The sequence below is a fragment of the Rhinoderma darwinii genome, chromosome 1, assembly GCF_050947455.1.
Source record: "Rhinoderma darwinii isolate aRhiDar2 chromosome 1, aRhiDar2.hap1, whole genome shotgun sequence".
Classification (NCBI taxonomy): Eukaryota; Metazoa; Chordata; class Amphibia; order Anura; family Rhinodermatidae; genus Rhinoderma; species Rhinoderma darwinii.
In genome coordinates, this window is record NC_134687.1 from 37493931 (window position 1) to 37782288 (window position 288358).

Genomic DNA, 288358 nt, shown 5'->3' on the forward strand with positions numbered 1-288358 from the left:
CGGGTGAGGGCAGGTAGTGTGAGGCGCAGCGGGTAAGGGGCAGGTAGTGTGAGGCGAGCGGGTAAAGGCAGGTAGTGTGAGGTGCAGTGGGTGAGGGCAAGTAGTGTGAGGCGCAGCGGGTGAGGGCAGGTAGTGTGAGGTGCAGCGGGTGAGGGCAGGCAGTTTGAGGTGCAGCGGGTGAGGGGCAGGTAGTGTGAGGCGCAGCGGGTGAGGGGCAGGTAGTGTGAGGCGAGCGGGTGAGGGCAGGTAGTGTGAGGTGCAGTGGGTGAGGGCAGGTAGTGTGAGGTGCAGGGGGTGAGGGCAGGTAGTGTGAGGCGAGCGGGTGAGGGCAGGTAGTGTGAGGTGCAGTGGGTGAGGGGCAGGTAGTGTGAGGTGCAGCGGGTGAAGGGAGGTAGTGTGAGGCGCAGCGGGTGAGGGCAGGTAGTGTGAGGCGAGCGGGTGAGGGGCAGGTAGTGTGAGGCGCAGCCGGTGAGGGCAGGTAGTGTGAGGCGCAGCGGGTGAGGGAAGGTAGTGTGAGGTGCAGCGGGTGAGGGGCAGGTAGTGTGAGGCGCAGCGGGTGAGGGCAGGTAGTGTGAGGCGCAGCGGGTGAGGGCAGGTAGTGTGAGGCGAGCGGGTGAGGGCAGGTAGTGTGAGGCGAGCGGGTGAGGGCAGGTAGTGTGAAGTGCAGCGGGTATGGGGCAGGTAGTATGAGGCGAGCAGATGAGGGCAGGTAGTGTGAGGCGAGCGGGTGAGGGCAGGTAGTGTGAGGCGAGCGGGTGAGGGCAGGTAGTGTGAGGCGCAGCGGGTGAGGGCAGGATGTGTGAAGTGCAGCGGGTGAGGGGCAGGTAGTATGAGGCGAGCAGATGAGGGCAGGTAGTGTGAGGCGAGCGGGTGAGGGCAGGTAGTGTGAGGTGCAGCGGGTGAGGGCAGGTAGTGTGAGGTGCAGCGGGTGAGGGCAGGTAGTGTGAGGCGCAGCGGGTGAGGGCAGGTAGTGTGAGGCGCAGCGGGTGAGGGGCAGGTAGTGTGAGGCGAGCGGGTGAGGGCAGGTAGTGTGAGGTGCAGTGGGTGAGGGCAGGTACTGTGAGGCGCAGCGGGTGAGGGCAGGTAGTGTGAGGTGCAGCGGGTGAGGGCAGGCAGTGTGAGGTGCAGCGGGTGAGGGGCAGGTAGTGTGAGGCGAGCGGGTGAGGGCAGGTAGTGTGAGGTGCAGCGGGTGAGGGCAGGTAGTGTGAGGTGCAGCGGGTGAGGGCAGGTAGTGTGAGGCGAGCGGGTGAGGGGCAGGTAGTGTGAGGTGCAGCGGGTGAGGGCAGGTAGTGTGAGGCGAGCGGGTGAGGGGCAGGTAGTGTGAGGTGCAGCGGGTGAGGGCAGGTAGTGTGAGGTGCAGTGGGTGATGGGTGGCAGTGTGAGGTGCAGCGGGTGAAGGGCAGGCAGTGTGAGGTGCAGCGGGTGAGGGCAGGTAGTGTGAGGTGCAGCGGGTGAGGGGCAGGTAGGGTGAGGGGCAGGCAGTGTGAGGTGCAGCGGGTGAGGGCAGGTAGTGTGAAGTGCAGCGGGTGAGGGCAGGTAGTGTGAGGTGCAGCGGGTGAGGGGCAGGTAGTGTGAGGTGCAGCGGGTGAGGGGCAGGTAGTGTGAGGTGCAGCGGGTGAGGGCAGGTAGTGTGAGGCGCAGCGGGTGAGGGCAGGTAGTGTGAGGTGCAGCGGGTGAGGGCAGGTAGTGTGAGGTGCAGCGGGTGAGGGGCAGGTAGTGTGAGGTGCAGCGGGTGAGGGCAGGTAGTGTGAGGCGCAGCGGGTGAGGGGCAGGTAGTGTGAGGTGCAGCGGGTGAGGGGCAGGTAGTGTGAGGTGCAGCGGGTGAGGGGCAGGTAGTGTGAGGTGCAGCGGGTGAGGGGCAGGTAGTGTGAGGTGCAGCGGGTGAGGGCAGGTAGTGTGAGGCGCAGCGGGTGAGGGCAGGTAGTGTGAGGTGCAGCGGGTGAGGGCAGGTAGTGTGAGGTGCAGCGGGTGAGGGGCAGGTAGTGTGAGGTGCAGCGGGTGAGGGCAGGTAGTGTGAGGCGCAGCGGGTGAGGGGCAGGTAGTGTGAGGTGCAGCGGGTGAGGGGCAGGTAGTGTGAGGTGCAGCGGGTGAGGGCAGGTAGTGTGAGGCGCAGCGGGTGAGGGCAGGTAGTGTGAGGCGCAGCGGGTGAGGGCAGGTAGTGTGAGGTGCAGCGGGTGAGGGCAGGTAGTGTGAGGTGCAGCGGGTGAGGGGCAGGTAGTGTGAGGTGCAGCGGGTGAGGGCAGGTAGTGTGAGGCGCAGCGGGTGAGGGCAGGTAGTGTGAGGCGCAGCGGGTGAGGGGCAGGTAGTGTGAGGCGAGCGGGTGAGGACAGGTAGTGTGAGGTGCAGTGGGTGAGGGCAGGTAGTGTGAGGCGCAGCGGGTGAGGGCAGGTAGTGTGAGGTGCAGCGGGTGAAGGGCAGGTAGGGTGAGGGGCAGCGGGTGAGGGACAGGTAGGGTTAGGTGCAGCGGGTGAGACGTGGCAGTGTGAGGTGCAGCGGGTGAGGGGCAGGTAGGGTGAGGGGTGGCAGTGTGAGGTGCAGCGGGTGAGGGGCAGGTAGGGTGAGGGGTGGCAGTGTGAGGCGCAGTGGGTGAGGGGCAGGTAGGGTGAGGGCAGGTAGTGTGAGGTGCAGCGGGTGAGGGGCAGGTAGGGTGAGGGGCAGGCAGTGTGAGGTGCAGTGGGTGAGGGCAGGCAGTGTGAGGTGCAGCGGGTGAGGGCAGGTAGTGTGAGGTGCAGCGGGTGAGGGGCAGGTAGTGTGAGGTGCAGCGGGTGAGGGGCAGGTAGTGTGAGGTGCAGCGGGTGAGGGGTGGCAGTGTGAGGGGCAGCGGGTGAGGGCAGGTAGTGTGAGGTGCAGCGGGTGAGGGGCAGGTAGTGTGAGGTGCAGCGGGTGAGGGCAGGTAGTGTGAGGTGCAGCGGGTGAGGGGCAGGTAGTGTGAGGTGCAGCGGGTGAGGGGCAGGTAGTGTGAGGTGCAGCGGGTGAGGGGTGGCAGTGTGAGGGGCAGCGGGTGAGGGCAGGTAGTGTGAGGTGCAGCGGGTGAGGGGCAGGTAGTGTGAGGTGCAGCGGGTGAGGGCAGGTAGTGTGAGGTGCAGCGGGTGAGGGGCAGGTAGTGTGAGGTGCAGAGGGTGAGGGGCAGGTAGTGTGAGGTGCAGCGGGTGAGGGGTGGCAGTGTGAGGGGCAGCGGGTGAGGGCAGGTAGTGTGAGGTGCAGCGGGTGAGGGGCAGGTAGTGTGAGGTGCAGCGGGTGAGGGCAGGTAGTGTGAGGTGCAGCGGGTGAGGGGCAGGTAGTGTGAGGTGCAGCGGGTGAGGGCAGGTAGTGTGAGGTGCAGCGGGTGAGGGGCAGGTAGTGTGAGGCGAGCGGGTGAGGGCAGGTAGTGTGAGGTGCAGTGGGTGAGGGCAGGTAGTGTGAGGCGCAGCGGGTGAGGGCAGGTAGTGTGAGGTGCAGCGGGTGAGGGCAGGCAGTGTGAGGTGCAGCGGGTGAGGGGCAGGTAGTGTGAGGCGAGCGGGTGAGGGCAGGTAGTGTGAGGTGCAGCGGGTGAGGGCAGGTAGTGTGAGGTGCAGCGGGTGAGGGCAGGTAGTGTGAGGCGAGCGGGTGAGGGGCAGGTAGTGTGAGGTGCAGCGGGTGAGGGCAGGTAGTGTGAGGCGAGCGGGTGAGGGGCAGGTAGTGTGAGGTGCAGCGGGTGAGGGCAGGTAGTGTGAGGTGCAGTGGGTGAGGGGTGGCAGTGTGAGGTGCAGCGGGTGAAGGGCAGGCAGTGTGAGGTGCAGCGGGTGAGGGCAGGTAGTGTGAGGTGCAGCGGGTGAGGGGCAGGTAGGGTGAGGGGCAGGCAGTGTGAGGTGCAGCGGGTGAGGGCAGGTAGTGTGAAGTGCAGCGGGTGAGGGCAGGTAGTGTGAGGTGCAGCGGGTGAGGGGCAGGTAGTGTGAGGTGCAGCGGGTGAGGGGCAGGTAGTGTGAGGTGCAGCGGGTGAGGGCAGGTAGTGTGAGGCGCAGCGGGTGAGGGCAGGTAGTGTGAGGTGCAGCGGGTGAGGGCAGGTAGTGTGAGGTGCAGCGGGTGAGGGGCAGGTAGTGTGAGGTGCAGCGGGTGAGGGCAGGTAGTGTGAGGCGCAGCGGGTGAGGGCAGGTAGTGTGAGGTGCAGCGGGTGAGGGGCAGGTAGTGTGAGGTGCAGCGGGTGAGGGGCAGGTAGTGTGAGGTGCAGCGGGTGAGGGGCAGGTAGTGTGAGGTGCAGCGGGTGAGGGCAGGTAGTGTGAGGCGCAGCGGGTGAGGGCAGGTAGTGTGAGGCGCAGCGGGTGAGGGCAGGTAGTGTGAGGTGCAGCGGGTGAGGGGCAGGTAGTGTGAGGTGCAGCGGGTGAGGGCAGGTAGTGTGAGGCGCAGCGGGTGAGGGGCAGGTAGTGTGAGGTGCAGCGGGTGAGGGGCAGGTAGTGTGAGGTGCAGCGGGTGAGGGGCAGGTAGTGTGAGGTGCAGCGGGTGAGGGCAGGTAGTGTGAGGCGCAGCGGGTGAGGGCAGGTAGTGTGAGGTGCAGCGGGTGAGGGCAGGTAGTGTGAGGTGCAGCGGGTGAGGGGCAGGTAGTGTGAGGTGCAGCGGGTGAGGGCAGGTAGTGTGAGGCGCAGCGGGTGAGGGCAGGTAGTGTGAGGCGCAGCGGGTGAGGGGCAGGTAGTGTGAGGCGAGCGGGTGAGGACAGGTAGTGTGAGGTGCAGCGGGTGAGGGGCAGGTAGGGTGAGGGGTGGCAGTGTGAGGTGCAGCGGGTGAGGGGCAGGTAGGGTGAGGGCAGGTAGTGTGAGGTGCAGCGGGTGAGGGGCAGGTAGGGTGAGGGGCAGGCAGTGTGAGGTGCAGTGGGTGAGGGCAGGTAGTGTGAGGTGCAGCGGGTGAGGGCAGGTAGTGTGAGGTGCAGCGGGTGAGGGGCAGGTAGTGTGAGGTGCAGCGGGTGAGGGGCAGGTAGTGTGAGGTGCAGCGGGTGAGGGGTGGCAGTGTGAGGGGCAGCGGGTGAGGGTAGGTAGTGTGAGGTGCAGCGGGTGAGGGGCAGGTAGTGTGAGGTGCAGCGGGTGAGGGCAGGTAGTGTGAGGTGCAGCGGGTGAGGGGCAGGTAGTGTGAGGTGCAGCGGGTGAGGGGCAGGTAGTGTGAGGTGCAGCGGGTGAGGGGTGGCAGTGTGAGGGGCAGCGGGTGAGGGCAGGTAGTGTGAGGTGCAGCGGGTGAGGGGCAGGTAGTGTGAGGTGCAGCGGGTGAGGGCAGGTAGTGTGAGGTGCAGCGGGTGAGGGGCAGGTAGTGTGAGGTGCAGAGGGTGAGGGGCAGGTAGTGTGAGGTGCAGCGGGTGAGGGGTGGCAGTGTGAGGGGCAGCGGGTGAGGGCAGGTAGTGTGAGGTGCAGCGGGTGAGGGCAGGTAGTGTGAGGTGCAGCGGGTGAGGGGCAGGTAGTGTGAGGTGCAGCGGGTGAGGGCAGGTAGTGTGAGGTGCAGCGGGTGAGGGGCAGGTAGTGTGAGGTGCAGCGGGTGAGGGCAGGTAGTGTGAGGTGCAGCGGGTGAGGGGCAGGTAGTGTGAGGTGCAGCGGGTGAGGGCAGGTAGTGTGAGGTGCAGCGGGTGAGGGGCAGGTAGTGTGAGGTGCAGCGGGTGGGGGGCAGGTAGTGTGAGGTGCAGCGGGTGAGGGGCAGGTAGTGTGAGGTGCAGCGGGTGAGGGCAGGTAGTGTGAGGTGCAGCGGGTGAGGGGCAGGTAGTGTGAGGTGCAGCGGGTGAGGGGCAGGTAGTGTTAGGTGCAGCGGGTGAGGGCAGGTAGTGTGAGGTGCAGCGGGTGAGGGGCAGGTAGTGTGAGGTGCAGCGGGTGGGGGGCAGGTAGTGTGAGGTGCAGCGGGTGAGGGGCAGGTAGTGTGAGGTGCAGCGGGTGAGGGCAGGTAGTGTGAGGTGCAGCGGGTGAGGGCAGGTAGTGTGAGGTGCAGCGGGTGAGGGGCAGGTAGTGTGAGGTGCAGCGGGTGAGGGCAGGTAGTGTGAGGTGCAGCGGGTGAGGGCAGGTAGTGTGAGGTGCAGCGGGTGAGGGCAGGTAGTGTGAGGTGCAGCGGGTGAGGGCAGGTAGTGTGAGGCGCAGCGGGTGAGGGGCAGCGGGTGAGGGGCAGCGGGTGAGGGGCAGGTAGTGTGAGGTGCAGCGGGTGAGGGGTGGCAGTGTGAGGGGCAGCGGGTGAGGGCAGGTAGTGTGAGGTGCAGCGGGTGAGGGGTGGCAGTGTGAGGGGCAGCGGGTGAGGGCAGGTAGTGTGAGGTGCAGCGGGTGAGGGGCAGGTAGTGTGAGGTGCAGCGGGTGAGGGGCAGGTAGTGTGAGGTGCAGCGGGTGAGGGGCAGCGGGTGAGGGGCAGCGGGTGAGGAGTGCGGAGCCTTTGTTTGTACACAGTGGTAGTCACTGACTGTCAGCCTCTCTTCTTTGTTCCACAGGCCCCGCCCCCCGACTGTAGCGCCCTCCCATTGGCTGTAGGTGACGAGGAGGACATGCTGGCCGAGTAGTCAGGCTGTGGGCTGCAGCTCCGGTGTTCCGCCGCATGCCATTGTCACCAGCTCCGGTGTCCCGTCCTCATGCCTGGGAAAGCCGCGTGTACCGGGGCCGCCATGCAGAAGTCCTGCAGAGGTAAGACGAGACCGGAAACTAAGCGAAGCCCGGCTCATGTGCCGCAGCCTCCCCAGACAATCTATGTACTGTATGGGTATTACATGGCAGTGTGGGCACTACAGGGGGTTATGGGCACTATATGGATATTATATGTTTATGCATTGAATTGTGGGCACTGTATGTATTGTATGACTAGTATATATACATTATATTGCAGTTTGTGCCTTATATATTGGGTTATATACGGTATACATTATATGGTTATTATTATATGCATTTTATATATTGGCATTATATGTTGCATTATTGGCACTGTATATATTATATAGGTGTATGAGGGTATATACCTCGCCCGGGATCAGATTGCTGTGGCAGCTCGGGGCTCATTGGGATTCGGATCAGGTCCTCACTTGCTCTCATTGTATAATGTGGATACAGACACTCACATCTGCTGCAGAACATCCATCTGCACTTGCAACAATGTATCAGAAAGTATAACCATGTTTATAGGAATGAGGTCTGTGTTTGCGTTTTGGGATCCGTGCCTGCAGTAAATGCTTCCTCCTAACGCCCACCATGCCACCCTGTCCCTGCATACTTGGCACTGGCATAGACCGTGTATTACATTTCTGGGCTGTGAGCGGTTCCCCGTCTCCTGACAGTCTTGTTTCCTGTGCGGCTGTGATTGGTGGACACTCACTAAGACGTATTTCAATTTCTTCCATTGGGAATTTTCGTCTTCCTTTGCAGAGAGGGAAAGTAACCGAATGACTTCTCTCCCTGCCAGGCGGAGGCCTGCAGATGTGTCTGGCAGTGAAGTGGTTAAAGTGATGTCCCCGTTATGATATCATTAGCGGTTTTTGCTTCGACCTATCGTTTCATTTATTCCGTCACGTGTGTCCTCGCCGGTGTATCGCACTGTGGAGGGAATCTCGTTGGGGTTTAATGAAGTGCTTCATCCTCTTATCCTCATCTCCTTGAATATGCGGCTTGGAGTGAATTATTATCCGGGTTACTGTTTCCAGCTTAGGGTATGTTCACACACACTAATTACGGACGTAAATCGGGCGTTTTTGCGCCAAATTACGTCCGAAAAATGCGCCTCAATAGCGTTGACAAACATGAAAGCAATGGGCTGACGTTTGTCTGTTCACACGAGGAGTATATTTACGCGCCGCTGTCAAATGATGGCGCGTAAATAGACGCCCGCGTCAAAGAAGTGACCTGTCACTTCTTGGGGCGTAATTGGAGCCGTTATTCATTGACTCCAATGAAAAGCAGCGCCAATTACGTCCGTAATGGACGCGGCGTTCAAGCGCCTGCACATGCCGTTACGGCTGAAAATACGGGGATGTTTTCTCCTGAAAACATCCCCGTAATTTCAGCCGTTACGGACGCTGTCGTGTGAACATACCCTTAACGTGACGGGAGCCACCTTGATTTTTCGCGCGTTAACAGCATGTCGACTGGCGATTTAAATGGGGCAATGATCGGAATGTATCGGGACGAACGATTGTTAATACATTCTCTCATGCCCAAACATTTCGCATCTTGTCGGCCTAAGTCCTGGGTGCCAAGGGAGGGGGGCAGAAGCAAGACACCGTGCCTTGTCCAAGGTATTCTGATACATTGCTATTGCAGCAAAGGAAGGAAAACCTGGCTATGACACCGGCCAGCCAGAGCGGTATGTGACCGGTCACAGGAGACCACCGGCTCTGATGTCCTCCGCACTCAGAACTTGCACCCCTGATCCCATAACCACATATGGTGCAGCTTCATAGTTTATTCATTGGGAATCGTTATTTGGGCACTACTGTAAATGATTGTATTTTGGCACTGTATGATTGTATTTAAGCGCTGTATGATTGTATTTGGGCACTGTATGATTGTATTTCGGCGCTGTATGATTGTATTTGGGCGCTGTATGATTGTATTTTGGCGCGGTATGATTGTATTTGGGCACTGTATGACTATTTGGGCACTGTATGACTGTATTTGGGCACTGTATGATTGTATTTGGGCGCTGTATGATTGTATTTGGGCGCTGTATGATTGTATTTGGGCGCTGTATGATTGTATTTGGGCGCTGTATGACTGTATTTGGGCGCTGTATGATTGTATTTGGGCGCTGTATGACTGTATTTGGGTGCTGTATGACTGTATTTGGGCACTGTATGACTGTATTTGGGCGTTGTATGACTGTATTTGGGCACTGTATGACTGTATTTGGGCACTGTATGACTGTATTTGAGCGTTGTATGACTGTATTTGGGCTCTGTATGACTGTATTTGGGCACTGTATGACTGTATTTGGGCACTGGACACTGTGATTGTATTTGGGCGCTGTATGATTGTGTTTGGGCACTGTATGATTGTGTTTGTGCACTGTATGATTGTATGTAGGCATTGTATGAGTATATTTAAGCACTGTATGCTTTTTTGGGCACTGTATGACTATTTTGGCACTGTATGATTGTATTTTGGCACTGTATGATTGTATTTAAGCGCTGTATGACTGTATTTGACATTGTATGACTGTATTTTGGCACTGTATGATTGTATTTGGGCACTGTATGATTGATTGTATTTGAGCATTGTATGCTTGTATTTGGGCGCTGTATGATTGTATTTGAGCATTGTATGATTGTATTTGGGCGCTGTATGACTGTATTTGGGGATTTTATGTAGGCACTACATGATACACTATAAGAGGAGGGCATGCATAGACGGTACTGGACAGAGCACTAGTCTGGCCCTGGGTACAGAATATCATTTTGGATAGTTTAAAAACATATTTTTATGGAAATATTGTAATTGGATGCGGTGGTTGATTGTGGGTTATTGTAGGACTTGTAATGAGGTGGTGACAGAAGTTTCCCTTACATTTCCTGACTGTTGTGACAGATTTAGATTGGCCAGAGACAGTCGCTGCCCCCCCCCCCGTAGTTACGCTGATTATCGCCCTTTTTTTCGGTCCTACAGAAGAATTATTGCGGCATTTATGGTCCCCTTTACTTTTCAGTCTTTGACCAATGAGAAAGCAAAATAACATCAGTACGACGTGTATGTTAAGTGGAAATAATTAATTCATGGGCTCAACATACAGCAATTTAGGAAAAGTCATTATTCACACAGAAACATATGTCATCCCAAGGACTCGGAGAGGAGAGGAGATTGTTCTGTAGGACAATAAACACTGGACTGTAAGACGGGGCGGGGGCTATGCTGAGTCAGGGGGATGGGGGCTACCTTGTATATGAAATATTTAGTGTTTTTTCTTGTGTAAATAAGCCAATTAGAGTGTGTGTGTGTATATGTATGTATGTATGTATGTATGTATATATATATATATATATATATATATATATATATATATATATAATTACACACGCTTTTATTCTAAGACAAAGCTGTGTGACAACCAACATGGCCACCATTTCAGCTCTCCTGCGTTGTCACACAGCTTCCTCGGACACCTTTCTAAAACAAACCTACATCGATTTTTATGACTATTGTTGCTGTTCAGGGATCTGGGAAAGCTAGGTGGTGATCCCTATTTGTGCTGTAATAGCGGCGTAGTTGGTTGTTACCGAAAATGTTAACAAGAAATAAAAAGCGAATGTTACTAATGACCTCCCGTGTGACAGAAGATTGTGCTGTGACCCGTACTACACCCCCTACCGTAGTCACACTTTTGGGAGTATTCCTAAGCTGTGTAATGATTAGGCTGGATTCACACGAGCATGTTCGGTCTGTAATGGACGGAACGTATTTCGGCCGCAAGTACCGGACCGAACACACTGCAGGGAGCCGGGCTCCTAGGATCATACTTATGTACGACGCTAGGAGTCCCTGCCTCGCTGCAGGACAACTGTCCCATACTGTAATCATGTTTTCAGTACGGGACAGTAGTTCCACGGAGAGGCAGGGACTCCTAGCGTCGTACATAACTATGATGCTAGGAGCCCGGCCCCCTGCACTGTGTTCGGTCCGGGACTTGCGGCCGAAATACGTCCGTCCATTACAGACTGAACATGCGCGTGTGAATCCAGCCTAAGGCTATGTTCACACGGAGTATTTTGGGGGAGGAATATCTGCCTCAAAATTCCGTTTGGAACTTTGAGGCAGATATTCCTCTCCCTGCACGCCGATTTTCGCGGCGATTATCGCGCCGTTTTTCGCCCGCGGCCATTGAGCGCCGCGGGCATAAAACAGCGAGAAATACGCTTTCTCCTGCCTCCCATTGAAGTCAATGGGAGGTCAGAGGCGGAAGCGCCCGAAGATAGGGCATGTCGCTTCTTTAAGACGCCGACGCCTCCCATTGAAATTAATGGGAGGCGTTCTCGGGCCGTTTTTGCCGAGTTTTGCGACGCGGTTTCCGCGTCAAAAAACTCGGCAAAATACCCCGTGTGAACATAGCCTTAGAGTATATGTTGTATTAAAAGTGTTGTGTACTGTGGACCCCCACCCTTATTCATAGTAGGTAGTCCCTACAAAAAGCGGCACAATCACTAGCTAACCCCGACATGGACGCCCATCGATAATAATGCACGTGCCTATAAAGCTCCGTTCACACGTGTCTGATTTTTACATTGCAAATGCAACACGAATTCCTACATACAGTAGAAATCCGTGATATTTCTGCCACGGATGTGCTCGTGGTATGCAGCAGATCGATGTGAGGAAAATGGCAATGGGGTTAATGCTCCGATTTTTCCATTCGGAATCTGAGGAAATAATTAGTAGTGTCGTTTTTTTAATTTACCAAGGTGCTGAGAAAAATCTGGGTGGGAATTTTCCGTAGCATGTGAACAGGGTTGCGGAGACCCCCATGCATGGGATGCAGACTGTTGTCGGATATGACACGGATTTTGACGCAGAATACTTTGTCAAATCCGACACGTGTGAACGGTGCCTAATAGTTCATATGTGCCAAAAACAGCTGTTTTGCTCTGGATTCCTACAGCAGGACCCCTTCCGATCAGCTCATTTTTAGGGTAAGTGGGCACAGAATAGCGGTTTTCCAAAATGGACAACCCCTCGACTCCTATGATTATCAATACAATCTTATATATGTAAGGCCAAATAATGGGATGTGAGTAGAAATGCATGTAGATGGAAAAAAGTGTTCACCCCATGTCCATCGGAGTATGAGGATATCGGGGATCTGGTTTCTGTAATTTGATGATACAAAACGAATTTGTGCCGTACAGAGAGCTAAGAGGATTTAACCTTCAACCCAGAGGAGAAATCACCTGCCCGCAGGCAAGAGCGGGGCTGGGGGACAATGCAGAGAGTTATTACTGCTGTCGGCAAGGCATGATAAACATCTTAATCCAAAAATGTGCATGCCCCCGACACAGCCCAGGATCCCGCTCGCTGCATGGTGTCCATACAATGAGACGTGTCTGAGAGTCTAGCGTTACAGGAGCAGAATCCACATCCAGACCAGCCTCAAGTGTATAGTGGATTTTGTTGGGTTGGACCTATGGTACCCATGCAACTTGAGAACGCTTGAACATTTTTGCAAAGGACAAAAGGAAAAATTGCAGTGTGCAAAGCTGGAGACGTGTCCGTACAGATTTATGGCTGCAATTGCTGTCTACTAAACACTGACGAGAGGGGGGTGAATAATTATGCCTTCTACTATTTCTTGTGCTCAGTCATTGTAATGAATGTAGATCAGTTTTCTTGACATTTCAGTGTTTTTCGGTTGTTCAGGGATAAAAAAAACCTTAATCCATTCAATGTTCCAAGATCAAACATGAAAACGAATAAGGGATGAATATTTTGTTTATAGGCACTGCAACGCTGCTCATAAGCTAAAGAATTTAGACCATTTTCTACCGACTTTCAGTGCCTTTTTGTGGCATAAACGAGAGTGACAGACGCCGATGAAGGGCAAATACCTGTGACGGTTGATCTGCTATGTTGGAATTTTTCAGTCGTTGTCTGGTGTAGTTATTGGAAAGTCATTCTTGACAGACGCCCAGACCAGGCAGCAAATCAAGGTAGAAGTTGATCAGCGATTTGTCGTTTTAACTTATGGTGTCATTCAAAATGACAACCTTCACAGACCAACCGTGAAGGAGCAGTCGTCCATGTATGGCCAACTCAAGTAGGCATAAGGGTAGGATTCTCAGATCACCCTACTATGACCCTACTGCCTTACTTACGGCCCTAGGTTCATGTATGCATGGTGTCCATGTTCTTGGTGGACTCATTTTAGCCCAATTTACTCAATTATCCGAAATGTTATCATTTTACAAGACCCGTCAATCAGCTTTATCTAATTTGTGATATTGTCTAGATGAATTGGGTATTTTTTATTGTGGGTCATAATTATGCACGTATATAAATATTTCAGCTGTGACAACCATTTTATGGACGCAAGTCATTAGATAACTAGGCCAACAGTTGTTATTTTTGCTCAATGCTTTATGCATAGAATAGGAGTCTGTGATCTTGAGGAAAGCTTCATCTCCCAGGAATCTCTAGTCAATAAGACACAATACAGATCTCTCCATAAGAAAAGGAAGAGTGACAACAAACACTGATGTAAGAAGCTGATCGTTCGTTGCCATTCATTGAACACAAAAGACAGACCTAATCTTGTAAAACTCCCGTCATTAAAGGAAACTTTTCTTTCCGCTGTCACTCATCCCGACACTCGTGTCACAAATCTTTATTCATTCCCTTTGTTAGACAAAAGACGGGGAACGTGGGCCTTCTCTGCATATTATGTATTCCTCCCAGTTCCAAAATCAGCCTATTTTATTGTGCGATATGTAACATGAAACAATTATAATAATCACATTTATTGTGAAAAGATCTGTAGGCGTTCACATTTACAAAACATACGAAAGAAAGACGTTTCTGTGTTAATATACATAGAAGAGAGCGGGCTCCATAGCAAAGATCAAACTGGCCCTCCCATTATGGTGTCGGGTTTTGCCGGAAGAGCTTAGGGTCCTTTTACACGGCTCGATATGGACCATGAAAACGAGTGGCGATCAACAAGACAGCTCGTTGATCGGCACTCGTTTGCTCCTTTCACAAGGAGCAATGGTCAGCTATGTATGGGGACGAGCGCTCATTACTACGATCGTTCATCCCTGTACATTTGCGCTATGTCAGCAGCACATCTTGCTGTTTACACATGGAGATGTGCTGCCAACTAGCGACCATTTTATTGGCCGCTTAAACGAGCAGATCAGCCGATGAACGAGCGCTTGTTAATTTATCGACTGATCGTTGCCCTATTTACAACGATGATTGGGAACAAGCGTTTATAGATCATTGGCCGGTTTAAAAGGTCCTTTAGTGTTATCTTTCCCTTCCGCACCCTTTCCATGACTCTTGAAACAATTCCCTACCCCCTTGCTTCCTAACGACGCAGTTCCTGCTTTAAAGGGGTTGTCTGGACACGGGGCGGTTTTTCATACTGATGATCTATCCACAGGAATAGGTCATCAGTATATGATCAGTGGGGGTCTGACATCTGGACCCGCTCCGATCAGCTGTTCCATTGCCTCTAGGCAGACAGTTGTTATGTAGTGGCAGGTGTCGGAAGCAGATGGCTCCGTACACTGTATAGCGGCCGTACTGCAACTCTGCTCCTCTTCAATTGAATAGAAGCAGAGATGCAGTACTGCAGCACGGCCGCTATACTGCGAATGGAGCCATCTGTTTCAGGCACAGACATTGGTGCCTGGAGACAGCCAAAACAGCTGATCGGTGCGGGGTCCAGGTGTCAGACCCCTACCGATCATATACTGATGACCTATCCTGTGGATAGGTCATTAGTATGAAAAACCGCACCGTGCCTGGACAAACCCTTTTAAGTCCCTCATACACTTTGTGTGCCGAACCTGCTGATTTTGGCTGGACGGGCCTTCCGACTCTCCCCCGAAAGACAATGTTGGGGGAGAAAAGGATTGGGCATGTTGAACTTCAATGCCTGATCCTTTTCTTCACAGGGGGGAGATAATCCGGGGTCAGAAGCCTGGAAGCGGCTTCCTCCCCTCTCCCCATTGAAAACACACGCATGCTCGGCTGTACCGACCATACATATGAACGGGGAGTTCAATAGGAATCGTGCGTTTGGCCGACAGCTATTAAAAGTATATGGCCACCTATAGAAAGGAGTTTCGTACAGTTGCTTGCCATTAAATAGAAAAACAGAGATGGGGCCAACAGGGCTGGGCCCCATTGTAGCTGCATGGTCTTCCTCTATGATAAGTATGCTTTTGGGAGCAACAAAGGGCCAGTCGTCTTTCATATATATGACACTAAGAACATGTAAGCTGTAGTGAGGCATATAGAGTGTTATTTTTGCTCACGAGTGATATCCCGGGGAATGTTGACTTCATAACTATATATGACTTGCACATGGGGATAATGACCCTTTATGATAACGTGTTTTCTAAAAATACATTCACATAGTAATAACACAGGAAACGTATATCATACAGTATATAGCGAAGAAGTTGTTATAGGATTTACAATTGTAGTGAATTGTTGGGCAGTATTGACAATGAAATATGTTGTAATAAAATGTAGAGGATTTAAAGGGAAGGGACAAGTGGAGGTTTTATTCTTATTTGATGCCATTAACCCCTTACCCAGAAAGAAGAAATCTCACAAAAGTCAGTCACTCACTCTAGAAGAAGTCTTAGCTGGGGCTACACACAAACTTTTTGTTGTGACAGCAGAGACATTGTGACATGTGAAAAAATATCAAGAATGACCGGGAGTAAAAAAGTTACAGCCTCAATCTTGTTTTTCAATTTTTTCGAGACTCCTTCTGGAACAAGACATTACTTAGCTGTGTAAACGGAACTTTACTCTTCGGAGGAACTCGATTTGCAGTCTAAATATATTTGTTTAGTTTCTTCAACCCGGTAACCTCAAGAAGGCCACTTTGCCCAGATGCCCTGGGAAAGCCTTGTCGAAAACCAAGATATGGAAAGTCTTCCCAAGCTTTTGGTTGGGGACAGGAGGCGAGTACTGGTCACTCACCCTTGCAGAACCTTTTGGCTCTCGGGGTTGGGTCTTTCTTGTGGAGACTGCTTGTGACCGCATCCTTTTTCACTTTTTTTAATGCATTTTCACGAGAAAAAGCACAGTCTTTGCTGTGTACCAGTAGCCATAAAAGGGAACTTCTAGGGTCCCGTCTGCTTTCTTGTTTGTATTCTCACAGCATGACACTGCCCTCTGCTCTATGCTAACTAACAGGATCACGACAGGTCACGTCTACCAGGGTTCTCTAAATCAGTGGCTTGGGAACCACATGTGGCTCTCTGGTCCCCTGCATGTGGCGCTCTAGCTGTTGGCAACTGCAGACACTATACTACCCTAGTTGCACCAGCGATGCCATAGTTATACTAGAATTTGGTACGATGGTCAAAATATTACTTACAGTTCACACCAGGGTAAGAGCCATATCACTCAATCACATATTTAATAGGCCTTTTCCTTTTTAATACTTAAGATCCTTCATCATGGCCAATGTGGTAATGTTCGACGAAAATAACTAGTCAAACGGCGCTCATTTGCTCCATTTACATGGAGCGATGATCGTGAGTATGGGGACAAAGGATCGTTAATCTGATCGTTCATCCCCATAGAGTTTGCATCTTGTCGGCAGCCGACAATCGATGATTCTTTTTGGCCGCATAAAAGATCCGATCAGCCGTCAAACGAGCGGTTTGTTTTTTTGTCCGCTGATCGCTGGACATGTTACACGGGCCAATGATCGGAAATGAGGGTTCAAAGGTGCGCTGGTACGACCGATCATCGTTTCGTATAAAAGGGCCTTTGGTATGGCTCAACACTATTGTATTTGATAGTGGTCTGTGACCTACAAAAGGTTGGGAACTTCTGCCATATTAAGCTTCAGGAACCCAATAAAATAACAATTTCGCGTTTTGAACAGGTTAAATTCTAGATGACGGCAGACAGCCTGTTCTTAGTTGAGAGAAGACCGGTTTGTATTACATCCCCTCACTCTGGTGAGTCAAGAAACCAAGACTGGCTTTGTTTTTCTATTTTATTAATAGAAGGGAGGTCAGAGGACCACCCAGAACACCACAATGTCCTGTTTTTGGATTGTTATACTTGACATCACAATTTAAAGGGCAGAGCTGGCATTCTGAGGAGTTGGTAGTGCCACCACACAGGTCTGTCTGGAGATTCTGCTCCGTCTTCATTTCTCATACCGGCAAAGACAACCAGAAACCTGTATGGTTTACCACGCCGCTCAGAATCACTTCCTTAGGTAGTTTTTAGGTTGATTTTCTTTTTCAAGGGATACCTGTCCACATAAAAGCGAGGCAGAAAGCTGAGGAAAGCAGATACACTTGGGGCAGATACGCTTACTTTCTTCTCCGACCCATGATTTTGGTCCTTCTAATTGTAGGTGCTCTAAAACCAGATGCAACCTTTCATTACGATGTCCTTTGAAGGAAATCTGTTGAGTTTACTTTTATGTAACCTTTATTTCTTTTAAATCTGTTTTAAGTGTGTTCTTAAATTTCTCCTTTTTGGCATTGTAATCAGATATCGAGAAATTAGACCCATATTGGAACACTGGTCAGATTGGAGGTAAATGGGCATGTGGCCAGCTTTTTTTGATTATACTGGGTTATTAAATTGTAAAATGTAAATTTTTGGAACATTTTTAGGGTCTTTACAGAAAAGTTGTTCGCCGCGTGCTCAGACGCTGTAAAGCAGCGCACAGGTCCGTATTGCAAACCCATTGATACGTTATGAGGCATCGTATGCTTCCAGGGAAGAATAGTTTAGTAATTTGGCACACAGAGGTACGATATGGACCCATATAATTCTATAGACGCAGTATTACAGATCCAGAATATGACCTGGTACATGAGTCCTTAGTCTTATATGTTAGTAGAGTTCACTTATTCTCCAAGAATTGCCACTGAGGCTTGAGAAAGAAAATCTCGGCATGGAATAAATGAGGAATATAAACACACTACTCTTTTGTACTTCATGTTGGTGCATATTCAGCTTCTGTGCTGCAGGATCAGATTACAGGTGGAATCCATGAGCATAAAGCTTCTTTATTCCAAGTTCCAAGATCTATTGGAAATATGATCAGAAAACTAGCAGACCTACAACTGGGACTAGATTATATGGTGTGGGCATATAATGTATCAGAAAGCTGTTTCATGGGTCCTCACCCAATATAGACCAATGTCCGCTAACTCCAACAGTGCGGTACATTGTTTTTCTCTATTGCTAAAGTAAGGACCTATGAATACGGCCAAGAACACTGACTCTGTATGGTGGCATATGGAGTCCCTAAGGGTCCTTTTTACAGAGCCGTAGGCATTCTATGTGCCACCACAGGACGGTAACTGGGGTTTGCTTCCCGCATCCAGCGGCTGGGTCCTTCCACTTGTTGTTGGAGATGGGAGTGCTTACTGTAACTATTGGGGAAATGGGGTACTTTCTGTGGCTATTGTGGAAGTAGGAATGGGGTACTTTCTGTGGCTATTGTGGAAGTAGGAATGGGGTACTTTCTGTGGCTATTGTGGAAGTAGGAATGGGGTACTTTCTGTGGCTATTGTGGAAGTAGGAATGGGGTACTTTCTGTGGCTATTGTGGAAGTAGGGGAGATGCCTGCTGTGGCAACTAAGAAATGTTTGGGTGAGGAGACTTCTGTGCCCACTGAGGAAGTTGGGGCCGTACGCTGATGACTAGGTGGAGGTCATCCACATGCGGTGCTAAGGGTACGGCATGGCGCTGCACCATGTCAAAACGTCAGCAAAAAGCATGTATTTACAGCGATGTTGCTAGACCCGACTAAGGGTGTGTTCACGTCAGCGTCACCCTTCTGTTCATAGGTTCCGCTAGACCTTTTCGTCGGAGGAACCCATGAATGGAAAGGCAAACGGAAACCATAGCTTCCGTTTGCATTACCATTATCGTTTGCAAATTGTTTCCATTTGTCTCCGATCCATAAGGTTTACGTTTTTTTGCGGAAACAATAGCCTAGTTGACTGCGCTATTATTTCTGTGAAAAAAACGGAAACCTTACGGAACGGAAACCATTTGCAACGGAAGCATTACCATTGAAATCAATGGTAAAACAAACAGAAGCTATGGTTTCCGTTTGCCTTTCCGTTTATGGGTTCCTCCGACGGAAAGGTCTTACGGAACCCATCAATGGACACCAAACGCTGATGTGAACAGGCCCTAAGACCATAATCCTGGCAAAGATTTGTCTAGACCTGTGCCACCTAAATATGCCTCTATGAGGCACCAATTTTTTTCCCCTAGAACCTTTTTTACTCTTGCAAATTGGGTATCCTTTTATATATGAAAACCTATGTTTCTCTCCATACAAAAGTGGTGGCACACGGAGGTAAGTATGGTCCATAGCAGTCTATGAGCAGCGTATTACGGGTCCTTAGAATACAGATCTGTATTATGTCCGTATTCAGAAGACCTACGGTAATCCTTTGCTTTTTACGCCCTTATTTTTTCTTTAGATCCTAAGATGATTTTTTTAATTTGGTGATTTTTATGCGTATAAAACACATTCCTTGTGTCCAATGTCAAAGAGGATTGGAAGAGTTTGTTCAGAAGTACGGTAAGCAATTCTGCTGAGCTGGGAATTCCACAAGGAATTCGTGCCGGGTTACGTCACTGCTCACACATTTAGAAAAGGATCATCTTTCGCGATGCTTGACAGTTTCTTGCCCATATCATCAGCCGTGCTACATTGCACAGTGACAATACATTCAAAATCATGATATCCGCTAGTCAATATTCCAAAAATCCTGATTTATTTATATTTCACAAAGCTGAATGCAGATTGTAATTTGTCACATTAGTCTCTTTACAATCTATTTATTCTATCTCAAGAATACATAAAGGGGTTGTCTGGTTTAGAAAATTCATTTTCATGTAACCCATTAAGGACTTCTCAGATAATATCGTGGGATCCCCCATTCAGGACCCTTAACTATAGCCAGACTGGAGAGCGTCTCCAGATATCGTACCACACAGCCAGCTCATTCATTTAATTTAACAGCATAATAATCCGCTTCCGCTGCGGTGACGCTGATGGGTTCCCCCACAGTTTACAGTTAGTTGCTAAAGGACCTAGTAGCGGGACACCCTGTGATCATCTCCTCAACAGGAGAACCTTGTTGGCTGGATCTAAAGTGGACAACCCCTTTAAGGGCCTTTCATAAGAAATCAATCTACCTGGGCATCTGTTTGCTTTGAGGAAGGATATCGGTCTACATGGAGGAAACCCACATGATCACTGGGAGTAGATACAAATGGCACAAGGTGGCACAGTTTCTTGCGTCTGCCAAATAAATTCTTGATTCCTACTAGGGAATATGGATGTCATAGAGGGGAGGTCCAGCTATAGAAGTCAGAACAGAGAGCCGATCTGTAAGAGTGGCTTTCGCTCTGGCAAATCCAGCCTCTGTCCATGCATTACATGGTCAGCCATTTATTTGAATGGCCGTCATGTAATGCTACATTTTCCTTACAGCGGCCGCCACCAGACTGATTTCCCGGTGGTTAGAGAAGCAGGACCCGTGGTGATCAGTTGATTGTTGGACTGGCATTTATTTAAAAAGGGTTTTCTACAACTCCTTTCAAGGCGCACATTGTTTATTGAACGTCTTAAATCTCAAAATCCCAAAAACTAACCTGGGTACACACAGCAGAAATGTTGGAAATTGCTGTCCTGTCTTCTGAAAACCGTGACCGGCGTATAGGGAAGTTTTCTTTGTGGCTTCTGATGTCTACGTTATTTTATGCATTAGTTTCCCTAATTCCTTACTTGGTCCTTTTTACCATGAATAAAATGACCCGTGGTTGGCCCTACCACATCTGCAGAAGGTTCCGAACCTCAGGAAGTTATCTGAACAAGGCTCTCGCAAAAGGAACCTGTGATTATGATGTATAAATAGTAAGAACTGCAGATCAACAGTGAAGAGAAGTATTTATACTGGGGAGACGAGAACACAATGAGACAGAAACTTCTAGAATTGTATCGTAGAGCTTGTATAAAAGAATCAAAATGTGAACATTCCGTTAACCTGGCACCCAATAGTTTGGAAGTTCTGCTGGTCTACAAGCAATCAAAATCATTCCAAACTTTGTTTTAATGTAAAATCCTCCAATGTTTTTTAATTTTTAGTGTCCGGTCAGTGGCAAAAAGCATTATGGGGCGTTAACAGTCCCTTAAGTTGGTCATACACATGAGTTGCAGACGTAGTAAGCGCCAAACTAACTCAGTAGTAGAACAGCCGCACTACGTCAATAGCGTAGAGCGCCAGCCACTCGTTTGCGCTTGCTACATCTGTAGCGGTCAGCTAGATGCTGATTCGGCTGACCGCTAATCCTCTCGACCCCACCATAATCATGCGCGCTAGGATCGGCCAAGCATACATGTTTTTTTTTAATGGGCAGAGGAAAATAATATGCTGCCAGATTGCTCTGGCAACGGCTGATCTCTTGGGGGAACATCTGTTGTCTGGGCGAGTCGGGGCAATACCGTAGATCTTGAGAGCTTGTTAGACCAGTCCAAGTGTCAATTTGGTTCTTTTAGTTGCTGGTAATAAGAACTTATCTAATGGGTATGGGCCAGCTTTAGTTACGCTGGAGATGACCAATGGAGGACTTATGGGGTGGTAGCAAACCCCAGAAGTCATGTAGTCCTGCATTGTGAATCGACGTTAAAAACATTCAATAGTCCGGAAAGCAAAAGGAATGTAATGTCTCAAGATCACCTGTTTGTTCCTGGGGAGCCACAGTGTTTGTCTCCATTTCCCACGGCAGCGCCGGCTGCAAAACTTTGAGCTCCTGACTAAATACCCAGATGCCACTTGAAAAAGGTCCGAGATAGACCGAAACGTCGTCATTCACAGTCCACGTCATCAAGCGAATAACAGATTTCTGGAGATCATAAAACTGAATTGAAGTTTTATTTACATTTATAAAAAAACTTCCTTTCTGATCATGATTTTCTGTGGTGACAGATACAGTTTCCTTTCATTTGTCCTTGCAATTGAGAAGTGCCGTGGATTAATTATTTCTGCAATGTCAAATGCAAAACCTAGAAGAGGGCTCCCACCCATTATGTGCAATTTATAGTACTCCTGTCTTCTTAAGTGGCAGAGGGGTTTTTGGACCCTCTCAGGCCTCAGGGCCCAGGGGTGACTGCTATTTCTGCACCCCCTTCATCTATGCCCCTGGTGTTTATGTTCAAAGTATAACAAGGGCGTCCATTGTTACTGATGGACATCCATTGCTTCAATAGCACATTTATCCAGTACGGAGGCTTGTCCTGGACATGGATTTTAATATTAGCTGAAATGGGGAGCCAATTACTAAAAGGGCAATTCAAAAATAATTGTTAAGCAATCCCTTAACCCTTTCCCGACCGCCGATTGTCTTGACTGTGGGCGGTGCAGGCCCGGAATCTACATCGATGCCAAAAAGACGCTCCAGTAAAAAATAAAGTTACTAAAAAGTTATCTCTGAATGAAAAAATGTTGCCAAAAAAATTATTTAGTATAAAATTTATTTTATTGCCCATACATTGCATAAAAACAAAAAAACCTACACAAATTAGGTACCTTCATGACCGTAATAACCTGAAGAATTCATTTAACTGGGTATTTAGCGTGAAATGTGAACGGTACACAAAATAAACCAAAAAAACAACAATGTGAAAAACACTATTTTCTATACTAACGCCGCAAAAAATAAATTACACATTAATTCATTTGTACCCTCCAAACTGCTGAGGAAAACAAAATACGTTTTCTCACGCTTAAAACAAGGCCTTATATAGCCACGTCAATGAAAAAAAAAAGTTTGGGCTGCTGAAAGGCAGAGAGGCAAAAGCGCAAAATTGTAGCTGGTCATTAAGGGGTTAAAGAATCCACATGCTGTTATCATACATTTATAATGTTGTTATTATAGGGCAGCAGCCTTCACGTTGTCTATAATTGTGTTATAAGGATCATGTGCACACAGAAGTTATGCATGTGATTGCCGAATCCGTATCAAATCATTGTTCTGTGTACACAATCCGGGGTGACAAGAAGAGCAGCAGAGGGAACAGCTGCCCTGGGGCAGTGCTGAGATGAGAGTCATGGGTTAGCGGGGAGGCAGCTGCATACACAACACGGTATAGGAGGAGCTGGGGGGGATTTATCTTGGAACGTCAGTTCTCTCTTTGTGATGTTTTTGGATGGTAGTTCTGCCTTTTGTACGGGCCAAATCAGATGATCTCATATTCCGACTATGAAGATTATACTATCTCAGTTCTGTATTGTTACAATCTGAAGACGCTCTAGTTGTGGCATGCAGTAGAAGATTCCGGTTTTTTTGTTTTTACTTATTTTTTGTCTTTAGCTGTATTCGTTTTTTGGATGTTTTTAATTTGTTGCCTGATACATTGCACATGGTTTTTAAGGCTCTGTTCACACAGCGTTTTTTGCAGGCAGAAAAAATCTGCCTCAGAATTCCTTAAGAAATTTTGAGGCAGATTTTGAATTGCTTGCGGCGTTTGTCCACCTTCGCAAATATTTTTTTTTACTGTTTCAAAGACACTAAAATTAAAAATTGAGTAACTTTGCAATAGGTCTTAATTAAAAATGTGCTATTGTTTTGTGTTTACAGCGTCTATGCGGACTATGCATCTCCATGGTAACAGACAACAAACAAACTGTGTAGTCTAATTCCATTTGTCTCCTACTTAATGCTAATATACGGTCGGTAGGTTAGCAAGATGTAAAGGAAAGATAGAAAGAGTATGACTGCATGATTATACTATACAGGGTTTGTTTGACGTCTGTTACCATAAGGCTGGGTTCACACTGAGTTTTTTGCAGGCAGAAAATCTGCCTCAAAATTCAGTTTTCAATTTTGAGGCAGATTTTGCTCTGCCTGCACGCCGAATGAGCGCCGCGGGCAAAAACGCAGCGAAATACGCTTTCTCTGCCTCCCATTGATGTCAATGGGAGGTCAGAGACGTAAACGCCTGAAGATAGGGCATGTCGCTTCTTTTCCCAGCGAGACTGTTTTTCCGCTCGTGGGAAAAAAAAGCCTCCGCCTCCCATTAAAATCAATAAGAGGCATGTTCAGCCGTTTTTGGGCGGTTTCCGCATCAAAAAACATGTAAAAAAACTGTGTGAATTGACCCTAAAGATGCATAGTCTGCATAGAGCCTGTAGACGCAAAAGGTAGACTTTTTATTAAAACCTATTTTTACTTCATTTTTCATTTTAGAGGCATTGGGAAAATAAAAGAAATTTGGTTATGAAGGTGGACATGGCCTTTAAAGAGGCTCTGTCACCAGATTATAAGTGCTCTATCTCCTACATAATCTGATCGGCGCTGGAATGTAGATAACAACAGTGGTATTTATTTTGAAAAACTATCATTTTTGAGCAAGTTATGAGCTAGTTTAGATTTATGCTAATTAGTTTCTTAATAGACAACTGGGCGTGTTTTACTTTTTACCAACTGGGCGTTGTACAGAAAAGTGTATGACGCTGACCAATCAGTGACCAATCAGTGACCAATCAGCGTCCTGCACTTCTCATTGTTCCAGCCCAGCTTCTTTCACTGCACAATCACACTGTAACAATGGGCTGGAACAATGAGAAGTGCATGACGCTGATTGGTCGCTGATTGTTCACCGATTGGTCAGCGTCAGACACTCCTCTGTACAACGCCCAGTTGGTAAAAAGTAAAAACACACCCAGTTGTCTATTAAGAAACTAATTATCATAAATTTAAAATTGTTCATAACTTGCTCAAAAATTATCGTTTTTCAAAATAAAAACCACTGCTGTTATCTACATTACAGCGCCGATCAGATTATGTAGGAGACCGGGCACTTATAATCTGGTGACAGAGCCTCTTTAAAGAGGTCCTGTAAGCTCCCCTATCATCAGTTTTAGTAAATACTCACATTTCCAATAAAATACCAATTCTGGAGCATATTTTCTTAGACCTCTATATTGTTTCAGTGTTATTCCTCCTGGAAATGTATGAATAAATTGACTGCTGGGGCGTCACCATTCCCTGTGTCAATGGGCTTTGTCCCTACATAGTCTTACCCTGTCCAATCAATGCTGATTGTGTCAAAATGTGTAGGGACACGCCCTATTGATAAAGGAAATGGTAAGACCCAGTTTTCAATTTATTCATACATTTCCAGGAGGAAATACGGAGGATGGACACACTGTAGAGTTCCAAGAAAAGATGATCCAGAATTGGTATTTCATGGACGGTATAACTATTGGCTGAAAATTAAAGTTTTGGGAAAGCACGGGTCCTCTTCAAAGTCTGAGGACTTGGACCTCTGCCGATCCTGAGAACGGGTTACCGCACATGGGCAGTGGGATGTACGGAAACAGCCGAACCACTCAGATTGCCTGAGATGCTTATATTGGTTGGAGAGCCACCGGTGTTTGGGGTCACATGTTTCTTGTGAGGAACACAATTAATTGAGATATCGGCCAAACATTTTTTTAACCTCCCCCCCCCCCCCCCTCCCCAATCTCTTAGTGCTCCTCAACCTTTTATTAGTTTGGCCAGAAATAAGTAGGTCATGTGTGGCCAGATTTCTGCTCCTTTTTGTGTCAAACATTTGACATATAAAGTTGTACTTCTTTTTGCTCAGCCTGTATGTTTTCTACTATTTCCTTACAGATGGTTATCTTCACCTTTTTCTGTCCTTAGTGGTGGGTGATATGGTCAAGATGTGCTTTATATTTCCTTTCTCCCCAATGGGATTAAATGATTAATAGATACGACTTCCATCATCTCTCAGATTTATGTGCTTCTATCCCATGATGCACCTGGCAAATCTGACTTCAATTAGCTTTCCGCTCCTCGGATAGAATATACAGAAAACACAATGGAAGCTGCGTTCTTATCTCAGACTCTTGTGTTGCATCTGTGTCGGGGGTTCCTGATCTGTTTCAGGCCAGGCCTTCACGACGGCAATGACAATATGAGATAATATGAGACGGCAATATGAGCTCTCAACAGCGAAAATCTGCTGGAAAACATTTATCAGGGTGTTGGAAAGTTTTCTGATGTCTGAGAGCCTCAGGGGACTGAAGTTGTGCATGTCCAGGGCATTCAGCCAAGTTGCTGGAATGAGCGAGAGCTGCATAGACGCAAATGTTGTGAAAGTATGGATAAGATCTAAGCCTGGAAAACCATATGATAAATAGATACAGTAGTTGAGCTGAAAGGGAAAGATTTCTATGAGAATCCCATGGAAAATAGACAATCTTATGTTGGTATGGATGAATTATCAATTTGTGTGCTTAGTCAGCGGGCTATAAGCCAGAGACTTTTTGTAAAAAATATTAGTTCGGCCAATTTTACCATTTCAGGAGTCAGACTGATTTTAGCAGCCAAGGAAATAGGAACATATATAGAAATTTTTAGACACATTGGCTATATGACGCCTGGGATTCTCCAACCCTGGGTACATGATCGACACAGCTCTATCAACTTTCCAATGGACTAACCAATTGACCAATAGAGCTTCAAATACTGAAGATCATGTTAGAGCTTACATAAGCGGTGGGAAATTGTCCCATATATTTTTACACATGGTGACATAGCCAAAGAACCAAAATAAAAGCCTTTTGAGGGGTGGGGGACTTTCTGTAAACTCCCGAAACTATGAAGAAAAAGTCGGGCAGAGAAGAAAGAACTTCATATTCTCCTGATCCACCTAGAAAACCATAGTCATGCGGAAACATACCATGTATATACCACTGTATACCTCCTGTCAACTCTGATTATGTTTCAGATTATAAGTTGTAATTGTCAATTTTTTTTTATCAACTTAATGGGTTTTCTAGGGTTCAAGAAATGACCTTTTTAGATCAAGGTCGGCCAAACATGCTGGTTTCGGCGGGACCGGCCAACTAATATGGGGGGTCTTTCAACCCCTCTGACGACAGATGTTTTGAGAAAGAAGGATCGGGCATGTTGGATTTCAACTTGCCCGATCCTTCGTTCCCGCCGGAGAAAAACCTGTGTGAAGCTGTCTAGCAGCGGCTTACTTCCCTCTCCCCATTGAAATAAGCATCAACATTATGGAGTCAGTAGGAATAGCTGTCGGCCGAACGAGCGTTCAACTGACCGCTATCTAAACTGAATAGACACCTTTGTGATGGGTCAGCAATGGGTGATTGACACCCACCAATAACCAGAACAAATGGGCAGTGATGCTGGAGCGGTGCAGCCGATTTACTGCAGTATCGCTACACACTCCGCTCAATTTACGTGAACGTGGAGTATCAGACTCCGCTGCGCGCTCATGAACGTCGCTGTGCCGGATACTGTAGTGATGGAGCCACTATTGCCGGTCTCGCATTAATGGTCTATTTTAAAGATAGGTCATTATTGTAAAATCCTGTAAAAAGCCTTAAAGGTGACTCGATGAGAAATTTTGAATACTTCATTACACAAAAGTGATTTTTCTAACGCATTGGGAAATCAATAACAAAATTATTTTTGTGCCACATAGATATTTCAGAGTCACAGCCATTGTTGGGAAATCTGCTCCATGCAGAAAGAGTTATCATATATGTGAAACCTCTGTGGCCAGCTTCATCTCAGTGCGTTTTTTAAGATTTTTTAATTTTTTTTAAATGTGGACTTTTTTTTTAAAGAAAATGGTAGCGAACACTGTGAAAAACACATATGCCCATGTTTTGTAAATTTTTTAACTAATCTTTTATTTAGAATGTTATATTAAATATTGAGAAGAACGTCTGGCTGTGGAGCTTCTTATGCGTTATTCCCAACTCAGACGTTTATGGCGTATCCACCGGATATGCTGTAAATGTCTGATAGATGTAGGTTTCAGCTCTGGGACCTGCACCTATATCAAGAACATGAGTCCCACGACCCCCTTTTTGCCTGGTAAGGCGGCTGCAGGTGTGGACTAAGTAGAGGTGTGGCAACGCCAATGTACGGCTCTCTCCATTACGTTCTATGAGAGTTCCGGACACAGCCGAGCAAGCGTTGCGATTCGAGCTGGGACCTGCATCTATCAGACATTTGTGCATATGCCCCAAGTGTCTGAGTTTAGAATAACCCTTTAAGGCCACTTGCACACGACAGTATTTTGGTCAGCATTTTGCATCCGTAGTTGTAAGCCAAAACCAGGAGTGGAACCTAAACAGAGAAAAAGTATGATGGACCCACTCCTAGTTTTGGCGTCCAAATACTGATGCAAAATACTGCCTCGTGAAAGAGACCTTATAGACAGAAATGTAGCACTAGGGATGATCTGTGGCGTCGAGAGTGAAGAGTAAACATTCCCACCTCTTGGATGGGATAATAAACTTGTTGCTGCATTTTCAGACATGCTTGAAGAGATAAGAGGGGGAATGTTGAGGTCCTTAAAATCTGCTTGTTCCAGTTCTTTGAACTTGTTCTAGTTAGCAGAGACGTGCGCTTGCGCCATTGGATTGTAAACTCAAGAGGGTAAGTAAAAGTCGATTAACACGGAGCAAACTATCCTCAAATAATCACTTTTTCGTGGTCCTGCAAGTCTGTGTTCACCAGGCAACAGCAATGACGTGCCATGCTCGACATGGGAACGGGGAAGCCACTGGCCAAATCAGCAATGTGAGTATGAATATCCTCTCTATGACCAGTAGTTGGCTGCCGAGTACAACACGTCATCATTGTGGCCTAGTGAACAAAAACCAGCGGAGGACTACGCAACCGCGGGTTTGGGACATGCGGATGACTTGAACGGTATGTCCCCTCTTCTTTCTAACCTACTCTCTATGGGTCTTGGAGTCCTGGGGATAAAGAGATCCCCTCATATTAGAGCATATGGACATCATGGAAGGAGGTCCCCACTTGGATAACAAAATCCCTTTATGGGGCATGGCATAGGTTTATTTTGCTATAGTAGAAGCAGTTTTTTCTGTAAATATCTTCCATATCTTGTATATAAATGGCCATCATCTCAGACGATAGTCTCAGGATTTTCAGAGCTATCCTTATGGGGTGGGATAAAGCTTATTTATTTCTTTTCTTCTTCTTCCTCACATCTACTTTAACCCCAGCACATTCTTTTCTAGACCACCTCATAGATGAACCACTGCCAGGACATGATTTTCCTTAATCAGCATTCTCTATGTCTGCGACCTCTTTAATATCGAATCAAGCAGAATGTCTTGTGCATCATCGTTGTGTAAGACGAAAACCACATTTGCTGCTTTATTTCAGAGGTCACAATGTGAACGTTTCTACAAAATCCTGTTTAATGGAAGTTCATTGAGTTTAATCAGAGGTTTATTCTCCATTGTTGCGATGATCAGCGGGATTTGTGTCGCACGTGGACAATTACATTGTAATGTTCCTATTCATTATCTACCATGGGTTTTCAGTGTGCGCTTCATTTCACATAACGAGCAGGCAAACAATAAAATTTGGAGGGTTTGGACTGGCGTATGGATTTTAGTCGTTTATTTTTCATGCTGTTTTGCGGAGAGACCACCTAGTCTTATGTCTACTGTGTTGTTATAGACATGTCTGAATCAGAGTTTATTTGAATTTATTGCAAAATTATTTTATTTGGTTATAACATTGGAATCGACTTGATAAGAGCTATGTAAACAAAGTCCTGTTTATGTTACAGTCAAGTTCTTATATCTCCGCGACCACTTCATGGGTGGACATCTTCTAGGAAGGCCAACGTAATCAACATTCCTCCAATTATTTTTCGTTCCCTTGACTCCTTCCTGGCATTCAGCTGTCCGTACACCGTATCTTGTTCCTTTCTTGACACTTGGACTTCTGTCTTATCTGCAAATCTCCTCTGGAGCATTAAATGTCTCTAATGACTCACACTTAGGCCTGATTTACACGAGCGTGTGCGTTTTGCGCACGCAAAAAACACGGCGTTTTGCGTGCGCAAAAGGCACTTAACAGCTGCGTGTGTCATCAGTGTATGATGAGTGGCTGCGAGATTTTCTGGCAGCCGCCATAATTTTGACACTCCGTTTGGATGTTTGTAAACAGAAAAGCACGTGTTGCTTTTCTGTTTACATTCAGAGAATGACAGCTGTTGCGCGAACCACGCAGGTCGCACGGAAGTGCTTCCGTGCGACCTGCGTGGTTTTCACGCACCCATTGACTTCAATGGGTGCGTGATGCACGAAAAACGGGGACACGCGCTGCGCAAAACTCACGGACTGTCTGCACTGGCCCATAGACTTGTATAGGTCCGTGCGACCCGCGTGAAAAGCACGCGCGTGTCACGGACGTATATCACGGTCATGTAAATGATGCCTTAAGCAAAAAGAACAAAAGATTGAGCTTGTGGAAATGATCCTTACTTCAACTGTGAGACTTTTGGACTGCCCCATACTCGTTTGCCAAAAACTCCAAAATCGGTTGGTTGACGTTAATCTTAATGTGTTTGATCAGCCTAAGTTGATCAGTTAATCTAAATTTATGATGCTTATTTTTAATTATCTTTGCATATACCTTATGATGTACCTTTTACCTGGAATATACAACAAGAAAAGTTATCATGGAGCCCAAGGAATGCAGGGGGTGGTGTGAACTATCCATGTCACCAAGAGATTTGATTTGGGGCTGGTCCAGGGGAGCGGAGTCTAAGGGAATCCCTGGTCTTCACCCTTTAACCGCTGTACAGAAATGTGGACTTTGCTGCAATTGGAACCCCAGGTCGCTACCCCCAGAGTTGTCTCCCTTGGTAACAGCTGATGTAACAAGTTCAGAGTAGTCTGAAGGGCTAAAGGTCAGGGCAGGCTGCAGATGTTCGTCGCGATTATCGTAGCAAATGATAAGGGCATGCGGCAGAGGTTTGTCACTGTAAAAGTAGCAGAAGGTCAGACGGCAGGCATGGATGGTCAAAAACAGGCAAGGTCGGCACACAGGAAAATGCTAGAGTGGCTGCCAGACGCTGAACGAGCATCAAGAAGGCGGCGAGGACGCCAGGTGGAGGTACAAGGAGCACTGCAGATTCATTGCTGCCACATACCAACATCCCGACAATACCTGTAACCTTAATTAAGTAATACAGTTAGGTCCAGAATTATTTGGACAGTGACACAAGTTTTGGCCTTTTAGTTGTTTACTAAAACATATTGAATATACAGTTATATAATCAATATGGGTGTAAAGTGCAGACTCACAGCTTTAATTTGAGGCTATTCACATCCTAATTTGAGGAGGGGTTTAGAAATTACAGCTCTTTATAATATGCAGCTGCCTCTTTTTCAAGGGACCAAAGGTAATTGGACAATTATCTCATAAGCTATTTAATGGGCTGCATGGGCTAGTCACTCATTAATCCATCATCAATTAAGCAGGTAAAAGGTCTGGAGTTGATTCCAGGTGTGGCATTTGCATTTGGAAGCTGTTGCTGTGAACCCACAACATGAGGTCAAAGGAGCTCTCAATGCAAGTGAAACAGACCATCGTTAGGCTGAAAAAAATTAAGAAATTCATCAGAGAGATAGCACAAATGTTAGGAGTGGCCAAATCAACAGTTTGGTACATTCTTGAAAAAAAAAAGAGCGCACTGGTGATCTTGTGAACTCCAAAAAGCGTGGACGTCCACGGAACACGGAAGACAACAGTGGTGGATGATCACAGAATCCTTTCCATAGTGAAGAAAAACCCCTTCACAACATCTATCCAAGTGAAGAACACTCTCCTGGAAGTAGGTGTATCAGTATCTAAAGCTCCATGCACACGAACGTGCTTTTGCGGCCGCAATTCCCCCGAAAATCCACGGGAGAATTGCAGCCCCATTCATTTCTACGGGGCCATGCACACGACCGTAGTTTTTACGGTCCATGCATGGCCCGGGAGCCCGCACCGCAGAAAGAATGGACATGCCTTATTACGGCCGTCTTCTGCGGTCCGGGCTCATTGATAATAATGGCCGCGGCCATGTGCATGGCCCGCGATTTGCGGGCGGCTCACGTCTGACAATCCACAGCCGGCCGACCCGAAAATCATGACCGTGCACATGGCTACGGTCGTGTGCATGATGCCTTAGTCTACCATAAAAAGAAGACTTCATGAAAGCAAATACAGAGGGTTCACCACAAGGTGCAAACCATTAATCAGCCTCAAAAATAGAAAGGCCAGATTAGACTTTACCAAACAACATGTAAAGGATCCGCCCATTCTTGGAACAGCATGAAACTGAGATCAACCTGTACCAGAATGATGGGAGGAAGAAAGTATGGAGAAGGCTTGGAACGGCTTATGATCCAAAGCACACCACATCCTCTGTAAAACATGGCGGAGGCAGTGTGGTGGCATGGTGGAGGCAGTGTGATGGCATTGGCATGTATGGCTGCCAAAGGCACTGGGTCACTAGTGTTTATTGATGATGTGACTGAAGACAGAAGCAGCCGGATGATTTCTGAAGTGTTCAAGGATTTACTTTCTGCTCAGATTCAACCAAATGCAGCAAGGTGGATTGGACGTCGCTTCACAGGACAGATGGACAATGACCCAAAACATACTGCGAAAGAAACCCAGGAGTTTATAAGGCAAAGAAGTGGAATATTCTGCAGTGGCCAAGTCAATCACCAGATCTCAACCCGATCGAGCATACATTTTGTCATGACGCGAGGTATATGCAATGTCTATAGTTCTGAAAGGGTACCGGAGGCAACGTAGACAGTAGCGGTGGTTTCAGGCTAAGATGAGGCTCCGGCAGTAGACAGACACCCGGCGAGGTGCGACACGGTAGATACAGCAGAGAGCACAACACGACTCCAACTCTTCGGGGCACGGGATTCAGGGTACAGGCAGCAGGAACGGGAAACACTGGGAACTGGAAAACACTCCGGAGACCATTTGCAAAGACAAACTAAGGTAACACAACAACGCTCAAGCAATGATGGGGAGGGCAGAGTCCTTTTTATAGTCCAGAGGCATTCTGGGCTAATTTGTAGCTATTCTGCATGTGCGCGTACTGGCCCTTTAAGGCCAGGCACGCGCGTGCACCCTGTGACAGCCAGTTTCCGAATGCGGAAGTGAATGCCGGCATCTCCTAGGAGGGAGATGCCGCCCGGAACTCACTCGTCCATGGCCGCGGCAGTCAGGACGACGGTCCGCGGCCATAGACATTACACATTTCACTTAATGACCAGGCCATTTTGCACGTTAATGACCAAGGATAATTTTTTGCTTTTTCACGGTCGCATTCCAAGAGTCGTAACTTTTTTTTTTATTCCATCGACATAGCCGTAGAAGGGCTTGTTTTTTGCGGGACGAGTTGTATTTTGTAATTGTATCATTTTTAGATGCTTATAATATATCGATTAACTTTTATTAATTTTATTTTAGGAGAGAATTGAAAATAAGCAGCTATTCCAGCATTGATTTTCACATTATAAATTTACGACGTTTACTATGCAGCGTAAATAACATGTTAACTTTATTCTATGGGTCGGCACGATTACGGGGATACCAAATATGTCAAGGTTTTATATGTTTTCCTAGGTTTGCGCAATAAAAACCCTTCTAGAAAACAATTACTTGTTTTTGCATCGCCGCATTCTAAGAGACGTAATTTTTTTATTTTTCCGTCTATGTGGCTGTATGGGGGCTTGATTTTTGCGGGCCAATGTGTAGTTTTCATTAGTACTATTTTGGGGTACATAGGACTTATAGATTAATTTTTATTTTATTTTTTATGGGGGGAATGGGAGAAAAGAGAGAATTTTGCCGTAGTTTTTTTGCGTTTTTTTTGGACGCCGTTCATCCGGCGGTTTAATTAATGTGTTCATTTTATTGGTAAAGTTGTTACGATCGCTGGGATACCATATATGTGTATGTGTGATTTGTTTTGACACTTTTACTAAATAAAACCACTTTTTGGGTTTATTTTTTTAAACAAACTTTATTTAACTGACATTTTTTTTTAAAGTCCCACCAGGGGACTTCACTATGGGATCTGTTGATCGCATATATAATGCTTTGATATACTTAGTATACCAAAGCATTATTGCCTGTCAGTGTAAAACTGACAGGCAACCTGTTAGGCGATGCCGGAGGCATGACCTAACAGGCATTTGCTGAAGACAGACCTGGGGGTCTTTGTTAGGCCCCCGGCTGTCATGGAAACCCGACGGCGACCCGCGATTTGTTTGCGGGGGCGCCAATCGGGTGACAGGGAGCTCCCTCCTTCTGTCAAACACGTTAGATGCCGCTGTCGCTATTGACAGCGGCATTTAATGGGTTAAACTGCCGGAATCGGAGCGCGCTTCGATTCCGGCAGTTGCAGCAGGAGCCAGGCTGTGTTTAACAGCCGTGCTCCTGCCGCTGATCGTGTGGGTACAGTGTCAGTACCCGTGCGATCACAGAACGGATATATCCGTCCTCCTGCGCGAACTAGCAGCTGCTGAGGACGGATATATCCGTCCTTCAGCGTTAAGGAGTTAAGACAAAACTTAAGACAGAAAGACCCATAAAACAAGCAACAAGTGAAGACGCTGCAGTAAAGACCGGGCAAAGCATCACAGAGGAGGAAACCCAGCGTGTGGTGATGTCCATGGGTTCCAGACTTCAGGCCGTCATTGCCTGCAAAGGATTCTCTACAAAGTTTTAAAAAACAACATTTTATTTCTGGTAATGTTAATTTGTCCAATTACCTTTGAGCCCCTGAAATGAGGCGGCCGTGTAGAAAAATGGTTGCAATTCCTAAATGTTTCACAGGATATTATTGATCACCCTGAAAGTCTACACTTCAATTGCATCTCAGTTGTTTCATTTCAAATCCAATGTGGTGGCAGCGGAGCCCAAATCATGAAGATTGTGTCACTGTCCAAATAATTCTGGCCATAACTGCACACTGATCTGTTAACTGGGGTAGCGCAATATAGCCATCAACAAGTTGCAGCATGCCCATAACTGCCAGGACAACCCTATTACACAAAATTTTTGTAAAATTGTCTGTCAATTTTTTGTTATTATAATACTGTAATGTTCTCTTATGTCGTCTACTTTCCAACTTCTCAGTACTCTTCAATACTAGACAAGTGTGAGGGATCCTTTACAACATCATGCACCTAGACTCAAGTGCAAGTAACCAGGCCAAGATAGTGGTGTCCATTGAATGGGTTAGGGTTCTCCTTAATGAGACGACGCCTTGAAGTTAGTGGGAGACATTTGTAATGGACCAAGAGAAAAGTCTTGTAGGTCATAGTCTATCCTTTCCAAGTGCTAAATAGTCATTTTCGAGGTCATTGCTCAGTAGAACCGGTTATCTTGGAGGAACTGGTTACTATTTTTGATTTTTGGTATCACACCTCGGGAATGTACAAAATTCGGAGTCTTCAAAGATTTGGGGCTTGGTGGTTAATTTCCCATGAACAAATCCTTCTAAGTATAGGGTTTTCTTTCACCTAATTCATAAAATGTGTATAAAAAGAACGAGACTACTTTGGCTGCATCTTGATAACATGTTGCAAGATTTATACAAACCACATGAATCTAACATGATGATTGAAGACAAGTAACTACCGAACATGAGACGTGTGTTTAATCGGAAAAGATCCAGTGTCATTGACCTTGATATTATTTCAGTAACTAAGGCATACAGTAAGGTAGGGATGCACGATGCATCGAAACTTCGATACTGTTTCGATACCGTGCACCCCCAAATGGTTCGATATCGTTATTTCATGTATTTCGATACTAAGCTGTGCGGCCGCGCAGCTCAGTATAGTAACACATGAATGTATGAGAGCGGGGCTGCGGCTGTGTAATACAGCCATTACCCCGCACCTGAGTCCTGACAAGTCTGCGCGCCGTCAGGATGATGTGATGCGGCCAGCACTGCACTAATGAGCGGCGGCACTGAAGACCGAACATGATGGGCGCACTGGAATACACCCCCATGTTCTGTCTTCAGTGCCTGAACCGCCGCTCATTAGTGCAGAGCCGGTCGCATCACCTCATGCTGACCGCGCGCACACTTATTGTCAGGAGCGGGGCAATGACTGTATTACACAGCCGCAGCCCCGATCTATAACGGCGGAGATCAGAGAAACCTCTTATCTCTGCCGTTATTCCCCTGAATGCTGCGATCAAAGCTGACTGCAGCATTCACGAGGAAAGTGAGAAGGGGGGGATGCCCCTTGGATCGCATCACAGGAATCCCTGTGAGGCGATTGAGGGACATACCATATATGGGCAGACAGCCCAGGGTCAATTGAAGGACCCCAGGGATGTCTTACCATATTTCCTGTTGTTTGGGCATACTTAGTACACAGGCAGTTGTTAGGACATACCTATCAGTACACAGGCTAATGTACTGTAATATAGATATATACCGTACATTACTATCAGTATATAGATATATGCCAGTACATTAAAGTTTGAAAATAAAGTAAAAACATAAAGTAATGTTAAATTAAAAAAAATACACATACACCTCTTTTTACAATAAACAAAATATGTCTCAATATATAATATACACATATTCGGTATTGGCGCGGCCGTAATAACCTGCACAACAATTTTTTTGCATCATTTATGATGTGTACGCTGTAAAAAAATAAAAAAGTCTTTATCACTTATTGTGGGGCACGAGTGGTGATGAATTTAACCTCCATGTGCCTCACATTAATAGTAATTAACCCTATGATGTACCTTACACATTAACCCAATGTTGTCCATTATGACTGAGAAACATGATGGGGTTAATTACTATTAGGGTATGTGCACATGACCTATTTTCAGACGTAATTCAGGCGTCTTACACCTGAAAAGACGGCTCCATTACGTCTGCAAACATCTGCCCATTGCTTGCAATGGGTTTTACGATGTTCTGTTCAGACGAGGTGTAATTTTACGCGTCGCTGTCAAAAGACGGCGCGTAAAAATACGCCTGCGTCAAAGAAGTGCAGAACACTTCTTGGGGCGTTTTTGGAGCCGTTTTTCATTGACTCCATTGAAAAACCGCTCCAATTACGTCTGTAATGGACGCCGCAAAAAACGAGAGTACTTGCAAAAACGTCTGAAATTCAGGAGCTGTTTTCGCCTGAAAACAGCTCCGTAATTTCAGACGTATTTTACGTTTGCATGTGAACATACCCTTAATGTGAGGCACATTCAAAATTCATCACACCTCGCGCCTCACATCAGAAAATGGAAGAACTTTTTTTTTTTTTTAATTACTGTTGGCAAAGTATAGTTTTGGTATCGAAATCGCAATAGTACACAAAGTATCGGTATCGAAGTCCAAATTCTGGTATCGTGACATCCCTACAGTAAGGCGTACCTATATTAAGAGATCAAATATAAGCATTATAGGTAACAAGGTGGTTGCAGAGGAAGTGAGTCAGTATTGGATGTGCAATTGGAATCATATTATAGGATGTTTGAAGATTTGGGTTTGTACAAAAAAAAAAAAACTAAACTTTTCTTATTAAAAAATAAATAAAAAATAAAAAAATTGATAGGGACACAACTTAACGTATTTTTAGGGTTATAAGAAGGCTAGTAAGAAAAATGTTTGCTAAAGTTTCCCTGTCTCTTTTTTATAGTCAGCAGACAAGTGGCGCCAGATCCCCCTCACTTCTTCCTTCATGATCAGGTAGAGAACTCACAAGGAGTTCATCTCGATCATAGGCAGTACTGTGCGGCTGTTTATAGCCTCACCGCCCTCTCCCTGCCCCGCACTGATCTGTACAATCCCTATTTACACTAAGTGCCCAGGGAAAAATATAATAAACCCTAATGTACCCTAGAGCACCAGGTATGAACCTGTACTTTTACCTTCCACCACTAGGGAATAAAATATTAACTCCTCTTCTATTCTACACCACCAATTTGAACCCCCTCAATTACCCTAGACCGCCACGAAAGGAGGCACTACCTTAGACTACCAAAGTTAGTGACATTAACTCCTCCACTTCCTTAGGCTATGTTCAAACAGCGGATTTCCCTATCGGAAAATTTGTTGCGGATTGGCCAGAGTATCCGCGCCCGAAATCAGAAGCTGACCCGTGGATATCTGCTGCGGATTTGCAGTTGCCTCTGCTTTGGATTCACGTGTGGCTAGTTCATGGGGTTTCTGCGCAGCAACTGCATTAAAGAGGCTCTGTCACCAGTTTATAAGTGCCCTATCTCCTAAATAATGTGATCGTCGCTGTAATGTAGATAACAGTGGTTTTTATTTTGAAAAACAATCATGTTTGAGCAAGTTATGAACAATTTTAGATTTATGCTAATTCGTTTCTTAATGCCCAACTGGGCGTTTTTTAACGTTTGACCAAGTGGGTGTTGTAAAGAGGAGTGTATGACACTGACCAATCAGTGACCAATCAGTGACCAATCAGCATCATATACTTCTCTCCATTCATACTCAGCACAGCGTGATCTCACGAGATCACGCTCTGCTGTCACATACACCCACATTAACTTTACTGAAGTGTCTTGAGAGTGAATAGTCATCACCTCCAGCCAGGATGCGATGTCTATTCACACTCCCAACACTTCGGTAAAGTTTCTGTGGGACTTAATCACAGCACAGCGTGATCCCGCGGGATTACGCTGTGAATGACCGCACAGTGCTGTGCCGTGAGTAAGTCCCACAGTAACTTTACCGAAGTGTGAATAGACGTTGCGTCCTTGCTGGCAATGTCTATTCACTCTCAAGAAACTTCAGTAAAGTTAATGTGGGTGTATGTGACAGCAGAGCGTGATCTCGCGAGATCACGCTGTACTGAGTACAAATGGACATGAATGGAGAGAAGTGCATGATGCTGATTGGTCAGCGTCATACACTTCTCTTCACAATGCCCAGTTGGTAAAAAGTAAAAACACGCCCAATTGTCTATTAAGAAAGTAATCTGGTGACAGAGCCTCTTTAAGAAGTAACATGCCCCTTTTTTTTCTCCAACACTTTTTATATTTGCGGGTAAAAAATCTGCGCTGTATGAGGATTTTCCTTTGAAATCAATGGAATGCAGTTTGTGGGTGGAATTTAGTGCCAAAATCCATCATGTGAACATGGCCTAAGACCATCAGGGAAGTTTGATTTAGTATGAAATATTTTTATTTTTATTTTTTGTTTTCTAAACCTGGGTGCGTCTTATTATCAGGTGCGTTGTAAGTTAAAAAATTGCCTGAAAAATATAATAAATTGTTACAGAGGTATTCTCCTTCCAGGGATTTGGGGGCTTCTGGTCCTGCTATGGATATCATCTCTTGGTCTGGAGGCCCATATTGGCAAATGGTTAACACTTCCCTAGACAGACAAATCTGTTGATCATATGTAGAGACTTCAAGTCCCAAAAACAAAATGTGGAGCTCTCAATCTCTTTACCAGGGCGGGTATCCTTGGTGGAACCCGGATTCTCCATGCCACATGGGGGGACATTCTTCATCAATAAAAGAAATTTGTTCACCTAAATATTTTCCCAATGGCATTCCACCCAAGAAGTTTTACATCCTCAACGTGATGTTACTAGGACAGAATGTCGCCATGTCCATATTGTCTATAATGTGGCTAACTCAAGAAAATCTCCTGTTCTGTGACGTTATGTTGGTCTTTTTATTTCTTAATTTCTCTCTTTTGTTCCATTCAAAGCGCAATGAATTCTGAGCGGCAGACTTTTGGGAATCGTGAAACGTTTTGGTTAATAAGACACCATATTACTGCAATTTTTTCTCTTACTAATTCTGCTCCTTTATTTGTATTGCTGCCATCCTAATTCTACGTGATTATGAGCTTCCAGGCCAAAAGTCTACTTTCCAGCCTATAAAAAGAACAGTGAGATGATGCCAAATTGCAGCAATATTTAAGCTAGAATAACACCACTTGGCTCGGAGGTAGACATTTCTCTGTTAGGGGATTGGCAATGGGACTTGTGATCTTCAGACCTTGAAAGAATCATGTCTGTGGGCTGATGGAAGAACACTTGATGGATGAGGCTTTGGAGCGTTTAATGCATAATTAAAGGGGAATATAAAAGTAAAGATTGTTTAGCTGCAATGACCTTGTGGTGTATTAAGTTGGCCGGTTTCCCCCCCTTGTTTTTCCTTTTGCCTCATTTCTAGCTGACAGAATTCAGAGAGCAAATCAACTCCTAGATGAATAGATATGGCTACTCGGCTTGTCTGTGGATGAACCTCAGCTGTGCCTATGTGCCCCATCTATAAGGAATAAATGGACCCCACAATGTGCCCCTCAACATGGAATCATAACTTCTGAGTTCAAAAAAAGTTCAGCCTTGGGACAGTAGTAAATGTGCATGACCTGCACCTGATGGAGTGTGTCCAGTGTGGTCTACTTCATTTGTTGTAGTTTTGCTTTAGAAAATTTTTCTTTGGTGGGGGTGGGGGGGGGGGGTATGGGTTGCGGATCTTCATAACCGATGGTCCTATGTATGGGTGATCATCACCTTTCTCACTTAATAATCCAGATGAGATGTGCTGTGAGTGACATATATGAAGTTTTTGAACTCGGCTGAACTGCTGTATTGGTAATTTTTGCTGATTTTGTTTTGTGGAGCACCAAGTCACTGGTAGATTACAACATCCACATGTTGATACAGAGAAGTCTTGGGTTGCGAGATCTTTAGTAGGCAGGAGAAAAATCTATAAACTACGTTGCATTAGACAGTGTGATTATATGGCTTCTCCGATATTATGTGTTATTGTAGGAGTCCCTTATCTCACCCTACAATTAAAATGCATGGTCCATAGAGCCAACCATGCTTAACCACTTAATGACCAAGCATTCCTTTTTCATTTTTTTCATCGTCCCATTCCAGAAGTCCGAACTTTTTTATTTTTCAATCGACTTTGCGAGAGTTGTTTTTCTTTATTTTCACTATTTTTGGGTACGTATATATTGACTAACTTTTTATTCACTTTTGTTTTGGCGGGGGGGGGGGGGGATTGAAAAAAACATCTATAGAAGCATTATTTTCTTTTTTTCTTTTTAATTTTACGCCATTTACAAGTTTTACTACTTTTTGTTTTTTAGTGTTTTACTACCTTTGCACAATAAAAACATCTTTTAACAAAAATAATGTCATTCTTTTTTGGGGGAATCGAAATAAAAGCAATTCTGCCTTTGCCTTTTTATGTTTTTTATGTTTTTTTTTTACGGCGTTCATTATCCAGTTGAAATAACATGTTGACGTCATTGTTCGGGTCGTAACGTTCTTGGCTAGTTAATGGGGTTAAGCATCCAGAATGTAAGGTTTCTCCAATTCCGTCTGTTTAAGCGGGAGCCCGGCTATCAGTCACAGCCGGGTTTCTCTTGGTGATTTCGCAGACGCAGCTTCTGTGCCTGTGCGATCACCATCTCGTGCATGCACATCGTGATTTTGAAAAGGGGACACTTCCCGGGACGTACAGGTCCGTGCTAATGCGGGAAGTGGTTAATGGGAGTGTGGAACATTTTAGTTGTTGGTTGGCCTGTAGCTGATGACTATTATATCTCTATAGTTGGTTGGCTTTATGCTGATGACTACCTTTTTTCCATATGCCCTGTTATAGTATATGGACATCATAGATTAGGGGTCCCTTTATTTTAATGGTGAGCATGTAATACTACATTTCCCCTGCAGCACCCAGAAATGTATGGCCAGCCAGAGCTTTCCTTGGTGATGATATCTGATCATTGAGGGTATCGGCCACATCCTTTTCACAGCTTACAGGCACAGAGCCTTACACTTCTGTAGTGGCTGTGCCTGGGATTGCAGTTCCGGTCCCATTCAAGTTAATGGGACTCCGGGACTGCAATCCCAGGCATAGCCGCTACCAGTGTGCCTGATAAACACTGAAGAGGCCGTGGCAATGAACGCTCTGCGTCCTCTTTGGTCAGCTGATCGGTGGGGGTTCGGAAAGTCGGACCACCACCGATCTGATATTGATGACCTATCCTATGGATAGCCCTTCAATAAAAAAATGTCCAGATAATCCCTTTAAGCCTTATTTATGTAAGACTGGGCAACCCCTTGATAGGTTCCTGTCCTTATCGGAGGTGTGCATTTGGGCGTATTCATACTACCAGTGTCTTATGATCATGTATAGTGTAGATTTATTGGTCCTTACTTGCCCAGACCTGATTGGTATGTACGTTCTTCTCCCACATGTTCTCCGGTCATGCTCGGGTTACATGATACTACTTTGGAATGGTAACTTGTAGTAGACCGACTTTAGGCCAGGACTACACTGAGACTTTTTGTAGCGCTACTGATTGCTTTTTAACTCTTGAGTGACAGCTGCAGTCCACAAGATTGTATACAACTCAATGTATTTATTTGGACTGCAGCTGTAGCTCAAGAGTTAAAATCTGTTACTTGCACTACAAAAAGTCGAGGTGCCGCCCTGGCCTTACCTGAGTGTTTCTATGAGATGTGTCTCTCCAATGTAGTAATGCTTCCTCTTCTTATCGAGGTTGACATCTCCACTCTGTGAGTTGTGAAAGGGAGGTGAAGAACGCGCACCAATAGTTATCCATTCAAGTGCTTAACCCCACCAAATGTGACTAGTCCATACAAGCCATAATACTCCATCAAAACCTAGGTCATATTACTATTTTAAATGAAGAGCTCTTCTCGGCTGAGGTTCAGTTGTGACTATTAAAAATATGTTTATTTAAAGGAGGTGTGGGCACGGTTTGTGCCGCCATGTAGTGCCACCGTACGGCACCATATTACCGAGATATTCCCCCCCTAGAAGCAATAGCATGTTTTTTATTATTTTTTTCTGGCGGATCTCGTAAGAAATGGGAAGCATTTAGCAGTACAGTAAGGCGTCATGCACTTCTACGTGTGTCATATTATGGTATATATATATTTTTTTACTATAGTATGAGAGCCACCAATTTCAAGTGGTCAAAAATCTGGATCTGCAGTTATGCTCTCAGGCCAGCAGCTATTCAAGCCAGCCATTTATGATGGGGGCTCTTGGGAGCGCCAAATTCAAGGGTATGAGAAGTTTAGCAGCGAGGTTAGTCAAATAAAATAGACCGATCATATTCACTAGGCCTAAAGTGGGGTGTGGGGGTCTTCAGAAGGACCAGCTCTGGAGAAAGCTGAATGTCAGACTCGCGTATGTCTCCCATATTCTGCTGAACCTGGGACCAAAGAACGAGATATGAGACAAAGAACCCAGAGTCCCATAGGCCAGTATGTTTATAAAAACGTATACCGCACGGTATAGATATTTTTTGGTGGGGATTCCATGGGATGGAAAAGCGTAGAGTACTACCCTATTGCAGCCTTAAAAAAAATAATGTATGCTGACGTATACTATCCTAGCGGCGGCTAAAAGGACACTTGTTTAGTCTAAGTTGGGGTAATAGAGCCCTATGGACAAGTTTAGTGTACACACACTAATCGTAGAAACAAAATGCCATCTAGGCCTAATGTTTAAGGGGTGTCTCTGGTGACAAACTTGTTGACGGTTTCCAATCTCAGTCAGCAGAATTCTGATTGCAGCTCTGGCCTATAACTATTGTAAGCTAAGTTACAAACATAGGCCCCATGCACACGACCGTAATTTTCATCCATAATTACGGATGAAATTGTAGACCCGTTCATTTCTATTGGCCACAGACACCTTTCCGTATATTTACGGATGTGTGTCTGGGCCATAGAAATAACCTGCAAAATATAGAACATGTCCTATTCTTGTTTGCAATTGAGGCACGGACGTCTATGGGCGCTCCTGCAATTGCGGACGGCTACGAATGCGCCCGGAATGTCCGCTGTGGAAAACTGCAGTATTTAACCAGTCTGCTAGAAGGCCGGCCTCCTGGGATGACGTTTCATCCCAGGGGACCGCTGCAGCCTGTGATTGGCTGCAGCGGTGGTCAAATGGGATGATGCGTCATCCCAGGAGGCCGGCCTTCTGACTTTATCCAGGCCGGCCTCCTGGGATGACATTTCATCCCATGTGACCGCCGCTACAGCTTGTGATTGGCTGCCACGGTCACATGGGATGAAACATCATCCCAGGAGTCCGGCAGGGAGGAAGAAACACAGAATTCTGGGTAAGTAGAAGATTTTTTTATTTTCTGAGTTTCTATTTGTTGCAGCTTAAACCTCCCTATTGAATTCAATGGGGAAAACCCGCAACAAATAAGCAGCGTTTGCGCAAATACAATTGACGTGCTGCGGAATAAAATTCTGCAGCACATGTCAGTTTCTGGGTGTTTTTTCTGCTCGGTATTTACGCAGCGTGTGGATGAGATTTGTTCTATCTCATCTACTTTGCTGCTACTGTAATATGCTGCGGATTTGCGCAAAGTGTGAACTGACCCTAACGCTCCTGTACATGAGGTCTTACTCGACTTTTATTTAGGTTTCATCTATAAGTAAATTGTAACATGGTAAATGGTGGGGACATGACATTAGGCGGCTGTTTGTATCTTTGATCTGTCTTTAGATGCATCACACACAGATACGAAGGCTTTTAATATAATGAGTTGTTTTGCTGTGACGGTCCATACATATCCTGTGCGATCTACATTCCGATTGATGGAAGAGATGACCTTCCTGAGTGTACGTGCCCGGAAATCAATTACTTGGCGCCACTTTGAAGAATATATTAAGGAATTACATATAAGAAACATTCTTGTTAGCATTCTAATATTAAAGGGGTTCTCCGGGACTTATACATTGATGTCCTATTCTTAAGCCATCAATACTTGATTGGTGCGGAACCTGCCCCTGAGACCCCGACCGATTAGCAGAATGAAGGTTGTGAGTGCCGCGGCCCCTTTGTTGTGTACACGGGCACAGCGCCGTACATACGAGTGTGGCTGTGCCAGGTACTGCAGCTCAGTCCTTTTTGAGTGGGATTGAGTTACAGTACCTGGCACAGCCGCCCATATAGATGAGTCGTCTTGGTAAACTATGAAGGGGCCATCAATACTCAAGTCCCGTTAAAACCCCTTAAGCTGTGTAGGGAGCAGTGTTATTTATGGCTTGCATTAGGCTACTCTAAGGATAGGAATTTACATAGGTCTTGATGGATGTAAAGTGACTCCTGCCATTTCTGTGCCAGGAGATTAGCATTTTGGGACTATGTTATGTATTGGGCAGTTCTGTTATTTTATATGGAATTTATGGGTTCTTGTTAAAGGGGTTTTCCGTTGAACAATTGCTGGGACCACTACGGTTGGGACCTCCCCGATCACTACTGCGGTGGGCAGAAGTTGGAATGAAGCAGCAGTCGAGTGAATTAAGAGAGCGCATCGCAGTCGTGCATATGCAGCCATGAGTATTGTAAAACGTCATGATCAGACACATACGCATGTGTGGAGTCAAAGGGTTTATGCTTCTGGATAGCATTGCTGTGTGAACGGAGCCCTGACAGCGACACCTGGAGTCCTGGCAGGTTTGTGTCATGGACTTGTGGTCTCTCCGCTTGCGGCTGTATGGTTTCCAATAGCAGCCAGCAGAATTATGAATGAGGCTCTGGCCTACAAGTATTGTAAGCTTTGCCGTATTCTTCCATTGAAGCATTGAATGCCTCCGTAATGCTCCGTTCACTCTCCGTATTTTAACTACATTTGGCGTATGTGCCAGAAAAGTTCCCGGCGCATACGCCAAACTAATCCATAAGGCCCCATAAACATACGCCATGGTCGGTATGCGTCGGAATTAATTTTTGAACATACGCCATGGTCGGTCTGCTGGTCTTTCCTATAAAGAGGCATACAGTAAAAGAACGATTTTATTTTTTGCAATGGGACTCTATTGGCTATGTATTCCACTGTATGCCCCTACATTGACATAAGTTGCAGCCCCCGTTAGAGGTGTCCTTTTGGGAAATCCTGCCAACGTATACCTCAGAGCAGAAAGCAAATACGACATATGAATGGAGCCTAATAAGACATGTAATGTAGCATCCCATCATTTTTCTTGCAGATAGTCTTAGAATCTATGAAACAAACTCCATACGCCTCCGTGTAAAGTGTCAGGCACACGTAGGTACAGCATAGGGCGACCGCCTCATGGTTATAAAGTCCTATAAGACTGTGCAGGGTAAATCCGCTCTGCCAGATGCTGAAAACGGCAGAATTGTGGGATCACGTCAGCTGTGGGAGAAATAATGACCTCAACGTGCCGCAGACTGATGTAATGACCTGAAATGCTGAATTCCCACGTGTGCTGTCAGCAGTAACCCCACCAATAAGAGAGCGGAGGAGCATGACATCACCCGGGCACGGCACATTCACATCCACAACATCTTACTGCTCGGTGGCCAAAAACATTTTTCAAGGCTTTTAAGTTTTCGTATCTGCTGTCGAGATGTAAAAAAAAATAATGTAATCTGTTTCCCAGAGAAGCTGAGTTATGACCAGTCGGGTGGCAGCTCCCATAGTGATTGTCATCTGCCTGTCCCGGCCACCTGAAAGACAACTCTAAAGTAGTTATGTGTCCTGCGCTCCCTTATCCTCTCATAACTAGACACATTTATTGCTTAGGTATCTAGAGAAGTTATGTAGGAACCTCCGTAAGGGTCCGTTCACATGTCGAAAAACCGCATGTGTTTTTACTGTAATTTTTTTTTTTTGTTTTTTTTTTGATGCGGTTGCGTTTGTTACAGCAACCACATTGAAAAGCGTCAAATAGCGCTAAAAATACTTGCAGTTTTCGGATGCGGTTCTGACCGCACGTTAATTGCAACGCATGAATGGACCCTTACTAATGGCTTTAGTACAGCTGCTGGGATCTATCGCCTCCAGAAAATGAGCAGTCAGTCTGTAGTTCTGAATATTATGATATTAGGACATGAAATCTAAGGCTAGGTTCACATGCTGCGTATTTAGCATGCGGTTTTTTGTTTTGGTTGATGAACGCCCATTGAGAGACACGCTAAAAATGCACCAAAAACGAAACACGTGAACCCAGCCTAATGATTAGAAGCCTCCTAGTTAGCGGGTGAGCCTGTCCGTATGGTGAAGATCATTTTATAATGTACTCAGACAGCAAAAGGCCAATCTGCAGAGCAACACAGAATGACATTTTGTTATACCAAATACTATTTTGTCACACAGAATACACAATTAAAGGGGTTTTCCAGGCACGGACAACTGATGACCTATCCATAGGATAGGTCATCAGTATATGATCGGTGGGGGTCCAACAACCGGACCCCGCACCGATTAACTGCTCCGGCTGCCTCCGGGCACTGGACATATATGCCGGATGTAGTTGGCTCCGGTCACGGAAAGCGGCCAACCTCCAGTACTGCATCTCTGCTTCTATTCAAGGGAATAGGAGCAAAACCGCAGCTCTGCAGCACGGCCGCTCCGTAGTAGTCGGAGCCATCTCCTTCCGGCTCTGAATACTGCATACCCTGCATAACATCATTGTCTACTTTATATTACAAAATGTAATGTCAAAAATATATCGCCCCACAATACTTACTCCTTACATTGTTTAACAGATTGTGAGCCCCAATGTAGGTAAGGGCCTCTGTACAGCACTACGGAATATGTTGGCGCTATAGAAGTAACAAATAAATAAATAAATAATGCAGGCAAGGTGCACTTCTCTAGTCACATGATGCATCTTTTTTATTTTTGTCTTCCCATTGAAATCAATGGTCAGTAACATTTGGGGCAGGCCCTGACGCCACTTCCAGGTGGAGGATGAATGGAGAGTTACAAGCTGAGCGTATACTTGTTTGGCGTTTTCAATAACTCTATTAGACTTAAATATAGAGAGACGCACAAATTTGTATCTGGATCTGGCGGCCAGCTAACGTAGCGGAGCATGTGTCAGGGAACCCCAATAGTTTTGGGGCTCCCACCCATCATACATTTGTGCCGTAACCTTTGTATATGCCATAGATGATGGGCAGACCCCTTTATCCAACTTTTGCCGTGACTTCGGGCTGCACATATTTGCAATTGCAACTATCACGTGATTTTGAATATTTCTATTCAGCCTACGGCCCAGGAGAAAGAATTTACGAAAGCAGATCTCTAGTTGTGTTCTCAAAAAGTCACTACTTCCTAATTGGGATTTGTTTCCGACTTGTTGGCTTAATTTACGCTCCGAGGTTTGAAATCTACCTATGGTCTCATCAGACTAATGCACTCCGCACCTCCATTCTTTACACTGCAGCTCTGCTTGTTCAGATTAGCTGCTATTTATAAGCACTGATCTATCACAAGCTCATATTGCTGCCAATTTTTTTTCCAATTATAGCATGGAGAGAATAATTATAAATTTCACGTAACTAAACGACCAGCGAGAAAGGCTATGCAGGTAACTGGAGACGTCAGTTTGCTGAGAAAATCCACAATTGGGGTATTTTCAGGAAGGATAAACCTAAAACAAGCCTAAAATGTAATAAATAGTATTTAAATGACAATTGAGGGGGAGAAGCCTGAGAATCTCTGAAAATGGGATGAATTGGGCGCACATAGAGCAGCCGCCACCACGTCTAATGCATCACTTGTCAGTTTACTGCACTTATCCATGGAGTCCTTTCTTTTTTTCCTTTGGTGCAATTAAAATATAAGATCTTAAAGCCTCTAAGACGACGGCCCGGATCCCAGCTGGCTGCAGCCCATCGTGAAATCAGCCTCCCACTGACTCCGCCATCACAGATCCAGATTTATTTCACAAAGGTTAGAAGATATCAATGGCCTGGCATAGAGATCGCATCCCCCTCCTCACCATCTGCTCACCCCTTGAGAATTGATAGGGTGGCTCTTGGATGCAGCAGCTAATTCTGCATCTGTTTTCTTTAAGCTGCAGATAATTGTGATACACATAGTCGTTCAGGGCCAAAGAAGAATCTTTTATTCGTCTCTGAATCAGGAAAAAATTATAATATTTTTTGAAAATACAATGTCAGCCAAGTCGTTCATTTTCTGGTATTGAAGTAGGGATATATAGGCGCCAATTTCAGACCTTCGTAATATTACCGAGACTTCGGGTTTACATTACGTCTGGAAAAGCTGGACCCTGTGCGGTTTTATGGTGATCCAAGTATGGGATCCGGGTTTTGCAACCGTAATATAGACCCAAATGACTTCATTATGGCTGAGTGACATTGGCCTTAGGCCCCATGCACACGAGCGTAGAATTCGTCCGTAATTGCAGACCGCAATTACGGTCTGCAATTACGGACCCATTAATTTCTATTAACCACGGACACCTTCCCGTATATATTTACGGGAAGGTGTCCTGGCCATATAAAGCCTCCTCAAGAGATAGGACATGCCCTATCTTTTGTTTTTTACGGTCCGTGCTCCCATACTTTGTATAGGAGCGTGGGCTGAAAATGCGGGTGGCTCTCTGCTGCCACCGGTGGCCGGCCGTGCCTGCAATCATGGGTAGTGATTACGGGCACGGCCGTGTGCATGACTGTGTTCACACTGGTGTCAATGTTTCCTTTTAGAACGGAAGCCATAATGTTGTGCCGCATCCGTAGTACGAGTGATCCCAAAATCGCCGGAATGACCCAGTCAACTAATGGTTTTCATCGAAATTTAAGTAGTTTTAAAGGCAAGAATAGTTTTCTGTCAAAAGTGAGAGTAACCGCCGAGGAGGCTCGCCACGCAGAAGTGAACAGAGCTTTAGTGTATGTGTATTAAAGAGCACCCCCTTTAAACACAACAAAATCCTCAGTGTCCTCCAACTTTACCGGACCCCTGCAACCTGGCTGGTTGTATCGGTCGCCCTTACTGATGGAGGTGCCATAGGTGACCTGTATCGTATAGCAGTTGTGTTTTGACTTTGTATGGCTGTAACACTGCGCTCTCCATGCACAATAATTTCTCCCCGAGCTGCAGCTATTTTCAGCAGACATATGCAGGTCAACCGCAGTTCTCGGCCACTTAAAGGGCCAGTGCTCGTTAACTGCACCTGTCTTCAGCCTTTGCACTTGTGCCTCTTGAGGACCCATCCCCTATCTCTCCTTGCCTGAGAATTTTGGTTCATTCGCTTCTTGAGCTCTGTGAAGGTGTGCTATTTCTGTTTGGTCTGTCACTGACCCGGTTTGTTTCTGACCACGTCTCTGGTTTGCTACCTGCTCTGACCACTGCCTGACCGACTACGATTACTGTCTACTACCTTGGCACTGTGAATTGGTGTCTCCCGTTCATCCAGACGTCAGCCGTTGCTAACGAAGGCTACTCCGCGGGGAGCGACCTGGAGATTCCCTGTTGGACAGACCATAACTCCTTGTGGGGGTTAAGGGTAAAGAACTTACAATCCCTTATACTCCGCTCCCCGGTTTAGCCCGAAGTTAAATCCGTTCGCGACCCAGTGGGTCCACATCGCCTCTCTGTTGGCCTCGTGGCAATAGGTTACGTTATGTAGTCGCTATATGTGAGCACTGTATGGTGGTTTTTACATTGTATAGGACTGCTCAGTATAGTGTTTTTTGCAGTGTGTGGTTGGGGCACCACTATATAGCATTGTTATTTAGGCTACTGTATGGTGCTACTTGGACAACATATGGCACTTTTATTTTTCTATATGTATAGTGTTTATAATTATATATAAGCACTGCATGGTATGATTATTTGTACGGCCATACACCATATAGGTCCCGCACATGTGCACTGCCCAGCTTAAGGCCGGTCCTGATTGTGTCAAGGTGGACGGCCGTGTTAATAATATAAACGCATGAATTAAAGTTTATTACGTTGGCTTCAGTGCGATTCGTATCGTCATTTTTATTCTGCCCCTTATGCTATAACGTGTGCCACTCCTTGCTATATACAGTATGTGCTACAAATATCATAAAGACTTTGGAACATTCTTGTGGTCAGAATAATTTTGGCATCTCAGGGCTGAGATCTGTGCACAGTATATATATGTACATGCGGAGCAGAGTATATACAACGTGTCATTAGTTTATATAGCCGGGTGCTGTCTGTTTCTGTCGGGTGTCAGGTTTACATTAGGACACCCCGGTCCTGCAGACGTTACCCAGCAGCACATTTCTATTATTATTTTCAGTTAGATTTATTATATACTGTATGTGGTATACACTGTGTTCTTTATATACAGCACATACCTGGTGACTGCCTGCCTGAGTCTAGTGGAGCGTGTCTGCCTCAGACTCCAGCTGTATATGTGCTTATTATTCGTGATTTATATAGCACCGCCATATTCCTCAGCGCTGTACAGATTGTATTCATTCACATGGGATTCTGTCTGCAGAAGAGCTCACACCTAGTTTTCCAATTTCAGTAACGAAAGCTGTCGGGCTTGGTATGCTTATCAAAAATATATATTTTTTGCGGGTAGTTTAAGAGACCGATACTACAAAAAATATTAACCAATAGGAATGATTTTCCAACCAGAATGTATTAAAAAAAAAAATTACCAATTTTACTATCCCTATGTAAAGCTGACCATATACAAGTCCACCGAACTCACCCAATTTTGGCAGAACCTTAGGTACCCCGACTCTTGGACATTCATATTGCCAGGACATTAAAGGGGTTATCCAATATGTGAATTTTTTTTAATAGGGGCATGATGAGTAAATTAAATAAATAAAAAAAGCTGTAATTACGTACCCTTGCCCCGGCAATCCAGCGCTGTTGCTCTAGCGACACTCCCGATGGTTGTTTACATGCACGTAGCATGTGACTGCTGCAGCCAATCGGAGGTCTCAGCGGTTATATTTTGTATTAATGGCATTATGCCAAAAATACAATTAGTCCCCGCTGAGCCCTGATTGGTTGCAGCGGTCACACGCTACGTGCATGTAAAAAACCATCGGGAGTGTTGCTAGAGCAACAGCGCTGGATCGCCGGGGTCAAAGATATGTAAGTATTTCTGTTTTTTGTTTTTTTTCCGGCCCCTACTAAAAAAAAAATGTAAATCCCGGATAACCCCTTTAAACGTTTTATGTGAACAAGGATAAATCTTCCGTTTGTGGATAAATTTGCTCTACTTCAACCATACCTCATAAGGAAACCATTGGCAATCCCTCACTTCCAATCAATCCTCCACAAAAACAATAGGCAAAATCTAAAAGAAAATATTACTGAGACTTTCTTCAAAGTATCCCGTACTTCAAGTTTGTCCATTTTATCTTCATTTCCTTTGTGGGTAAGAATAGGAAATAATATTGACTAAGAATTTACAACTTATCCGCATTCCATGTATTGTGATGTCACCAAGCCAAATATTCACTGTTCAGTTTGATTGGTTGATGATCAATGACATCATAGTGCATGAAATACTGGGCATGTTTCAGCTTTGACTGTTCTTCACGGTATATAATGGGGCAGATTTACTAATACTTACGTTTTAGACAGCTAAAATGTGCAAAGTGGTGCACGCTGTGTGATTAAATTTGGCGCAAATAACTACAGATTCTAGACACTATTTTCTTTATACCACCTATTAGTTGGCTTAGTTTACACCAGTTTTTTGCGCCCCCTTTCCGCCCGGACTTGCCCTATTCTCGATATATTGCATCTGGTCGAGGGCATAAGATCATTCTCTCTTAGAATAACTCTCATATGTTGCGGTTTCTTGCGGGGCTACAGAGAATTTCAAGTTCTCCAATTTTGACCTACATCTCTAAGTGGACATTGGGCATTTATAGGTGTCCTATGACTTGTATGGTCTGTATACACTCATTATAACCAGCTGCATTAATATTGTGGTAAAGCCTGTGCCGATCCCAATTCCATATGAGGAGAAAGCACTCACTATAGGGTTGTAGAGCTCCAAATTTGCCTCTATACATTAGAAGACATTGCCCGGCATGCAGCGTAGTGTTATCTTTTGCTCCATGGTCGGTTTCCTGGGGGTTTGTCATTGCAGTAATTCATCTGAAAAACTTTCCTGGAATCCCGCAGATGTGTCTGGCAAGTCCTCATGGCACAGTGAAAAGCTGAGAAAACTCCAAGAAAGGGTCAAGCTTGGATTGGCACAGATTGCTCTTGATTAAAAATGACAGCTAAGACACCCAGCTAAAGTAAGACACAGGGCGCACATCCGTAAATCAGCGCAGGGTGTGTTTGTCCAGGGTTTGCTAAAGTCGTGTTTGTGGGCTGTGTAGGTGTCTACGGACATTTTAATCCAATTTTGAAAATCTGTTCCTGGAAATATCCCTGCACTACATGCATAAAATCTCACTCTGTGTATGTGCAGCCCTATCCGCGGGCAGCATGTTATAGGGCAGGAGGAGCTGAGCAGATTGATATATAGTTGTCTGGGAAAAGATTCAGTACAAGGCCTTATTCACACGAGTGTTGAATACGTCCGCGTGACGGCCGTTTTGTTCCGTTTTCACGGATCCCTCCATAGGCTCAAATCTATGGGGATCCGTGAAAACGGGACCCGCACGGGGGCACCTCGGACGTGTGAATTTAGCCTAACTTGCCATTTATTCATTCAAGTCTCTTCCTGTTGTTAGCTCCGGAGTCCACTGGGCGGTCCTACTAAGTGATTGGCTGCTATCGCTGCATCCGCACTCATACAGGGAAGGCTGTCACTGGGAAGGACCACCCACTGGACTCCTACGTTTAGAAAGAGCATATGTTTAGCTCCATAAATAACCAGTTATACTAAATCTTTTCTCACCAATCTATATATCAATCTGCTCAGCTCCTGTATTTTCTACGTGACAGGTGCTCTTTAATGCAGAGTGATCGGTAGTAAAAGAAAAACTAGAGATCGCAAATCAGAACCGATGCGGACTCTTCGGCATCATACATTTGCCTTGGGAACACCGCCCAGAATGCTCTCCCCACACCTGACGTAAAATATGGTGGCAGAACGCAAATTACTTTGTCTTTATCTCAAATGCAGTAACACGTTTTAGAGTGCTAGTGCATACCTTCTTCAGGCTGAGAGACAATCGTGGTTGATCATAGATTTCTTACCAATCTTAGAGGCCAGGAAACCTATTGTGACTCTTAAAGATCTAATGCTGTCATAAATGTCTGATCTGTATTTTATTTATTTTTTTCACAATCCTCTGATGTGTCATGGATACATATGAGAAAATCACTTTGAAGTCTCCAATCAATTTAATTGTCATCGAATTAGGGTGTTGTGCTAGAATACCAGAAGCAGAAATCTCTGTGCAGTGCCAAAGGGGTTTGAGCTTTCATCATGGAAATCGGTTATAGTCCAAGATCATAGACTTATACAATGTGATCGTCTCGTGTATCTATGATCTGTGAGAAGATCATTTTGATTGGAATTTGCCCTTTAAATCTATCCCCATAAACATGCTCTCCAGGTTTTTTTCCGAGCTAGGAAGTATTTTTTTTTAATGTGGTTTTGTCTAATTCTATTATGGTCTGAATCAACCAGCCCACACCGCCCCCTTTTTTAATCGCCTTTAATTCTGTGTATATATATATAAAAGTTTTCTCCTTAAGCTCAAATTTGCTGGACTCGAGGCCGCACTTTAGGGTTAATAGTTGTCCCCCACAATAGAACAAGCACCCACAGCGATGGCTTTTTAATGTCATTCGTTTCAGCGAAAGAAAACAGGAAAAGTTACACGTTCTCAGCCGCTAAGAATTTCTTGCGCTTTTTCCACTCATCTCATTCATTCAATGTGCATTTCCATGTCTAAACATGACAAAAATAGCACCTCTGCCGCCCCTGTTCCTTGTCATTGACTCTCACAACCGAGGCATTGTGTGCCACAAAGTCAAACAATTGAACTGCAAAAAGACCATTCCTAGAGCGTGTTCATAATGCTGGATGTGTGCGCTAATTGACCGAAACGAACATTGACTCCACGTCCCCGGGGACCGGCCCTATAGCCGGCTGCCATCTGCTGCCAGAGATTTGAGGCCTGAGGTCTATTACAGAGGACGCTCTGTCTGCCCCCGGCATGTGCGGCTCCTTCTGCGCCTCCGTGCTCTGCACACAGCCAGACCCCATGTCGTTTCCAAGGGGATATTGCTTGAGGACACAGGACATTTGACTTCAGTCGGTGCCTAGGACTTGATGCCAGGCTCTCTGGAGGATGAAGGCTGAAAAACGAAGAGGACGCTAATGATTATTCGCCAATCAGGAGCAATTGTTGAATTTATGGAGGTTCCGCAATAGTAGAATTAAATGGAAGCGGAATTTATATAATCCGGAGCTTGGATTCGCAGTTGTTTTTTCTTGGGGGGGGGGGGGGGGGTGTCAAGATACACCAGAACAGAAGATACATTTATCTGGCCTTTCATTGGGTAAGTTATTGTTGAGGAAAGAGTCTTTTACTCAAGAATAGTTTGTATATAATAGCGCTGCTCATCTTACTCACTTATTTTCAAATATACAGATGTAGCAGAGCTGAATTTGTCATTTTACATAAGGGTTGCATTGTGGGTACATGGTGATACTTCTTTAAGTTGAGATAATAAAGTAGGTTTGCCTGCAGTCCTATGTAGAAGAATAGGAAGCAAGTTAACACGTGACAAACTCCGCTCCCCTAGATCTGCGTGCGCTCGATTTTGAGGAAAATAAATATTTTTGTTGTCCCTTTGTCTTGTTAGCGCCGTTTCTTGTGTCCGTTTTACATTTCTTTTCTAGTTATAGTCTGGAAAAAAATTATGTTTAGCTATTTGGATTTATTTTTATATCTGATAAGTACAGTAAAAAAAATAGTGTAGTACCGTGTTAGCCAGAGACATCATGAAATGTTAAATACTTTTGTGTCAAATTATCATACCGACTATACTTTTGTCTTTTTTGACACAAAAGTATTTAACATTTCATAATATCTGATAAGAAAATTCAACCCAGATTATTGCATTTGGGGAAACAAGGGTTAAAAGCAGTTTCGGATAAGCAAGACCTAAGATAACAGCTTTAAATAAACCATACAAGATTTTTGACCAGCTACAAATAAAACCAAATGTGCCATTAAAGGGTTACCAGGGACGCCACCATGCACATTAGTCGGCCGGTTGCGCCATAATTAGATTGTCCACCTTTATGGAACTGGTGCACGTCCCATCTATTTGCATTACATCTCTTATGTAGCCCATTTGTGTTTGGGGCCCATTATCATATCCAGTCCTGGGTCCACCGGAGGATCCTGTTATTTTGGTGGACCTGTCAAATCCTGATTGTAGCAAATATTAGCTGTAAGAAGTCTTAGGCCCTGTTCACACAGAGTTTTTTGCAGGAGGAAAATTCCTCCTGTAAAAACTGACCCTGGAGGTTTTCATGTTTGATGTGGTTTTTGATGTGGTTTTTGACGTGGTTTTTGAGGCGGTTTTTCAGGCTGTTTTTTGCCGAGGTTTTCACACGCATGAGGCTGGGTTCACACAACCATGTTACGTACATAATGTACGGAACGTATTTCGGCCGGAAGACCCGGACCGAAGACAGTGCAGGGAGCCGGGCTCCTAGCATCATAGTGATGTACGACGCTAGGAGTCCCTGCCTCTGCGTGGAACTACTGTCCCGTACTGTAATCATGATTACAGTACGGGACAGTTGTCCTGCAGCGAGGCAGGGACTCCTAGCGTCGTACAGAACTATGATGCTAGGAGCCCGGCTCCCTGCACTGTCTTCGGTCCGGGTCTTCCGGCTGAAATACGTTCCGTACATTACGGACGTAACATGGTCGTGTGAACCCAGCCTGACATCCTTCTGTCAACGGATCTGTCACCATTGAAATGAATGGTGATGCAAACGGAACTTACTTCACACTTGCCTTTCCGTTGAGGGGTTCCCCTGACTGAAAGCACCGACGGAACCCCTCAGCAGAAACCACGCTGATGTGAACAGGCCCACATTAAAAAAAACATTGTTTTCTGTTTGCATCATCATTGACTTCAATGCTGATGGATCCGTTGCTAATGGGATTCCCTACACTGCGGTATTGGTTCAGTCGAAACGACAGAACCCTTTGCACAACGGGGGACAAACAGAAACCATTAGCAACGGATCTGTCACCACTTCACACTTGCCTTTCCGTTGAGGGGTTCCCCTGACTGAAAGCACCGACGGAACCCCTCAGCGGAAACCACGCTGATGTGAACAGGCCCACATTAAAAAAAAAAAGTATACTTACTTCTTGAATCAATTTCCCAACATCAATGTCCATTCGGTGGTACACCTCTGCTGTCGTCATTTCTGTTCCTGAAATGTTAAAAAAAAATAAAAAAGAGATGACATACATGAACAACTGCATAACAAAATTAAAAAATTAAAAATAAAAAAATCGAAAAAAAAAATCTAAAAAAAAAATCTAAAAAAAAAATTAAAAAAAAAAATCGAAAAAAAAAAATGCACAGCTCCATTCATGTATAGCATGTATGGAACATAGGAGCAATTGCACTTACTTGTATTCGATTTGGATGCAGGACTTCGGTTTTCTGTATCCCTGAGTTCTGTCCACGATGTTTTTCAGGCTCCACGAGCAGACAGGAAATGACAGCCCCTTGCTGGGCTGGACTAGCAGCAGGAGACGACTCCTGCAAAACACTCGGCAATATACTCGTCAGAAAACACCTCACTAGTTCGAGGTGTTTTTTGACGTGTCCCCATTGCTTTCAATGCGGTTTTGGACGCGGAAACCGCATCAAGAAGGGTCATGTCCCTTCTTTTTGCCGCGACGCGTTTTTTTTACTCGCGGTAAAAAAACGCCTCCGTCTCCCATTGAAATCAATGGGAGTCATTTTGGGTCGTTTTTGGCGCGTTTTCCGACGCGTTTTCCGCGTCAAAAAACGTGTCAAAAAACTCCGTGTGAACAGGGCCTTACAGTAGGTCTGTCTGTGCTTCTCATTGACGGCAAACAGAGATCTTTAACATGGTGAGGAATTAGCCATTACCAAGCCTATAAACTTGGTCCCCTTTTGGAGGACAAGAGGTGGGCTGTTTCTTCGGATCCATTGCACCCACCAAAGTCACTTATTCGCATTGCACTCAAAAAACATTGTTTAGCTGGACACCACTAAAGACGCCATTAGTCAAGATGGGGGAAGGGCTATATAACGAGAGGTTGTAGTGTATGATATTTAGCTGTAATTTGCATTCATGGTTCATTAGTCATGTTTATCGTTACTGTATCTGCAGAGCAGAGATGAGAGACATATATATGAGAATTAAAGGGCTCGGCCGTAGCACATGGAGACAAGTTGACTTTAGCCAGGTCGGGTCAAGGCCTTGAATGCTGCCAGACACCATCTGCACGGAGAGTTTATGTTCCCTCTTGTCTTTTTATAGGTTTTCTCCTGGCACTTTTGCATTGTGCATCAGGCCAAGAGCAATCCTGTTCTGTTAATGGTGGACTCCCCATTTTTTTATTTGACCCTGGTGTGTATGTGATTGTTTAGTGCAGAGTTTCCCAACCTTTTCAGGCTTGATGCACCCCGGGGAAAAAAAAATTTCCTCAGGTCACCGCTACCAAAAATTGTTTACAAAAAGACAAAAAACAAGCACTACACTGTTCACACAGCGTTTTTTGTAAGGCAGAAAAAATCTGCCTCAAAATTCTTTCAGGAGTTTGACGCTTTTTTTTCTCGTTTTTTTGCTTGCCTTTTTTTAAGCCTTTGAAAGTAATGCAAAAAAGCAGGTTTTTTCTGCCTCCAATTAAATTCAATGGGAGATCAGAGGCGGAAACCACTCGAAGACCATCAGCCCCCACTCACAGCAAAATGACCATCAGCCCCCACTCACCGCAAAATGACCATCAGCCCCCACCCGCAGCAAAATGACCATCAGCCCCCACTCACAGCAAAATGACCATCAGCCCCCACTCGCAGCAAAATGACCATCAGCCCCCACTCGCAGCAAAATGACCATCAGCCCCCACTCACAGCAAAATGGCCATCAGCCCTCAACTCGCAGTAAAATTACCACTAGCCCCCCAGTCACAGTAAAATGGCCATCATCCCCCACTCACAGCAAAATGACCATCAACCCCCCCCCCCCGAAAAAGTGACCATCACAGACATGAATGGCAGAATGAATACTTATGCTTCCCAGGACCGCAGTGTTGATCGACCAATAAGCTTATATGTATGAGTGCTGGCAGACAGTCCCCCAATATCCTATGTCAAGAATTCGACAGGTTGTATTTTAACCTATTTGATCCCCTTTAATATGAGCAGTGCCAGAGTTGCCTGACAGCCGCCTATCCCACTATTGTGAGCAGAAAATATTAAGACAAATGCTCATTATTGGCCGTATCATGCAAAATATCAAATATCTGTTGCTAGATTTAAAGGAATTGTCTCTTGAAGACAACCCGTGTCCATATGTCCTATTAGGGCATATGGACGTCCATGTGCGGACCCCTGCTCGGGACTTCCATCTACGAGCTAGTATGAGTTCTTCATTTCAAAACCGCCTTGTTATACAGCCACTCATGGGTCTAGGAAACTGGGTGACACCACTGTTGGAATTTTAATAGAGGCCATATCAGGTATATCTTAGGGGGACCATACACATTAGACTAATGTCAGCCCAACCGGTTCATTTGGCATATGGGGGGGGGGGGGGTGAACATGCCCGGTCCTCTGTTCTCAAGGGAGATAGGTCGTCACCAGAGGTATCTGGCAGTGGCTTATTACCCTGATCATGCCTGGCTATGAGTAGGTTGAAAGGTATGGCTGTTGGAGGAACAAGCGTTTGGCCGACATCTGTTGAAGGTGTATGGCCGACATCTATTGAAGGCGTATGGCCGACATCTATTGAAGGCGTATGGCCGACATCTATTGAAGGGGTATGGCCGACATCTATTGAAGGGGTATGGCCGACATCTATTGAAGGCGTATGGCCGACATCTATTGAAGGCGTATGGCCGACATCTATTGAAGGCGTATGGCCGACATCTATTGAAGGCGTATGGCCGACATCTATTGAAGGCGTATGGCCGACATCTATTGAAGGCGTATGGCCGACATCTATTGAAGGCGTATGGCCGACATCTATTGAAGGCGTATGGCCGACATCTATTGAAGGCGTATGGCCGACATCTATTGAAGGCGTATGGCCGACATCTATTGAAGGCGTATGGCCGACATCTATTGAAGGCGTATGGCCGACATCTATTGAAGGCGTATGGCCGACATCTATTGAAGGCGTATGGCCGACATCTATTGAAGGCGTATGGCCGACATCTATTGAAGGCGTATGGCCGACATCTATTGAAGGCGTATGGCCGACATCTATTGAAGGCGTATGGCCGACATCTATTGAAGGCGTATGGCCGACATCTATTGAAGGCGTATGGCCGACATCTATTGAAGGCGTATGGCCGACATCTATTGAAGGCGTATGGCCGACATCTATTGAAGGCGTATGGCCGACATCTATTGAAGGCGTATGGCCGACATCTATTGAAGGCGTATGGCCGACATCTATTGAAGGCGTATGGCCGACATCTATTGAAGGCGTATGGCCGACATCTATTGAAGGCGTATGGCCGACATCTATTGAAGGCGTATGGCCGACATCTATTGAAGGCGTATGGCCGACATCTATTGAAGGCGTATGGCCGACATCTATTGAAGGCGTATGGCCGACATCTATTGAAGGCGTATGGCCGACATCTATTGAAGGCGTATGGCCGACATCTATTGAAGGCGTATGGCCGACATCTATTGAAGGCGTATGGCCGACATCTATTGAAGGCGCATGGCCGACATCTATTGAAGGCGTATGGCCGACATCTATTGAAGGCGCATGGCCGACATCTATTGAAGGCGCATGGCCGACATCTATTGAAGGTGTATGGCCACCTGAAGAAGACGACTTATATCTACTGGTTATTACATTGTCATATATTCTCTTGAGCTGTAGCCAACAGGGACCAAATCGCAGCTTGAGCTTCTTATATTCTCCTTCAGCTGCTAACTCCTTGTGACATAAGTCTCTGTCATTTTTTTTTTATGTGTCGGCGTATCTAGAGGAACATGTAAAGCCTCCGCAGTCCTTGTCCGGGTGGGTTTTTATCAGGGCTGACACGCTGCATTACATTTAGCAGGTCAGCTTAAATGATGTGTTACTGTACAGTAAAGGGATTTGGCTACGGAGGATATAGAGGAAATCGGTCATACCATATAATTAATCTCTACAGAGAAGCAGACGGCAGAGAATGCTCAGATCTTGATTAACATGACATCAAAGCAGTAAAGAGAGATGATTACATTGATTTATGACTCGCTGCAAAATAAGAGATCTCTTTAAAACACTGTGTAGAAAGTAGGTTTGCTACTGGAAAGCATAAGAATTAAAGGGAACCCACCATCTATGGATGTACACGGAGAATGTAGGGCTGGTGTAGGTGCAAAATGGTGGTCCAGACCATCCTACATACTATCCTCAATAGCATTGGCATGGTATAAAATCTTGTATGTGCTGCCACCACCTACTCATGCTTGGGGGTAGCCATATTTGAGCTGTCCAGTTTATCTGCTGATGAATGAATTGGGCACTGTTGGTATCTGTGGGCATAAGGCATCTTTGTTTTAATGCCTCAGTGACGTTAATAGATTCTGTGAACTTCATGAATATTTATTATACAGTCATGATTTGCATATGTATGCATTGAAATAAGTCATTCTGCACTCATAAGCTGTATCTGGGCTATACATTATTGGTTCTGGAGGCACAGTTGGCCACAGGGGCGTAGAGGAATAATTTATATCACTCTGTTTAAAGGGAATGTGTAGCCAGCAAAACATGTTTTTTTTGTTTTTTTTTTTAGTTAAACAATTAGTGTGTAGGTGATTAAACATTGTTCTAATTTTTAATTTTTTTTTCACGAGTCAGGAAATATTATAAATTGGATTCAATTTATAATATTTCCCAGCACTGGTCACTAGATGGAGCCATTCCCAAAATTGCAGCATTGCATGTGGTAAAGCAACCACATTGCTTTATGCTGCAAAATTGGGTAAAAATCCCTCGCTCTAGTGAGCTCTGAGAATCCCCCCCTCCTTTATCCTGGCTAGTGCCGGGAGAAACGAGGGGTTTGAACGGTCTAACCTCCTACACTGTGTGTCGCCATTTTTTGAGCTAACACACAGTGTAGAAGGTTTACATACAGTAGTAAACACACACTGAAACACGAACATACATAGAAATAACTTACCTGCTCCAGTCGCCGCCGCTCCCTCCGGTCCATCCGCTCCGTCTGCTGCCGCTGCTCCATGTGCACAAGTCCGGAAGCCGCGACCGGAAGTAGTAATCTTACTGTCCGGCCGCGACTTCCGATCCACAGGAAAATGGCGCCGGACGGCGCGCATTTCAAATTGAACTGTGTGGGAGCGGCACATGCGCTGTTCCCACACAGCGGCGTACACGATAGTGGATGGAACGGGCCCCGTTCGCAGTCCCTATGGGACTGGAGCTGCCGTATTCCATGTCTGTATGTGTCGTTAATCGACACATACAGAAATGGAAAAAAAAATGGCAGCTCCCATAGAGAAGAAAAAGTGTAAAAATAAAAAAAAGTAACACACAAACACACAAATAAATCCAAACGTTTTTAATAAAGCACTAACATCTTTAACATATTAAAAAAAAAATTTTGGTGACACTGTTCCTTTAAGGGGTTTGTCTTTTTTTTTGTTAGAGAGGTCTCATGATAAGCTGATTGCTGAGATCCACAATGATCAGCTGCAAGCTGTGGGGGAAACCAGCAGCAAGTGTTCAATTCCCCTGCAGTGCCGCCGCAGGATAAGTGAAGCATTACACAGTTCCCATTGAAATCCTTATAAATGAAATGTGCCATAGTTCTAGAAATTTCAGACGATTATATGTTCTTCTTACTGTGAAGGCAAAAAATAAATCTAATAATAGAAGGCCGTGATATCATTGGGGGACAAATTCTTACTGCGCCGCTGATCTTTGCTTTTAGGCCTGAGGTCTGTCTGTGGGCTTGTGAGGGTTAAATTTGCACAGGGTCCATGTCTAGCCTGACATCATGAAGAGAAATGTTTCTTGTTCATGCTGTGTATTTATTCTACCATGTGTAGTTACTAATCCATTAATACTCTGGCTGATCCTCCTTATATAAAACATATGGGCGGTGTAATTTGCTTGCATGATTTTCTGACACCTGGATAACATTATTACATCTGTATTATACGGAAAATTGGATGCAGTTGTCTAATAACGAAGCTGAGGAGCTCCAATATTTTAGCACGTTATGGCTGTAATGTTCAGATCTTGAGACGGTAGAGTATATATTAAAGGGGGTGTCATATCCTGTCAAGTTTTGCTTTCCTGGCAGCAGATTGAACATTTACATTATGGCTACCTTGCCAATAATTGCTGGCGGTGGGGGCTCTTAGTACTGATACCACCCATGATCAATTGCTGGCTGGAGTACTCACAGTATAAACCAGGGATGCCCCATGGGCTATCCATAGACAAATGCCAAGTGTACCAAGCCAAACATTTGTACAAAACCTTTCTTTCCATTAAGTTATATCTTAGGCTTTCGGCTATATTCATTTCTATTGAAGTCTAAGTTGGAGGAGAAGCAAGCTACTTCCTCTCTCACAGATGTTACCAATGGACTATCCTTCCAAGCATTACTTGTTTTGAGCAAAACTTTGTAACCCTATAGGTTAGTGTTCCCCAACCTGTGGCTCTCTGGCTGTTGCAGAACTACAACTCCAAAGGCTGTCAGATGATGAGAGTCGTAGTTTTGCAACAACTGGAGAACCACCGGTTCGGGAACACTGTTATAGGCTAGAAATCAAAGTGATGGACGGGAGGGTTCTCTCATGATCATTGACTGCCAGGAAGAGCTGAGCGTGGGTGTTGGTGTACTCCATGTGGATATACCCTTAGTTATGTATCACAATTTTAGTTTTGTATAAGATAACATACCACTACTACTACCCGCAGGCTGAGGTGTATATTACACTGCAGTCATAATGTGCCTTTAAAAAAGTTCCAGACACGGCCTACTATATGGTGCCAACCACAGTGCTCCCCAAACAGCAAGCCATAGTGGTAATCATATAATTCCCCAAACTGCCAGCCATAGAGGTGTAACCTAAAGCTCCTGGGCCCCAATGCAAAATGTGTAATAGGGCCCTCCGCCTACCATGTGCCATGTATAATACTGGTGTCTTTTTATGTGGCAGAGGGGCCGTAGGTCCTTGGTACGATTGCTATCTCTGCAACCCAAAAAGCCACACTTAGTGCCAGCCTTATAGCATTCATCCCAATCTCTTCACAACCTCCTCATTGCAGGGTATATATTGGCACACACACAAGTGTATTACCATAGTGGCACCGTAGATGCATCTCAGTTGCTTAAGACTGGGTTCACACTGTGCGTTTTTGTTGCGTTTTTAGCAGTGTTTTTTGTTTTGGTAGATAAAACCCATTTCTCTTAATGGGAATTCATCAACCAAAATTCATGCTAAAAACTCAGTGTGAACCCAGCCCTTTTGAGGAGACTTATCTACTAAGACCATGTGCACACAGCTGTTCTAATTCGTCTTCTATTTTGGGTTTTGACAGGAGAGGAGCAGGAAAGACTGATCTTTCTGGGGGTCATTGATTTTTAGATCTTGATCAAGGGCAAAGTGTCAAGGGGCGGCAGGGAAGCAACTTTTTTCTTCTCCCCATTCTTTGTGGCAACATCTGTTGCACCATGTGTATGGGTCAATGTATTACTTCATAGATGATATTGATCTCTGTAGAGAATAGTCTGCTTGTACAGACTAGGGAATCTTTTTTTTAATTTTTTTTACTACCAGCATTTTCCATTAAATTGAATCAATATAATATATCAGTAGGATATGCCATGGAATTCACTGATCGCTGGGGGTCCAACCATTGTGATCTCTTCTGATCCCTAGAATATGGAATCACTAGTGATCGTTGAGGGTCCCACAAGTGAGACAAATCAAAAAGTTGTTGCATATCTTTAACTATAATCTTTATTGATCGGAGACCTCATTCAACCAACATCACATTTTTAGGTCTAATACTTCCTCTTCAAGGACCCATTTCTGTCTATAGACCTGTTTTTCCAAATTTTGGTTCCCATGCTGTGACCTTCAAAGAGAAATTTCCGTCACAATTGATATTAGCATCAAGAACGTTTCAAAATTTTATGTTGAAGTTATTGTAAAAAATACGTTTTACCAAATACTTAAATTTTTATTATGAATTTAACTCCCATCGTGCCTCGGGATGGACAACAGATATCTCACTCTGTGTTCCATGGGAGAAGCTCTATCTTATATCCCCATCTCATTGTCGCCCCCTGTTGGCTAAAACAAATTGTATGACCTGCCAAATACAAGCGCTTACTATTCTAATACTGCGCTCTATGAGATATGGATCTGTGAGGGTAGCAGAATGGTCATATCGGAGTGCTCTTTAATGGGGTTGGCTCCAACTTTCAATTTTTGGCCCATCCTTAAGTTTGATCCCAATCGATCAGCAGAAGGAAGAAACTGTGGCACTGTACATATGAATGTGGCTGTGTCTCGTACTGCAGCTCAGATGTGTTTGAACGGGCTGAGATGCAGTACCAGATGCAGCCACACTCATATGTATGGCACTGTGCTTAGATAAACCATGAAGCAGCGGCAGCACTTTCTTAGGCCACCAGATCTTACATTAATGGCTTATCCTGAGGTTAGGCCAACAATGAAATATCCTAGACAATATCTTTATATAGAACCTGTCACCTCTCTTGACATGTCTGTTTTAGAAAATGCTTGTATTGCCCATGAAATAAAAATTCTGGAACATATTCTCTTAGAATTCTTCATTGTGCCGTTCCTCTGTAAGTCCTCCTAGAAATTGTATGAATAAATTGGCAACTGGGTGTTATCATGCTGTGTCAAAGGGGCGTGTCCTTACAGTCTCACTCTGTCAGCACTGATTGAACAGTGTCACTGTGTAGGGACACACCCCCAACTAGTAACACCTAGTTGTCAATCTTTTCATATATTTCTAGGAGGAATAACAGAGGAACGGCACAAGGTAGAGTTCTAAGAAAAGATGCTACAGAATTATTTCATGGGCATACATTTACTAAAACAGACATGTCAGGAGAGAGAACTATTTAACTTTTAACAATGTTGTTCACTTCGTAATCAAATGTCATTAGAACTTTCTTACATTTTCTTCTAGACATGGAGGAGCTGATCGTGGAGCTGCGCTTGTTTCTGAAACTGCTGGATCATGAATATCTTACGACAATGGTTAAAGAGAAAAAGACTGTCATAAGCAACATTTTGCAAAGGATACAGTCATCCAAAGGTCAGTAAGACGCTGTCCAAGTCAAGCTGTCTCTGTGGTTAACCCCGCACGTCTTAATGCCTCGGGCCCTGCAGAGGATGCGAATGTCACATTGATTCACTTATGTTTCTATATAGTTTGTGTTACCAGCCTGATGCATGATCTCTCATTTATTACACATTGAAATGTTTTATTAAGTACAATGATATATTTGCGGGCGGCTCGCGGGTGACACTCTGCTGCCGGCCGATCCGAAAATCACGGGCATGCACATGGCTACGGTCGTGTGCATGAGGCCTAAAACGTAACTTTTACTTCATATTAATAAAAATAGGAGGTAGTCCTTTAAAAAAGGGTGGAGGGTCTAAAAATGCTATAGTGAACGCAAACTGACCCTGTCAAACCCTACCAGGTCATCCTGCCTAATCAGAGCAACGCCCCTACTCAAGGGACGGCCCCGACCTCCAACCTATACTGTAGATGCCCTGTTAATGGCCTATCCGATTAATAGTCTAGAGAATGGGTGGGGTGCAAATGCTCAGTGAGATTTGGTGTGATACCAATAAGTTAAAAAAAAAAAAGGAAGAGCAGCAGCCTAAATATATTTGGGTTACTGGCTAAGGTATTCTTCTTTACTGAGGCGATGGGGGTCACAAGTAAATTATTAAAATGGGAAATTTTATTTGAAAAAATTCCCTTTTATAAAAACGTGTATTTTTTTATTTTTAACTAAACTTTTGGAAATCTTTTGACATGCCATAAGTTCGGATCAGCTTTCCTCGGAGCGGTGTGCGGACGCAATGGAAAGTCTAAGTCCTGCACACCATTCGCTCGGCTTTCTGAGGAAAGTCGATCAGAAACACAGTGGTACAGGGCTCTCCTGAGCGATCTGCCGATCAAAACTTCTGACATGTCAAAAGTTTTTCAAAAGTTCAGTTACATTTTAAAACTAGTTTGTCCCCTGAGACGGTTGCAAAGTGAGATTAAACAAGTTATGAAAATAAATATCCCCCTCAAATAGACCAGAACTGTAAAGGAAAAAATTAAATAAAAAATCAGAAATCACAAGGACGCAGTGACCGGTCCAAAATTTATCGCTGTCATTTAATTTCTGATGTGCGACATCACGGAGGCCTTGTGTATACACATACCCGTTGGGTGCCGGAACCATAGCAGAATTCTGATGAAAAAAAGTGCAGTTAAATAGCGTAGATACATCTGCCTCGTACATGTAGTATTTGCTGTCTAGTATTTTCTGCTATGTAGTGTCCAGGATGGCGGGGCTAGACATTGGAGGGCTGCCAGTGGCACGGAGCTCATTTATATAATGATACAGAAGAGCACTATTGTATAAATATTTTCAACTTTTTGCCTTTTTTTTTTCCGCAGCTGTTTTCAGAGCTACTGGCTTATGATAACTACACACCCAAGGTTATAATGAGGTTTCTCCAATGTCTTCCGAGAAAAAGCGTTAGCTCTGAGTGATCCTCGCCTGTGTAGAGCTGCAGTATCACTGGTGGACATCCAGGCAGGGTTTAGGGGCACAAGCACCCAAATGCGGCTAATAGATGAAGACACAGAACACCTCGTCCCGGGCCAACCTAGTATATAAAACCAACATAAACATAACGAATAGTGTGAACACAAAAACAAAATTCCCAAAACACTGCGCTCTTCTTATTAGGCTATGTTCACACGGAGTATTCTGCCGAGTTTTTTGACGCGGCAACCGTGTCGCAAAACTCGGCAAAAACGGCCCGAAAACGCCTCCCATTGATTTCAATGGGAGGCGTCGGCGTCTTTTTCCCGCCAGCAGTAAAACTGCCTCGCGGGAAAAAGAAGCGACATGCCCTATCTTCGGGCGTTTCCGCCTCTGACCTCCCATTGACTTCAATGGGAGGCAGAGAAAGCGTATTTCGTGGGGTTTTATGCCCGCGGCGCTCAAAGGCCGCGGGCGAAAAACGGCGCGAAAATCGGCGTGCAGGGAGAGGAAAATCTGCCTCAAACTTCCAAACGGAATTTTGAGGCAGATATTCCTCCTGCAAAATACTCCGTGTAAACATTTCGTGGGACTATAAAGCACCGATTTCTGGCTGATGTATTTTACCTACACTGATACATTGTAACAACGTTTTAGGAGAGGGATTTGTGTTGTATTTAGGTCAAAGAAGATTTCTTAGAATGGATACAATTGTAGCAAATACTCAGCTGTGGGAAGTATTAGGGTATGTTTAGGGCCAATTCACACAGACTTTTTTGACGCGGAAACCGCGCCGCAAAACGTGACAAAAAATTGCCGAAAATGCCTCCCATTGATTTCAATAGGATGCAGAGAAAGCGTATTTCGCGGCGTTTCATGCCCGCGGCGCTCAATGGCCGCGGGCGAAATTCGGCAAGCAAGGCAGAGGAAAATCTGCCTCAAAATTACAAACGGAATTTTGAAGCAGATTTTCCTCCTGCAAAAAACTCCATGTGAACCCAGCCTTACACAGAGTTTTTTGCAGGCAGAAAGATCTTGACCTGCCTGCACTCTTTGCAGCGTTTCTCGCTGCATTTTTCGGCCGTGGCCATTGAGCACCACGGGCAAAAAATGCAGCGAGAACTGCATTCTCTGTCTCCCACGTCAATTGGAGATGAGAGACGGAACCGCTTGAAGAGCGAGCATGGCGCTTCTTTTTCTCGCAGGAAAAAAAACACTGGCGATTTCAGCCATTTTTTAGAGCGGTCTCCGAGTCAAAATCAACACCAAAAAACTCTGTGTGAACTAGGCCTTAGGTCTACAGGTTTTCTACCTGACAAACAAGAATGTTCCCAGTCACTGACAGCAAATAGATAGTGAAAGTGGTGAGCAATTGATAAGAAAGTTGCAAACCTTTTTTTAGATTACCGTGTACCTATTTATTTATTTTTTAAATAAATGTTAATGAGCCCACAGTTCTGTGTTGTCTGACTTCATAATATATCTTTGTAGGGGTCAGAGTTTTTTTTTCATACAGAGCTTGAAATCTCCTGCATAGACAAATAAAGCATTATATTATGGCTACCTGCAGCTGCCACTAGGGGGAGCTTACTGTAGACAAATGTATTATAGAGTTCAATAGAAGCTGTATTTATTTCAGCAAGCCACCCCTAGTGGCAGCTGCGTGTAGTCAAAATGTTATGACTTGGCAAAGGAAAAAAAGGGGATTTGGAACTCTAATAGAAAAACGGAGCTCCGACCCCTTCGAAGATATATTATAAAATTGATCAGCACAAAAAAAAAACAACCCAGACATAATGATTAGCGTTACTTGTGTTCAGATCTGCATCAGTTATCTTCTCATCTATGGCCAGATTTATATTAAAAGCAGACTATATGGATTAGACATATGTGAACAAACTTGCTCCCCACAAGTAGTTGTGATTAACCCTTTTTTTTTACAGAAATCATAGAAGCAATTTAATAAGTTCTTATGGCAGAAGAACGGGTTGAATTTCTAAGGCACTGTTCACATCTGCGTTGTGGCTTCCATTTATAACAGTCGCACAACAGACCCCGTTGCCTGACGGATTGCCTTTTAATGGAGTCTGTCTGGTTCTGACGGAGTTTGTGACAGCGAAGCCTCCGACACAGATGTGAACATAGCCTACATATAATTTATGGACAACAAGATAAGCGGCTATTTATATGTACATATTATAGGATCAGCGGTGAAGCAGTCACATCCTTCTATCTTCCTAACATTGTCCACTGTGAAGTTTCCACATCTCACTTTGTTTTTAAAGGAACATTCTGCGCAAAAAAGACATATTTTGCTATGCCTAGTGCAGGCCTGAGGGGGCGGTGCATGACACAGGGTTCCCTTTTTTGGTGTTTTTTTGATTTCCTGTGTCATACACTGCCCTCTCAGGCCGTGCACTAGCATTACACCACTGCATTCATATTTCCCATTAAAAGGGTTATCCAGAATTGTGGCTAAAGTCCCCTTTATACATGACCATTTTGCAAACCACAGACGAACGATTGGTGGTTTGTAGAATCGTGGCCAGACATTTGATGCACATTTCCATTGGTGCATGTAATATACCACGGATCCCCCCCCTCCCCTCCCCCCCCCCCGGGATACGACCTATTTCTATACCTTCATAGCTGCATCAGAAATGGAGCAGCATCTAAGCCATTGGAAACGGGGGCAGTTCCTGTTACATTGCATCACCCCCCTCCCTCTGCCACATGATCGCGGGGTGCCGATGGTTGGCTTGGCAGCCTGGAGGCTTAATGAATGCCGCCAGGTCTGCTATTGATGTACTTATATGAAGCCTTCATAGGTGACTGTCCGTATCATGATATACTGCAATACGTTATCATGCAAGTGATCCAACGGCTCAAGCCTCCTAGAGTGACTAATATAAGAAAAAGTTAAATACAGTTAAATAAAATTTTCAAAAAACCTCCCTTTTCCCATTTTTCACCCAAACGCAATGTATCATTTTTTTTTTAACGTAACTGGTATCGCAGCATCAGCAAAATTACGATCTATTACAATATAACATTATTTAACCCGCACAGTGTAAAAAAAAAAATGACGCAACGGTCCCCTCATTTCCCACCAAAAATGGAATAAAAAAATGATCTCATGTACCACAGGATGATACCAATAGAAACTACAGCTCGCCCCGCAAAAAATAAGCCATCATACCGCTCAATCGACGGAAAAATGTTACGGCTCTCAGAATATGCTGACACAAAACAAATTGTATTTTTAACAATCAGATTTTTCCTTGCAAAAGTGGTAAAACATAAAAAAAAAAAATCAAATCTGGTATCGTCGGAATCGTATTGACCAGTAGAATAGTAAAGATGTTGTTTTTACCGCACGGTGAACACCATCAAATCGAAACCCTCAAAAATTGAGGAATCCCTTTTCACCCCACAAATAAATTTTTCCCAGTTCCCCGATACATTATATGGTACAATAAATGATGGGGTGAAAATCTGCAACTCGTCTCGCAAACACCAAGCCCTCGTACGGCTATATCGATGAAAAGATAAAAAAAAGTTATGGCTTTTAGAAGGTGGGGAGGAAAAACGAAAGTGAAAATCTGAAAAATAGCTGCGCCGGGAAGGGGTTAAAACCGGAGGTGAAGTGGGGGAATAAATGGCTACCAAATAAAAATCCAGCCTGTATTATCCTTGTCCCCCTCATCCTCTTCCTGTCGTCTGCCAGGTTCCATAGTCCCTGCCAGTCCGCCCTGGGATCTGCTTATTAATGTCTATGCTCCGTGTTGCTGCTGTGGGCGGCCGTAAGCCACGATATTAGAGAACCCCTTTAACTATGTATCCGGGTATAATCGATCACAGTAACACATTGTTCTCATGCCAATAATTATATTGTTGTCCGCAGAATTTGAGCTGAAGAATCACGTGCACAAAGCCGAGACGTCGAGCAACATACCCGTCCCTCCTCAAATGCCTCTCCCAGAAATCCCCCAACAGTGGCTGGTAAGACGTCTTTTGATTTGCCATACTTTACTCCTGCGCGTTGAGCAAATAATCACGGTACGTGGAGCAGTAACCCAAGTCATACAAAACCTGCAGGAGATATCGGGTGGAGACTGTAACCCAGCAGACGTAATCACGTCAGTGCTATCACAATACACATCTCTGTCCTGTTCCTTTATCTTGGAAAGTAGCGCAGCCAGAATGCCGTCCAATATTCGCTGAATGCTGAGCCGTTCAGAGGTGTCTGATGTTTGTAGAAAATACCAAGACGGCGCAATGTTTTAATAGTTCATTTAATCTTTGGTAGACATATAGACTTTGGTTTCCAGCTGTTGTCGCGGTGCTCAGCATGGACGTATTATGTCCTTGAGGTCAAGAGCGACGTTTTCCAACACCTAAATTCTTAGGTTGGTTATATCCATGCCAATATTCGACCAGATATGACAATTGAGTCAATAACTGGGCAATGGAAGGCTATCACACTTTGGGAACATTTAATATTGCGTAAGGAGATCTTGCTACAAAACCATTTACATACCCTTATTCTTTGCGTTCTCCTAATTCCCGCGTTTTTTAAAAAATTGTCCCGCTACAACCGGTGCTCCGTTTTGGTGCCCAATATGAAAATTACTAGCATCGGTACAGAGAGGAGGAGACCTAAGCTCTCCTCAGTAGGCGTTGTTTTCTCACTCGCTGTGACACAGTCCAATCATTGCGGACCGCTTCACAGCAATTCATAAGACATGCTGATCTCGCGAGATTTACCTAATCTTGCGAGACAAGCCTCTGTAACCCGGTCATTCCGGAGCCACCGCCAGTCAGAAGGGTAGTGCAGAGACCATGGGTAGAAGATAAGAAGATTATTGGAACAGCAGCTGCAGCACCAAGCATCCTGTTGATTATTGTAACCCCCTATAGCAACGAGCGATCGTGACCGCAGGTAAATGGGAAATGTAGTTCTATGTTAATTTTATTGAAGGGGAAGGTACTGGCGGGACTGTACCTAAATATTATTATTTCTATCAGCAAGAACTTCGGTCAGATGGTCTCCTAGAATTTCCGTTGTCTTCATTCATTGGTCATCCTTCAGCGGTGACTGCAGGGGAAATGTAGTATTACATGGCAGGCATTTAGATGTAGATGATTAGTCAGCCGTTTAACACACGGACGGCCTGAGTCTACCAGAGCAATTACCGCTGCTTGTTAGCAGCTCTCCGGTCTGGCTCATAGAGGTAGGACAGTACCGAGCGGGGCATTTGGACAGCAGTTTCTCAATGAGACAACTCCTTTCAATAACCAGAATTGTCCAAAATATACCTCCTCTGCTGTCCTTGTAAAATCACCGTTTTTCTGTGGGGATCGGCTTCCATTTATTCCTGTCCTTACAAGGTTTAGTCATCAAATGGAAGCAAATGCACTCAAGGCCCTTTCAACATCTAGTTGTGTGAGTTCTCTGTAGACAAATTATGCTGTCTTCATTAATATTGCAGCCAGGAGAAGGAAGTGCGATCCAGGATTTTTACACAAGCCAAATGGGCTTTAGTTTTTGGATGAAAGGTGAAGAAAGTAGGATGGCGACTGCTGAGAACAGAGAAGGGATTTCACCTGACCTTTAAATGCTTGGAGGGGGAATCCTGATAAATTATTTTTGGAATAGCCTGAATCTTATGATGAAAACTTACATACTTGAGCCAGTTGGAGAGTGTATAATATTTCCGACATTGCCAATGTGTAGCAGTGCCCCCACCTATCATGTGCCATTTATAATATGGGTGTCTTCTTATGTGGCAGAGGGGCCTTTCAGCCCTCTCAGACAGCAGGAAGACCCAAATGCAAATGCTGCCTCTGTATCCTGCATAGCTACTCCCCTGTTTTTACCTATTTCTGTGAACTATGGAGTGCATGTAGGCACTATGCTCCATCTTTTTATTACATACAGGCTATAATATAAAGCCCCTGTCCATCTGGTGTAGCATGGCAGTGGGAGGTCATTGGATGGGAAGAATGAGTAGCCGGATAGATGCCAAATTGATCAAATACTTTAACAGCCAAAGTTGACTAGATCGGTCGGCTCCGTGCGAAGCGGTATGCTACAGTGCATTTGCAGCCGCATATACATACTCATACATTTGCGGCCGCACACTATCCACAATTGCGGATAGTTTAGAACACATTCTATACTATAGGCCAATTCACACAACCGTGGTTTCCACGGTCCATGCATTGCCCGGAGCCCGGACCTCAAAAAAATAGGACGTCATTTTATGGACTTCAATTTCAGACCGAGCTCCTTGAAGTCAATACACATCTTGTGTGTGCACGGTCCATGATTGCGGACGGCTCGCGGATGATACTCAGTGGGCCGTCCGTGCATTAATCACAGACCGTGCACACAGCTACTGTCGTGTGCATGAGGCCTAAATGGAGCCAAAGTGGTAAAGTGCTTACCCAGTGCTACTGCCTCTGTGTTCTAACAATCAGCTGGGGTCGCAGCAATCGGACCCATACCAATCGGATATTGATGGCATATCCTAGCAAAATGCCATCCGTATCAAAATGCTATAACTCATTTAAAGCATAAGTTCCATGACAAAACAAGATTTGACATATGTATCATAAAACATGCCATGTAACACAAATTATAGTAATTTTCCTGAGTGTCGCCCCCTTCTGCTCCAAATGATGTCCTTTTGTCTGTATCTGACAATCAAATGACATCACTTCCTGTCTCAGTGACCACAGAGTCTTGTTTCCTAACAGGACTGACTGTTGTAGTCACAGACAAGATTTCATATAGAGGCCTGGGAGAGCGCAGGAAAGGGAGACTCCACCTACGAAGCCAGAAGTAGATATTGAAGATTTCTCCCAATCCTGAGCTAAGTTGTAAGCACTTGAGCTTGAACCAAGGTTAGAACACAGATAAGTAGGAAAAAAAATCTGGTAATATGCATAGCGCAATGGGATTGATAAAGAGTAGTTTTTTAGGGGGTTTTAGGCTTTCAAAAAGGGTCCCTAGTTCAGGATCTCATCTGTTATATAAAGCTTCCGCACAGGTTTCCATGCCTATAACAGCTGATAGTGGGAGCTACCGGCAATTGGACATCAACATCTCCAAATAGGGTTGTCAAAAGCAGACAATCCCTTTAAGTCAAGAGATTTTGTATTCTCTAGAAGTGCAAAAACTGCAGAACAGTAGCAATACCAATAGTAGCAGCAATACCAATGAAGATCTTTACCTCATTCTTGTCCCCCCTTCTGCCTTCTAGTACTTTGCCTGCAGCCATCTCTGCATTTTAAATCTCATATTTGATAATATATTCTATCATTGAATGGGAGAATCCTTTAGTTCTGCACTGATTTGTCATAGATGCTAGAGGACAGTCTGCCGACTCACGGGCGACAAGTTGATCAGCTGGCTCCTTGTGCGTTGGCATTGGCCATCGGTGCTCTATATGAACCCCCATTTGTTAATGTGAGCATGGACTATTTTTCACCCTGAAATGCATAAAGGTTTAGCAAGCCCAAAAACCCAACCTGTCCGATACGGTATCCACTATATTAAAGTTACAAGCCAAAAATAAGAGTGAATTAAATCTTTAAAGGGGTTGTCCAGCTTAGAAACCTATTTCCATATACCCCTTTTAGGGAATTCTGAGTTAATAATAGAGGGTGGTACTCTGTTCAGGAACCTCATGTGTTGGCCAGAGTGGAGAGCGGCTACAAAGAGTTTCTATCGCTCTGGAGGACCTGTCCTGCATTACACAGACAACCCATTGATTAAAATGGGCACTGTGTAGTGCTTAATTTCCCCTGTGGTGGCGCTGCAGGGAAGTCAAACACTTCTTGTCAGGTTTCCCCACAGATTACAGCTGATCACTATGTGATCATCTTATTGGATAGGGAACCCTATAAGAAGTAGAGATTGTTTAAAGCGGTTGTCTCATGGAGACATCCCCTTTCTATATGCCCTTTTAGGCCACTCGGTACCGCCTTCTATGAGCCAGAATAGAGAGTCACTTTGTAGGAGCGGCTCTGTACAGGCGGACTAGAATTGTTCATGTATTACATGGACGTCCATTCATTTGAATGGCCTTCCCTGGCAAAATCGGCCCTGGTGGCTCTTTTCTATAAGGGGTTGTATCTGAGGAGACAACCACTTTAATTCTTGTCATAGCTGACATAACTGAGCTGCAATGTAGGAGTCTTATCACTACGGGGTATTTATTTTGGTCTTCCTTCCTGCATCTAAGGTTCGTTATATTTCAATAATAACAGAATTATGTTTGTTATATGGACTTTTCCATGACAGACCTCTAGGCAGAGAAAGATTGCTAGACAGCTTGAAAGAGCAACTAGTACAACCGTAAATTGATTCCATCTGTGTTGACATTGGCGAAACAGTACGACTCGGCCCAGCCCTGTAGTAACCATCGGTGTAAAGGTATCTGACTCAGACATGAACCATTTGTGTTTCATTTCCTTCATTGCGAGGGCTCTGTATGACTTCCACGTAGAAGAAAACATGGGGAGATTTACTTAAAATATTGACTTACAAATTAATGATGAAATGGATTTCCTGGTCCGGGAGTCAGCGCTGTGTCTTAGTTTTCTTTGAAAGAATTTGTGTTATGTAAAGTAAAACCTTATCACAAGTTGGAGGCCTTTTACCATAAGAACGCGTTTGTGGTCAGGACCTGCCACGCTAATGTTTCCCTTTTCTATATGTTAATTCCAGAAAAACAGTGCAAAGTGTCAAGTTAAAATACGGCATGGTGGTTCTACCTAGGGTATACCTATCCGAGAGAAGAATACAATGTATTTGTGATGCCTCAATATTTTTAAAACTAGACGCGTCAATGAGGCATTAATGGTCTGAGACTCTCATATTTTAGTGTCTCCGGATATCACTGAGGTGTAAGACCCTAATAATCAGTAAGGTTGCATTAACATCGCGTTTTGTGAACATATTCGGCGTAGGAAGCTTATGGGCGACATATTCCCCTGTATGCATATTTAGCGGTTTATGTCAGGAATATCTCCTGATGTATAGCTCCAAGCTATACATATATATATATGGCCCTGTCACACATATATATATATTATTTTTTTTATTTCTTTTTTACAGACACGGCCATTTGCGTCCAGGTGCGGTGTCTACTTTTTCAGCGCTGCCATATTCACTATTATGAGAATGATCGTAGTTTTACTAGACACAGCGCCGTTCTCATCCAAAGGCTGTGTCACCGCTCGCCTCATTCACTCGGCTGGGCTGCAATACCAGAAACAGCCCTTGGATGAGAGTGGCGCTGTGTCTTTATAAAACTACAAATGCTTTAAAAACATGGTCAGGCCCGCCACCGATCACGCATTGATGGTATAATTTAGGGAAAACCCCTTTCAGTGCTCCAGTAATCCTGCTATTCAGATAGAAATTAATAATCCCTACAGAGTCCAATTATTTTGGCTTTTCGGTGGGTATTAATCCTGCCATACCGTGCTCAATTATTACTGCCTTTCAGTGATCGGTACGACTGTTTAGTGCCAGAAGTGTTATAAAAATGCTGACTGGGTGGGACCAGATAAGGGGGCACTCTCCTCACAATGCTCCTTTTCAGCGAGATGCCCGGCACAGTATAGGATGTGTTGCAGCAAGTCAGAGTCTTTGTTTCTTTGCTTATCTATATATCTTCTGTCAATTACTGCAATCATTGAGATTTTTTTATTGTTTTATTTCTTTTTTCGTAATAGCCTCCAGACAATGGACCCCCGCCTTTGCCAACATCGTCGCTTCCAGAAGGGTATTATGAAGAAGCTGTGCCTCTAAGCCCTGGTAAAGCCCCTGAGTACATAACTTCCAGTGAGTTATTAATTTATGTTAGTACACAGCCATAGGTATTCATGTACTAGTATGCTTTAAAGCGGTGGTGGGCCCGTGACACGCCCGTGGCCCCTTTTTAATCTAGCACTACTAAAGAGGCTTTTCTACTATACACATTGATGGTATAGCACAGAGCTCTTCAACCAATGGCTCTACAGCGGTTGTGAAACTACAACTCCTAGCATGCCCTGGCAGCCCCAGGAGTCGCCATACATATATATGTAATACATGTTTGTCCTGTGGGGGTCAGACTGCTTGAACTCCCACCAGTCTGGAGAATTGGGGTCCCCGAGTCCACCGTTTGCAGCAGAGGGGTGGCTGCATATGCATGGTCAATCTCGATATAGAGAAACGGAAACAACTGCGCACGCTCGCTTCTCTACCTGCTTACCGCAAATGCGGCAACTTTGGTGCAAATAGAGGACACGGGACCTTTAAAAGTAATGGATGGATCCAAGGGGCGCATATGAGCCCCCCGTAATGTGGTAGAATGACCACCACTGCTTTAAAGAATATTACACATGAGATCTACAGTTTACTACATTTCCCAGTTGAAATCTGCATAAATTGTTGAGTAACTTTGTGAATATTTTGCTTTACTGATTTTTTTATTATTTCTCAATTCCGAAAAACTGCTGGTTTCCTGATACAATTGTGAGAGCTGTTCGGTCCCATGTCTGACAGCATGGTGAAGGTAAACCGATGTCTGTTTCCAAGAGCAACCAGCAGAATTATGAAAACAGCTACAAATATAAAAAGTGAAGCAAAGTATTACAACTTTTTGAAATTTTACTCAACTTTTTCTCTAGATTTCAACGACGAAGTACGTTTGGGAGCTGAGTTATGCTTTAGACTGGCTGTAGATGTTACACATGTTACTGGGAAAAGAAAAATATCCCAGAAATGTAATAATTAAAAGGGTTATCCGGGTTCTAGAATGTTTTGCTAATGTCTGAAAATGACATGAATTAACAAAAGAAGCAGCGCTCACCTATTATTTCCACCAGCGATCCAGCGCTGACGCTCCAGCGGCACTCCCGGTGATTCTGTACATGCAGGTAGCATGGGGCCGCTGCAGCCAATCAGAGAGCACAGTGGTTATGTGTTGAATTTTTTGCATTATACAATTAGTCACCGCTGAACCCTCTGATTGGCTGCATCGGTTACATGCTACCTGCATGTAAACAATCACCGGGAGTGCCGCTGGAGCGTGAGCGCTGGATCGCTGGTGAAAAGGATAGATAAGTGATTAGGCAAAAAACGGAACCTGGATAACCCCTTTAAAAAATGTTACAAAATTATACAAACCTTTTCATACATGATGTTTTATGAACTAGAAATCCACCACCATTCGGTTCAAGATTTACAGCGTGGGTTCTTCTTTGGTGAAACTATACTGATATATGAGGGAGTCACATAGTAAGCAGCTTCGTAATCTATTTCTGTTACTGTACTCCTGTTATCATTGGGCACAATTTGATTGTAGAGTAGCGCGGTGTGAAACTTTTTGAAAGTTCAATCGATTATATTTAATTGTTTTGATAACATGGCTTGTCATGATTCATACCGGTCAAAAAAATGGGTTGCTGAGAATACATTGCCTAACAATTATAGTGTTTTTGGTGGGGTTGTCATGCAGTACATCCATAGCAACCAGTCTGTATCAGATCATTTAGATCTTCAGCTCATGGCTGATACTGATGGTATCAGCTTTCCTGACATGTCTGTTTAGTAAATACTTGTACTTCCCATAAAATAACGATTCTGGAGCATCTTTTCTTAGAACTCAGCGCTATACCGTCCCTCTGTTATTCCTCCTATAAGTTTATGAATAAACTGAAAACTGGGTGTTACCAGTTGGGGGTGTGTCCTTACACAGACACTCAGTCCAATCAGTGTTTACAGTCTCAGGCTGTGTAGGGACACACCCCTTTGACAAGGTAAATGGTAACACCCAGTTGTCAATGTATTCAGAATTTTCTAGGAGGAATAACAGAGGAATGAGAAAAAAGTTAGATTTGTGCTTTGACTACTGGGACTCACACCAATAACTAGAACGGGGGACCACTGTACCCTCCAAACTGCACAGCTGCGTTCAGAAGCATGTACACTGCTGCTCCGTACAAGTAACGGCGTCACTGCTGCTCCATACAAGTGACAGGGCGTCACTGCTGCTCCGTACAAGTGACAGGGCGTCACTGCTGCTCCGTACAAGTGACAGGGCACCACTGCTGCTCCGAACAAGTGACAGGGCGCCTCTGCTGCTCCATACAAGTGAAAGGGCGCCACTGCTGCTCCGTACAAGTGACAGCGCGTCACTGCTGCTCCGTACAAGTGACAGCGCGTCACTGCTGCTCCGTACAAGTGACAGCGCGTCACTGCTGCTCCGTACAAGTGACAGCGCGTCACTGCTGCTCCGTACAAGTGACAGCGCGTCACTGCTGCTCCGTACAAGTGACAGCGCGTCACTGCTGCTCCGTACAAGTGACAGCGCGTCACTGCTGCTCCGAACAAGTGACAGGGCACCACTGCTGCTCCGAACAAGTGACAGGGCGCCTCTGCTGCTCCATACAAGTGAAAGGGCGCCACTGCTGCTCCGTACAAGTGACAGCGCGTCACTGCTGCTCCGTACAAGTGACAGCGCGTCACTGCTGCTCCGTACAAGTGACAGCGCGCCACTGCTGCTCCGTACAAGTGACAGCGCGCCACTGCTGCTCCGTACAAGTGACAGGGCGCCTCTGCTGCTCCATACAAGTGAAAGGGCGCCACTGCTGCTCCGTACAAGTGACAGCGCGTCACTGCTGCTCCGTACAAGTGACAGCGCGTCACTGCTGCTCCGTACAAGTGACAGCGCGTCACTGCTGCTCCGTACAAGTGACAGCGCGTCACTGCTGCTCCGAACAAGTGACAGGGCACCACTGCTGCTCCGAACAAGTGACAGGGCGCCTCTGCTGCTCCATACAAGTGAAAGGGCGCCACTGCTGCTCCGTACAAGTGACAGCGCGTCACTGCTGCTCCGTACAAGTGACAGCGCGTCACTGCTGCTCCGTACAAGTGACAGCGCGCCACTGCTGCTCCGTACAAGTGACAGCGCGCCACTGCTGCTCCGTACAAGTGACAGCGCGCCACTGCTGCTCCGTACAAGTGACAGCGCGCCACTGCTGCTCCGTACAAGTGACAGCGCGCCACTGCTGCTCCGTACAAGTGACAGCGCGCCACTGCTGCTCCGTACAAGTGACAGCGCGCCACTGCGGCTCCGTACAATTGACAGCGCGTGACTGCGGCTCCATACAAGTGACAGCGCGTCACTGCTGTTCCGTACAAACTCCTCTACACCGTGGTCCTCTATTTGGGGAAGGTCCCCTATTCCTCAATATGTCATTACTGTCTTAACCATCTATAGCAGGTAGATTTGGCCGAATTTAAACTACGGCTTTCCCATATTGCAGTGTTAACCATTTATTTGTAAAATTACTTTTAGGCGGAGAACCACTTTAAATGTACCATTCACTTCCATTACAAAAGGAAGTATGTGTCTCTTGTTTTTGGTAATAACTGCGGCTCACAACTGTAATCTGTAGCATTACTCATGAAGAGATATACTAGGTTGATGCTGGCAGCTATCGCCATCCTTTTGACCTCTGTTCCTGACAGCGTTAATGCAGTCCAGGCTTTGGAAAGGCTATTCCCTCCTTACTGTGATTTTCTTTGGCGGCCTTCCTAAGAATCCCTCGGGGTCTAAGAGGAGGAACGTACACACAGCTTGTTCTACCAGAGCAGGGACTGTCACGTCCGTGGCTAAAATCCCCCGCTGATATAAATGGAGGCCGTTCTGTGTTGCTGTTGACGCAGTTACAGAACCAGGTATCCGCAAATATAAGAAAAACGTATAGGAAGACAAAGTGATTCGATTTTGTGGTTTGAGGTTCGACATGAGCCAAACGATTGGGTCGTTGCCGAACACAAACCAGGAAATAGGATTGTTTCTTCTCTGCGGGGATAGAACATCATTCACAGTTTGGTACCAGCGAGGATTTTATGTTTGATCTGTAGTGTTTTTTTATAGGATGGAGCTGGAGGATTTCCATGTTGTGTATTGCTTGTTAGATCAACATGAAAATGATTTATTTACACAAGAAGCCAAGACTATCATCAGCTGAAGACTTGGCTCGCTGCTTCGGCCTCATTTGACTGTTTTCGAACATTGAAAAAAATAATAATAATGAGTTCCCATCTGAACATCAACACACTCGGGGGTCTGCATGTAATGCAACGTTGGATAAATATTGTACAATATCTAGACCCCCAACGTCTTATCGCTGGCTTTCACACGCAGGGGCGGGACAAGTTTTCTTGGAGCGCAATGCAGGGTTATCAGAATGTCCTCCCCGGTCAGCATGATGGCGTTAGGGCAATTATTTATGAAATAGTATAATGAATAGCTGAGCACGGAGCGCCTAGTCTCTCTAACAACCCACTTGTAATTAATTGTGCGCTAGAAACTCAATCGCTCAATCCCTCACATGACACAGAAAATATGTGAACAAGGCCTAAGAGTGTTTGTCACTCTGAAGACCTCATTGCAACTATTTAAAGGGAATGTGTCGCAAATTAAACCTTTTTTTTTAAGTGTCGTTACTTATTTCTATTATATTTTTTAAGTTTTTTGCTGTATTTTTTTTTTTTTTCCCGTGTGGTGGAAAGTATGAAAAATTAAATAATAATTTAACATGTTTTCCAATGTTGGCCACCAGGGGGAGCACTTCCCAGAATTACAGCAAGGTGAATAAGGCAAAGCAACCTGACTCACAGCTGCTGTAAATGTGGGAGGGAACCTCACCCCCCCTCTCACAAGCCAGGTAAAGGTGTCTTCAAATTGCTAAGCAGTGTCCGTCAGCCATTTTGGGTGTGTTCTAGGACACACCAAAAGGCTAAGTGTATGTTCACACGCTTACTAAACAAAGGGAAAACCAGCTCCTGATTTTCAGCCATTTTATAATCAAACTCGCGTTTTTTAACGGTCGTTTTTGGAGCTTTTTTCTATAAAGTCAATGAAAAACGGCTCCAAAAACATCCCAAGAAGTGATGTGCACTTCATTTTGGTCGGGCGTCTTTTTACGTGCTGTTTTTGAAACAATACCACGTAAAAAACGCCCTGCCGGAACAGAACGCCCTATTTCCCATTGAAACCAATTGGCAGATGCTTGTAGGCGTTCTGCTTCCGATTTTTCAGCTGAAAACATTGTGTGTGAACATACCCTTAGGGTATGTATACACGCTAACTGCATTTACGTCTGAAATGACGGAGCTGTTTTCAGGAGAAAATAGCTCCGTCATTTCAGACGTAATTGGTCGTACTCGCGTTTTGCGAGGCGTCAATTACGGCCGTAATTTGGAGCTGTTCTTCATTGAATTCAATGAAAAACGGCTCAAATTACGTCCCAAGAAGTGTCCTGCACTTCTTTGCCGAGGCTGTCATTTTACGCGCCGTCTTTTGACAGCGACGCGTAAAATTACAGGTCGTCGGCACAGTACGTCGGCAAACCCATTCAAATGAATGGGCAGATGTTTGCCGACGTATTGGAGCCATCTTTTAAGGCGTAAATCGAGGTGTAACATGGCGCCGCACCTGTCCTCAGGTCGTGTGTGGTATGACAACTCTGTCCTATTCACTTCAATGGAGGTGAACTGCAATACCAGACACGACCTGAGGACAGGTGCGGCGCTGTGTCTCCAGTCCAGACACCCCTTCTGTCCTGAGATGACCCAACGGGGGAGGCGGGTGTCAGAGCCACCCACCGCCATCACCGCAGACAGAACCACAACTACGGCATGAGGGCAGGGCTTGTCCTGAGTGCACTGTCTCTTGTTATGAACAGAGTTATAGTCACATGAACCCCGTCTGATGAACCGGTATCCTAGGTCCGATCACATGACAGAGGGGGATCACCAAAAACCCTGTGCACCCTCAGCCCGTCCATCCAGCCCTTTCCTGGTTATATCTGCGTCTGGGAAAGCTGGGTGACCACCATTACCCCTCCTACTGGAGTGTGAGAGGTTCATTAGTCACATCCCCAAACACACTCCACTAGGAGGGGTAATGGTGGTCACCCAGCTTTCCCAGACCCCTGAACGGTAAATCTCTCTAGTTGTGCTGAGTCTGTTTGGGAATGTGACTAATGAACATCTCAGTCTCAGCACTAGAGAGATTTATTGTTCAGGGGTCTGGGAAAGCTGGGTGACCACCATTACCCCTCCTAGTGGAGTGTGTTTGGGGATGTGACTAATGAACCTCTCACACTCCAGTAGGAGGGGTAATGGTGGTCACCCAGCTTTCCCAGACCCCTGAATGATAAATCTCTCTAGTTGTGCTGAGACTGAGAGGTTCATTAGTCACATCCCCAAACAGTCTCAGCACAGCTAGAGATTTATCGTTCAGTGCTTTCCCAGAACAGTTTCTTCATGTGTCCTTCACACAAGGGGTTCGGGGGGGGGGGGGGGTTCGGGGGGGGCGGGTCGTTCGGGGGGGGGCGTTCAGGGGGGGGCCGTCGGGGGTCTGTGAGAGAGAGAGTGGGACATGCAGAGACGCACATCTTACCTGCAGTGCAGCTGGTCTTCAAGATGGCGCCTGCTCTCTCCCTGCAAACAGCTGCTCTGCTCTGCGCAGGACAGAGCCATAGTGCAAAGTCAATGGGACGGGTCCCGTTCATTGACTCCTATGGACTGTAGCTGCCGTATTCCATGTCTGTATGTGTCGTTAATCGACACATACAGAGATGAAAAACAACATGGCAGCCCCCATAGAGAAGTAAAAGTTAGAAAAAAGTAAAACACAAACACACACATAAATAAAAGATTTTATAATAAAACACTAAATGCAAATTGATATCAACATTTTTTTTTCGTGACACTGTTCCTTTAAATGGAGGCCATGCAATACCACTTTTTTCCTGTAGTGGCCACTGCAAATTGAAGGCCTCCCGCTACTTCCTCTGGTTCTCCGGGACTAGAATTTCATTCCTTTATATTTTTATAGGTATATTGGTGTATGTCGTTTCTGTCAGGATTTCTCTTTGCCGAGTTTTCATAAACTACTGTTCTATTCTATGTTGTAGGTTGGCAAAAGAAGTCTAATATGAGTGAATGTTACTTTATGCACCGAATGAGAACATACATTTTACAATTATGTAATAAATAGTAAAACTCTGGGTAAAACGGAAAGGGACTAGGGCATATTTGTGGATCGTAAACTTAAAGGGTAACTAAACGTTCAACAAACTTCTGACAGGTCATAGTGACATGTCCGAAGTTTTGATGTTATAATATAACATAACTGTGTGCAATAATTTTATTTCAGAACCTTGTAATGACCACCGTTTCTAATACATATATTAATACTGGGAAGGTTATAATAAAACCTCCACTATTCGAACTCATGTTGAACACATGTAGGAAGATTGTGAAGATAAAACCCTTATTTATCAAAATGGGTGCAAAGGAAAACTGGAGTAGTTGCCCATAGCAACCAATCAGGTTCAAGCTCTCATTTATCAGAGACCTGTTTGAAAAAGAGAGAAGCAATCTGATTGGTTGTAATAGGGGCAAATGCTCAACTTTTCCTTGGCACCAGTTTTGATAAATCTCCCCTGGTGTGTTAACAAAGTTCATACATCCATTTTATCTTATTTAACGTCTTTTTTTGTTTTTTTTTAAGATTATGACTCCGATGCAATGAGCAGTTCATATGAATCTTATGATGAAGAAGAGGAAGATGGAAAAGGACAGAAAAAAAGACTTCAGTGGCCCTCTGAAGAAGCCTCTATGCACCTTGTAAAAGATGCCAAGATCTGTGCGTTCCTCCTGCGGAAGAAAAGATTTGGGCAATGGACCAAACTTTTATGTGTCATTAAAGAAAACAAATTAATGGTAATATTTTCTAATATATCAAATTATTATATAAAATAAAGACGTAAATTTACCTTTGAACACCACTTTATAGCTATGAAAATAATTGACATAAAAGGATGTGTAACTTTATTAATACATTGTATTTCTTATCTTGTACTGATCCTGAGTTAAGGGGGTTTTACAATGGGCGATTATCGGGCAGACAAACGTTCATATAACACTCGTTGCTGATAATTGCCCTGTGTAAACAGGGCAGCGATCAGCAGATGAACGAGCAAACGCTCAATCATCTGCTGGTCGTATCATTTTAAAAAAGTAAAATATTATCGTTGTCGGCAGCACATCTCCCTGTGTAAACATGGAGACGCGCTGCCGACATGATGATAATGGATGGGGACGAGCGATCGGAGTAACGACCGCTCGTCCCCATCCATAGCTCCTTGTGACAGGAGCAAAAGAGCGCCGATCAACGATGGCCTGTTTTTTGGTTGTTATTAGAAACAGTCAACAAACTTGTCGACAGACACGCCCCTGACAGCTCAGCTATGATACCTGCATTCTAAAAGGGTTAAGGCGTCCTGAGGCTCTTTTCACACTGGTGTTATGGCTTCCGTCTTTACAGGATCCACGATGAAATCGTCTTGATCCATTGTGATCTGTTTGACCCATTATGATCCCTTTTTTTCTTAAACCCATATTGACTTAGAATGGATAATTGAGGTTTCCGTCAGGTATCCTCTGACTCTACTTCTGAAGCTATGTACCGACACACCGGAAAGCAATAAGATATTTGAGCTCAGACCCCAAAAATTGATGTAAACCTTAAAACAGTGCTCAAAGCTTAAACCTACAAAGTTTGAGGCCTGAAATTTGACTTCTATTAAGGAAAGTGTCAGAGAGTTCATCTCACTAGAGTGACTGAAAATTGGATCTTCTGTCTTAATCAGTGCTACAAATCCTCCAAGGATCAGCAACCTCAGATGGAGTTACCCCTGAACGGCTGCTCAGTCTCCTACGTACCGAAGGATGGGAAGAAGAAAAAGCATGAACTGAAGATTACTCATCAGGGAACAGATGCTCTGGTCCTCGCCGTCCAAAGTGAGGAACAGGCCGAGCAATGGCTGAAGGTAACGTGATCCGTTCTGTGGTCGTCTGTTCGTTACTGGTCTAGTTTATATTCTATGTTACCGCTGCTGATGTGTAATATTCAGATTTTTTTCTAACATTACTATCATTAAACTTTAGATGATCTAGATCTACTCTATTTGTAATGTACATTAAACTCCACTGTGTGCTGTACATCATTCAAATTTCATTAGGTCCATGGGTCAATGGGTGTGGGCACTGATGTAGTTAGTCATTTCTATAGTATAATGAAGTAGTGCCCAGAAGGTTTATTAATCAGGGGTATAACTAAGGGGTTGGGCTACCAGGGCATTTGTCCCAAGCACAGGATGTATAGGGGGCGCAGCAGGAGCCATTATCTATTGCACTAAATAGCCAATGGCTTGTATACTTACCCTCCTCGGTCTTGGCTCCTCTTTATCTCCGGGTGTTGCTGCACTGTAACCTGGCGCTATTTAGCATCAGGACGCAGAGCGGTGGCTCCTGGAACTGAATAGGAGTGAGGAGGGTAAGTAAATGGGCTTATCCGGGGTCTGTTTTTTTTTTTTTTCTTGTCTGGTCTAGAGTCAAAATAATTTAGGGGTCTAATCTGGGGTTTTATTAATTTAGGGGTCTGGTCTGAGGTCTGGATTCATTTTAGGGTCTGATTTAGAGTCTCAATTTAAATTGGGTCTGGTATAGCAGTTCTATTCATGTGTACAGTATACTATACTATACTATGTATGTGATACTGTCAACCTGTGGTTCGGCCCCTGTAAATGGAAATCCATTTTAATACTTTATTATAGTTTAACTTGGAATTACCACTTCTAAAATGTATGTGTGTGCGTGTATAGAGGGAGGACAAATTTCTCTAGGTGTCCAGAAATCCAATTGCTACAAGTGGACTGTATATAAGATCCTTTGTTATATAATACACATTCGTGCACATAGGAGAATACCATCCCCTACTGCAGTGATCCCCGGCCACGGACCAATACCGGGCCGTGGATCATTTGGTACCGGGCCGCGGTATCTGGTATTCCCCCTTTTGGTCCCGCAGGGAAATCCTGTCGAAAAGCTGCACCCCAATTTGGTGTAATCTACTGTTCCTTCAAGTCACCATGCCATCCTGGTAACAATACAATCTGAGAATTGTTGATCCTCCTACCCAATTCTTGCAAAGCAAAAGGGACGGGTGGCCCTTGGGCTGCTTTTCCCTTCCTACATTTTCTAATGCGGAGGTCCCTGTGGAGGGGGACCCTTGTGCAGGTTGTCACTACCCAAGGAGAAGACGAATGGGGCAACCTGATTTGAGCCCCTTTTCTTCATGGGCCACATAGCTGCCATCTTGGCTGCTTCTTTGGCATTCACTCCCCTGCTTATCATTTTTGTAAGACCTTTCCAAGGAATGCTGGGAATTGTATTTACATACCATCTGCCATGATAATCTTTCCCCATTCAGCTGTTCTATAATTCCTAATCCGCCATGCTACATGATGGTAGAGACAGCAGCACTACAGCTGTTGCTGAATCCCACTTCTCCATATGTGTCTCGAAAGATTACGTTTTCCTATCACCGTCTTGTCTAGAATTCCACATTTTTTTTAGCCTTTTCATATGTTTTCTAACATCTGACTATTTTCTCCATTTGGAGCACCAGATCTGTTTCATGTAAAAGTAACGTTTCCAACTACAACACATTAATGCGTGAAATCTCCATCTGAGCTCCCTTTGGAAGACGCTGAACTTTTTATGAAAAGTTATTACTTCATAAACTGCCGTTCACTGAAGGGGGAGTGTAATGTTTTGTAGTCTCTGGCGTGCAAAGCCAAAGGAAGTTGTAGCGCAACTAACACCAGATTTCTTCTCTGTTGGAGGAAGCGTCTGCACACAGGGACAACTATCAGCTTTCTCCATGACGAGGCGCAAAATCTTAAATTGCTTCCTTCTGCCTGTAAAGTTCACCATCAAGAATGTAAAAGTCACCTGTAATTTAGTCATTGTTTTTACATGAGTTCGTGAATGTTCCTCTAATCTTAGTTTTCACAGCGTTTCACTTGTTAGAGCAGCGGTTTATTCTCCGGAGCTGCTCTTCTTACTGTAATGGAAAGTAGGAAATTTCAACCATAGTCAACCATTTTTGTGTTGAGTGGAGCCGCCCCTATAGGCAGACATTCTCCATTTCAGTCTCTGTCTGTCAATCTTTTATGTATATTACTCATAGCCACACCATGTGCTTTCTGTGCCAACTTGGTTTAGTGAATGGATTACCATTTTATATGTGGTCATGCCAAGTCCTCCAGAGCTAAGCCACTCTTTCCAGCATCTCTCTGCTTTGGTAACGGATGGGGTCGTTGGCACGGGGACTCCTTCCCACCTTTTGATGTCCATATGACATAATAGGGTATATGGAAAGGAATTATCTACATAGGACAACCCCTTTAAATATGAACATCTAAAAGGTTAAAGGGATCCTGTCATCAACATCTTACCTGTCAAACTCGCCTGACCCCTCAATGGCCACAGCTGTCCAGAGTTCGTTCCTGTTCTCATCTTTCCTGAAGTCCTCCTCTGTCAGTAAATGTAGTCGTTTAAACTTTTCCCACCTTTTATGGTAATTAGTTTTCCCTCTGGGACTCAGCTTCTTAACCCCGCCCACCACCGGCACCTGTCCGGCCCTGACTGGCTAAGGAGCTGTCAATCAAAAAGGAGGTGGTGGAGTCCACTCTGAGATGCTGGAGGAATGAAAACCTGACTCTTTTCAGATGAAGATTTGACTCTTTTCTGCTTATTTGCATACGGCGTGTGACCACTGAAAAACGGAATGCTAAAGCTACAGAGCTTACTTAGAACATATTTATAGCTTAGATGACAATGATTTTTCACCCACTTTCACCAGGTATTGCTGGCTTTATAGCTAAAATGCTGGTGACAGGTTCCCTTTAAGTGCATGCGCACAGGGCCAGCCTCATCACAGGGAAAAGCTAGGTAGATGCCAGTGGCCATTGCCCTTGGTGTGAGGGGGCATTGCATTGTGGGTGAAAACTATAGCAGTGTGTACTACATAGACCCCAATGTGCACCACCTGGTCCCAGTTAAATAAAGAAACAATGAGCAGAGGAGGAAGCACTAGATTTCAGCAACAGAGAGGTCTACCTAGCTCTACAATTGCTTTCTCCATGTCAAACCCACAAGCAGGTTTCTTAGTGCGCCCATACACAGTTCAATTGCACTTTTTAAAGTATATAGTCATTTGTAGGTCTCAGAGGTATTTGGAAACCCCGTCAGCCAAGGGCCCACAGGATCTTAGAGCCGGCTCTGCATCACTATACTGCCCTTTAAAGTTCAGGATACACACTACTGCCACCTGTGCACTGAATTAGCCAGTGGGTGGTACATTGTACGGAAATCCTTGCCGATCATATTGTTCACAGCCAATTAGGATTGATTTGAGGCCTTTTGGTAATGCTGATTGGCTGGGAGCCTGTAGATGGATTCTCTCACATTATTCCGCCTTCTCAACCTTTAAGGAAGAATCGCTTTAAGAAACTGTACTGTAGATTGAATTATTATTGATATAATTCTGACATATTTTGAGTATTTATTTCCTTGCGTCATTACTGTGCATCCCTCAATTTCACATACACCATTGCTACTACTTGATACTTTGTTTTTTATTACGTCTCATCTATGATTTCTGCTATTAATTGTCAGACAATACGAGGAGCTTCTTCACATTCCTTATACATGAGACACACTTGAGGCATTTTAATCCCTCAGAGTATTTAGGAAACATTCATAGAAGCAGATAATATTATGAATGACAATGTTGGATGCACTACTTGTACATAAATACCCTGAAAAATCTCTATTACGTTACAGAGCATACCCCCTTAATATAAAAAATGACCAGTAGCTATTTGTTTTTGAGTCGTCTTCTGGTTGAAAATCCTTCAAGGAACTTAAAACTGTATTGGAACATCATAAAATATATAATTATTTCATATAATATGTGTTGTACAGCTCGTTTCGGCATGTTATCAATGGCATGACCGCAAGGGGCTGTCACATTGCCTATTGCTGGAGTCCCCGAGCAGAGAATCAGCTAGCGCCTTGCTCAGGACTCCAGCTCTGCTCCCAATATTTGGTCAGTGACCAGGGGTTTCCAATCGCTGGAGTTCCAGAGCAGAACATCAGCTGATGCTCTGCCTGGGGACTCCAGCATTGCGGCCAACGTCCCTGTCACTGTCCATATATGGACAATGATGTCAGCAGCGATAGGAAACCCCTGAAGTCACTGACCAAATGTCAGGAGCAGTGCTGGAGTCCTGAGCAAGGCGCTAGCTGATTCTCTGCTCGGGGACTTCAGCATTAGGCAATGTGACAGCCCCTTGCGGTCATGCCATTGATAACACGCCGACACGAACAGCACAGGAAGCAAGCCCTCAGTCACGTGGGGTCACGTTGGCGCGTCATCAATATTAGAAAAGCTACAGGACTTGCGGGAACAATTCACCGGGTTTGAACTGCACCATTTAGTACCGAATTTTAAATTAAAGTACATTAGTAAGAGGCTTCTTTTTATATAAAAATATTAATGCAATTGTTGACATTTTTGGTCCCCGGAAAACCCCTTTAAAATGCCAGTGAGTGATAGAAGCACAGAATATTAAATGCAGCTGATGAAGACGCCATATTTAGTAACATAGCAAAGGCCACATCTGAGGTAAACTTTTGTCTAGACGGCAAAACCACATTAATGGCCTGAAGGCTTCTCATAAGGAAATGGTCCGGTAAAATCACGGTAAAGCCCTTCCTTAAGAAACAAACACAATAACTATTAATTAGAATAAAGTTCTTTGACCATGGAAAGGGTCACGACACTGGATGAATACAGACTGTCTGAGCTCTGAGGCCATTCTTATGTGTTCTTTGATTGTCTTGGGCACAAATACCACCCAGTTTTCCTAGAGTACTGAATAGAAAATCCGCCCAGTTATGCAGTAAATGTCCACCTTTCACCCCTAGGCCGTTTTAAGGTTTAGCATTATTTGCTATTCAATATCATAATATATCTTACTAGGGGTTGTTGCTTTATGTTTCTGATACAGAATTCCAGATACTAAAGAATTACCAGTTTACTGTATACTGTATATATTGAACTCAATAATAACAGTGTGTGGTCAGTGCCTAAGCTCCCTCTAGTGGTGACTGCAGACAAAAAGACTTTAAATCGACACAAATGTTTCGAACAACTTAGAGAGTCTATAGAGAGGGGAGCAGAAGGGGATAGCAGAGAGAGAAAGAGACACAGACATGCTGCCATACAAGTGTATGGAGAGGGGAGGGGGAGCAGAGTGGGAAAGAAACAGATGTTCTGCAACTTCCTGGTAAGTTATATCTCACCCCAGTGCTAGATTCTCAGCTACTTTACTCATTACTGCTGTATAATGTCCTCCATGCTACTGCAGCTTCTACACATATGTGATAGATAGAGATAGAAGAGGAGAATCCTGCTCTCCTATGTGTGCAGTGTATAGAAGATATGATAGGCATTAGGATCCACTCACCAATTCAGAGACAAGTAAGAACTAGAGATCGAGCCTGCAGAGGGGAAAACTGCTAAAACAAAACGCAGAATACATGTCATATAATGGCCAGAAATAGTGTTATTCCTCATGTACACACATATGACAGCTTATTCTGAAAAAGTCACCTGAAAAGTTAGGAACGCTTTAAACAATGTTTGTCTATGCAAGGGAATTTGAGCTCTGTGTCAGAAAATGCAAGCGATGATCCCTGTAAAGATTTTTTGACAAAGTAAAAAAAATAATTGAGAGTTCACATCTGCGTATTCCTGTTTTTCTGTTCCGTTCACTTTAATGAAGTCCATCTGGTTTCTGTCACGGTGTCCATCGTGTCCTTAAGGGCTTGTCCACAATTCCGTAACGGAACTGCTGCAGAAAATTTCTGCAGCAATTCCGCAAAAACTAGCAGGATTTTCGCTGCGGAAAAACCGCACCGTTTCCTGCGTTTTTTTAACTGTAGAAAATGGTGCGGATTTTGCTGCGGTTTTTTCAATGATGGAGATGGTGACATCGCCTCTGAATAACGCAGCAATTCAGTCCACTTTCCGCAGCAGGAATTGACATGCTGCAGTACGAAAAATATGCACCGCAGGTCAATTTCTGCTTGGAAATTTTATGAAGCGTGTGGATGACATTTGTTAAATCTCACCCACTTTGCTGCTACTGTATTCTGCTGCGTATTTTCCATCCGCAATTCCGGATGGAAAATACGCAGCAATTCCACTACGTGTGGACAAGCCCTTAGAGTGCATGCATACAACCGTGCCCCCAATCACGGCCCGCGATTGCGGGCACGGCCGTCCAACGACTGACAGCGGCGTTTTCGGGCCGTGTTTCCATTCAAAGTATCCGTGATGTGACCACGGACCATGCACACATCTACGGTCGTGTGCATGAGGCATTAGGCCGGGTCCACACATAGCAGAAATTCAGCAGATTACAGTATCAGCCATACGGATGACATCTGACCGAATTTCATTCACGTGCCGTAGAATTTTTCTGCGCAAAAATAATCCCGTGGTGCAGATTTTAAAATCGTACATCTTGCTGCGAAATCACCACGAATTGGCGGTGGATTTTTTTTTGCCTCGTGTGGACCCGGCCTTGGATAGAAGTTCGCAGCACAATATATGATTTCACAAGCTGTAAGAAGCAGTAGCATTTGGACAGAATAATTTTCACGGGTGGGAGTACAGGACTGATTTAATCAGACAAAAGCCTTTTAACACGAGTCTTTTCCTGCTGAGACGTCCCGTATAGCCGGTCAGGGCAGAATGTGGTGAACGCAGCAGTTTTTAGGCAGATATCGACATTTAACATAAACATGTGTTTAAAATGAGTCCACACCTTTATGTGCATGAGGTGTGACAGGAGGACGACTTGATGGAGAGCATGAATTCTTCAACGCTACTTTGTGCACTTGCCAAAGCGCTTCCCAGTGTTTTGTCTGCAGCTTGCGTTACACAAAGCTCTTGCCAAAATAACTTAATCAGCGCTACGAGCCAAAGAAAGTCTACAGAGAGTTCAAATGTCAAACAAGAGGTAAAAATAAAGTTCCAGGATGCTGAGTAATTGGATTCCTTTGTGCGAGGGAAGAGTTTGTGTTGTACTTGGTTTAAATAGGTCAGATTTAGATACTTTGTGATTCTTTAGATCGTGTAACTACAAGGCCCATGCAGTCCATGGCTATATGGGATCATGTATTATATAGATTTGGAATCTAAACATGTAAAGGGGTTGCTCCCCCGATGATGAGGTTCTCCTACGCTGGAAACCTTCGCAAGCTACAATGATCTGAACGATAACTCATCAGCAAGTGGTTAATTCCCCTACAGCATCACCGCAGGGCAAATGAAGCATTGCACCGTGTCCATTGAAATCGGTCAACTGTAATGCATGGACATGTCGGGTCCTCCAGAGCGAGATATGTTCTTTGTAGCCGCTCTCCACTCTGGCTGGTAGATGTGTCGTGACTGAAAGACCTCTGTTAGCCAGAATTCACTAATACAGTTCATAAAATGTTTTCTAAACCAGACACCCCCCATAGAGGGGTGACAGCTGGGTGTTACCAGTCTTCTTGTCAAGGAGGCGTGTCCCGACACACTCACTCTGTCAACGCTGATTGGGCGGTGTCACACTTTGTAGGGACACACCCCCAACTAGTAACACCCAGCTGTCAATTTATTCATACATATCTAGGAGGAGTAACAGAGGAACGGTACAACATAGATTTCTAAGAAAAGATGCTCCAGAATTGTGATTTTAGGGGAATGAAATTATTTGCTAAAACAGACATGTCACGACTTGTGACAGGTCCTCTTTAATGGAAGTTAATTTTCCTCAGTATCTGTGTGTCTGTTACCCTATTATTCCCTTTATCTCACTGGTTATTAATAGTCTGCACATTATAATCATTCTGTCCCTGCTGTAACGGAAATAAACTTTTTATGCACTGACTTCCTGGTTAGCTTGTGCTCATAAACTTTACTGCAGTGTAAAGCATGGTGGAGGGACAGAACAACAGCCTGTGCCTCTAATGAGCCAAATGTTAGATTTTAGAGTCCCACCAAGCAATGCAGCTAAGCAGGAGTCACTGTTCATAGCATTGCCATAACGGAGCAGCAAACACCAGCGACTGTAAATAACAGAATCATTATGGCCGACACGAGATCTATTTTAAAGGGGTTGTCCAGTTTTTACAACTTTTTTTTACATTTTTGTAGAATAGGAAATCATACAGTTTTGTAATATACATGTATTAGAAATTCTGCTCGCATACAATTATTATCGTGCATGACGCATACCATTTTTTTCGGTTTAGACAACGGCACTGATATAAGAAAGGTATTTGAGCAGAATTCTAAACACACGTATATTACAAATCTGTATGATTTCCTATTCTATAAATAAATTAATAGAAAAAAAAAAAGTGGACAACCCCTTTAAATGTCCTTCCAGTTTATGTTTAGTCATTTCCTGCTGGATGTTTTAAATCCATTAATCTAAATCTTCACGGAAGCTAATGTGTTTGTTTCAAAAAGTAACATGGAAAGGACGGCGGTTCGGCAGGATATTCATGGCCTGCGGCCGCCGTGATGATATCAGGACCAGCTCGTGTGTTTTTCTTTGCAAACTTGAACTACAGAGGGACCGAGAAAAGCTGTTTATTTTGGGCTCCGGCCATGTAACGGCGTTTGATGATGGTTCCAAAGCTTGGTATAATCCACGACAATGATGTGGACTTCACACCTGCAGGTTCCCTCATGATGCAAAGAGAAACCGCAAATGACAAGATGATTGCAGATGTCCTACATAAGGACACATGTATTTATAAGGCCAGAGGTCAGTGCATACATAGTACCAGCATTTGGATAGTATAAGGACTGCGCGGAGAACTCCTTTATTGTTTACAGAGCTGCTATAGGGTTTCCAGTGAATAACTTTTGACATGTCATAAAACTGTGAATGGCGGGGACCCTCACCAATCCCGAGAACGAGGGCTATCCCAATGTCTCTTCAGTGACAGCACAGCAGGGTACGTTTTGGACCTTAAGCATACACAGCATGTGCAATTTTTTTCTTTTCTGCAGATTTCGCATGAAGACAAAATACGTGATTCGGATGGCCCTATTGAAATGCATTATCATTCTTTTCGGAATCCATTCAATACGGACATAATATGTTTGTGTGCATTAGGCCTTATTGGAAGATGGAGAAATCACGCAGTAGTCCATTCCAGAGGTCCTATCAGTGATGCTCCATAGAGACGGACCAGGCACCTGCTATGGAGCCTGTAGTAAGGGGGGGCCCAGCCGCGAACTGCTTCTTCCTTCTGACACATAGTAGTTTGGTATTTCTGCAGCCACCACTAGGGGGAGCTCACTGCATAGAGATTTTTATAGGGGATTTTGAGCCCTATGGGACAGATTAATCAATGGATTTACGTCAAGTTATAATTGTGCCATTTGCTGTAATACATAGGTTTAAGTAGATCATCTAATATGACTGGTCTCCTTTTTTTCCCTTTGTTGCAGGTGATAAAAGAAGTATGTAGTAGTTTCGGTGGAACTGTGGATTCAGATGGACCCTCTTCAAGTTCTCCTGTGCCAATAGAAAAGGTATAATCCTTGTGACATTTTTTTTATTTTTTAGTTTTTTGCAAAGGCATGAGTTCATAATTAATAATATATATTTTTTTACTTAAAGTGAATGTCCATCGCCTTGTTTTTTTAAATCTGTTTAGGTGAACAATTCTGTGCTGATCAATTTATTAATATAGCTTCATGGCGGTCAGAGCTCCATTTAGGATCGATTAGTTTATGATATATTTGGCACTTTTTTTTGGTGTCTTTTTGCTATTTTCCAGTAGTTTTCACTTTGATGCGAATGAGTCTAAAGGGTCGGGCTTGTGTCTGAATGAGTCTGAAAGGCTGGCGCTGCAGTAAGGGTTCTGACCACTTAGATTTAGCGGAGTATGTCCGGTGACAAAATCGAATATCGTTAGAGGGGTGGATAAGAATGGAACCCCTCATGAATATTCATTAGCAGCTGTTTTGTTAGGATACATAGAAAAATTCAGCATAACTACAGTGTAAGTTGCTGGAAGAAAATCAGTCACATAGAAATTATTTATTATAGGATTTTACAATGATTGTTCCAATGATTACTGTTTCCGTAACTACCATTCAGTTCTACGTGACCTGTGAAAACTGTGTAGGTCAGCGAGTTACGCTGTTTTCGTAACTCACGACCATGTGACCTTTTTCATGGTCGGAATTCACCTGATTCACAGAGCGGCTGAACAGGGTTTAGGGGGCCCCGTTCTAGCAATTGTTCCTGTGGATTTGTGTCTCATGGGAAAAGCCCTTTAACCCTTTCCAGTCTCAGACATTTTTTGGATGTTCGTTTTCATTTTTTCCTCCCTACGTTGCGGTACGAGTCGTAGTTTTTTACAGCACCACTTATTGTACCATTTAATGTATTGGGAAACTGGGAAACCTATTTGTGAGGTGGAATAGGAAAAATACAGCGATGTCTCAAACTTTTGAGGGGTTTTGTTTTTACGGCTTTCACTGTACGGTAAAAATAACTTGTTACCATTATTTTACCGGTCAATGCGATTACGGCGATACATCATTGATATAGTTTTTTAATGTTTTACTGCGGTTACAAGGAAGAAACGAATTGTTAAAGATAAAATTTGTTTTATCGCCATATTGTATAAGCCATAACGTTTTAATTTTACCGTCGATTGAGCGGTATGAGGGCTTATTTTTTGTGGGGCGAGTTGTAGTTTCTGTTGGTACCATGTCGGGCTGCATGAGACTTTTTGATCACTTTTTATTTCATTTAATTTTTTGTGGGATATAAGGGGACCAAAAAACAGCGATTCTGGCGTTTTAACATTTAACTTTTTACAGCATTCACCGTGCGGGTGAAATGATGATATCAATCAGACTTTTACAGAGGCTGCGATACCAATTCCGTATATATATATATATATATATACACTACTAAAAACTTTATTAAACTTTTTTTTTACACCGTTTATTGGTCCCCCTAGGGGACTTGAGCCAGCGATCGTCATATATTGTCATTTTTACAGGCTACTGTTAAGCCTTGCCAGAGGCAGTGTTTAACAGGAGCTGAAAAAGGCCCCTGGGTTGCCATGACAACCATCGGCACATCGCGATTGCGTAGCGGGGGAGCCGATGAGCTGTCTTTCTAATGTTTTAGATGCTGCGATCGTGATTGATCGCAGCATTTAAGGGGTTATACGGCAAGGAACAGAGCGATAGTTAGTCCCGGGTGTCAGCTGTAACACACAGCTGACACCCGCTGCGTACAGAGTGGGCTCAGCAGGTGAACCCGCTCCAAACATCACCCCCTACACCATGACGTGCTATTACATCGTGGTGCGGGAACAAGTTAATTCACATGATGTACGGTACACATTGAACTCTGTTATAACACAGTATGCAGTAAGCGCCCTCTAGTGGCAGCTGCAGGCAGCTAGAATTGTATTATTTAATTCTAGGTCTTCACTTTACATATTACATTGTCTTCTTTATTTTAATCAGAAATCATCAGAGAGGCCGAGCTCAGACGGAGAGTGTAATGTGGAGAATGGCACAGTGATTGTCAATGGCAAGGAGCCCGGTATGTACATATTGTGATCACCAAGGACAGATTGCTGCACATTAGACCATGCTGCTTAAAACTGGGACAAGCATGCAAAGTATTTAGTGCACATTGAGGTCATATTTTGATTAGATTTACCCATGCAATTCATTTTTTTCAATGTCTCCTGGCTTTGCACACATTTGGGGTAAGCAGTTGCACCAGTTCGAGCTTACAGAGAGTCACATCCCAATAGGGTTCCAGTCCTGCTCTGAAATGGATGCAAAATTCCATGGCGGTCATGGCACAAGACCATTGGTATTCAGCGCAGCTAATCAGGGCATGGAAACCTCTATAGGAGTCGGTGTATGTGTCCTGTCCATATCTATAGTTATGACATTTAAAGGGGTTGTCCCATCAACATAACCCTTCTCTAAAAGCAGCTGCCACACTGATCAGCTGAACATCTCAGGTCTGATCCTTGAAGAACACTATCGCCAGCCTCGTTTCAGGTGGAAATGGCTCATAACAAGGAACACACTAGATAAACGTGTAAAAAAAAATGATATTTGTTTAGCGACCCAGAAGCTTCTCCCAGTCTCATCCAGCCGGAAAGAATGGACTTAGCGGTGTGCATATTATAGTGACTTACATGGGAGGGTTCCCGGCACCTTCTGTGTGTTTAAGATTGAATGACTTCCTCTTATCTCCTCTGGGTAGACCACCCTGCTTCCTTACAGCTGGGGACTTTGTTCCAGTGTTTATGGAGCATCGACTTCCTCGCGGTAGCTCATGTATAACCCTGTGGTTCCTGTATGTCTGGCCTCTGCCTCCCAGCCAGTCCTGAAGGGGAGGCTTCATAATGCAATGGTCCGACACCTCCATCCTACTAGTCTGACACCATCGGCCTTGTCGGGTATCACGTAAATGTCATTGTCATAGAGTACATGTCATAAATTGTAATACAACGAGCTAAGGACAGTGAAGGAGAGTGTACGCAGTAAGGACTTTTCCTCACAGTCTTATAATATCGCTGGCTGTCAGCTCAAGCGTAACATTATGTACCAACGTCCATTACATAACTGAGTCTTGAAACTTTTTGGGGCAATTTCTTGTATGTGACAACATATAAGGCCTCTTCCAAACGAGCGTTTTTGTACGGACGTATTTCGAATGATTTTGCATCAGTATTATAGATCCGTATTACTGATGGGCTGTCTTCAAGCAAGAGAATTGAATGACATAAGACAGCGCCTTTGCAAACCGGATGCAATACGAACCAAATATGGATGCATTTGTATTTTCATCACTCTCCATAGACTTCAATGGGCGTTTTTCATCTGCAAAAGGGAGGAAAGTAATGCATACCTCGTTTTTAAAACACGCACACATTTTTTAAGCCCAAGTGAATGGCCTCATTTATTAACATTGGCTCCGTATTATGGTCCACAAAAAACGGATGGAATACGGATGTAAAATACGCTAAAAGAGGCCTAAGGATGCACGTGCCATCTGATACTTCAAAATAAACCGAAAACTGGCAAATAATCTGGACGTTCTAGAAGACTGAGCGGAGAAGACCCATTAGGCCATGAATATAAACCATTTTATTCCATTTAAGAATCCACTTATAGGGCGAAAATAGTGAAAGGGAAAAAAATAACGATATTTGGTATCGCTGCCTATGTAACAACAACCCTCATAATAAAGTTAAACTTGTATTATTACCGCACGGTGAACGACATAAAAAAGAAAAAGTCCCTAAACAATATGGTGGAATCGCTGCTTCACCCCATTACCCCATCCTAAAAAATGAATGAAAGTTAATCAATGATTATATGTTTGCCAAACGGCTACCATAAAAAAACACAACTTGTCCCGCGAGGAATAAACCCTGAACAGCTACGTCGACTGAAAAATAAAAATGTTATGGCTCTCGAATTTCGATGATGAGAAACACAAAAAAGGTATGCGTCCCGAAGGGTTTGATGAGTGATTAGCGGATTCTCTGTTCGACCCAATGGATATTACACCGTATTAGTCACGGGGTCGTCAGAGTTACGTGGGCTTCGCTTTCGCCTGTACAGAACTCTTGGCTTGTTTTCGGGTTTGCAGGGCACAGAGCAGAGATCAGATTCAATCTTTTCCGGTAGGTTAAATCTATCATTGAATTTGTCATCTCTCTAAAGCTCTTACTGGATCTCGGCGGGTTCACTATTGATTTCCTGCTGTAATTTATCCCATCGCTGTCAGGGCGGCAAACACACATATTATATCAGAGGCAGAAGTATGACCTCGGGAACAGACTGCGGAATGGTTACAGGCTCTTCTGAAATGAATGTTGAACCGTCCGGCGCTGCGGGAAACCGTAAATCTCAGAGACCGCCGACTTCATTTATATTTCAGACTCCGGTGATACATTAATGGAAGAGCCGCAGATTAAAGACATGGGTCACCAGACATCAAGGCGGACCATGGGTGATGTTAATGTAGCAGTCGCAGCACATCCATTACATTGCAAATTCATTAAGGATGCAAAGTAATAGGCTGCTTGAGTTTAAAGAGCACCTGTCATTGCGGAGATGAGATTATATTAGCCATGGTCTGGCACCTTAGACTCCGGCCATGAATAAGGCAACACCTGTTTGCATAATACAGCAGAACATCTAGCGCCCCCTACAGCCTTCCCCCGGATGTCCTCCTCTCATTCCCCCAGCACTGTGATGACGTCATTAACATGTACACACTAGTCCTTCTCAATGAATTAGAAGATCATCTAAAAGTTAATTTATTTCAGTAATTCAATTCAAAAAGTGTCTCTCCTATATTCTATAGATCCATTACACACAGAGTGATCTATTTCCAGCATTTTTTTCTTGCAATGTTGATGATTATGGGAACCGGTAATGAAAACCCCAAATTTAGTGTCTCAGAAAATGTGAATATTATATAAGCTTAAATGATTTTTAATACCGAAAATAATTTTCTGAGAGACTAAATTTTCGGTTTTCATTAACTGTTCCCATAATCATCAACATTTCAAGAAAAAAAATGCTGGAAATAGATCCCTCTGTGTGTAATGAATCTATAGAATATATGAGAGACACTTTTTGAATTGAATTACTAAAATAAATGAACTGTTTGATGATCTTCTAATTCATTGAGAAGGACTAGTGTACATCATATACGTGTTAATATATCCTGTTCAGTCTATTCTTATGTAAGTGTTTCCTTTAGCGGACTTCCTTCACCCAGCACCGCATAAGGCACTGGTAAATCTAACCCTGATATTAGCCCCAGCCCGTGTCTCCTTTATACGCCCCATATAGGCACATAGCAAGTGGGTGTCCCAGAATATTAAACATCTCTCTCCTTGTGTTATACTGTAGATATAACTGCCCATGATCATGTCCGTACATGTCACCAAGACAGGACGTCAGGTGTTTGCTGGACAACCTAAAAGTTTTTTGCGTTTTTTTTGCCGAACAGAAACGAAGTGGCTCAGCGCTCACACTAACGCTTCTGCCGCTTAGTTTTAGGGATTTGTGGGGTCCCAGTGCTCGGACCCCACAATCAAAACTTCTGACATGTCAGAAGTTTGTTGAACGTTAAAGAGAACCTTTCACCTCCCCATACATGTGCAGCTGAGTGCAGCATGTAATGGTCAGGGCTGCACAAACCCTGGGGCACTTTACATCTTTTTCCTACCCTCCTCCGTTATTTAGATATTGGTGCCGTTATATTTGGCGCCTGATATTTAAATAACCCCCTAAACTGTCAATGGGGCATGTAATGGAAAGGGGGCGTGTTACTATGGCTGTGACACTGTCCAATCAGCTATGGACAGTACCACAGCAAGGGCTGGAGAGAGGGGAGCGTGTGCGTGCACACGCGCACGCTCTCCTCAGCTCTCGGTAGACAAGAACAAGACTGCGATCTCTCGCGAGAAGTGATTGCAGAGGAGAAACATAAATGAGAAACACGGATGACACGCGGAAACCACATTGACGCAACACAGTCATATGAATGGAAAACGGCGCAATTTTGCAGAAACAAATCGGACTGGCTCCTGTGAATAAGGCCTAAATCAATACCGTAGTCGACCGCGCTAATTGTTCCGTCAAAACAACGGAACCCTTACACCACGGTGACAAACTGAAACTTTGCACTGGATCCTTCGCCATTGAAATCAGTTTCCGTTTGGATTCCGTTCATGGGTTCCCCTGACGGAAAGCTCAGACGGAACCCAAAAACGGAGCCCCGACGCAGATGTGAACGAAGCCTTATATAGTTTGTTATATACAGCACATGTAAAAATAAAGATGTCCCCTTAGTATGTAATGTTTTTACCTATAGGTCATGTCTGGTTCGTGTTCATTGTCGTCACCCTCGTGGCCTCCTTTATTCAGAGTGTGACTCAGCGTTTGTCTCTCATGACATTGCTCTTTCATGGTAATACAGCGAGAAACCAAGAGGTGCCGGTCACCGACATTCCTTGTTATTGCGGCATTACTGGAATTGGTCATTGGCACGCGCTGTTGGCATGTCACCACGTTAAGGATGTAGGCTAAATATTATCACTATGGGAAAAGTCACCAGCAGCAATGCCAGTGTCTAGTTGTATCAAGTATCTCATCGTGTATATGGATAATGCAGTGAGTTGCTGTTGTATTGTTTTTGTGACTGTTTTTTGCCTTAGGAACACTTTGTGGCATGTTCATGTATGTATGAAATTTGATATCCTATCAATAAATGGGCCATCTCTCATGACATGTCCCTTTTACATGACTGCATTTATGCATAATATAACTATTCTGGAGAATCTTTCCTTAGGACTCTGTGTTGTGCTGTTTCTCTGTTATTCCTCCTGGAAATGTAAAAATAAATTGACTACTGCATGTTACTATTTCACTTGACAATGTGGTGTGTCCCTACACAGTATAATGCTGCCAGCAGTGATTGGGCAGTATCAGGGTATGTTCACACGCTTAACCAAAAACGTCTGAAAATACGGAGCTGTTTTCAAGGGAAAGCAGCTCCTGATTTTCAGACGTTTTTTAAGCCACTCACGTTTTTTTATACGCCCATTTTTGGAGCCGTTTTCAATAGAGTCAAAAACGGCCCGTCGGAACAGAACGCCGTTTTCCCATTAAAATCAATGGGCAGATGTTTGGAGGCGTTCTGCTGCCGATTTTTCGGCCGTTTACAGCCCGACAAACGGCCAAAAATAGGCCGTGTGAACATACCCGAAGAGTGTGCATGGACACGCCTTTTTTACAAGAAAATGGTGAAAACCAGTTGTCAATTTATTCAGACATTTCCAGGAGGCATAAGAGGAACAGCACATTGCAGAATTCTCAGTAAGATGCTCCATGGCTGTGTTATACATGTAGATAGAAGACAAATTCAACAAAATATTCCTTTCTTCCTCATCAGTGAAAAGAAAGAAAAGTGGCACAAAAGCCGAGCCAAAAGGTACAGTGTCCAAAGTAACGGGGAAGAAAATAACAAAAATAATTGGCCTGGGGAAGAAGAAACCAAGTACAGATGAGCAGACGTCATCGGCAGAGGAGGATCTTCCAACATGTGGTAAGAAATATAGAGTGTAGGTCAAAAATAATGCAAAAAAATGAATTAATCATGCAAAAGATGGCAATCTATATATATATATATACTAGTCCATCTCAATGAATGAGAACATCAACAAAAAGTTAATTTATTTCAGTAATTCAATTCAAAAAGTGAAACTCCTATATTATATACATTCATTACACACAGTGTGATCTATTTCCAGCATTTTCTTTCTTTTAATGTTGATGATTATGGTAACCGTTAATGAAAACCCAAAATTTAGTCTCTCAGAAAATTCGAATATTATATAAGCCTAATTTCAAAAATGATTTTTAATACTGAAATGTTGTCCTACTGAAAAGTATGTCCAGTATCTGCCCTCAATACTTGGTCGGGGCTCCTTTTGCATGAATTACTGCATCAATGCGGCGTGGCATGGAGGCGATCAGCCTGTGAGACTGCTGAGGTGTTATCAATGCGGCGTGGCATGGAGGCGATCAGCCTGTGGCACTGCTGAGGTGTTATCAATGTGGCGTGGCATGGAGGCGATCAGCCTGTGGCACTGCTGAGGTGTTATCAATGCGGCGTGGCATGGAGGCGATCAGCCTGTGGCACTGCTGAGGTGTTATCAATGCGGCGTGGCATGGAGGCGATCAGCCTGTGAGACTGCTGAGGTGTTATCAATGCGGCGTGGCATGGAGGCGATCAGCCTGTGAGACTGCTGAGGTGTTATCAATGCCGCGTGGCATGGAGGCGATCAGCCTGTGGCACTGCTGAGGTGTTATCAATGCGGCGTGGCATGGTGGCGATCAGCCTGTGGCACTGCTGAGGTGTTATCAATGCGGCGTGGCATGGAGGCGATTAGCCTGTGGCACTGCTGAGGTGTTATCAATGCGGCGTGGCATGGAGGCGATCAGCCTGTGGCACTGCTGAGGTGTTATCAATGCGGCGTGGCATGGAGGTGATCAGCCTTTGGCACTGCTGAGGTGTTATCAATGCGGCGTGGCATAGAGGCGATCAGCCTGTGGCACTGCTGAGGTGTTATCAATGCGGCGTGGCATGGAGGTGATCAGCCTGTGGCACTGCTGAGGTGTTATCAATGCGGCGTGGCATGGAGGTGATCAGCCTGTGGCACTGCTGAGGTGTTATCAATGCGGCATGGCATGGAGGTGATCAGCCTGTGGCACTGCTCAGGTGTTATCAATGCCGCGTGGCATGGAGGCGATCAGCCTGTGGCACTGCTGAGGTGTTATCAATGCGGCGTGGCATGGAGGTGATCAGCCTGTGGCACTGCTGAGGTGTTATCAATGCGGCATGGCATGGAGGTGATCAGCCTGTGGCACTGCTCAGGTGTTATCAATGCCGCGTGGCATGGAGGCGATCAGCCTGTGGCACTGCTGAGGTGTTATGGAAGCCCAGGTTGTATGATAGTGGCCTTCATCTCGTCTGCATTCTTGGGTCTGGTATCTCTCATCTTCCTCTTGACAATACCCGGTAGATTCTCTATGGGATTTAGGTCAGGCGAGTTTGCTGGCCAATCAGGCGCACTGATACTGTGGTTATTACACCAGGTATTGGTACTTTTGGCAGTGTGGGCAGGTGCCGAGTCCTGCTGGAAAATGAAATCGGCATCTCCATAAAGCTTGTCAGCAGAGGGAAGCCTGAAGTGCTGGGAAATGTCCTGCTAGACACTGCGCTGACTCTGGACTTGATATAACACAGTGGAGCAACACCAGCAGATGACATGGCCCCCAAACCATCACTGACTGTGGAAACTTCACACTGGACCGCAAGCAACTTGGATGGAGTGCCTCCCCACTCTAAATGAACTTTTTGATGATATTCTAATTCATTGAGAAGAACTAGTGTGTATGTGTGTGTGTGTGTGTGTGTGTGTGTGTGTATATATATATATATATATCTAACATAAAGTAGTGATATGAACGTGTAACTGTTATACGGTAAAACTTTCTTGCTTCATTTAAGGTTACCTAAATGTCCTTAGCAACAACCGGTGGAGGGAACGATGGTGCCGGGTCAAAGACCATAAACTCCTCTTTCATAAAGACAGGACCGATCTTAAGATGCACATAGTCTCCATACCTCTGAGGGGATGTGAAGTCATCCCAGGTCTGGACTCCAAGCATCCCCTGACCTTCCGTCTTCTCCGTAATGGGCAGGAGGTGGCCGTGCTAGAGGTATGTCTGTCTATCCATTCCAGAAAATATGATGTTCGGCCCATACTATGCTGATTTTCACAGTTGCGACAAATTTTTCATAAGAAAAATGTTGAAAAACAACACCAAAGGAAGGCCGGTGGTGTTTAGAAGTGTGACCCGTAATCTCCAACATGGGTGCGCCATGTTCAGGAATATGTTACACGTTTCATTACTTTGACAGACTGGTACACCATCCGCATGGTGCACCAGTCTTAGTAAAAGTTCCCCGATTTCTTTTGTACCACACGCTAAAATATTTTTCTTATGACTGAACATCTTTATTTAGAATGAAATGTGAAATATTACAGTAACACTTTGATAAGCTGGCAGCATGAGCAAGTAAATTGCAGATGAAACTTAATGATTAATAAATGTAAAGTATCAAGGCTGCAATAATAATATAGCTGAGTATAAATTAAATGGGGGGAAAAAAAACAGGATAAAAGAGTTACCATAACCAAGCCGCATCACTCAATGCCAAGCAGCTGCTGCTAAAGCTAATTAAAATTTTGGGTGCATAAAAAGGGAGATAAATAATAGTGATCCAAATATAATATTGCATCTATAAATCCCTTGTTAGGCCTTATCTTAATCATTGGGTTCATTTTTGGTCTTCATGCCTTCAGCAGCATATAGGGGAGCTGGAGAGTGGGCGACACGAATAATAATTGGGATTAAAGACACATAGGGATCTTTACAGTTGGAGTAGTCAAACTTTGGAATGCCCAACCGCAAGATGTAGTAGTGGTAGATGCAATGTCCGCATTTTACCCCTCGATGTCTTATGATGAGCATACTTCTTACACTGTTGGTGTGCCTGTGCGAACAGGAGTGAGGCGACGGTTGTAATACACAACTGCCGCTCTAAAGGCGTGGATCGAAGGAACCTCTGATCTCCGCTATTTAACCCTTGAATTCAGCAATCAATACTGATTGCGGCATTCAAATGGAGAGACTGGAATTCCTCTACCGCGATCGGACCCCATACCTTCTATGGACAGACAGCCGTGTATTGCCATACACGTACATTATAGTTAAAAAAATCTAAATGATATATTTCCCTATAGGATAGAAAAAAAAAAAGTTAAATAAATGGAACAAAAATGTTAAAAGAAAATCTCTAAAATAAACAACACAAACATGTTTTTTTTTTTGGGGGGGGGGGGGGGGTTATTTTACAATAAATAAACGTTATTACATATAAGTCCCAAAACCTAAAACAAAACAAGCGCAATTGGAAACATCACGTCCGTTCGAAACTACAATACATTGATCAAATCATTTAGGATTCGTGTATGCTTTAATAAAAATAACAACGGCAGCCGAAAAAATGTATATAAATGAAACAATGTATGAAAAAATGACACCTACGTAAAATACATCTCGTTTCGGGAAAAAGCAAAGCTTCCTATGGCTACATCGAAGAGAAAAAAAATAAAAATGATGATCGCTGGAATGCAAAGAGGAAAGATGAAAAAATGGCCCGGTCCTCAAGGGGTTATAAGAGGGTTAGACATGATCACAATACTAACGACTTCCCTTCTCTCTTCCTGGTTAGGCTTCATCTTCAGAAAGCATGGGCAGGTGGATCGGGATCTTACTGGCAGAAACAGGTTCTTCTACGGACCCCGGAGCTCTGCACTACGACTACATAGATGTGGACACCACGGCCAATGTAATTCAGACAGCCAAGCAGTCCTTCTGGTAAGAGGATAGATAATACCAATGGCCCAGCACACCTGAGGGACTGAGCTGCTTCTTCATGAAGAATGTCTCACCAGGAGAGCTAGTGGGTGCACTTATAACCATTAAACATCTGCTTATATTACATTAGAAAAGCTTAATCGCCCTGTAATTAAAAAGCTCAGCGATTTTTATTTTTTTAAAATCTTTTGTGTTTCAAATCCTTGGCATTTTCAAGATCTCTGCTTGCTGTTAGGGGACTAGAGGCTGGGATTAGACCCCGCCTTACCTAGTCCTCCACACCAAGCAGGAGTTTGCTATATACATAGTTGTTTTTTTGGGGGGGGGGGGGGTTTGCATTCACTGACAGCAAGCAGAGATCTAGAAACAGAAATTGATTCAACTTTACTAACATATGACTGGAGAACGCAATGTGTCTTGGCTGAAAAATTCAGTAAGTAAAGAGTTAAAGGGCAGACCATTGAAGATTGTTCCCTACAGGCCAGGCAAGCTTTAACACTTTGCTTTCCAGATTGCCGATGTCATATTTGATATATAGATCACACTGTGTCTTACGCCTGTGAATCTCATTTCATTGCTAAGCCAGAATCTTTTTCACCTGAAATGCACTTCCATATATTCAAGTCAAAAGTAAACTTTACGTCTTTATTATGTGGGACGTTGCCAAGTACGACCTTAATTATCCATTTAGGAACTCCGTATGTCCATTCACATTACTTTGGAGATGATATGTTTACATAAAACCCCCCCTTTCTGTCTGGTCAAATTAACCGTGCTTCAGTCGACCAGGTCAAAACCACATTTTGGCTTCTTTTCAGTGTCCACTCCCAATATTTTTATTAAAAAAACAAAAATAAATGAAGACAAATGTCATCTTTCCATGTGTTCACTCCTGCACACCGCCACCTAGTGATCCTCAGAGGAACTGCCACTCCAGCAATAAATTCTCTGCTTGATCTTGACTTGGAAGCTGTAGCCCACCCAAAGTTATGATCTAAGATATTTTGACTTCAAATATTTATAAGATAACACCTTTAATTTCCTTTAACACAGAGATGTTTTTTTTTCTTAATAAAATTTTTATGGGATCATAAGACTTTATCTGAAAAATTAAACGTTTCTCTGCTTTACTTAATAGCAGCGTCTTAAATTAAAAGTTTATCAGTGATTCCAAAGATGTGGGATGACTAGTTGTGACCTTGGATGAACTTACACATTGGCCTCGTCCTCCCATTATAAGCTCCCATTGGGTCCTCTCCATATGTCCGCCCTTTATAATAGCAGCAGGGAATGTCCTGAGAATAAGGGAATCTCTGGTGAATTCGAAACTTATTTTTGACATCATTCTTTTTGGTATCATCCAACCCGATTTAATAAAAACTCCAAGAAATTCCTCTTCTGAGTGTAAGCAAATCTATACTACTACTTCACTTCGATATCCCGGTGAGAGGGGCCGGGGGGCTTGTTACATTCACTGTGGGCAGTACCATGCATAGCTCTTGAATAGAAATGATTTTCCTGCCCCCTAGACCAGTAGTGGTTGACCCACCACCTTATAGGGAACTCAAATGTGATCCTGGCCTTCATCCGAGGGGTTCACATTGTGTGTAATTGTCCGGAGAGGTGGTCACACATGTGCCGTCACTGTCCATTATAGGAAATAGAGATCTGGAAATGGTGGAATGCAATCCTTCTCCACGCTGCCGAAATTGTTCTTGTCCTGGCTTTCGAGGTGCTTTTGCCTCGTCCTTCGGCCCTGTTCACTCTGAGTTTTTTTGCAGGCGGAGAAATCTGCCTCAAATTCTTCTTTTTCCTGCAAGCGTTTTTTTCTGCTTGCGGGAAAAAATGCCTCCGTCTCCCATTGAAATCATTGGAAGGAGATTTCAGCCATTTTTTGGCGCGGTTTCTGCGTCGAAAACCACGCCAACAAAAACTATGTGTGAACAGGGCCTAAGAGTGCCAGCTACAGAATAAAGATGGTCACATCCCCTCATACAGTGATAGTTACATGTGCCCGTATTCAGTGTAAGAACACATATCCTAAATACAGTGCCAGCCACATGTGCCCCCAAGTTCTGCCATATGTCTCCATATTATGTCCAACCATATAATTCCTATATAGAGTGCAGGCACATGTCCCCTATAAGCTACAAGCCTCTCATACACAGTACAGCATATTGCCATATATATACAGTGAAGGAAATAAGTATTTGACCCCTTGCTGATTTTGTAAGTTTGCCCACTGTCAAAGTCATGAACAGTCTAGAATTTTTAGGCTAGGTTAATTTTACCAGTGAGAGATAGATTATATTAAAAAAAACAGAAAATCACATTGTCAAAATTCAATATATTTATTTGCATGGTGCACAGAGAAATAAGTATTTGATCCCCTACCAACCATTAAGAGTTCAGCCTCCTCCAGACCAGTTACACGCTCCAAATCAACTTGGTGCCTGCATTAAAGACAGCCGTGTTACATGGTCACCTGTATAAAAGACTCCTGTCCTCAGACTCAATTAATCAGTCTGACTCTAACCTCTACAACATGGGCAAGACCAAAGAGCTTTCTAAGGATGTCAGGGACAAGATCATAGACCTGCACAAGGCTGGAATGGGCTACAAAACCATAAGTAAGACGCTGGGTGGGAAGGAGACAACTGTTGGTGCAATAGTAAGAAAATGGAAGACATACAAAATGACTGTCAATCGACATCGATCTGGGGCTCCATGCAAAATCTCACCTCGTGGGGTATCCTTGATCCTGAGGAAGGTGAGAGCTCAGCCGAAAACTACACGGGGGGAACTTGTTAATGATCTCAAGGCAGCTGGGACCACAGTCACCAAGAAAACCATTGGTAACACATTACGCCGTAATGGATTAAAATCCTGCAGTGCCCGCAAGGTCCCCCTGCTCAAGAAGGCACATGTACAGGCCCGTCTGAAGTTTGCAAATGAACATCTGGATGATTCTGAGAGTGATTGGGAGAAGGTGCTGTGGTCAGATGAGACTAAAATTGAGCTCTTTGGCATTAACTCAACTCGCCGTGTTTGGAGGAAGAGAAATGCTGCCTATGACCGAAAGAACACCGTCCCCACTGTCAAGCATGGAGGTGGAAACATTATGTTTTGGGGGTGTTTCTCTGCTAAGGGCACAGGACTACTTCACCGCATCAATGGGAGAATGGATGGAGCCATGTACAGTCAAATCCTGAGTGACAACCTCCTTCCCTCCACCAGGACATTAAAAATGGCTCGTGGCTGGGTCTTCCAGCACGACAATGACCCGAAACATACAGCCAAGGCAACAAAGGAGTGGCTAAAAAAAAAGCACATTAAGGTCAAGGAGTGGCCTAGCCAGTCTCCAGACCTTAATCCCATCGAAAACTTATGGAGGGAGCTGAAGATCCGAGTTGCCAAGCGACAGCCTCAAAATCTTAATGATTTATAGATGATCTGCAAAGAGGAGTGGGACAAAATTCCATCTAACATGTGTGCAAACCTCATCATCAACTACTAAAAATGTGTGACTGCTGTGCTTGCCAACAAGGGTTTTGCCACCAAGTATTAAGTCTTGTTTGACAAAAGGGATCAAATACTTATTTCTCTGGGCACAATGCAAATAAATATATATAATTGTGACAATGTGATTTTCTGTTTTTTTTTCTATATAATCTATCTCTCACTGGTAAAATTAACCTAGCCTAAAAATTCTAGACTGCTCATGTCTTTGACAGTGGGCAAACTTGCAAAATCAGCAAGGGATCAAATACTTATTTCCTTCACTGTGTGTATATATATATATATATATATATATATATATGTATAGTGCGGCCATATACCATATATACAGTGCAGACACTTGCCTCTCTGCACTGTGCAGGCAAAATGACTAATGTTTTCTCTGCTGAGTCTAGTATTTGGCAGGGGAGTCGGAGTAAGAGGGTGGCACCTGTGAGAACTGGACTATAAAGTCATCTTCTATAATAAGCTTTTCTTCCCCTCTGTATTTTTTCATTTCAGTTTCATGAACAGGAGAGTAATATCCACTAACCCCTATCGTGAAGCCCCCACAAACGGCTATTCATGTCCCAGCAGTGTCGCTCTTCACTACGATGACGTCCCATGTATTAATGGATTGGTAAGGAAGACTTCCAACATGTGACATTTGTGGCTTTTCTGCTGGAGTTTAGGAAATGAATGTAAATAGTTTGCTGGGATTCTAGCTTGTTGTCTGTAGGTAACATAATAGTTGTATAAATGTATGCAGTATATAATAATGTGCTATATATTTATGTTTCCTCATTTCTGAAAATATATACATAGATTTACTAATTCCACCTTAAATAGGTAAGAAGAGACAGGATAGTCCTGGTAGCCTCTCATCTGCTTGAGGCTCTGTTCACACAAGGATAGCGCAGTCTGCAGCACTATTGCTCTCAAAAATACCGGAAACCTAGCGGACCCCCATTTTAAGTGAATGGGGGTTCAACAAGATCCATTTGGGTTTGTGAAATAAACACAAAATAGTTTGTCTTCCCATGGGTCAGAGCTTGTGCTGTGGAGTCCGCCTTCCTTCTCCCTGCCGCAGGTACTTCTGGTCTCAGCCGGCGCCGTCATGTCTCCCGACACATGGAGGGACGGGCTAGCCGGGAGCACAGACCAGCATTATGTTTCTAGGTTTCCCTGGACAAAGAGTAGAATTTCCTTTTGACTGGATTCACACACCGCGTTTTGCTGCGTTTTTCGTGGCGTTTTAAATGATGTTTTGTGGTGCTTTTTTTAGTTCATTGTTACATTAAAGTCTATAGTAAAATATAAAATGCATGACAAACAACTGGGTTTTGGTTTGTGGCATTTTTGAGACAATTCTGTGGGGAGTGGCGTTTTTTTTTTTCAACCTCCGTATGCCCTGGGTATGACGTTTTTCCCAGGCATTTTTCCCATTATCTTTACTATGGGACTTCAAAAACATCATAAAAAGTGCAAAGTACAAAGTGCCATTTTAAGACCCCTGCACTGGACCCTCCCTTTATTAGAGCTGCTGCAGGTAGAGTACTTGGTGTCACCACGTATTACATGTATTCACTTTGCTGGTGTCCAGGAGATCTCTTGGGAGCCACACTGATCTCCACGGTTTTCAGCCACTAGATCCCCTGGTGATCATCTCTCCGCCGACCACTTTAGCCATCGGAAGAGACATGCCAATAAGGAGACATTTGTCACTTTTGCCTTTTCTTCACTATGATATCACCGTCCTTTCTTATTATCTTTAGTAAATGCGCTTCTTCTTTTCAGGGATGTGGTTATTGCTCAGCGGCAGACAATATGACTTCTTCACTTTTTGTCCATCCCGTTTTCCCCCCTTTTTCCCCCTTTGTCTTCGTTCTTTCCATGTTCCTCTACCTAATAGTGAAGCTATGTGTATTTACAGTGGATGCCGGACGAAGATTATTCTTACAGGCAAAAGGCAGAAGAGGTGCACTATGATGATGCAGATGTGTACGATAACTTACCATCTCCAAAAATCTTTGCACCCAACCCGTCGACTGACAAAAAGCCCAATAGGTTTTCCTCTGAGAAACTTTCTCTTAACCACTACAAATCTCCTGTCTCGTCCAGTCTGTCCTCTCCGTCTGTCACTAACATCTCCGCTACTCTGGGGAGGGCGTCTGCCGGCTCCTCTTCTCAGGTACAACTTATTTCTCGTATCTTCTGTCTTTGCTGTCAAGTGTAGCTGCCGACCACATACGGTGTAGGCCACCATTTTTGGCTCAATGGTGATCTTTCTGGTCGCCCTAGATAACATCCTATGTGGTCGTGTCTGTATCTATATCTGTATAAGATTTAGATGGTTCTTGATCATGCTTGTGTACTTTTTATTTTTATTACTTCATGGTTGAAGCATCGGGCATTGGTTTGCCAGAGGAGGGACAAGCATGAGGGATTGGTACTTGCTTTTACAATATATCGTAAACAGGGTTCATTTATACAGAATTATCTTAAATTGCCCTAAAGAGATTTGCGCAGTTCACATTTTTACCTGTAGAGGGCACTGTTGCTCAAAATACTGCTGCGAATAAGTTCGTTTGGCCAGGCCTTGGTCGGTCTCACAATAGTTTTTGTCATTTAAAGATCCTGACATGTCTGTTTTACTCGTATTCCCCATGAAATAACAATTCGGGAACATATTTTCTTAGATCTTTACTTTGTGCCGTTCCTCTGTTATTCTTCCTAGAAATTTATGAATAAATTGACCACTGGGCGTTACTATTTCTCTTTTTTAAAGGGGCATGTTACTTACACAGTCTCACTCTGTCAGCACTGCTTGGTCAGTGTGAGTCTGTGTAATGACAAACCCCCAACTGGTAACACCCAGTTGTGAATTTATTCAATTTATTCATAATTTTCTAGGAAGAATAACAGAGGAACGGTACAACACAGAGTTCTACGACATAATGCTCCAGAATTGTTATTTCATGGAGAATACAAGTATTTCTTAAAACACACATCAGGAGAAAAAACAGCTCCCCTTTAACCCCTTGCCGACATTTGACATTGGATTATGTCATAGCCGGCAAATGGAAGTATGGAACCGGCTCATGGGCGGAGTCTGCTCCACACTCAGCGGGTCTCGACTGTATGTTACAGCCAACACTTCACTGCAATGGCCAGGTTCAGAGATGACCCTGATCCCCAATGGTTGTCATGGCAGCCTGGGGGCATAATGAAGGCCCCCAGGTCTGCCATCTTGCTCCTCCTACTGAGTCCTACCAGAGGCGGTTAATGACCGTGCTGCAATTAGTATATTTATGGCATTCATCGACTGGGCTGAGTAGAAATTAATGGTCTATGTTCCTTTAATGAGCAGCTTCCCAATAGTGGAAAAAATAATAATTCTGGTCAGATTGCGGGCAAATTTTTATCGCTACGGACTACTTTACAAAAAAAACATTAAAACAGGCGTGTTCAGTATTTGTGTCTCCACGGTGTACACACCCAGTGTAGTCACAGCCAAATGGAATTGTTCATCAGCCAAAATAATAAGAAAGCCGAACTGTGGCCTCTGAATATCCCATCGCTTAGTGATGTCTGATTAGATCCTCATGAAAGAAATGTCATTTGCTCCCCATCCCTTAATAACTTCCAATTCATTACTTCTTACATAAATGCATTAAAAGTCTCCTAATTGGATGTCTTTTCTGTTCTCAACCTCAAATCTAGCGCAGAATGATATTTTCCTGTTTAACTTCATTATCCTCCACTGATGGTTATTAAATGATGTCCTGATATTCTTATTCAGCTAATAGAATAAAACCAGACGGCCCATCTGTCTATCATTCCTCATGCAATCGAGTTCCGTCCATATTGCAATCCAAATGGAGAAAAATATTTAACCTGCAGCAGAAAGCCTACCCCACTGCACTGTCCAATTGGAGACCAAACAACCTAAATTGTAGCCTTTATGTTAAAGGGGTTGCCGAGGATTAGAAAAACATGCATTTTTCTAAAAACAGCGCCACACTCATTCACAGGTTGTGAGCGGTATTGCAGCTCAGCACTATTCGTTTAGATGGAGCCAAGATTCAATACCAGATACAACCCGTGAACAGGTATGGTGCTGTTTATTGAAAAAAGTAGGTATGTATTTCTAATCCTGGACAACCCCTTTAAACCACGCCCATAATTATGTCTCCCTTAATTATGGAGGATATTAGGTAGGGCAGTAAGACCCCCATGCACACGGCCGTGCCCGTAATCAAGGCCCAAAAGAACGGACTTGTTCCATAATCTTCTGAATATTTCTATGGCACGGTCACCCATCCGTAGCGATACGGAAAGGTGTCCGCGGCCAATAGAACTGCATGGGTCCGTAATTGCGGACCGTTTTACGGGCCACAATTACGGAGCATTTTTACGGTCGTGTGCACGGGGCCTTAGTCAGTGACTTTTGTCATGGAGATATCAGAGCAGTGGAGCTGCAGGTTTCAGGCCTTCAACTTTAGTGACGGATATATTTACACACAATTTATTTTTTTACTCTGCTAGCATGCAATAAAGGGGATATTATATAATGCTTTTAGTAGGACTCTTTTAATTATTATGTGCGGCAATGATTAGGGGAGTTCATGAACCTCTATTGGTCCCAGGGTGGAGAAATAACTCTCTTGCATGCTCTATGTAAATTGGGAGGGTCTGTAAAGGTTCTGATCTTTTCCTTCACTCCACTTGAGATTTCCACTGGTTGCCCTTGGAAACAGACGGCAGTGTAGCTCCACCTTGCTGTCAGTCATATGACCCAACAGCTATGCTCTGACTGTGTTGTGCTCCCACGATGCACTGCTGTCTAAGAACAGAAAAGCAGCCGAATTCTGTATTTAGCTTTGGGCAGGAATGGAGGAGAATACATCTTGTAGCCCAAAATCAGTGTTTGAAGATTTTCCCAGCAATTATTTTTTCTTTTTTTTAACATGAAATGTTGTCAATGATTGAAAAGTGGCGTTTTCTTCATTAATAATGTATGTTCTTCTCTTGTTTCTGCTTTGTAGCTTAAGAGCAAGAAGCCTCCTACAGCATCTAATGGGATTGCATTAAAATCCAGAATAGCCACCAACCAGCAAAGGAAGCCCAGTCCAACCAGCACTGTGAAGCGCAATAACTCCAGTAAGCACTCGTTGTGTCTAAGTACAGACATCCGCTGCGGTTTAACCTCGCACATTGGCGTTCTCACCACCCGGCACCTTGTTTGTCACTGTGAATAATGCTCCGATACAGTTTATATATAGGTATTATGTAGATAAAAGTTCAGCAACTTTGAAAATACATTACAATACTGATCCTTAGTTACAGCCTGTATTATTCTCAAGAGCTGCATGCACATTTCTGATGGTTGTCATTGGAAACCGTCGACAAGCTTGTCGTCAGACTCCCCTCTAACCGCTTAGCTGGACTTCTGTAATGCAGTAAGACAGTTTTTCTTACATCAGATTACTGTACAGTGCCTGTTGTAAAGACTGCACTACCCAGAATGGAAATCACCAAACCCAGCTCGAGTCAACAATGAATGCTGGGAGATTCCAGCTCTGAAGCCTCTAAATATGTACATATATCAATAGCCTTGGTGTATACAACTGAAGTTAAAGGGTTTATCTGGTCATATGTAGCCTAATCACCATGTAGTAAAAGTTTGGCAACATTCTAATTTAATTCCTTCACATTTTCAAGATCTCTACTTGCTGTCAGTGAATAGTGTATATAATTGAAGATTCTATCCTTGGTCTATCCAACTTAAGTTAAATGACTTTTCTAGTGAAGTCAGAAGTTGTCGTTACTATCTCAAGGGCTGGGTTGAGCTCATAGAGTATTGCCTAGATTGACACATTGTAACAAACCCTCAGCTGTGTGTACAGGACTAGGTAAAGATGGATTTTCAACAGGTTTCTGTTTTTCTTGAAAGTGGTGATGAAATGAAACACAAAGAATATTAGAAATTTGTATAGTCATCGTGTTCATTGCTCGAGCCCTAAATATCACTCCTTTATGTACTGTCAGGGTTACGGCGCTGCGCTGCGGTCCAGTAGTGATGTCACTTTCTTTGTTGCACAGATGCTGAGCAGTATAAATACGGAAAGAACCGAGTGGAGGCCGATGCTAAGAAACTACAGCAGAAAGAGGAGGAACTTCTGAAAAAGAAAGAAGCTCTGAGGAACCGACTGGCCCAGCTCCGGAAAGAGAAGCGGGACACTAAAGCGGCAATTGAGGCCAATGCAGGTACAGCCCCATAACCCACAATGGACTGTGATTCCCAGGACATTGTAACGCAACCCGCCGTCTTACATGTCTCTTACCCTCCTGCTCTTTGTCCTAATATTTGTTACCTGCAGAGTCCGGTGCATTTCTCTAACATAACCTTACGTCCGTAAATAGGGCGTGTGAACATACCCTTAGGCTGGATTCACACGAGCACATTAACGTCCGTAATGGACGGACGTATTTCGGCCGGAAGTCCCGGACCGAACACAGTGCAGGGAGCCGGGCTCCTAGCATCATAGTTATGTACGACGCTAGGAGTCCCTACCTCTCTGCAGGACAACTGTCCCGTACTGTAATCATGTTTTCAGTACGGGACAGTTGTCCTGCAGAGAGGCAGGGACTCCTAGCGTCGTACATAAGTATGATGATAGGAGCCCGGCTCCCTGCACTGAGTTCGGTCCGGGACTTCCGGCCGAAATACGTCCGTCAATTACGGACGTTAATGTGCTCGTGTGAATCCAGCCTAAGGGTATGTTCACACGCCCTATTTACGGACGTAATTCAGGCGTTTTACGCCCGAAAAAACGTCTCCAAACCGGCTGCAAACATCTGCCCATTGAATTTAATTGGTCTTACGGTGTTTTTTTACACGCCGCTGTCAAAAGACGGCGCGTAAAAAGACGGCCGCCTCCAAGAAGTGCCTGTCACTTCTTGGGACGTAATTGGAGCCGTTTTTCATTGACTCCATAGAAAAACCGCTCCAATTACGTCCGTAATGGACTCCCCGAAAAACGCCTGCACTCGCCATTACGTCTGAAATTCAGGAATTGCCGTGTGAACATACCCTTATAAAGCTACATGTGTATGCAGTATAATAAGACTATATGCACCAAAACCGCAGCAATACGCAGGAAATTCGCAGGTAAAAATCGCACCTAATCGTGTGTTTTTCAGTGCGGTTTATTACGCTTTGATGCGTTTTTCAGCCTGCGGATTTTGGTAAGATTTTTCCACAGCATTAGGCAGATACAAGTCGCAAGCAGAAACACAAGATAAACTGACATGCTGCAGATTCTAAAAAACACGCCACAGGTCAATTTCCATCCCGAAAAATACTGCAGCGTGTACATGAGATTTTCTGGAATCTGATTGACTATGCCGGTACTGTATTACTGCAAATCTGCACGGCTAAGCCGCACGTAATACGCATCGTGTGCATTGATCCTAAAGTAGGCTTGTATAAAGCTGATAGATAGCCAAGCGCGTCTCCCTGTGTAGCTGTATCAAGTCGTAATGCTTAGCCAGTGGCGGACCCCCCATAGAGGCAGAACAAGGGAATGCTGGGGAACCCGTGGTGAGAGGAGACCCGGCACTGAACTGCTTCCCGACACACAGTAAAAGCATTTGCCTGCAGATACCACTAGGAGGAGATTGCTGTGCTGTATAAATCGCTGTATAAATCCATATGCAATGAGCTCCCCCTAGTGGCGGCACAAAGAATTTTAAAGATGGCTTCTCTTAAATGGTAACTAAACGTTTGACAAACTTCTGACATGTCATAGTGACATGTCAGAAGTTTTGATTGGTGGGGGCACTTAGACCCCCACCATTCGCTAAAACAAAGCAGCAGAAGCGCTCGTGTTAGCGCTCAGCCGCTTAGTTTCCGTTCTGCTTTTTTCGGAAAGTATCGGAGTACGGGCTCATACACTTTCTACTGAGTCCGTACTCCAATACATCGATTTCCGGAAAAAGCCGAACAGAAACGAATCGGCTGAGCGCTAACACGAGCACTTCTTCTCCTTCGTTTTAGTGATTGGTGGGGGTCTCAGTACTCGGACCCCCACCAATCAAATCTTCTGACATGTCACTATGACATGTCAGAAGTTTGTCAAACGTTTAGTTACCCTCTAAACAGCTCATGGGGCTTACAGGTACTAAGTGATCCCCTGGTTTTTGCACCTTATTCGGATCCCGGTGAAGAACATTGTGTTGGGGATTTCCAATGAATGTAATCTGCACGGTTCCCTTCAGAGCAGCGCTTGTTTTCGGCTAATTTTTATTACATTCAAGTGAACGGGGCTGAACTGCAATACCAGTCGCAGCCCATGGAAACAAGTGGCGCTGTTGACCATTAAGGATGCAACAAATTTTCGACCTTTGGGACACAGTGATTATTTCGTTTTTGTTTTTTTTAATCCTCGCATTCCAAGATCCATGTCTTATTTTATTTTCCCGTTAATAAAGCCATAGGAGGGCTTGTTTTTTTGTCGGACAAGTTGTGTTTTTTAGCGTCACTGTTTTGGGGTACATATCATTGATTGTCTGACTTTTTATGTATATCTTTTTGTTGGGGGGGGAGAGGAAAACAAAAAAACATCAATTTCACCTTTTTTGTGCGGTTGTTTTTATTTTTTTATGTTGACTTTATTCTACGGGTCGGTACAATTACGGTGATACCAAAAATGTATTATTATTTTTTATTTTTCAGTTTTAGTACGTTTGCACATTAGAAGAATGTCTTATGGCAGAAAACAAATGTTTTGCTTTTTCCGTTGACGTCTCCGTATAAGGGCTCGTCTTTTGTAAAACGAGTTCTAGTTTTTATTGCTACCATTTTGGTTCACATAGAACTTATTGAATTACTTTTATAAACAATTATTTTAGGGTGGTGGAGAAGAAACGGAATCTACGGCGTTCGGTATAAATGATACGATGTTAATTATCATTGCGGTCATAAAACTAGTTTTTAATGTTAAGAAAGGGGAATATTTTTTTATTTTTATTTTCGACAACTGTTTTTTTTTTTTTTGTTTTTTTTTATTACACTTTATTTAAGTTGTTTTTTTTTTTATTACACTTTATTTAAGTTGTTTTTTTTATTCGTTTCACTAGGGGACTTGAAGCTGAAGGTTGTTGGTTCTCCAGTAGATTATGTAAGTTCTTCATTGTTTGATTTCCAGGGAGAAAATCTCAGGCAATGCTGGAGGACAAGTTTAAGAAGCTGGAGGAAGAGTGTAAACTGAAGGAGACCGAGCGGGTCATTCTGGAGCTGGAGCTGACGGAGGTGAAAGAAAATCTGAAGAAAGCCATGGCAGGTGGAATCACTCTGGGTCTCGCTATAGAACCCAAGTCTGGGACATCAAGGCCACAGGTAAGACAACTTGGGCCAAGACCGGTTTTAGAAACTGTGCAATTTTTAAGGATGGGAACCCCATCAACTATACAGCTATAACCTCCCAGTATTGTACAGCGGTGTCTGGTGGTAATATATACAAACTGTATCAATGTGTTAAATACACCGTTCAGACATAACATTAAAACCACTGACAGGTTGACATAGCATTGATAATATAGTTATAATGGCGCCTGACCATGGGGGGGATATATAAGGAAGCAGGTGAACAGTCAGTTCTTATATGTGATTAATTGATGTGTGGAAGCCGGAAAAATGGGCACGTGTAAGAATCTGAGCGACTGTGACAAGGGCCAAATAGTGATGTCTAGACCACTGGGTCAGAGCTGCTCCAAAACGCCAGGTCTTGTGGGGTGTTCCCGGTATGCAGTGGTTAGTATCTACCAAAAGTGGTGCAAAGAAGGACAACTGGTGAACCGCCATCAGGGTCATGGGCACCCAAGCTTGCTGCGTTTGGGGCTGCACAGTTACAAACCGGTCAAAATGCCCATGTTGACCCCTGTCCACCACCGATAGTCTGTACAATGGGCACGTGAGCATCAGAACTGGACCATGGAGTAATAGAAGGTGACCTGGTCTGATGAATCACGTTTTATTTCACATCATGTGGACGGCCGGGTGCGTGTGCGTCGCTTATGTGAGGAAGAGATGGCACCAGGATGGACTATGGGAAGAAGACGAGCCGGCGGAGGCAGAGTGATGCTCTGGGCAATGTTCTGCTGGGAAACCTTACGTCCTGGCATTCGTTACTTTGACACGGACCACCTACCTACACGTTGCTGCAGACAAGTACCCCCTTCATGGATACGATATTCTCTAGTGGCGGTGGCTTCTCTCTCAGGATAATGCTCCTGTTATTAGGGATGTCGCGATACCAGAATTTGGACTTCGATACCGATACTTCGTGTAATATTGCGATTTCTATACCAAAACGATACTTTGCCAACAGTAATAAAAAATAAAAAAAAGTTCTTCCATTTTCTGATGTGAGGCGCGAGGTGTGATGCTGAATTTAACCTCCATTTGCCTCACATTAATAGTAATTAACCCCATCATGTTTCTCAGTCATAATGGGTTAATGTGTGAGGTACATGATGGGGTTAATTACTATTAATGTGAGGAACATGGCGGTTAAATTCATCGCACCTCGCGCCTCACAATAATAAGTGAAAGAAGCTTTTTGTTTTTTTTACAGCGTACACGTCATAAATGATGCAAAAAAATTGTTGTGCAGGTTATTACGGCCGTGCCAATATGTGAATATTTTATATATTGAGACTTATTTTAATGTTTATTGTAAGAAAGGTGAAGGTGTATTTTTTTAAATTTAATATTACTTTGTTTTTACTTTATTTTTAAACTTTAATGTACTGGCATATATCTATATCTATACCTCAGTATGCACTAACAGGAAATATGGTAAGACAGCTCTGGGGTCCTTCAATGGACCCTGGGCTGTCTGCCCATATATGGTATGGCCCTCAATCGCATCACAGGAATTCCCGGTGACGCGATCCAGGGGCATCCCCCCTTTACACTTCTTCTTGAACGCTGCAGTCAACTTTGATCGCAGCATTCACGGGAATAACGGCGGAGATGAGAGGTTTCTCTGATCTCCGCCGTTATAGAGCGGGGCTGCGGCTGTGTAATACAGTCATTGCCCGACTCCTGACAGGAAGTGCGTGCGCGGTCAGTATGAGGAGATGCGGTCGGCTCTGCACTAATGAGCGGCAGTTCAGGCACTGAAGACAGAACATGGGGGTGTTTTGCAGTGCGCCTAACCATGTTCTGTCTTCAGTGCCGCAGATCATTAGTGCAGCGCCGGCCGCATCGCATCATCCTGATGGCGCGCACTTGTCAGGACTCAGGAGCGGGGCAATGGCTGTATTACACAGCTGCAGCCCCGCTCTCATACATTCATGTGTTACTATACTGAGCTGTGCGGCCGCACAGCTTAGTATCGAAATACATTAAACAACGGTATCGAACCGTTTGGGGGTGCACGGTATTGAAACCGTATCGAAGTTTCGATGTATCGTGCATCCCTACCTGCCACACTGCAAACATTGTTCAGGAATGGTATTCCCCAATGGCAGCGGTCTCTTTCAGCAGGATAATGTGCCCACCACACTATGTAGGAATGGTTTGAGGAACATGACAAAGACATCAAGGTGTTGACTTGGCCTCCAAATTCTTCTGATCTCAATCCGATCGAGATCTGTGGGATGTGCTGGAAAAACAAGTCTGATCCATGGAGGTCCAACCTCGCAACTTACAGGACTTAAAGGATCTGCTGCTAATGTCTTGGTGGCAGATACCACAGGAGCCTTCAGAGATCTTGTGAAGTCCATGCCTCGATGGGTCAGTGCAGATTTGGCAACACGAGGGACCTCCACAATATTAGGCAGGTGGTTTAAATGTTCTGGCTGATCGGTGTATATGTTATAGGGACGGTTATTTAAATACTGCATATTATTTGGACACCATAAAATCTTTCTGAAAATGTCAAGCAGGGGGCCCTATTTTTCTTGTTGCCTAGAGCCCCATATCCTAAAAAATCAGACCCTATCATGGACAACAACATAGACAATTCTGTTTTAGCCATTGTAACATAATGTGCAGCCCCCATGGTGTGTTCTGATATCAAATAATAAGGATTTTCCTGTCCAGTCTCCAGTTCTCCGGCATCGGACGGTGGAGAACTCTCCCATCTCCAGTTGTGACACCAGTGATGCAGAATGTCCCATACCAGTGAATAGCGCTGCCGCATTAAAGAGACAGGCGACTGCAAAAAACTCCCCAGTACGGGGCCATGTACTAAGGAAGGCGAAGGTAAGAGTAACTATAGTGGTGTCTATAAGGCTAGAACTACACAACTATCTTAAAGGAGTTTTTTGGGAATAAGAAATCCCTCCAAACCCTCCGGTGTTTCATTTCCGATGTGATGATCTGCTGATATCATGTGACTGCTGTAACCAATGGCTAGAGGATATTACACCACCACTACGTGTGTCCCTAACCTCAGCGATTCACTGTCTGTGTCCCCAGATATTGGATTGATCTAATTTGGTTCAGTGAATGGACAAGAAGTAACCCCTTCCCGACATATGACATACAGTTACGTCCTAGTCGGGTAGGGGAAGAATGGAGCGGGCTCACGGAGTGACCCCGTTCCATACGATGCGGGTGTCGGCTGTTTGTTACAGCCGACACTTCAGAGTAACGAGCGGCATCGCGCTCGAGCGCGATCCCACTAATTTAACTCGTTAAATGCTGCGGCCCCCCCCTAACAGCTCTACGGCCCCCCGCCATGCAATCGCGGGGGGGGGGGGGGCGATGGTTGCTACGGCTGCCCGGGGGCCTAATGAAGGCCCCCAGGTCCGCCATCTTTGTACTCCTATTAAACGCTGCCTCCGGCCTGTCAGAATCACGATATATTGCAATACATTAGTATTGCAGTATATCGTGCAAGCGATCTAACGATCGCTGGTTAAAGTCCCCTAGGGGGACTAATAAAAGAAGTAAAAATTAGTTAAATAAAGTTTTGTGTTTTTGTTTTTTTTTGTGTAAAAAAAAATTTAAATATTAAAAGTTAAAAAAAAGCCTTTTCCCATTTCCCCCTAGAGCATAGTAAAAAAAAATAAAAAATAAACATAATTGGTATCGCCGCGTCCGTAAAAGTCTGAACTATTACAATATATTATTATTTAACCCGTACGGTGAACGCTGTAAAAAAAAAATTGTAAACTCCAGAATCAATTTTTTTTGGTCACCTCATCTCCCACAAAAAATCAAATAGTGATCAAAGCGTCGCATGTACACCAAAATTGTATCATTAAAAACTACAGCTTATCCCGCAAAAAATAAGCCATCATACAACTTAATTGACGGAAAAATAAAAAAGTTATGGCTCTCGGAATTTGGCGACACAAAATAAATTTTCTTTTTTACACTTAGGTTTTTACTTGTAAAAGTAGTAAAATATAGAAAAAACAAAATATATTTGGTATCGGCGTAATCGTATTGACCCGCAGAATAAAGTTAACACGTTGTTTTAATTGCACAGTGAATTCCGTAAAAACGGCGCGCAAAAAAACATGGAGGAATCGTTGTTTTTTTTCATTTTCTACCCCACAAATAATTTTTTGCCCGTTTTCTAGTACATTATACGGCAAAATAAATGGTGCTACGAAAAACTACAACTCGTCCCGCAAAAATGAAGCCCTCATAGGACTATATCGACTGAAAAATAAAGACGTTATGGCTTTTGGAAGGTGGGGAGGGAAAAACGAAAATTAAAATCTGAAAGTGGTTTACGACGGGAAGGGGTTAAAATAAAATGTATATTTCACCAATATGATGGAATCGATGCACGCACCTTATATTCATATGACTACTATAGGATTGCTGCCTCAGAGGAAGCGGGAGATATTTGGAGAAAACACATTTGGCTATAATCTGGTCATCTTGAAATAGTTTTTTGTGTAACGGTTGTTCTAAATTTAGCGGTCACATGTGCAAGTCTGCGGCTGATGCAACAAGGAAGTCATCCGATGTTTAATGGGTAAATGATGGGAGTAGTATGTGCATGACAGTCAGATGAGAGAAACATTGCTCCCTCTGGTGGTCGATTTTGGTAAATGCTTTTAAATTCTGCAATTGCATTTTATTTTAATTTTGTGGGCAATTAATATTTTAACGCAATAATTGGACTTTTGAGGTAATTATTTGGATTGCTCCATATTCATTACATTTTTTATATTTTTTTTTGCAGGAATGGGAGCAGAAAAACGGCACATAAGCTGCAATACTTCATCCTGTCGCCTGTATTTCAGCCTTAAATAGCACGGACCAAGAGACAGAACGGCACAGTATTTTTATACATCGCTTGTTGTATAACGTTCTCCTAACATTGCAGAACAGCTGTGAAGAGCTTTGTCTCAGAGGACCAATTACTCTGTCATGTGGTGAGCCATTGAACGGCCTCATTTTTCTTTACTGGCCAGCTGACCGCTCCTAATAGACCAGGGTTAGCCGGCCGTGTCTCCAGCATCTTATTTTATATGCACATATGCGAACACGCCTTCAATTACATTTCAATGTTTTCATTGCTCTTGCCTGCCCCCTGCTGTCTGATGGGAGGAATTGCATGTTGAGTTCTTAGTGACGTCCTGGCAATTTTTGGTCAAAAATCAGGGATCATCATACGTGGTCCAGCACCTTCCACTCTTTATTGCACAAGATCGAAATTGATGGCACACAATATGTTACTGTTCCTTTATACATAATGGATCACTTCATCACTGAGTTTGAAAATGGCCCCCCCAATATGTACAAGATGACAGCCCAGGTCTGAATGAATTGTAAGAAGTCATGAAACCATTATAGGAAAGTCTGCCGGCTCTTCCAAGACACCCAGGAGTATTCAGAATTGGGCTGTTTGTTGTCGGTCTGTGGTACCCGCTCAGTTGTACAACAATTGTTCATCATCGACTGGCAGGCCCCATAGTCACGGTCAAACTGCTGAAAAAATGTACCCTTTCTCTGCACTTTTTACCCCCCCCCCCTCTCTTTACGATGATCCTTCTGTTTAATATTGGAGAAGGTGTTGCGAGGTTTGTTCCCGTTGATGTTCTCTATACCCTGTGTACATTATGTCTTATATAAAGAAGATGGTGCTTATCACATACACTCACTCCAGGCAGCTCATTTGAGGATTTGTCCAGGATTAGAAATATATGGCTTCTTCCAAAAACCATGCCTTGGGTTGTGTCTGGTATTGTGGACAGGTGTGGCCCTGTTTTTGGAAGAAACCAGCCGTTTTTTTCTAAGACTCCACGCACACGACCATATATTTCATTCGTAATTACGGTCCCATTCATTTCTATTGGCCACGGGCACCTTTCCGTATTTTTACGGATGGGTGTCCGTGCTAAAAAAATATGATAGAACCTGTCCTATGCTTGTCCATAGTTACGACGCGGAGTCTCCCATAGGAGCCTATAGGAGCATCTGTAAACCGTCCGTATTTACGGAAGCGTTGCTATGCAACATGTTGGTGACATAATTTGCAGCCTCCCAATTTTTTTTAACGGATCCGTATATACGGATCAAATATGAATCGTATATATGGTTGAATTGCTGATGACTACGGATCCGTATTTACGGACAGTATTTCGGGATAGATGAAAATACGGTCATGTGCATGGGGCCTTAAGGCCTCATGCACACAAACGTGCTTTTGCGGCCGCAATTCCCCCGAAAATCCACGGGAGAATTGCGGCCCCATTCATTTCTATGGGGCCATGCACACGACCGTAGTTTTTACGGTTCTTGCATGGCCCGGGTGCCCGCATCGCAGAAAGAACGGACAAGTCTTATTACGGCCGTGTTCTGTGGTCCGGGTTCATTGAAAATAGTGGCCACGTCATAATGGCCATATGCATGGCCCGCGATTTGCGGGCGGCTCGCAGCTGACAGTTCGCTACTGGCCGGCCCGAAAATCACGGCCGTGCACATGGCTACGGTCGTGTGCATGAGGCTTAACTCTGTACAACCCCTGAAGGTCAGTGATAGATGATGATCTGGTGGATGCAGGGGCCAGTAGTCCGACAGGAATCACATTGTTAAGTTAGTGAATGGGAAAAGCCACCCAACAGTCTATTGGCCATTGCGGGACTGTCGCAAGCCGTGCCGAAGCTGCTGACAGCACCACCTCTCAGAGCAGCTCAGTATTGCAGTTGCCTTAAGTTGCACAAATGGCATTTTTATGGTTAAAACTGCAGCAGTCTGCATCTAATGTCGCCGTAGTCCACCCATTCAGATGTAGAGTTTGATGTTTGCCTGAAGATTGGTGGAGGGGGATGATTCTTTGTGATCGTTATGATACCTCGGATCATAAGATCATTTGGGACCTTGGTCTTTCATCCATTATAATGGTAACACATCTACCTCCATGTACAGTAAATAGTTCATACATAAAGTGACGTGTGTAAACTTTTGCAGCTATTATTTTTATTGCTCCAGTGCATCTAAAATAAAAAATAAAGCAAATTTGCAAAGTCTTGATTAAAATAATCCTATCATTTTGTGTCTAGCGCTCCTGCAGAGACATATCGGTTTCCATGGTTACAGACTACAAACAAACCCTGCGTGTAGTCGGATCCTACAGATCGTAGAAAAGGGGGCAGATGGAGCGGAGCAACACGACTGCAGGATAGGAGGTTTTGTTTGCAATCCGTAACCGTAGAGACACATAGATCCGCATCAGAGCTGATCTTTTTAATCAAGACTGTTTGCACGTTGCTTTATTGTTTATCTCCGTTGCATTGGAACAATAAAAGCAAATAAAAAATGTGCCACTTTACGTCATGAAAGACAATTTCTGCACCTAGGGTAAACTTGTCTTTTCTACTTAAATCAGCCACTCAGATATTAGGATATTTTTTTTATCTGATATTCATTCAATTCTTTTTGTCACATATGACAGTGATATTGTATTTACCCTGATCTCACCAATTTACTACATTTAAAGGGAACCTGTCCCGTTGTAAATGCCGTCTGATCTGCGGGCAGCATGTTATAGAGCAGGAGGAGCTGAGCACATCGTTATATCGTTTTGCAGGAAAAAATTCAGTAGAACTTGTCATTTATTGATGTGAACCTCTGTGTATTCTGGGCTTAGGAGTCTGGTAGGCGGTCCTACTCCGTGATGGACACCTATCAATCCACATCCATGTTGGAAAGGCTTTGATACCGCCCACTGGACTCCTAAGCCCAGATAAGGTTTACGTCAATAAATTAAAGGGGTATTCCTATCTTGGACATCTATGGCATTTCCACATAATACAGTGTGCCATTAATGTCCGATAGATGCATGTCCCACCTCTGTTTAGAAAGGTGGGCTCCGGCCACTGGGTCACGAGGCGGCCGGGTATTTCGGAAATAGCCAAGCAGGATTTACTATGCGGTTTTCCCGGAATGAAAGATACGGAAACCGTGTGCCACAGCGAGCTGCACGGTTTCTGGAACGCGGGAAAATCCGTTCACGGCTCAGTGATGAAAAAATGGAATATTTCTTTAGCACACAAAATGATAACAAAAATCGACATAAAAGATTGAGCGGAGAATAATTCATCATATAATTAAAAATCACTAAGTCAAGCAAAGTATTTATGAAGATATTCAACATTTTATGTAGATTTAAATCGAAGATTGTTGTAAATATGGTGCAAAGTGGAGTTTTCCTTCCAAATTGAAGGACAGGACAGGCGAACCGTCCGTGTCTTGCGAGTAGAAGATATGAATTTCTGCTTTCCATTTGGCTCTAGACGCATCATATTCATCAAATCATCATCATCATCTTCATGAATACACTTCAGCCTGACGTTTTACCAAAACTTTTACAGATTATTTTTTTTTTTAAATAATTTTGTAACTACAAATTTTATTATTTATTAGTAGATTTCAACTTGTATTATTATTATTGATTTAATTTATATCTGTAAATAATTTGGGGGTGGGGGGGGGGGGGGGCTGTTAACATTATGTTTTTTTGGAATATTTTTCCCATGAGTCATATCTATCATTTTTCTCCACCAGAATCGTATTGCATGTGATATGAGAACAGGACTTTTTAACGGCTCTGGTCAGGAAGGGAAGACATCGTAATAGTAGACCATAGAGAAGACCTATAATGATCGATAGGTAAAGTGATATCTGGACTTGTAAATCTCAGATTCTCTGAAAATAGTAAAACACTTTAAGATGGCATGTCTTACAATATTTTTGTAGCTGCTTTCTCTAGAACTGTAGCTGACTGCCCCTTCTATTGAAATAAAGGAAACCCCAAGAGGGGGTATGTGCATTCTTAGTACATGTGACCTGTGTACTAATCCAGATAAGCACAGAAACCACATGAATGTAACCATGAGAGTAACAACCACACGGCTAACAGAACCAGTAGGAAAGAGTAGAGAGCAGGGAACAGTCTTTGTATTTTTGTAGGCAACTCCTGTGACTGGGTGACTAAAGACAGCTCTCCATTGCCTCAATAATGGCCGAGTTTGTTGGCAGCTTCCTGTTCGCAGTGAAATATTTAACAGACTGTGAAGAACAGGAAATTCATGAACACATGTAAGTTGTATTATTTGGGCAGCCATTTAATAGTCAACAAAAATGTAACATATAAGTAATGTATATACCATAGTACAACAGTCTTATTACATCTGTATGCTGAAATATACATTTAGTGCATATAGCTTTAATTCAATTGAAAGTGTTTTAATTACATTTTTGTTTACACCATAATTGAAGTGTTTTTTTTCATTCTTTGGGGTCGTTTGTAATATCCACATATTCTTTTTTTGTAAGGATTACTTTTTCTAATCAACTTACAACATGAGCTTTTGTACCTTTTTAGATTGTATCTTTTGACCTCTTTTTTTCATCCATTATTGAATTTGGTCACTCATACACTGTCACTTATATCTGTATCGGCGGCCATTGTGAAGGCTGATTTCGCGTACAACAGGGACTAGTGAGACATAAGGCACCGAATGGCTCTTGTCTTAGTGCTATCAGTAGTTCAAAAGGGTTATCCTATGAATCATTTTCCTACCATAAGTCCAGAAATGCTTTAATAGCTGTTGTAAACTCATTTGCCGTGTTTTTAGCATAAATTACTTTTCTCATCTTTTTTTCTTCCCTGTGTCCCCCTTTGGTCTGCTGCTAATCTGTGGTGCTGGGGGAGGGGCTCTGAGAACCAGGCTCCTTTCCCCTCTGGCAGCTGCCTATATAGTCCCCTCTTACTTTCCCATAGGTAACATGGGATCCAGAATACTGAAGATTTGTACTGTGTGACCTCCACAATATGCACTCTCTTAGAAACCAATGAAAATATAATTGAATAAAACAATAAAGACTGAGTGGGCATGTGCAGGGTTTAGATCAGCTGTCAGGATGCAGAGTTATACAATTCTAACAAGCTGAGAAGGTCTCCTCAGCTATACCGCCACGCTACTACGTAGGCTCTGCTCCTTCCCTGACAAGCATGACAGAAAGCCATTTCTATTGGCTGCTTCAGTGAACAGAGGTTCACTAGGCAGAAACCTATCTGTGGGGACCGTGACTGATTATACGTATCCACCAGTACTCCACTCATTGGGCAGAAGTGCACATTGCTATACACTTTAAACACCAGATGGCACCATACTATGTAAGTAATTGTCATAACTCTCCTCTGGATTGTTTTTTTTTTTTTTTTTTAAAGCATATAAATGGGGCAAACATTGTTAATTTTTTGGGATCAATACGTTGAAAATGATATTTTAATGGTGCGACAACCCCTTTAATTAATATTACTAAGCCTGTCAAATGCTGCCTGTTATGAAGGTTGAGAAGGTTTTAATGACTTCAATTATCGCAGATTATACAGCATTTACTGTAATGTGTGCATTAAAAGTCGCCTGTATCGCCATATTTACAGAGCTGTCAAATGAAATGCTGATATTGGGGACATTGTCTGATATTAAACTGGCCATACGATTCCCATCCTGATCCTATGTGCTGTTGGTGTCTGTATGGCTTTCTTTTGTCTATTGCCCCTAGTGGTGTTAAAGGGTTTGTGTATTTTTGTTATTTAATAAGGACCACATTTATAGACCCTTAGGCCCCATCCCATGCACACGATTGTATTTTCATCCATAATCACGGACCCATTCATTTCTATGGGCTATGGACACCTTTCTGTATTTTTACGGATGGGTGTCCGTGCTGTAGAAATGATAGAACATGTCCTTTTTTTGTGCATCCGTAGCTGTCCGTAATTACGGAAGTGTTGCTATGCGACGCCAGGGGATTACCCAAGACTCCTCCCTGTTTTTTGTTTTTTTTGCGGATCCGAAAATACGGATGCACCATGGACCGTGTTTACGGACATCGTTCCGTATAGGCGGATGATATACGGATGACTATAAATGGCCACGGATACAGTGTTTACAGATTGATGAAATCTACAGAGGTGTGCATGGGGCCTTAGGAACTCTGGGTTTCATTGTATGGAGCCTCCATAAGGCACTGTATCTTCTCCTATGAGCAATGCTTCTAGAGGAGAACACCCCCATAATACAGCATGCAATGAAACATACTGAGTGCCTCCAGAGGTACATGGTGGTAGACTATGGGCCTATATCACATAATACGGTATTTTGTGCATGAGCCCTAAATATAAATTAGTTGCTGTCATCCCTGATCTCATAGCATTAAGAAAAATTGATTGATTGAGAATCGACCCCATATATATTTCAATGGGAAAATCCTGAATCTGACCTCTAAACCACATATCCTAAGATACATTTTTATTGAGACACTTGACTACAACAGTTTCGGGGTTTTTTTGTTTTGTTTTTAGACTATACATTTTTTTTTTTTTTTTAGTAATTTTTATGTTTTATAGGCTTTTTTTTTTTTTTTTAAGAGGTCTAAAAGAACAAAACCCTTAACTTCACATCTTACAGGGTCATTAAACCTAAAACACGAGTTCCTGATACATAGCAAACATACATAAATATATCTAAAATCAAAAACTTCAATAGCTGGACATGAAGTTGGGACATTCACGCTGAATTATACCTCATTTTTCTATGTTTTTGAAATATTTATCTGTCAAACATTCACCAACTAGTATTTTACGTTTTGTGGCCCTTTAATACAATGACTAAGGTTTCCAGGTACAGCGGCACTTTTTCGCAGTTGTTACACATCAGTGTTCCATATATTAATATATCTGTAATATTACAGAACTGTGTGTCATTATATGCAGTTCCTGCCATGAATGTATTATATTTTGTTACATTTTTTTTTTTTTTTATCTTCTCGGCCTTATTGCAATAGCACAGACAGGTGCTGCCTATCCCGGTCCAACATTTATGTAGTGTCTGTAAATAGATTCATTTTATGGGACATATTTAATTTTTCAAATGCATATTTTATTTAAATATTGCGACACGTCTACTTGTTATTAAAGTGGATTCAACGGATTATTGTATTTTAGTCTATTCTCTAAACATTTCTGTACACTGTATTGATATGGACTTGCACTTGCATTTTGAGTGCATAAACAGTTCTGTGCACTATTAATAAAGTTAATTTACCAGAATCTCATGTCTTGAGTGGTTTTCTTTATAATGTATTAGGGCCTGTTCACAGCAGCGTCGGGGTTCCCTACATGGGTTCCGTCAGAACATTCCGTCAGTGGAACCCATCAACAGAAAAGTAAACCTAAACCGTAGCTTTCCGTTAGCATTACCATTTATTTCAATGGTAATTCTTCCATTGTTAATGGTTTCCGTTTGTCTCCGTTCCGTAAGGTTTTAGTTTTTTTTGCGCTATTGATTCCGTCAAATAAATGGAAATCTAAAGGAACGGAGACAAACGGAAGCCATTAGCAACGGAAGCATTACCATTGAAATCAATAGTAATGCTAACGGAAAGCTATGGTTTACGTTTGCCTTTCCGTTGAGGGGTAGATTCGTACTTCTGGTGGGAATTAATTCTTCCTTATGAGGCGGATGCCGTGGCTCAGCTTCAGATAGGATGAAAAGCGTAGGACCTGTCATTTTAAAAACACAAACGCATTCCTCCGCCGGTAACTTCCAGCGCTATATATTTTTTTTTTATTGCCCCACCGTGTCCCACTACGATGCCCGCTCCTAATATGCTAATTTTGAGTACAGGTACCGAGAGGAGGAGACATCATCTCTCTTCAGTAGGCGTTGTCTCGTTCTTCGATGTGAGGCTGTCAAGTCAGAGAGGACAGACTTAGGCTGGGTTCACACGAGCACATTAACGTCCGTAATGGACGGACGTATTTCGGCCGGAAGTCCCGGACCGAACACACTGCAGGGAGCCGGGCTCCTAGCATCATAGTTATGTACGACGCTAGGAGTCCCTGCCTCTCTGCAGGACAACTGTCCCGTACTGTAATCATGTTTTCAGTACAGGACAGTAGTTCCACGGAGAGGCAGGGACTCCTAGCATCGTACATAACTATGATGCTAGGAGCCCGGCTCCCTGCACTGTGTTCGGTCCGGGACTTCCGGCCGAAATACGTCCGTCCATTACGGACGTTAATGTGCTCGTGTGAACCCAGCCTTAGAGTGATGCAGAAGACTCACTGATTTAGTGACATTCGGGGGGACCTCTAGGACCTTATAATTCTTTTCCTCCAGGCTTTACTTGGAATCCTATTATCCATCTCATATGGTAGAAGTCACATTTTAAGGCTGCTATATTAGCCAGTTCTTCTTTTTTTTTTTTTTTTTTTTTCCCACAAAATTTTGGTGGTCCTGTTGGTTGGTAAAGGGACCACAAACATTATTGCTCTGGGGCTAAGACCCCTCAGTCCACTCCTGGCTAGTGATAATTGCAGGGCATGGTTTTGCTCTTCTTTTATTACAGCACTTAAATTAAAGACCAATTAACAGTTAGACTAGACGTCGAGTTTGAATATTTAATTAGTCTTTCTAGACCGTATAGAAAGTTATTATGGGTAAGTGATAAGAATATGAAATATGACATGAAGCAGATAGGTAGATAATATCGATTTGTGAATTTACACCGTTCAGACATAACATCAAAACCACCTGCCTAATATTGCATAGGTTCCCCTCGTGCCACCAAAACAGAAAGGAGCCAGAACACACAGAGCATCGCAGCTTGCTGTGTTTGGAGCTGCAGACTGGTCAGACTGCCCATGCTCATTCTGTCCACTGATGAAAGAACCTACAGTAGGCACGTGAGCACCAGAACTTGACCATGGAGTAATGGAAGAAGGTGCCTGGTCTGATGAATCCCGTTTTCTTTTACATCATGTTACGTCTATGGCCGGGGGTCGTCGTTCAGACTTACCACTTGACGGCCCCGGCCATGGACATCTCTCTTCACGGCGTCTGCTACCTCCAGGGAGACGCCGGCACTCGCTTCCGGGTCCTCGTACTGATTCCTGCAGGGCGCGGGCGCCCGAACGGCCTTAAAGGGCCAGTACGCGTCCAGCTGTCACCCATCAATTATTAGCCCAAATGGCTGCTGGACTATAAAAAGGGGCTCTGCCCACTGGTACCTTGCCTGAGCGTTGTTGTAGACCTAAGTTTGTCTTGCAAATGGTCTCCCAGTGTTTTCCAGTTCCCAGTGTTACCCGTTCCTGCTGCCTTTACCCTGTATCCCGTGCTATCGTATCTACAAGTGAAAGTCAAGTCGTGCCTTCCACTGCACCCACGGTCCCACCTGCTGATACAGTCAAGTCGTGTCTTCCGCTGCATCCACGGTGTCACCTGCTGCGAAAGTCAAGTCGTGCCCCCGCTACTGTCTACATTGCCTCAGGTACCCGTTCTGAACTATAGACATTGTTTTGTACCTTGTTGACCAGCTGCTACTCCGCTACGCGGTACGGCCCAGTGGGTCCACACCCCGCGCCGTGACACATGTGGACGGCTGGGTGCGTGTGTGTCACTTACTTGGGGAAGAACTGGCACCAGGATGTACTATGGGAAGAAGACAAGCCGGCGGAGGCAGTGTGATGCTCTGACCGATGTTCTGCTAGGAAACCTTAGGTCCCGGCATTTGTGTGGATGTTACTTTGACACGTTCCACCTACCTACACATTGCTGCAGACCGAGTACACCCCTACATGGCACTAGTATTCGCTAATGGCAATGGCCTCTTTCAGCAGAATAATGCGCCCTGCCACACAGCAAAAATTATTCAGGAATGGTTTGAGGAACATGACAAAGAGTTCAAGGTGGTGACGGCCTCCAAATCCCCAGTTCTCAATCCGATCCGGATTGTGCTGGAAAAACCAGATTGATCCATGGAGGCCGCACCTCGCAACTTAGAGGACTTAAATCATTTCGTGCTAAATTCTTGGTGCCAGATACAGGACATCTTCAGAGGTCTTGTGGGGTCCATACCTCAACGGGTGAGAGCGATTTTGAATATTATGAAGCTGGTTTCAATGTTATGGCTGATTGATGTATATGTCATAAAACACATCTTGTTGATCCATGTTATTATTGTTATTATGCCCACAGTACAGGGAGGGGAAAAACAAAACCAAAAAAACAAAAATTCTGTATAGTTCAAACTTTAGCTTACAGTATGTCATGTCGTTTTTTGGAGGAGGTAACATTTGTAAGATGACTCTCCCATTCTGGATCAGTCACTCTTAAAGGGAATATCTCACATCAGTCCCTGTCCCCAACGGGGCTTACAATCTATTTTCCTATCTTACACATCCATATACACATTAGGGCAAATTTCATAAAAGCCACTTAACCTCTAGTTATGATTTTCTGGGAGGAAAACAGCGAAATATGCAAATAAACGGAAAAGATACAAACGCCATGCAACTCCTTTGTGAGTTTGCATATTAAAATTGTATATTTTGGCATTGATGACCCCTTATAGGATGCCAATAAGGCCAGAGCTTGAAAATTGCAGAATGGGAAAGTATAAATAACTTATTTCATATAAGTAAGGCTTCATTCACATCTGCGCTAGGGCTCCATTCCGACGTTCCGTCTGAGATTTCCGTCAGAACGGAGCCCTGACAGACACAAACCATTGATTTCAATGGTGACCGATCCATTGCCAATGGTTTCCGCCTGTCTCCGTTGTGCAAGGGTTCCATTTGACTACAGTATTGATTCCGTCAAAACGACGGAAACCTTGCACAACGGAGACAAACGGAAACCATTGGCACCGGATCCGTCACCATTGAAATCACGGAAAGCACCTTCGGAACAAAGCCCTAGCGCAGATGTGAACTAAGCCTTTCTTCACCATTACGTATTGTTTCCAACTACCATTTTTAAAGCGGTTGTCTGCTTAAGAGAATCTCTGTTTCTAAGAAGGGCTCCCAATGATATGATCTCAGTGTAGCCTCCTACTGAAACCCTCAGCGATCAGGTTTAATCTGTGGTGGAACCCAGCATTCAGTTCCCTGCAGCGTCACCACAGGAGAAATGAAGCATTACACAGTTGTGATTTAAAGAGGATCTGTCACTATGTTGGTAATGCCAAATCTTCTGAAAATTGTGTCCCAGAACGTTCATTATTTTAAAAGTTATGAGCTTTTTTTCTAAATATGCAAATGTGGCTATACTAGACAAGTGGGTGTCAACACCAGCAATTCTCCTGAGGTGCTGCTACCTCACAGCCTCTGACACTGTCCTATCAGCATGAAGCTGCTTCACACAGTGTGAGAGACTGAGGCTGGAGGCAAGGGTGAACACTTAAAACAGCTAAATCTCGGGCTGTGGACCACTTAGAACAGCGGTTCTGGTGGCATATGAAAGATGAGATTCTAATCCTTCATATGGCACCAGGATCTAACTGTGAAACAACCAGAGGCATCACCAGTTGAAAACACAGTCGGGAATGGAAGCCGTATACTATACGATCACGCTGCATTGCAGGGCTGGGAAAAGTAGAACTGTACGACGCTGATTAGGCCGTGTCATACAGGAAATATTACACTGCCCAGAGTGAAAAGAAAAAGAGTAACCTCCCATTTGGCAAGTATAGCCGAATTAGAATATTTAGAAAAAAAAGCACATAACTTTGCATAAATGTTTTTGAAAATAATTACACTGTAGTTATCCGCATCATAGCGTCTATTAGATTAGTTAGGAGAAAGGTAATTAATAAACTAGTGACAGATCTTCTTTAAATCAATAGGTTGCCCTCGTAACGTACAATTGTGTTGGGTCAGTTAGAACAAGAAACTTTCTTTATCGCTGCTCTTTACACTGATTCTGGGTCCTGGACACTTCCCACCTCTCCGGGGGTGGGATTCAAATTTTTACCAACAGGTTCTCTGTTTTGCCGACAAAGACATACGCGCCTGAGGAGGGAGTTGCGGTGTATCGCGCTATGGAAAATGATTCCAATAATCAAATAATCAATAATAATCAACTAAAACAATTACAATATTCCAAATACGCCCTATATAAAAGTGGACTCTAAATAAAGAAATTCTCTGTCCAGAATGTTTAACTGTATTTCCACACAATGTACTGTATATAATTACATAAGCCCACATACCTACCCACACATTATATTAAACTCACCCATTACATATAGACTATATGCGCACATTCAATATCCTAAGCGTGCTCAGCTCATTTAGTTGGGCTGTGCACTTTGAGAATGGTGGAGTACAGTGTGGCGTGTGTAGCAAGCCGGCTAATGCACAGATATGGTGCAAGAACCAAGCTCAGTACATATATACAACACCAGAACCAAGCTCAGTAGTTATATACAACACCAGAACCAAGCTCAGTGTAACGGCTGCAGTTGCAGACCGCCTCCTCCTCTCATCTCCCGATGGCCGTGACCGCATACCTCTGACTTCCTGCCAGCGTCTCCCTTCCAGAGATGCCAGCACATGAGGCCGTACTGCTCTGCAGTGTCCTTTAGGGTGCGCGCTCTTCCTCGGCCTGAAAGGGCCAGCACACACACATGTAAAAAGTTACCTAATCAATCCCCAGATCATCCTGGACTATAAAAAGGGCTCTGCCCTTCCACTCCTTTCCTAAGCATTGTTTTTGTCTACTTATGTTCGTATTGCAAATTGCCTCTTAGTTGTATCTTGTTTCCAGTGTTCCCGTATCCTGCTTCCCATATCCTGTAACTGTATTTGTTGCTGAGCTGAAGTCTAGTTTTGGAGTCGTGTTGTCATCTGCCACGTCCAGTGTCTTCTGCCACACCAAGCATCATCTGTGCCACAAACCATTTGTGCCAAAGCGGCTGCTACACCTTGTGTCTGTCCAGGCTCTTACAGGTACTCTTGTGCTAAAGACTTTTGCATAGACTGTTGTTTCCTGCCACTCCACTACGGTAGAGCGGCCTAGTGGGTCCACATAACCCAGGACCGTGACACTCAGTACATAAGTACAGCACTAGAACCAAGCTCAGTATGTAAATACAGTACTAGAACCAAGATCAGTACATTGATATAGTACCAGAACCAAGCTCAGTACATAAATAAAGCACCAGAACCAAGCTCAGTCCATAAATACAGCACAAGAACCAAGCTCAATATATATACACACACACAACACCAGAACCTAGGTCAGTACATAAATACAGCGCCAGAACAAAGCTCAGTACATATATACAGTACCAGAACAAAGATCAGTACATAAATACTGCAGCAAAACCAAGCTCAGTACATAAATACAACACCAGAACCAAGCTCAGTACATAAATACTGCACCAAAACCAAGCTCTGTACATATAAACAACATCAGAACCAAGCTCAGTACATAAATACTGCACCAGAACTAAGCTCAGTACATATAAACAACATCAGAACCAAGCTCAGTTCATATACACAATACCAGAACCAAGCTCGGTACATAAATACAGCACCAGAACCAAGCTCAGTTCATATATACAACACCAGAACTAAGCTCGGTACATAAATACAGCACCAGAACAAAGCTCAGTATATATACACAATACCAGAACAAAGCTCAGTACATAAATAGAATGCTAGAAACAAGCTCAGTACATATATACAACACCAGAACAAAGCTCAGTACATAAATTCAGCACCGGAACCAAGCTCAGTACATATATACAACACCAGAACTGAGCTCAGTACATAAACAGTACCAGAACCAAGCTCAGCACATAAATACAACACCAGAACCAAGCGCAGTACATAAATACTGCACCAACACCAAGCTCAGTGCATATAAACAACATCAGAACCAAGCTCCGTGTATATACACAACACCAGAACCTAGCTTAGTACGTATATACAACACCAGAAATAAGCTCAGTACATAAATACAGTGCCAGAACCAAGCTCAGTACATAAATACAGTGTCAGAACCAAGCTCAGTACATATAAACAACATCAGAACCAAGCTCAGTACAAATACACAACACCAGAAACAGTTTTGGGAATATTGTTAGGCAAAGATACACTCTCAGCGCAGTATTCTTGTTAAACAGGACTTAGAAGCTTTATTTCTCTTTCAAGCAGGAAAATCCAATAAACCCAACAGTAGCTTGTTTCATCAGCATACACAAAGTTTAGAACAGAAGGAAACATTTCAAGTAAAAAAGTCCAAGTATAAATCACACAGTCCAGCCCTTTGCAGGGGTTAGCTCTCACCCCTCTGTAAATATCAGGTCTGTTCAGTAGCAGACCAGTCTTCACAGTCTTGCTTTCCTCTCTGACCCTCCTGCTGTTCTTTTCTTACTTAATCACCCTGCACCTGTGTGGAGGGAAGACCCTACGTTAACCTCTTAATAGGCATCTAGGAATATATCTCCCTTGGCAGATTAACCCCCTCAACCTGTTACAGGCCACAGTTCTGGAGACTTACTCCTAATAGGCAGTGTATCCTTGAGAGGGCATCCGCATTCTGATGTTCTCTCCCAGCCCTGTGCTCTACTTTAAATTTATACTCTTGCAGAGCTAGGAACCACCTTGTTACTCGGGGATTGCAGTCCTTATTTTGAGCTATCCAAGTGAGGGAGGAATGGTCTGAGACCAGCCTAAATGGCCTACCTACAAAATAGTTCCTAAGGGCTTCTAATGCCCACTTTACGGATAGGCACTCCTTCTCCACAACCGAGTAGTTTCTCTCTGCTGGTGACAGCTTTCTACTCAAGTAAATTACCGGATGTTCTTCTATGTTCACCACCTGTGACAACACTGCACCCAGTCCCATCTCTGAAGCATCGGTCTGAACAATAAACTCTATCTTAAAATCGGTAGCTATCAGAACCAATTGTTGACACAATGATGATTTTAATACTGTAAGGCTGGGTTCACACGACCTATTTTCAGACGTAATGGAGGCGGTTTACGCCTCGAATTACGTCTGAAAAAATGCCTCCAATACGTCGGCAAACATCTGCCCATTACTTTCAATGGGTCTTACGATGTACTGTGCCGACGACCTGTCATTTTACACGTTGCTGTCAAAATACGGCGCGTAAAATTACAGCCTCGTCAAAGAAGTGCAGGACACTTCTTGGGACGTAATTGGAGCCGTTTTTCATTGACTTCAATGAAGAACAGCTCCAAATTACGTCCGTAAAAGACGTGGCGAAAAACGCCAGTACATGCAATTACGTCTGAAATTCAGGAGCTGTAATCTCCTGAAAACAGCTCCGTAATTTCAGACGTAAATGCAGACTTTTTGTTAGGTCAGTAAGTGGTGCTGCAAGGGTATCAAAATTTTGTACAAACCGCCGATAGTATCCCACAATGCCCAAAAATGTTCTTACCTGTTTGTTTTTTTAAAGAGGCTCTGTCACCACATTATAAGTGCCCTATCTCCTATATAAGGAGATGGGCGCTGTAATGTAGGTGACAGTAATGCTTTTTACTTAAAAAAACGATCTTTTTTCACAACGTTAGGAGCGATTTTGGTTTATGCTAATGAGCTTTCTTAATGCCCAAGTGGGCGTACTTTTACTTTCGACCAAGTGGGCGTTGTACAGAGGAGTGCATGACGCTGACCAATCAGCATCATGCACTCCTCTCCATTCATTTACACTGCACTAGCGATATAGATATATCACTATGTGCAGCTACATACACAAGCCCTAACATTACTACAGTGTCCTGATAATGAATACACATGACCATCCAGCCTGGACGTCATGTGTACTCAGAATCCTGACACTTCTGAGTCTTTTTTGTGAGATTCCAGCAACGGATACGAAATCTCGCGAGATCTCGGAGCTAAACGAGATTTGGTTTCACTTGCCGGAATCTCACAAAAAAAGATTCAGAAGTGTCAGGATTCTGAGTACACATGACGTCCAGGCTGGATGGTCATGTGTATTCATTATCAGGACACTGTAGTAATGTTAGGGCTTGTGTATGAGGCTGCACATAGCGATATAACTATATCGCTAGTGCAGTGTAAATGAATGGAGAGGAGTGCATGATGCCGATTGGTTAGCGTCATGCACTCCTCTGTACAACGCCCACTTGGTCGAAAGTAATAGTACGCCCACTTGGGCATTAAGAAAGCTCATTAGCATAAACCAAAATCGCTCCTAACGTTGTGAAAAAAGATCGTTTTTTAAAATAAAAAGCATTACTGTCACCTACATTACAGCGCCCATCTCCTTATGTAGGAGATAGGACACTTATAATGTGGTGACAGAGTCTCTTTAAGTGGATGTGGCCACTTTTGAAATGCCCCAACCTTCTTTAATCACTCCTCTACCCACAATATATCCAAGATACTTGGCCTGCTCTAAGCCTATGGCACATTTTTCAGGATTAGCTGTGAATCCAGCCTTTCTGAGGGAGTTGATCACATTCTGAACCTTTCTTAAGTGACTGTCCCAGTCTGTACTACAAACCACAATGTCATCTATATACGCAGCCATGTATTCTCTATGAGGCCTCAGGACCCTGTCCATAGCTCGTTGAAATGTGGCCGGGGCTCCCTGTAGACCAAATGGCATGTTGACATAATGAAATGAGACATCTGGGGTAGAGAAGGCCGTCTTCTCTTTGGACTCCTTAGACAAAGGAATTTGCCAATAACCTTTCGTGAGATCTAGGGTTATAATATACCGTGCTGGATCAATTCTTTCAATTAATTAATCAACCCTAGGCATGGGGTATGCATCAAATTTAGAGACCTCATTTAGTTTCCTGAAGTCATTGCAGAACATCCAAGTACCGTTGGGTTTTGGAACCAGGACTATAGGACTGGACCACCTGCTGGAGATTTCCTCAATGACCCCAAGCTTAACCATTGTCCTTATTTCAGTTGCGACAGCCTGTAGAGGGCTTCTGGGATTCGATAAGGATACATTAAATCTGACATGGGGATCTGTAAGAATCTCATGTTGTATTACATTAGTTTTACCTGGTACCTCAGTAAAGAAATCCCTATTTCCTTGGAAAAATTCCTTTAACACTTGTTTTTGGGGTTGGGACAATGTAGCTGCCACTTTCACTTTGTTTATCTCATTGTCACCACCTTTTTTGGGAACTATCCCTGTGGACAATGACTCCCTCTCCTTTCAGGGCTTAATCAGGTTGACATGATAAATTTGATATTGTTTTCTTTTAGATGGCTGAAACATTTTATAATTCACTGGGCCGATTTTCTCTATAATTTCAAAGGATCTCGGTCACTTAGCTAAAAACTTGCTCTTTACCGTTGGGATGAGCAGTAAGACGCGGTCACCAGGGCTGAACTCACGGATTTTAGCAGGTTGATTGTATACTTAGCACTGAGCTTCCTGTGCTGGGAGCAAGTGCTGTCTGACTACAGGCATTATGGCCTGCATTCTGTCCTGCATCTGGGACACATGTTCCACCACAGTTTTATACGGACTGAACTCTTGTTCCCAGGCTTCCTTAACCACATCAAGCAGTCCACGTGGATGCTGACCGTAGACCAATTTAAACGGTGAGAACCCAGTGGAGGCCTGGGGTACTTCATGGATAGCAAAAAGTAAATAAGGCAACAGCATGTCCCAATCTGGCCCATCTTTCCCCACCACCTTTTTTAACATGCCTTTGAGGGTCTTGTTAAACCTCTAGACCAGGCCGTCTGTTTGAGGGTGGTAGACAGAAGTGCGCAACTGTCTAACCTTAAACAATTTACACAATTCTTTCATTATTTTTGACATAAATGGGGTACCTTGGTCAGTCAGAAGTTAGTTTGGTCAGCCTGTTCTAGTAAATACCTGAAAAAACTCTCTTGCAATTACTTCTGGAGAGGAGTTTCTCAATGGTATAGCCTCGGGGTACCGAGTTGCATAATCCAGGATCACCAGGATATACAGGTGCCCTCTGGCCGATTTGACCAGGGGACCCACGTCATCCATCGCTATGCGCTCAAAGGGGGTCTCAATGATTGGGAGTAGGACTAACGGGCTGCGTAAATGAGGCATTGGGGCGCTCAGCTGGCAGGTAGAACAGGAACCACAGAAGCCTTTCACTTCTCTGTATACTCCGGGCCAGAAGAACCGCTGCAAGATGCGCTCCTGTGTTTTTTCCACCCCTAAATGTCCTCCTAAAACATATTTCAATCCAGGTACTTGTGACGGGCACTATGAATACCTAGTGATGCCCTTCGGCCTGTGTAACGACCCCCGCGGTGTTTCAAGAATTTGTCAATTACATTTTTCGTGATCTCCTCTATATCTGTGTTGTGGTGTATCTTGATGACATTTAGATTTTTTTCCCCAGATCCAGTAACTCATCAGAGTCATGTCCGCCAGGTGTTGCTTCGTTTAAGGGAGAATCATCTTTTTCGCCAAGCTAGAGAAGTGCATGTTTGAAAAAAGATCTCTTCCCTTCCTGGGCTACATCATCTCCGATCAGGGCCTCAAAATGGACCCTGAGAAGGTAAAGGCTGTCCTGGAGTGGCCACGCCCCCTAGGCTTAAGGGCCATACAACGCTTCCTGGGATTCGCCAACTTCTACCTGCTGTTCATCCCCAAATTCTCGTCATTGACAGCCTCCATCTCTTCCCTCACAAAGAAGGGTATGAATGCCAAAATGTGGACTCCGGAGGCTGAAGCCGCATTTGAGATCCTGAAAAAAGCCTTCACGTCAGCCTCCATACTTCACCACCCTGACGTGTCCCTACAGTTTTCTTTAGATGTGGACGCTTCCTCTGTTGGTGCCGGTTCACTGTTGTTCCAGAGAGGTTCTAAAGGCAAGACTGTGGTATGTGGCTACTATTCCAAACTGTTTACTTCCGCAGAGCGCAATTACTCGATTGGGGATAGGGAGTTACTGGCCATCAAGCTGGCCCTACAGGAGTGGAGACGCCTACTGGAAGGCGCAGTCCACCCTATACTGGTCTTCACGGATCACAAGAATGTGACCTATTTACAGACGGCTCAATGGTTGAGTCCTCGTCAAGCCAGGTGGTCGTTATTCTTTGCTCGATTCCGGTTCGAACTCCACTACCGACCTGCCGACAACAATGTGAGGGCCGATGCCTTGTCTAGGTCATTCGAAACAGAGGACACAGAATATTATTGATCCTTCCTGCACCTTCTCTGTGAACACTCTCCACATTCCTCCTGGAAGAACTTTTGTTCGTCTGGCAGACAGAGGAAGAATCCTTCACTGGGGTCACAGCTCCAAGCTGGCAGGTCACACGGGGACTCGTAAGACCCAAGACCTAATTGCCCGTCAGTTCTGGTGGCCCACACTGCCCGAAGGTGTCAGGGACTTCGTCTCCTCATGCACGGTATGCACAGCTAATAAAGTTGCCCACTCCAGACCAGTTGGTCTTCTCCAACCACTGCCTGTGTCCGATGCCCCCTGGCAGCATGTTGCAATGGACTTTGTCACGGATCTCTCTCTCTGCGGGTTGCAGTGTGATCTGGGTGGTGGTGAATCGATTCTCTAAAATGGCTCATTTTGTTTCCCTGACTGGCCTGCCTTCTGCTGCTTGACTGGCTGACCTCTTCATACAACACATCTTCTGTCTGCACGGCTTGCCCCTGCATATTGTTTCGGATCGAGGGGTCCAGTTCACTTCGAAGTTTTGGAGAGCACTCTGCGGTCTCCTTGGTGTCTCCTTGGTGTAATCATGTTTTCAGTACGGGACAGTTGTCCGGCAGCGAGGCAGGGACTCCTAGCATCGTACATAAGTATGATGCTAGGAGCCCGGCTCCCTGCACTGTGTTCGGTCCAGGACTTGCGGCCGAAATACGTCCGTCAATTACGGACGTAATGACCTCGTGTGAATCCAGCCTTACTCCTTCCATGTCTCCTTGCTGAAGCCCGTGGTCCGGAGCTGGTACTCTAGTTCCGCAGTGGCTCCTGGAAGTTCGTCAGGGACTTTAGAGGTAAGGGAGATTCTAGCCACCAAGAAGGTGGGAGGAAGGCCGTTTTATTTGGTGGATTGGAGGAGATTCGGCCCAGAAGAGAGATCTTGGGAGCCAGAGCAGAACATCGATGCCCCCGTCCTCATAAGGAAGTTTCTCTCCCGTTCTGGTCCCAAGAAGAGGGGGCGTAAGAGGAGGAATACTGTAACGTCTATGGCCGCGGTCTGTCGTTCTAACTTACCCCTTAATGACCGCGGCCATGGACGTCCTGCTGCTGTGCTGCGTCATCCCCCTGTGAGGCGACGGCACTCCCTTCCGGGTATCGAGCCTGTCTCCCGGAGGGAGCTCGTGCCCGCTCTTAAAGGGCCAGCGCGCGCACCTGAAAATCATCATCATCAACTCAGGAACTCCTGGACTATAAGAGGGTCACTGCCATTCTTTTCCTTGCCTGAGCGTTGTTGTTGTTGTTGTTGTTTCCATTAGTCTGTCTTGCAAATGGTCTCCTAAGTGTCTTCCAGCTTCCCAGTGTTTCCCGTTCCTGTATCCTTTTTCCCGTGCTGTCTGTACCATCCGGGTCTACTGCCGTGCTGAGTGGTTGTCGTGTTGTGCTGCATCTCCACGCCTGTTCTACTACTCCACGCCTGACGTCTACCTGCTACCTGGTCCCAGCCAAGCCTGCCTTGCTACTGTCTACACTGCCTCAGGTACCCTTTTCTGGACTATAGACTCTGTACCATACCTGTTTGGCCAGCTGCCATCCCGTAACGCGGTACGACCCAGTGGGTCCACACCCCGTTCCGTGACACTTTATATCTAATATGTAGTTAGGCAGTTCTTCTGCTGTCAGAAAAAAGTAGGATCAGGTATATTGGATTTCAACACAGACTTCCATGATCTATACAAGCGTTTATTTTAATGAAGGAGTCGGAAGAGATAGTTGTCGACCGAATGACTATTTGGCTGTTAGCAATCTCATGTATACCTGGTTTAATAGAAAACTTCGGGCTGTTTAGTGAAGGGCTTGAGGGGGCGATGCATGACAAAGGGATTCAAAGAACAGCAAAAAGAGAGTCCCTGTGTCATGCACCGCCCCCTCGAGCCCTGTACTAGGCATAATATCAGTAGTGTTCCTTTAAAGGGAATGTGTTGCTAGAAATTATTATTTTTTTTTTTTAGTTAAACAGTTAGTATATACATGATTACACATTGTTCTAATTTTTTTACAAGTCAGGAAATATTATAAATTAGATTCTAATTTATAACACTTCCATGTGCTGGTCACTAGAGGGAGCAATTCCCAAAATTGCAGCATTGGCATGTGGTAAAGCAACCTCATTGCTTTATGCTGCAAAATTGGAGAAGACACACTCGCTTTAGTGTGCTCAAACAATCCCCCTCCTTTATCCTGGCTTTTGCCAGGAGAAAGGAAGGGGTTGAATGTTCAAACCTCCTACACTGTGTGCCGCCATTTTTTGAGCGAATGCACAGTGTAGTAGGCTTACATACAGTGGTAATCACACAGTAAAACATGAACATACACAAACATAACTTACCTGCTCCTGAAGCCGCCGCTCACTCCGCTCCCTCCGCTCCTAGTCCTTGCTTCTGAACACATGTCCGGAAGCCGCGACCGGAAGTAGTCATCTTACTGTCCGGCCGCGGCTTCCGGTCCACATGAAAATGGCGCCGGATGTCGTTCAGCCGAAGACCTTCCTTTTGGACTGTGTGGGAGCGGCGCATGCCCCGTTCCCTCACAGACGGCGTACACTATAGTGAATGGATCGGCTCCTGTTCGCATTCTCTATGGGGATGTATGTGTCGTATTCCATCTCTGTATGTGTCGTTAATCGACACATACAGGGATGAAAAAAAAAAATGGCAGCCCCCATAGAGAAGAAAAAGTAAGAAAAAAGTAAAACACAAAAACACAAATAAATAAAATGTATTTTAATAACACACTAAAAGAAAATGTATCTAAAAAATTTTTTTTACGCGACACCCGTCCTTTAAGACTGATGTCTAATGGGTTACTTTGAAGCTCTTTAGAAAGCAATGAAAGCGATTTACTAACTATGTAGGATGCACGCGTGCCATAAACTTAAAGAAGCACTCCAGACAAGACCGGTATAATGTTATGTCCAGTGTGGGCAAATAGTGTGTTTTTAACCCCTTCCCGACATTTGACGTACATGTACGTCATGGAAAGCATTGACTTCCCGCAAAATGCCGTACATGTACGTCAAATGTTTGGCACCGGCTCAGAAACTGAGTCGGTGCCATCATCACCGGATCTCAGCTGTATCTTACAGCTGACATCCGACTGTAACGGCGGGGACCGAAATTAGCTTCGATCCCCGCCATTAACCCCTTAAGTGCAGCGCTCAAACGCGATCGCTGCACTTAAGGTGTTTGCAGCTCATCGGAGCCCCAGCAATGAAATTGCCGGGGTTCCGGTGGCTGCAATGGCAACCGGAGGCCTAATACTGGCCTCCCGGTCTGCCTAGCACCGAAGCCGGTCAAGATCCGCCCGGCGGCGGAGCCTGATCGGCTTCCGTAGCTGCCGGCAAGATGGCGCCGGGTCAGGAGCTGATCCGGCGTCATCAGCGGTGGATGTCAGCTGTACTGTACAGCTGACATCCACCTGTAACGGCAGGAACCGGAGCTAGCTCCGATCCCTGCCATTAACCCCTTCGATGCAGCAATCGAAAGCGATTGCTGCATCGTAGCGGTTACTAGCAGATCGCCAGCCCTGACAGGCAATCGGGACTGGCGACTGCTGTTATGGCAACAGGAGACACAATGGTCTCCTGCTCTGCCATTACGGAAGCCTATTAGGCCCCGCCGGGAGGCGAAGCCTAATCGGCTTGCTGTCAGTGAATGACTGACAGATCTAATACATTGCACTACATAGGTAGTGCAATGTATTAGAAAAAAATAAATCTGACCGTTGGACCTTCAAGTCCCCTAGTGGGACTTGAAGAAAAGTGTAAAAAAAGTATAAAAAAGTGTAAAAAAAAGTGCAAAAAATAAAAGTTTGAAAACAATAAAAGTTTCAAGTAATCAAATAAAACACAATCCCCCTTTTACTCTTATCAAGTCCTTTATTATTGAAAAATAATAATAAACCATATGTATTTGGTATCGCCACGACCGTAACGACCTGAGGTATCAAAATATTGTATTATTTATTGCACGCGGTGAACAGCGTAAAAAAAACACGTAAAAACGTTACCAGAGTTTCTGTTTTTTAGTCACTTTGCCCTACAAATATTAGAATAAAAAGTGATCAAAAAGTCGCACGTATCCAAAAATGGTACCTATAAAAACTATAGCTCGTCCCGCAAAAAACAAGCCCTCATACACCTCCGTCGACAAAAAAATTAAAACGTTATGGTTCTCACAACTTGGCGACAGAAAAAATACATTCTTTTTACAAAAGTAATTTTATTGTGAAAAAAGTTGTAAAACATAAAAAAATGCTATAAATTAGGTATCGCCGGAATCGTACGGACCCGCAGAATAAAGTTAACATGTAGTTTATAACGCATGGTGAACGCTGTATAAAAAAACCGAAAAAAGCTGTGCCAGAATTGCATTTTTTTGTTTACCTGGCATCCCAAAAAATAGGATAAAAGGTGATCAAAAAGTCGCATGTACCCCAAAATGGTACCAATAATAACTACAGCTCATCCCGCAACAAACCAGCCCTCATACCGCTACGTCTATGAAAAATAAAATTAGTTATGGCTCCAATAAGTCAGGAAATAAAAAAATATGCAGTTGTGCCCGAGGGGAACATTTCTTCTGTTTGAAGAGGCGATTTATCAAGGACCTAAAATTAGGGAACCAGGAAAGGGAGGGCCAAAACATATCCGCTGGAAGCGACGGTGCCCGTATTATACCAGGACAACACTTCCCAGCAAAATTCCCCAAACTACAAAGGTGCAGAGTGTGGACCAAAAGGGGGATAAGAAATTACACCATATATCAGTGCGACACCGGCCTGTGCGGAAAGGATTGCCTCACAGCGTAACACACATCTATGGATTATAAAAAAAAATTCATACCACCTGACTATGCCCCTTATATACTCCGCCCCGCTTACATGTACCCCCACATTATAAAACACCAGCAATACTCAAACAAATTTAGTACCAAGCAAAATCCGCTCTCCAAAAGCCAAATGGTGCTCCCTCGGCTCTGAACCCTACAGCGTGCCCAAACAGCAGTTTCCTTCAACATATATGGCATCGTCATACCCGGGAGAACCCTTTTAACAATTTTTGGGGGGTGTGTCTCCAGTGTCATAAGCTTGGCATGACATATTTGCCACTGAATGGCATATCTAGGGAAAAATATAAATTTTTAATTTGCACCATCCGCAGCGCATTCATTTATGGAAAAGACCTGTTGGGTGAAAATCCTCACTACACCTCTTAATAAATGCCTTGAGGGGTGCAGTTTCCATAATGGGGTCACTTCTCAGGGGTTTCTTTTTATTATTTCACATCTGAGCCTCTGCAGTTGTGAACCAATACTTTGTAAATCGCCAAATTAGGCCTCCACTCCGCATGGTACTCTTCACTCCTGAGCCCTGTCATATGTCCAGGCAAAAGATTAGGGCCACATGTAGGGTGTTTCTAAAACCGGGAAACACCGCATAATAATTAGAGGGCTGTCTTGTTGTGGTGGCACAAGCCGGGCACCACATATTGACATATCTATGGAAGAAAATCCCATTTTCACTCTGCAACATCGAGTGAACACTAATTTCTACAAAACACCTGCAGGGTTAAAATGCTTACTACACCCCTTGGTAAATGCATTGAGGGGTGTCGTTTCCAAAATGGGGTCACTTCTGGGGGGTTTCCACTGTTTTGGGCCCACAGGCGCCCAGAAACCAATCCAGCAACATCTGCACTCCAAATGGCGGTCCTTTCCTTCTGAGCCCTGCCGTTTGCCCAAACAGCAGTTTATGACCACATATGGGGTATTGCCGTACTCGGGAGAAATTGCTTTACAAATTTTGGGTTCTTTTCTTCCTTTATTTGTTGAGAAAATGAAAAAAATTGCGCTAAAGCTACGTCTTATTGAAGAAAAAGGACTGTTTTTATTTTCACTGCCTAATTCTAATAAATTCTATGAAACGTCTGTGGGGTCAAAATGCTTACTACACCCCTAGATGAATTCCTCAAGAGGTGTAGTTTCCTAAATGGAGTCCCTTTTTGGGTGTTTTCATTGTTTTGTCCCCTCAGGGGCTTTGCAAATGTGACATGGCCTCCGCATACCATTCCTGCTAAATGTGATCTCAAAAAGCCAAATAGTGCTGTTTCCCTTCTAAGCCCTGCCGTGTGTCCAAACAGCCGTTTATTACCACATGTGGGGTATTGTTTTACTCGGGAGAAATTGCTTTACAAATTTTGTGGTGCTTTTTCTCCTTCAGTCCTTCTGGAAATGAGAAAAAATTAGCTAAACCTAGATTTTTTTTGAAAAAATGTAGATTATTATTTTCAGGGCCTACTTCCAATATTTTCTGCAAAAAAACTGTGGGGTCAAATCGCTCACTATACCCCTAGATAATTTCCTCAATGGGTGTAGTCTCCAAAATGGGGTCACTTGTGGGGGGTTTCCACTGTTTTGTCCCCTCAGGGGCTTCGTAAATGTGACATGGCCTCCGCAAACCATTCCTGCTAAATGTGGACTCCAAAAGCCAAATGGCGCTCTTTCCCTTCTTAGCCCTGCCGTGTGTCCAAACAACCGTTTATTACCACATGTGGGGTATTGTTTTACTCGGGAGAAATTGCTTTACAAATTTTACGGTGCTTTTTCTCCTTCAGTCCTTGTGGAAATGAGAATAAATTAGCTAAACCTACATTTTCTTTGAAAAAATTTAGATTATCATTTTCACAGCCTACTTCCAATAATTTATGCAAAAAACCTGTGGGGTCAAAACGCTCACTATACCCCTAGATAATTTCCTCAATAGGTGTAGTTTCCGAAATGGGGTCACTTGTGGGGGGTTTCCACTGTTTTGTCCCCTCAGGGGCTTTGTAAATGTGACATCGCCTCTCAAACCATTCCTGCTAAATTTGAGCTCCAAAAGCCAAACGGCGCTCTTTCCCTTCTAAGCCCTGCCGTGTGTCCAAATATCCATTTATTACCACATGTGGGGTAGTGTTTTACTCGGGAGAAATTGCTTTACAAATTTTGCGATGCTTTTTCTCCTTTAGTCCTTGTGGAAATGAGAAAAAAAATCGCTAAACCTACATTTTCTTTGAAGAAATGTTGATTTTAATTTTCACGGCCTACTTCCAATAATTTCTGTAAAAAACCTGTGCGGTCAAAATGCTCACTATACCCCTAGATAATTTCCTTGAGGTGTCTAGTTTCCCAGATGGGGTCACTTTTGGGGGATTTTCACTGTTTTGGCACCGCAAGAGCCCTTCAAACCTGACATGGTGCCTAAAATATATTCTAACAAAAATAAGGCCCCAAAATCCACTAGGTGTTCCTTTGCTTCAGAGGCCGGTGCTTCATTCCAGTAGCACGCTACGGCCACATGTGGGATATTTCCTAAAACTGCAGAAACTGGGCAACAAATATTGAGTTGCATTTCTCTGGTAAAACCTTCTGTGTTATAAAAAAAATTGTATTAAAAATTTATTTCTGCAAAAAAATATGAAATTTGTAAATTTCACCTCTACTTTGCTTTAATTCCTGTGAAATGTGTAAAGGGTTAAGACATTTTCTAAATGCTGTTTTGAATACTTTGAGGGGTGAAGTTTTTAAAATGGGGTGACTTTTTGGGGGTTTCTAATATATAAGGCCCTCAAAACCACTTCACAACTGAACTGCCCCCTGTAAAAATGGCCTTTTGAAATTTTCTTGAAAATGTGAGAAATTGCTGCTAAAGTTCTAAGCCTTGTGATGTCATAGAAAAATAAAAGGATGTTCAAAAAACGATGCCAATCTAAAGTAGACATATGGGGGATGTTAATTAGCAACAATTTTGTGTGGTATAACTGCCTGTCTTACAAGCAGATACATTTAAATTGAGAAAAATGCTAATTTTTGCAATTTTTCACTATATTTTCGTGTTTTTCACAATTAAATACTGAATGTATCGACCAAATTTTACCACTATCTTAAAGTCCAATGTGTCACGAGAAAACAATCTCAGAATCGCCCGGATAGGTGAAAGCATTTCAACGTTATTACCACATAAAGTGAAACATGTCAGATTTGAAAAATGAGGCTCTGTCAGGAAGGTCAAAAGTGGCTAAAGAGGGAAGGGGTTAAAGAACCCGAAATAGAGACTCTCTGTGTCATGCACCGCCCCCTCAGATCCCGCATTTGGCATAATATGGTGAATTTGTTTTCATTTGACAGATTATCTATAGGAGTCTGACCGCTGAATCCCAAGAAGGATCTAGTCCTACCTCTTAGTCCATGCATACGTGGCCAACTCTTATGGAAAGATTCCCAAGACCTCCGGGTGTTCACACACATTTCAGGTAACTCCTATTCATTTTAATGGGAAGTGACCATGCAAACGCGGCTACCTCTGTATTGACGGTCCAAACTAGGACCTGCTCCTGCTTTCACTGATTTGACATTTATGATGTGATTGATATGGTAAAGCTCCTTTAATACACAGTAACCTTTGTCATAATTGGGAAGATTTTCAGCAATAAGTCAATGAGCGTACTCTCTTACGCCAACAGTCTCTCTTGTCTATTTACTGCCAAACCCAGAACTGAGATCATCTGTTTTCTATTTCAGTAATGAATAAGCTGGAAACCAAATCTGGCAATACTGATGGATTATGGGTAATTGTTTTATGATAAAGCATGATTTACACATCTCTAGGGAAATAATAATTCACACCATCCCCAATTTCTAGGGGGTGGGGGTCAGGTGGTCACACATTTCTGTGTTTTGTCTGTAATAATATGTAATAGTCACAAATTTTCCATAGTATGAAATGGAGATAAAAATCAAGAAAAGAAAGAGAATTTTTTTTTACAAAAAATAAAACTATTTTCAGCATCCAGGTCGAAGTTAGGGGGGTGCCAGGTGCTGGTGCCAGGGATGGGCGCCAACAAGCCACATTGCCGTGGCCAAGATATTTACATACAGGGCTAGGGCGGCAAACTGAATATTTGCCCCATGTGAAAGAAAAGCGTCTTGACTGTTCAGCCTTGAGCAACTACCAGCTCTGAGTAAGCGAGGGAGTCCCGAGCACCCCCCCTATCATGTCCATATAGATTGGGAATAAGCGTGAAAAATATTCATGTAGCAACTGTATATATTTTTCTAAGTAATGCATCACAAAAACACTCCAGCAAGGAGACACCCCAAATTTCCTCAGGACCATGGAGATCAGACAGTGTCACCCTTGGGCTGTTAAGCAACAGGCTGAACATATTCAAGCAGCTGTTTAGTAAACGGCCTAGGTGACAAATTCTTAAAGGGAGAAGATTTGATAAATTCACACTTGTCAGTGCAAACTTTTTGTAAATTTGCCCCATTTAAATTGCGCCATTCTTTCCCTTGAAAAACTCTAGCCAAAGTGACATTTTTATAAGCATGCCTTGATGACTCCTCCAAGCCTTTCTCTCAGTACACAGCATATAACTTAGGCTTCGTTCACATCTGCGTCAGGACTCCGTTCACGGGTTCCGTCTGAGCTTTCTGTCAGGGGAACCCATAGACGGAACCATGACTGAAACAAATGGAAACCATAGGTTTCCGTTTGCATCTCCATTGATTTCAATGGTGACGGATCCGGTACAAATGGTTTCCGTTTGTCACCATTCTTTAAGGGTTCCGTTGTTTTGACGGAATGAATAGCGCAGTTGACGGCGTTATTGATTCTGTCAAAACGACTGAACCCTTAAACAACGGTGACAAACGGAAACCATTTGTACCGGATCCATCACCATTGAAATCAATGGAGATGCAAACGGAAACCTATGGTTTCCATGTGTTTCAGTCATGGTTCCGTCTATGGGTTCCCCTGACGGAACGCTCTTACGGAACCCGTGAACGGAGCCCTGACGCAAATTTGAATGAAGCCTTAGGGCACGTTCAGACGTAGCAGAATTTTTCCGCTGCAAATGTTAGTGCAGATTTGGGGCAATTACGCAACGAATCTGCACCAACATTTGCATATTTGACAGGTAATTCATCACACCGGACTTGCCACAGATTTCAGTTTTTGCATTGCAAAGGCTGAAATCCGCAGTGAAATTCCGCTGCTTCTCCGCAAAATAATGAGCATGCTGCGAAGGAGAAATTCTGCACCGCAGCCTCATTTCCGCACAGTTATTTTACGCAACGTCTGAACTAACTTTCCTCTAAATGTATAGAAATACATGAAAAAAACGGCTGCTGCAGAATTCCACTGCGGACTGTCCGCAGCGGAATTCAACAGCAATTCCGCCACGTGTGAATGTGCCCTTACTCTTTTTTGCTCCTGCACTTTGTGCTGATTCTTCTTAATTTCTTGTGCAATCTTTTTGAGTAGGAGGGACTTCAAACAAGCCTGTGTAGCATGGAGAGGCAGTCTATTATATAGCAGATAGAACGTGTTTTCACCACTTGCGTTTATGAAGCTTGCGGTACTGAAACTGTGGTCACCAAGACAGAACACATGTGGTTGCTAGGCAACCTGAACTCACACACCATGCAAAATACATCCATTTACCACAGACAATTATGTGTATTAAAAACATAGTACGGGAATCTGTGCAGAACCCTCTGGCTCACGGAGGAATAGAAAGTTCAATGATTTATCCATGAATTATCCTTTACTCATCAAATTCTAATAATCACTTCTATTATCTGAATTTGTTTTGTTTTTTATTTTATTAATATTTTTCAAAGATACAAAAAATAACATTGCCCTGTGTTAATTTTGCGACGACTATACCAGTCTGGAATGTCTTACCATTTGGTGCAGAATCCCCATTGTTAGGCAGAAGATCCTCCTACTTTCAGGTGCTGTAGTGAAATAGTGCAGAGACTGATCCTATGTGCGGACATACTACTGACGTATTAATATAGTATCATTATACCACTGTTCTTTTTTCAGAGCACATTGTCTTTATACAGAAACCGGGGGAGGGGGGGAGTGGGGGTAATAATCAACTGGTGAAAATATCCGTATTCTAAAGTAAACTTGAGGAAAAAAAATATCTAGATAAAAGGTAATAAAGTACACATAATATGGATAGAACACAAAAATATGTTGTGGGTTACAAATTTGCTACCATTTGAATATGAATTGTAACAATTCGTATGAAAACGAGTCCGTAAAACATATAGGTCGATTGCTCTTCCATAGTAGCAGATGTTTTATATCTTCAGAACGGGTTAGAAACGACTTCTCCAATTGCTTTTACAGTCTGATAATCCAGTCTGATGATTTACCAGGGAGAAATATTACAATATAGGGAAGAGTCTGTGACGATTGTCTCCATATGTAAACATCAGCTAACCAGATAGTTGTGCATTTCTCTGGAGTTAATACTTAAAACCACTCCTGAGTGATTACCTGGGAAGACAAAGAAAGAGAGAAAGGGAATTATTCCATTGATTGATCGTTTCTTCAATAAAAATTTTCGTAAAAAATGGAAAAAGGGTAAGTTTACCACAAGAATATAAAATAAATAGGTGCGGTAACAAAAGAAAAGAAAATTCACTGTGTTCTTATCCATGGTGGCTCATGGATGTTCTGGTGTGTCGGTGGGGATCATATATCAGTGGCAAGGTGCATCGATTGTCCGAAGGGCGTTAAAGTGTAACTCCACTATGGAACATCATTTTCCAGTTTTCAAACTTGTAGAAAGTCTTTAATAACTATAATTATTTATCTTGTAGACATCTTGAGTTGCATCATGTCTTCTACATTCAAGAGTTGAGCTGAAGATTCTGCTGGTTGTCACTTGGACTCTGTCAACATTGTGCTGACAGACACACCTCTACACAGGGAAACTGTATTTTGTAGGTTTTTATACAATTTAATGTAATGATTATACTAAATGTCCAAAAATGCTCCACTGCAGCAGATATAGTCTTCACCTGGTGAAGAACACTTTCCAGATTTGAAATGACTTCTCCAAGGAGATATTGGTTTTGTTCTGACAGTTTTGCATTAGATTCTTTGGTTTAAAGAGACAGCAACCCCTGACATTCAAAAAAGAGGGCAGTGTAAACAGCACCTTATTAGCTATTAGTCTGGTGCAAGCCAACTGGTGGATTCATCCAATTTACCCACATCATCATACGATTCCAAAAATTGTTCGGTGACAGTACTCACTACCTGAGATGTTTCGGGTAAGATTAAGCCTTTCTAAAGCTCTCCTGGCATGTCTGTTTTAGAAAATACTTGTATTCCCCTTAAAATATCAGTAATGGCACACCTTTTCTTAGAACTATGTGTTGTTCTGTTCCTCTATTGTTCCTACTGGAAATGTATGGATAAATTAACAACTGGGTGTTTCTATTCCTTTTGTCAAAGGGGCGTGTCCCTACACACTCTGAAACAGTCCAATCAGTGTCAAACTGTTTAGGAAACCCCCCCCCCCCCGATTGACGAGGAAATGGTAACGCCCAGCTGTCAATTTATTTATACTTTCCCGGAGTAACAGAAATATGGCCTAAACTAGTGGAATACAAGTATTTACTAAAACGGACATGTCAAGAGAGATAGCATATCCTCTTTAAACCAAAAAGTACATTTAACGTTTAATGCAGAGTTAAAACTAGACTTTGCTTCATCTGGGGCAAAGATTTAGTTTGTTATTCCTTTATCTAAATAACGTGGCCAAAGCAGAGTGGCTTGTTGGTGCCCTTCCCCGATGCACTGCTCCGGGGCAACATGTCCCACAAGCCCCTCCTATCTTTGCCCGAGCGTCCCAGCCAGCAGAACACTTAATAGCAGCTTTGGTAGCGAATAGTGCACATATGGAATTCAAGATTAGTACAAGATCAGAAAAGTCATCCTGATATGTAGAATGACACTGTATAATAATGTTGAAAAGCGGAGTTTGACTTTAAGTGTGCATATCATCTTGAGGGACAAAGGGATGGGAGTAGACATCCACCTAGCATGCCACTGACCTGTGATTGAACACTGGCAGGCATCGACAATAAAGGGACCTTGTAGCTGCTCAAGAATCCTCCTCTCCCAGAAAGTGTCACTGCAAGGCAATGTTGTGGAGGAATCCCAAGGTTGGGCCGCAAAAAAACAAGCATAAATAAAGTATATGGGAAAATGAAGCAGAGGATGAGTGAGAGCTTCTTGATGGATGCTCAATGGATGGATGCTCAATGACATAAAGGGCCACTAAGTCCATCGAATAGAAGTAGGTTGATGTTTCCAACAAAACAATCTTAAATTGTACCTATTGTTACAAAAAATAAATCACAATCCCTCCTTAGGCAGCTATAGATGGACATTAGATGTAGGCCAGCAATGATGTCTGTAATCTGCATATTTTAGGTCTTTTCCTTCCCTCTGCCGGTTTCTGTAAATGCACATTTTGTATCTCCATGATTGCTGTATCTCCAGATGTCCTTCCTGCTGCTCCCTCTCCCCTCTCCACCTGATGCTCTTCCACTGAGACACTGAGTAAGAAACTGCAGCTGCATCCCCCTCCTATCTCTCCTCCTCTGTGTCTACTATTTACTGGTTTACAATAGATGAATTTTTGGTGACTAAGGAGGATTCTGAACATTTACAGAGACCCCGCATACAAGGAGAGGGAACTACAGGCTGCTGGAAAGTGAGGAAGATGAGATTTCCCCCTACTTACATTAAATTTTGGGTTTTATATAGTCACAGGCACTACTGATTTATTATTTTAAAAATGTAAAATACACATATATATATATATATATATATATATATAAAACAATAGGTACACTTTAAGAACAAGAAATATTCCGTGCATGTAGACAAAGCGTCCCCGTGGCCCCCATTTTTTTTTTTAAATCAAATTTAGTATTTTCATTTTTTGCTGGTTTCTGCCACCCCTTGCTGTATCAGGCCTAAATGTTCCTTGGGTTTTGATTTTTTTTTTTAGGTTTAGTGGTCCTTTAAAAGTAAATAAAATCAAGCTATGGATTCCAATGGTTTTATAAAAGTAACAGACACAGATGCTGAGTGCAAAGCATAAAAAATATTTTCCTGTTTTGCAGGATACACCAATTATTGTTGGCCATGTGGCATTTCCAATGTGTAACAAGAAATTTTAGAGACATTTGGAAATTAATTAAATCACATGTATAATAGTTACCGGTATAGAATAGGATTATTAGCTCCAAATACAACAATGTTATGAAAGCAGCTAAATGCAACTCCCCCTGTTTTTATACAATGTTCATCGCATCAGAGTCTCAGAAAAACATTGAGGACATTGGGCAATGACAAACAAGTCTACCAGTTTTAGGTTCAGTATTCAGGTACAGATGTAGCAGGGTTTAGTTTGCCATTTAGCACAGTTCACTTTGCAATTAGGTGGTCAAAACCTGCACAAAATTTCCCTCTACAGAGAAACTGTTTTGCTAACATACAAGGTGGTGTGGAATTGGCTCAAGGGTCATGGAAAGATCATGGTGGGGATGACAAACACCATGACCATATATCCTGGGTGGTCAAACCAGGCAACATAAAACACCACCATCATTTTTCCTTAGAAAGGAGGTCAGACTGGTAGACCTGTATCCTAACGGTTTAGTTCTATCTGACAGCAGGGTGGAGCTTAACCGCTGTCTGTTACCGAGGGCAACCACCAGAAAATTTTGGAAGCAGTAAAAGATTGGATGTATGAGACATGACATAAATCAAAATCTGTACTAATCTGTATCGCCTCATGCACACAGCTATATTACAGCTCCAATATGACACTTCTAGCATTCAATGTTCTAGGGAAGAATATCTCTGTACTGAGGCACCATACAACATACTACACCATTCAGGCTTAGTACACATGGCTTTGTGGTGTGAATAACACCTCATGTATATTTAACCCCTTGGCGATATCTGGCTCACAGTTACGTCAGATGTGCGCCATCACAATATAGCACGGGCTCAGGAGCTTAGCCAGCACCATGTGCGCGGATGCCGGCTGTTTCAAACTGCTGATACCCCCCTGTAACGAAGCAGATTGGAGATAATGATGATCCCGGCAATTTCACCTTCTAGATGCCGCGGTCAATAACTACTGCGGCATCTAAATGGTTAAACAGAGGGAGAGAGCTCCCTCTGTCCCTCGATCACTACCCCCCATGACTAAATAGTAGGGTGCAGATCAGTTGCCATGGCAGTCAGAGGCCTATTGAAGGTGAAATCCCGTAAATTACTGAAAACTATTTTCTGGTCACCTCAAATCAAATCAAAATGGAATAAAAAGTAAAAAAAAGTCTTATGTACCACAAAATTATACCAATAAAAACTACAGCTTGCCCAACAAAAAAAGTCCTCTCTGGCAGAAAATAAAAAAGTTATTGAAATGCGACGATGGAGAAACAAAAGTGAAAAAAAGAAAATTGTCTGTCTCCAATAGGTTAAACTCTGAAATATTGTTAAAAAGTTGGATACCTAGATCTCATCAGGAGGCTGAAGGTTTAAGGCAGCTTAGATACCAAACATAATAACTGAACCACACATTGAGAACCAGCCTAAAAACATAATGGGCCCAGGTACCGAAATTATAAACCCCCACTGTACTATTTTTTCCTGTGAAATTCTTAATATTTTTCTGCTCAGAATAGTTGTTATATATTAGTCATATTCGGACCTCATCTACACAAAACCCTCTTCGGTTTGCACCCTGACCAAAATCAATCAAAAAACATCAAAAACATCAATGTGTCATGCTTATACAATTAGATCAGATAGTTACATGCCGATATAAGAGATATCATTATGTATCCATTAGGAACGAGGAGAAAACCAACTATTTGAGTTACCATTTAAAGGGACTCAGTACCGTTATACATGTTTATGCTAATGAATCCTCTGCAGGGAAAGTGGGGCCCTTTAAAGGAAGCATGTTAAAAGACTACACATCAATATGCACACATTCAAAAGTATATTCAAAACCGCTATCACTTTAAAACCATTTCCCCCAAGCTGTGGCTCTCCAGCGGCTGAAAAACCACAACTCCCATCATAACCTGACAGCTGCAGGCATATTGGGAATTGTAATTTGCAACAGTGGGTGGGCTGCAGCTTGGGGAGCGCTGCTAGAGAACATTGAAGTGTAGCTCCTTTTTAACTAATATCATGTAGTAGACACATGTACCAGAAGCAATAGATATCGTGGACGCACGCACCGATGATACAGACAGGATGTAGCAAGATGGTGTTAGGCCACTTCATAATCTGAGAGGGCAGGGAGAAAAGGGTTAAAATAACGCAGGCATGTGGCATAAGCCTGGGAGTTCTGTACATGGCAAAAAGTCAGTGCCGTGTAGGATTCACCACTAGCTTCTAGTAAGCATCTCAAAATATTTTTTAGTGCCAACCATGTCTTTTTGCATGAAAATGTGTTTGTATAAATGTATTAGATTATATTTTACTTTTCTCCAAGTTTCTTTCTATTAAAAGGGCAACCCATGCTCATGTGCCCTATTAGGGTAAAGGTATGTCATGGAGGGGTGTCTCCTGCTCGGGATCCCCCTCTATTAGCCAAATTTAAGAACCTTGTCAAAAAGTCCTGGTCGCCGACAACTCTTCTACAGATGTCCTTCATTCCCCTTTCTCACATGTCAACATAACCTGAGATGTGTGGCGCTAGCAGAGCAGAGTTGGAAATACACATAGTTTTAATATACTCCGTCATGAGATGTCTATGCTATGTGTCTATGTGTGGCCACCCAGTGGTTATGATATAGATTGCAGCCAGTCAAGTGGTTTGCAGGCATGTCACGATATTGTATTGAATTTGTTTCATGACAAATTGGAGTCCTTATCGAAAATCAAGCAAAGGTAAGGGTGGACACATCTCTAGGTGATCAGCTGGTTTTTAACACTGTAATAATTATATTTAATCAATTTATTTATTTAATAACCCCTTCACAATGCCCTGTGCAATTTTCACGTATATAAACTTTGGCAGCCTGGAACAGTGTTTAATGAATGCAGTGCTGCTTCAGTGTGAGCAGCGCTGCACTCTCATATCTGCCGGGGCTTTGAGAGCCCCGGATTACACCCCTACTGTAGATAGCGCCACACACAACCCCCTGTAGATAGCGCAAGACCCTCTGTTCATAGCGCCACCTAAGCTCCCTCAAGGATCGGAATCCCAGGCTAAGCTCTGGCAGGGGATTCCCCTCCGAGAGGGAGCCCCCAACGTCTGTCCATCCCCACTGTACAGAGTGCCACCCCTCTACAAATAGTGCCACCCCCACTGTAGATAGCGCCACCTAAACTCCCTCTAGGAGCGGAATCCCCAGTGTCAGGTCGCACTGGCCGGGAGTTCCACCTCTAGAGAGAGCCCCTCACGTCACTGTCCATATATCGTAGTTCCACTGAAGCAGGTTCACTGGAGAACGGCGTTGGAACAATGACAGGTGAGTGTGTGTGTGTTGTGAGACACTTGGGGGCCCTGTGGCACTATCAACATGTGTGGATTTATTTACAGGGGGTACTGTGGCACTACTTACAGGTGGCAGTGTGTGGCACTTTCTACAGGGCCAGTTTGTAGCACTATCTACAGAATGCTGTGTGTGGCACTGTCAACATGGGCACTGTGGCACTTTCGACAGGGGGCACTATGGCACCTTCTACAAGGGGCACTGAGTGTGGCACTATCTATGCTGTTTTTACACTATAACAAGTGGTCAGCACATATCCAGTAGCCCTTTATATTAGGGATTGTAATATAAAGTCCTAGGCTGGTGTATACGTGCAGACCGATACTCGTAGCGTAAAAATCAGAGGGCAGCGGGAAATAACTTGGTTTAAAAAGTATGCATTTGGAAATGCAATGAAAATACTGATTTTGCCCCTGGTATGAGGGAGACAACATGGGCTTCTAATGTCGAGCTTGGTATTACAGATGGATATTAGGGAACCTGTTGAGAATTTAGAGCAAGATGGAGCTCACCAGTGAGAAGAACTAGAAGTCTCAGTTATATCAAGAACTACATCTCTAAAGTCATCTTCAGCTATAGTTATTGGGATTATACTAAGAAACAACATATTATTTTCCACTCTGTACATCTTACTACCAATTTTCCATTACCTCTTGCATTTCCTAGCGTTTGTGTGTCCAAGTCATCGTCAATGAACTCTTCTCCCTGGATGATATTTTGTGTGTCCTCGCTGTGATTCACAGGACTTGTCATCTCCTGCTCCTTCTCATTATGCATCTGAGCATAGACGTTCCTGCCTGGCATTTTCCTGTATCACATATAAAAATAGCATTTAATAAATGTGCTCTTCACTGGTGGTGAAACAAGAACTGGAACTAGTAGCTTTTTATGTTGATAATAGGGCCGTATATTTAGGCTGTATGTTGGGTCTAGTATAAGCAATCTAGGGGCCACAGGGTTACAAGGATGGAAGCTCTTAGACTATAGACCTTCTGATCTCTGTAGACCTTCTGATCTTCTCCTTCCCAAGTGTCCACGTCATGGAGTGGTGACATTGCCTGGGTGTTTCACATGGGTCCATTGATGTGCAAAAGGGAATTAGTGATTAGGCTTTTTGGACCAATATCTACTTATCCTACTGTCTCTATACTGACCACCTGCATCAAGCTTGTATGGTTTACCTGTATTCACGTGTTTTTTTTCTGTGCAGTCTAATGCCTCAAGCACACGACCACGTGTGCCAGCCAGGTCCCGTCTGTGATCAGTGGAAAGATAGGATATGTCCTATCTTTCCATGGGTCGGAATTCACCAGCTAAAATGAATGGGTCCGTGAAAACTATCGGGTGCCACTCGGATACCATGAAAAACGGCCCAAGTGGCACTCGGTCGAGTGCAACGGGCATAAGAAAAATACTGGTCGGTTGATAAATACTTACCCAACCCCAATATTTCTGTACCAGTGTTCTCTGTTGCATTGATCTTAAGGGATCTTAATAAGCTACACAGCTATAACCACTAGAGGGAGCTTAAGAGCTTACTGCATAATGGTAGTTATACATTGAACCTCATAATAAACTAGTATGCAGTAAGCTCCCTCTAGTGGTGACTGCAGGTAGCCAGCATGTTATATTGTAAATCTATGTTTCAGAAAAACAAATCTCCAACCACTATAAAAAATGATTAAGAAATTAATCCGCATAAAATACTGTATCTAAAAACAACATGGTGTTAAATGAATAATAAAGAAAAAGAACCAATCAAAGAAATTCCTCTTAGGCCAATACTGCATGGAAATCAATGGGCTGTCAATGTAATGTACGGACATGTCAGGTCCTCCAAAAGAAGCACCATTCTTGGAATTGGCTCTCCGCTATGGGTATTAAAAAGGGGGTCCCAAGCGAGGGACTCCACTTTTAGGCGGAACTGTCATCAGACTATGCTGACCTATGTAAGGACATGTCCATTATTCTATTAGCCTAAACGGCACAAATTAATATTGATAGGAACTATCAAAGACTACACATTCATGAGGAGAACAGCACAGTCTGTTGACAGATCCACCTTAATGCATTTATTTGTTCTAACTAGACACATGGATAGAGGTTGACTACACCAAACAACTCTTTTTACAGATCCCTTTAATTTCTGTGGGACTTGAAGCGATCCCAATATTTTGCGTACACTCGTATGTCTGCTAATCCATATTGAACAAATTGGATGGATGTGACTTGCCTTTTGAACTTATAAAGGATGAAAGCTCCGACCGCTACAAGACAGATGGCGAAGATAATCACTATAGCCCAGTACCCTCCTGTTCCTCCAATCGCTCGGGACTCTGCAGGAGAAAACACATTGTTTAGGTTACTAGGTGGAGTCTAATGGGCCCTACTGGGGGCAGAAAAGTTGGGTTGGGTTAGTCTACACCGCTACGTCCTGCGTTGTCTCTATGTGCGCCACTTGCTCTTGGACCATCTATCAGACCTTGGTTGGTAAAAGTGAACTTACCCTTTATAAATTGGAATCTTATACCTAGAAATCGTCAAAAAGACGTTTCTGGTTCTTCCTGATCATCAATTACTTTTGGAAAATTGGCAAAACATTATGAATATATAAAATATATAAAAGACTTAGGTACCAATCCAGACTAATTCAGTGGAAGGGACAGAAGGTTTCAAGCATAAGACGAGTTATTTATCCTTTTTTTTTTATTGATAGTGTTTTAGGAGATTTTAGATTTTAGCAAATAAAGCTTATTCATTGTAAAAGTTCAGTAATTTTCTAATATACTTTGGTAATCAGTTCCTCACAGTTTCCAGGATCTCTGCTTGTAGTCATTGAATTGTTTCATTGTTTACTTCCAGAGAATAAAAATCTGTCCTGATCATGTGATGATTTCATGGGTGCTTGGCTTATTACAAAAGAGAGATTTAAATAATGAAGGTTCAATGACCGAAGCAGAGAAAATATGCAAAACGTATATATTGGATTATCTGGCATATATATTTTATTTTTGTATACATTAAAAAAGATTTATTTGCTGAAACAGTAAAACCCCTTTAGGAAACACTAGAAACCTGTTTGCACATAAAGGATATATGATTTAGAACCTTTAGAACTATAATTGCCCGGTGTAAACGCCAAAAATGATCAATGATAAAATTATCATTGGTGAAAATGGATTTTCCATCCAAAAGTATAAATTGTGCTACCAGCCGCAACCACTAGGGGGTGCTTAAGAGCTCACTGCAATGTATAATCAGGGCAATATGCAGAAAGCCCCCTCTAGTGGCGGCTTCAGACAGCCAGAATATTATCTTTCAAACCTATGTCTATGCAGAGGATTTTTGAGCTCTGTAGCAGAAAAACCTAGCTCCAACCTCTATAAAAATATATTAAGAAGTTAATCAGCACAGAATGTTGAACCTATACAAAAAAAAAAAAAAAGATTGTGTTTGCTTTAGGGAAAATAGAAACGTGTTTTTAAAAGACACTTAAAAGTAAGGGTTACCTGATTCGGAATCACTTAATGTCACTAGAACCCAAAATCCACCTCTGAGGAAGAACGTGATATTATGTGCATTCACGGCCTGTGTTATCACCGATATCCTCTGCAAGAAGAAAAAATGCCAATTACTATACATACTGTGGGGTATTAAAATGCTCGGACTGACTGTTTACATCAAGAAACCCTACAGACACCTCTTCTCCAATACTGTCCAGCAATGATCATCTCTGACACTGTCTTACCTTAGTCCTATGTTTATTCTCTTTTTATACTGTGTTTTATGTCATGTTTAAATTTGGTTATATAATGAAATGTTCATATTCCTACCCCATACTATATGTTCCATGTGGTGTACATTATTCCTGAATTTCAGAAAAATTTAAATCACAATTTCCAATTTTTTTATGCAAACATTTGTTACGTAAACACCATTGGCTGCAACCCCAATATCTTTAAGGTGGCCATACACATTAGAAAACAGTTATTTTTTTTCCCAATATTCATGCATGCTCGGTTAGGTGTGATTATATAATTTAAGAGAGGAAAATAAGCCACTGCCCGATCCTTCTGGCAGCTGCTTATCTCCTGTGGGAACAAAGGATAGGGCATGTTGAAATCCAACATGTCCGATCCTTACTTTTTTCCCCTAACATCTGCTGTTGGGGGGAGGGTCAGGAAGCCCCCGTACACATTAGATCGTTGGACGAGTTTCATCTAATGTGTATGGACACTTTTAATTACAATCCAAACTATATTTTTTTCTGTAACACAGAAGGTTTTACCAGAGAAATGCAACTCAATATTTATTGCCCAAATTCTGCAGTTTTTAGAAATATCTCACATGTGGGCCTATATGGACTGAAACACCGTCCTCAGAAGCAAAGGAGCACCTAGAGGATTTTGGGGCCTCCTTCTTATTACAATATATTTTAGGCACCATGTCAGGTTTAAAGAGGTCTTGTGGTGCCAAAACAGTAGAAACCCCCCAAAAGTGACCCCATTTTGGGAACTATACCCCTCAAGAAAATTATCTAGGGGTATAAGTAGCATTTTAATCTCACAGGTTTTTTGCTGAATTTATTGGAATTAGTCTGTGATAACGTAAACCAAATTTTTTTCTAAAAAAACATAGAAATGTTACATTTTACAAGAAATAAAGGAGAAAACGCAACATTTGTAAAGCAATTTCTCCCGATTATGGAAAACACCCCATATGTAGTAATAAACTGCTGTTTTGACTCACGGCAGGGCTCAGAGAGGAAGGAGCGCAGATTTTGCTGGAATGGTTTTTGGCTGTTGTGTCGCCTTTGCAAAGTCCTGGAGGGACATTTTGGAAACTATACCCCTTAGGGAATTTATATAGGGGTATAGAGAGCATTTTGACCCAACATGATTTTTGCTGAATTTATTGGAATTAGGCCGTTAAAATTAAAATCTAAATTTTTTCAGAATAAAAAAAATATAAATTTTTAATTTTAGTTTTTTAAAATATTTTTTTTAATTCTATTTTTATAAAACGTCCCTAACTATTCCTAGCTAACTATCCCTATCTACCTATATAATTATACCTAACTAATCCCTAGTAATCTAATCCTGTATGTTATCCCTAAAATGTATCTCTCTCTCTCTATTCTGTCCTTCTCTCTCTCTATTATTTATTTATTTACTTATTAGAAGCTCCTACAATCTAGTGGAAGTAGAGAAGGGAGATTTGGGGTACTTGGCAGCAGTGGAGAGGTTAATTGGGGTAAATGGCAGCTAGTCTTTCACTTGGCACGCTGTTAGGCTGGGTTCACACAACCTATTTTCAGACGTAATGGAGGCGTTTTACGCCTTGAATTACGTCTGAAAAACCGGCTCCAATACGTCGGCAAACATCTGCCCATTACTTGCAATGGGTCTTACGATGTACTGTGCCGACGACCTGTCATTTTACGCGTTGCTGTCAAAAGACGGCTCGTAAAATTACAGCCTCGTCAAAAGAAGCGCAGGACACTTCTTGGAACGTAATTGAAACCGTTTTTCATTGACTCCAATGAAGAACAGCTCCAAATTACGTCCGTAAAAGACGCCCTGCAAAACGCGAGTACATGCAATTATGTCTGAAATTTTTCTCCTGAAAACAGCTCCGTAATTTCAGACGTAATTGCAGTTATCGTGTGCACATACCCTTACATGTCCGATCTCCCTACTTTCCCTCTCAGACTGAGGAGATCAGACACTGTAAGGGTATGTGCACACGATAACTGCAATTACGTCTGAAATTACGGAGCTGTTTTCAGGAGAAAAATTTCAGATGTAATTGCATGTACTCGCGTTTTTCGCCGCGTTTTTTACGGACGTAATTTGGAGCTGTTCTTCTTTGGAGTCAATGAAAAACGGCTTTTGACAGCGACGCGTAAAAGGGCAGGTCGTCGGCACAGTACATCGTAAAGCCCATTGAAAGTAATGGGCAGATGTTTGCCGACATATTGGCAAACGCCTCCATTACGTCTGAAAATAGGTCGTGTGAACCCATGTTTGCAGCCCAGTTTTGTCGTCAAGGAGCTGTATTTGTCAGTCTGCTGTCACTGACCAATCACATCGATCGCCGGCCGGGGACCGCTGTGATTGATCCTCCGCTGTCTTACTGTGCCGATCAACTGTCATAAACAGTTGATGGCACAGTTCTGTCACCTAGTCCCTTGACAGGGTGACAGTTGTTAGCCAGAACGCACCAGTATGTCTCGGTGCCTTAAAGCACTGCAATACAGGACGTACTGGTGCGTTAAGGGGTTAAAGGAGACGATAGACGTATAGATAAACCAAGAACACTAAATAGAGATTTCATCCTCTGCCCTCTCGGGTCTTGCACTAGGTATAACACAATGGGAGAGATTTATTAACCAAAATGCGCCAGAAATTGCAGCAAAAAAATGCCCTACATGGAGTACGCCAAATTTATTCTGTGTTTTAGACATTTATTGCACCACAATCTACCATTTTTAAAAGTTTCTAGAAAAGGGGTTATAGCTACGATGAATTATAAAATGTAAAAAATGTATTAACAGTGTGTGCCATTTTGTGGCGCAAAATATATATGTAATTTACTCCAGCCATAAGGTGGCGCAAGGACAAACAAAGTGGCAGATTTATTATTAATAAAACTAGACCAGACAGGCAGAAATCGCACAAAATGTATCACAGTGCATGCTGTATAATAAATTTTGCACAATTTCCAAGACCAGAATTTTGCAGCAACAAAAACGGCATGCGCTGGTAGCAAACGTGGCGCATTTTACAACTCTTAGCCATATCCCGTTTTTTTAGACAATTTTCAAAATGTCGAGGAAGGTGCAGAAGATATCTAGAACACATAATACATTTGGCGCACATCATGTACTACAGTCTTTTGGCGCAATTTCCACCAGCTTTCTGGTGCGTTTTTCTTAGTAAATCTCCTGCAATTTGTGCTATTTTCATGATTACATAAAATGTTGCATTTTATATCACTATTGATAAAGCTACCCCAATTTATCAGATTTTTTTTTTGCTATTCTTAAAAGTCCTTAAAAGGGAAGGGGGCACATTTACTGGCTGGCTTTCTAGCCACAGTAGGTGCTGAACTGCAAAAATAAAAAATAAAATAAAAAAATAAAAATAAAAAAAACATGAATTTATTGCAAATAAAAAAATAGAACAATTAAAAAAAATAAACGTAACTCCTTCCTATCATTTTAAAGATAGCTGATCGTTGGATTGGAAAAAAAATCTAATCAACCAATTTAATTATCTACCGTTTGAATACAATTTATTTTCAAACTTTCTATATTTGTAAAACCTCCTAATTATATAGGAAGTGCAGAAAAAAAGAACAACATTATAGAAAAAAAACATAGAAAAATGAAAAGCGACAGAAAATAATGAATTCCAATTATTATTTTGAAATTTCGAAGTTGATTGATGTTTTCATATAAATATAAAAAAAAAAAATCTAAATTAATTATTTAACAACTTTAATTCAATTTAATGCCAGACAAAGGAAAAGAAGATCAGAACAATCACAAGGGTCTGTAAAGCTACACATGAATTCATCACTTTTCTCCAGATAAGGAAACCATGGCGCAATAACCCCATTATTTCAGCAACATCGTTAAACAATCAACATATAATTATGATAGGATCAGAAAAAACAAAGCTTCAAATATATTCATTTCGTCATCGACATAAAGCATTCAATTAATCTCCACCAACAAAAGATTAGAACGAATACAGTACACAAATGAGAATGTGATGGATATTAATGGCTCATGTCGACATGGAATTTATCTGTACATACTGTGATTTTATATTCTTTTTCTTAAAGAGAAATTCCACCCTTAAATACCGTCTTGTCTTTTTATCTAAATAAGTCAATATTCTGCACTGAATAATTTCATAATATATCTATATAGTGGTTAGAGCTTTGTTTTTCTGATACAGAGCTCCAAATCCCCTGCATAGACATATAGTTAAATTCAGGGGCGTAACTAGGAAAGACTGGGCCCCATAGCAAACTTTTGACTGGGGCCCCCCTCCCCTGGGTATCACACAACCCCCCTTGTAGATAGTGCCTCCCTATAGATTCAGGCACACAGCGCCCCCTATGGATAGCACCATACAGCCCACCTGTAGATAGCGCCATAAACAGCCCCCTGTAGATAACGCCTTACAGCCCCCCTGTAGATAAGGTCATACAGCCCCCCTGTAGATAACGCCATACAGCGCCCCCCTGTGGATAACGCCATACAGCCCCAAACCCCTTCTGTAGGTAACGCCATACAGCCCCCAACCCCCCCCCCCAAAAAAAAATCCCCTATACATGTGTAATCGCTGGCAGCGATAAGGAGAACGGGGGACCGAAAGTCCCCCGGAGTTCTCCATGACAAACCTCTGACTTCCGGGGTCTGCGCAGTTCAATAAAAATGAAAGGAGCGCTGGTCACGCATGCGCACAAGCGCGAGCGGTGCACAATTCATTTCTATGGAGCTGCCGACAGACCCCGGAAGTCCGAGGTTTGTCATGGAGAACTTCGGGGGACTTTCGGTCCCCCGTTCTCCTTTTCGCTGGGCGTCCCAGCGATCCCACATGTATCCACTATCCTGTGGATAGGGGATGCATGTCTTTTGTAGGAACAAGCCCTTCAGTGGCGTAGCGCTGTAGCAGCCATAGCGGCTGCTAGCGGAGCCTCCGGCCATGGGAGGGGGCACATGCTGGCGGGCGACACGGGCCCCCTCATGCTGTGGGCCCCATAGCAGCCGCTACGGCTGCTACAGCGGTAGTTACGCCACTGGTTAAATTATAAAATGTTGGCTGCTTGGAGACACCCCCAGGGGGAGCTTAGGGGCTTACTGTATATTGTTATACATTGTGCAGTTCCTAAGCTCCCCCTATAGGTGTCTGCAAGCAGCCATCATTTTATAATGTAACTATATGTCTATGTAGGTGATTTTGAGCTCTATCAGAAAAACAAAGCTCTGATCTCTATGAAGATATATTACCCCTTCTCTTTGCAGCCATTTTGAATTTTTAAATGTTGGATTTTTCCTCCCCACATTCCATGAACCATAACTTTTTTTTATTTTTATATCGACGTAGCCGTATAACGGCTCTTTTTTTGTAGGACGATTTGTAGTTTATATTGCCACTATTTGATGTACCACATAATGTACTCAGAAACTTTTAGAATGATATTTCTTTTGCGTGGAATGGAAAAGAAAGACAGCAATTCATACATTGTTTTTTAGGTTTTATTTTAACGGTGTTCACCCTGTCGTAAAAATTATGTTAACTTTATTCTGCAAGTCACTGCGAAGGTGCTGATACCTACTACTTTAACAAAATAAAAATTATTTGTTAAAAAAAAAAAAATTGTTTGGTTTTCTCCATGTTCTGAGACCCATAAAGTTTTTATTTTTCCACCGAGGGAGATGTCTGAGGGGTGTGTTTTGTGCGGCGTGCTGTAGTTTTTATTAATACCATTTTTCAGTACATGCAATTTTTAATCACTTTTTATTCTTTTTTTGGTGACCAAAAAACAGCAATTTTGGCGTTTTTTTATTTTTGACTGCGTTTTTTATTTTCGAAGGGATAATGATATATTTGAATAGTTCCGATTTTTACGGATATGGTGATACCAGTTATAGCGTCCACACACCTAACCTGTGCTCTGTCTCAAATTTGTAATAATGTTTGCTGAATAAATGTATACCTTTTTAAAGATGAGCTGGAAGATCCTCAGTTTTCCTTGTAGATACCAGTTATGTTTACTTTTTTCATTGTTTACATAACTTTAGGGTGAAAATAGGAAAAGGGTGTTTTTTTTAACTTTTACATTTTTTTTGTACTTTCCATACTTCCCCCTCCGACTTCTGTCGTACATTTACAGAGGATTTTGGGAAGGGGTTAGGAAATTAATCAGTACAGAATGTTAGACCTAAAAACAAATTCTATTGCAGTTGTGTGACGCTATTTTTGGAGAAATATCTTCCCACCTCAAATGCTAAACTCGAATGTGTCTCCAAGACCTGAATGGGCGACTCCGTTCTAGTGATCTGTGGGGCCCAGCGGTTGAATTCCCATTGATCAAGGCATAGGTGATAAATACTAATGGCTGGAATACCCCTTTAATATGAGGAACAGTGCCAGCTCTCCACAATAACATGAAGATCTGGTGTTTTCCCCAGTTGGACTAAGACATTTTTTACTTAACGATGGCCTGAACATACTTAAACTGATGTTTAGCAAACAGCATGGCTAGTAAATGCGACATTAGGTTGCCTAAAAGACTTCCTAATGGGTTTGATACTTCAGGTGGCTGCCAATTGTATTTTTGTTCTACGTGACCCACTTTCGCCTGAGGTTACTACCTAAACTGAAAACGTCACTAGAAGTTCTGCCTGCTTTATTGTCTTAGGTCTATCCCACTCAGGAAGCATGAGAAGACCGCTTAAGAAAACAGGCTAGTACATATATCAAAAGATAGGAAAGGTCCAGAAATAAGAAAGACGAGGCTGGACGGCAGCACGGAGGGCTTAAGGGAAAGCCTCCATGACTACCATAGGAGGAAGAGGGATCCAATAAGAAAGGAGATGGTTAGTGGAGGGAAAGGAGGAGCGTAGAGGGGAGGGGACATGGGGGAGGTATCTGTTCCTCCCGCTGTTTTCGGCATTGAGCCGGAAGCAGCGAGGGGAACAACAGGTACAGAACTTAGCTCTGACTGTAGTGCACTTACCTCTCACTGCCCCGTAGTATGATGTCTTCTCCGGCCGCGTTGCTCGAGCAGCTGCAGGCTGCAGCTGCGTTCCACGATCCGGCCTGGCTGGAAGAGACAGTTGCAGCGCTAGCCCGGATCCCTCCGGCATGCCCGTCGCGCTCTGTGTCGGCAGTTGGCACAGAGGCGCTCCCTTCCCCCGCCCTCCTCACAGGCGTTAGTGATATATAAGCGGGGGGGGAGAGATGATCCCTGCGGCCCCTGCTCCGATAAAGCAGAGGGCGTCATCGGGAGCGGTGGCTCAGGCCCGGTCACCCCACCGCTCCCGGCGGTCCCGTCCACCAGAGCGTCTGAGCCCAGACATGGCCCCGCGGGCCCGGCGTCGCAGGGGGAGCCCTTCTAAGGACGCTGCAGGCCAGGTTGCTGGGATGGGCGCCTCCTCCCAGGGCCTGCGTCCTGGCAGGAATCCCCAGCCGCGACGGGGCTCGGCGGATAACAGGGAGTCGCAGGCCGGGCTCCCTATCACACCCCCGCCTTCAGCCGCAGTATGCCGGGTGCAGTCCACGGCCGCCCCGCATGGTGATGTGCCGGCCAGGGGGCAGGCTTCCTCGAGTTCATCGGGGAGGACGCCAAGATCAACGACAACGTCGAGGCAACAGGTCCGGTCGGAGGTCTGGGTCCCTACGGTCGGGCGGCAGGTGGCCGGCCCCTCGGCCAGCGTATCGGGGTCCCCATGTCGGAGATGTCGGTGTGAGTACCAGTCAGCAGCGAGAGAGGATCTAGAAGATGGGGAGCTGGATGAGTCGCACCGCGGTCAGAATTTTCCGGCTGGCGGGAATACAGCGCCAGGGCAGCCTGGTGAGTGTGTAACTCCTACTTTACCGTATCCAGCAATTTTCATGTCGGGTTTTGAGGGTGGGGCAGCGAGCGTGGAGGTTGCGGCTGTCGATAGTGGCGTTGTCGGGCGCGATGGCTTATCGGATTTGGTGGGTTGTTTGCGCGAGTTAGTCGGGCGCTTAGATAGGGCAGCTGTTCCTGTAGTTCCGGCGGTGTCCCCGGCGGTGGTATGGGAAGGTCCTCGTGATGTACTGCCGTGGTCCGTGGGTAGTGATGTTCCGGGGGTGTCTAAGGAAGCGGTAGCAGTGTCGGTTCAAACTGAGGCGCAGAAGGATGGGGATAGAAATAGGCTGGATGATCATGCTCGGGGCGAAGTTTATGTCTGTTTTGAGGTTCCGTTAGGGGCTCACCTTAAACAGGAGGTTAGGGACTGGATTTGGAAGGATGAGTATGTGGAAATTTTTTCTCTTCTGCCGCTTGCAAAGTTCAACTTGGATAAAGGCAAGCGGGATGAGAGTAAGAAAGAAGAAGAAGAACGCCGGCGGTATAGGCTTATCCCGCAGACGTTCATTAATTGGTCGCAAGCTTTTGCTATTTTGGCGAGCGTGATCGGGGAAAAGGCGCCGGAAAATTGCTCGGCGTTGTTCTGTTATTTCGATGCCATAGGGGAGGCCTATCGGGCGTACGGGGGGCAGGCGTGGTTACGGTATGATGAGCAATTTCGCCAGCGAAAAGAGGTACGGCCGGCGATTCGGTGGGATTAAAAAGATATTGCGCTGCGGTTGCGGGTTACGGCCCCGGTTAAGCAGTCCTTTCCCGGGAGCGTTGGCCAAGGAGGTCAGTCGGGTCAGTCCGGACAGGGTTCCGGGTCAAAACTTGGGTTCTGCTGGCAATTCAATGATGGCCAGTGTAAGTTCGGGGCCTCATGCAAATTTAAACATGTCTGTTCAGAGTGTAACGGCTCCTCTCATGGGGCTGCAAAATGTATGCGAAAAGGGAAGTGGTCAGGTCCTCAGTCCTCCTCCGTTGGCCAAGGGGCGGTCGCCGGTGAGTGTGGACAGAATGGCACCGTATCTAAATGAATATCCGGATAGGGTTGCAGCCAAGTTAATTTTGGAGGGGTTTTTGTTTGGTTTTGTTATTCCCCCTCCTCCGCATGAGGTTCCGGTTACGCGGCGTAACCTTAAGTCGGCTTATTTGCACTCGGCGGTTGTTTCGGAAAAACTTTTGAAAGAAGTTTCTTTGGGGCGCATGGCCGGTCCTTTTGGCGAGCCGCCGATTGCGAATCTGGTTGTATCCCCCTTGGGAATTGTGCCGAAGAGAGAGCCCCGTAAATTCAGTTTAATTCACCATTTGTCCTTTCCCAGGGGATCGTCGGTAAATGATGGGATAGATCACGATTTATGCTCGGTGGTTTACACGTCATTTGATAAAGCGGTGGCGTTAGTGCGTGGGGCGGGGCCCGGGGCATTGTTGGCGAAAACAGACATTGAGGCGGCTTTTTGGTTGCTGCCGGTACACCCGGAGAGCCAACGGCTGTTGGGTTGTTTCTGGAACGGGGGGGTTTTATGTTGACAGGTGTCTTCCAATGGGGTGTTCTCTGTCTTGCCCATCTTTGAGGCTTTCAGTAGCTTTGTGGAATGGGTGACGAAGGGTGTAGCAGGGGTGGACTCATTGATCCATTATCTTGATGATTTCCTGTGTGTCGGCCCTAGCTGTTCCCCTGTTTGTGGTAACCTATTGTATTCCTTGCAGAAGGTTGCGTCGGATTTTGGAATTCCTTTGGCGTCGGGAAAAACTGAGGGCCCGGTCTCTACCATCTGTTTTTTAGGGATCGCAATTGATTCGGTCGCTATGGAGTGCAGGCTGCCTGAGGATAAATTACTGCCCTTACGGCATGAGGTGAGGCGGGCCTGCCGATTGAAGAAGATCACTTTGCGCGAGCTCCAGTCGCTGCTGGGGAAGTTGAATTTTGCCTGCAGAATTATGCCAATGGGTAGAATTTTTAGTAGGCGATTGGCGTCAGCGGGTATCCGGGCATCCCATCATTTTGTGAGGCTTGGGCTGGAACACAGGGCAGATCTACAGGTATGGGATGCATTCCTCGGGCAATATAATGGTAAATCGTTGTGGATGTCCCCGGTGCAAGATATGAGTGAGTTGGAGTTGTTTACTGACGCGGCGGGGTCCGGTGGTTTTGGCGCGTATGCGGGGGGTCAATGGTGTGCGGGGAACTGGCAGGACAGCTGGGTGATCAGTGGCCTTACGCGGAATCTGGCCCTGCTCGAGCTGTTCCCCATCGTGGTTTGCGGCGACCATTTGGGGGGACAGGCTCAGGGATAAAAATATTTGTTTCCACTGCGATAACATGGGGGTGGTGTTGGCAATTAATAATTTATCAGCATCTTCTCCACCTGTGGTTCAGTTGTTGCGTAACCTAGTGTTGGTGTGCTTGTCGCTAAACGCGTGGGTAGTTGCGGTGCATGTACCAGGGGTTTCCAATTGTATTGCTGATGCTCTTTCTCGCTCGCAGTGGGATCGCTTTCGTCAATTGGCACCGGGAGCAGATCCGTTCGGCGTGGCTTGTCCGGAGCATCTCTGGGATCTGGTTTCGGTCCAGTGGACAGGTTGATTGAACGGTCGTTGGTGAGTGTGACTTGGAACGCTTATTCGGCTTGTTGGCAGCAATGGGAGGAGTGGGTAAGAGTGTTGGGTAACTTCATCACGGAACAAGACAGGTTGGTAGCATTGCTGTACTGGTTGGGGGATGCTTGGAAGGCGGAATTTTCTTTGGCTAAGGTGAATCGTTTCGTTGCGGGTTTGGCGTTTGGATTTAAATTACGGGTTTTCCAGGATGTGTCCAAGCATTTTCTAGTAAGGCAAGCTTTGAAAGGTTTGCGTAGAGGCATAATTCACCTTATGAGGTAGAGTTGTTTCGGTTGGCTTTTTCCCTCGCGTTTTTTGGAGCACTCCCAATTGGGGAGTTGGTCTCTCCTAGTACGGCGAGGGCTGGGGGACTGCGACAGGCGGACGTGGGTCTTTACGGGGATAGACTCGAGTTGTTGGTGCGGCGGTCCAAGACTGATCAGTTGGGACGGGGTAAGCGGATAGTGTTATTTGCTCTCCCCGGGTCGGCGATGTGTCCGGTTGCTTGCATGGTTGCGTTCAAGCCACGTGGCGAGGTGCCTGAGTCGCCATTGCTCCGCCATCAGAATGGCTCTTTTCTGTCCAGGTATCAATTTGATGCAGTGGTCAAAAAATGCTTGGCTGAAGTTGGGAATGGGTGTTACTCGTCTCACTCGTTCAGGATCGGCGCGGCTACGGAAGCTGGGCATTGGGGGTTGGATGACGAGGGTGTGCGTCGCATTGGTCGCTGGGAGTCTAATAGGTTTAGGACTTACGTGCGCCCTCATTTGTTGTGAGTTTGTAAATTGTTTCGTATGGCCTTTATTTGCGTTTGCTTGTCCTTTCATTTCAGATCATCGCCCATGTTTAGTTTGGCTGTTAGGACACTCTTTTGTGCACTGGGAGGCATTGCGGGCGGACGTGCGCCCGAATGGGCCGCCAGCTTCGCTTTCCGCAGCAAGATGCGGTTTTACATTGGCTGGGATTTCGAGGTATGTTATGGAGCCCGGTACTGGCCGAGTTTCAAACATGCTCTCAGCTGGATAAAGTCCCGGAGGTTTTGGTGTTGCATGTTGGGGGAGAACGATCTAGGAGTACGCCCCTTTTGTGAGCTAGTGCGGGCTATAAAGCATGATTTGTTATGTCTGTGGGCGTCTTATCCATCCTTAGTGATTGTTTGGTCGGACATCGTTCCAAGGAAGTTTTGGCGCTTGGCAAGGTCAGTGGAGAGGGTTAATAAAGCCCGCATTAAGGTGAACCGGGCGGTGTCACGTTTTGTTGCCAAGAACGGGGGCATTTGTGTCCGACACGGGAATTTGGAGTCTGGAGTTGGAAATTATTGGCGGAGTGATGGGGTACATTTGACCGAGATTGGAATTGATATGTGGAGCCTAGCCTTAGCAGAAGGAATTGAGAGGGCGGTTGTGGTATGGAGGGACTCACAGGCTTAAGGTAGTCAAGGCCTGTTTCGCGGTGGCGGGGGGAGTCCTTGAGGTTGGTCAGTACAAAATGGTGGGGAGGTCGCATCGGGGGTATGCGTCCCCCAAAAAGGTATATCATTTGAAGACTTCATAGGGTGTTATCCCTTTGAAGTGGTCTTCTAGTGGTTGGAGCCATCTGCAGAGGTGAGCGATGCCTCCGAGCTGGTTTACGGCTGGAGGTAAAGAGTTGGTGGTGGTTTGCAGATGTGTAATTTAAAGGAAATCCGGTTTAAATGGCTTCAAGGACTTTCCCTGCTCTGTTAAAGTGTTAATAATGTTTATTGTTATTTTTGATTCTGACCCATGTTGGGTCATGTGAATTAGAGGAGGAATTCTCCGGTCGAATTCCTAAAGGAGTTATCCGAATGTTTCGGATTAAAATTGCATTTAAAATAATGTAAATAAATAAACAAACGGCTGCTGTGGCCATTTCACATCCAACCTCGGTTGTCACGTGTAGTTATTGGGTGGTGGGCCAGAAAAGGGGTGAATAAAAGTTAAAGGTTTTAAATAACACATGACTCTACTTAGGCCAGTCAAGATTCTAAAGGAGAGATAAATACGTGATAAATTTTAGATCGGTGGGTGGTCTGACGCTCCACGATCACTAGAACGTTAGTCCCATAGCGCACATGCTAGATCACCACTCCATTTATACTCCTCGCTGTGGTCGTGCCCCTTTAAATTATGTTCTATGTGGGTACTAAGGGTGATGCTTGGGGAATCGTACTGGGGATAGGATTAAATTTTCTTATCTAAATTCACTATGCTTGTGTAAAGGGAAGTGTGTCCCCTCTTTAATGGAGATGGAGGGGGGGATATATATAGATATATAATGTGTGTATGTCTTAATGTCCCATGAGTCAGGTCTGTAGAAACACAGGCCTGACCATGGGAATATACTCATAACAGGACAGTGACAATTAGTCAGGGAGTGAGCCTGGAGATATTATCTTTGATCTCCTGTCTCCACGATCGGCGGGGGGGGGGGGGGGGGGGTTAATTGGGGAGACATCCCCCACTAATTGGATCCCCCCCCCGCGCTCATGAGCCAGCCGGTGACATCATATCACCGCGCCGGCACATGCGAGCTGGGCACGAGCGTCACTATTGTGCCTGCGCCTGGCTCAGGAGCGAGCGTACCGGCAGGGTTTAAATAGCCCTGCACCAGTACGTTCGCTCTCTGTCTTCTGCTCCCCGGCTCCACCAACGGACATCTTCCCTCCTGGTCTCCTCTCCCCTCGTGGTCTCCTCTTCCCTGGCTCACCGCTTCACCGACGTCCTCCGCTCCACCAACGCCCCTGGACAACGAGCGCTAAGTATCTTCACCCCCTATACAAAGAGCTAATACCGACAGTTTCCTAAGTAACCCTTTCTCCCCTGCTTCTCACCTGCACATTCCCATACCCTGTTAACCCTTGTAGCCCTGAGTTCCCAAAGTAACCCTTGCAGCCCTGAGTTCCCTAAGTAACCTTTGCAGCCCTGAGTTCCCTAAGTAACCCTTGCAGCCCTGAGTAACCCCTAAGTAACCCTTGCAGCCCTGAGTAACCCCTTAGTAATCCTTGCAGCCCTGAGTAACCCCTGCAGTAACTTGCTCTCCCTGAGTTACCTGCATATCCCCTGGTACACAGCAACCCCTTCCCCTGGTTAACCCTTTATCCTCCATATCCCGTATTAACCCATTAGCGCACAGGGACAGTTATCACTAGGAGGGAGTGGGACAGAAACAGTAAGCACGTGTATTGTATTGTAACTGTATTCATATGTATGTTTAGGTAAGTGGGTGGTGGCATAAGGTAGGATTGTGATACCGTGTTTATACTGTACTACGTATAGTGTGAGTATACTCAGTATATATTAACTTGTTATATGTATTGGGGTATACTGATACTATACTGTGATCAGTCACTGTGTTCTGTGTTTGGTCTATTTTATATGTAAGTGTGATTATTGTTAGTAATAAATATTACCCTTTATTCACTATACAATTGTATTTACTCAGTCGTATACACTTACGTAGCAGCAAAGCAAGTAGACTAACGTTAATACAAGAAAAGGTAGGGGAACTAGGCATAACCCTAGTGACCCTGATTATAAAGGAGGTAGTAATGGTGGTTGACACAAGCAAGTGAAATCCACCATTATACCAGCCTTTTAACAGCTTGACATATATTACTATACTATACTAACATAACATCCCAGGGTTATATGTTCTGCTTGTTTTATGGAGGACAATTCCATTTTCGGATCCTAGATTGCGGTCTTTCCCTTCGTTGGTCTCTTGATACATGACAAACACAAATATTTCCTTGAAGAGCTATTCATATCTACTTGCCGGCAGTTCTAATGCATTGGGCACCAGGGAGAAGGGAAGCAGTAGCATTTATAGGCCAAGAAATATTCATGTCATAAAAGTGTTCATATAACAAACTATAATATTCTCTCGAGGTCTGTTGTTCTACCCAGTCAGTGATATGTGGAAGCTTTCCGGGATTGTGGACTGATTTACAGTAAGTGCTTCTATACTGTACCTTGTCAGTAGGAACGCTCCTCTTCCTCTTTGGTTGATCTGTAGATGGTAGTAAGTATAAGTCCGCAGTGGTCGGTAAGCCCGGTTTCACCACTGTCACGAGAGTTTGCTCAGGAATATTTGTTTCCTGCAAATATTTAAAAAATGTAGGTTACTTTTGCATCATATACGTAGAGACAAGCAGGGCAAGCATATAAAAGGTGTCGTTTTGCAGGCAGTTTTATGACCGTGAAATGGCGTGGATTTTATCAGATCTCTGACATATTTACAGAAATGCTGCACAGATGCATGTGAATTTGGTGCAAGTACTATGTATCCTCCAAAAATAATTTTTTTAAGAAATAAAGGGCAGTTGTAACATGCATAGGTGTCCAGTTAGGCCAACCCCTAATAGGGTACATGGATGTCATAGAGCGAGGACCCCCTTCTATTATCCAGAGCAGAGAGCTACTACAAAGAGCGTCTTCTGGACTTAATGCAACGATCTGCTAGATGGTGGACTATTAAGTTCATTGGCCGACATGTAATACCAAATTTTTCCTATATTTCCTAATTTTTTCCACTTTATTTGATTGTTGTAGGGGAGATGTAAAGTAATTTTTTGGGTAAAGAGCAACAAACCATGGTAATAATCAATGAACTACACCACCAGGTCTACTCTTTTGGAAGAGATGCATCTCTATCTCACCTGTACATGAGCCATTAGTTTCCTGGCTACCCAATACTACCTCCATTGGTAATCTATATAACACAAAGTTCTTGGTGACCCCATTGCATAAATTAGTGATATGTACAATGGTTGGTTCATAATAATGTAATGGTATGTGATACATACAATACACAGTCCTGGTGATCAAATGCTACATAAAAAGTCCAATCTCTGGTGACCCAGTGGTATATAAAATCTCTGTTTCATCACCTGGTGGTTTATTAAATTCCGATTTCCTAATGTGAACTAGTGGTACACACTATGCCCGGATAACCCAATGGTATTGTAATGCACATAGTCTTTTGTGACCCAATGAATATATTGTGAACAGTCCTTTGTGGCGCATTATTATATACATGATCAACAATAGTCAGGGTTCGTATGGCCTCTAGCCTTATAGTATTATCTACTGTCATTCCCAAGTAACCTAGCAAAGATAACAAGGGAAAATCTCTAGCAATACATTTTTATATTCTATCTAGTGCCTGGGGTACTGAAGCAAGGGCCCACTGGGATTTAGAGGCCATGGCTAGCTGGGTAAACATGCTCTTTTCTTGTTAAGCCAAGGAAAGGGCCCACTGTGACTATGTTGCCTAAGGACATGCTTGGAGCCTAGACTGCTGGTGGTCAATGCTTACCTGGTGTTAGATTGAGGCCTTGTGTCAATGACTGGAATCATCTTGAATTCCCAAATTTTTCTTTCTCTGTTGTTTTTAAAATGACCCTTCAGAATGAGTACCTTTAAATCTGCCAAACTGTGGTCTGGTCCAGAGAAGTGTTTTCCCACGGGGCCTCAATCTAACACCAGGATTTATGAGCCACTACATGGACACACTGTCAAGTCCCCCATCAGACTGACTCCAGATGCCTTAACTCCTAAGTCATCACCCCTATAACCTCAGTTTTATTGCCCCGGCTTATCTTAATGATGTATCACCTCATGTACTAATTGTCTTTGTGTAACATCTAAATGTTGTGCTTTTTTCTAAGTCATTCATTTGTAAACTGCCTGAAGAAGGAGCCTGTGTGCTCTGAAAGCCGCATATAGAACTTTTATGGTTAGCCAATAAAGGTATCATACCTATTATACTTTTGTCTTTTTTGACACAAAAGTATTTAACATTTCATATTGTCTCTGGCTAACACGGTACTACACTATTTTTTACTGTGCTTCGTGAATATAATAGAAGGAACTTCAATCTAAGTGGCCAAAATGAAAATGACATTGAGAGCCATAAAAATACTGTACAGGTATATTAGGACTATAAATTGACTTTTAATCAGGCATCTGTCTAAGCAAACCTGAGACTCACAGTAAAGCCAAGTCTAGAGTAGAATGATGTAATGTTTCCAGGATTCATTCTGCTGCCCTGAGATCTGAGCTTTGGACTGAAACACGCAGTGTATATCTTCGGATGATAATAGAAAACTACCTGTAACTCACATTTTGGAGATGAGAACTGCACATTTTTAATCAAATTTTCAAGTAAACATTTGTCCAGCCAGTTTAGGGGCGCAGATCTGCCAAAGCAGAAAAATCTGCATATCAATCAAGTTGTTTTATTCTGGGGCACAAAACCAAATAATAATGTCTCACATAATGAAACTTCCTCATCATCTGTCAATACGCACTCCGGCCCCCGGAATAAACATGAAACCTGGCTGGCGTACATACACACAGCAGGAAATGTGTGATTTTAGGTTTATGATGAATATTACTCCACCCCATAATGTCATTTGATTATCTTATAATACTGAAAAAAAGGACTTGGACTATGAAATAGCAATTAGGTCTCATGCACAAGGCACAGCCTGTGCGGCGCACACTGAGTCCCTATGTGTCTGTATTACACTCTATGTGCTGCCATATGGTGCCTCTGTGAGGCGTTGTATTCTCCCCTAGAAGCAATGATTCTAAACTAATTAGTTCTGTGGTCATAGGACAAAGGCACCCAAGTATATGGGAATACAATATAATGGATTATCACACTTGTGTTCTCACTCGAAAGATTTTGGGGCAAAATATGCTGTTATTAGGAAAAACTTTATGCTCTGAGCCGCATGATAAAATTCTTACTGCCTGCAGTCACCAGTAGGGGGAGCTTACTGCAATAAGCTCCTAAGCTCCCTCTAGTGGTGGCTGCAGGCAGACAGAATTTTGTTACTGAGCTTTATGACAAAGCAGGGGATTTGGATCTCCGTATCAGGAAGACACAACGAAGAATTATGGACTTAAAAACAAAAGGTGTTCAAACCAGTAAAATCATTTTTTTTTTAACTTTCTGCTTGCTCTCAGTTAGGTGGGGCATACATGTTTCTTTCTAGAGGCTGAAAACTTTCGAAAATCTACGTAATAGTGTCTACTACAATTATATCTATGCTAGGCAATCTTCTGTATGCTAAAAGCATCAACTGTGCAAATCTCTCTCTCTAATCTCTCCTGTCCTGAGAGTTTGCTACAATGTATCAGTGTGGGTAAAACATATCAACAGGTTAGCTCACAGAGGATTGTCTAAACTGGATACAACTACAATTTCAGTTTTTCCATATTAGGCATATATGTGCTTTCAGCCCCTGGATATAAACAATAATGTTCCTATTTACTGACCGCGAGCAGAGATCTTAAAAACGGTAAGGAATTGAAACACAAAGTATATATAAAACGTTACATAATTTTTTATTAGGCTTTCAAAGGGTTTGTCCGCTTTTGAAAATCCCTTGTTGGAAGTGTCCCCCATTAATAAGCTCATCACAGTATGTACAACTGCTTGGACCGCTAGCGATCAGTGTTGTGACTACTGCCATAGGGCTCGTCCACACGCTGCAGAATTGCCGCGTTTTTTCCGGACAGAATTTCGGACAGAAAAAACGCAGCAGAATACAGTAGCAGCATAGAGAATGAGATTTAACAATGTGTAAAAATTCTGAGCAGAAATTGACATGCGGTGCGTATTTTTCGGACTGCAGCATGTCAAATCTTGATCCAGAAAGTGGCCAGAATTGCTGCATTTTTCAGGAGATGTCACCATCTCCCAACATTGTGAAAAACGCAGCAAAATACGCACCATTTTCTGCTGTAAAAACCGCAGGAAATGTGTTTTTGTCGCAGCGGAATGTCTGCGTTTTCTGCAGCAAATCCGTTGTGTGTGGACAAGCCCATAGGATGCAGATTCAGCTGATAAAATGGTGAAGCAGGAAGTTATCAGCTTCCTGCTGCCCATTCACTCTGTGACCCACTCTCTAATGCATGTTGGCTTGTTGCAGTGACATCATCGCATCTGCCTGCCCCGAGCTGCGGACTGCACAGGCCAGAAGAGGCTTGCTCCATTTTTTGTGGGAACGGGGCTAGGTATTATTTTTAGTAATTTAAGGGGCAAGGAGGCATCATACTGTGTGGGACACAAGGGGGCATCACTATTGTATGGAGACACTAAGGAGACGTCACAATTTTGCAGGGGGAACCAAGAAGGCATTACTACTGTAAAAAAGGCACTAAGGGGGCATCATTACTATGTGGAGCACTAAGAGGGCATCATTACTGTGGGGGACACTAAGGGGGGCATCAATACTATGTAGAAGGCATCCTTACTTTGTGGGAGCACAAAGAGGGCATCCTTACTGTGTGGGGGGAACTAAATGGGCATTATTACTGTGAGAGGGGCACTAATCTGGCATCCTTACTGTGAGAGGGGCACTAAGGGGGATTTATTATTGTCAGTGGAAAACTAAGGGGCATCCTTACTGTGTGAGGGGCACCCTGGGGACTTTATTACTGTAAGGGGGTATTGGGGCATAATCACTGTGTGGGGGCACTATTATTGTTTGCCACACAAAGAGGGCACTACTAAAGTGGGGGGAACTAAGGGGGCACTACTACAGCATGGAGCACTAGTTGTTTGCCACTGCTATTTTTACAGGCACTATCTGTGAAGTAGGACACTGTTAAAGGTGGTACCAGGATGGGAAGTTTCTGTACAGGGTTGCATGTGCTGGTAAAGCGAAGAGCTAAAGACATCAAACTCTGCACGGATGAATGAGTCGGCAAGGAGAAGTCGTTATGGTGGTCTGAACAACTCCAATCAGAGAAGACGTCACCTGTGAGTCACTGGATATAATTATACAGTGTGATTATTATGACGGCCCATTCAAAAGTTAGAGATGAGGACCAGCTTTTTCTAATTACGCCCATGCTAACATTTAGCTGAAATCTGCAGGGAAAATGGTAACAAGTCTAATCTAATACAGAGCCACTATAGGGTAAATGACACATTACATACTGCCCATTTAAATGAATGGTCTGTCTAAGCACATTAATGTGCTAAGTCCTCCAGAAAAAGAGATGCTCTTTGTTGCTGCTCTTCTTTCCAGCTAATTGATGGCACTTATGAATGGATTCTTCTCTACCTCATTGCAATTCCCATATTGTGGTATTTAAAAATAGATCTTCTAGACAAGAATACCCCTTCAAGTTCTGGGAATTTTGTGGAATTTCCATATATCTTAAATCTGCACCAGGTGGCAGTAAGAGTAATTGATATAACAATACGAGGGCGGGATACAGCACTAGAATAGAATATTTTGATCCTACGCAGGTGTTTTCAGTCATTGTAATATATATTTTCTTTATGACATTATCTTGACAGTTTTCCCAGTTCAGTTACAGACAGCAGAGTGAATCATGGAAGCTCCTCTTCTAATATAAGACGCCAAAAATAGATTTATTTCAGATATGAGAATACACAGGGCCAAATCTGGTCAACTAAAAAGAATAGAAATTGGGCCGAGTAGTCTGGAACAGAGAAACAGAAAAAAAGACTTGCTCTATATCCCCGTATACCTTTGCAAGGAGTCGAGTTACTATTTGTCCAATGTCTTCTCTCCACTCTGGGATATTGGGATTATACATGTCCAGGTGTTTGCTGAATGTAAGTGGAAGAACCTGGAATTCATCTGAAAGATATTACATACAAAAGAGCGATCAGTCACTTTACGTGATGAGACAGAAGGAAAATATTCAGGTGAGGAAAAAACTAGCGCTAAGAAAAATATTTGCACCACCCACACCAAACAATTATTAGACATATTTCATTTTGTAATCTTCATTCGCCAATTAATAATTAGTTTACTTCTGTAGAAATGTTAACAGTCCTAATATTTACTGCACTGTCCTACTAACTGGACTGAAAAAGTGGTGGGGTTTCTGCTAATTTAAAATAAAAGGATGTTTCTGGGTCTTTTTGGGGCATTCCTATGTGGAACGTGGTGAGGGGTAAAATGTCCCTTGATTTGGGATTCAAAGAGGTTGAAACAGCGCCACTCTTCTCCATGGCTGTGACTGGTATTACATTCACTTGAATTGGGCTGAGCTGCAATATCAGACAAGAGTGGTACTATTTTTTGGATTAAAAAAGCACACACTTTTTTGTAATGTCATAAACACTTTTATGTAAATTTGACATCTGATACGTGAGGGAATGTTCCCTTGTGGTCAAGAGGAAAGAAAACTAGGTGGTCCAAAAAGAATGTCACCCCAATCAGCGACCAATATATACAAGGTCACACAAATACATCAATTACAATTAATAATAGGGGCAGAATGATAATTAGGGATATTAGGACAGTGCTGGTGGCCCTAGGCCAGAGGGGCGCCTTAGACCGGTGTTTAGTTGGAGGACTCCTTAAAGTTTTTAGTGCAGGACCCAAACAAGAAAAAAAAATATATATTACTGACCCAAATCAAGTCCTTTAGGTTGTTAAGGGGTTTAAAGACCTTCAATGGCCACGGGCGCAGATTAGTAATGATCTGCTATAATAAATCTATACATGAATTATTGTATGATTATTATGTGATGTGCAGGATCTCAGAAATAAGAACAATAACAATAAATACATTCTAGCTCATTAAAAACATCTCAGTAAACCTAGGACTAGGAGAAAAGCAAGACACTTAGGGGAGAATTCATTGAAACTGGCATCTTAATAAATTTCAGGCCCCTTAATAAACAAAGCGCATCTCTGACCGTCCGAGCACCGACGTTGATTTGTGCCATAATTTACACCACTTTCTGCCGTAAATTCTAAATTTGTTGGGCCTCTGATGACCCCCGCTTATGATAAACCTTTCCCCTTTTAAGAAAAGTTTTGTCTATAACAGAAACCGACAAAAGTAGCAATTTTTCCTGCAAATTGGGACTTTTAGCTATTTCTGGCATTTACAAAACTTTTCTTAAAAGTGGACGGGGCTTAGAATAAGGGGCGGGGCCAACAAATTTACTGTAATTTACAGCAGAAATTGGTGTCAATTATGGTACAAATCAACGTTTTATACTGTTTGAGACTTTTCTACGCCAGTCGTAGAAAAGCTTATATATACCCCCTTTGGGTATATTCACACACACCAAAATCATTGTATACATTTATGTGAAAAAAAGAATGATATAAATCTGAATAGGGTTGTGTCTGCAGTAGGTATTTGAATCTGCGGTGTGTGAATATACCGTACCCTAGTCTCTTTGTACATAGTTGAGAAAATTAGGGTTTTCAGATAAAGCAAAGCTGAGTTTCTCATATAACATATAGCAAAACCCATAAGATTCCAGGTAAACCTCCGACATTATGGTCAAACATGACAAGACTGGTAACTATGGAAATACTTTGTAGACTGGAACAATAGTTTCCATGGTTACAGAATATTCATACATGATCATATCTTCCCAAGATGCCTGACAAATATCAGAAACATACAGTACTTATCTAAATTTTCAATTGACACCTAAATAGTTACTTTAGCACCCACCATAGTAATTCCAGGTAGACAAATTCTAAAAAATAGTTTTTTAATCAGGGGGACATTATAAATATAGGGATTATTTTTCTTCTTTTAAGAATAATATGTTACAGGATGAGATTTTCTTCTTGGACCTATCGAGCCCTCGAAGGTTTCTCTTCGAAAAATCAGAAGCAGAACGCATCCAAATATATGCCCATTTATTTCAATAGGAAAAACGGCATTCTGTTCCGACAGGGTTTTTTTTTACGCGGGCGTTTTGAAAAACAGCCGTGTTAATAAATGCCCGCAAAAAAGAAGTGCATGTCACTTCTTGAGCAGTTTTTGGAGCCTTTTTTTCATTTACTCTATAGAAAAAACAGCTCCAAAAACGGCCGTAAAAACCCCCCTACGAAAAACAGCTCCGTATTTTCAGACGTTTTCACCCTAAAGGGGTGTAATTTTTGATGAATTGCATTCTGCTTCCCTTTAATACTTCTAGGAAGGTGTAAAGCTGGTCACACACATTACTTATTGTCCACTGATCTGATTCTGGTGGGATCTGCTGACAATATAATGCGCATAGGGACAACCTGTGTTCCCCTGTCGTCTGCTTTCAAAGAATCAAGTCCCGGCATGTTGCATTTTAGCCCAATTATTTGTTCCGCTAAGGGAAAGGGGTTCTCCGCTTTTGACAATCCCTATTTGCTAAAAGTGTGCATTGACAATAGGTAGATCAAAAAGTGTCCCCTTGCTGGGACCCCCAGCGATCAGCTGTAATCTGTGGGAATCCTGGCAGTATGTGTTCAATTTCCCTGCAGCGCCACCACAGGGGCAATGAAGCATTACACAGTTCTCAATCAAATCAATGGATTGTCTGTGTAATACAGGTCCGCTAAAAACGAGAAATGCTTTTTGTAATCGCTCTCCACTCTGGCCAAGGGAAATGGGTCTTGAACAGTGGAACCCCTATATTAACTCAGAATTCCCTAAAAGCGTATATGGAAATCTGCTGCAAATCCACAGCAAAATTAGCATGCAATCCGGTGGATTTTGCATGGCAAAAGTGTGTGAATGGGGTTTTGCTTGTGGTGGGCTTATGCTTATACCCAGCAGCCAATCTGAATAAGCAGAGCTGCAACTATAAGGTCTTTTTACTGAGTTATTTAATTTCATACTACCTTAGACTCTCAATAGTTTAAGCACATAACCTTCAATCACTTATTAAAACTGTGCCCCAATGGAGAAGAGCTAAACAGTAGCCAAAAGCTACTGCACTAAGTTACAATATACTGTCAAACAGATTGAGTGAAAGTATCTAACTATTTATGACGAGGTTAGGGTGGACATTTCTCATGCAATAATAAAAAAACACATTTTATAATGAATGGTTTCTCACCAAACACTCTCACTACTTTTGAGTCTTGCAACATAGAGTTCCAGTACAAGACTTGCACCGTCACCCTGAACTCTCCAGCTTCAGCAAATCTGGTCACGAGGTAGTTGTCCAAAGTCATGGAAGGCTAAAAACAACAGATAAAAGTTTGTCTTACACGTAAGAATTAATTAAAGGAGAAAAAAGAATTAGCAAAAATATTAACACCCCTATTTTTGTCCATTCTACACGATGTCACAGAAATTCTGCAAGACGATGGGTGTGATCCAGCGCAGGAGAAAAATCATTCAAAATTCCGAATGAATTAAAATGGAAACTGGTTCCGATTTTATTGGATATGAAGTAAAAAACAGGGAGCGCTTACTCCCACAGAGGAAAGGTGGATATATGTAGAGAAGATAGGTGTGTGAAGCCTACGCGTTTCAGACGATCTCCTCGTCCTTAGTCATGGCTGAGAATGTTTTTTACTTCATATCCAATATAATCGGAACCAGTTTCCATTTTAATTCATTCGGAATTTTGAATGATTTTTCTCCTGCGCTGGATCACACCCATCGTCTTGCTGTGTCTCTACCGACGTGTGCCGTCACGAGGATCCTGGCGCAACAGGCATTGAACATTTCCTGCCCTAAGGTGAGCTGGAGGTTCCCTCCTACTTTTTCCCTGTCACAGAAATTCTGTTTGTTTTACTTTAATTTCAATTTTACAAGACAAAGCTTTTACTGTTCACCGGACAAGAAGTAAACCACTTGCAGTAATGACCTTCAGGATCAATCTGTGTTCAGATGGTTGACAACACAATTATAAGCTCGTACCTGCAGGTTATTTCCAATCCACCAGTAGTAGACAGACAGGTTTGTATTGCTTGGCTGTATGACAGCTGACAAATTCACTTCTTGGTTTTTGCCAACGACTGGCACCACTTCAAGATGCAAGGCCTGGAGAGGAGCTGTAAAATAATTCACATTTTTTATTTCGTACCACGGGAACATTAGAAAATATCTGCTTCTAAAGTCAACAATCATTGTGGCTCTAATAGGCACAGTCTCATAAACAATTGTAAGTATAATTTGTGTAGGGCACATATGGGCAGCTTGCTTTATCCAGCTGATGGAACCAGAAGTGTAACTATCGGGGATGCAGTAGTACCTGGACACGGATAGGGCTTCTAGAAGTGTAGTCACATCGAGCCCCTAATACTTCAGTGCCCCAAAGTTCTCATAAAATATAAAAAAAATTTAAGCAGTGTAAGTGTAACTACACAATGATATAGTCATACTAGTTAGAGTTGTCACACCATAGAAATTATACCCCGTTTTATAGCATATAATGATCTATACATAGTTATATAGCTAGCATGGGTAAAAAAAAGACATGCACTATATGGACAAGAGTATTGGGACAATTACAAAATAAACCTGTAGAAGCTTTTATGACATCCCATTCTAAATCCATAGACATTAATATGGAGTTGGTTTCCCCTTTGCAGCTAAAACATCTCCCACTCTTCTGGGAAGGCTAGATACAAGATTTTGGAGGGTGTTTGTGGGAATTTTTGCCCATTCATCCAGAAGATCATTTGTGAGGTCAGACACTGATGTAGGATGATGAGGCCTGGCTTGCAAGCTGCGCTCTAGTTCATCCCAAGGGTGTTGGAGGGGGTGTGCGGCCAGTCAAGTTCTTCCACATCAATCTCAACCAACCATGTCTTTATGGACCTTGCTTTGTGCACTGCGGCACAGTCATGCTGGAACAGAAAAGAGCCAAACCCCAAACTTACCACAAAGTTGGAAGCAGAAATTGTCTAAAATGTCTTGGTGTGCTGAAGCATTAAGACTTCCCTTCACTGGAATTGAGGGGCCTAGACCAACTTCTGAAAAACAACCCCATAGCATTATCCCTCCTCCACCAAACTTTACAGTTGGCACAATACAGTCAGGCAGGTAACGTTCTCCTGGCATTCACCAAACCCAGACCCGTCCATCAGACTGCCGGATAGAGAAGCGTGATTCATCACTCCACAGAACACATTTCCACTACTCCAGAATTCAGTGGTGCTGGCGGCGGCTTTACACCACTCCATCCGACGCTTGGCATTGTGCTTGGTGATGTAAGGCTGGCATGCAGCTGCTCGGCCATGGAAACCCTTGCCATGAAGCGCACAGTTTTTGTGTGGATGTTAATACCAGAGGAGGCTTGGCCTTTGCAGTTATTGAGTCAGCAGAGCGTTGGCAATTTTTATGCACTCTGCGCCTCAGCACTCATGACCCCGTTCTGTAAATTTACATGGTGTCCACTTCGTGGTTGAGCTGCTGTGGTTCCTATACACTTCCACTTTGTAATAATACCACTCGCAGTTGATGGTGGAATATTTAGGAGGGAAAAAAAATTCAGGAGCTGACTTGTTACAACGGTGACGTCCTATTACAGGACCACGCTGGAATTCTGGGAGCTCTTTAGAATGACCCATGCTTTCACAAATGTTTGTAAAGGCGACTGCATGACTAGTGCTGGATTTTATAGACCTGTGACAATGGGACTGAATGAAACACCTAAATTCTGTGATTAGGAGGTGTGTCCCAATACTTTTGTCCATATAGTGTATGTCCATCAAGTTTAGCCACAGGAGCGAAGAGCATGGAGATAGAATGAAGAGGGAGAAGTGAATCGTATAACTTAGTTTCCCCCTATTGATCGAGGAAGACAACTTTTTTCCCTATAGAGAAACATTAAAGTTGCCCAGATTTTTGCGTGAATTGCGGCTACGTGATGCAGTGGAGCACTGGCCTTCATGGATTTACAGGCACTCTAAAATTAGGGGTGATTTTGGCATTTCTTTTGCCTTATGCCGAATGGGAAATTGTGTGTCGTTCATCCCCAAATGGCATCACAATGGATAAGGCCCATATTAAATAACTTATTTAGGAGTTGAAGCTCCGTCTTTGTGAAATCCCCTGTGAAGCCATATACTTCTTTATAACACCCTATTAGTAAAGTCATACATTCTACTAAATAGGCACATTTCGTAACGGATTACAAAATAGCCAAATCCCCGAATAGGCCTGATAGACTGTAACGTAGAACAAGCAGACAGTCATATCCAAGGGCCAGTGCAGAGAAGGTGAATGGCAGGAAGGGGTTAAATACAGGAACTATATGGATTGGGTCATATCGATCCATTTCTTCTCCTTCTTCTTCTTATCTCTTGATTTTAATTATGAGAAAAATATAAAGATTCTCTAATTTCTCCAAGAGTTATATCATGGATGGCCGGCCTTTGAACCAGAACATAATGAAACATGCAGCGCACATTATCTTTATGTTATACGGTTCTACATGTTACGGCCTTCAGCTCCACTTATTTTAAGTCGTTCAAGACATAAAGCAAGTGATTAGGAGCATCCAGTGATGTCATCCTGAAACTGAAAGCTATTCTTCATAGCACACGCTTTCTATATGATTTGTATGCCCTTCTGAGGCCTAGATAGAAACCATAAGCTGTCTACAGGGCTGTCGTGTTGCTAGAGATAACTACTCATTTTTATCGGTACGTCCTGCATTGAAGTGCTTTAAGGCACAGGGACGTATCGGTGCGTCCTGGCTAAAAATTGTCACCCTGTCAAATGACAAGGTGACAGAACTGTGCCGTCAACTGTTCATGACAGTTGACGGCACAGTAAGACGGCAGGGGACCATTCACAGCGGTCTCCTGCCGGCGATCGCTGTGATTGGTCAGTCAAAGCAGACTGACCAATCACAGCTCCATGACGTGGTGTATGTGATGGCGCTGGCTCAGCTTGAGCTAGCACTATCACCGCAGATAATCAGATGTCCGGCACCCCTCTGCAACGGCCAGAACCGGAGCTAGGCTCCGATCCGGCCGATTAACCCCTTCGATGCATCGATCAACGCGATCGATGCATCGAAGTGTCTTGTAGCCTGTCGGCAACCACGATGGTTGCCACGGGCGCGGATGTCAGCTGTTTGTCACAGCTGACATCGTGCTCTAACGGCCAGGACCAGAGCTAGGCTCCGATCCAGCCGATTAACCCGTTAGATGCAGCTATCGCTGCATCTAAGTGATTAGATCGCACGCTATGGTTGCTAATGACAACCATCGGCACCCGCGGGTGTTCCGATGGTTGCTATGGCAACCATAGCCTAACAATCGCTTCCTAGTACGGAAGCCTATTAGGCCCCGCCGGGAGGCGAAGCCTAATAGGCTTGCTGTCAGTGAATAGCTGACAGCTCTAATACACTGCACTATGTAGGTAGTGCAGTGTATTAGAATAGCGATCAGGGCTTCATGCCTTCAAGTTCCCTAGTGGGACACAAAAAAAAGGTAAAACAAGTTAATAAAAACGTTGTAAAAAAGTAAAAAAAAATAAGTTTCATGAAAAAAAAAAGTTTAAAAAAACACGAACAGCCTTTTTTCCTATAATAAGTATTTTATTATAGGAAAAACAAAAAAACATTAAAAAAGTACACATATGTGGTATCCCCGCGTCTGTAACGACCCAAACTATAAAAATATCACGCTATTTTACCCGTACGGTGAACACCGTAAAAATGTTTAATAAAAAACTTCCAGAATCGCTGTTTGTTAGTCACTACCCCTCGCAAAACAGAATAAAAAAAAAAGGATCTAAAAGTTGCATGTACCCCAAAATTATACCATTAAAAACTGAAGCCCGTTCCGCAAAAAACAAGCCCCCCCGCAGCTTTTTTGACGGAAAAATAAAAAAAAAATGGCCCTCAGAATATGGTGACACATAAAATAATTTGAAACAAAAGTGATTTTATCGTGCAGACGCTGCAAAGCATAAGAGAAACTATATACATATTGTATCGCTGTAATCGTACCGACCCGCAGAATAAAGTAAAATTGTCATTCATAGCTCATGGCGAACGCCGGTTAAATTTTTTTTTAAAAAAAACATCAGAGTTGATGGTTTTTGGTCACCTGGCTTGCCAAAAAAAATTAAATACAAAGTGATCAAAAAAATCGCATGTACCCCAAAATGGTACCAATGAAATCTACAGATTGTCCCGTAACAAATAAGCCCTCACCCAGCTCCGGTGGAGAAAAAAAAAAAGTTCTGGCTCTCAGAATATGGCGATGCAAAATGTGTAGAGTGTTCCAAAAGCGGATAAGATCGGGCACCATTTAACAGTGCGACACCGGCCACATATCTATGAATTATTTATTTACCCCATTATTATTCCCTCTTATTATGCCCTGATGTTCTCCGCACAGATTACATATGCCCCCACATCATAAACTGAAATACCAGCAAAACCTCAAACAAAACTACCACTAAGCAAAATCTGCGCTACAAAAGTCAAATGGCTCTCCCTCCCTTCTGAGCCCTGCAGCGTGCCCAACGGGCAGTTTACGTCCACATGTATGGCATCGCCATACCCGGGAAAACCCGCTTAACAGTTTGAGGTATTTGTCTTCAGTGGCATGAACAGGGCACAAAATATTGTGCACTAAAATGGCACATACGTGTGGAAATTTGCAATTTTCACTTTGCACCATCCACTGAGCATTCATTTATTATAGAAAAAAAAAAACCCTGTGTGGTCAAAATGTTCACTACATCCGTTAATAAAATGCCTTCAGGGGTGCAGTTTCCAAAATGGGGGTCACTACTTGGGGGTTTGTTTTACTATTTGACCCCAGAGCTTTGCCATTGTGGGCTAATGCTGCGAAAATCACCAAAATAGGTCTCACATGCGCCTTTCACTCCTAAGCCCTGTCATATGTCCAGGCAAATGATAAATGCCTTGAGGGGTGTAGTTTACAAAATGGGGTCACTTCTCAGGGTTTTACACTCTACTCTGGTACCTAAGGGAGTTCTGCAAATGTGATATGGTGCCCGTACACCAGTCCAGCAAAATCTGTGCTCTAAAAGCCACATGGCCCTCCTTCCATTTTGAGCTATGCCATGTGCCCAAACAGCCGTTTAGGGCCACACATGGGGTATTGCCGTACTCGGGAGAAATTGGGTAACAAATTATGTGTTGTGTTTTCTCCTGTTACCCCTTGTGGAAGAAAAATTGGGTGCAAAACTACATATTTTTTGGAAAAAAAAATAATTTTTCATTTTCATACTGCCTCATTCTAATACAATCTATGAAACACCTGTGGGATCAAAATGCTCAGTACACCCCTAGATGATTACCCTGAGGGGTATAGTTTCCAAAATGGAGTCACATCTCAGGGGTTTCTACTGTACGGGTACCTCAGGGGCTCTGCAAATGCGACATGGCGCCCAAAAAACAATCAACCAAAATCTACATGCCAAGTAGCACTCCTGCCTGTAAAGGATCTGCCAGGCACAGCTTCTTTATCAACGCCCATAGGTAATCAGTCTGCACCTGCTTCTAGGTCTGTGAGACTGACTCCATCTTCCACCACTCAGGATGGCAGGCTTAGGAGTGGGAGAGCCTATCGCAGCCTGGCCAGACGGAGCTAGCTCCCGCCCTCTGTCTATTTATACCTGCCTTTCCTGTTCCTCCTTGCTTGTGATTCTTCTCTGTTGGTTTCCTGGCCCTGCTGCAGCTTCTTGTACTATTCGTCCCTGCTTCGTATTGACCCTGGCTTGTTGACTACTCTCCTGCTCTGCGTTTGGTACCTCGTGCTCTCCTGGTTTGACTCGGCTTGTTCACTACTCTCCTGCTCTGCGTTTGGCACCTCGTACACTTCTGGTTTGACTCGGCTCGTTTACTACTCTTGTTGCTCACGGTGTTGCCGTGGGCAACTGCCCCTTTTCCCTTAGGTTCTGTGTTCCCTTGTCTGTTTGTCTGTCGTTCACTTATAGTGTAGGGACCGTCGCCCAGTTGTACCCCGTCGCCTAGGGCGGGTTGTTGCAAGTAGGCAGGGACTGAGTGGCGGGTAGATTAGGGCTCACTTGTCTGTTTCCCTACCCCCATCATTACACTGCCATTCTGAGCCCTGTGGTGTATCCAAGCAGCAGTTTATGACCACATGTGGGGTATTCCCGTACTTGGGAGAAATTGCTTTACAATTGTTGGGGCGCTTTTTCTCATTTATTCCTTGTGAAAATGAAAAAAATTCAACATTTTAGTGGAAAGAATGTAGATTTTCAATTTCACTGCATAATTCCAATAATTCAGCAAAAAAACTGTGGGGTCAAAATGCTCACTATACCGCTAGATAAATTCCACGAGGGGTATAGTTTCCCAAATGAGGTCACTTTTGCCGGGTTTGCACTATTTTGGCCCCTCAGTGGCTTTGCAAATGTGACATGGGGCCGCAAACCATTCCAGCAAAACTTGAGCTCCAAAAGTCAAATGGCGCTCCGTCCTTTCTAACTTCCGCCATGTGTCCAAACAGCAGTTTATGACCACATATGGGGTATTGCTGTGCTCAGAAGAGTTTGCTTTACAAATATTGGGGTGTTTTTTCTCCTTTATCTATTGTAAAAATGAAAAAATCTGAGCTAAAACTACATTTTATTAGAAAAAATTTAGATTTTCAATTTCACGGCATAATTCCCATAAATTCAGAAAAAACTGTGTAGGGTCAAAATGCTAACTATACCCCTAGAAAAATTCCTTGAGGGGTGTAGTTTCCAAAATGGGGTAACTTTTGGGGAGTTTCCACTGTTATTGTCCCTCCAGGGCTTTGCAAACACGACATGGCACCGAAAACCATTCCAGCAAAATCTGTGCTCCAAAATCCAAATGGCCCTCGTTCCCTTCTGAGGCGTGCCTTGGGTCCAAACAGCAGTTTATTACCACATATGGGGTATTGCCGTAATCGGGAGAAATTGCTTTACAAATGTTGGGGTGCTTTTTCTCCTTTATTCCTTGTAAAAACTAAAACATTGTATGTTTTTTTCAGAAAAAAAGTAGATTTTAATTTTCACAGACCAGTTCCAATAAATTTACCAAAAAACCTGTTGGCTAAAAATGCTAACTATACCTCTTGAAAAATTCCTTGAGGGGTCTAGTTTCCAAAATGGGGTCACTTTTGGGGTTTTTCCACGGTTTTGGCACCACAAGACCTCTTCAAGCCTGACATGGTGCCTAAAATATATTCTAATAAAATAGAGGCCCCAAAATCCACTAGGTGCTCCTTAGCTTCTGAGGCCGGTGTTTCAGTCCATTACCGCACTAGAGCCACATGTGGGATATTTCTAAAAACTGCAGAATCTGGGCAATAAGTATTGATTTGCGTTTCTCTCGTAAAACCTTCTGTGTTACAGAAAAAATTTATTACAAATGAATTTCATTTAAAAAAATTGAAATTTGTAAATTTCACCTCTACTTTGCTTTATTTCCTGTGAAATGCCTAAAGGGTTAAAATACTTTCTGAATGCTATTTTGAATACTTTGAGGTGTGCAGTTTTTAAAATGGGGTGATTTATGGGGACTTTCTAATATATAAGACCCTCAAAGCCACTTCAGAGCTGAACTGGTCCCTGAAAAAATAGCCTTTTGAAATTTTCTTGAAAATGCGAGAAATTCTAGCTAAAGTTCTAAGCCTTGTGAGGTCATAGAAAAATAAAAGGACGTTCAAAAAATGATGCAAACATAAAGTAGACATATAGGAAATGTTAACTAGTAACTATTTTGTGTGGTATTACGATCTGTTTCACAAGCAGATACATTACAATTTAGAAAAATGCAGATTTTTGCAAATTTTCTCAAAATTTTGGTGTTTTTTACAAATAAATATTGAATTTAACGACAAAATTTTTTCAGTATCATAAAGTACAACATGTCACGAGAAAACAATCTCAGAATCGCTTGGATAGGCAAAAGCATTCTGGAGTTATTACCACATAAAGTAACACATGTCAGATTTGCAAAAATCGGCTGTGTCAACAAGGCCAAAACAGGCTTAGACACTAAGGGGTTAATTATCCTCTATGAATAAAATACTTAAAGGAATTTTCCAGTTTGTACATTCAGATTGCAGATTCACCTGAGATAAGAAGATTTTGAAGTATGGGCGTTTTGATGCTAGGTTTGCAGTGAAACTGCTGCTCATTTTAAATACAGCGCCCCTACAGGGAAAATAAAGTATTACAGGATGACCACTGAAATCAATATGTGCCAATTGCATCCATTGTATTTAGTAGAGTTTAAGAGCTGATTGTTATGTTAACGTAATAGAAATGGGTCCGCATAAGCTCAACATGTCTTAATAGAGAACATTTAAGGGGCTGTATAGAGTAGAACCCCTTTACTATGTACAATTTACATGCACATAGTGAATATAGACTTCTATGCACTGAAGAATATGTACTTTAATAAATGCAATAAAGCATAATGACATCAATGAGACTCCATGATGTCACTGATTCCACCTATGTTGGTTATTCTTGACTCATTATATTGGTTCCATCAATCATGTGATGTCACAGTATAGGTACACTGAAAGACAACATTACAGACAAGACTTGTTTAATGTAAACATTTTGGTGTGAAGCTCAACCAGCCCCTTGTTATATGCTCTATTAGACATATATCATATTTTGAATTTATATGGACCCCTTTCTTTTACCTCAACATGACTTTTAGCATTGGAAGATCAGAGAGTCCATACTATAGATATAATGGGCAGCTACTAATTTCAGTGGGCACCCTGTATGTAGTACTTTGTTTACCCTGCTGGGGCGCTGCTTTGGAAATGAGCACTCACATAGCAATTTTACCACAGACCTAGAAGCAAGAGATCCCTTTCCCCACAATCATCTTTTCTTACATGGACCTGCATTCGGAAAGCCGAGCAGTTGGTGTACGGATTCATAGACTTTTTATTGAGCCCATACACCAATTGCTTGGCTTTCCGAGAAAAGCCGATCAGAAACTAAGCAGTGAGTGTTAAACTCACCTGAGTACTTTTGCCGTTTTGTTTAAGCGATCGTTGTGGGTCTCAGCGCTCGGACCCCAACCGATTAAATATGATCAATAGGACATATCAGAAGTTTTTTGAAAGTTTAGTTATCCTTTAATTGTAGGACACAGAAGGCAGACCTGGATGCCTTCACAAGGCCTCCTGCTACCACAGCAACTCACCGGTACACCGCAATCCCATCATGGTGGGGGCAATTGGAAGACAGAGGAAGCCCCCTCCCTTTGCCTTATGGCTCGGATGCTTTGGTTGACCGACATCTGAGAGTTTAAACAGCCGGGATCTGATTATTTCCAATCCCAGCTGTTGCAAGAAAATGTCGGCTGTATAAAAAAATCTGGCACCTGCGTGTATGGTGTGCCATATTGTTGTAATGCAAATTTATAATGCACCCATACACATACAGGGTTAAAGAAAACTATTCAAAACTGTGGCCCGTTATCACATGTAGCCAACGTGAATGCAATTTTTTCAGTTTTACTTATAAAGTCAATGGGGAAACACCATTGCAAATCTGTTACAAGACCGTCATAGATAAAGCAGATTGTGGCATGTCCTAAAAATATAATCATGTCCATTGTATGAATGGGATTTTGAAAACCCAGTTACTATAATGGCATAACTGGCCACTGCCGTAATGGCATAATATGAATCGTAAAACTTACACAAATAATTTTTGCAAGTGTTGTGCTAGCTGGGCAGTGCCGAGAGTCATGCGGAAAATGTCACAACTACCGTGGTCACAAATATCATCAGAACAGAACTACTGAGAAACACAAGTACCTGGGCCCCTTGTAGACCATCACGACAGCTGTATGAGGGTAAGCCACTCGCGATTTTGCAGCGTTTTTTGCGGCCGTTTTTGGAGCTGTTTTCAATAGTCTATGACAAACGGCTCCAAAAACGTCCAAAAAGTGACGTGCACTTATTTTTCGCGGCCGTTTTTTTACTAGGATGTTTTTCAAAACGGCAGTGTAAAAAAAAACGGCCCGTCGGAACAAAACACAGTTTTTCCCATTGCAATCAATGGGCAGATGTTTGGAGGCGTTCTGCTCCTGATTTTTCGGCCGTTTTTCGGCCGTGTGAACATACCCTTAGGCTCAACACATCTAACAGTGCACAAGAAAACTGACAGTGGAGTGGATAACCTGCCTTTTCACAGAAAAATCTAAGAAATGTAACCATTAAGAGTTTCTGAAGTATGTCACTGTTAGGGTATGTTCACACGCAAACTCAAAAACGTCTGAAAATATGGAGCTGTTTTTAAGGGAAAACAGCGCCTGATTTTCAGACATTTTTTAAGCCACCCGCGATTTTCACTGCGTTTTTTACGGCCATTTTTGGAGCGGTTTCCTATAGAGTCTATGAAAAACGGCTCCAAAAACGTCCCAACCTTAGTGATGCCAAGGTGCATGTCCGTAACGGCTGTCTCATCCTAATGATATCGGTCCCAGTGGTATAGAGGAGTCCAGCTCTATATTGCCTGTGGATTAAGTTACTTTCTATCGTTATAGTTGTTGCGCTTGATACTGACTCTGAACCTGACTGTAATGTCCGTAGCTGCGGGCTGTCAGCTCCAACCTCCCTGACAGCCGCAGCCACGAGTGGGCAAGCGCTGGCCCTAGCCTCCTTCTCAGGAGACGCCAGCGCTCGCATCCACTCTCCTCTGCCGGATCCCGTAGGGTGCGCGCGCACGCTCGTCCCCGCTCTTAAAGGACCGGACCTCATGGACGAACTTTGACCCGTGAGTACCCTGGATTATAAGAGGGGTCCAGCCCCCTAGTTCTATGCCTGAGCGTTGTTGTGTTCCCTAAGTTTGTCTATGTGATGGCCTCCTAGTTGTTTCCTGTCCTTGTTCCAGTTCCTGTTCCTGTACCTATACTTGTTTCCAGTTCCTGTTCCTAGCAATCCATGCCTTCCTGGTTTAGCACGGAGCCGTGCCAAAGTCGTGTCGTACTGCATCCACGTCTGACCTGCTTCACATCGCCTGACGTCCGCCTGCTACCTAGTCCAAGCCGAGCCTGCCCTGCCGCTGTCTGAGCTGCCACAGGTACCTATAGAACTATAGACTATCACCTGCTCCCTGTTGGCCAGCTGCCTCACCGCCACGGCGGTACGGCCCAGTGGGTCCACAGACCCTTCGTGACACTGACCTAAGCCTCAGTCTTTCCTCTGGACTCTTTCGTTGTTTTGCCCATTCGGATTTGTCGCCTGGTAGTTGTAGTCCGTACACCTGTTTTTGACCCCTGGTTACGTTTCTATCTCACCCCCTGGCTTGTCGCATCCTGATGGCTGACCGATGGCTTTTTTCCTGACATTACCTCTGCTTCTGCTCCGGGTGTTCCTAGCAGCATATCCCCGACCAATCAGCTCTCTGACCTGGGAATCCAACCGGCAAAGTCCATACTTCCTTAAGGTTTAAGTATTGGAAGATTTCTTAGACATTGCACTTCAGTTTAGCCAGCTCCAAACCAATTATGGCTCAAAGATCGACTTCTCTGGTAAGAATTGTACCACCACTGGACCACCAGGGACACAACCTTGGCTGTACCACTGACCACCAGTTATGAAGCACTTAAAATATTACTGAACCTCAGGGACCAGTTTCTTATTGTTTCACTGAAATATTACTAACCACCAAGGACCATATGTTTAATGTTACTCAGACCACCAGGGACCATATGTGGAATGTTACTCAGACAACCAGGGACCATATGGATGTAGCCATCTTTAACTTGATTCAGATAACTTGCTGCAGCGTGATATCACACAACAAAAGCCATTGAAAAGTCATTGAAAAACTCAAGATAAGGGATCTAGCCACTGTTTATTTAATGCGTTAAAAGTCAAGGTAAAGATGGCTACATCTGTATGTTGAATGTTACACAGACCATCAGAGACCATATGTTGAATGTTACTTAGACCACTAGGGACCATATGTTGAATGTTACACAGACCACCAGGGACAATATGTGGAATGTTACTCAGACCACCAGGAACCATATGTGGAATGTTACTTAGACCACCAGGAACCATATGTGGAATGTTACTCAGAGAGTTTTTGTGTATAGGGAAAGAGGAAAAGGGGCAAGAAAAATCAATCCTATGTCGCCTTCAATTATTTTATTGATACCGACAGAGTATAGGGAGAGGAAAATATGGTGCAATATCCCCTTAAATTGCACTGCAATATTTTATGTTTTATATTATTTTTTATTTTCAGTATTCTTATTTTATACAACTGTATTCCATCGATTGGAGACACCATTCTGTGTGAAAAGCTGTGTCCACTTCAATGGGAAAAGGAGGGAGTGCTCATTGACGCTGTATCAACATAACTAAATTTTTATGCTGAAATAATAAACGGGTATGCCGTATCAGGCAGACCATGCATGGGCCTGTATTCTCCCAGCTGTGGTTAAATGTAGCGAAACAGCCGCTTGTCAGCTGTCACAGCTACGCTGCACCACCGTTTCCTATTAGGCAGCGTGATCAGAGCCACTGGCAAGGATCTTCCTTGCGATGGTTCTAGCTGCTCAGCTACGCTCTCCAAATCTGTGTCAGGGTTTGGAGAGATGACCGCTGTAAGCTATCAGTACGTCGCTGCTCCACAGTATTCTATCGAGCAGCGAGTTCAGGACCGCAGCTCTGATAGTGCCTGTGGCCGCTAGACTGTACACCGTGAGTGCTGTGACGTCATCAGCACTCGACGGCTAGGCAGTGTAAGCGGGCTGTGTAAGCGCTGTATTCGCTCGCTGTCACCGCATTAGAACATTTATTGATTAAGGTAGGATTATTTACTATATCAATCTCTCCCTCTAAGTTCCTGTCCCTATTTCTAAGTCGGTATAAACCCGACGTACGTTTTGCTGATCAAAATCAGCTTCTTCCGGTGCCCCCAGTGATAATGCAGTATCCATATCTTAAATGTTACTCAGACCACCATAGACCATATGTTGAATGGTACTCAGACAACCAGGACAATACGGTGAATGTTACACAGACCACCAGGGACCATATGTTGAATGCTACTCAGACCACCTGGGATTATATGTTGAATATTACTCAGACCACCAGGGACCATATGTTGAATGTTACTCAGACCACCAGGGATTATTTGTTGAATGTTACTCAGACCACCAGGGATTATTTGTTGAATGTTACTCAGACCACGAGGGGCCTTATGATGAATGTTACTCAAACCACCAGGGACCACATGTTGAATGTTGCTCAGACCACCAGGGACCATATGTTGAATGTTACTTAGACCACCAATGATCTCGCCATGCTTTGAAACAACATAGCAGATTATATTTTATTCCATTGTATAAGGATGGATTATTTAGAACCTAACAATAAAAGTACTAGTAATCTCACTTTTACAGCATCACACAAGATAATAAAAAATAAATTAAATATGGTCATGAGCTGAAATATTTATTGAGGGATGTCTTGACATATGCTTTGATTTAATGTCCTTATGTGTGCAGTCTTGGATTAAATAACAGAGATGTAATTTGTTGGCAAAACTCTAATGCGATGCAGCCAACAAGAGAAACACACTCCCAATAATGATTTGGCCGGTCACAGAATATATTCACATGATTACTCATGCACTTCGAGGATGTTTATGGTATTTTATATCCACATTGAAAATCATCTCATTAAATATCTTCCAGTAAATAGAAGCTTCTGTGAATTCCTCAGGATTAAGCGGTAAAGTCCGCCATTTGTAAATACATATTTGGGGGTTGTTATACACTAAGGGGATTAATTTCTGCGGCTTTTAATAACCTCAATTAGACTGGGATTTTAATAGTATAAGAAGGCAGAAATAAGATTTGACTCACAGGTCTACTGGGGGCATGCAAATAATGTGGTAAAAATATTTCCTGCTATTGGATTGGATAATTTCCTCCGGGTATCGCAAAATATTATGTAGGCCTAGATAAAAATTTTAATTTTATTTTGATTTTTCTGCACATAAATACACAAAGGTGAACACATTCTGCGTCGCGATAAAATTGCTGTAACTTTCCATTGCGTTGAGAATTTCGGCTTATTGTCAAGAGGTTTCTCTCCAACAAGCAAATGACTATTTCATGTATAAACATCCGTTTCCCATATGTTTAAGAGAACTAGTCTGTCCCTTTATTTTCCCAAATGGAAACTATGGTACAGTCTAGCAAATGAAAAATGGAAAGAAAGATTCCATCTCTTGTAGCTGCTGCTCACTGCTCGTACATAGTATATAAGTAAAGTTTATGTTATTTTACCTTAGATACACATTCATTCACACATTGCATTATTCAATGCTGTGGTTTCCATACAAAAATCCGCCATTTATAGAGCATCTATGACTTTTTTTCTTGCATAAATCAATAGTACGTGTGAATATATCTTAATATGTATCTAATATAGATATATATTAGTGACATCTCCCTCACCTTCCAGAAGCCTGTAGTTTCCCTTTCTTCAGAGCATGCAAACTCTCTGTAAATGTTCAGCATCCTCCTCAGTCAACATAAATCCATCTAATGTAAAACAGGTAATAGACGAGAGGGGAAGAGGGAGATGCAGCTGCAGTTTCACACAGTGTTTTAGTGAAACAACATAAGAGGGATGTGGCAGGGAGGGCGGCAGCAGCAGGGCGACATCTGATTGGCTCAGAGCACACAGTACAGCTCTGACATCACACCTGACCACTTACCAAGCATGAAGAAAGAAAATGTGCATTTACAGAAACCATCAGAGGGAAGGATAAAGACTCGAAATATGCAGATTATTCTAATATAAATCTACAGTCTGCTTAAGAAGGGATAGGACATGAGAGATGTCCATTCTGGATGATAGAGGGGACTCCCAAGTGGGGGACGTCCCTCTGTGACGTGGGAAGAGGTTGTCGAGATGAGACAACGCCTTTAATGGATCATTTCTTAAAATATTACCCAACGTATGGGTGTTGTGCTTCTGAGCCTCCTGCATAACACTACCACAGATATACTTCAGCGTTTGTATGAACTGAATGCGGCTATAGATCCGCCATAGCCACATAATGCATATTTCATTCAGACTGGCACCATCTTACTGGCTTTCTAAGGGAGTTTTCCCATAATTGCCCAGCAGGTTCAGGTCCTTTACAAGTCTCACAAATCTAATTGTACTATAATCTTATTAAATGTATAAATTCTGCAAATTAAATTTTTATAATTATATAGGATACTCCCTATAATTATTATAAATGGCCGTTTAATGCAGAATAACCATAGTCTGTGTTGTATAAAAATCTACCGTTTCACAGATCCAAATGAAGGACATAATTATTAACCATTATTTTATACAGGTATTTATATAATTACTTATGATATTATATATAATTATCATAAATGGTCAAAGTAATGTAATGTATTCTTATATATTATGAACTTGTATATAAATCTGCACTTCACAGTTTACACCTACATAAAATGTTAATTAACCTGGTAGATACTTAGATTTTATTTTTAATTTTGGACTGGTTTTCTCCATTCACCCCCAGAGCTACTCGCCACATTCTGCTGTTTGCCCTTGGAAATGGATTGTCTCTCTTTTTTTATCAATTCAGTATCAGTCATATGAGGTAACGACTTAGCCTTTGTGCCATTGTTATTTCCGCTCCCATAATGCAGGAAACCAGCAGAATTATGAATGCAGCTCTTGATGTACATAAATAATGAAGCAAAAAAATGTACAATGTTATTTAATGTTGTAAAAACGATAAATAGTTAACTTACGGATGACCTGCACGTAGATGATGGCTTCATCATGTCCAGCCACATTCTCAGCCTTAACAGACACCCTGTATATTCCAGGATTTTCATAGCGATGGCAAATGGGTTCACCCGTCAATGTGAGATTTACATAAATGGCCCTGAATCCGTCTCCCAAATCCACTTGATATTTGGTGTTTAAAATATCTCCCTGTAGTAGAAATCCAAAATATTTCACTATTAGAAACGCAAAAAAAAATATTGATAATAAAGTACAAATTTCATCGTATGGGTTAAATTAGGGGATTGTTTTACGAGCAATCACTTAATATAAAAATTGGATTGCTCTCGTTCACTTTACAAGAGAAGGCGGTCACAATGTTCAGCAGCACACGCCATAATGCAGAATCTTTTAGTAGTACTTTGACAGAATACAGGCTGCCGTAAACAGCTCCTATATTCTGCTGATGGAGCCTGCAGGACAGTCGCTGGTGATTTCTAATTCACAACTATCCTGCAACATTTTTATTGGTTTACTACTGTTTGTAAAGTACAATAACATTATATTAGGGTATTGCTGAAACTGCACTTCCATACTCTACATACTGCACATAATATACAGTACACATACTGTACATATAGTAAACTTATACTATATGTTTGAGCTTCATTTTATAGGAGACATACTAGAAAATATATATATATATATAAAACAGCCTTTAGTGCACGTAGAAAATGTCAAAACTGTTTCTTTAATATTTTACTCTTTTACTGAGATATTTCACTTGAATTTACAGGCCCAAAGCCTGAGGCTGCACCACTGAGACATGCCGATGAAAGCAGACAGATGTAGCCAAGTTTATCTTGACTCCGATAACTTGCTGCATTGTGATATCACGCAACAAAAGCAATTGAAAAGTCATTGAAAAAGTCAAGTTAAAATTTCCTGACACTGTATTTTAATTAGTTAAGATAAAAAGTCAAGATAAAGATGGCTACATCTGTAAACTAATTTATGACTGGTACAGTGTTTTCATGGAGACATTGTGTGGATCTAAAACCACCATCCACATAGCTATCTACATCTTAGGCTGTGTTCACATCTGCATCAGGGCTCCGTTCCGACTGAGCTTTCTGACGCAATGGAGCCCTGATTGACACAAATGGAAACCATAGGTTTCTGTTTCCATCACCATTGATTTCAATGGTGACGGATCCGATGCAAATGGTTTCCGTTTGTCTGCGTTGTGCAAGGGTTCCATCGTTTTGACAGAATCAGTACCGTAGTCGACTAAGCTCCGACGGAATGTCGGAACAGAGCCGTGACGCATATGTCAACGCAGCCCTAATCGGATTGTATTGCGTCACTGATGTATCTATATGTGTCAACATTGATGTGGATGTCAATTTTTTCAAATTGTTAATGTACACAAAAGTCATACCTCCCAATCGTCTGTTTTCAGGGGATTATTTCGTGAATGGGTGTCAAAGTGGGTTTATGTAAATTTTTATAATTGTGGGCGTTCTCATTATGTTTTGTGGCCATTCCTGGTTGGGTCGGCGACGGGCTTAAAAGAGTGGGGATGCAAATGTTGGGAGTTATGACAAAAGGGTCTTTTATATATTCTTGTCGGTCTCATAAAATTATTATTTTTTTTTTATCATTGGAAAATAGAGACGTGGAATTTTTTTATACACTACCGTTCAAAAGTTTAGGGTCACTTAGAAATTTCCTTATTTTTGAAAGAAAAGCACAGTTTTTTTCAATGAAGATAAAATTAAATTAATCAGAAATACACTCTATACATTGTTAATGTGCTAAATGACTATTCTAGCTGCAAACGTCTGTTTTTTAATGCAATATCTACATAGGTGTATAGAGGCCCATTTCCAGCAACCATCACTCCAGTGTTCTAATGGTACATTGTGTTTGCTAACTGTGTTAGAAGGCTAATGGTGAAACTCGACAGTCTATTCTTGTTCTTAGAAATGAAGGCTATTCCATGCGAGAAATTGCCAAGAAACTGAAGATTTCCTACAACGGTGTGTACTACTCCCTTCAGAGGACAACACAAACAGGCTCTAACCAGAGTAGAAAGAGAAGTGGGAGGCCCCGCTGCACAACTGAGCAACAAGACAAGTACATTAGAGTCTCTAGTTTGAGAAATAGACGCCTCACAGGTCCTCAACTGGCAGCTTCATTAAATAGTACCCGCAAAACGCCAGTGTCAACGTCTACACTGAAGAGGCGACTCCGGGATGCTGTCCTTTAGGGCAGAGTGGCAAAGAAAAAGCCATATCTGAGACTGGCTAATAAAAGGAAAAGATTAATATGGGCAAAAGCACACAGACATTGGACAGAGGAAGATTGGAAAAAAGTGTTATGGACAGACGAATCGCAGTTTGAGGTGTTTGGATCACACGGAAGAACATTTGTGAGACGCAGAACAACTGAAAAGATGCTGGAAGAGTGCCTGACGCCATCTGTCAAGCATGGTGGAAGTAATGTGATGGTCTGGGGTTGCTTTGGTGCTGGTAAAGTGGGAGATTTGTACAAGGTAAAAGGGATTTTGAATAAGGAAGGCTATCACTCCATTTTGCAACGCCATGCCATACCCTGTGGACAGCGCTTGATTGGAGCCAATTTCATCCCACAACAGGACAATGACCCAAAGCACACCTCCAAATTATGCAAGAACTATTTAGGGAAGAAGCAGGCAGCTGGTATTCTATCTGTAATGGAGTGGCCAGCGCAGTCACCAGATCTCAACCCCATAGAGCTGTTGTGGGAGCAGCTGGACCGTATGGTACGCAAGAAGTGCCCATCAAGCCAATCCAACTTGTGGGAGGGGCTTCTGAAAGCATGGGGTGAAATTTCTCCCGATTACCTGAGCAAATTAACAGCTAGAATGCCAAAGGTCTGCAATGTTGTAATTGCTGCAAATGGAACATTCTTTGACGAAAGCAAAGTTTGAAGGAGAAAATTATTATTTCAAATAAAAATCATTATTTCTAACCTTGTCAATGTCTTGACTATATTTTCTAGTCATTTTGCAACTCATTTGATAAATATAAGTGTGAGTTTTCATGGAAAACACAAAATTGTCTGGGTGACCCCAAACTTTTGAACGGTAGTGTATGTATGATAAAGTAATAAAAAAAATATTCTCCATAATGCCAGGCCATCGTTGATAAATTATGTAGGGCACTCTATAGTGGCGCAGTACTTCTTCTCACGTGTACTGGTTTACCTGTCATTTTCAGTAGTGTATAAAACACCAGACATTTATTTTGGCAGAAATGCAATGTTTTTACTGGGAAGCGACTGGCTTGTTGCATTGTATTTTCTGGGCTGAGCCAACTTCCTACTATAATATCCTATTACAAGGCTTGTTAGAGAAAATAAATATGAGCCTAACCCGGGGTATGATCACAATTTCTCAATTAACATTTTGCCAAGTTGAGCATGCTGTATATATGGCGTGGCTTGAAGGGGCCCCTATCCTTTTTAAATATTTGACTGAAATAACCGAGTTATCCGGTCCATGAAAAAATATGATCACTGAGAATGGATCCGTCAACCTTGTCTGCAGGCATAGATGCTCTTTGTTTATTGAAATATGTTAATAAAGCAAAGTATATTAACGAAATGGGCCTACTATGGGCCAAATGCCCTATACCACCTCCAAGAAGTAATTTCTGTCTTGAAACCAGACCCTCGTTCTCTAGTGACAAAGGGCATAGTTTTAGGGGCCATGTGCCTTTGGCATGAGGGAATCATAATGGCAGATTGTAATGGATGGACTGGGGGCTTGTCCAAAAAGTCCCACAGAGCTGTATCACAGAAAGTTAGGAACTCTGAGTATAATCACTATAGGCCCTGTTCACACCACTGCTGCATACAATATAAAAATCACTGCAAAATCTGCATGTAATACTTGTTGTTGTGGATTTGCTATGATTGGCAGCAATGAGTTTACCTAGTATCTTAAGGACCGGGTCAATTTTAAGGACCACAGCAAGTTTTTCATTTCTGGCTCACCGCTTTTTATCAGTCCAGCCCTAACAGCTTTATTTATTTTATCTCTGCGTAGCTGTTTTTTTTAGAAATTATTTTGATTCCCATTAGGGGACTTTTACACATTCTTTTTAAACTGTGATCTAATGTTATATGTTTATATGACATTACAACATTACAGCCTGTGCATATAAAATGCACAGGCATCTACTAGAGTATATACAAGTTCTGCCCTAATAGGGACTTACTATATACTGGACACAGGTCTGGGGACCTGTTTTAGGACAGTATAAAACCATCAGCCTCGGCGATCACAATGCCAGGGCTGACAGTGAGATGAGAAAGGGAGTTGTTAGTGCTGAAGGGCGGTGATTGTTCACAGCTGCCCCCCAATGGGCCTTTGCGCAGGCACAGTTTGGCTGGTTTCACACGTGGCGGAATTTCACTTAAATTCCGCTGCGGACACTCCGCAGCGTTAATCCGCAGCGGAGCCGTTTCTGCATTGACTTCCACTTCTATTTAGAAGTGTTCGTTTAGACGATGCGTAACATTCCGCTGCGGAGCATAGGCTGCGGAGCGGAATTTGGCGTCCGCAGCATGCTCTGTCTGTTGCGGAGCAGTGGCAGACTCATGGCGGAATTTCTCCATTGACTTTAATGGAGATTCTAAGTTCCGCAATGAAGTCCGCAGCTGTCATGCACATGTTATGTGTGCTGCGCATGCGTCTTGCTTTTTTGCCATGACATTTCTTCATTCTGGCTGGACCAATGTATTTCTAGGTCTACAGCCAGACTGAGGAAGTCAATGGGGCTCCCGTAATGACGGGAGCGTTGCTAGGAGACGTCTGTAAATAGTCACTGTCCAGGGTGCTGAAAGAGTTAAGCGATCGGCAGTAACTGTTTCTGCACCCGGGACAGTGACTACCGATCCCAATATACAGCAACCTGTAAAAAAATATAAGTTCATACTTACCGAGAACTCCCTGCTTCTGTCTCCAGTCCGGCCTCCCAGGATGACATTTCAGTCTAAGTGACGGCTGCAGCCAATCACAGGCCAAGCACAGGCTGCAGCGGTCACATGGACTGGCGCGTCATCCAGGGAGGTCGGGCTGGATGCCGAAAGAGGGACGCGTCACCAAGACAACGGCCGGTAAGTATGAAATTCGTTTACTTTGACTAGGGAAAGTGCTGTCCCTTCTCTCTATCCTGCACTGATAGGGAGAAGGGAAGTACTTTTACCGCAGTCCGCAGCAGCTAGTCCGCATCAATTTACTGCACATTTTGTGCAGATCCGCAGCAGAATCTGCAGCGCAGATTCTGTGCGGCATTGATGCGGACAGTAGCGGAGGAAATCCGCCACGTGTGGTCATGCCCTTTCTGTACCTTGCGTGATCAGCATCGCGTATATCTACGGGAAGAGAATAAACTGTATGTCCACCTTATGTCTACATTAGTGTATGCAAAGTGTCCACCTTGCAACATTATTTTACAATTTACATATATAATTATTCTATATAAAAAGTTAAGTAACTTTGTAAATGCATTTTATTATTTCAGTCTGTATTATAGTCCAAAGCTGCATTTAGAGTTTTGTGGGCTTCAGAGTGGAAATCTCCCAGCACTCCTTGTCTGGCTCATTATTTGTACAGAGTTTTCTCTGGTCTTTACACTAGGCTCTGTACAGTAATCTGATGTAATGCAGTGGGGCTGTTAGTTTTTCCTACAAGTGTTCAACTAAGCTGTTAGGGGTGTATCTGACAAGTTTATTGACTGTCTCCAATAACAACCAGCAGAGTTATGAATGTAGCTCTGGAGTATAATACAGGCTGTAACTCAGAATCAGTACAAGCTAAGTAATGTAACATATTTACAAACCTACTCAACTTATGTAGATTATATAAACTGTATAATGCAGTTTAACGACAGAGATACCGTTTAAATATGTAGATCTAAGGAAAGACCCTAGAACTGCATCTATGCATTAGTACATGTAAAAACTGTAATTTAACACCCCCATAAAGAAAAATGCAACAAATTATAGAAACTGCACAAACAGCAAATTATGAAAAGATAAAAGCTTAAAGGGGTTTTGCCATAATCAATATTTATCACCTATCCACAGGATCGATTATAAATATTTGATCGGTGAGGGCAGGGCCGGCGTCAGCACCCGGCGAACCCGGGCAAGTGCCGGGGCCCACTCGCCCGCCGGGTGCTGACGCTGCCATCGTCACGGCATCACTGTCCATATAGGAACAGTGATGTCAGGAGGAGAAAACAAGTCCCAAGCAGAGCGCGGGTGGCTCTGCTCCGGGACTCTGTCTCTGGGGAAGCCACTGACATCACTGTCCATATATGGACAGTGTTGTCAGGAGCAGTGTCCCAGGCAGAGTGCTAGTAGCGCTCTGCCTGGGACTTTGGCTCTATGATTGCCCCTGACATCACTAGCCGTATATGGACAGTGATGTGTAAGGGGCTCCCCCAGAGCCAGAGTACCGGAGCAGAGCCTGTACTAGCGCTCTGCCTGGGACTTCAGCTCTGCTCTGGAGATCACTATCCATATATGGACAGTGATGTCAGGAGCAGAGCAGGAGTCCCAGGCAGAGTGCTAGAAGTGCTCTGCCCGGGACTATAATGCTGTGGGTTCCCCTTGACAACACTATCCATTTATGGACAGTGACGTCAGGGGCTTCTCCCGAAGAGGAATCCCAAGCCAGAGCGTCGTTAATGCTCTAACTGGGGAATCCCCTCCTAGAGGGAATCCCAAAGGTGCTACCTACAGGATGTGGGGCTGTGTGGCACTACCAGGGAGGGTGGCTGTCTGGCACTATCAGGGAGGGGGGCTGTGTGGCACTACCTGGAAAGAGGGGGCTGTGTGGCACTTCCTGGGAGGAAGGGGCTGTGTGGCACTACCTAGGAGGCGGGCTGCATGGCACTACCTTGGAGGGGGCTGTGTGGCACTACCTGGAGGGGGCTGTGTGGCACTACCTGGAGGGGGGGCTGTGTGACACTACCTGGGAAGGGGGTCTGTGTGGCACTACCAGGGAGTGGGGCTGTGTGGCACTACCAGGAAAGGGGGCTGTGTGGCACTACCTAGGAGGAGGGGGCTGTGCGGCACTGGATGGGGGTCCGGCCGCAAGGAGCCCCACCACTTACTAGAACGGGCTTACCTTGCTGTACCTGGGAGCCCCATATGAATGGATCGGTCGTGCGCATGCTCGGCCACTACTCCATTTATTTCTAGGAGGGTGCCAAGCGCTATATTTGGCAGCCCCATAAAAGAACATGGATCAGGGTCCAAGCATGCACTGTGGATAAGTGATAAATATTGATTATGGGAAAACCCCTTTAAAGAATGTATTTCTGTGGTAATGTAATGTGGTTCAAATGTATAAAACTGAGTTGCAATAACACAACCAAGCTGTGGACAGGTGTGGGGCTATGTTTGCAAGAAGCAGGCTTGTGTTTCTCATCCTAGACAACCCCTAAATGTCATGTACAGTATCTTACATTGTAAAATTACTGATAGGTTACCTGATCTTGCTGTATAATAAACGTCATGTCTTCTCCTGGCTTTACAGAAATAGAGTTTCCTTTGATGGTGATTCTCAAAGCTTTTGGTGCAGTTAAAGGACATTGATAATGGGCAAAATTTTCTTCTAGATCGATTCCTCCTTCACACACGTTAGATACAACTTTCCTATACCTGTAACAGAGGCACATAATACAATATATACATATGAAGAAGAAGATAGATTCACATACACACAAAAGTGCTGTAGTGGTGAGTGGCTACAAAAGCATTTCTCTATGGAGGACCCAACACATCCGTTCAGTCTATTGATTTCCATGGGCACTATGTAATACTTATTTTCCCCTATGGTGGCACTGCAGAGGAATGAATCACTTATTGCCAGGTTCCCCTGCAGATTACAGCTAATTGCTAGGGGCCCCAGCTGTGGGATGTTCACACTCATTATTATTGCTTTTTTCTTCTGGTCGGCACTTCTTACACCATTTTTGTGGTTTCATTATTTTCCTCATTTCCTGTTTTGCTGCCTTAACTTACTTTGAATTATTATTTTTCTCTGTGCAGTATAAAAAAAATTATGTTGCTGTCTGGAAACCAAGAAAAAACTGCTGTTGACTGATCTTTTATTCTTATTATTTGTCCCTGTTTAGCACTTTGAGTAAATAATTGAGTCCTGTTGTGAATAGTATGAGCGTCAGATTGGCTTATTAGCATCTTAATACCCCTGTAAGGTAACTCATTAACACGTTAATACCCTGTGCAAGTATTAGGTATTTATGTTTACTATTTTGATGTTCATGTTCCATCAGTTATTCATGCATTATTGAGTCAAGCTCTCCTGGGTATTCACTCAACACATTATAAGATTAGTCTTGTTGATGGTTTCTGGGTACACTTTTACAAATAATCGCGATTAAACATTGTCTGACTATATAGCCAGTGCTAATTAGAGGTGGTGCTTTATTTTATCATTCATTTTTTTTTAAAATGTCTTATGCTTCATATTTTATATATTCCTGTGCGGTGCTAGCCCAATAATTCCCAATCCTTTTTCCGTGTAAAAGTTTAATATGGTCCAAAACTTATTATAGAAAATTTCCCAAGTCTCACTGATTAAAAGAAGCCCTCGTCTGCAATTTTTTTCTGCACATATCATACTAACACACCAGCAATATTCTAGCAGTGTCATTTGTTTCTTCCCAGCTCAGTTGCATCTATAAATTTTGAACCTTTCATTATGGGCAGCTGTGTCATGTGATCTCAGTCTGACCACCAAAATAGACCATACTCTCATGTGTGGACAGGAGCTGAGTTTCTCCTCTGTGTCTGACGTCCTGTGAACTACATGATTACACCATCACCTAACAAATCCCTCCTGGTAGCTCTGAGACCCCTCCTCACACTGCTCCACCTTCATTGCTGCTGTGTATATCTCCATGCATAGAGTGCTGCTGAAGAGATTATTTCTGCCCTATCTAAAATAGTAGGAGTGCAAGAGCTGACATGGAGAAATCTATCACAAGCAGGATTCAGAGGAGACAGGCTGAAGCTGAATCACATAGGAATACTGTAAGACTTTGCAGTGTGAGGGGGCAGAAGGAAATGTAGGCTGCATTAGGGGAACCATATCAGAAAAGCCATGAATGGCACAATAACTAAAACAGATATACACAAAAGCCTCTACATTATTCTTTAATAATAGCCTATACTGCACTTTATAGGCAAAAAATAAAAATAAAAAGTTGCTGGAGTGTTTATTTAAAGAGTTTGTTGGATTTCAGCAAATTAATTTAATTAATTGTTTTTGTATAATTAAAAGTTATACAATTTTCCAATATACTTTCTGTATTAATTCCCCGCGGATTTCAAGATCTCTGCTTGTCGTTATTTATTGGGAACATTCATTGTTTAGTTTTGGTGGATAAATTCTGTCCATGGTCACGTTATGGACATACAGGAGCTCAGATCCTTAGTAGACACAGCTCTGATACACGTACTGTAACCGTAACGAGCCATGCGCCTGTGTGTCCATCACATGACCATGGACAGAATTTTATCTCCTCAAAGTAAACAATGAATGCTCCTACTGAATAAAAGCAAGCAGAGCTTTTGAAAACCGTGATGAATTAATGCAGAAAGTATATTACATTTTTTTTTATAACTTTTAATTCGATAAATAGTAATATGAATTTGAAGAAACCGAACAACCCCTTTAAACGGGTTGTCTCAAGAGGACATCCCCTATCCATATGCCCTATTATGGGCTTATTCAAATGTATATAAAAAAGGTGTTAGTGTGTTTTTTCTTTTTTAGGATACACTCTTGGGCAGAATGGGGTGGGTCTTAAAATGTCCTTTGATTTTGGGTTGAAATGTTGGGAGGTATGGGAGTTAAGGAAACAGCCAAACAGCATTTTAATGATTTTTCTTGAGCACCGCTACTTCTTTAATGCGTTTTACTCCTTCAGTTATTTGCCTACAAAGCCCGGCATTACGACTCTCATAAATAATTTAGCACATGTGTTATGTCACATCGTTGCTTTTTTTACTGTCTTGCATTAAATCCCTGGAAAGGCAGACATTGTAATTGTGGCTTCCAAGTCTCTTAATCCTACATAACAACCACCAATGGCACAGTAGCAGATCTACCAAGTGCACAATGTGAGCGAGAGCCCGTTAAATGCCATCGCGCCACACACAAGAAAAACAGAGTATCGTTCCAGATGAAGCTGAGATAACCCATCATGGGCTTCGCTTTACTAAACAGTCTTGTGTTTGCAGTAAACCAAAATCCTTTTCAAATTGGATGGACATAAAATGTAAAGTAGGCAATTATTTTTCAAAGGGCCTGACTGTTTATTCCAATGGAAGACGCGATTTCCCCTTCATTGGCTTGTATGCTCTAGGAATTTCATGGACGCCTGCTCGGTTGGAGAACACTAACACTGAATTTAATTAATAGCGCAATTGATGCCGGATGAATTAAAATGAGGGAGAACAGACTGTGAAAGACTCGCAACATTTCTAAATGTCGACGCTACACAGTGATCCACCTAATTCAATGGGGAAAGGAAGGAGCCGGACAATAAAACAATAGAAGACTAGAAATAAAAAACATTCATCAATAGAAGACTATGAAAAAAACAGCACAATAATGTCCCTGCAAATAAAACACATTGCTACGACTCCTCTGCTTATTTATTCCGGTGGAAATGAACGGTGGATATTGGGACAATATATTATCCTCATGAAATTTTCTTGAATATTGTCGAGATTAGGGCAGATTTATGTTTTACGCTAGTTTTTTTGCTGTAATTACATAATAAAATATGGAGTTTGGGCCGTACGCCTTATTTATGGAGCCAGGGGCAGACATTGACAGCAGAGGGCCCCCATACAAGAACAGTATATGGGCCCCTCGTTGTCATTTACTTCAGAATAGAACAAAATCCAACAACAATTGTGAGCTGTGGAATTCCTTGGCTCAGCCGCTATGCAATTGAATAGCAATGGGCCTTCCGTACCTAATGGGTCCCTGTACAATTTCACAGGTTGAATATATGGTACTGCATGTCCGCCCCCGTATGAAGCCCATGCATCACTTTTTCTGATGTGTCACAATGTGACAAATTAGTCAAACTTTTTTTTTAAGCATACAGAATTGTTGGAAATCAACGCCATGTTGGGGAATCTGTCACACGGTGCACTGGGGAGGGACCGGTGCACCATGTTATATTGATAAATCTCTGCCATTGAGACTCATTGTGGGGGATTTCTTAAGACTTGCTTTTTATATGCCAGTCTTAATATAAAGATCGCTGTAAGGCCTTATTCACACCAGTGTGTCCGATTTGTGTCCGCAAAAAAGGAGCATTTTCTTGCATATAAATGTACGTGTTGCATCCATATGGTTTCTCTGTGTCATCCATTTTTCTTCTCTGTTTTTTTCCTCTGCATGCACTTTATGGCTTTAGTTTACTTTTTTTCCCCCCTTCTGTTTTTCTTAACAAATGATCAGTAAAAAAACGGATGGCACACGGATGTTGTCCGTATACTCTGCATTTTTGTCTTTTGTCCCCTACTTATAGACTTCAATGGGCCAGTATAGTTCGCAACAAAAATCAGGATAGGACAGGCTGTGATTTTCACGCCAGAGACACATGCTTCCCCATTAAGGCTTCGTTCACATCTGCGCCAGGGCTCCGTTCTGAAGTTCCGTCGGAGAACAGGACCCTGACTGAGACAAACAGAAACCATAGGTTTCCGTTTGCATCACCATTGATTTCAATGGTGACGGATCCGGTGCAAATGGTTTCCGTTTGTGTCAGTTGTGCAAGGGTTCTGTTGCTTTGACGGAATGAATACCGTAGTCGACTGCGCTATTGATTCTGCCAAAATAACGGAACCCTTACACAAATGACACAAATGAAAACCATTTGCACCGGATCCGTCACCATTGAAATCAATGGTGATGCAAACGGAAACCTACGGTTTCTATTTGTCTCAGTCAGGGTTCCGTTCTGACGGAAAGCTCCGACACAACGTCAGGATGGAGCCCTGACACAGATGTGAACGAAGCCTAACCGGTGTGGTAAATTGGACAGAAAACAGACGAGAAATAAGTTTGTGTGAACAAGGCCTAAGATGCATCTAATTCATTAACTTGCCACCCGTGTGCCTGAAAAAGAATTCTACACCAGCAAAGGGCTGGCGTAGATTTTCGCTTTCATTGACACCGATTTTTGGAGTAAATTATAGTAAATTTGTTACGCCCCCTGTAGCTACCCAATACCTACTTTTTACAGTGGGGGGTCCAAGAAGTCAGATCCCCTCCAGTCATTAAGTGACGGCATATCCCAGCGATATGCCATAACACTATAAGATGGGACTATAACCCTTTAAGGTGGACCTGTCCGCTCCTATATGCAGCATATGAGAAGTTCGGGGGATATATAGTAATAACTTTTATCTAACCTGCGATATGAAGTAGAATCATTTTCTAGATATATAATTTTTGATATTAATAGTTGTGTATAAGCTGAGCAGACATGGCGCACCTGTGGGTCTAGCAGCGGCACAATACATCTAAGTGGTCATTCTTCACAAGCCGACATCTGATCCAGTGCATTTATTACAGAGGGATGAGGGCAGGAGAGAATCAGGACACAATGACGATTTATCAAACTGCCCTTCAGGAACTAAGACTTTATAAGATGCATTTTGCTTCATGCGTCTTATTTTTTTTTTATTCCCACTGGGGTCATTTTTCATCATGCTTCCTTGGGTGATATAGAGGTGGACCATGCGCCTGTATTTTAAATTTCATGCTTCAAGACTTCCAGTCATAGAGAACGATGCTGCAATCCATCCTGTTCTGATGGGGCAGTCATCTACTTCATAAAAGGGAAAAGAGCAGAACCATTCTATTTTGTACTCCTTTGCTTACATAATAATGTTATTTAAAGGGGCATTCCCATCATATAAGGTTATGTCCTCTTGCTAGGATATGCCCTAACATTATGATGGGTGGGGGTCCAACCTTTGGGATTCCTGCCAATTGCTTTGGCTTTTTCTCTGGACAGCGGTGCGCCCACCCACCCAATGTGCTAGGAACGGCAACACAGCTAAATTTAAATGATGTGTCAGGAGCGCTGCTGTGCAGGAAAAACCTTTGATGGGGGTCCTCGCAGTTGGATCTCTACTAATCGACGAATTATGGCAATGGCATATCTTCAAAATTTACCATCCCTTGTAATAATAGGACAACCCCTTTATCATACCTATGTTACAAAAACATATATATATATTTATTTATTTTTTATAAAGAATCCGCTAAACCCATCTTAGAAGAAATGATTACAATTGACGGTCTTGATTAAAAATGTCTTACCATTTTATGTATACAGCTCCAATTCAGAACAGTGTGTATCCATGGTAATAGACTACAAACAAACACTACGTAGTCTGATCCTGCACTCTTGTGTTACACCGCTCCACCTGCCCCTCTTCTTGCTAACCTACAGACAGTAAATGAGGAGCCAAAGGAAGTGGAGTAACACATAAGTGCAGGATCAGATTAGACACAGGGTGTGTTTATAGTCTGTAAGCATAGAGACAAATAAGTATGCACAGGAGCTGTATACACAAACTGTAGAATAGTTTTAAACAAGGATAGTAACAAAGTTGCTTCATTTTTTATTTTATTTTATATGAATCGGAGAAACAACATTTTGCAACAGTACAGATGTCGCTTAATAAAATTGCCCAGAGTAATTTTGGGGGTTTTAGAGGAATTTTCCATCAGTTGACTTTTACCAAATGTTAGTCAGATGTCATATCAGTATGGTCTGGCAGAGGCCCCCTATCTGCATTTTCAGCAGTAATATGAATGAGCAATGCCATCTATATATTGAAACGCACAGAAACTCACAATTTCAATGGAGAGTCATGGCCGCCATCAGGGCAGTATTAGAGGTACTGCTGTCAGGGGCCCGGACCAAATGAAACTAAAAGAGAGGCCCGCTAGCTGCTGCTATCGCGTGCCACTGGACTGCCGCTAATTATAGCCTCTCTTCACATTGCAGGGGCTCAAATTTATTTACCACATTAAAGTCATGGGGGCCCGACTCCCCCCTGCCCGAAAATGACAGCTGCCAATGGGGTCCGACTGCCCTGCACCCCCTCGCACGCACCCCCCCTCTTGCGCCCTCTCTTTTACTTACCTCCTCAATGTAATAGCGTAGCTGCGTGAGGAGAGGAAGAAGGGTCGGGTCACGATTTATAATGCGGTGGCGGCGTGGAGAGTGACAACATATGCCGTTGCTATTGCTTTGAAAATGGGGATCGGCTTGTTTTTGGCATTATAACATACAGTACTTGATACAGAATTTATTATAGAGCACTAAACCCTTACCCAGTTGTACTTGTATAGGTTTGTCCCACTATGCAATCTTCTGGTGGAGAGTCCGGGTTAAACCAAAAATCGGCAAAACATCTGCTAGTTTGTTTTTGTGTGACCTCCTGTTCAAATCCATAATCACTGCAAGTAAAGAACATGTATGATCATCAGCATTTCAAGGAAATACAAATTAATAAATTCACATCCATAGAAATGTCTGTTAGAGAATGTTTTCATATCTCAACACAGAACACTCAATGTCATTGTGGTACATGTAAATATAATATGTAATTAGTTATAGAACAGATCTTGATCTAGGCTGTAAGATTTCCATATTTTTAGAGGTGAGTCAGTGACATACCTTTTGAAAAGTGCAGCAAGTAGTAATATAAAATGTATATTTTTTATTGAACTATTGCACTCAAAAACATGCACAATAGAATGGCATTTCCTGTTTTCTGCAGCACACTTTAACAGTTTACTGTGTAGTCTTGGACAGAGTACGCAGAGTCATCTCATTATCATTAGAGGGTGATCATTTAATGACAAATGACAGCTTTATAGTACTGCTCGAGTCCTATATAAGGCAGGAAATAAGTACTATACACACAGTAACAGCTCCTCTCCCCTTCCACACTTTTTTGGGAGGGTGCTGTACTCCATTTCTTCCTGGAGACGGTATTAGTCCACATTGCCTTAGCCACTTCCTAGTTTCTACTCCAACTCCTGTTCTTCACCTCAGCAACCCTTGTCATGTTCCCCTCTCACCATCTCTGCTTGATCTTGGGCGGGTTTCTAGATTCAAAATTCTGCAGGGGAGGTGCAGCAGTACACAGCTCAAGAAGATACAGTGATCTTGTATAAACTGCTGAGTAGACTGGAAGATGGTAAGGTCTTATTCACATGTATGTATTTCATGTTCGTATTAGTTTCCTATTTAAGAGTTGTAGCTTGAAATTCCTAGACCCCAATGCTGAATCTGTTACGGGGCTGAATCTGTTACGGGGCCAGCAGTGGCACCAGGGCCTAGGTGCCACTGCTACTTCTGCAACTTCAAGCTAATATTAGTCAATAAAGCTATTCACATGGACATTTTTTTTTATCGTTGCCCGCATTAGTATCATATTTTCAATGTATTAATGGAGCCTAACAGAAAAAGTGACAAAAACTTGAGCATAAAAAAATCAAGAAGGACACAATAGAAAAATAAGTAAATATATCAAATACATACCACACATAATCTGTGCTTTCACACTGGCATATTCTTGATGTCAGAGCTGAGGTAAAACTCTTTCCCTTAATGCACCACGATGACGTTTTTCTCTTGCGGAAGCTTCTTTGTTGACCCATAATGCAGTGGTCTCCCTGTATGTAAATTAGATTAAAAAAAAGAATCAATAAATTACAATGCCAAGGCCAAAGGCTCAAACCACACTGGGGCAGTATACATTAAACGAAAAAATAAAGCAGTAGAGCTCTGCAGCCCCCTCTAGTGGTAGCTGCAGGCAGAAAGAATTTTGTCATTTAACTTTATGCAGGGGAATTGGATCTCTGTATCAGAAAAACAGGACTACGCCATTAGATATATATTAAGAAATGAATCAGCACAAAATGTAGACCTAAAAACAACCCGGTGTTGGAGATTTACTTTAAAAGTGAATTTGTATGGCCACATTTTGTTCATTCTCATACAATACCTGTGTATTAGACAGATTCCAGGGGTCATAATCCTCCTCAGTGCACTCTCTGAAGAACGAGGGTCTAAAGTCAACTTTTACCAGTTCCCATTCCGATCGGTAACTTATATGTCCGAACACGCTGTGAAGCAAACGGCCATATATTATGATATCACTATTTACGGTCACAGAACAGAATCTACTTTTCAGATAGCGGAGCAGATGCTGAACGTTATACCTGATAGATATGGTCTACAAATCTTGTAGAATATGCCTGATAAGCCCCGTCAGCGGAACCGCTAAACTACTAAGATTTCTGTTTATCCTCAACACATTTAGCTGTGGTCAGTCAGGTATGGAAACCGAGCTGCTGGGCTTAATAGGCAATTGCCAGAAGGGAATATATATTGTAACAACTGCATAATATGAAATGCAAAACATTTCTACCAACATCCTCAAGAATGTATTTTTTCTTTATGAATATAAAAATCTGATACACTATTACATAAAGAGATAGAAGCATGGCTTAAAGGGGATGTCTGGTTTAGAAAATCTCATTCAGGATCCTCATCTTTTAGCCAGATTGGATAGTGACTACTCTCTCTTTATTTCTCTAGAGGTCCCAGCATGTCCGTACGTTGCAAGTACAAGTCCTTTATTAGCAATCAATCGTTATACATATAGTGTAAGCTATGAAGCAATACGCAATAAATACACTATATGGACAAAAGTTTAGGAACACACATCTTATTCATTGAAATTGTGTTCAGACCACGTAAGGTTACAGAGCGGGGTCACGAAGTGCTGAGGCGCAAAGAACATAAAAGTCGCCAACGCTCTGCTGACTCAATAACTGCAGAATCCAAACCTCCTTTGATATAAACACACAAAAACTGTGCGCCGGGAGCTTCATGGTACGGGTTTCCATGGCCGAGCAGCTGCATGCCAGCCTTACATCACCAAGCACAATGCCAAGCGTCGGATGGGGTGGTGTAAAGCCGCCACCACTGGACTCTGGAGCGGTGGACACGTGTTATGTGGAGTGATGAATCACGCTTCTCTATCCGGCAGTCTGATGGACGAGTCTTGGTTTGGTGAATGCCAGGAGAACGTTACCTGCCTGACTGCATTGTGCCACCTGTAAAGTTTGGTGGAGGAGGGATAATGCTATGGGGCAGTTTTTCAGTGGTTTGTCATGGCCCCTTATTTCCAGTGAAGGGAAATCTTAATGTTTCAGCTAGGGCTGGGTGATTTTGCCAAAAAATAGAATCTAGATTTTTTTCAACACTACGGACGATTTTCGATTTAAATCTTGATTTTCTGATTTTTGTTAAATAAACGGAAAAAATTACCAAGATATGGTATATAAGGTACATTTCTAGTTAAAAAAATGTACAGTATATATGGTCTAGTGCATATATGAGCTGCAGGAGACCAGTGAGACCTGAGGCGAAATACACATAATACTAATAATTGCCCTGTGTAAGCAAACGCTCGCTCATCTGCTGATCGTATGGTTTTAAAAAACGTTAATATTATTGTTGTTGGCAGCACATCTTGGTGTGTAAACAGGGAGACGCGGTGCCGACGTGATAATAATGTATGGGGATGAGTGATCGGAGTAACGACAGCTCATCCCAATACATAGCTCCTTGTGACAGGAGCAAACGAGCGCCGTCTCGTTGATCGGTGCTTGTTGCATCGGCCAAAATTGGCCGGTGTAATAGGCCCTTTAATGTGTCCTTATGTTACAATTAGCCTGGCGTAAATTATAATAAATTTGTTGGGCTGTGGTGGTCACGCTCTTTCCCAGAGGTCACGCCCCATTCTACAAAAGTGTCGTGGGTGGTGGAAAAAGGGCAAGTTGCAAATTGCGACTTTTGGACCCTTTTGTGACTTTTTTGGTGTAGAAAGGTTGACAAATTACCCCCAGAGTCTGCATGTGATTTATGACTGTTCTTTGGACATAACTTCTGTGGCAAGTCTCTTACATTTATTATCAGCAGTACTGCACAGAACTAGTAATGCCCCTGCATTGTATATCACAGGCACTGAGGCTCCTCCACTGACACTGCTCTCTGCTATGGTGTTATCGGAACTGAAGAGAACGAAAACCACTAAATTTACCCATTCAGTTCCTGCTGCATTTCAGGGCTTAAGAAGCTATAGGATGGCTGTAACTTCTTAATCCTTGAAATGCAGCAGGTACTGAATTGGTTAAAAAGCTGCCCGGAGAAGGGGACTCCATATAAAACAATCTCCGGACTCACAGTATATAGCACACAGAGTCTGCAAACCCCAGCCCTCCTCACCGCTGGTCCTGTTCATTGTCGGCATTCATTGAAGTAGATGCGCTGTGCAGCGTGTCCGCTGGTTTATAACGTTTTTCTTTTTCCCCTGCTATGGCGGCGGGGCCTGTAAAGATTTCACGATTCGGGGCAAATCCAGAATCGCGCTAACTTTAAATGGCGAATTAATCAAATGAATTTGATTAATCGCCCAGCCCTAGCTTCAGGATACCAAGACATTTTGGACAATTGTAGCTTCTAACTTTGTGAGACTAGTTCGGAGTTCGGCCCTTTTCTGTTCCAGCATGACTGCGCCCCAGTGCACAAGGTCCATAAAGACATGGTTGGGGGAGTTTGGTGTGGAAGAACTTGACTGGCCGCACAGAGTCCTGACCTCAACCCCATCCAACACCATTGGGATGAACTAGAACGGAGACTGCGATCCAGGTCGTCTCCTCCAACATCAGTGTCTGACCTCACAAATGCTCTTCTGGATGAATGGGCAAAAATTCCCACAGTCACCCTCCAAAATCTTATAGAAAGTCTTCCCAGTAGAGAGGAAGCTAATTTAGCTCCTAGGGATGGGGGGGATTTAGAATGAGATGTCATAAAAGCTGCTGTAGGTGTCCCAGTACTTTTGTCCATGTCCTGTTATCAGCGTATGCATGCCATATATCTTATACAGGGCTGTATTTACATATAGGCACAGAAGACCTGTGCCTGTAGGCAGCCTTGTTGTGTTGGATTTTATTTTATTTTTTTTAACTGATTGTATCTAATAAAATAGGTGGTTGTTGTTGTTTTTTATATCTTCAGCAGCAACAGGTTTGACTCTAAAATAGAGTAAATGTAAAATATAATCAAATGCTTATTATGATTATTATTGATAATACTAACAACTATTATATATTAAATAATAATAATGATAATAATACTAAAAAGACTATTCAAAACGTTACAGAAAATGAATGCTTCTATGCTTTATTTTTTCTCCACTAGGTGGCACTGTGACATAAATCCTGTTCCTTATTCCTATTCCCACTAAGAAATTGTGAAGTTTTGAAGAATATTTAAAACTTGTGGTTACTTTGCAAAAATACTCCAGATAAAATGCTGAGCTTGAAGCACATCTGTTAGTCTTACAGGTAGGCACGCTACATTTATCATCAAAATAGAAGTTGAGGCTCAGGGAATCGTCAAAGAGAATCCATAGTGTATTTTCTCACTGTAGATATGAACTCCACTGGTGAATGGATATCACTTCAAGCTTGTTACAACGCTTCATTTAACACACTCAGAATCTTCACATCCTTATTCCGATACACTTCATGTACACAAGCTCCAATGCATAAGATATATGTGTACAGTAAAATTCCTTTAATTTGGCATCAATGGAACTTGCCAGATTATCAAACAGTATGGACACCATGAGGGCTACTACCCTGCTTTCCCAGATGCATGGGCCACAAATTGGTCTAGTTATATAGCAGAACTATATAACTACACAGATTTGCCATTCCGGACTCTGACAAAGTTGTGAGAGTTATAATGGAGGTTGTGTTAGTTATTGTTACCCAGCTTTCCCAGGAACAGATTTAACTAAGAAATGACCCTGTTTTTAACCTACTAAAAAAATTACAGAATTTCCCTTAGTTGAGAAGTTTGTTAATATAAAGAAATAATAAAGGGGTTATTCACTTTACAGTAAACAGGGCTTAAAGGGAACCTATCACATTGAACATGCTGCTTGATCAGTAGGCAGCATGTTATAGAGGCGGAGGAGCTGAGCAGATTGATATATCGTTTTGTGTGAAAATATTTAGTGTAATTTGTAATTTATTGATCTAAATCTCTTCTTATTCTGGGATTAGGAGTCCAGTGGGCGGTCCTATACAGTGATTGACAGTCTTTCCTGTATGAGTGTTGATACAGATTGCTGTCAATCACTAGGAAGGACCGCCCACTGAACTACGAAGCCCAGAATGAGCAAAGGTTTACATCAATAAATTACAAGGTATACTGAATCTTTTTCCACAAATCTATATATCAAAGTGCTCAGCACCCACTGCTCTATACCATGCTGGCCGCAGATCGGACTTCATTTACAAAGTGACAGGTTCCCTTCAAAGGGGTTGTCTCATGAACCCCTATCAGCTGATTGCTGGGGGTTTCTCATGCCAGCTCCATTGCGATCAGATGAATGCCAGGGCAGCTTTAATCTGAAAATGCGTGTGATAATTCCTTTAAAGGACAGGTGTCGCGGAAATTAATTTTTTTATATCAATTTGCTTTTAGTGTTTTATTTTAAAAAAATGTATTTATTTTTTGTGTTTAACTTTTTTTTTTTTTCACATTTTTTCTTCACTATGGGGGCTGCCATTTTTTTCTTCATCTCTGTATGTGTCGATTAACGACACATACAGAGATGGAATATGGCAGCTCCAGTCCCATAGAGAATGCGAACGGGAGCCGTTCCATTCACTATGGTGTACGCCATCTGTGTGGGAATGGCGCATGCGCCGCTCCCACACAGTCCAAATGGAAAGTCTTCGGCCGAGCGACATCGGGCGCCATTTTCTTGTGGACCGGAAGATGCGGCCGGACAGTAAGATGACTACTTCCGGTCGCGGCTTCCGGACATGTGTTCAGAAGCGAGCGGACGGAGCGGACGTACCGGAGGGAGCGTTGGCGGCAGGAGCAGGTAAGTTCATTTTGTGTATGTTTGTGTATGTTCGTGTGTGATTAACACTGTATGTAAGCCTACTACACTGTGCATTTGCTCAAAAAATGGCGACACAGTGTAGGAGGTTTCAACATTCAATCCCCTCCTTTCTCCTGGCACTAGCCAGGAAAAGGGAGGGGGGATTGTTTGAGGACGCTAGAGCGAGTGTGTCTTCTCAAATTTTGCAGCATAAAGCAATGAGGTTGCTTTACCACATGCCAATGCTGCAATTTTGGGAATTGCTCCCTCTAGTGACCAGCACAGGTAAATGTTATAAATTAGAATATAATTTATAATATTTCCTGACTCGTGAAAAAATTAAAAAAATTAGAACAATGTCTAATCATGCATACACTAACAGTTTAACAAAAAAAATAATTTTCTAGCGACACTTTCCCTTTAAATTACAGATGTGGCTGGGGCGAATTTGTAGATTCAGTAGAGCTGAGATCCTCATATAGCGATGCAGAGTCATTGTAAAATCACAATATCATAGTAATATCTGTGACACTCTATAATAATACTGAGCGGCTCTTCATTCTGCCACATAGAAAAGGGAGGTCCAGATTAGCGGATCTTCCCTCTATGATGTCCATTTTCCCTAGTAGGGCATATAGGCAGGAGTAGTTTTACAATCCCTTTAAAGCCAATTCATTGTAAAAATGAACTTTTGTTTAAATTAGGTTTTTACACTATATATGATTTGGTGATTTTTTTTTGTTGTTTTTGTTTATGTTCCATGTCACTATCTATATATAAAAAAAACAAGAAAAAGAAAAAACTAAAATCTTGCAGTTTTCAATCTGGCCACTGAGCCTCAAAATAGTCTAAAACTTTGTGTTCTGTAGAGATCACTTCTTAGCAGTCATCTCATTATTATCACAGGCAGGATTACACTGATAACACCTATATATAGATAACACAAGATCCACCATTCATAATAGACTGATCCTTCCTGTTCTGTGGTGATCGCTTCTCAGCAGTCATCTCATTATCATCACATGCAGGATTACAATGACAGGCAACACCTCTATATATAACACAGGATCCATCAGTTATAAACAGACTGACCCTTCCTGTTCGGTAGAGATCACTTCTCAGCAGTCATCTCTTTATCATCACAGACAGGATTACACTGACAGATAACACCTATATATGTTTGTTTTACTGTATGCCTCTGCATTGGAATAGCGTAGTCTACTACACTATTAGATACATTGAAAATAAAGTAATGCCAATGCATACTGGCCTGGTGTATGCCAATAGGACACTCACAAAGTGTGAATAGAGCCTTACATTGCTAGCTGCATTAATAGAACTGTCAACGGTACAGTACATTCTCTTTTAATAAAAAACACAAAAGAATTGTCTGAACCAAAGAGTAACATACGTCATCACTAAAGTCTCATCTCCGGGTTCACTGAGAAGTCCATCCACGAACACGGATGTGCTGGTGAAATTATGTACACTCCATGAGTAACCTTCATCTACACTGAATCTAAGAAAAAAAAAACCATAAAATTAAAAACAAACATCTGATACATACATGCATTTTGCAATTTTCATACATTTTAATTTGTTTATGCCCTTGTTGCTACCTACATTTCATCTGCTGTTGATGGATCCTATTATAGTTCAATTTTTTCTGATTATGGCTTGGGTAAATACCCAAGACAACTCAGGTCATTAACACATAGACATCTAGAGGCACTGATTAGAATATAAATTCCTTATTCCTATTCCCTATTTCCAATAAGCAAACAAAAAACAACACAAAACAAGCCATCATTATCGTACATCGAGAAATAGCGAAGAAATCCACGCCACAGTCAATGTGTTAACAATATTTTTGGTCTTTCTTTTCGTAATGCAAACTTTTGATATTTATGTCTTAATGAGCTACATTTATGCACTCAAAATACAAAATAAAGACACAGAGTACGAACAGTAGATCCATCAACAGCAACTTGTTGGGGATTTCCAGGCAGCAACATAATAAATATTATCTCAGAATATCTAGTAATGTAATTGTATTTCTGAAAATATAGTTTATACATAATAAGCATAATACATTACTTGAGTATTTTCAGAGGAATAGATGTATCTTTGATGGCCACAATAACCCCACCATGGTCCAGATATAAGATGTGATGTTCTTCTTCAAAGACCTGTGAAGATGAAGGATTGGATTATTATATCACTTAGAATTTAACAAATTATTCAAATTGATTATTGGCTCATTTATAAAAAAAAAAAAATGGTTATTAGGGATTCAGTGACCCAACACCTTCCTTATCAGCAGTGCCGTCACTTCTTACTGTGGGCAGCCCCTCCTCTATACCCTGTATATGTGGATGTTCCATCATCTAGAAATACTATACAGGTTTGTGGTATCGGCTGTTACATACATGTTATTTTATTGGCGAACAATAAGTAAATCGCTGTCAGTAATAATTGATCATCTGGCTCGAAATCTTTCGAATTAGAATCTATCTATCTCATATCTATCTATCTATCTATCTATCTATCTATCTATCTATCTATCTATCTATCTATCTATCTATCTATCTATCTCCTATCTATCTATCTATCTATCTATCTATCTATCTATCTATCTATCTATCTATCTATCTATCTATCTATCTATCTATCTATCTATCTATCTATCTCATATCTATCTATCTATCTATCTATCTATCTATCTATCTATCTATCTATCTATCTATCTATCTATCTATCTATCTATCTATCTATCTATCTATATCTATCTATCTATCTATCTATCTATCTATCTATCTCATATCTATCTATCTATCTATCTATCTATCTATCTATCTATCTATCTATCTATCTATCTATCTATCTATCTATCTATCTATCTATCTATCTCATATCCATCTATCTATCTATCTATCTATCTATCTATCTATCTATCTATCTATCTATCTATCTATCTATCTATCTATCTATCTATCTATCTATCTATCTATCTATCTATCTCTCTATTCACATCATATTTTGTGAACACGTTCAGGGTATGCTCTAGTAAAGCTCCAGACACATACTTCAGTTGTAGTATTAAGCCCCCATTTACCCGACTGAGGCAAAGTAATGTCCTTTTGGCCTGTCGTGTCGGTATACCTGTTTTTTTTTTTACTGTACAGGTTATCATAGTTGACTACGCTTTTCTAGGCAGAGGCATCCAGTAAAAAACGTACAAGCAGTATACTTTTTTCTTTTTTTAAATGCAGGGGCGGACATACCGCATGTGCAGCCGGTGCAGCTGCACAAGGGCCCCGCGTGGGAAGGGGGCCCGTTCAGTGGCGTAACTACCACAGTAGCAGCCGTAGCAGCTGCTACGGGGCCCGCGGCATGGGGGGGCCCGTGTCGCCCTGACAGGCACATTACATTTTATGTACCAGGCCTGGCGGCACGGGCCCCCTCATGCCTAGTAGCATCACAACACTAGGCATGAGGGGAGGGAGGGGGCGGGGGCCCGGTGATAGCCGCCACACTGCACTACCAATCGGGAGGGAGGGGGCGGGTGCCCGGGCCCGGTGATAGCCGCTACACTGCACTGCCAATCTGGCACAGATGAATAGGACAGGACGGCGATGCTGGTGGTAGGAGGAGCGCTCAGGCAGGGGAGAGGACAGGGGGCGGTGCGACGTAAGACTTCGGGCGGCTGGACAGTACAGTCAGGACTGCCGGAGAACTCATAGGATGAGCGGAGGACAGACACAGGACGAGTGGAGGACGTGCAGACTGCAGAGGACAGGTAGATGAAGTTAAAAAGTTCATGTCAGAAGGGAGAAGTTTTTATGTAGAAAAATCTGCCTCATAATTCCTTCCGGAATTTTGAGGCATATTTTGACCTGCCGGTAGAACACTTCCCGCGTTTTTCATTGCGTTTTTTTGTGGCGTTTTTCGGCCATCGGGCCGTGGGCAGGGAAACGCAGCAAAAAACGCATTTTCTGCCTGCCATTGTTGTCAATGGGAAGTCAGAGACAGAAACGCCCGAAGAAAGGGCATTGCGCTTCTTTTTCCCGCATGCGGTTTTTACTGCTCGCAGGAAAAATTTCATGGATTTCAATGGGAGGCACTTTCTGACGTTTTTCGCGAAAAAAACCTCAGTGTGAACTCCCCCTAACACAGGGGCGTAACTACTGCTATAGCAGCCGTAGCGGCTGCTACGGGGCCGCGGCATGAGGGGGCCCGCGTCACCTGCCGGCACGGGCCCCCACCTTGGCCGGAATCTCCGCTAGCTGCCGCTATGGCTGCTACAGCGCGATGCCACGGAACACTACGGCAGAGCAGGGAGTATCTCCCCGCTCTGCCATTAAACATAAGACATGTATCCCCTATCCACAGGATAGGGGATACGTGTGTGATCGCTGGCATTGATAGGGAGAACGGGGGACCGAAAGTCCCCTGAAGTTCTCCATCACAAACCTCGGACTTCCGGGGTCTGTGTCGGCAGCTCCGTAGAAATGAATGGAGCGCCGGTCACACTTGAGCTGCGCAGACACCGGAAGTCAGAGGTGAGTGATGGAGAACTTCGGGGGACTTTCGGTCCCCCGCTCTCCCTATCAATGCCAGCGATCACACATGTATCCCCTATCCTGTGGACAGGGGATACATGTCTTTTGTCTTTTCACACTGTAGGTCGCATTTTTTTGAGTGATTGGGGGTGTATGGCGTTCCCTACAGGGGGGGGGCTGTATAGCGTTCCCTACAGGGGGGGGCTGTAAGGCGTTCCCTACAGGGGGGGCTGTATAGCGTTCCCTACAGGGGGGGCTGTATAGCGTTCCCTACAGGGGGGTCTGTATGGCGTTCCCTAAAGGGGGGTCTGTATGGCGTTCCCTACAGGGGGGGGCTGTATGACTTTCCCTACAGACCCCCCCTGTAGGGAACGCCATACAGAACCCCTGTAGATAACGCCATACAGACCCCACTGTAGATAACGCCATAAAGTCCCCCCTGTAGATAACACCATACAGCCCCCTGTAGATAACGCCATACAGCCCCCCTGTAGATAACGCCATACAGCCCCCTCTGTAGATAGCGCCATACAGTCCCCCCTGTAGATAGCGCCATACAGTCCCCCCTGTAGATAGCGCCATACAGTCCCCCCTGTAGATAGCGCCATACAGTCCCCCCTGTAGATAGCGCCATACAGTCCCCCCTGTAGATAGCGCCATACAGACCCCCCTGTAGATAGCGCCATACAGACCCCTCTGTAGATAGCGCCATACAGTCCCCCCTGTAGATAACGCCATACAGCCCCCTCTGTTGATAGCGCCATACAGTCCCCCCTGTAGATAACGCCATACAGCCCCCTCTGTAGATATCTTGAGATTCAGTCCTGCTTGATAGGTAACAGTGCAGTAAGCTAAGCATGATAAGATCATCTAAATTATTGCATCTCAGTTGCATGAGTGCTTTGTGTTATATTCAATGATTCAATTTAACCTAAGTCTCTAAATGTGGGCAAAGAAAATAAAAAAACTATACTCACCTCCTCCCTCGCCTCCGTTCACCCGCCGCAGCCCCCATCCTCCTGTCTCGGTCTGTGTTACAAGTGTACAAGGCTGCACTGGTGACGCGCTGCCGATGGCACGTGACCGCTGCTGCCAATAACTCCTCATTGGTGTGCTGCTGAGGACAGTAGTTCCACAGCAAATCGCTGTTGAGGGCATTGATTGGCTGCAGCGGTCATGTGCCATCGACCGCGCGTCACCACAGCAGCTTTGTAAACACAGAAAGGGATAGGGGCTGCGGAGGGGGAACGGAGGCGCCGGAGGAGGTGAGTATAGGTTTTTCATTTTCTTTGCCCACATTTAGGGACTTAGTTTAGATAAGAATTTAACCCGGAAAAAAATGTGTTACTTGTGTTCTAAACTGGTAATAAAATGTACAATATAAATCTTCCTTCATAATTTTTATTAGTAAGGTTTATTTTTATATGCATATATATGTTTAGGTAACTTTGTCGGTATTGGGGGGGGGGCGGGGGGGCCCTGGCACATTATCTGCACAGGGGCCTTTTGCAGTCTGTGTCCGCCACTGTTTAAATGGAAGCCCATGGGTGACGTATGTAACCGAATGCCTATACATTGTCATATATCGGAGCTTTCCGTTGGGGGTATACATCAGGAAATTCTCCCGACATATGCTTCTTATGAGAGGCTTAAATGAAGTTTGAATAGAAAAACAGCTGAAGAAGCCACTTTATAGAAACTCATTTGCCTCAGTCGCTATTACTTTATTCTCACAGGTGGTTTAGTTGGTTGTGCCAGACTGCACATATTAGTGAATACTCCTCAAACTATTATCTATCTATCTATCTATCTATCTATCTATCTATCTATCTATCTATCTATCTATCTATCTATCTATCTATCTATCTATCTATCTATCTATCTATCTATCTATCTATCCCATATCTATCTATCTATCCCATATCTATCTATCTATCTATCCCATATCTATCTATCTATCTATCTATCTATCTATCTATCTATCTATCTATCTATCTATCTATCTATCTATCTATCTATCTATCTATCTATCTATCTATCTATCTATCTATCTATCTATCTCATATCTATCTATCTATCTATCTATCTATCTATCTATCTATCTATCTATCTATCTATCTATCTATCTATCTATCTATCTATCTAATATCTATCTATCTATCTATCTATCTATCTATCTATCTATCTATCTATCTATCTATCTATCTATCTATCTATCTATCTATCTATCTATCTATCTATTGCAGCAGACATATCTCCTCGGTGTAATCACATGGTCAGTTTTTATTACTTTTTGATCTTTTTTACAGATGATCTTTGCTCAAAGTTTAGAGTAACTGCTAATCCCTGTAAGATGATACTCTGGAGAAACACTGTTTTTTCTTTGCAGTGTTATTTTATTCACTTGTTTATATTGGACGGATACTTTGTTTGACAGCACTAAACCAGCTGCCACTATGTGAGGCTGTAAGGAATGACAGATTAATACCCTGAACAGTGATGACAATGGGCTAAATCTTCACCAAGTTGCTCTTCCAGTTACTAAATCTTTCTCGCTTTCTCTTCTCGAGATTTCACTGCCAAGAGAAAAATTCTTGTGGAAAGGAGAATTTCTTACTGCAATTTTGGATTGGAAGCCTCTTCTCTTTGGCTGGCAGCAATTCTGCACTTGTTCATCATCTGCCCGAAATGATCTGTCAACTTTATTTAGCCGTACAGGTCGACTGAGACGTTTCTCACAGCTCCAAAAACATCTTTATGATTTTCTGGATTTTACAAACTGAGTCGGTGCAGAATAATTCCCACATTTATATAAGAGGTTTCTTCTTAAAGAGACAGTCCCATAAAAATTGGATCTTCTCATTGCAGTCCTTCAAATTCCCTAATAAATAATATTTTGCCCACACGTTTGATGTTTGTGAGACCACCAACTCTTTATATGTGTATATATATATAAAGAGTTGGTGGATCTTGAGTTGAGTGTAGGCCACCTTGAAATAATCCATCCATTCCATGGATTAAACGTATCATCATTGCTTTATAGTTTAATCCTTTCAGAACTGGGTGTGTTTTGGAGTTTTATGCCCAGAGCAAAATTTCACCTTTTGGAATACTGTATGTCAAAGTTATTTTTTTATTTTATTTAAAGGGATTGTCCAGTTACGCAGAACGGATGACCTATCCACATGATAGGTCATCAGTATATGATCCTTGGGGGTCCGACATCCGTACGAATCAGCTGCTCCGGCTGCCTCCAGGCGCAAGATGTTATGCCGCGTATGCAGAGTCCGGAGCTGGAAGCGGCTGAGCTGCAGTACTGTCAACAGGAGCAGAGTTGCTGTTCTGCAGCACGGCTGCTATACAGTATACGGAGCCGTCGGCTTCCACCTCTGAACACTGCATACACTGCATAATATCCGGCGCGGGAAGGCAGCCGGAGCTGCTGATCGGTGTGGTGTCTGGGTGTTGGACCCCCACCGATCATATAATGATGACGTATCCTGTGGATAGGTTATCAGTTGTCCATGCCTGGACAACCCCTTTTTAAGTCTTCGTCTACACCCCAGATAAGGCTTTTATATTATTTAAATTTGGAGTAGATATAATTTAATCTTGTAGGTTTTATTTAGTAAAAGTTGTCAGAAAAGGGACAAAATAATTTTTTTGCCTAATTTTTTAATGTTCTAAATATAAGTTAGTTTGTTTAATCAATAATATTTACCCCATAAATGAATCCTCTAATTTTCCAGTGTGTAATCATGCCATGATATCGCTATAGTGCTGAGAATAAAGACACCATTTAAGTTTTACATGTTTCTACCATCTTAACTTTAGATGCAGCAGATGTACATGGATGATAGGGAACCAGGTACAGACATTTTTTTTAGTGAACACGCATAAAGCAGATCGGGCCGGGGTAGAATAGGCACAAATTGGTGATGGGCTAAATATTTTATATTTGTGGTAACAAATATTCAGCGTGACAGGAACGTGACATTTGACTGCCCGGAGCACAAGATGCCCATTCAAAATGTGTTTATGTCACGCAGGATATTTAATTTTGTGAACGTGGGTTCGGAGGGTTATGTACATTTTGGTGGAGGAGGGCATTTTTTTTTATATTTCTTTATATTTTTTATTATTTTGTTCTAATTGTATTAATTTTTTATTTATTTGTTTCTTAGTTGTTGTTTATTTACATTTTACTATATTTATTTTTTAACAGTCTCTGATCCGAGAGTCCCTCATTGGAACATGATTGGTTCAGGTCCCGATGATGGCGTCCAGGTTAGAGAATGTCAGCTACTGTATGCTGCTGGATCCCGACGATCACAGCGTTCCTGCAGCATGGGGGTATTCAGGTCTGACAGTAAGTTACTATCTCTCGTCCTGGATCTGTCATCGGGACCTGATAGGTTCAGGTCCCAATGATGGCACCCAGACCAGAGAATGTAAGTTACTGTCACACCTGCACACTGGTGATCGCGGCATAAGCATAAGGCTTTGTACACACCGTGCAGATTTGTTGCAGATTTTGCATGCATGGTTTAAGCCCAAACCAGAATTGGATACAGGAGGGCAGACCTATAAGGCCTCCCTTTATATATTTCTTCTGCTTAAGTTCTGTTCCTGGTTTTGGCTTAAAAAAAATCCATGCAAAATCTGCAACAAATCTGAACTGTGTGAACAAGGCGTAAGAGTGTTCAGGTAATTACCATTCTCTGGTCCAGGTACAGTTATCAGGACCTGAACTAATCTGGTCCCTATGATTGAACCCAGACAAAAGACTGTTATTTACAGCCAGATCTGGATACTCCATGCAGCAGGACCGCTGCGATCATCGGGGGAAGGAGAGCTGTAAATTTGTGGCATGCTCTGCAGACTGGCGCACTTCTATCTGACATATTTTTACGTGAAGCGGTCGGGAAGGGGTTAAAGGATTGATGGGGGTCTGCTGTCTTGCATAAAACCTGCAGAAGTTTAAATACGGCTTTGGATGTAACTAGAATTTAAGACATGATGGAACTCAAAATCATTACAATAAATGTATATATGAATGTATGCCACTGATTTTATACAGAGAAAACACATGGCAGAGCTGTGTGCAGGAGGGTCTACGGTGGTACACAGAGTCCCCTGAAGAGCGACGGGGATTCTAAGTGCCAATATATATTGCCCCATACTTGGTATTCTATGTAGACAGCCTCCTGCACACTGCTCTGCCCTGTACCTATGTGATAAAGATAGATAAGCTGGTATTAGATACTACGATTGTCGTCCTATTACATGAATTTCACATGGATCAGGGCCGGCGTCAGCACACGGCGGACGCGGACAAGTGCCGGGGCCCACTCGGCCGCGGGCCGCTGACGCTGCTGTCACGGCATCACTGTCCATATATGGACAGCGATGTAAGGAGGAGAGGAGTCCCAGGTAGAGCTCTAGCGGCTCTGCTCCGGGACTCCGTCTCTGGGAAAGCCCCTGACATCACTGTCCATATATGGACAGTGTTGTCAGGAGCAGAGCAGTATCCCAGGCAGTGGCGTAGATAAAGGGGCCGCAATTGTCACAAGAGCGACCAGGCCCCTAAGCCTGGGGGGCAGGTAGGGCCCCCGTTGCCACACAGAACTTACCCCGCTGGTCCCGCTTCCAACTGAATCTGCGTCCGCATATGGAACAGCTACGGGGGGCATTATCCTGTATGGGGCAGCTATGGGGGTCATTATACTGTATGGAGGGCATTATACTGTATGGGGCAGCTATGGGGGGCATTATACTGTATGGAGGGCATTATACTGTATGGGGCAGCTATGGGGGGCATTATACTGTATGGGGCAGCTATGGGGGGCATTATACTGTATGGGGCAGCTATGGGGGGCATTATAGTGTATGGGGCAGCTATGGGGGCATTATACAGTATGGGGAATTATACTGTACGTGGCAGCTATGTCTGTCAATATACTGTGGGTGCAGCTATAGGGGAATTATACTGTGGGTGCAGCTATGGGTGGCATTATACTGTGGGGGGGGGGGGGGGCAGCTATGGGAGCATTATACTGTGGGGCAGCTATGGGGGCATTATACTGTGTTGGTCAGCTATGGGAGGCATTATACTGTGTGGGGGTAGCTATGGAGAGCATTATACTGTGGTGGTCAGCTATGGGGGGCATTATACTGTGTGGGGGGCACTATACTGTGTGGAGGCAGCTATGGGGGGTATTATATGGTGTGGTTGCATTAAACTGTGGGGGCAGCTATGGGAGGTATTATACTGTGGGGCATTCATGGGCTCTGTAGTGCAAGGCAACTGGGCATAAACGTGCGCAGGGGTTTGGTGGTGTTGGGGAGGGGTAGGGGGGCCGAAACTGAATTGTTACACCAGGGTCCATGAGCCTTTAGCTACGCTCCTGGTCCCAAGCAGAGTGCTAGAAGTGCTGTGCCCGTTACTATGGCTCTGGCGTTGCCCCTGACAACACTGTCCATATATGGACAGTGACGTCAGGGGCTTCTCCTGAAGCGGAATCCCCAGCCAGAGCGTCGGCAATACTCTGGCTGGGGATTCCACTCCTAGGGAGGGTGGCTTTGTGACACTACCAGGGGGTAGCTGTGTGGCACTACCAGGGAGGGGGGCTGTGTGGCACAACCAGGGAGTGGGGCTGTGTGGCACTACCAGGGAGTGGGGCTGTGTGGCACTACCAGGGAGTGGGGCTGTGGGGCACTACCAGGGAGGGTGGCGATGTGGCACTACCAGGGAGGGGGGCTGTGTGGCACTACCTGGGAGGGGGCTGTGTGGCACTACCTGGGAGTGGGGGCTGTGTGGCACTACCTGGGAGTGGGGTATGTGGCACTACCTGGGAGTGGGGACTGTGTGGCACTACCTGGGAGGGGGCTGGGTGGCACTACCTGGGAGGGGGCTGTGTGGCACTAACTACAGAGGGCACCAAATTTATGGGGGCACAAACTGGGGGCCTAACTTCTATATAGGGGAATAACTAGTGCCTAATGTTTATATGGGGGCCCAAAGTGACGTTTTCTGCCATTTTACTGCCGCTGTGGGTTGCCCCGCAAAGGGCCCTACTAAGTCTGTGTCGCCCAAGGGCCCACAAAAGCCTGGAGCCGGCCCTGTGGATAGTGATAGTACATCTGCTTATAGGTCAACTTATATATGAGACCTGACGTAAACATCAACCAGCCTGTTTTAGCAAAAATGGACTTACTGATATATATTGCAGAAGTATTAATGCAAAACCAGGATATATAGCAGGGCTGCGGCACAGACAGTACAGTCATATATATTTGCTACCAAGAAGGTTTAGTTATTAAATAACCAGGATGAGAACATATAAAGTGTCTTGCTGTCGAGGTCACGGCTCTGAATTGTGCACAGATGATAAACCAGGTGGACTAATATTTGCCTTGGCCCCACCGGATCGCTATAATTCTTCAATTGGCCAAACACTGTACTATGTAATTGTGAGAGCAAAGTGCCAGCCTTACAACATGGCTATATAACCAGGGTTCTGCCATACAATACTCACATTAAAGGGGTTATCCCATCATAATGTTCTATGATCCAATAATTGGATTGGACATAAAAATGATTGTGGGGGTGCGACCACTGGTACCCCCACCGATCAATAAAAAGGACTTGCTATAGTCCCATTCACCAGGGGAGCAGGCCACACAGGATTTGTCACTCAGACTTCTGAGCTATGTAGAGATACAGAAACAGCCATGTATTATTGCCCTAAAGAGTGCCATGGTCTTCTTATTTGGGGAATCAAGTCCAAGCTCAGGGACCATCAATGATATCAACAGATGACTTTAGGTGGATGTCCCGTCTAAATACAATGTAACTTCTATACTGTATGTTGTTTCTCTTGAACTATATCTGACAGCTGAGATAAAGTATAATGTGAGGGCACCACGTAGTGCGGTACACAGAAAAATGGGTCCTCCATAACGGTGCCGGGTTTCGCTACTCAGAATAGAAGGGCCTGGTGTTTGTCTCCCCCTTTCCATGACTCTTGGGCCAATTCCCTTCCCTCTTATTTGCTAATAATGAAGTTCCTCTGAAGAAGGGAGTCCTGCACAGTAGCAAAGGGGATGGTACCCAACAGAGACCCTTCTCTCCAAGGGTCCCATAGCTTGGACTGCATCCATGGTACATATGCCCTTGGCTCCAATGCAAAATTGTGGTATTACTGTGACACGAGCGACCTCAATGTTTCTCTATGAGTAAAAAGCTGTGCGAAAATCCCCAAAAATCCCACATGTTCCCCCTTGATTTTCTCCCTCATTGAGGTGTCATACAAGTCAGTAGTTCTGTAATTTTACCTCCTCCTGCGGGCGACAAAAGTTCACCATGGAGTCCTAGCCTAAGGGCACATTCAGACGTGGCGGAATCGCAGTGGAATTCTCCAGCGGACGTTTTTTACATTTGTTTCTATACATTTTTAGGCAAGTTAGTTCAGACGTTGCGGAAATCTCCGCTGCGGACCATAGACTGCGGTGCAGAATTTTCCCTCCGCAGCATGCACTGTCTGTTGCGGAGAAGCAGCGGAATTTCACTGCGTATTTCAGCCTTTGCAATGCAAAAACTGAAATCTGTGGCAAGTCCGCTGTCTTTTCTGCAACGTCTGAATTACCTGGCAAATATGGAAATATTGGTGCAGATTCGTTGCATAATTGCCCCAAATCTGCAGCAACATTTGCAGCGAAAAAACTCCGCCACATGTGAACGTGCCCTAAGAATGTATTCGTTGTATTTCGCCGCTGAATCTTCGTTTGTATCGTTTACATTACATTAATGGTGGAGTTTATGGTGTTCGCATGATCTTTTATTTGGTGAAGGAAATTCTTCTCTGATTTGTGTGATGGTTTCTTGTTAATGTCCGGCTGTGAGATCAGTTACAGGAATGTTAAACATCCCATATTCTACGCATAGTTAATCCCCGTCGACGCTCTGAAGACTGCGGCAGAGACTTTTATATAAAATACTATTATTCTGAGAACAAAATACATTAGAGGCAGCAAAACAAATATAAGGGTAAAGATTAATATAAACAGCTGGAAGCAAAATGAAGGATAAAAATATTTCTCCTCCTTCACGGGATCCGTCTTTAGTCCTAAAAACTTCATTTCACACAACAGCGGGGCACGGCGTGGATCTAATTGATTACCTACGTTACAATGAATGAAAGGCAACCTACGCCAGATAATGCGGCTGTAACATGAAGGAGGGGTGCGCTTCTGCTCATTACATCTTCTTAAAGGAAAAAGGTACATTTTAGGATTCTTTTTAAATGAATTTGAGCCCTTTGTTCACACATTTATTTCCTTTTGTTTACGCAGCTCTTAAATACTCTGCAGTGCTGTACACAGACTTTAATCATTCACATCAGTCCTTGTCCTGATTGGAGCATGCAATCTAATTGCCCCAGGGATGATATGAACGCAAGACCCCAGTGACCCAAGGAAACATTGCTTTCCACCGAGCTCCATTGCTGCTCCACTGCTCAGGCTACTTTAGCATTTAACCCAAGAAATGCCATTGCTTTGACAACAATTGTTTTTGGATGTCCTGAGGGTGACAGTCATATAGAGGAAGACCCCGTGACTATGGTTGGCCCCACACCCTTCCCCATGTACCTCTGTCCACAAGAGCTATAGTATTAAAGGGGTTTTCCAGGCAGAAAAAGTTGGCCTATCCTCAGAAAAGGCCTCAATATATGATCGGTGGGGGTCCTACTCTCGTCTACAATAAGCTGTTTTGACGGGGTATTGGGGATAGGCCATCCCAAAAAATTTCCAATGGAAAACCCCTTTAAATCATGGCCTATCCTTAATATAGGACATCAATATTTGATTGGTGGATGTATAACCCGTGGTACCCCCACCACTCCGCAGAATGCAGGGGCCGCTGTGCTCCAGCACGTGCAGTACCTGCTTATTGTTTCTATAGGCACAGTGGCTCGTCCATACGTGCGGATCTGACAAATACTCCAGTCCTATTCAAGTGAATGGCTAAAAGTTCACACCGCTCTGATCACCTACATATGATCAAACAGTGGGGTAAAAAAAAATACGAATTCTGTATCATTGGATGTGTTTTTAGTAAGATGAATCCTGACCAACTTTACCAACTCCAATGTGGCGTTGAGTAATTTAGGACAGACTGGTCGCTAGGGACGTGCTGCCTGACAACACCATATAAAAGGCTGTAGTTGTTGGGCGGTGTATCCATGGCAACCCAACAAGCTCATATGATTCTGCTGTTGAGGTCAAAGCTTTAGGCTGGGTTCACACGAGCATGTTCGGTCCGTAAAGGACGGAACGTATTTCGGCCGCAAGTCCCGGACCGAACACACCGCAGGCCGCCGGGCTCCTAGCATCATAGTTATGTACGACGCTAGGAGTCCCTGCCTCGCTGCGGGACAACTGTCCCGTACTGTAATCATGTTTTCAGTACGGGACAGTAGTTCCACGGAGAGGCAGGGACTCCTAGCATCGTACATAACTATGATGCTAGGAGCCCGGCGGCCTGCACTGTGTTCGGTCTGGGACTTGCGGCCGACATACGTTCCGTCCTTTACGGACGTAACATGCTCGTGTGAATCGAGCCTTTCTGCTACCATGCTGAAGAGAAAAGGAACTTATCAGCAGTAACTCCATCCAATTCCTCATCTCAGTCTGGCCTAGTGTCCCTCTGATAACACTAATCTAGGAGGCCTATAGCTTCAACCTCCGACATTTATCTTCCAGTCCTTCTCCTTTAGGCCAGGGCGCCACAGTGACATATGATCTGCGATGTGTTGTGCCGCGATCTCAAGCAAAATTGCATCAAAAACTCGCATCCGATACGAGAGCTGCATTTGTTGGCAATAGGGGGAGAAACTTTAATGTAATTCCTGCGATAATCACAAAAAATTCAACACTAATTCCGAAAGGCTAAAATATGCTACATAGCGCTATATTGCAATGCAATGTGGCACACCAGGGAGTCCTGGCCTTAAAGGATATTTTTTATCTTTATATAAATAATGAAAAAGTTGACAACTTTTGAATATACTGTATTTTTTTTAAAGCATATATGCTTGCTGTCAGTGGATGGAAACATTCTTGTTTGCATTCAGAGGCTGATAACTTGTCACGATCACGTCCAACTTACACAGGTGCACATCTCGTTACACGTTATTACAGCTCTCCCTTGTAAGGGCACATTCACACGTGGCGGAATTGCTGTTGAGTTCCGCTGTGGACAGTCCGCAGTGGAATTCTGCAGCAGTCGTTTTTTTTCATTTCTTTCTATACATTTTTAGGAAACTTAGTTCAGACTTTGCAGAAAATAACTGTGCGGAAATCAGGCTGTGGTGCAGAATTTTCCCTCCGCAGCATGCTCATTACATTGCGGAGAAGAAGCGGAATTTCACTGCGTATTTCAGCCTTTGCAATGCAAAACTGAAGTCTGTGGCAAGTCCGCTGTGATATCTGCAACGTCTGAATTACCTGTCAAATATGCAAATGTTGCTGCAGATTCGTTGCGTAATTGCCCCAAATCTGCACCAACATTTGCAGCGGAATAATTCCGCCACGTCTGAACGTGCCCTAATGCGCTGTGGACTGTGTTAGTTGGGCATGATCTGGATGGGTATTTAGCCTCTGGATGTTAACGATGGTTCCATTCACTGACATCAAGCAAAGATCTTAAAGATAGTTAAAAAGTCAAACACAAAGTATATTAGAAAGTTGCAGAACTCGTCATTAATCAGTGATTCAGCTACATTTACATGAAACGAGAAAATCCCTTTAGGTTATTAAATTGGCATGGAATTAAACGGAAGAGATTTTCATATTAATGTGCAATAATAGAACACAAGGTGCCTGTCACCGCATGCCTGGTAATTACTATATTCCTATAATTGGTTCATTTGTGCCATTACAAGGCAGCGTGGTGGGTAAGTGGCAACTGACAAATGAATTATTAGTTACATTGTAGATTATTGCAATTTGTTTGTTTTGCGCAGTGTAGAGTAATAAGGGGAAAGACTATAATAATACGGGAGATCTCATACAAGATTTACCTGCAGGATCTGGATCTTTCCATTTCATTTTTAGGTTGAGGTTTGAGCATTTGTCATGTACAACATATAAAAAGAAATAAATTGCTACCAAATAAAGATACTTTGTTGTATAAATTTAATAAAACGGACAATTAAGTAATGATAGGCAATATCGAAGAATAGAAGAGCAATACGATGTATAAACTGAAATAACAACTGGCAATAAAAGCCTATTTCCTGAAATCTTTCTCCTTACAGTTCTATTGCTATGGTTGCTAGGAAAAAGTTAACATAACAACCAGTTATTGACATTCAGAGCCCTAAAAAATGTACTGGAGATTACAATAATTAAAGCAAATGTCTTTCTTTGAACAGTGAAGTGTAGCTCCACATTTTCACATGTTTTTACAGTCTATATTGACATATATTATTGATTAATATTGCTTTACTTAGCTTTAGTTGATCTTGTGTAACATTATGTGTTATACTCCATTCACATCCAAAGCTGCATGTGTTTAAAAGTTGAGTTCTTCTAAGGGCATGTTCAGACGTGGCAGAATTTTTCCGCTGCAAATGTTGCTGCAGATTCTTTGCGAATTTGCAGCAACATTTTTATATTTGACAGGTAATTCAGACGTTGCGGTTATCACTGCGGACTTGCCGCAGATTTCAGTTTTTTAATTGCTGAAATCTGCAGTGAAAATCTGATGCTTCTCCTCTGAAGCCATGCATGTTGCGGAATGAAAATTCTGCACCGCAGCCTAAATTCCGCACTGTTATTTTCCGCAGCGTCTGAACTAAGTTTCCTAAAAAGGAAATGAAAACAATGGAAAGAACGGCTGATGCAGATTTCCACTGTGGACTGTCCGCAGCGGAATTCAATAGGAATTACGCTACGTCTGAACATGCCCTAAGGCTATGTTCACACAGAGTTTTTTGACGCGGAAACTGCGCCGCAAAACTCGTCAAAAACGGCCCGAAAATGCCTCCCATTGATTTCAAAGAGAAAGTCTTCGGGCATTTACACCTTTGACATCAATGGGAGGCAGAGAAAGCATATTTCGCAGCGTTTTATGCCCGTGGCGCTCAATGGCTGCGGGCGAAAAACACAGCGAATAACGCAGCGAAAATCGGCGTGCAGGGAGAGGAAAATCTGCCTCAAACTTCCAAACGGAATTTTGAGGCAGAATTTCCGCCTGCAAAAAACTCAGTGTGAACATAGCCTTAAGGGCACGTCCAGACGTGGCGGAATTGCAGTGGAATTCTCCAGCGGTCGTTTTTTACATTTGTTTCAATACATTTTTAGGCAAGTTAGTTCAGACGTTGCGGAAAACTCCGCTGCGGACCATAGACTGCGGTGCAGAATTTTCCCTCCGCAGCATGCACTGTCTGTTGCGGAGAAGAAGCGGAATTTCACCGCGGATTTCCGCCTTTGCAATGCAAAAACTGAAATCTGTGGCAAGTCCGCTGTGATATCTGCAACGTCTGAATTACCTGTCAAATATGCAAATGTTGGTGCAGATTCTTTGTGTAATTGCCCCAAATCTGCACCAACATTTGCAGCGGAAAAACTCTGCCACGTGTGAACATGCCCTAAGAGTTCTTCCTTGAAAGTCTAGCCATGATATATGATCTATAGCCAGTATTATTAGTATAGCCAGAGGTCTTAGCTAGAGAGTGCAGAGATAGTGGTCGGCTCTGGTGCCTGAGGGGGTCCAAAGGCCCCTCTGCCACATAAGAAGACTCCAGTATTGGAAATGGCACATGGTAGGTGGGGGGCCCTGTTACAGATTTTGCATTGGGGCCCAGATACTTCAAGTTAAAACTTTGAGCACAACTAATATATACATTAAACGATGGTCTGGCAGAAAATAGCAATATCTTACTTGTCTCCATGTCTTCCCGCAGTCTGATGTTATGTACATTTCTTCCTTGTACTCCACCAACTGTGAGCCCAGGTTACCTTTATTTTAATAAAAATGAAATAATTAGAATACGAATACTAACACCTTCATTTATTTCTGTAAAAACTATTTTCTTGTTCATTTCCTTGAAGTTTTTGACTTCCTTGAAGTTCTGTGTCTTCTCAGATCCCACGGCATCTAGGACTGTTCAGAAGCGACACAGCAGGGAGCCAGCAAATATGTGTTTTATGCATGCAATTTAGCCGTATTTAGCCGCACATTAAATTTTTTTAAATAAAATGTAAATGAAAGGCTGAAAAAATAAAAATAAAATCTTGCTACATGTTCCCATTTCTATCCATTACTATGTTAAATCATTCTATTGTCAGCTTCCTACAAGAACGTACCACAATACAGAGGTGCTCACAACCCACTTTCACACCAAAGGCACAAAAACATAAACCAATAACAACGTGAACATGTTCTACATCCAAATTATTTTTATAAAAACAAATTAATATAGCTGTAAAAAATGAAAAAAAATTAGGTTTTAGAAGTGCCCGGTCTTCTTACCCATTCTCTGCCCTCTACTCAGTGCCCGCTCATGATTGAACTAAAGACGGGGAAATTAGAACCAGACGGTATTTACACTTGGAGGCCGGTGGCCTTAATTATTTTTATATAAGGCAGTGCGTGTAAGTTCCAGCAACGTCCTATTTGGATTGGATACTCCTTTTTTGCCTGGCCCGCTAGCTTTAGAAAAGTTAGCAGCGTTAGGACTAAACCAAGTGTGGGATTGGTGCCTGCAGGAGATTGCAACGGGCAAGGCAGCAGAGGCCAGCGACACTCCCATTCAGCAGCCAGATATGGCACACTGCGAGCCAGCACAGCCCGGAGAGAATCAAGAGTGTAAGTCGTTGAAGGATGCTCACTGAATTATTTTAAGTCATTGTCTGTCTGAGGCTTCCAGAACTAAATGTGAAGTCATGACCCAAAAGAACACCCTTTATTTTTTTTTAACACTGTTAGGGTTTTTTGTTATCTTGATTTCCCCAAAGTTGCAGCAAAAAAGAAACAAACAAATCCTAAATCTAAATACACCCTAAATCTGGCCGGTATTTTTGGGTGGAAAAGGTAGCAACCCTAGGAGTAATCTGAGACAGACTAGTTGCTATAGATCTTCTGCCTGACAACCCCTTATAATGGGCTGGATCCTTTACATCCAGACTTTCAGATGCTCATTAAAAAAAAATATTCGGACGACACTTCAATTTAAAACTTGTCTTTTTACTTCTTTATTGTATGTAATATTCAACCCCATGGGTTGCAGAGATTGGTTCATACACTTAGATGTGATCGATAACAGCTGGATCCTGAGTGTCAGAGACACGCAGGGCGAGCTTTCAGCCAAGCCGTCAGTCTTGCTGACATAGAATACATAGGATACATAGAAGCTGTATTTCAAAAAGTGCAAATTTTTTTTATAAGAAACAAATAAGAAGTTGCTTAAAATAAAATAATACATTGTTTAATTTAAAAAAAAAAAAATAGTTTAAAGCTTTACATATCCTTTAAAAAATGTTGTTAGTGGGAAATTTTGTGATTTTACCTTTCCGAAAGAAAGCTGGAAATAAAACGTTAACACAAAAAAATGCTACTTGAAATTTTTTTTTTCTTATTAGATGAATTTCCCATTTGGTTCTCTCTGCTCTACTGTCGAATAATCAGACTTAATGGATAATCAGAGAGGTCATTATGGGTCACATACATAAAACACAATAAACCACCTCCAAAACAAACTTGTTTGCATTTGACATTTAGATTATGCAAATAAACAGTATAAAATACCTACCGACCAACGTGTTCTAAAACTCCCGTAAAAAATTTCCTTCAATATTCCAATGTGACTCCAAGAACACATGGATGTTATATAAGTGTATGAATCCGACATAAAAAGATTCTTTCTGCATCTGTTTTAACATAGTAAATCAGATAAAGTAATATAAAAGACCTACCTGCTCCCATTATCAGGCCCGGGGCTGTGTCCTTGGTATGGACGGTTCCTGATACGTAAGGATTATCTGCCCAACGGAGATGAAGGTGAAGGTGGCATTCAGGCTTTCAGGATAGAAGAGAGATCAAAACATAGATAATTATTCCATTAAACATAGTTCATTGCAGTAGTGTAAGTTCTTAGAGAATACAAAGTACAACTTCTATATCCTAACACAAAATGAATATAAACAGGGACTTCTATTAACTTCCACCCACTCCCCACAATTGTCCTTCAGTCAAGGTATCTTCTGTGTCATTAATACAGGGACCACAACAATCGGCCTCTTTTACATCTCCAAGGAATACAAAGTTTAACCCCAAGATGGAAATAATAATAAGTTCTTGATTAAAAAGGACCTGTTACTTCTCTTGAAATGTCTGTTTTAGTAAATACTTATATTCCCCATAAAATAACAATTCTGGAGTATATTTTCTTAGAACTCTGCATTGTACCGTTCCTCTGTTATCCCTCCTACAAATTTATGAATAATTTGGGCGTTACCAGTTGGGGGTGTGTCCCTACAAAGACTTTCACTGTCCAATCAGTGCTGACAGTCTCAGTCTGTGTACAGACACGCCCCTTTGACAATTGTAACATACAGTTGTCAATTTATTCAACATTTGTAGGAGAAATAACAGAGGAACGTCACAACGTAACGTTCTAAGAAAAGATGCTCCAGATTGTTATTTCATGAGGAATACAAGTAGTTACTAAAACAGACAGGAGAGGTGACAGGTCCTCTTTACATATGACTAATCTGATTGATTCTGAAAGAAATGATTACACAGATTATTAGAGATTATTCCAGATTATTGGTCATACCACAATTTTCTTTGCTCTGTATGAAATCAGAGGCATACAGGGGTACAGTAGTGCCCCATAGAAGTCCACAAATGCCCTATTATGGCTCTAAATAATTTGTAGGTTTTAGGGAGCCGTTTTACGTTCACGCACAAGAGGCTTGATATTGAAAACGGGAGGATATATGAACTTCATTCTGTTTTTTGATTGACCAAGACTCATCTATCTCAAGAAATATTCAAATAAGCAAAGAAATAAGTTATATTAAAGTTGATTTTTTCTTTTTTCATCTTATATCATTCTTTTTTTAAATTTTTCATTGGTAAAATAATAATTAGGACAGCTGTTATGTCTAGACGGTGTATGTATAGATAATTCTGATCCTGAAAGTTGGCACCTGGAACTACACAAATTGTCTTATAGAATTCTAAAAATAGCTGTCAGTGATATATAACAGATATGATTGAAACTTACCGGTTTGCAGTTGGTTGGCTTGCCTGTCATGTCCATACTTGGTGGAGTCAGATAATCCCAATCACGACCCTTATTATAAGTTATAAGTGTGGTCACTTTACCCTCTATTTTTTGATTGGCCAGAAAAACACCTTTAACTCCTCTGACCTGTAAAATATAAGATGTAAAAGGACATTTACAATTTATTAAATAGGAGCAATCTAGAAAACGTTGGTATTATTTTCTCCCTCGTTGTTTTACATTATTTTTTATATTGTTTATTATATATGACCATCAGGACGCGTTGTGTTAATAAAATTCAGGACCACCTGGCGGCATTTCTTGTATCTGCTACACCTATACTAGTGTTATGTTGCCTACTGGTGACTCACTGCTTCCCTGACTCAAAACTGATACTGTATAAGGCCTCATGCACACGACCGGATAGTTTTTTACTGTCCGCAAATACGGATCCGTAGTCAACCGCAAGTTATCCTTATATCTGTCTTGCTGTTCGCAAATACGGTCTATAGTGCATGCGTATTTACGGATCCACAAAAAAAAAGTGAGACTACAAATGAAGTCACCAACATGTCACAACCACTTGAAAAGGTCGCATGATCGCTCAGGCACCATTTTCTTGGGGAATCCCCTGCTGTCGCATAGAAAAGTTTCCGCAATTACGGACGGCTACGGATGCAGATCAATAGCCGTCTGCAATTTTGCATGCGCCCATTCACACATAGACATAGAATAGGACATGGTCTATATTTTGTCCTATAGAAATGAATGGGTCCGCAGATTATCCGTAGTTACGGAACCGTAACGAGGCCTAACCCATTATCCAAAATAGTTCTCCTCTAGAAGTAAGAAAACGGTCTTTCTAGTGCCATCTGTAGGTGACTACCCTGTTCATCAATGTCTAACCCTCTATAGAGCTTCTATAAAGGGTCGGATGATTACTTACACAATAGGCACCTGTAGGTGGCACTAGAGACAGGTTTCTTACTTCTCGAGGAGAGCTATTTTGCATACTTTTCCCAGGGAGCATTGCTCTTAAGACTTCCTACCAGCTGGATCTCCGCAAGGAGAATCATTACATTTCAATAACCCATTATCAAAACCCTCTGTATATAGTCCAACATTTCTGCCCTCTACTATGATTTGTGTCATTATGTCAACCTCCCCTTTGACCACTGGCAGTTTTTATGCTGGTTTGTCTAAACTTTCACCTAAGGCTGGGTTCACACGAGCACATTAACGTCCGTAATGGACGGACGTATTTCGGGCGGAAGTCCCGGACCGAACACAGTGCAGGGAGCCGGGCTCCTAGCATCATAGTTATGTACGATGCTAGGAGTCCCTGCCTCGCTGCAGGACAACTGTCCCGTACTGTAATCATGTTTTCAGTACGGGACAGTAGTTCCACGGAAAGTCAGGGACTCCTAGCATCGTACATAACTATGATGCTAGGAGCCCGGCTCCCTGCACTGAGTTCGGTCCGGGACTTCCGCCCGAAATACGTCCGTCCATTACGGACGTTAATGTGCTCGTGTGAACCCAGCCTAATAGATAAGTCAGATTTTGTTGATCCTCTAACACCGCTTTGTAAATTCCCATTGCAAAATGCTTCGTGCTATTTTCAAATCTATTTTGCAGTTGCAATGGAGCGTAGATTGATTTATAAAAGCAGGAAATGTTTCTAACAACCTTATTTTCTCTAATGGAAGGGAAATCAGTCCTACATATACATATTTGCAATAGTATAGCTAGATGCAGAAGATGTTGCAGACCTTGGCGCAGGTAATGTACATAAGGGGGTGAAAAAACCCTGTGCAACATAAGTAATATAAGAGACGTGATAGTTGCGTTATCCTTTTACAGATCTTCACTTCACACCTTTGCATATTTGCCACATGGAAAAATGTCTTTGTAATTGCACCCTGAGAAATATTGGGGGTATGTGATATAAAGAATTATAACAAAATCAAATTTTATTCAGATTGCTAATATAAATCTATTGAAATAATTAATTCTGCAAATGTTGCCAGACCATAGTATAATATTTTATAATTATCTTAAAATAAATGTCCACCCTCGAACAGCATTTTGTATTAGTTTACTCTAGTAGGTCCAAAATTCGGTGCTGATTAATTTCTTAATATCTTTATAGCTGTCAGAGGATTTTTATCATACATACTTCCAATTCCTTGTGTTGTCAGAGTAAAATAATAAACTTCTTACTGCAGCTACCACTAGGGGGAGCTTAGGAACTTACTGCATACTGCTTATACAATAAAATAGTATGAAGTAAGCTCCTAAGCTCCCCCTAGTGGTGGCTTCAGGCCAACAGAATTATTTAATTTAACGCAGTAATAAAATAATATGCAGTAAGCTCCAAAGCTCCCCCTAGTGGTGGCTGAAGGCCAACAGAATTATATAATTATCGCAGTAATAAAATAGTATGCAGTAAGCTCCAAAGCTCCCCCTAGTGGTGGCTGAAGGCCAACAGAATTATATAATTTAACTCAGTAATAAAATAGCATGCAGTAAGCGCTTAAGCTCCCACTAGTGGTGGCTCCAGGTAGACAGAATGTCTTTTCATGCAATTTAAAGCTCTGTATCAGAAAAATAGAACTCCAACCTCTATGAAGATATATTAAGACATTAATCAGGAACAAATGTTGGAACTTAAAAAAAAAAAATTAAAGCAAAACAAAAAGATGCCGAAAGGGGGACATACAATTTACACCTTTAATACATTCATTGCTTCTTATACCCACACTTTCTCTGGAGCGGTGGACCAGAATGTAGCTAAGCTGTGAATTATAAAGGCATTGATGTCACCCACAAGAATTGTATGCAGACCCCCCGGACAGAAGATTATTATAGATTCACAGCTAGCAGCTTTTTCCTACTTTTATTTATATGTAAATAATCTGCACAATGATCCGTCCATTACCATACAGGCCTGTAATGCACTTTTAAATGTTTTTCAATGTCTGCCATAGGGAAGGTTTTCTAAATGTAAAAAGCCAATATTTTTCATATAAATATCCAAGTTCTTGTCAGGCACTAGAAGTAAAATTATAGTTTATATTCCTAAAAATCGTAGGGGCTTAAAGCTCTGGGAGACAAAGATTTAAGACAATATTTCTTCTTCTTCTTCCAAGCAGTAAAATATATGTAACAGCATCAGAGTGTGGAAATGGAAAATATGTTCACCTAAGAACCTCATGAAAAGCACATTATATACGGATGGGGATTTATGTGTTAGAGTTTATTTCCTTATAACACAAGATGTTTAATTGTTATAAATACACTGAGTACTCCTTGTGGTAAAATAGACAATTTCAGTTATGTTTTTTTCATGATTTTATAAAGTTTTATATTGTTATAGTGGCCACAGTGTGGATCATGGATTTTATATCTAGTTCAGAGAAAAGACTCTGCGGGTCCACCCTCCATCTATACAGATCCAGGGGCGGACATACCGCATGTGCAGCCGGTGCAGCTGCACAAGGGCCCCGCGTGGGAAGGGGGCCCGTTCAGTGGCGTAACTACCACAGTAGCAGCCGTAGCAGCTGCTACGGGGCCCGCGGCATGGGGGGGCCCGTGTCGCCCTGACAGGCACATTACATTTTATGTACCAGGCCTGGCGGCACGGGCCCCCTCATGCCTAGTAGCATCACAACACTAGGCATGAGGGGAGGGAGGGGGCGGGGGCCCGGTGATAGCCGCCACACTGCACTACCAATCGGGAGGGAGGGGGCGGGTGCCCGGGCCCGGTGATAGCCGCTACACTGCACTGCCAATCTGGCACAGATGAATAGGACAGGACGGCGATGCTGGTGGTAGGAGGAGCGCTCAGGCAGGGGAGAGGACAGGGGGCGGTGCGACGTAAGACTTCGGGCGGCTGGACAGTACAGTCAGGACTGCCGGAGAACTCATAGGATGAGCGGAGGACAGACACAGGACGAGTGGAGGACGTGCAGACTGCAGAGGACAGGTAGATGAAGTTAAAAAGTTCATGTCAGAAGGGAGAAGTTTTTATGTAGAAAAATCTGCCTCATAATTCCTTCCGGAATTTTGAGGCATATTTTGACCTGCCGGTAGAACACTTCCCGCGTTTTTCATTGCGTTTTTTTGTGGCGTTTTTCGGCCATCGGGCCGTGGGCAGGGAAACGCAGCAAAAAACGCATTTTCTGCCTGCCATTGTTGTCAATGGGAAGTCAGAGACAGAAACGCCCGAAGAAAGGGCATTGCGCTTCTTTTTCCCGCATGCGGTTTTTACTGCTCGCAGGAAAAATTTCATGGATTTCAATGGGAGGCACTTTCTGACGTTTTTCGCGAAAAAAACCTCAGTGTGAACTCCCCCTAACACAGGGGCGTAACTACTGCTATAGCAGCCGTAGCGGCTGCTACGGGGCCGCGGCATGAGGGGGCCCGCGTCACCTGCCGGCACGGGCCCCCACCTTGGCCGGAATCTCCGCTAGCTGCCGCTATGGCTGCTACAGCGCGATGCCACGGAACACTACGGCAGAGCAGGGAGTATCTCCCCGCTCTGCCATTAAACATAAGACATGTATCCCCTATCCACAGGATAGGGGATACGTGTGTGATCGCTGGCATTGATAGGGAGAACGGGGGACCGAAAGTCCCCTGAAGTTCTCCATCACAAACCTCGGACTTCCGGGGTCTGTGTCGGCAGCTCCGTAGAAATGAATGGAGCGCCGGTCACACTTGAGCTGCGCAGACACCGGAAGTCAGAGGTGAGTGATGGAGAACTTCGGGGGACTTTCGGTCCCCCGCTCTCCCTATCAATGCCAGCGATCACACATGTATCCCCTATCCTGTGGATAGGGGATACATGTCTTTTGTCTTTTCACACTGTAGGTCGCATTTTTTTGAGTGATTGGGGGTGTATGGCGTTCCCTACAGGGGGGGGGGCTGTATAGCGTTCCCTACAGGGGGGGGCTGTAAGGCGTTCCCTACAGGGGGGGCTGTATAGCGTTCCCTACAGGGGGGGCTGTATAGCGTTCCCTACAGGGGGGTCTGTATGGCGTTCCCTAAAGGGGGGTCTGTATGGCGTTCCCTACAGGGGGGGGCTGTATGACTTTCCCTACAGACCCCCCCTGTAGGGAACGCCATACAGAACCCCTGTAGATAACGCCATACAGACCCCACTGTAGATAACGCCATAAAGTCCCCCCTGTAGATAACACCATACAGCCCCCTGTAGATAACGCCATACAGCCCCCCTGTAGATAACGCCATACAGCCCCCTCTGTAGATAGCGCCATACAGTCCCCCCTGTAGATAGCGCCATACAGTCCCCCCTGTAGATAGCGCCATACAGTCCCCCCTGTAGATAGCGCCATACAGTCCCCCCTGTAGATAGCGCCATACAGTCCCCCCTGTAGATAGCGCCATACAGACCCCCCTGTAGATAGCGCCATACAGACCCCTCTGTAGATAGCGCCATACAGTCCCCCCTGTAGATAACGCCATACAGCCCCCTCTGTTGATAGCGCCATACAGTCCCCCCTGTAGATAACGCCATACAGCCCCCTCTGTAGATATCTTGAGATTCAGTCCTGCTTGATAGGTAACAGTGCAGTAAGCTAAGCATGATAAGATCATCTAAATTATTGCATCTCAGTTGCATGAGTGCTTTGTGTTATATTCAATGATTCAATTTAACCTAAGTCTCTAAATGTGGGCAAAGAAAATAAAAAAACTATACTCACCTCCTCCCTCGCCTCCGTTCACCCGCCGCAGCCCCCATCCTCCTGTCTCGGTCTGTGTTACAAGTGTACAAGGCTGCACTGGTGACGCGCTGCCGATGGCACGTGACCGCTGCTGCCAATAACTCCTCATTGGTGTGCTGCTGAGGACAGTAGTTCCACAGCAAATCGCTGTTGAGGGCATTGATTGGCTGCAGCGGTCATGTGCCATCGACCGCGCGTCACCACAGCAGCTTTGTAAACACAGAAAGGGATAGGGGCTGCGGAGGGGGAACGGAGGCGCCGGAGGAGGTGAGTATAGGTTTTTCATTTTCTTTGCCCACATTTAGGGACTTAGTTTAGATAAGAATTTAACCCGGAAAAAAATGTGTTACTTGTGTTCTAAACTGGTAATAAAATGTACAATATAAATCTTCCTTCATAATTTTTATTAGTAAGGTTTATTTTTATATGCATATATATGTTTAGGTAACTTTGTCGGTATTGGGGGGGGGGGGCGGGGGGGCCCTGGCACATTATCTGCACAGGGGCCTTTTGCAGTCTGTGTCCGCCACTGTACAGATCATCTCCAAATGTGGTTGTCTTCTGATGGACCTTTGAAGAACATTATTGAGTCAAAGACAACCAAAGGATCTACTGGTACATTAGTGGGCCAGTTCAACCTTGCAAGAGCACAGTGATCAATAGAGTATATGCTGCAAAATCGACCAAGTTGCAGACCCAGATAGCCAAACGCATAAGAAGAACAGCCCCATCTTGATCAAGTTAAAAATGCAATAACACAATCGTGTTTCGGTGTTCCAAAGTCAATTTTGCAGCTGATTGGTGTAGTGTTTGTCATGCTTAGACAGACTATATTATGTATCAGTAATGTCCATTACACATTTATCTAAGGCTCCTCTAAGGGTCCTTTTAGACCGCCCGACTTGGGCAGTAAATTATCGATGCTCATTTTTTCCTTTCACAAGGGCAATGATCGGTTAAGTATGGGGACGAGAGATCGTTACGATAATCGTTCGTCCCTGCCATTATGTCGGCAGCACATCTAACCGCTTGCACATGGAAATGTGCTGCTGACTAACGACCATTTTATTGACCGCATAAATGAGCCGATCAACCGATGAACTTATTCACCGGATGATCGTTGCCCTGTTTATACAGAGCAATGATCGGGAATGAGTGCTCGTTTGCCCAATCATTGGCCCATGTAAAAGGGCCTTAATGCACAATTCACTGCAATACATGAGTATTACAGTGTATTGTGAAAGCAAAATAATCATTGCAAGTTCGAATCCCCTAGTAGGACTAAAATAAAAATGGAAGTCGTAGTTTAATAAAGTTTTTAGGAATAGAGAGAAAAATACATATTACTAGTTCAAAACACCCCACTTTCCCATTTTTAATACATAAAATTATGTAAACAATAAAAATATAAAAATAATTGGTATCTTTACGTCTGTAACGATCCTAACTATTACAATATAACATTATGTATCCCACACTGTGAACACCGTAAACACCACACAAAGAAAAACGAATGAACAACAAAATTGCTGTTTTTTAGACACAATGCCTCCCAAAATGATACCAATAAAAACTACAGCTCGTTCTGCAATAATCAAACCCTTTCACAGATCCATTGAGGGACGGATAAAAAAACGTTTTGGTTCACAAATTTGGTACAAATTCTTTTTATTTTGTAAAACATAAAAAGAACTATATAAATGTGGTATTCCCGTAATCGTATTGACCTGCAGAATACTAAAAAAAAAGCTCTCATATGGTTACGTCGATGGAAAAATAAAAAAGTTATGGCTCTTGGAAGGCGGGGAGTAAAAAACTAAATAGAATAATAAAAATGGCTGCGGCAGAAAGGGGTTAATATATTATGTACTGTTGCATTTACCTATGCTTTATAAGCACTTCATAACATCAATGCAACTGTAATTTAGCAAACAAACTCAGATTTCGGAGACCAGTCGATGTGCTGGTTATTTACAAACTTCAATATGGTAGAGATACACTGCTTATATAGACATCAATGGCAGTCTCTACCCTATGAATATAGGACCATGATCACAGCTGTACAGGTGGTACTGATGTCAGGAGCCCAATCCACCTGTCAACTATTCCCTGCTACCCTGTAGTCATATTCTAAGATCTGCACATCTTACTTTATGTGAGACAGGCAGGCCTTATTTATTAATTTAATAGGCAATAATGTACCAATTAGTCTTTCCCTAGAGACCCACCAAATAAGTGCTATGGGCCCCACAGTTTACAAGATCCATGGGCCACCGTGTGTGTGTGTGTGTGTGTGTGTGTGTGAAGGGGGTGGTAAAGGACTCTGTGTCCACCATAAGTATACAATGAGGTCCAAGATGGCAACTGTAGAAGGAGTGCAAGGGCCCCATTTGACCAAGGCCCAAGGCCCTTTTGACCAATGACCTATGGGGCTTAGATTCTTCTGATTTCAACCTATATGTGTAATTAAACATACTACTACTTACATGGCTTTCAAAAAGCAGGTAGCCCGCCACCCATGTTGTATTCTATGCCATGTAATATTTTTATAATGTATTTTTAGCATTAAATTGAATGTATTGCTGTGTACTGCGTTATCAGACCGCGTAGTTAGTGGGGGGGAGCAGGTGGGGCATGTGCCCCGGGCACAGCTACGATGTAGGGAAGGGGGGCGCTGCAGAGCAGTCATGTCAAAACAGCTGATTGCTGCTGGTAGGCACCCTCTATGCCGGGCAGCTGCGGCAGCCATCAGCTAATTGCCGCTGCAGCCACCCAACATAGAGGGCGCCTATCAGCAGCGATTAGCTGTTTTGATACGGCTGCTCTGCGGCGGTCCCATCCTCTCAGGCCCCCTTCAGATACGGGGCCCACGCCGCCCAGCACATTACAATTATGGGCCGGGTGGCGTTGCTAGACATTGCCACATTCAATTGTATCTCCGTCCCCAGGACGCCATCTACAAGGGGGGCTGTATGGCACCATCTACAAGAATGGGGTGCATGGCATTCACAGTGGCATCATCTACTGTGTGGCACCATCTACAGGGGGGCCTTGTGGCACCATCTACAAAGGGGCTGTGTGGCACCATCTACAGGGTGGCTGTGTGGCACCATCTACAAGGGGGATGTGTGGCACCATCTACAAGGGGGCTGTGTGGCACCAGCTACAAGGGAGGGCTTTGTGTCACCATCTACAAGGGGGGGTCTATGTGGCACCATCTGCAAGGGGGGGTGTGTGGCACCATCTATAAGGGGGGGCTGTGTCGCACCATCTACAAGGGAGGTCTGTGTGGCATCACCTGCAAGGGAGGGCTGTGTGGCATCTTCTACAAGGGGGGGCTGTGTGGCATAATCTACGAGAGGGGCTGTGTGACACCGTCTATAAGGGAGGGCTGTGTGCATGGCATCATTTACAGGGGTCTGTGTGGCACAATCTGCAGGGGTGGCTGTGTAGCACTATCTACACAGGGAGGGCTGTGTAGCACCATCTACAAGGGGGGCTGTGTAGCACCATCTACAAGGGGGGCTGTGTAGCACCATCTACAAGGGGGGCTGTGTGCCACTATTTACAAGTGGGGCTATGTGTGGCACTATCTACAAGGGGGGGTCTGTGTGAGGAGCCATTTAGGAGTGGGCGCTGTGTGTGGTGCTATCTACAAGAGGGGACTGTGTGTGGAGCGATCGACAATGGGAGCTCTGTGTGCCACTATCTACAAGGGGGGCTGTGTGGCACCATCTACAATGGGGGCTGTGTGGCACCATCTACAAGGGAGGGCTGTGTGCAATATCTACAAGGGGGCTGTATTTGGCACTATCTACAAGGGGGCTGTGTGTGCGCTATCTACAAGGGACTGTGTGTGGCGTTATCTACAAAAGGGGGCCTTCGTGTGGAGCTATCTACATGGGGCTGTGTGTGGCGCTATCTACAAGGGAGCTGTGTGTGGCGCTATCTACAGGGGGCTGAGAAGGCAAACATGTCGATGGGGAAGGAAATGTCGGCGAAGAAGTTGGGGGAGGGGGCGCCAATCTGAATCTTTGCCCCGGGTGCAGGAGAACCTTGCTACGCCTTTGGGAGCATGGCTATTGCTACAAGGTCAACATTCAGTTAACATTGTCGTAGCAACATTGCTACCATACCCGCCCATGGACTACACAGTATATTTTACCAATGATATTACAAAGACTTACAGAGGGGACACAGCATGGTACAACATCATTTGACAATTACATCCAGGACTGCACAAAACAGTTGGTCTCATTGCTCTGGTAGCATGCATTTAATCAATACTGCCAGTCGAGCTACATCTGAGGGGGATATTGAGAATGTCTGACCATTAAAGGCACTCAGTATCACAGAGATTTTCTAAAGAGAAGAAGAAAGGTCTGATGCCCTCTTCGTCACTGGTATTGCTATGTCAATCCAAGATATACATAAATAAGAAGATGGGAAGATTTTATAAAATATCAAAATAGGGGCTCTCCAGGTGCTTCTTCACGACACCAGACCCTTACCAACCTGTTCTTTCCACTTCCTTACCATTCCTTGTTGCAGCAAAATAAGTTTTGACCCTTGGGCTAGTTCCTCCTTCCTTGGGGAAAAGCTTGGGGTCAACCGGAGCTGGGAATTTGAAATAACTGGAACACCCCTGGCCGCGGACCGTCAGGATTACTCACCTCCTGACGGTCACAGCCATGGATCAGTGAGCTCTGGTCCGCATCTCCTGCTCAGGAGACGCCAGCGCTCACTTCCGCGTAACTCTGCTGTGTCCCGTATCAAATTCAGGTGCACGCGCTGGCTCTTTAAGACCGGGCACGAGCGTGCGCGCGCGCATCTGAATTTGATACCAAATTAGCCAATGATCACCCTGGACTATAAGAAGGACCCTGCCCCTTTCTGCATTGCCTGAGTGTTGTTGTCGTTTACCTATGTTCGTCTCTGCAAATGGTCCCTTAAGTGTTTTCCAGTTCCCAGTGTTCCCGTTCCTGCTACGTGTATCCTGTATCCCGTGCTATCTTGGTCCAAGTGCCGTTTAGAGTCGGAGTCGTGTTGTGCTGTGTACTATGCCTTCCTTGTTACACCACGCCTGGTGTCTGCCTCCTACCAAGGTCCCATCCGAGCCTATCTTCGCTAATGTCTGAAGTTACCATAGGTACACCTATCCGAACTATAGACTTTGACTTGGTATCCTGTTGGCCAACTGCTATACTGTCAAAGCGGTACGGCCCAGTGGGTCCACTCACCCAACGTGACAGTATGCTCAGGCCATGTACCCCGCTGGTCAATCCGAGATTATGACGACGTCAAAAGTGATGCAGGCGGATATGCTAGACCTCCGGTCTCGACAGGACCAACTCCTCCAGGCGTTGAACATTATTGCACGTCGGCTGGATGTGCAAGATGCCGTTCCTCCTACTACATCTCCTGGCAGTATAGACCCTCCAACTACACCTCCTGGCAGTGTTGATCCCCGATTTTCTCTGCCACTGCCCCATCGCTATGATGGAGATGCGAGGACCTGCAGGGGATTTTTGAACTAGTGCCAGATCCACTTCAGTCTGTATGCAAGAGCATTTTCTACTGATGGCGCAAGGGTCGCTTTCATCGTCTCTCTGCTCACTAGCAGGGCCCTAGCATGGGCGAACCCTATTTGTGGGAGACAAGGACCAGAGACCCGTGACTTCCGGAGGTTCCTACAGACATTCTGCACGGTGTTTGAGGAGCCTGGACGAGTCTCGTTGGCAGCTGCCTCCTTGCTGAACCTTCGCCAGGGAGACACTTCCATGGGCGAGTACGCCATTCACTTCCGCACCCTGGCATGAGAGTTGTTGTGGAACAATGAGGCCATGGTGGCTACATTCTGGCAGGGACTGTCCCCAGAGATTAAGCACAAGCTTGCCGCCTGAGGTCTGCCATCTACCCTGGATGACCTCATCCTTCTGGCGGCCCGGATTGACATAAGGATCCGAGAACGGTTCCAAGAGTCCCATCGGGAGGGAGGACTCCCTAGCCTGGCTCCTACATTGCAGCAACCCCTGCTGTCCTTATCTGCTGTTCCTCCAAAGGAGTCTTTGAGGATGGACCATCTCAAGCTGTCTACCCAGGAGAGACAACGCAGACGCACTGCGGGACTCTGTCAGTATTGCATCCTCGGAGGCCATCTTGTGGGTCTGTGCCCCCAAAATCCCCAGAGCCTAGGGTTGGTTGGAGAGACAACCCTGAGTGAGGAAGGACTTTCTTCTAAATTGTCCATCCTTGTGACCATAGTGTCCGGCGAAAAGACGCACCAGGTCTCTGCCTATCTGGACTCTGGATCCGCAGCTAACTTCATTCAGAGAGACAGTGGATCTTCTCCAGTTGCCCACAACCCCCCTGGAGAGGCCTTTGATTGTTGCCTCGGTGAATGGACTACCTCTGCCAGACCCGATTGTAGCTGTGACCAAACCACTGAAGATCCAAGTGGGAGCCCTTCATTCCGAGCTCATCTAGTTTTTTGTCCTGTCCAAGGCCGTCAACCCTGTGCTGCTGGGTCTGCCCTGGCTCCGACTACATGCCCCAGTCCTGGACTGGAATTCTGGATATGTTCTCCAATGGGGTTCCGAGTGCGTCAGCCGCTGCCTGGTACAGATCCATCTGGCCCAGCCTCCCCTGCCTCAGTCATTGGCAGGATTGCCTTTTCACTACTCACAGTTGGCGGATGTCTTTAGCAAGAAGGAGGCTGAGACACTGCCTCCACACCGGGCGTACGACTGCCCTATTGATCTGGTTCCTGACGCATCCCTTCCCCGTGGAAGGGTATACCCTCTCTCCTTAACAGAGACAGGGTCTATGTCCGCCTATATTAAGGAGAATTTAGAGAGGGGTTTCATACGGAAATCCTCCTACCCGTCCGGGGCCGGGTTCTTCTTTGTCAAAAAGAGTGACGGATCTCTTCGACCCTGCATTGACTACCGGGGTCTCAACCAGATCACGGTAAAAAGTAGATATCCGTTGCCATTTATTTCAGAACTGTTTGATCGAATACGACGAGATTTTTTTTTCCTTAGCTAGACCTGCGGGGGGCTTACAACCTAATCCGGATTCACCGGGGTGACGAATGGAAGACGGCATTTAACACTTGAGATGGGCACTACGAATACCTGGTAATGCCCTTCGGTCTGTGTAGCGCTTCCGCGATCTTCCAAGAGTTCGTCAATTACATCTTCCGATGTCTGTGTTGTGGTCTATCTCGATGACATTCTGATTTTTTCCCCAGATCCAGTGACTCAAGTGTCAAGTTTTGCTGAGATTAAGGGAGAATCGTCCGTATGCCAAGCTGGAGAAGTGCATGTTCGAGAGAAAGTCTCTACCCTTCCTGGGTATTATCTCAGATCATGGTCTCAAGATGGATCCTGAGAAGGCAAAGGCCGAACTGTAATGGCCACGTCCTCAAGGCTTAAGGGCCATACAGCGTTTCCTGGGATTCACCAAATTCTACCGGCAGTTCATCCCAAACTTCTCACTGACAGCTCCCATCTCCATCCTCACCAAAAAAGGCATGAATGCCAAGGTGTGGACTCCAGAAGCGGAATGTGATATCTTTTTTTTTTTAATTCTTTATTTTCGTGGCCAACAGCCACATTTGCACATAATAAAAAAATACAGCATGTACATATGGGAAGATGAATCACATATACAGAAATGAAGATTCATAAACTGGAACAGCAAACTGTAGACCTAGCCCGAGGTAGGGCATCATATGTCATCTCCATATTCAACTGATTGACACTCCCCACTATGCGAGAGAAAGAAGAAACAAGGCAAGAGGTGAAGGAGAAATGAGTAGGGTGAAGGGAGGAGGAAGGACAACACCTCCCACCGAGGAGGTCCCTGTCACTCCAGAGAGAGCCCACTACGGGCTACTGACCGGTGTCCATCCCTCTAAGAATGTCTTTGTAGGAGTCATTGTCCTGGAACACGTTCCAAGGAGACCACATGAGGCAAAACCTAGCGTGGGTGTCATGTATGCAAGAGGTCAAGTCCTCCATGTGCATGAGGTCGTTAACCTTTGAAATCCAGAGGGACAAAGTGGGAGGAGAGGAACTCTTCCATCGCAGTGGAATGCATTTCCGAGCGGCCATCACTAAAAAGTGAAGCAGAGAGCGTTTGTAACTATTTGCTGGGATGTCACAGTGATGGAGGAGGAAGAAGGCCGCGTCCATGATAAGACTGGTGTCTGTTACCTCGCAGATCACCCTCTTAACCCCTTCCCAGAATTCTGCGAGTAACGGACAGGACCAGAAAGTGTGGAGGAGGGTACCGTTGTCCAAACCGCATCTCCAACAGAGCGGGGAAACTGTCGGGAAAATACGGGGTCCTATACCATCGTGAGAGCAATTTAAAACTGGCTTCCTGATAGCGCGAGCTAATTTAGGTTTTATGAGCTAAAGTGAGGATGCGGGAGCGTTGGCTTGCGGTAAAGGTGATACCCAGGTTCAACTCCCACTCAGAAATGTATCCAGGCGGGGAAGATCCGGCGGGCTCAGAAGGAGATGGTAGATTGTGGACAGTGTGTGGCGAGCTGGTTCAGAGCCGACACACATATCTTCCAACAATCTAGGAGCTTGGAATAGAGCCGGAGGCGATAATCCTGTGCTATCTTGGTCCAAGTACCATTTAGTGTTGGAGTCGTGTTGGGCTGTCTACTAAGCCTTCCTTGTTACACCACACCTGGTGTCTGCCTGCTACCAAGATCCCATCCGAGCCTATCTTCGCTACTGTCTGAAGTTACGACAGGTACACCTATCCGAACTATAGACTTTGACTTGTTATCTTGTTGACCAGCTGCTATACCGTCAAGGCGGTTGGCCCAGTGGGTCCACGCACCCAACGTGACAAACGATATCCAAAATAAAATTTGGCATCACAGGCATTCAGTGATTACACCTTCCTTGCCCGCATGACTGTAGGCAATGCAGACTGGTATATCTTGGTCATTCCTGTAGAAAGTCTCCACAGATTTTAAGTTCTACTGTAGAAAATAAGGACTTATAGATTGATGGATTCACTGACTGTTCTCACATATCTGTTTACTTGCAAGGATTTCAAGGAAACATTCTTGGTTATGTCTGCTGGCACTCGGCAGGATCATTAAGCATTGTATCTTCTCCACCTGGCAGTAGACAATTTAAAGACAGAAAAATAAACAGACTATCATATTTTTCTATTCTTTCAACTTTTTGGGTGCATATGATTATAGCAAATTAAAGCTGGAACTCATTATGTGTTGAGGGCCTACATTGTGCATCGTCAGCATGTACTTCCATGCTCTGGGTTATCCCTGTGCAAGGCATGAGATCACAACAGGACAGGCCTGGCATCTATCCACATACTAAAACATGTTTTTTTCAGCAATTTGTGGCTTTGGAATAAAAAATGAGAAGAGCAGGATTTTGATTATTTAGAAAATGAATGACCGCCCCGCATGGAAGTCTGGCATGAACTTCACTACTTACACTGAGGAAAAATAATCAAATATGATTTAGGAGTTCTTACATTAAAATATCCTTAGCTACTCTTTTTAGTGATGTTGCTGCAACTGGAAAAATGAATTCTTAAAGGAAGACAGGGAGACACATTTACGGTTTTGTTCTCACCAGGCTTTTGCGTAAGTGGAAACATGGCTTATAGACATTTTCAAAAAAGTTCCATCAAAGTCATGGTTTGTAGATTATCTTTATGGGATGCTGTAATGTTTATACCATACCCTATGACCCTTCTTCTAAAAGATGACCAAAAAAAACCACAAAATCATATGGTCACTGCATCCCATAAAAATCAACACACTCCTCACCTCCTGCTGTAGCAGGTCCAGTGATCTCCTTGGCAGGAATAAGCTGCTCAGTCAGAACCATGTTCACAATGACAATTTTTTTGTGTTCACAATATTTATTTTCACTTTAAAGGCTAGCTGCGACATTTTACGAGTAGTACAACTCCCAATGCTATGCTACTTCTCGACATAATTTTTTTGTCTTTATCATCTCTACTCTCTGCTTTTTCCTTTCTTAATTATGGGAAAATTGTGCTTCACAGAAGAACTACTGGTGATTAAAAACTGGTTAGACGGAGAAACACAACGAGCACAACCAGTGCAAGGCCTGAGGAGGTTTAGTGTGGCACGGGCATCCAGAGAACACCAAAGAGTGAATACCTGTGTCATACACCGCCCTTAAGACCCTGCACCAGGCATACCATTGTGTATGTTTTCCCAACAGTGTTCCTTTAAATAATTTTGCAGCAGGAGCATATTGGGACTGGCTTGGCACATGTGATGCCTTACGACACGAGTCTCATATTGCGACAAAGGTTGAGATGTCCGTTTCTAATAGAAATATTTAAGACGGCACTACCTGGTGAAGTGAGATATGCATTACATGAGTGCCAACGCAATGCCCGACTTCACTTTTATGTGAATTACAAGGTTGTGTAACCACAAGGAATCATAATTCGTATTCCTGCATCTTGCATCTTGGTTTGAAGCAGCATTTCATTAGAAACACATTGTCACGATCTGTGGGCATGTGGACGCACTGGGCCGTACCGCCATGGCGTGATACCAGCAGGCCAAACAGGGTACCAAGTCAATGTCTATATAATCCAAGCACAAGGGTACCTGTAGTTCAGACAGTAGTAACGGCTAGGTTCAGATGGGACCTTAGCAGCAGACACCAGGCGTGGTGTAACACAGCAGGCGTGACCGATGGCGGTCGGGGGGTGAGTAATCCCGACAGACCGCGGCCGTGGACGCTACACACATACACATACTGCCCGCTACGCCAGAAAACTGGACAGGGGCACAACTATAGCAGGTGCGGGGGTTGTAGTTGCACGAATGCCCTGGTACCTCAGGGGACCTAGTGGTTTCTCTGCTACATAACAGGGTTAATAGGGCTGAAACTTGAAAACAAAATTTTAATATACTTACATTATTAATTCTGTGCCGTTCCAAAGGGGCTGCCCACCTGTCCACAGGTCTTTCTATTTAGCTTCCTTACCCGATTACGTGATATACATGAGATGTTACCTAATCATGGCAGTCAATTTATGCCCCATGATGTAACGTCCAGGCAGATCACATTTCCAAGGATACTTTATAATAGTCTATTCCAAATGCAACCTGGATTTTGAGAACTGAATTGTTGCCTGTGTCTGTGGTATCAATGCTCAGCTGCCTGTTCATAGTTCACCAAATTGTAGTAACCGCAGACCTATTACAGCAATTACTGTAATTAAGTGTATTTTTGCAAATGACACTTGATGGGTGTTATTTATTACATAGTCCATTATGCATTTATCCAGCAATTTGGAGAACAAACTAAAACACAGATATTTCCATCACGCTAACTAGTATACAGGGCTAAAAGAGCCAATAAAAGAACTAAAAAGTAAAAGAACTAAAAAATAAAACAGATATATTGTTATGAACATATTTGGAATGAACATTATATGTGGAATAATTTTGAGCCATATTTCCGATATTCAATATTTTGTACACAGCATTTTTAGGAAATTGCGAAAAAATATTGCATTTTTTTTAACTTTGATCTATTCAAGACAATCAGACATTTTGCAATCTACAAATATATAGATTTTACTTTTAAGTAGGTAAGATTTTGCCAAGACCCCATGCACACTGAGACATAGGCACTCCGTGGTGCTACTATGGCTCCGTATTTTGCCCATAAAGCAATGCTTCTAGGTGGCGAATAGCTTCATAACCAGGTATACTGTGATTGAGATGGCCTGCAGGGGCGTTGCTACTCCGAATACACCAGTGGCACTGGTTAACTGGAGAGGGAAGGGGCTGTGGAATACAGAGGAGGATGTGATGTTGCTTACAAAAGTGCACGATCCTCAGTAGTGCCACGCGGACCATGGCACGCAAAAATTGTTCCCTTTAAACTTGTATCCCACTTTAGCCTCAAGCCGAAATAATTTGCCCCATCATAAGTAGATATAGCATACCACAGTCTATGCCAGCCACTATGCCCTCCAATACACTCTTTGCTAGACATAGTGCCTCCCTTTATGGTGCAGCAGGCCTTTCTCTACATCAGACTCCTGCACTGATGTCAAATATTTATAAACATGGAAGAAGCCATGATCTGTTGGTCGCGACTGCTGCCCATGCTAGTTTCAATTAGATCAAGATCCTTAGGAGTTACGTACAAATGAAAGCAGTGATTGCTGCCTGTTACACCCCGGCCAAAATACCCAAGATAGGTGCCCCTGGTGTCCAATGCTAACAACGCCTCTGTTGGAACGATCTTCTTCTTAAGGACCCTGTATAAATCTGGAAGAAATATAATATCGGAGACCCACAGAGGTACAGTATGGGCCCATATATTTCTATGGGCACCATATTACGAATGCGTGCAACACAGGTCCATATGCATGAGCTCTAATACATAAGTTATCACTGTTGCGTCTGGTACGGGAAGGTGCCATTTTTCCACTTGTTTATTGTGATATCGGAAGGGAGCTTGCTCTGTAAATAGATTGCATATAAAAATGGGCAATATTTCAAGTTATAGTAGCACCTGCTTTCTGATATATTTTATGGACAGTGGACAGATATGACCTCTTTGCTCTTCTGTTTCCTATGATTTCATAACTAACACCTACAGAGATTCATGTATTGAAAACAAATCTGATGGGCTCTTTTATGTACGGGTCTCAAATGGAAAAAACCTAAAAGTTGACAGGTTGAGTTCTGGTCATTTGTTTTTCACCATGGACACCTGACATGATAAGATAGACTCAAACACAGACAATCCAAACCATGGACAACTCGCAGAGTATATTCATGGTGTGGTCGAACTGTAGTTTATTGTCGCATTTGCTGCAATATCACGGCAGATGGGAGTAGTTTGGCCGCAATTGAATAAAAAACGCAGCGTTTTGCCACGATTTGACTGTACCATGTGAATACATCCTTACAATGTCTTGAGAAGATGAGAAGAAGTACTTCTCTTGAGAAACAGACTGGAGCAGGACTGAAGTGATACTGCATGATACTGAACTAGGTGCAGCTGTTCCTGGAGCAGAGGCAGGTGACGCATAAAATCAACATATAGCTGTCATTATTTTACATGTGGATTTCAATTATATTTATGGGCTGAGGTGTGAGCTGGGGGCAGCTGGGGTTTTATAGATGTTTTAGGTCTAATTATTTAGAGCAGCATGGCATGTAATTCCATTATAAGAGGCTGGTTTATACTATATGTTATAAATGACTTGTTTCCCACTATGCCATTTTTTGGGGTATTTTGCGTGTTTTACTTTTTTCTGTTAAAAGTATTTTTATTTTTTTATTGATTATTTTACTGTGACAATATTAGGTGCTCTCCATTTTAGGGTAGATGTACCATAACGTAATATAAATTTGGAATAATTATAGAGGAGACCCCTTTAAATAAGACCATATATAAGTTGTCCTAATAAGGTTAAAATAGTGGATGTGATTGCAAAATGGGCGGCGATAAAGAAGCACATTATATATTTTAATAAGGATATTTGACGGCTTACCTCTCCTCAGTGAACCCTCTTAGACAAGAGGGGGTCTGATGAATTACTGCCAGACTCTTTAGAAACGATCTGCTTTAATGAAATTTGTCAGTGTGCCCCATGGACGATATGTGAGCTGCTAATTAGCCAATATTAGGATAATATTCGGTATTATTAGAATACGTGGTACTGTTCATTACAGACACCTGTCTAATGCTTCAGAGCCACTTGCTCTGAGAAAAAAATCAGATGTCTCGTGCAGCTGCTCCTTCTCCCCTCTCACAGCATGCAGCGACTCACACAGACTTACTGCAGCTGCATCCCCTACTCCCTGTCTTCTACATACAGTTTCCCACGAGACGGATATTTTTTGTTACCGAGGAGGTTTGCTCATATAAACGGGGGGGCCTGCTGAGTGGGGAACTACAAGAAGATTCAGCTTTTCCCTTAGAAGATATAATACAAAGTTTCATATATTCACATGTACTACTGATCTATATTGGTTATTAGGATGGTTATACTTTAAATTATTCGTCCAGAATGTGAAGTCCTTGACCTAACATTTTCACAAGAACTAGAGCACTGCAATAGGCCGATAGTCCGATGCTTGGCTGTTTCTTATGATTATTAATATATCTAGTGAAATGGCCGTATCCACATGTGTGTGGACAGAATGAACACTAAATATGTTCAGCTAGGTTGATTATTTATCTGAAAAATTACTACATTCCTCTATCATGACACATTGTAACACCACGAGTCTCTTTCAGCACTTCTCCTGTGAAGACGGTTTGTTATAAAGCTATAATCCCAATTTTCATTCTGATACATTAATCTTGGTCTACAGAGAACACAATGAAACATAAAATGATTTGGCATTTCCGTAAGACGTATTTATATAACCCACTCTAGTGTTGTATCTGCTTGTATAAAAAAGTCTAAAGAAATCTTGAGAGCAATATAGACACATAAAGGCTGGATGGATAATAAAGATGGAAACATACCCTGGGTGTCATCCTAATGTATGGCAACCATTAGGGCTCATGCACATGGCCATGTTACGGTTCAGTGCATGAGACGTATATTTAGTGCCAAGGACACGATTGGATCTTGTCCTGTTAGAACAGGAAAACAGAATGCTTTGGAAAAGGAATTACTGATCTCATACACCGGGATCCGATCCCATCCTTAGTTTTTAATATATGGCATTTCTGACTGCATGAGCCCCTAGAGTCATTTTGTATTGGTAGGGGTCAAAGTGGTATCCCCTCGTTTTCAAAAATGGTGGACATCTCAGCATCTGAATGGCCGCCAAAACCTCTATGAGGCAAATTTTTCCCAATATTTTGCTCCAATACTGAGGATTTAGTCAGAGACATATGTAGGCATTCCTACACCAGGGGCAGTTAGCTTTATTAGCGCTTTATTTAAATGCCCTGGCAGCGTGGCTTGCTGGTGCCTTCCTCTAGCATCCAGGGAACATACTCTGCCAGCCATCCCTCAGTTACCCCCCTGGATTTAGTATTTAATGGGCAGTTTCACCCACTATGTATCCATATTAGGATGAAATCAGCATTTTTATAGGCATAAAAGGGATTTAAAAAAAAAAAAGAAAAATACCCTTATAAAGACATTGATGCTTTGTGACAAGTACAACATTCTAACATGTCAGGGTCTTGGTGAAAAAATTAAAAACACAAAAGAAAAAAGTGTGCATTGTAAAAAAAAAATAAAAAAAAATAATTCCCCATTTGGTAGGGTGTGGGTCATTTTTTTATGTACTTCTAATGAATTACCTTATTTCTTGTGTGTAGTGTGGATACCTTGATGCAGTTTCTGCAATTTTTTTTTAATCTTTTATATGCACTTTGCATTTTGATATTTTTTGTACGTTATTCTTATATTCCTGATTTACTGTGATATATATATATATATATATATATATATATATATATATATATATATATATATATTGGTTGTACATTTTTTCGTTTGACAAGTCACGTATGTTACATTTTTTCACACATAATATTAGAATGCCTATGGGGAGGTTTCCTCTTATCATGATGGACCAAGACTTAAGTATTTTTAAATGTGTGGGTGTCTTCTTTTACAATGCCCACTTTTTTCTTTTATGTTTTGTATTATTGCATGCTCTTGAACATTGTCAGTTTGCACCCCTCACCCTAATATCGGCTCAATTTAGTAGGTGGTGCCCACCAGCTCTGTTTGCATAAGAATCTTGTTGGGTGCCACCTGCCTAAGAATAACTGGTTTACTTAGAGTAATGAAGTGATACTACAGGATCCTATGGTGGTCTAAGCTTGGTGCAGAAGAACCATGTGGGTTTTGGGTGTTGAAGAATATGAAACATTTTCTCTGAAATCTCAATTTTATGGTACAGACTATGCGTTGTGGGTGAAATGGTTTTTAAGACTCCTACAAAACAAAAATATCATCCAAGGTAGTGTAAAATATGACTTTTATACCATTTATGACCAAAAGACTTTGTGTTGAAACCAGACAATAATTCTGTGTAACTTGTGCTATATAACATATAGTAATCTTACAGGTATGAAGACATTATTTAAGGCATAACATAACAGTGTATACGATTTGTAAAAATTTTGAACAATGTAGAAACTGCATTCATATGAAACAACAATATGCAAACTCAATGCATGTGTTGACCAGGTCTTTTAAGCTAGAAGGCAACAGTGCTAACTATAGAGGGACTTTGTCTCTGACGTCTTCTATAATAGTGTTTAATAGCGCCCCCTATGGAATAGAAGCTCATTTCACACTCTATAAATATGCACATTTTGACCGCTATTTATACCCATGTCAATGGTAACTGTGGGCTTTAGACGATATCATTGATATAATGTGTGCTCTGGTTGAGCTACTCCTTTCCCTTTATAACTATTGCCGTCCAGGATTTTTTCCTTTGCCTTTATTTTTTAAGCACTAACTGTAATATTCCAGCCTCATACATTATCCAAAGTATTCTCTATAAATCCCTGGTTCCTAACACTTCCCCATATGACAGACTGAAATGAGCAGCTAATTATCATCATATTAAGCAATTAGCCTTGATGTATATTATGGACATCTGTGCTCTGAACACTGCAAAATTAGCACTGACAATTCGGCCAAAAAATCTCTACATGCAAGAGATGCTGAATAAGAGAATACAGGGACTGCTGGGAATAACATCGTCAGCCTCAGGAAATGTCTAATCACTAAATGAAAAAAAATATTATAGCCAAAGTATAGAAAGAATAAAAGCAAAATTGAAATATATTTGTTAAATACCAATTGTATATACCAATAATTGTTAAAAAGTATTGTAATGAGAATAAATCAAGCTGTGGGAACTGGGCCATGATTCATCTATCTAATCTATCTATCTATCTATCTATCTATCTATCTATCTATCTATCTATCTATCTATCTATCTATCTATCTATCTATCTATCTATCTCATATCTATCTATCTAATATCTATCTATCTCATATCTATCTATCTATCTATCTATCTATCTATCTATCTATCTATCTATCTATCTGTATCTCTATACTGAATAACATTTCCATATTCATTGATAAAACGTTGAGAGATTTTGCCACGGATACTAGATCGTATATCAGAGATACCTCAGATTTCATATGCAAACTCAACAAGTGACACCAACTCAGGGTGCAATACTTGCTTCCTTTGATGTGGTGTCACTTTATACATCTATTGATCACAACAGGGGGTTGGAGGCTGTCAAACATAGATTGCTGACATCATTGTATAGTCCATCATATTGTGAGCTGATTATTTCCCTCCTGGAGCTTGTACTAACTTCCAATTACTTTACATTTGACAACAAATTTTATTTACAACAGAGGGGTACGGCAATGGGGTCGAACATGGCCCCTACATATGCCAACATTTTTGTTGGCATGATGGAGGAGATATCGATCTATGTATCCCACCACTTTGCACATGTATTGAGGTGGTGGCGATACATAGACGACATCTTCCTCATCTGGACTGACACAGTGGAGTCTCTAGTGGAATTCCATACCTTTTTAAATCATATAGACCAAGATATTCAGTATTAAGGATAATGTCCTGTATACTAGTTTATACACCAAGCAGACGGATCACAATACTTTATTGAAATTTGAGAGCAGTCATCCCAAAAAGATGGTACGCTCACTTCCATATAGCCAAATGCTAAGGGCAAAGCGTATTGTGGATGATGAGTCTGAATTGGATCAGACTCTAGATCAGATAGTCCTAAACTTTACACAAAGAGGCTATCCCCAAAAATTATTGCATTCATATAAAGATCAGTTCAAGGGTATTCCTAGAGGTAATCTACTGGTGAACTCTAGGCAGCGCAAATCCATTACCCGGGTTCCTTTAGTTTCCACCTATAACGAGCTGAGTGCGGAAGTGTCAAAGATCTTTAATAGACACTGGGGCATTATTAAGAACAGTTCCAAACACATTGAATCATTTAGCAATACACCCCTGATGTCACACAGACGCCTGCAAAATTTACCGCTATAAGTTAGTCAATAGTCTAACATATAAAAGAAAGGAACAACAGACACTCCTCAGACCGAAAAAAATGGGTAATTTTCCCTGTCTCCATTGTATCAACTGCCGCCTTATGCACAAGGGGAATGTCTTTGTACAGCCACGCACACATAGAGAACACAAGATTAAACAATCCCTTACATGTGACTCTGACTGGGTAGTATATGTCTTGTGGTGCCCATGTTCACTTTTATATGTCGGTGAGACTTCCTGTGATTTCAAGACTCGCTTGAATAATCACAGATACTCCATACGTAAGAAAAAATGTGATTTACCGGTAGCAAAACAATTCGCAGATCTGGGACATACAGAAAAAGATCTTAGATTCATGATAATGGAACAAATCCCCCATTCCGGATAGGGGGAGGGGCAATAGGTCCACACTATTACATAAATGCGAATTAAAGTGGATCTTTCTACTAGAATCATTGAAACCAAAGGGCCTCAATGTGGAGTTTAACGTGACGAGACTCTCAAGTTGATGTGTTGCCACCTCTGGGTCCCCTCATTGTCCTTGCGATGTCTTCCTTAATGAATATATATATATACACACACATGTGATACATGATCTGTATATTGATTTGTTTTTAATATATATCCTCCCTTTTCTCTTTCTACAAAGGATTACAGAATTTCAGGACCACTCACCAAGACTGGATCTAGGTTTCCATACATGATGTGCGACATATGAGACAAGTCTGTTTGTCTACGCTAACTTGTATTGTGTTATAATTAATATTATCTTGTTCTTTCTTACAGTAGATCCTTTAAATCCACGAGGGACATGTATACATTATTATATTTATTTAAATATATATAATTTTTTTTAAAAATGAATATTTTTTCTTACTTTTTTGCCTATCTGTTTCCGCAGGAGTATTTGGTTTTCGGGAGCGATCCCTGTTCATGAAGATGGAGTCGGATGGCTTGCGGACCTTGTCTCGATCTTACAGTATCCATTGTTATGTGGATCTGTGAGCCCGAGTGCTCGTGTGCAACAGAATAGTAAAAAATATATAAATATAAATAAAAATAATTAATATTTGCTCATATTAATTTATATAATAATGAAATGTCTGTGCACTAATGATTCACTTTGATGTATTTAGCATATTTTGCTGTACACATCTCCCTCTGAATTAATTGATTGGATCGCTGGACAGTATCGTATTTGGACTTTTGTCCGCTTTGTTGACGTGCAGACTTGTTGCTAATGGTTACCTATAGGAATGGCCCTGCTTTTCTAGTTGTTATACGTCATTTAGTTTGTAGAGGTTTACCATTGACCTCTTACGCCTGCGCAGTAAACAATGCATCGTGTAGTTGCTATGCAACATGACACTTCCGGGATGACGACACGAGCATGCGCAGTGCTGTTTAGAAGACGCCGTATAGTCAGACTACACATTAGTCCGGCATGAACAAGGATTAGCATATCTGATTTGCATACAAGGTCAATGATTGGTGAGTGGCCTGATAGCTCTGCCCCTACACATGAGTCTGGCATGAACACGGATTAGCATATCTGATTTGCATACAAGGTCAGCGATTGGTGAGTGGCCTGATAGCTCCACCCCTACACATGAGTCTGGCATGAACACGGATTAGCATATCTGATTTGCATACAAGGTCAGCGATTGGTGAGTGGCCTGATAGCTCCGCCCCTACACATGAGTCTGGCATGAACATGGATTAGCATATCTGATTTGCATACAAGGTCAGAGATTGGTGTGGCATGATAGCTCCGCCCCTACACATGAGTCTGGCATGAACATGGATTAGCATATCTGATTTGCATACAAGGTCAGCGATTGGTGAGTGGCCTGATAGCTCCGCCCCTACACATGAGTCTGGCATGAACATGGATTAGCATATCTGATTTGCATACAAGGTCAGCGATTGGTGTGGCCTGATAGCTCTGCCCCTACACATATGGTCACATTTTTTATTAATATGATAATCAGGTTACAATAAGCTTGTTTTTAAATGTATGTTTATTTTTACACTGGATTTTATCACTGTACACACAGTTTACAATTGTAGCATATGTTTTTTATATGATTACTAATATCTTGTATAATATTTTGTCTGTGCACTATGTTAATGATTCCTCATTATGGTAATGAGGCACATGTCTTATATACCTGCATGTATTGCTGCGTCACTATGCTTGAAAAAGGTCCTATAGCAGGACGGAAACGTTGCAGCTGTTGACTGAATAAATCACATACTTTTTGGAACCATCGGAGTGCTGTGGGATTTCTTTCGTTTATGCCTAATAATCCACGGATCTGGATTACCTGCTAGTCATTCTCAATGAATTAAAATATCATCAAAAAGTTAATTTGTTTCAGTAATTCAATTCAAAAAGTGAAACTCATATATTACATAGATTCAATACACACAGAATGATCGATATTTTTGCATTTTTTTCTTGTAATGTTGATGATTATGGTAACAGTTAATGAAAACCCCAAATTTAGTCTCTCTCAAAATTAGAATATTAAATAAGCCCAATTTAAAAAATTATTTTTAATACCGAAATATTGGCCTTCTGAAAAGTATGTACAGTATATGCACTCAATACTTGGTCGGGGCTCCGACTCTGCATGAATTACTGCATCAATGCGGCGTGGCATGGAGGCGATCAGCCTGTGGCACTGCTGAGGTGTTATCAATGCGGCGTGGCATGGAGGCGATCAGCCTGTGGCACTGCTCATGTGTTATGGAAGCCCAGGTTGCTTTAATAACGGCCTTCAGCTCGTCTGCATTGTTGGGTCTGGTATCTCTCATCTTCCTCTTGACAATACCCGGTAGATTCTCTATGGGGTTTAGGTCAGGCGAGTTTGTTGGCCCATCAAGCGCAGTGATACTGTGGTTATTACACCAGGTATTGGTACTTTTGGCAGTGTGGGCAGGTGCCAAGTCCTGCTGGAAAATGAAATCAGCATCTCCATAAAGATTGTCAGCACAGGGAAGCATGAAGAGCTCGAAAATGTCCTTCTAGACGGCTGCGTTCACTCTGGACTTGATATAACACAGTGGACCAACACCAGCAGATGACATGGCTCCCCAAACAATCACTGACTGTGGAAACTTCACACTGGACTGCAAGCAACTTGGATTGATTCCTCTCCACTCTTCCTCCAGACTCTGTGACCTTGATTTCCAAATGAAATGCAAAATTTACTTTTATCTGAAAACAGGACTTTGGATCACTGAGCAGCAGACCAGTCCCTTTTCTCCTTAGCCCATGTAAGACGCTTCTGACATTGTCTCAAGGAATCCGACACTTGTAGTACATGTCCTGGATACGTCTGTGTGTGGTGGCTCTTGATGCACTGACTCCAGTCGCAGTCCACTCCTTGTGAATCTCCCCCAGATTCTTGAATGGCCTTTTCTTGACAATCCTTTCAAGGCTGCGGTTATCTCTGTTGCTTGTGCACCTTTTTCTACCACACTTTCTCCTTCCTCTCAATTTCCATTAATATGCTTGGATACAGCACTCTGTGAACAGCCACCTTCTTTAGCAATGCCCTTTTGTGGCTTCCCCTCTTTGTGGAAGGTGTCAATGACTGTCTTCTGGACAACTATCAAGTCAGCAGTCTTCCCCATGATTGTGTAGCCTACTGAACCAGACTGTTAGACTATTTAAAGGCTTGGGAAACCTTTGCAGGCGTTTAGTGTTCATTAGAGACTAAACTTTGTGTTTTCATTAACTGTTAGCCATAATTGTCAACATTAAAAAAAAAAATAGCTGGAAATAGATCACTCTGTGCAGGGGCGTAGCTAGGGAGGGGCAGGCAGGGCATGTGCCGTCCATGACGGTGGCCTGCTGCCTCTCTGAGGGGGCGGCGGCGCCACTAAAACCAGCCGCCGCTACCCCCTCCTGCACTATAGGCAAAGAATGGCCGGGTACGTTCTTTGACCCTCCATTCAGCGCCTTTCAATGACTCAAGTGGCACGATTACTTCTTTGCGCTGCTTGCGTCATTGAAACGCGCTGATTGACAGGGCAAGTCTTAGTGCCCTACCAATCAGCGCCTTTCATAGACACAACCGGCGCGATGACGTCATCACGCCGCCTGCATCTATGAAAGGCGCTAATTGGCAGGGCAGATTGACTTGCCCTGTCAATCAGCGCCTTTCAATGATGGAAGCGATGACGTCATTGCGCCGCTTGCGACGTTCAACCCCAGCAGATCTGCTCAGAAGAGAGCAGGTCTGCATTGCCACAGGACAATGCGGGAACGGGAACGGGATTTAGGTGAGTATGTATATATTTTTTTATCCTAATAAAAATGTGAGTGACATTATCTACAGGGGGGGGCTCTATCTAAGGGGTCAGCTCTATCTACAAGGGAGGCTAGATACAGGGCTGGGCTATATGTGGAATGCTATAGGGGGAGCTATAAGTGGGGCACTATAAACAGGTGGGGCTACATACAGTGGTGGGCTATATGTGGAGCACTATAGGGGAGCTATATGTGAGGCACTATATACAGGGGTGGGATATATGTGGAGCACTATTTATAGGGGGAGATATATGCAGGGCACTATCTACAGGGGTGGGCTATATGTTGGAATATATATAGAGGGGTGAGCTATATCTACCGGGGGGCTATATACAGGGGTGTGCTATATATGGAGCATTATAGGGGGAGATATATGTAGGGCACTATATACAGGGGGGCTATATGTGGGGCACTATCTACAGGGGATCTATGGGGTTCACTAACTATCTAGAGGGGGATCTATGTAGGGCACTATCTACAGGGGGCTCTCTGAGGGGCACTATCTACAGGGGGCACGGTGTGTGTGTGTGTGTGTGTGTGTGTGTGTGTTAGAGGTGCAGTGTATGGTGCTAATATATTTAGGGGCACAGCGTCTGGCACCATGAGAATTTAATATTTGTTTATAGGTGCAGAAATGTTTGAAAAGTGAGAAGTTGAAGACGTGTGTGTGTGTGTGTGGGGGGGGGGGGGGTAGAGTGTATGGTGCTATTATAATCAGGGACACAGTGTTTGTTGCAATTGCACTACCGTTCAAAAGTTTAGGGTCACTTAGAAATGTCCTTATTTTTGAAAGAAAAGCACAGTTTTTTTCAATGAAGATAACATTAAATTAATCAGAAATACACTCTATACATTGTTAATGTGCTAAATGACTATTCTAGCTGCAAACGTCTGGTTTTTAATGCAATATCTACATAGGTGTATAGAGGCCCATTTCCAGCAACCATCACTCCAGTGTTCTAATGGTACATTGTGTTTGCTAACTGTGTTAGAAGGCTAATGGATGATTAGAAAACACTTGAAAACCCTTGTGCAATTATGTTAGCACCGCTATAAACAGTTTTGCTGTTTAGAGGAGCTATAAAACTGACCTTCCTTTGAGCTAGTTGAGAATCTGCAGCATTACATTTGTGGGTTCGATTAAACTCTCAAAATGGCTAGGAAAAGAGAGCTTTCATGTGAAACTCGACAGTCTATTCTTGTTCTTAGAAATGAAGGCTATTCCATGCGAGAAACTGCCAAGAAACTGAAGATTTCCTACAACGGTGTGTACTTCTCCCTTCAGAGGACAGCACACACAGGCTCTAACCAGAGTAGAAAGAGAAGTGGGAGGCCCCGCTGCACAACTGAGCAACAAGACAAGTACATTAGAGTCTCTAGTTTGAGAAATAGACGCCTCACAGGTCCTCAACTGGCAGCTTCATTAAATAGTACCCGCAAAACGCCAGTGTCAACGTCTACAGTGAAGAGGCGACTCCGGGATGCTGGCCTTCCGGGCAGAGTGGCAAAGAAAAAGCCATATCTGAGACTGGCTAATAAAAGGAAAAGATTAATATGGGCAAAAGCACACAGACATTGGACAGAGGAAGATTGGAAAAAAGTGTTATGGACAGACGAATCGAAGTTTGAGGTGTTTGGATCACACAGAAGAACATTTGTGAGACGCAGAACAACTGAAAAGATGCTGGAAGAGTGCCTGACGTCATCTGTCAAGCATGGTGGAGATAATGTGATGGTCTGGCGTTGCTTTGGTGCTGGTAAAGTGAGAGATTTGTACAAGGTAAAAGGGATTTTGAATAAGGAAGGCTATCACTCCATTTTGCAATGCCATGCCATACCCTGTGGACAGCGCTTGATTGGAGCCAATTTCATCCTACAACAGGACAATGACCAAATGCACACCTCCAAATTATGCAAGAACTATTTAGGGAAGAAGCAGGCAGCTGGTATTCTATCTGTAATGGAGTGGCCAGCGCAGTCACCAGATCTCAACCCCATAGAGCTGTTGTGGGAGCAGCTTGACCGTATCGTACGCAAGAAGTGCCCATCAAGCCAATCCAACTTGTGGGAGGGCCTTCTGGAAGCATGGGGTGAAATTTCTCCCGGTTACCTCAGCAAATTAACAGCTAGAATGCCAAAGGTCTGCAATGCTATAATTGCTGCAAATGTAGCATTCTTTGACGAAAGCAAAGTTTGAAGGAGAAAATTATTACTTCAAATAAAAATCATTATTTCTAACCTTGTCAATGTCTTGACTATATTTTCTAGTCATTTTGCAACTCATTTGATAAATATAAGTGTGAGTTTTCATGGAATACACAAAATTGTCTGGGTAACCCCAAACTTTTGAACGGTAGTGTATATTTTGGGGCATATTGTGTGGCACTATGAGAATTTAATCTTTGTTTATAGGTGCAGAAATGTTTGAAAAGTGAGAAGCTGAAGACAGCTGAGTTGCAAACTGCAGAAATGGGCTGTGGCCGGGAGAAGCCATCATAGAGGTTTGAACCGGATGGAGAAGAAAAGAGAAATAGAACAACTAGAATCAGATGTCACCTGTGAGTCACTTAATGTTAATGTTTATTCTGCCTCTAATCAGTACTATAATCACTGTATGATCTGCAGCGAGATGATGGGTGGTATGATTTTTTTTGTGAACCAGCATCTCCCAGCATATCCTTACCATTGTTTAGGCCAGGGGTGGGCAAACTTTTTGACTCGCGGGCCACAATGGGTTCTAAAATTTGACAGAGGGGCCGGGCCAGGAGCATTTGGAGGGAGTGTTTGGGCCGGATATACTAAAGCATTAAATGTAGTGTGTGCAAACCTCATAGCACAGTAAGAACACTACAACCCAATTTATTAACTGTCTTTCAAATGTGAAAAATAGCCCTTATCAGTTAATAAATTTGTCTCAAGGAATATGCAAGATATGGCATTTACATACTATTTCGCAGATACTGGGAGGAGGAAATGTAAATAGATTAAAATAACATACGCACTGTGATTTATCAAGAAAAAAGTTCTGTTGACTCTGTAAATTAGCTGCCAACCTCTGAGCAGTAGCCGCCCGTTCTTGTGTTGACTGCTTGCTAGCATAGTTTGCATGCTTCGTGGCAAAGTGACGGCTGATATTGTACTCTTTGAAAACCGAAGGGCTTAATGGTGACGTGAAACGAAGTGAAAATTAAAGTGAAATAAAGAGAAATACGCGCCACATTAACCCCTTAATGACCGGGCCATTTTGCACGTTAATGACCAAGGATTATTTTTTGTTTTTTCATGGTCGCATTCCAAGAGTCGTAACTCTTTTTTTATTCCGTCGACATAGCCGTATAAGGGCTTGTTTTTTGCGGGACGAGTTGTATTTTGTAATTGTACCATTTTTAGATGCTTATAACATATTGATTAACTTTTATTAACTTTATTTTAGGAGAGAATTGAAAATAAGCAGCTATTCCAGCATTAATTTTCACGTTATAAATTTACGCCATTTACTATGCAGCGTAAATAACATGTTAACTTTATTCTATGGGTCGGCACGATTACAGGGATACCAAATGTGTAAAGGTTTTATATGTTTTTTCTACGTTTGCACAATAAAAACCCTTTTAGAAAAAAATTACTTGTTTTTGCATCGCCGCGTTCCAAGAGGCGTAATTTTTTTATTTTTCCGTCTATGTGGCCGTACGTGGGATTGATTTTTGCGGGACAATGTGTAGTTTTCATTAGTACTATTTTGGGGTACATAGGACTTATAGATGAACTTTTATTTTATTTTTTATGGGGGGAATGGGAGAAAAGAGAGAATTTTGCCGTTGTTTTTTGCGTTTTCTTTGGACGCCGTTCATCCGGCGGTTTAATTAATGTGTTCATTTTATTGGTCAAGTTGTTACGATCGCGGGGATACCATATATGTGTATGTGTGATTTGTTTTGACCGTTTTATTAAATAAAACCACTTTTTGGGGCAAAAAAGTAGTTTTATTTGACTTTGACTGTAATTTTTTTTATTTTTTCTTTCACAAACTTTATTTAACGGTTTTACTTTTTTTTTTTTAGTCCCACCAGGGGACTTCACTATGCGATATGCCGATCGCATATATAATGCTTTGGTATACTTCGTATACCAAAGCATTATTGCCTGTCAGTGTAAAACTGACAGGCAACCTGTTAGGTCATGCCTCTGGCATCGCCTAACAGGCAGATGCTGAAGACAGACCTGGGGGTCTTTGTTAGACCCCCGGCTGTCATGGAAACCCGACGGCGACCCGTGATTTGTTTGCGGGGGCGCCGATCGGGAGACAGAGGGAGTTCCCCCCTCTGTCAAACACATTAAATGCCGCTGTCACTGTTGACAGCGGCATTTAATGGGTTAAACTGCCGGAATCGGCGCGTGCTTCGATTCCGGCAGTTGCAGCAGGAGCCAGGCTGTGTATAACAGCCGTGCTCCTGCCGCTGATCGCGTGGGTAAACTGTCAGTACCCGCGCGATCACAGGACGGATATATCCGTCCTCCTGCGCGAACTAGCAGCTGCTGAGGACGGATATATCTTGGACAAGTTCGGCGGGCCGGATTAAAAAGCCTAACGGGCCGTATGTGGCCCGCGGGCCGTAGTTTGCCCATGTCTGGTTTAGGCCATGCTGGGAACTGTATACAATATAGCGCAAACCTATACGGCAGGGGTTGCACGAAATTGAGCTGTATTTGTGCTGTTGTTGTATTTATGTACTGAGCTTGGTTCTGGTACTGTATATATGTATTGAGATTTATTCTGGTGCTGTATATATGTAGTGAGCTATGTTCTGGTGTTGTATATATGTACTGAGCTTTGTTCTGGTACTGTATATATGTATTGAGCTTGGTTCTGTTGATGTATATATGTACTGATCTTGGTTCTAGCACTGTGTATATGGACTGATCTTGGTTCTGGCACTTTATATATGTACTGATCTTGGTTCTGATGCTGTATATATGCTCTGAGCTTTGTTCTGGTGCTGTATATATGTAATGAGCTTAGTTCTGGTACTGTATATATGTAATGAGCTTTGTTCTGGTGCTGTAGATATGTAATGAGCTTAGTTCTGGTGCTGTATATATGTAATGAGCTTGGTTCTGGTGTTATATATAGAAATAGATTGCTTGTAAAGTGTACACATGGCTTTATGCTTGAGTTACTTAAAGAAAATGACACCTCATTGATTGGTAGAGAAAACAAACATGGCAAGGGGGAAGGTGATGTCAGGAAAGATGTTGGGGGGGGGGCGCCAAATTGAATCTTTGCCGCGGGTGCTGGAGAACCTAGCTACGCCTCTGCTTTGTGTGTAATGAATCTATATAATATATGAGTTTAACTTTTTGAATTGAATTACTGAAATGAATAAACTTTTTGATGATATTCTAATTAATTGAGAAGGACTAGTATCTATCTATCTATCTATCTATCTATCTATCTATCTATCTATCTATCTATCTATCTATCTATCTATCTATCTATCTATCTATCTATCTATCTATCTACACAAGTGGGGTTACATGGTTAAAAACACTATTTGCCATTTTTAACATGTCTCCATGTCCCCTGGATACATTTTAATACTATGGCAGAGCAGGGAGCCGTCGGCTCAATCCATTTATTATCTATATCGAATAGTTATGTATTTTTGGGAAACCCATGCGACTAAAGGAACATTCTGATCTGTAATAGCTCTAAAAGGAAAGACAAATCTTTATACAGTACAATAATTAAGCTTTTTTTTTTTACATAATAGTGGAGAATCCCTTTATATACATAGGTGGTGTCCCCACAGTCTTCAAATTACCCTATTGAAAGGTTACCTGTGCATAGACAGTACAGACATGCTAGAGTTAGGCCTCATTCACACAGCAGAGCCCTATGTACAAAGACTGAGGGGGGAACATAGAGTCCCTGTGGATCCCTAATACGGAGCAATACCTCCATAATATGGCATCCGATGAAACATGGTACAAACCTCCATATGCCTTGAAATTGGTGGCATACGGAGGTACAGTAGGGCCCCATACTCTTCTATGGGTGTCGCATTCTGGCTTCATACAGCTCGGAGGTTGTACAGAGTAGTTATTCGGTTGTGTGCATGAGCACTAATGGTAATTTTTGGAAAGAGAGTTTTTGTTTATAGAAGGTAACACTGAATTACTGTCTTGTGTGTAATAACATGGGTACTCCTGGTACCATATATCTTTGATGCACGCATAAGATCAGAGGTGGGGACCTAAACGTTTACATGATTTAGTTATAATCCTGCATGCCTACAGTGAGCCGGGGACTGATGTAAAGAAGACTGTTCAGAATTTATTTTCTCTCCCTCAGTGAGGACTCTTCGCAGATTTGCTGTTTTTCTTTGTAGCCTGGATCATTAATTTTACTACAAGTACTTCTCATAACTAGGATCACATGCTGCAAGATCAATATGCACTTCTTTTGTAGGAGGGCTTCCATGCACAGATGCACATTATAATCCTTTTTACTGCAGAGTTATTTTATATAGTTGTTTGGCAAAGCAGTAATCCAAGCTGAGTGAAATTTACAAATGGCCAAACAGCTGTTAAATCCTTGTCTCTAGACAAAAATCTATTTACTTTACATTATTCTACCATGTGAAACAAAGTTCACATACACAATGATTTTCTATAATGAATTATATTACAAGACAATAATACCTGGACAATACTAAACCATAAGATTCCATGTTAATGTATGGTGCCGCCGAGCGGGTTGGAACTCTTTGCATAAACAATAATAAAAATAACTGAAGTTGACAAAAATGGCTGTTCCAGATCTTATAAAATTTCCTGTAGGCCTTTATCTGGGCTACTTAGTTTGGACATCTTGGGTAAATATTTTCATTGGACGTCAAATAGAGGACATGTAATGTAACAGATGCTAGATGAGTCCCTGGAGATTGGTGTTCACAACTTCCGAGGTGTGGTCTAAAAAGCCCTTGATCTTCATTGTAAAAACCTGGAAGGTGGTTTGGATCGAAGTATACTCAACTTTTGACCCCTGAGCTGACTTTCCACAAACTGGAAATCAGGCAAAATTGGGTACAAGTTGAGGTGAGTACTCACAGGGAGTCAGGCCAAGATCAGAAAGCAATGGTCAGGAAAAAGTTGAGATTTTTGGGTATATTCAGAATCAGAAGGACTAAGGTACACTACAGAAATTATAATGAAGACTCGCCTAAGAGGACAGAAGCTTGAGATTCACTGATGCCACCAGTGTGAATGTTATTGTAACAGAGTGCACCTCCGGAAGAGGATGTGGTGGCAACAAAGGTATCAGGACGAGACGCAGTGGCTTTATTAACTATAGAACCACTCTATGTGATGTTATCCCATGCTTCTGGATGCTTAGTTAAATGTCCTATTTTTGGAAATTGGACAAGACAGTAGCATAATGGGCAAAAGATTGTCAATGACACTTTGGGGTTAAATTCTTTAGCTTCATAAGTTCACTAAGATGGTCAACTGGACATCAAATGGTTTGTCTAGACCTACCATTCCTGGGACTCAAGGATGATTGTGTATTAAAGCAAGAAGTTGTTTTGTGGATGCTCAAACTTTCATCACACTAAATAATTTTATTGGATGTCCTAAAATTAAGAAAGACATTGTCTGTGGTTCTCTAAAGGAAAGTTGGAAGAAAAAAACCAACCATCGGTTCAAGTAAATGGCTAGAAAACTGGAAGTGCCATGCAAAAATTTGACCTGCCAGCAGAAGCACTATGTGTTCAATTAACAAATATATGACTTTTGCATCAAAAGAGTGTGCAGAGTATTTCTATCCATTATATTACAGGAGTTGGGAACTCACTACCTGAACCTCATCAGAAAGAAAGTACCGTTAAAAGTCTGTGTATTTAGTGTTACTTGTAATCAGTCTTTATTAAAAAATCTTTTTACTTTAGGAGATACAGATGTTCTGTATTCTTTATACAGAACAGCTGTATTGCCTGTTTTACGCTGAATCCGTAAGTCCTGTGGACCTGACAAGTTCAGTGTCGGCGGGTCTTGTGAGTCTGTGACACGCCGGATCCACTTGTAATCGATCAGATCTAAATTTATAACTTAGATCTGATCGATTACAGGTGGATCCTGCGTGTCAGAGACTCACAGGACCCGCCGATACTGAACCCGTCAGGTCAGCGGGACTGACGGATTAACTCCTGTAATACAATGGATAGAAATACTCTGCACACTCTTTGGATGCAAAATTCGTATATTTATTAATTGAACACATAGTGCTTCTGCTGGCACGTCAGAGTAGTAACCTGCCAGCAGAAGCACTGTGCGTTCAATTAATAAATCTACAGATTTTTCATCAAAAGAGTGTGCAGAGTATTTCAACCAAATGGATAATCTTTGAGACCTCTCCAAGGTCAGTAGATATTGTCATCACTTCCTCATTTCCCTATTGAAATTAATGAGATGTTCATTTAATAAAATGATGTACTGGAATCCCTGAGTATGACGCACTCTTGGTAGTAGGGGTGTCCTAAAAGAGATTGGGGGCAGGGCTCATTTATCCAGACCACCCCCTTTAATCAGATGAATTTTACCATGTGACATCTAGACAGGATATCATGTTATTACGCTCTTATGTTGTCTCACCTCCAGGATATCCACCAGGACGTTCTCCTCCGGTTGCTTTGTGCTCCTCACATTCTCCAGAACAATAGAGTAATAAACTCCTTGTGGATCCGACTGGTACAGGTTGTAAGTGTCTGTTTGATACCATTCTTGAACGGCAATAAATACCTGGTTTTCATCTGTGCTGATGATTTGTAAATCCTAGAAAAAAACAAACAAATATGCAACTGTAACTGTAGTCTTTTATTTATTTTTCTTGTTGAGACCCTTCTTAGTGTATTCTACAGTGGTTGTACTTCAGGTTTCCTAGTAACCACATGTCTTCATCTGAGTGACCATCATTTCAATACATGTTTAAATGTAGCCTGGTTTGGTTGAAAAAATCAGTAGGTTTATCTGCAGTGATATGGATAACACATTATGATAAATGCTATAAAGCTAATTTAGCACTGCTAATTTGCTGTAGTTAGCCAACAGGGTGGAGCTAGCTTCCCTGCCTCTGATGCTGACCAATCAGCGCAAGGCAGCTTGAGAGTAGTTCACGCCCTGTTGGCTAACTACAGCAAATTAGCATATAGGAAGCCAACACAACAGTGAGCCATATCTCTGGAACAGGTTGGTGTTCAGGAAAAAAAAAAAAAACAGCGCTGGAATCAGGGAGACAGCGCTATTCAGGTCAAATAACCAGTTCAATTTATATGACCAAGTGACAGGTTCTCTTTAAGACTGGAATCCTCCATATAGTTTTTGATGAAGTTATTTTTAGCCAAACACGGAAGTGTATGCAAAAAGAAAGAGTAGTATAAAGGAAAGACTGATATGTTTCTTTTCTTTTGTTTCTTCTGTGTTTGGTTCAAAAAACAGCATTAAAAACTGCATTTGTGAATACAGCCTTAAATGGGAAAATTATTTCCCTTTGCTATATATACTGTACCCTATGCAAATGTATACCCATTCTTTTTGATCCATCAGACATTGACTTCTATTAGAACCCCCCCCCCCCCCACACACACAATATTTTAACATATATATTTTTTTGTGGTTCTGTAGTCTATGTTTTTCAGGACCCTCAGAAAAAAGGAATCCAGACATAAACCTGTCAAACACCGACCAAGAGGGACACACTAGAATAGAAGCCTACTGTATAGGTATGTTACAGTATACAGTACCTTTCTTTGGTATACAGCCCATGTATGTATATACAGTATGAATCATTTATAGCTACATCTGTATACTGAATTAGTCACCAGCAGTTCTACAAGCTGTACAATAGATTGCGTTATGTTACGTCCTTCATCTGAGTGACCACCATTTGAATACAGAGCTGGGTTGTCTGGTTTAGAAAAATATTTTTCATACAATAGTTAATAGGGGGTCCCCATTCAGAACCCTCTTCTATTAGCAAGAGTACAAATTCTTGGTAGAAATGGGGTTTCCTCTCTGGAGGACCTGACCTGTCCAAAATTACAAGGACAGCCCATTGATTTAATTGTGAATTGTGTAATGCTTAATTTCCCCTTCGGTGGTGCTGCAGAAAAATCAAGTACTTGCTGCCAGATTCCCCCATCGATTACAGCTGATTGCTAGGGGATGACAACGGGATACGCTGTGCTTAGTTTATTGCCAGGGACCCATCTAACAAAAATGGATTGTCAAAAGCGGACATCCCCTTTAAACTTTTAGAAGTCTTGTTGTTTAGGGAAAATACAGTATATCAATGGATAATGGAACATCAATCATCAACGGGAATGAAGCACTTTATAATCTAATTAATGAAAAGATATATGGAGATATTATGTGTAAAATATATGTCCTATCCTTGCTAAATTTCACTTGATTAATTGGATATATATATTCAATTGCTCAGTGCAATATCAAAACTTACCGTCCATAGCTGCTGTGGTTAAAAGGTTTCCTAATTCAGTGTCCTCTAGAAAGCAATTAGGTCAGCTTGCATAGCAATTTTCATGAAATATGAATACTTAAGAAGCCGATTTTTTACTATTATTAACTAATAAAATCCTCCGCAGAGAGGCCAATAACCAATCACAACAGATCCATGCAGCTTTAGAAATGATTCATGGCTTCCTAGTGAGGAACTCAAATCATTTGGTTCAATGTTTGACATATTCCATTCCTGAGTTGGCCGTATTATACATATGGCCTTCCAGCACCGCTGTGTGTGTTTTCTGATGTGGAGAAGTGTTGTGAAGACCAGATGTGGATTTAGCTAATGGAGAATATGTTGTTATTGGCAGGCAAAACCTCCAAGATATGGACGAGGAAGTCCGGGCTAAAAATAAAGGAAATACTGATGTTGATTTGTAGACGTTTAGCTTGATTTATTAAGAGTAGATTTGGAAAAGTCAATGGGTGAGACAATCATCTGCGTGAAAAACTTTATTGGCAACAATGAAAAAGTTGGAAAAACTGCCGGTTCACAAGTCCGTAATAACAGTCCATGTTGAGCGGCGTGTATTTTTTGTCAAAAATAGAAGGAGAGTGGAAAACCATTCCCAAATAAAATATTTTCCAGGATCACTGTTATTACGATCGTGTGATAACAGTTTTATTGTCGCATCTCTGGTTTCTAGTGTTTCCAGGCCCCAATCCTTAGAGTGCAGTAGGTTGGTTCTACAATTCCCATCATCTAGTGGTTTAGTTTCCTGGTGTCTAGTTAGTTAGTTAGTTAGTTAGTTAGTTAGTTAGTTAGTTAGTTAGTTAGTTAGTTAGTGCCATGGTTTGGGGCATCTGCCTCAGTTCCTTATATTTAGTGTTTTAGTTTGACAGTCTCTGGTGTCCAGTTATTCCTAGGACCCAACGCCCAATTGTTAAATATTCTAGACCCTTCTGTCAAGTGGTTCAATGCCTTAATCGAAAGTGTTTAGAGGTTCAGTGCCCAAATCCTTAATGCCGAATGGTTTATTATGCCATTCTATGTGGTGAACAGTGGTCTGGTAGCCTACTACTTGATGTGGTGTTGTGTGGTTTTGTGTCCTAGCCCATTGTATATAGTGGTTCTGAGACCCTGGGTGTTCAGAGTTTTAGTGCCACAATCTATAACACCCATATTGTAGGTTTTTTTTCATAAA

The 288358-nt window shown here is 43.3% G+C and overlaps 2 protein-coding genes across 5 annotated transcripts in view; one reads left to right on the forward strand and one right to left on the reverse strand.

The window, feature by feature from the left end:
• Window positions 1-6400: 6400 nt before the first annotated feature.
• Window positions 6401-128823, forward strand: AFAP1 (actin filament associated protein 1). Of its 3 annotated transcripts, none has more exons than XM_075857622.1 (18): window positions 6401-6587; window positions 65675-65803; window positions 71167-71264; window positions 77013-77121; window positions 84857-85068; window positions 85998-86177; window positions 95780-95863; window positions 97826-97904; window positions 103302-103454; window positions 105423-105634; window positions 107214-107359; window positions 111380-111497; window positions 112791-113048; window positions 115906-116020; window positions 116963-117127; window positions 120070-120260; window positions 122973-123134; window positions 125077-128823. In XM_075857622.1, exons 1-18 carry the CDS (start codon window positions 6536-6538, stop codon window positions 125101-125103), a joined length of 2490 nt encoding a protein of 829 aa, XP_075713737.1. In that variant the 5' UTR covers window positions 6401-6535; the 3' UTR covers window positions 125104-128823. The 3 variants fall into 3 exon arrangements, with proteins under 3 accessions (XP_075713737.1, XP_075713744.1, XP_075713753.1); XM_075857629.1 differs by having other exon boundaries at window positions 77013-77094; XM_075857638.1 differs by lacking the exon at window positions 112791-113048.
• Window positions 128824-155332: 26509 nt separating this feature from the next.
• SORCS2 (sortilin related VPS10 domain containing receptor 2) overlaps window positions 155333-288358 on the reverse strand; it is an 862853-nt gene continuing 729827 nt past the window's right edge. The window contains exons 9-28 of one of the 2 annotated variants that reach the window (XM_075857651.1): window positions 285288-285467; window positions 248450-248596; window positions 247134-247236; window positions 245101-245177; window positions 228688-228779; window positions 228002-228109; window positions 221623-221743; window positions 221157-221290; window positions 219941-220066; window positions 213030-213201; window positions 205503-205689; window positions 189653-189786; window positions 188841-188964; window positions 185513-185625; window positions 179968-180093; window positions 165266-165365; window positions 163990-164092; window positions 162407-162564; window positions 157275-157354; window positions 155333-155706 (exon numbers count right to left, since the gene is read on the reverse strand). In XM_075857651.1, coding sequence (XP_075713766.1) covers window positions 155683-155706; window positions 157275-157354; window positions 162407-162564; window positions 163990-164092; window positions 165266-165365; window positions 179968-180093; window positions 185513-185625; window positions 188841-188964; window positions 189653-189786; window positions 205503-205689; window positions 213030-213201; window positions 219941-220066; window positions 221157-221290; window positions 221623-221743; window positions 228002-228109; window positions 228688-228779; window positions 245101-245177; window positions 247134-247236; window positions 248450-248596; window positions 285288-285467 — 2409 coding nt within the window. In that variant the 3' untranslated portion in view covers window positions 155333-155682. The remainder of the gene's footprint in view (window positions 155707-157274; window positions 157355-162406; window positions 162565-163989; window positions 164093-165265; window positions 165366-179967; window positions 180094-185512; window positions 185626-188840; window positions 188965-189652; window positions 189787-205502; window positions 205690-213029; window positions 213202-219940; window positions 220067-221156; window positions 221291-221622; window positions 221744-228001; window positions 228110-228687; window positions 228780-245100; window positions 245178-247133; window positions 247237-248449; window positions 248597-285287; window positions 285468-288358) is intronic. The other variant, XM_075857659.1, reaches the window with a different exon arrangement.

Coding starts and splice junctions, on each gene's coding strand:
- AFAP1 (XM_075857622.1), top strand. CDS start 6,536: ATGCCTGGGAAAGCCGCGTGTACCGGGGCCGCCATGCAGAAGTCCTGC. Junction 65,804..71,166: donor AAGGATACAGTCATCCAAAG/GTCAGTAAGACG, acceptor TGTTGTCCGCAG/AATTTGAGCTGAAGAATCAC. Junction 107,360..111,379: donor ACAGCCAAGCAGTCCTTCTG/GTAAGAGGATAG, acceptor TTTTCATTTCAG/TTTCATGAACAGGAGAGTAA.